Raw genomic sequence first — 243,793 nt, 5'->3', positions numbered from 1 at the left:
TTGAATACATAAGTGATGAATTACTTAAAATTATTATCTTTGGAGACTCAATAAAAAAACATGCTATGGCTCTTAAAACTATACTCCTAGAACTTTACACATAGAACATTCTGCTTCAAGGTAGAGTTAACAGTTAGGTATGGAGTTAATTTTGTAGGAGGGGTGGACAATTGCATCGATCTCATTGCTTCATCTCTTCAAACAACAAAGTTCTAGAAACAATTTCATTTCAGTCCAACACACTTTATTCATTTTTAACTTTTTTCTTAATTTTCAATAATCAAGTATTCAAGATGCTGTAAACCAAGATTTATTAGTACATCGACAACAGATTTCATTAAACACATGGAAATTATGCATCTTTTAAATTACCCTAAGAAGTCTCCAAATAAATATCATTTTAAAAATCACAAAATCAAACTTCTTTATGCAACAATGCAAAACAGCCTTTCATCACAAACACACTTCTACACAAACACACACACACACACACAGAGAGAGAACACACGCTCCACTAAGAACCTAATGCCAGTTTAGTTGACACAGTACTACATTTCCTTAAACAAAAGAGTCAGAGCCTGACCTGCCTGTTTCATGATTCTAAATTAACATTTGGGGTCTGGGGTAGAGGTATGTGTTTTAAGAAAAATGCCCATTATTTGGTACTACTCTTACCAGTTATCAATTACCAATTGCCAGTAATTGGTACTAGTCTTGCCAATGATTCTTATTTTTCATTTCTAGATAGAAACTTTAAACCTCTTTTGTTCACCCCTTTGGTTTAATGTGTCCCTGCAATTACTTTAGTTTTCAATAATATTTTCTCCTTCAATTTTAGCATGTAATGATAGGATACCAGAAAAGATAACACCTTCAAAACCCCAGTGTTAAAAATACCTTACACGGGTGTAAGCTTTTTGGAGAAGAAATAAGAAAAGATAATCTGAAATATTTTTTCTACCTCTCTCTGAAATTATTTTTAGCATCTGGTTATTCTTGCTAAAATAAATATCAAAAGCACTGAGTATTCCATAGAAAAGTATTCCCCCTTACACGCTTTGTTTTTGCAGCATAGAGTTCATGGAGTTACTGTTGAAATAAGAGTAATGGATGCTTGTTTTCTGGAAAATTCTTCAGATTTCCAAAGAAAAATTACATGCAGTCCCTTAGCAGTGAAATGCTGTGAATTCAGTGCCGCTTTTTCATGGTGAACATGCATCATTAAACACTTTTTAGCACCAAAGCGTTTTCTTTAATGTTGCAAAAGCAAACACCTAGGGAGGGTTTTGTGTCTTTTGGTTTTTTGTTTTGTTTTGACCCTTCCTAGAGCTGAGTAAAAATGAAGTCTTTAAAATAAAACCTCCTCAAACATACACAGATCTGATTCTAATGCAACAAGAAGTTTGGGACAGATACAGCCAGCAGCATCCCAAAAGATGAAGAAGAGAAAAAGACAAAAAGATAAAGTACACGAGGCAACTACCTGTGCCTGCCAGCCACGGCACTCTCTTACTGTGGAAGAGAAAACACAAATGTGTGGAAAGGCTACCTACTGGTCTGCATGACAGAGAACTAGCAAACCTGCAGTTTAGGCAGTTCTGGGATTATACAGTATTTTGGCATCTATCTGCTACTTAGAATACTCAGTATGCACCTACATATCGATTGTTATATTCATGTGCCGTGCCATCTCTGATGTTTTAAGTACATACACAATCGCAAAATATAATTGGCTACCACTTGAGGCTTGGGCTTGCCTCCTGCTCCTGCGTGCACTAGGGAATTCCCACCAGTGCTTCAGCTCCATCCAAACGCTAAAGCTTCTCCGTGGTAAATGCACGGTTTCTACAAAACAGGACCAAAAAGAAACTTTCTGGCTCCAAGTCCACCAAAGAACGAAGCTGGAATTGTGGACTGAAGAAGAATTTTCTTGGTGGTTGGTGAACATGGAGGACTGCATGACATCCATGAGGCCTTACTCCAGGTAACTCCCCCTTCTCTGAAGGCTGACATTTCCAAATGCATGCAACTAAAGGTAACAATGTCACAGTGACTAAAGGGAACAATCGGGATCAGTGGTTTGATATGTATTTTGTGTGTGTTCATTTAAAACCCTTATTAGGAATCTTAAAACTGATATTCATCAAAAAACTAATGGAAATGTTAATATTCTGAACAAGGAAAATTAAAAAAAACATACACCTGAAATCCCTAAAGCTCAGATTCAACAAATCTGAACTACCTTTCTTCATAATGTTTCATTTCAGAACTCTGCTGAGACCTGATGTTAACACGAAGACTGAATTTGTTCTGTATTAAATACGAACTATAAATAAATATTTGAGGTATGTTATGACAAATAACTTTAATATAACCATTTAGCTAAATAAATGTAAATTTACCTTGAAAATCTAGTTAAACATTAAATGGTGATATTTCCTACAGATGTTTCCACAGTTTTTTTTTTTTTATTTACAGAAAAAAAACCTCTCTACTCTTCAGAAATGGTAAAATATCAAAAAATTGAAAGCTTTAACCTCACGATTTTATAGTCACACCTTGCCTTTGTTAACCAAAAGCTATTGTATGCATTGTGTAGTGTAAAAAATGAATAATGGAGTGAGAGAAATCTATGTCTGAATCCTGACTTTGCCATTCTTTACAAACCTAAATGAGTTCTTTTATGTTTTTTAAAAAATAATAAAATCAGTCGGGCATGTGGCTTATGCCTGTAATCCCAGCACTTTGGGAGGCTGAGACGGGTGGATCACTTGATTGAGGTCAGGAGTTCAAGACCAGCCTGGTCAACATGGTGAAACTCTCTCTCTATTAAAAACAGAAAAAAAAAATAGCTGGTATGGTGTCACACACCTATAATCCCAGTTCCTCAGGAGGCTGAAACAGGAGAATCACTTGAACCCAGGAGGCGGAAGTTGCAGTGAGCCGAGATCATGCCACTGCACTCCAGCCTGGGTGACAGCACAAGACTCTGTCTCAAAAAAAAAAAAAAGAAAAGAAAAAAAGAATCAAAGCTTTGCCAGGTAATTAAGAGGATCAAAATGAATGATGATATATATTAAGTGCTTGACAAAATGCTCTACAAATCTTCAACACTCAACAAATGCTAAATTGTTTCCTCTCTGTTCCTCCTTTCTCTCCATCCCCAACACCTTGATTCTGAATTACTTTTGAATATTTTCAAGAATTAAATCCACCTATAAAGAATAAGGACTTAATGCTAATGAAAATAACCAAAGAATGTGCTCCAACCACCCATCTTACCTCCTGGGAGTTTCTAAATTAATAGGATGAACTCAAGGATATTGTATTTGCATATTAAAGCTAAATAATATATTAATTTACAGTTTATAAAGGAACAAAATGACCTTTTCCAAAACAAGTAATTTGAAGCCTAAGGTCATGGAGAGTCTTCATTAAAACTTCTAATAGGAGCTGTGACTATAAAGTAATGTGATTAATTTATTAAGAAACATATAAGACCCTATATATACAATTAAATGGTATCATCTACAAAATAGTCACTTCAGTTGGCTATGTAATATTCCAATGATGCTACCATAGGCCCAAGTATTTTGTGAACAACTCTTAATTGGTACATATTCCAAAGCTTTATTTTCTCATGATTTTTACTACTTAGTCTACATTCACCAACAACGCATTAATGAAATACCTGCTATTAACAAGGAGCAGATACTTGAGGAAGTACAATATTAACACTGTGGTGCACATTTCAGGCCCATTTCTTTGAGTTCTGGCCTAATCATCCCAAAGGATGTTATGGAGTGGCAGATGGCAGTCAGGTAAAATGCCACCTGAAGATACCTGGCACCTGGTCAGATCGCCGAACTGGATGACTGTTCAAGGCAGCAAGTGGAGTAAGGGGGCTCTCTAACTACCCCGTGCTGAGTCCAGCAATCTTAGCTACCAGAAAAAGTGCCAATCCCACCAAAATTCTCTCAATGCAGTATCTTAATGATCAGAGGAAAATTAAGAAAACACCACACCTCTCCAACCTACATATATTTAACTCCCACACCAAAGGAAACTTTCTCCTTTAAAGGATCAAAGCTCTCCCACAGAGGGTAAAGGGGAACCGTGAGGCCCCAGAGGAGACACTACATCAATCAGCAAGGTTTTCTGAATCAGCAAGATTTTTTGAATACTTCCAATATATGCCACATTGGCCATAGTTTGACAATTACTGGTGCAATTACAGTCTTAACCAAGCAAGAATCCTCACTTCCCCGAGAGCCAAGCCCAAGAGCCAGAGGGAAGTCCTTAGCCCCTGAGACCACTAGCTCCACCCCTTGTAGACATTGTTCAGTCTAACAGTGTTAACGCAAACTGCACGCAACCAAGAGAACAGCTTGACCAATGTCATTCCTAGGAAGAGTGGGAAACAGCCTTATGCCCAGGAGTATTTGCACAATTCCACCTGCGCAGTCAAGCAAGGATAGAGAGCAGAAGCCTGAATCATGGAACAGTCTGTCAGTCACATCTCTTCTGGGGATAAGGGTAAACCAGAAGAGAAAAACATTTCCCTAATTAGCCCTCCATGACCATAGGCTCCTTGTTAGAAAAAGTTCACAATTATATCAGCATTTGGCCCTTACACTCCCTTGCAGCCAGAACCCATGAGCTAACTTGCTATCAATTCGCTAGCGGCGTCAGGAAGCATCTATCTTAAGAGCCATGTAGAAAGCATTCTGTATGATGCTTACGTCAAAGTGATGTGCTGGGAGGTACTGAAAAGAATGATGGATAATGAACCCAAAGTACATTTAGTAACAGAAAAATCTTCTCTCAGAATCACTGCCAGAAACTTACAGTAAGAGGGAATCAAAGGGTAGTATAAAATGATTCCAACTCTGATAAGGTAGGGTTCAATAGAATGGACTGATTTATTTTACATAATTTTCAACAATTACTTAAGATCATATTCTGTTCCAGAACACAGATCTCCCTCCTCCTGTATGCAAAGTGATTTTCATATCTCAGGCACAGATTTCCTGATATAAGTACTCATTTTCAGGAACAGCCACAGCAATTTTCCGTCCAGAAAAAAAGAAAACCACACAGATTTGCCAGTGCTTTCAATATATAACTAAAATACTCAGGTGGGACTTTTCCCAGTGACTTTGTGGGCCGGTAGAGCTAAAGAAAATTTCTGCAACAATTTTCTTGGATGAGAAAGCTGTCATTTTCTTTCCTTATTATGCATTTCAAATTACAGTTTCTAGCCATATTGTTTAGCACACTATTTTTAAAGCCCCTTACAAAAGAATACTGGAGTTGATATTTAAGCTATCAGATTTATGATTCAGCAGCCTCTTTATCTTAGGATGGGGCAGGCAGGCTAAAAGAGAATGTGCCCTCTGACCTGAAGTAGCTGTTCCTTCTATCACACTATGCCTATGGTTCCTGTGAAGCATCTGACAAATTCTACCTGATTTATAACTCTGCTATGGCTTAAAATGCTATTAACAGTACTGGATGGAAAGTTCAGCTTCCTCTTTTCAGAAACATATCTGCTTTATTCTGTGAAAGTAAACGTAACATGCTGCACATACATTTTTCCAATCAAATTGCATAGTTGAGACAAATTCATTTGTGCTTTGTAGCAGAACTCACAGTAGGTGTTCATATCTAAAAACTTTGATTTGGAAATGCCAAGTCCTGGGCAAGCTCACCTTTGTGTGGAGCGTTAGTTAATGATATGCACCGCCATTCCCCTTCCCATGATTTTGTTAACCGTGTACCTCAGCCTATACCGTAGGGGAGCATGAGCTTTAAATTAACACAACGGAAACGGGAACAAATCTAGCTGAACTTCTCCTTCTTGGAGAGAAGCGGGGAAAGGCTCTCAGTCTTGTTGAGGTATCCAGCCCTCAATGAATAGCGGCTGTGTTTCTGAGTTTTGTTGGTTTGAGGACTGTGTCTGTAGAGGTTAAAAAAAGAAATAAAGAAAAGAAGGCACGGTTGTTTCTCAAGTCGCCATTTTCAACTCAACCAACAAAACTAAATTCTTCCATTTTCAAGCTTCAGGAGGGCGGCTCCAGGGCAGCTGGGCTCTCTTCCAGCCCCGGGTCCGCAGCGGAACTTATTGCTTCTGGAAGGGCCCCGGGTAGGTCTGTGCTGCGCACTGGATCCCTTTTTGCAGACCAGTCTCTTCGTGGAATTCTCCCTGGGTGCTGAAAGCTGGGCAAGATCTAGTCCGGGCACTGTCGGGGTGGCCCACTCTCTCACTCACGGTGCTCAGGGGGAATTCTCTCCACCTCCGCCTCTGGAGTCCATCCTCCTTGTATTTTATGGAGTACCAGGCCAGAAAAATAAAAATAAAGCCAACGAATTTGAGGCCGGCCGCCAAACCAAAATACACAAAACGAAACGACGTCACGTTGTACTCCCAGCAAGAACCCTGCACGCCACACTCCTGTTGCCAGAGCATGCAGGTGGTGTCAATGACTGCTCCAAAGTAGATTGGAGTAGGAATGTATGCTAGAGAGGGAAAGAAGAAAATACGAAGACTTAGCACGTCTTACAAGGGAGAACAGATTTGTAAATTAGCAAGGTACTTGTGTGCTCTAAAACTAGTTGATGGGTGAGATTTTCTTATGTTACTAGATTTTTTTAAAGACACATCACATTTTATCACAATATATTTATCATAAAAGCATTCGCTATTTGATAAACATTTAAAATCGAGTTTGCCACCCAGAATGCACTGTTGCTTTTTACGATCAAATGAACATGTTGTACACTTTAAGTAGATACAATTTTATTTGTCAATTATACCTCAATAAAGCTGAAAACAGGGATATTGCTAAAAATACAATTAGAGAATACTTTTAAACCTAAAAATCGGATTTTGTCATTAAGTATTCAACAGGCTACACTAGAACCCTTTATTACCCACCGAAATTCAATACACTTAGTTCTTGTGGGTTGGGCACTAGTCTTTGGATGCAGGAAGAGTACGAGAAAAGCAGCAGCTCCTGTGAGTCAAACACCACATAAAATGGCAACTTTATAAAAGCACTTATAAATCCAAGAAATTATATATATAAAGGAACTTTATTATGGCATAAATTTCATCCTTGAAGTTTATGAAACATCTGAGATGAATAGTAGCTTCGTCGTCTGGGCTATGATATAGACACTTCCTTAATTCAATGAGAAAAAAAAGTCTGCCTAGTACATAGACTCCTTCATCACATGCTACTCCCTTTGTCAGAATGTTCCCCCAACTCATTCACCTTGCAAATATCTATGCTCCCTTTAAATTCCTGACTTACTCAGATGCCATCATATTCTCACTGCATTTTGTATCTACCTCCATTTTATTAACTATCACATAGTATTTTAAATGTTTGCAAATCTGTCACTCCATAAGCTTCTTCAAGGCAGAGGCCATGCTTTTTATTCTTTGCATCCCAAAGACCTCAGTAAAAATTTACGGAAGATAGGAGAGAAGAGGGAGGAAGGAATAAAAGAGAGAAAGAAGGAAGGGAGCCAGGAAGACAGAAAGGAAGGCAGAGAGGATAGGTGGGCTGATAATCCAGGAAGCTGTGAGTGATACATTTTCAATAAGTTGTTTTTATTTAAAATAAAGTCTATTGGTTTAATTTTAATATTATTAAAGTTTTTTTTTAACTCCTTTTCTGCTTCAGAATTTGGGGGGAAATGAAAACTGGCTTGTTGGCCCAACTAGACTTTTTCACAATCCATAGAAGTTAAAATAAAGTTGAATTAAATAACAAATGCCTGAAATGTTCTCCCTCCACTTATTCTTGATGCTGTGGCATACATGTGTGGACTCACCTTTACCTCTAAATCATATCAAATTACCCCAACTCCATGGCATCAGAGAGGGGCAAAGCAAAAAAAAGAAATTACCTTTTTCTGGCCAGGCATGGTGACTCACATCTGTAATCCCAGAACTTTGGGAGGCCAAAGCGGGTGGATCACCTGAGGTCAAGAGCTGAAGACCAGCCCGGCCAACATGGTGAAAACCCATCTCTACTAAAAAAAAAAAAAAAAAAAAAAAAAAAAAAAAAGCAAAAATTAGCCAAGCATGGTGGCAAATGCCTGTAATCCCAGTTACTTGGGAGGCTGAGGCAGGAGAAACACTTGAACCCTAGAGGCAGAGGTTGCAGTGAGCTGAGATTGTGCCACTGCCCTCCAGCCTGGGCAACAGAGCAAGACTCTGTCTCAAAAAAAAAAAAAAAAAAAATATATATATATATATATGTATGTGTGTGTATATATATATGTGTGTGCGTGTATATATATATATATATATCTTTTCTTATTCAATTATCTCTTTGGTTAACAAATCTCCTTATTTCTAAATAATACTGTTTAACTTTTAACAAGAACTACAAGACAGATTTTTTTTTTTTTTTTTAGACAGAGTTTTGCTCTTGTTGCCCAGGCTGGAGTGCAGTGGCTCTACCTTGGCTCACTGCAACCTCTACCTCCCAGGTTCAAGCAATTCTCTTGCCTCAGCCTCCTGAATAGTTGGGATTACAGGCACGCACCACCACACCCAGCTAATTTCTTTGTATTTTTAGTAGAGATAGGATTTCATCATGTTGGCCAGGCTGGTCTCGAACTCCTGACCTCAGGTGATTCACCTGCCTCGGCCTCCCAAAGTGCAGGGATTAAAGCGTGAGCCACTGCACCCAGCCTAAAGCAGACTTTTTCACTATATCTGAGTGCGTCAGGATTTCCTTTAAACAGCATGCTTTTTTAAAAATGGTACCCTCAAAGTCTTATTAGTACCAAAAAAAAAACAAAACAAAACAAAACAAAAACAAGCCACTCATCACATGGAACTAGAAGCATTTTCCTCCTGGGGCTTATTGAAAAGAGCTTATTTTTGGACTGGGCCATCAACAACAACATACGACAAATGGAGAATGCCAGAGGGATTAGTGCTTTAGGGGGTCAGAAGATGCCCTTTTTTTTTTTTTTTTTTTTTTTTGAGGCGGAGTCTCGCTCTGCCGCCCAGGCTGGAGTGCAGTGGCCAGATCTCAGCTCACTGCAAGCTCCGCCTCCGGGTTCACGCCATTCTCCTGCCTCAGCCTCCCGAGTAGCTGGGACTACAGGCGCCCGCCACCTCGCCCGGCTAGTTTTTGTATTTTTAGTAGAGACGGGGTTTCACCGTGTTACCCAGGATGGTCTTGATCTCCTGACCTCGTGATCCGCCCGTCTCGGCCTCCCAAAGTGCTGGGATTACAGGCTTGAGCCACCGCGCCCGGCCAGAAGATGCCCTTTTTAAACATTACCTCTTCAAAACTGAAATAAGAAATTTGAATCAAAAAACAATTTTTTTGTCTTGTAGACAATAACACTGATGACTGAGGAGAAAATAACAGCTGAAGAAAATGACAGACTGCCACTTAAGAAAAAGAAATTATAAAAGGAAAAATAAGCTTGAAGACAAGGATATCAATTAAAAATACATTGAAATTGATCAAAGGAACATTGCATTTTACATGCTTATTTCCCATTGTCTCAAGAACTCACAGAGTGCTGTGGTGTTTGTAAAAATAAGACCTATATTCCTCCTGCACAAATGTACTCTGTGGTTTGTCACATGGACACAGCACCACTGAGCTTCTCTTTTTGATAAGTAAAGACTTATAAGGCAGTCCCTATATGTCACTTTGGGCACCTTTCTTTTCCTTTCTAAAGTTTTTTATTTTTCTCAGAAAATATGATAGGTATCCTCTTTGTTTAGTCCAATAACATTACTATAATGAAGTAAGGAATTGAAAACTTCGCAAATAAAGACCGATTTCTATTGCTTTCATAGTAAAAAGGCATAAAGGGGTCAGAATGCTAGGATTACAAATCCTTGACAAATTGTTTGATTTCCTATTTCTTACTGTGCAAAACGTTGGGGAATTTTGTCCAAGTTTATGTTCAAAATGGAAAAGAAACTAACCTAACGCTGGTTTTGTTTTGTTTCATCAAACAACAGAACCTGTCAGCTTCTAGTTCAAATCAGAAAATAGGGAAGTTGTACCCTCACCACTAACCTGTAAAATCTTACTCATGGTAATAAATGACGTGACTTGCCATTTTTAAAGGACAGTGAAAATTTGCCATCTGCAAAGAGGAACTAAGAGGCACACTTGGAAATTCAGGGACATACCAAGTGTTCGCAACAAAACAAACTGCATTCCCAGTGCAAAAGGTCTCTCCTCATCTTCTACGGACCTGCAGTGAAGGGAAAGAAGGAAATGTTTTTTAAATAGTAGCCCCAAGAAAATGAATGTCAAATCAAGTCAGCTTTGTGAAGAGCCAGGGACTAAAGAGATACCATGCCAAAATATTTAACTCACTATTATTTACTAACAATAGCCACATAAGATTGCTGGTGGCTAAATCACTGAATAAAGATCTTCCCAATGCAGACACCAAAGAAACTCTGACTAACTCCTAACTATTTCTACATAAATACTGGTGGAAGGTTAAAGGCTCTTGGCTGAAGAAGCTGAAATGCCTCTAACTGAGCTTCCAAAATCAGATCCTTTTTTTTTTTAATTATAGAATTTCATCCTAAATACTGTGGGAGTTTTTTGTTTTCATTTTTGTTTTTTTGCGTGTGTGCCTGCATCTTCCAGAGTGGTAGATGTGTACATTGAAAATTACTCCAATAATTCTTCCAAAACAGGAAGAAAAAAGAGTAACGAATAAAAGTATATTCAAAAAATGTATAAGAAACAAGTCAAACTTCAGAAGAAGCATAAGCCTTCCAACCACGTCTTTTTTTCTTTTTTAAAAACTTACACTCCAAGTTATTCCCATGTGGCAGGAAGATTGGAGTCTACCGGTTTTGTAATTAGCAAAGATTAAAGGGTTCCTTTTCTGAAATTTTAGGTTAGAAGCCAGCTGGCTATTTGCCATGTATGAACACTAAAGGAAAAAGTAGCCTATGGGTTATTTAATATCTCTTGAGGAATTAAGGTGCAAAGAATGAGATTATTTGAGTAAATTTATGAATGATTCATATGTCTTTTTAAATGCTACAATACCTTATCCTCTCCATCGCATACCCATGAGAGTATGGTATATAATGGGAACTTTCCCAAGACTAGTGCCCTTGTCACCTTTTCCCTAATTTCTTTATTTCTCATAGCAATTTGCAAAGTGCTGCACACAAGTTGTTATTCCATAAATATCTGCTGCTGGAAGAAATGAGTAAACAAATGAGTGGGCCTTTCATGCACCACTATCTGGCTGTCAAGGAACAGCTTTGCTTGGAAATGCCTGATTCAGCACCCAGTGGGAAAGAAGCCAGAATACGCCTGGTGCAGCCCACTGCCCTTGCTAAGCAATGACATCTCAGCAGGCGCTTCCTGCAAGGTGCCCAGCATTGTGGCATCTGAGGAGCCTCGAGGAAGAGTAAGAACTGACTCCCTTTCTTCACTCCTTCCCTGCACTGCACCCCCTAATGCCCCTGAAGCTGCCCAGACCCATGGGTGTGCTCTTCTGGCTTCACCAGTTCCTTTGTCCACTGCAGTCCTTACTGCAAATATCAACACACCGATGTGAATGCATCAGTGTGGCAGGCCTCCATAACAACTGTTTCAGTACTGGCTGAGTGGTTAAGTTAAATATTAAAAGCCAGTGCCCTTATACAAATGCTGGAATGTAACAAAAGCCCACCAAGAGTTTTGCCTAGGTCTTTCCTGGGACTTAAAGCATGACAAAACAATGAAGGAATTCTTAAGAGGATCCATTTAGGATTAAACAAGTTTTATTGGGGGTCTGCAAAAACTCCCTAGGCCTCCACAAACAAGTTTATTGGGGGTCTGAAGGAACTCCCCAAACCTCCGTGATTTAGCAGGCGATAAGATAAGGGTAATCACCTCAGCACCTGGACCCATTTAGATTAAGTAAACTTACTGAGACTCCAGAAGAAGGTCTTCAAGATTCAGACCTTGGTTATAGGTTAAAAGAAATTAATCACTTATGTCTTTAAATGAATGCACACTTACACATAGACAGAGAGCTTAGAATGTATATAAGCTCTAATAAACTTCGTAATTTTGAGTTGGTCTGGTGATAATTTCCAGGCCTTCTCCCTGTAACTGGTTACAGAAATAAAAACTCTCTTTCTTCCCAGTTCATCTGGATCTCATTATTGCACTGTGAAAAATAGCAGCCCAACCCTCATTTTGGTTCAGGAACATCAGTGCCAACATTTTTAATAGGAAAAAAGTAGCTTCTGTGTTCTCTTATCAACAAAAAATCCAAACAAGACATGGCAAAGAAAGCACAGCCTGAAAAACTAAAAAAAAAAAGCAAAGAGAGAGAGAGAGAAATCACATTTCCCAATATGCCCTTTTCTTGACTCAACTCTGAAATTTTGTATGATAGTGAAATTAATGAACTCAGCATTTCAAATTGCAAGCCCAGCATAAATCACCACTGATCCCGAAGGTAGTAACTATCTATAAGGTTGAAGATAATAGCCTTTGCTGTATGCACGATTTAGCAACTTTCCCAAATTACTCCTGCCCTCCTCTGGGGTCCAGCTTCTCATAGCTAACAGAGTGATGACTTTCAACTGCTGAAGTTGAACCTCATAGGGCAGAGACTTCAGGAATCAAAAACATCAAAAGAAGTTTCGTTATACATTAAGAATATAACCCAATTGAATAAAAGAACCTTCCAAAGTATGGAATGTTACAACCTTCCTTTCCCTTCCCAAAAGGGAAAAATCCCTCTTAAGTTCACCCGGCAAATATCTGAGCGTCCTCCTGCACATGCTAATTTTGCTTTGCTCTACGATTTACCACATAAGCCCCTTCTCTGGATTATGTGCTCTGGAAATTCTAAGTACAGAACCCACCCCGGAAGTTGAATGCTCTTCTCACCTAAGTGTTACTATGATGGCCGATGGTTGGGCACAAGCTGTGATGAAGGTGACTATGAAAAGAAAAACTAAGAATGGGATAAGGGTATTGCAGGTCCGTTTACATTTTCCAGACACAGCATAGCCATTCTCATTGAGATAAGTCTTGACAATAACCACACGGAGCTGACTGCGCTGTCCCACGGTGGGCGGAGTGATCACTTGTCGACTTTGGACACAGGTGCATTCTGTATAATTCCGTATCTAAGTGAGCAAAATAAAGATCAGTTGTGTGCCCCTCAAAAGCTAATGGGGCATAGGAATATTAAGACAAAGTTAAGTAAAAGCACTCTAAAATAGCTCGAATATTTTTTAAAACACAAAATATTTCATTGAAAGTAACTTCATCATTGATAACAGTAAGGATCTCAAGTGTGTGTCTAACAGAACCAAAGTCTGCTGGTCAAAATTGTTTAAACCTAAACTTTCCTAAGAAGCTTTCAACATTCAATACCATTCACATTCCGCAGACTCATTTTTGTCAACATTATATTCTGCCTCAATTGCTGTTAACTCTTGGGCTCTCCAAATAGAGAAGCCCCTCAAAAACCAGAATCAAACCTTATTTTTCTTTGTGCTCACAGAGCACCTAGCACAACTCTGGGCACACAGGGGGCCCTAAAGTAAACATCTATTAAATGCAGAGAATTCATAATGCAACCGTGATGACTTCAGCACCAATAATAGTAAACATCTCATTGGTGTTCCATTTTCTTTTCTTTTTCAACTTTTATTTTAGATTCAGGGGGTACATGTGCAGGTTTGTTACATGGGTCTATTGCGTGATGCTGAGGTTTGGTGTACAGATGATCCCATCACCCAAGTCATGAGCATAGTTCCCAACAGGTAGTTTTTCACACCTCCCTCCCCACCTCCCCCACTAGTAAGTCTCCAGTGTCTATTGTTTCCGTCTTTGTGTCCGTGAGTACCCAATGTTTAGCTCCCACTCTAAGTGAGAACATGTAGTGTTTGGTTTTCTGTTCCTGCATTAATTCACTTAGGATAATGGCCTCCAGCTGCATCCATGTTGCTGCCAAGGTCATGATTTTATTCTCTTTTATGGCTGTGCAGTACTCCATGGTGTATATCATCACATTTGCTTTATCAAATTCATCACCGATGAGCACCTAAGTCGATTCCATGTCTTTACTCTTGTGTATAGTGCTGTGATGAACATACAAGTGCATGTGTCTTTTTGGTAGAATGATTTGTTTTCTTTTGGATCCATACCCAGGAATGAGATTTGAGAAATCTCCGAACTGCTTTCCATAGTGGCTAAGTTAATGTACATTCTGATGCTTCCATTTTAAACATCTTCTTAGTCCCTATAATTAGCTGGTGCCCTACTCCCTACAGAAGAGCAACCAGCTCCATGGATGGAACTTGACTGCCACAGCCCCCATCCAGTACTGCTCCTGGACTCTGACAGAGTCACACTAAATGGACACCAGCTGAGCTGGCCTTCATTGCAACCTTGAATACCTGAAGCAGTGGTAAGAATAAGTATGGAGATGGGGCACTGTTTGGCTGCCATGCTCAAAAGACTGCTGGCATTTTTTAAAGGATGAGCACTCACTCTCAAGGAAGGACTTAGCCACCAGGAGAACAGATCTCACCCTTTCAACATGGCGACACAGTGGAGCTCACCAGTTATATGATGGGGAACAAACAACAGGAATTCTCAATTTATCAATGCAGTTTAAAACTCAGACATCATAAACAATATCCCTAAAACATTCAGTGGATGGTATAATCCCTTATCACCTGCACAGAACAAGCACATGCATTTTAACCTTTTAGTGAAAGCAACTTCCTACAATCTGTTCTTCACAGAGAATCAAACCGTGCTCAATAAGAAACTGAGTAGAGGCCAGGTGCTGTGGCTCAAGCCTATAATCCCAGCACTTTGGGAGGACGAGGCAGATGGATTACCTGAGGTTGGGAGTTCAAGACCAGCCTGACCAACATGAAGAAACCCCGTCTCTACTAAAAATACAAAATTAGCCAGGCGTGGTGGCACGTGCCTGTAATCCCAGCTATTAGGGAGGCTGAGGCAGGAGGATCGCTTGAACCTGGGAGGCGGAGGTTGCAGTGAGCTGAGATCATGCCATTGCACTCCAGCCTGGACAACAAGAGCGAAACTCCATCTCAAAAAAAAAAAAAAAAAAAAGAAAGAAAAAAGAAAGAAACTGAGTAAAATATGAAAACCTTCTCCCACAGTATTACAGCCCATTTATAATTTACAGGAAAGGGAATTCTCAAAATAGCCTATTCTTGAACTGTCAGAAATATCTTTACTTTGAAAGTTTTTTTTAAGCCTGAACTGAACTGATACTGTATGAAAAATGGCCATCGCCCATCTTCACAGACTCCAGTCAGGGGAGGTGCTTTCCTATTCTCTTCTATCAGCACCAAATGTGGTCATCTTGACCTTCAAATCCATCACAAGAGCCCTGTCAGAGAAACAAATGGCAGGCCCAGAGCTCAACCTTATCAAGTTTCACTGAGTTGGCACAGAATATAAAGTAGGAGAACGCTGATATGGAACCAAATCCCTGCACCCAAATGTTCCAGTCATCCCTGGAAAATAAAATAATAGCAATGCATAACTTTCTCTCCTCGAGGTTTTCGTCAGAGGTATTTTGTAAGTTACTTGGAGCCTCTTGAAAAGAAAGACTGAAGTCATTTCATATGAAATTCTTGCATATGAATTTCATCACATCCTTGTCACAGGATGTTGGACTAACAGAAGAGGAACTTGTGAAATATACTCACCCCAGTGCTAAGATTACCACTATTAACACAGCCAGCCAGACAAGGGTTAAAGTATGTAATTCCATCTGATCCACAGACTGGCTCATACTCGTGTATTTTACAGCCACAATTAACGTTGCAGCTTCCTGTCAGATTCCTATGGGGCATGGTGAGAGAAGGTCTAAGAGAGAAGAGAAGCAGGTCATGAGCAACACTTACCAAAATAAAACTCATAGGAAAGGTCTTGAAATTAATAATTTGTCCATTTTAGAGAAAATATTCTTCCCATTGAATCAAAGCCTTGATACCCTAAGTAGCCACCCTCAACAATTATTTTTGTGACAAAACATAAAGAAAAATGTTTCAACTTTCTGGCACTACAGATTCAATGCTTTTTATCAGATTACTGCCCCACCTCAATTTCACCCTCCCTCTTGGTGCTATGAACCTGGTCTCAACATCTAGGATCTGCAATTCTAACCCTAATGTAACTACTCACCCTGTAGGCATCAGGCTCTATATCTTAACAAATCTGTACCTCAATTTCTTTATAAAATGGAGGAAATGCTTTTTAGTATTGAATCAATAGCATCACTGTGAGCACATGATCACAGTTAAAAACCCATCTATCCCAGTTATTAATACATGTTCCTCTGACCAAAAACTTATATTCTAGACTAAATTATCAAAGAAAGGCATGAGACGCTAGAAAATCAAAATGAAGTATTTTCAAAGATGATTAGGAATCACATTGCTAGTTTGATTTAAACAACCAGAGAATAAAGATTAAGCAGTTCTTCACTCAGGATTGCCCAGATGTGGATCCACAATCAAATATGGTGGGTTTCTTTTCTTGAGATCATGGTGTCTGATACAAAGAAATGATACCATATGAAAAGCTTGAAGAAAATAAATTCAGCAACAAATATAGAGAGAAGGAAAGGCAGGTAAGGATATAGGCCTAGGAAAGAGAGTGTAAACAAACCGGTGGAAGAGCAGAGGAGCACGTGGGGGATCCACAGAAGATGGAAAGGGGCTCTGTACTGCTCGTACCCAGTGACCACTTTTGCTTTTGTGACCACCAGTTTGGTGTATCACTGATGAAATGTTGTTCCCAAGACTATATGAGTTAGCAGTGGCAGATCCTTCATCCAACCATCCATTTATCCATTATCTACCCATTCAACAAATATTTTGGAATGTCTGTTATGTACCAGGTCTTGTCTTTTTTAAAATAGATTTAGGGGGGGAAGTACAATTTTGTAATATGGATATACTGTGTAGTAGTGAAGTTTGGGTTTTTAGTGAACTCATCACCTGACTAATGTACATTGTACTCAATAGGTAATTTCTCACCCCTCAACTCCCCTCCCTCACCACAAAGACTTTTTTTTTTTTTTTTTTTTTTTTTTTTGAGGAGTCTCACTCTGTTACCCAGGCTGGAGAACAGTGGCGTGATCTCCGCTCATTGCAAATTCTGCCTCCCAGGTTCAAGCAATTTGCCTGCCTCAGCCTCCCGAGTAGCTGTGATTACAGGTGCCCGCCACCATGCCCGGCTAATTTTTGTATTTTTAGTACAGACGGGGTTTCACCATGTTGGCCAGGCTGGTCTCGAACTCCTAACCTCATGATCCACCCGCCTCGGCCTCCCAAAGTGCTAGGATTACAGGCGTGAGCCACTATGCTTGGCCAAGACTTATCTTTAATGACTATGCTAGTACCACTTATACAGTAGCGTAACCCATCACAACCATGTGTGTTAATCGGTGTTTGTTCAAAGGTTTGTTCAAAGGTTTTTTTCCTGTGGCTTCTTTCAAACTTTGATAATGAGTCCTTAAATTTTAATGGGGGAAACAAATTCAAAACAATATTAAAGTCTTATCAAGAAAGCCTTCTAACAAGGCAAATAAATTCTGTTTTACATTCATGTCACTCCACAGAAAAAAAATTATCACAAGACTCTAATAATCATTACATTCACAAACTTCTAGTGTCATACCATTTTGAAGTTTGTATATACTTTAAAAAAATATATTCTAGACTAGTGAGTCTCCACTGGGTCAATTTTGCCCCCCCCAGGGGACCTTTGGCAATGCTAGGAGACAATCTTGGTTCTCACAACTGAGGGGGTGCTACTGTCATCTAATGGGCCACTAGTTCCTATTGAGGTAGGAGATCAGCAGGACCTGCTTTTCTGAGTCCTGGTCAGAACCCTGCTGATCAAAACAGGGTGTAGCAAAGAAACTGACCAAAACCAGAAGGACCAAGATGGCAACCAAAGTGACCTCTAGTTGCCTTTATGGCTCATTATATGCTAATTATAATATATTTGCATGAGACACTCCCACCAGCACCATGGCAGTTTATAAATAATGCCACGGCAAATGGCTCAAAAGTTACCTTATATGGTTCTGGGAACTCTCTGACCCATTTCCAGAAAGCTTGTGAATAACCTGCCCCTTATTTTGTACATAATTAAAAGTGGGTATAAATATAGCCAGCCAGCAATCCACAAGTGCTTCTCTGGGCCATTTTGCTATACATTGCTGCTCTGATAAACTTGCTTTCTTTCACTGCCAGCTTACTCTCAAATTCTTTCCTGTGCAAAGCCAAGAACTCCCCCGAGCTGAGACCCGATTTTGAGGTTTTCCCGGCATCACTACAACACACAGGAAGGCCCCTACCACCTCCCATAATAAAGAATCATCTGGCCCAAATGTCAATAGTGCTGAGGATGAGATACCCTGTTCTAGACCAATTTTCACACTGTTCAAGGAGGCAAAAAGCTTTCCTGAGTTTGGGAAACAAGCACAGTCCCCGGTCACCTTTGGGTATGTTTGCTTTTCTTATGGGATCGTGGTGTCTGATACGAATAAATGCTACGAAATGAAAGGCTCTAAGAAAATCAATACATGCAACAAATATAAATAGCAATGAAAGGAAGTGGGCATTCCTGAAAAAGTTATTAGGAGAGAAGGTGATCATGGTACACACACAAAAAGCTGCTGACGTGGCTCATCCTTTACACTGTGCTGAAAATCATTTTTAAGAATAATGATGCTCTGTCTGATGGTCATTTACTCTCCAGAAAACAGACTGGATTCTAATAATAGCATCAATATTTAAACCTGAGTAACACTAAGCAGTCTCTCATTAGCCAGACGTGAACCCATCCTGAGAGCACGAAATGCACAAGGACCACTTACTGAAGGCTGCACTCATCCTTGTGCAGAGGGACTGTGCAGCTCCTTCCCAACAAACAAAAAGCATTTCTGGCAAGACATAAAATGTACAAGGGCTTCTTGCTGAAGGTAGTCCTCCGAATAAGAGGATTGTGTTAACTCAAGAATCAATGTAAGTGTTCATTCTGAGTGAGGCATGGGGCCTCGATAGCAAATACCTTATAACTGCATAGTCCACAATGTAAGCCTGAGAGTCACACATTACATCTTAATATAAAAATGATGGAATTACAGAGCTAGAGAGACGGAGGCATCTCTGAGATTATCTGGCAAACGTGCTAACTTTAAAGAACGGGAAACTGTAAGAGGTATCACGGCAAGCCTCACAATCACTGAGACCTCAAGAAAACCAGCTCTGGGGAGACAGCAAAAAAGAAAACAAGAAGTAAAAACAACAACCTTGTTATCCAATCTTTGTTAAATCAATCACTCAGGGATCGATGCTTATGTAAAGTAATATATAACAGCAAGACAAACGATTGTTAAACATAATTCAAACTATTTCTGCCATAGGGTCATTACAGCTAAGTATGTAAGAACACAGTAGCCCTCAAAAACCACAACCACACCCCACCAATTGTGTCCCATCACCCTGCCCCAAGACCTAAAGAACACTTGAACTTCCCCATCTAAACATACTTCTCCTACATACTTCTACTGGTCTCTAGAAACCAAAGAGAAGTCTCCTAACTTTCTTAAGGGACTTCTGACTCCTTTTGAGTTTTTCTCTATTAAAAGACGTAACAAGTAGAAATCCATACATACTATGTTCAAGCCATAAAAGAACATGATTCCCACAGCACAGAGAGAGAGAGAGAGAGAGAGAGAGAGAGAACCTCTTTAGCAAAATATACTAATAAACTAGAACAGTATCTTTCTTATAATTTCTTAATCTTCATCAATTTATCTCAGTCTTCAAGAAGACTTCAATGAGAATGCTTCTTTTCAACTCCACTTAAATTTTTGGCTTCATAATAGAACACTTCCTTGGCTATACAGAGCTACGCAACTTCAGGTTTACAAATATTATTATCGGCCGGGCGCGGTGGCTCAAGCCTGTAATCCCAGCACTTTGGGAGGCCGAGACGGGCGGATCACGAGGTCAGGAGATCGAGACCATCCTGGCTAACACGGTGAAACCCCGTTTCTACTAAAAAATACAGAAAATTAGCCGGGTGAGGTGGTGGGCGCCTGTAGTCCCAGCTACTCGGGAGGCTGAGGCAGGAGAATGGCATAAACCCGGGAGGCGGAGCTTGCAGTGAGCTGAGATCCGGCCACTGCACTCCAGCCTGGGCGACAGAGCGAAACTCCGTCTCAAAAGAAAAAAAAAAAAAAAAAAAATATTATTATCATCACCATAAGCATCATTATCATTTAAAACTAACATCAGCAGAACCCTATTTTTATTCCATGAATTGCACGCTGAGATCTCAACATAAGTTGTCTCATTCATTCCTCATGAGAATTGTCATTATTATTGCCATGCTTCCATCTTTCAGAGAAGGAAATTGAAGGTTTGAGGAGATAGGCACTGCCAAAGTCACACAAGTAGTAAGGGTCAGAAATGGATTTAAATCCGACTTTATCTTTCACCACAGCGTGCATCTGTAAGCCCCAACACTGGCAGGGAAGCTTTGTGTAACTGTCCCTCGTTTTACTTCCTCTAGCGCAGGTCTTCTGGGTGGCTTATTTCGCTTTCTTCTTCCTGGAGAAAGCTCTAATGTAGCTTTTCTGGTGCTCTGCTTTCAGTGTTCTTGAGTGTGAGTCAGAAAGAGCTGGGTTCAATTTCATATCCACAATTCTCAAGTGCTGTGAATTTCAGATTTTATATTTGTAAAACAGATATCAAAATGTCAGTACCACACAGTTGTTGTGGGGGATTAGGCGGGTGAATGTATGGCCAGTGTCCAGCATTGTGCCTGGGACATAACATGCACTAAGATATTGGTGTGCTATCTGTCCACACTTAACAGAAGCATGAATGAATAGCAGTAACACAATCACAAACATGAGGAGTGCAAAAGGCTACTGTGACATTTTTCCTTTCAAAAAGGATAGTTTTTAATTTACTCCTACAGAGAATGGTGGGAAAAGAATTAGATGGAGATCTAGTTTCAGGCCTGCCATTTAGTAGCTATGTGACCTTGGGCCAAATCTTTTCATCCATGGCTATTAAATACCCCTCCTGACTACACAAAGGAGAGCAAGAATAATCAACAAAGCCCAGTGTGTGACAGCATGTGTGCTAGCATAGGTTTGGAAGAGGACTATATTCACGGAAGGTTGTGATTATCGTGCCTAATTGTTATTTTTATTATTAAAGCTCCTTTCAGCTTTGTAGACAACAAATTTAAACCAGGTATAACTTGAAACTTACATGGAATAACCCACAATGTGTACAAACTATCTCTTTAAGTCCAAAACCATTTCAAATAAAATAATGTGTCACTTATATGGCTTTTCAAAATATCTTTATTTATTATTGAAGTAATACATACTCATCGTAGAAATTTGTTAAAATACACAAAGACAAAAAAAATTTAAACGTATGCATAGTGCTACCACCCAGAGATATCCACTTTTAATGCTTTTAGTATATTTTGTTCTGGTCTTTTTTCAATGTACATATAGATTAACATTAATAACATATTGCTACCAAGATTGTATGTAAAGTTTTAAATTCTATTTTTTCTCCTCCTAACATTACATTATATTATGTTATGTTAATAAGTTAATAGAACATATTTTAACATATGTATAGTCATAATATAACATATGTTAATATAAGGGTATAGAAAGGTAAACTTGGTCCTAAGTTTAATAATACTCAGTGGCATTTTTGAAATAAAAACTTACCATGTTTTAAGATATATACCTTACAGACTTCATGTTGATTTCTTTAGATCTTTGTTACAAAATTTCAAACTTGGCAGAAAGAAAATTTGCTTATACTTTATATCCCCTTGATACTCTTAAAACGAAGTAAAACAAATGTTGTTTGTGTCTCCAAATAGAGCCAACTAAAGATGAACTCATATATTTACATCTAGAAATGAACTCTAAGCCTATCAGTGAAAAGAGCTAGGATAATCCAAAAACATGTATATCTATGATCTTTTAAGCAAACTTCTTTTCCTTCTAATTCTTAGAAACTTCCATTAAAATTAGTAATACATATAATAAATGATTTTAATGGTGCTAAAATATTTAAACAATGGAGAAAAAACTCTTAAGCAGATTAAGCTACCCATTAGACACAGGCAAGGAGATGAATGGTTTGAATGATATAATTGGAGAATTTAGGAATGACCTGGCCAGGAACGCCAGTCAACCTGGGAGGGCTGGTCCACTATCTAAAGACACCATGTTGTCCTATGGTAAAATCCAGTGTGGTGAGGAGGAAGCTGTGTTGTGCCTATGGCAAAGGTCTGAATTAACAGACTGTATTTATTTAATTTCTACAGTCTGAATATGATGGGACAATAAAGCCATATTCAGAAAAGATACTTTAGAGAAATATTTTGGAGCTGGGTGGGACTGAGTGAATCATCCCATCCAACAGTCTCTGCTGAGAACAGAAAACTGAGAAAAATCTTCCTGGTCCTTTGGTAGTTCAAGAAATTACCCTTGGAAAAGTTTCAGCTCAGTAGCTCAAGTCACCAAACCAGATAATATAATAGATTTTGCTTTAAGTTCAAGAAGATGGTAACTGATAAATGAAAGATGGTCGTAGACAGTAAGTAAATACTAAGTGATTTATCAGCACATAGCACTGGTTAAAAAGTCTTTACACGGACCTCAGACTGAACCCCATTTTGAAAAATTATTTGAAGAAAAGGCAGAGTGAGGGGCAATAACTCACATTACACAATGTATTTATGTAAAGCATCACTTAACCAAAGTTTCATGGTCAATGCCAGCTCTTTCGGGTCCAAGGTGATTAGGACATACCTGTGTGAAGTACAGTCTGGCAGCCACAGAGACGAAGCAAAACACATTTCTTAATTAAAACTGGAGGAAAATTGTGGGTGCTGAGAAGGTAATTACTTGAGTTAGAAATGGGCCAGGATTTTGCTAGAGCTCTTAGGATCTTTCAAAATGAAAACTCATCAGATTTTTAAGTCTGAAGTTTCTATTTTATTTTATGAGGGTTAGAATATCTAACGTGAAATCTACCTCCTTAACAAAGTTTTAAGTGTACAATACAGTATTGTTGACTCTAGACATGATGTTGAACACCAGATCCCTAGAGCTTATTTACCTTGCTTGACTAAAACTGTATGGCTCCTGATTCCTGATTAGTAACGACCCATTTCCCAATCCCCCTAGCCTTGATGACCACCATTCTAACTCTTTGAGTCTATGAATACCTCATGTAAGTGAAATCTGTGACCAGCTTTTTTCGCTCAGCATGATGTCCTCAAGGTTCATCCATGTTGTTGTATATTGCAGAATTTCCTTCTTTTTTAAGGCTGAATAGTGTCCATTGTACATATATAGTCATGTGTCACTTAATGACAGGGACACATTCTGAGAAATACATCATCAGGTGATTTCACCGCTGTGCAAATGTTGTAGAATGCACTTACACAAACCTAAGTGGTCTAGCCTACTACACTCCTAGGCTCTACAGTATAGACTATGGCTCCCAGGCTACAAACCTGTACAGCGTGTTTGTGCACTGAATACTGTAGACAATTATAACACAATGGCAAGGAGTTGTATGTCTAAACACAGGAAAGGTACAATAAAAATAAAGTATAAAAAATAAAAAATGATACACCTGTATAGGGCATTTATCACGAATGGAGCTTGCAGGACTAGAAGTTTCTCTGTGTGAGTGAGTGCATGGTGAGTGAGTGGTGAGTGAATGTGAAGGCCTAGGACATGACCGTGCACTGCTATGGTCTTCATAAACACTGTACACTTAGGCTACACTAAACCCATTAAAAACCGCTGTTCTTTCTTCAATAATAAATGAATCTTAGCTTACTATAATTGTTTTACTTTATACACTTTGTAATTATTTTTTAGCTTTTGGTTCTTTTGTAATAGCACTTGGCTTAAAGCACATATTGAACTGTGGTACAAAAGTATTTTTTCTTCATATCCTTATTCTAAAAGCTATTTTTTTATTTTTTTTACTGTTTTAACCTTTTTGTTAAAAACTATGACACAAACACACACATTAGCCTACACCTACACAGGGTCAGGATCATCAGTAACACTGTCTTACACCCGCACCTCTTGTCCCAAGATCTTCAGGGTCCATAACATGCATGGAGCTGTCATCTCCTAAGAGAACAATGCCTTCTTTTAGAATACCTTTTGAAGGACCTGCCAGAGGCTGTTTCCCAGTTGACTTTTTTAATACGTAGAAAGAGTATGCACTAAAATAATGATTAAAAGTATAGTATAGTAAATGCATAAACCAATAAAAACAGATGCTTATTATCAAGTACTATGTACTCTACACAACTAGATGTGCTGTACTATTGCAGGACTGCCGGCACAGTAGGTTTCTTTATACTAGCATCACTCCAAACTTGTGAGCAATACATTGCACTTCGACCTTATGACTACAACATCATTAGGCAATAGGAATTTTTCTGCTCCATTACAATCTTACAGGATGACCATTGTATATGTGGCCCATCATTGACTGAGATGTTGTTATGTGATGCATGAACATACCACATTTTCTTTGTCCATTCACTTGTCTATAGACATTTAAGTTGTTTCCATATCTTGGCTATCAAATCTGAATTTTCTAAGAAAACCACTAATAACACATCAGATTCATTCTACAAAAAGGTCGTGATTACGTTTTGGCTTCACAGGAAAAGCTCATTCTCCTAAAACATCCCAACTCCATCCCAGGCACTTAGGTGATTCATGAGTACTTGATATTAATCAAAGAAGGGTCAGTCATTAAGTCCTTTTAATGTTAGAAAATTCACCATGCCTGTAAACCTGAAGCCCTTCACATAAACTTTAATGAATAGAACTGACTTATATAGAATGCTTTCTTCTTTGTATTTTTTCTTCTGTCAGAATAGTGTAATAATCAAAAGTATTGCAGCATTGCATCCAGAATCAAAGAAACTTCATTTCAAACCCTAGCTCAGCCATTTTCTAGCTGTGTGACTTCAAGCAAGTTATTTAACCTCTCTGAGACTTTATTCTCATTAAAATATCATTAAATAGTTATTATCAATTGCTTACTATTTATGCATTTTATCCCATTTTATCCTCCCTATAATCCTAAGAGATAAGTACTATAATTGATCACATCTTAATGTTGACGAAATTGAGGCACAGAAAGGTTAAAGAATTGGCCAAGTATCTTACTCAATCCTCACATTAATCCAACTAGATAGATACTATCTGTAGTCTCACCTTAAAAATGTAGAAACCAAGCCCAGAAAAGTCAAATAACTTGCCCATACCCAGACAGCCAGTATGTGGCAAGGCTAAGGTAAAAATCTAGACTGGCCGATGTGAGAGCCACAGAGCAAATGCTGTAGGCATGCAGAGCACGTAGCATGATGCCTGTAACTCAGCTGCTCTGAATATCAGAAAACCATGCAGTATTGAGAAGTAGATACATCCCCAATAGCTCATCCAGCAAGAAGGTTGTGTGTGCATGCAGTTGCGTACACGCATGAAATACACGATTTAAAACAGCACCTCAGTGAGGTGTTCAGAAAGAATGCAAACTCTGACATAAATCATCTAGATCTGATTCAGCTCCACTCCTTATTAAATGAGCCTGGATAAATCACTTAATTTCTCAGGTTCTTGAACTAAAACATAGACAATAACATAAACAGTACAGGGGTGTCGTAAGCATAAGACATGTGTAAGTGCCAATCACACTGAACCAAACATGTACCTTACAAAGACTCCTTTCTTCACTGCCACTCCCTTCGTCTTTCTCTTTACTGACTTGAAAGGGAAAAAAAGCCACATGCAAGTCTTAAAATCATGCAGAATGAGAAACAGTTTTTACTAGGCAGGCCAGCCACATACTGTTGAGCAGGTTGTACACTGAACAAGGGCACCCAGCCAAGGGAGCAAAGTTGAAATGTAGCTCACACCCTGCTTGAAGAAAGGATTCCATTTTTGTTCACAAAAGCTATCTGCTACTCTAAAAGTGGCACGCCTATGCAGCTGCACCACCCAGTAGTGTTTTCATTAAGTCATTCTAGACTATATTCCTAGGACTTGGGAAACCAGAAGAATTCTCCATGGAAACTAGGTTATTCTTTTGCTACAATTTATAAACTTCCTTTAAAGTCAGACTGCAAATACTAAAACAATTGGGTCCTTGCCACGGTCTCCAGCACTCTTAATCAGGTTACTTGTTCTGGATTGAATAAGTAAGAAAAGGTGTACCGTAATTAATGGATTCGATAATAAAGACGTAAATTTTTGTCGAGTTCATAAGAGTTGCAGCCTCACTGTATGAGTAATATCCCTGAACTGAGATAGGTGCCAGACATTCATTCATCTATTAAAGAAGAAAATGGAATTGCTCTGCATGATCTAGAAGGAAAGGGAGTAGAGATAAGAAACTAACTTTTTTCAGCATATTCAAAGTGCTAGATTCTGTGCTAGGAAATATGAGAACCTTCCCGATATCATTCTCATTATCAAAACTACAAATATTTGTTTAAAGTATTCACATGATTTAAGCTAAAGGTTGCCAGGCATGGTGGCTCACATCTGTAATCCCAGCACTTTGGGAGGCCGAGGCAGGCGGATCTCCTGAGGTCAGGAGTTCAAGACCAGCCTGGCCAACATGGTGAAACCCCATCTTTACTAAAAAATACAAAAATTAGCTGGGTATGTTGGTGGGTACCTGTAATCTCAGCTACTCAGGAAGCTGAGGCAGGGAGAATTGCTTGAACCCAGGGGGCGGAGGTTGCACTGAGCCGAGATTGTGCCACTGCACTTTAGCCTGGATGACAGAGCGAGATTCCGTCTCAAAAATAAAAAATAAAAAAAAGGTAATGGTTGAGGATGGGAGGAGGAGACACTGACTTCTCTTTCTCTTTTTTTTTTTTTTTAACCCTTCTGCGTTACTTTAATGTTTTCAACCAGATGTATGAGTAATTACACTGGTAACCAGGAGAGATGAACTTTAAGTATGCTTGTAACCGGGAAAGACTGACATCATCACCAGTTTTAAATATGAGAAACCCAAGACTCAACAAATATTATGTAATTTTTTTTGCAAGGTCACACAGTTAGACAATGATGGAGCCAGTACTTGCCTTTGAAAACAATACTGTGTGAGACAAATGAGTTTGAGGGGATGGAAGAAAGAAGTTCAGAAAGTTCACTCTTCATAACTTCATCTGTAACTAACATGGGCCATTCAGGGGTCTGCTAAGAAAAACAAGACTGGGGCATGATAAAGGACTTGAAGAAATGGGTTCAAATATAAAAACAGAGCCACCATCATGGGCATGAGAAGGAAAGCTGACTGAGATGAAGTAAATGGATTGCTCAGCAAAGATGAGGGCCTGCTAAGATTGGAACTCATAAATTTGTAATGGAGCCAATCAGCACAATTATATAATTTTTCCCAGTAGTGGTGGGCAAGCCCAGCCGCAGTTGATTCAAGATGGATGAGGCAGGTGTGGTGTTAAGCCGGGGTTTTAAGAATCTTAAGGAGACTTGCTGTTTAAAAGCAGGTAAGACATGGACTGTGCCTTCCGTTCCCTTCTGAGAACACACTTGAAATAAAAGTAGAGTAGGGTTAAAAGGAAAGCGTGACACCAAACTTCACAAAAATGGCAAGTAGATAGGCATGGGTTTATGTGAAACAGGCAGAGGCTGCCTTGGAGGAATAGGAGCCAGCCTGCCCGATCAAATCTCCACGGGTTCTGAGCTCAAAGTGAGCAGATGCAACAGAGGGCAAAAGTGAGTTGAGGAGAAACCACTGTGGGCCTCCCTGGAGCTCTAAGGAAGAGAAAATTGCATCAGTGAGCCCTTCCATTCTCATTTATCCGTTCCCTCCCATCTCCAATTTATGGCCCAGAAATTCTTCAGGAAGTGCTTCTCTAAGGAAACTGAAAGAAATGTAAAAAGCTAAACTTCTACTCTAGATGTTGACAACTCTGAATAAAATCCCCTCATTCTTGTCTTTGAGGTAGAGGGAGAGGAAAGACACCATCTGAGATATGCTAGGCTGAGTATTGTCACCTGCAAAGCCCAGAATAAACAAATACAAAAATTGATTCTTTAAAACAAAATGATAAAATGCAAGGCACGAAAACAAAGTAAAAAAAAAAAAAAAAGGTTATAATTGTATGTGCAGAGAGATCTGAGAAGACATTATTCCATAAAACAACACCAGAATGCTATGAAAAGGGAACACTCAGAATACAGCAAAGAAAAAAAAAATCCTCAAAATAAAAAATGTACATAAAGACAGAAAACAAGGCTTAAAAAAATCTCTCAGAGCAAAAGACAAAAGCATGCAATATGAGAGAATAAATCAAAATTAAACCCACAGGCAACCAGTCCATACGTTCCAACATCTGATTAGCAGGAGTAGTATAGAACACAGGAAAAAGAGAAAAAGAGTTTAAAAAAAAAAAAAAAAAGACATGTGTTGCATTAAAAGGGTTCAGAAAGTGCCTAGTACAATGAATGAACAAAGCCCTGTGCCGAGGCACCCATTCATTCATTCATTCATTCATTCACACAACAAATATCATACATGTTTTAGACAGTAAGGATGCAACTGTTATACAGATAGCTGGACCGGGCATGGTGGCTCACACCTATAATCCCAGCTACTCAGGAGGCTGAGGCAGGAGAATCACTTGAACCCGGCAGTTGGAGGTTGCAGGGTTGCAGTGAGCCAAGATTGTGCCACTGCACTCCTGCCTGGGTGACGCAGCTATATTCTGTTTCAAAAAAATTATATATATATATATTTATATACACAGCTCTACAAACTGTGCCCAAGGAGCTCATATTTTAGACAGAGGGGACAAAAGCAAAGCAAATCATTAAATGAGATCATTTCAGGTAATGTTAAGTGCCATGAGGAAACCAGGGAGAAATAATGTAATCAAGAGTGGGGGAACAGTGGGCTCCCCTAGATTGGGCAGAGATGGAAAGCCCCTCTGAGAAAGTGGCATTGGGATTATAAGAAGTCTCCAGCCATGACAAAATCTGAAGGTAAAGCATTCCTTATGAAATTTCACAACACCTTGAAAAAAAGTATTCTGAAAACTTCCAAATAAAGTTAGCCACAGAGAAATGAGAACTAAGGCTGAAATTACGTTTCTTATCAGCAACAGAAAATGCTAGATGACAAATAAAGCAATGGTTTCAAAGTCCCCAGAAAGATACTTTTTTAATTTTTACTCGTTTGTTTTAATTCATTTTTTTAAACATATTTTAGGTTCAGGGGTACATGTGCAAGTTTGTTATATAGGTAAATTTTGTGTTAAGGGGTTTGGGTGGACAGATCATTTCATCACTCAGGTAATCAGCATAGTACTCAATGGGCAGTTTTTCGATCCTCTCCCTCCTCCCACCCTCTGGTGTTAGGCCCCAGTGTCCATTGTTCCCTTCTTTGTGTCCATGTGTACTCAATGTTTAGCTTCCACTTACAAGTGAGAACATGCGCTATTTGGTTTTCTGTTCCTATGTTAGTTTGCTTAGGATAATGGCCACCAGCTCCATCCATGTTGCTGCAAAGGACATGGTCTCATTCTTTTTTATGGCTGCATAGTATTCCATGGTGTATATGTACCACATTTTCTTTATGTAGTCTCTCATTGACGACCATTTCGATTGATTCCATGTGTTCACTATTGTGAATCATACTGCAATGAACATATGTGTGCATGTGTCTTTATGGTACAATGATTCATATTCCTTTGGATATATAACCAGTAATGAGATTGCTGGGTTGATGGTAATTCTGTTTTAAGTTCTTTGAGAAACCATCGAACTGCTTTCTACAATGGCTAAACTAATTTACACTCCCACCAGCAGTGTATAAGCATTTCCTTTTCTCCACAACCTTGTCAGCGTCTGGTATTTTATTACTTTTTAATAATAGCCATTCTGACTGATGTGAGATGGCATCTCACTGTGGATTTGATTTGCATTTCTCCGGTGACTAGTGATGTTGAGCATTTTTTCATATGCTTGTTGGCTGTGTATAGTCTTCTTTTGAAAAGTACCTTCTCATGTCCTTTGCCCACTTTTTAATGGGGTTGATAATTTTTTAACCTAGAATTCTATGCCTGCTTAAACTACCACTAAAGAACAAAGACGCTTTAATATGCTCACAGGCTCAGAAAGACTTCCTTCCCATGTACCCTTTCCCCGGAAGTTATCTAAGGTTTTTTCTGGCAAAATGAGGACTTACCAAATAAATAAACAAACAAACACTAGTGGATACAACTGAGGAAACTTCTGAAAGGAGGACCCAGGGTGTAAGTTATGTCAACTGAGCAAGCAGTCCAAAGTGAAGCAGGAGGATGGAGTTCAGGGAAACAGGAAGATTCAGTAAAACAAAGCATGATTGAGAACTTAGAAAAACATACGGGCATGATCAAGGCAAGTAGCAAGAGAAAGAAGAGGCTCTTAGACCTCAAGGACAGGTCTACAAGAAATATATAATACAAGGACAGGTCCTCAAGGACAGGAAATACAAGAAAGATATGGTCCAACTATGACACCATTTTAAGCAAATTCCCATCCCTTCTCTACTTAGGTAACTGCTCCTTCCCTTATACTCCCTGTTTTCTGGAGAAAATGAACCAAAGGCTCTGGCTTAAAAGCACCACACATAAAGGAGAAGTTCAGTGAGATGCTAGAATGATGATAGGGAACTTAGGTAAAAGCCTGAAAAATGAACAGTGAGGACCCAGGCCCATTCCCCCGACTCTCAGCTCTAGGATGCCAGCAGCAAGGCTTACAACCCTGTAGTCCTCCCCAGCAGGGCCCCAGCAGGAGAGAAAGGAGCATCTGTCTCTTGAGGAACTGAAGCACCTCAGAGGTAAGCCCTTGGGTCCTGACACTGCAGCACACTGATGAAAACTCCAGTTGCATCCACCTTCCACAGCGAGACCTACCAGATAACAAGACCTACCCTCATACACACACAGCAACTGCTCAGCTTTTTAAGTTCTCATTCTTCAATACCAAGAGCACGCTAAGGATCACCAGAAATTTGAACAGAACTGCTAACACAATCAAGACAGCAAAATAAACAGAAAGTAGGCACTCATAGGACACAGAGACAAATTAGGAAAGAAAAGGAAATCTAAATAATGTTGGAAAAGTAAGACAAAATATTCCACTCATGAAGCAAGATGGTTAGAAACAAGGGACAATCTGAAATCAAGCAAGAATTTTGAAATTAAAAATATGATAGACTGAGTGAGGTGGCTCACGCCTGTAATCCCAGCATTTTGGGAGGCCAAGGTGGGCAGACTGCTTGAGCTCAGAAGTTCAAGATCAGCATGGGCAACATAGAGTGACCACATCTCTACAAAAAATTATCCCAGTGTAGTGGTGGACACCTGTAGTCCCAGCTACTCAGGTGGATGAGGGGGAAGGATCACTTGAGTCCAGGAGGCAGAGATTGCAGTGAGCCATGATCATGCCACTGCACTCCAGCCTGAGTGACAGAGCAAGATCCTATTTCAAAAAAATAAAAATGACAGCCAAAATAAAGAATTCAACAGAGGACTTAGAAGATAAAATGCAAGAAATCTTTTTAAAAAGTAGAACAGAAAAGGACATATGAAATGATGATAAATAATGAGTAAAGGAGGACATGAGAGTAATTTGGCTGTGACACCTGCCACCACATTGATTGTCAGGGTTGATTCAGCTGATCTGGCTGAATAGACGGGTGTCCCCTGCCTCCCTCACCGCTCCACCTGTGTCCCTCCTGAAGCTGCACACTTGGTCAAAGAGGACAACCTTCTCTGATAGAGGAGGATCATTCTTTGGTCAAAGGCATACAAAAAGTTGCCAGTACCTCCAAACAAGAATAAGAACAGGAGAGATCAATGAAGGGGAGAAAGAAAAAAATGGCAAGGAGAAAAAAGAAATTAAAGTTTAAAAACAGACCTGTAAAATATAGTCTCCAGTCAGAAAGAGCTCACCACGTGCCTAGCAAAAAATCAAAATGATCCATCTCAAAACACACCATAGTGAAATTCTGAAATACTAGTAATAAAAGGAAACTCCCAGGAAGGAAAAATACATCTCCTACAAAGCATTGGGAAAAAGAAAAGCCAGACTTCCAACAAGAGCATTAGAAATTAGATGACAATGGGGCAAAAACTTCAAAACTCTGAGTAAAAATGACTCATCCAAAATTTCAGCCAACTTGACAATCAAATGTAACAGTGTATATGTGTGTGTATATGTCTATATATAATATTTATCAATGTATATAATAAAAAGTCTCCCAAAAAAACAAAGTTACAGCCTATACAGTCTTTTTGTAGCTACTGGAGGATGTGCTCCATCAAAATGAGGGAGTAAATCAAAAAAGAGGACTCCACAGAGTCCAAAAAAACAAAGGATCAATACAGAGAGAGGCAAAGAAATTCTCAGGATGACAGCCGGGCAGCCAGCCCAGAAACATTGTGTCCAGATGAGAGTAGGGGGACTGTGGGCCCTGCATAGATGACTCCAAGAAGTGGGCAGATGGAACCATGAGCTCATCAAATAGGTGGAAGGTCATGTTGAGATATTTTTTGAGCTCTCAGAGGGTGTGGGAAACTAGATGCAGATTCAAAGAAAACAAAGTAAATGAAATAAAGTAATTATTAATTCCAGGAAAATCAGTGTTACACAAATAAGGAAATCTAATCACGATACTGTAAACCAAAAATAAAATTCTAAGGCCCCCCAACCAACTGAAAGGACTTCCTCCTCAGCCAGGGCTCTTTTAAAATTTAACCTGAGATACCAGTTCAGACCAGGATGGGAAGTAGGGAATCTGGCATGCTTCATTATACCTCTCCAACATTAACATCAACACAGACTTGAAGTCTGATAAGAAACATTTCAGTCTATTCTCTCTGAAGCCTGCTTCTGGAAGGCTTCCTCTGCAAATAAGAACTTGGGTTCCCACAGTCCTTCATCTCGGCCCAGACATTCCCTCCTATGGATCCCAGGTCTTCAGATAAACTCAACCAATTGTCATCCAGGAAATTTTTTAATCTACCTATAAGCTGGAGGCCCCTGCTTCGAGTTGTCCCACTTTTTTGGACCAAACCAATGTACTTCTTAAATGTATTTGATTGAAGTCTCATGTCTCCCTAAAATGTATAAAACCAAGCTGTACCCCGACCTCCTTGGGCACATGTTCTCAGGACCTCCTGAGGGCTGTGTCCCAGGCCACGGTCATTCATATTTGGCTCAGAATAAATCTCTTCAAATATTTTACAGAGTTTGACTCTTTTCATTGACAATACATATGTCATAAATTTAACATGAAAATACCAAAAAAGGATTTGATCACAATTTGTAAAGGTAAAGTGAAGCTCCTCATTTGCCAAGCTAGGAAGTCACAAATAATACCTTAGTTTGATTAATTTATATAGTATTTCTGAAAAGTACCGAGATACATTGCAGAAGAAACAGCTAAAAAGAATTTAAAATTATTGCCCCTGCAAATCAGAGTTAGTCATAAGACTGCTGGGTTTTTGTTATGAACTTTTTAATTCTATTTATGTTCTCTAATTTTAATAAAAACTAATTTGATAGAAATAGAAATTATTCTTAATTTATTAGTGATGACTAATGACAAGAGCTAGCCTTCAGTGCCTCACTTTAGCTGAGAGTTTTACACATGTTACATACATAACCCTTGCCCACAACTTTCTAAGATTGCTGCTAACATTACCCCAATTTACAGAGGTAGATATTGAGGTTTAGCGTTAAGCAACCAGCCAAGCAGAGTCAAGATCCAAATTCTAATTCCACTCCAGAACCTGAGTTCTCATTCTATACTGCTTGTCCATTTTTAAAGATTTTGTTGTTTATGCCATCCTATTAGGCACTATCAAGAAGCCACATACCCAGTACACGCATCTTACACATACACACACTGATGTCTTCTGGTAGAAAAATAACCCCCAGGACAAAAGATGGCACAGTATTCTGTAATCTAAATAAACTCTGATTTGTTATTCCTTCTCCTCACCCCCAAACATTCTAAATTGGCTAGATGAAATCAAAGCTTTTGTTATTCAAATGCAAAGTGGAACATTTTATAACATAAAACTCCACTGAGAAACAAAAGGAAACAGAAGTGTTTCTTGGCACCAAGCACCAAAACTTGGACAATGAAGCTCTGTTAAATGAGCAGATCCTAACAAAAATACATGTAGTTAAGAAGTAAAGGTTGACTGGGCACAGTGGCTCACACCTGTAATCCCAGCACTTAGGGAAGTTGGGGCGGGAGGATCATTTGAGCTCAGGAGTTTGAGACCAGCGTGGGCAACAAAGTAAGACCTCGTCTCTGCAAAAAATACAAAAAATTAGCCAGACATGGTAGTGCATGCCTGGAGACCCTCTTTACTCGGGAGACTGAGGATAGAGGATCCCTGGAACCTGGGAGGTTGAGGCTGCAGTGAGCCATGAGTACTCCAGTCTCGGGGACATTGCACTCCAGTCTCGGGGACAGAGAGAGACTCTGTTTCAAAAAGAAAAGAAATAAAAGTTAAGGTTTTCATAACTCTCACAGAAGAGCTTTCCACCTTCTTTTGGTGAGACTGTGGGGAAAACAGCACTCATATCCATTGCTGGTGAGGGCAAAAATTGGTACAATACCTGTGGAGGTAATTTGGTACTATTTATTCAATCTCACTTCTGAGAATTTATCCTGCACATACAGAGCACACAAGAGAAGTGATAAATTCCTTGAAGTTATTTATTGCAGCATTGCTTTTAACAACTAAAAATTAACTGGGCATGGTGCCATGTGTCCATAATCCCAGCTATCTGGGAGGCTGAGACAGCAGGCTCACTTGTGACCAGGAGTTCGAGACCGGTCTGGGCAACATAGTGAGACCATGTCTATAAATACATAGAAAAATAAATAAATAAATACATACATACATACATACAATTAAAGATTAGGAACAACCCAGTGCCCATCAAATGGGGGCAGGTTAAATACAAAGTGGAATACAATGGAATGCTATGCAGTGGTTAAAGGTAGTGCTTATGGGCACAGACACTGTAGCCAGATTGCTTGTGGTTAAGTCTTGGGTTCTGGGCAGTGCCACACTGGAGGCAGCCACCCTGGATGACAAGATTCTACTGTGAAATTCTAAGGGATTTTGTCAATTGTTGGTTTAACACAACTATTTTTAAAAATTAAATGATATAAACATGTAATCAAATGATATTAAAGACAAGGATAATAAATACGTAAAATTCATCACCTTCTAATTATTTTATTATTATCTATGCTCTTGCCTAGGCCATTTAAGTCTATTCTACCTGTATGATAGAAACATTATACAATGGTGTGTGACTGAGAACCTCCTCCCAACTCGGTGTTCAGGGTCGACAAGCTGATGACATGAAATCATCCACAGGGGTGTATTTACATCTCAGAATTGACAAATGCTACAAATCAAGGCTTTTGTTTACTTTTTACTTTTTGTATAAATGAATTACCACTATGTTGCCCAGGCTGGTCTTGAACTCCTGGTCTCAAGTTATCCTCCTGCCTCAGCCTCCCCCAAGTGCTGGGGTTACAGGTCTGGGCCACAGCACCGGCCATGAGCCTTTTTTAGAGAGCCATTTAAACATTTGTCAGCAGTCCACTGGTTACATGTGATCGGTACCTCCGTTTTGCTATCTGTAAACTCAGGATGATAACAGCACCTATTTGATAGGGTTATTGAGAGGATTCATGGATTAACATATGTCAAGCACTTAAGAGCATGCTCAGCCTGCAATACAGTCATGGTAAAGGGGAGCTATGCTTCAGATTGTTACTACCAATACAGAAAGATCTCCAAGCTATATTGTTCCATTTTTAAAAAGCTCAGCAAAGCATGTATGAATGCTCTACTTTAGATACAAAAGAGGGACAATTGAAAATACATATCCACAGCGTCTTCAATAAAGAAGCCTTGGAAGGATATGCAAAAAATGAATGAAAGGGGTTACCTGTTTCATCTTCGGTTGGAGGAATGGGAAGAGCTAGGTGGATGGAGGACTTGAGTAAGAGCAAGAGGTTTCATCGTACCTTGTATTTCCATTGAATTTTATGTTTTTGAGCTACAGAAACATTCCCCATTCAAAACATTACAATAAAAACTGAACAATTTTCATTAATCCAATAAGCATTTCATCCTCATCTGATGTAATTAAAATGCTATGAAAGTCCCTCTGTGAGGGTCAGAAGGGGCAGAGGAAGACAAGACCCTGGCTTCTGCTCTGCAGGAGTGCATGCTCCACTTGGAGAGGCAGAGCACACAGAGAACACACAGGGAGAACAGCTTGGAGGGAGGGGTGTGAGTCTGACTGCAGATGCACAAACACCATGGGGCTTTGCACCTCCATCGTGCAGATACAACGCAGCTCTTAAGAGGTACTTACCCTGTTGTATAAGGGATGTTTATGCCCCCTAGATTAATGCTTTCACATCCAACAATAAATAGGGTTGAAAAACACAGTAAAGACACACCACTGCAGATCATTGCTAGTTTTGCAGATTCTCTGGCACCAAGTTTCAATTTTTTGATAATGTAGCCTCCGAGGACAATACCAACACCAGCACTGGGAACGATAATAACCCCTGGGGAAAAGAGAAGGAGAAGATTAATTTGAACTCATGTACACTATTATTCATCTTATCTATTCTGTCTCCTGCTCAGTAGTACTAAGGTAAAGAATCAAAAATTACTGTAATCAATACATCTTCATTGTGTGTGATTTTATAGTATAATATTATTTACAACACATACAATCAACAATAGACTCACATCCAGATTTCAATAAAAACTTTTATACAGCAATAAAATAAAGACAAGCAACCCATTACAAAAGTGAGTAAAACTTGAGTAAGTTCTTCACCAAAGACAAAATCCAGACAAACAATAAACACGTGAAAGGGGGGTCAACCTCATTACACAGAAGGAAATACAGATGATGCACCTAACATAGAAATGATAAATACTCAGGTGACAGGTACCCTAAATACCCCAATTTGATCATTACGCATTCTATGCATGTCACAACATTCCACGTGTACCTCATAAATAAGTATGAATGTAATGTATAAAATAATTTTTTTAATTTGAAAGCCACAGTGAAATACCACTACACACCAATCATGTTGGTGAAAATTGTAAAGTCTAACAATACCACACGTTAAAGATGTAACGTAATGGGAACTCTCAACACATTGGCAGGATGTAAATCTCAACACTCACTTTGAAAAACAGTTTGGCATTATCTGGTAGAGTTGAAGATATACACACCCTGTGGCAATCAATTCCATTCTTGGATCTATACCCTGAAAAAACTTGTGCTCGTGGGTACCAGAAGAAGTGGACAAGATATTTGAAGCACTGTAATAGTAAAAAACTGGAAATAAACCAAATGTCCATTAATAAATATATCATGTATAGTATATCTATATAAAGGAGTGCTTCTATACACTCATTAAATGGAAAGAAACGTAGCTGCACACAGCTTTGTGTGATGAATTATACAAAGACAATGATGAACAGAAGGAACCAAATGCAACAGAATGCACATGACATGACTACGTTGGTATGAAGTTCAACAACTTGTAAAACTAAACAGCATTGTCTGGGAATGCACAAACAGGTAGTACAACTGTGAAGAAAAACCAGGAGTAATTAACACAAAAGCCAAGATAGTATAGGGATTCATGGTATCAGGAAGGGATGCAGGAGGTTCCTCTGGTGCTGAAAATACTTCATGCCATGACCTGGGTAATAGTTACTGCTGTGGTCTGAATGTCTGTGTCCCCAAAAAATTCACATGATGAAATCCTAATCCCCAAGGTGATTAGGAGGTGGGATCTTTGGAAGGTGATTAGGTCACAAGAGTGGGAGGCCTGATGAATGGGATTCGTGCCATTATAAAAGAGGCCTGAAAGAGCTACCTCACCTTTCCATGTGAAGTTACATGGTGGGAGGTCACATGTGAGAAGACAGCCTTCTATGAGAAATTGGGCCCTCCTTCACCACACGGGGCCAGGGCCTTGTTGTTGGACTTCCCAACCTCCAGAACTGTGAGAAACAAATTTCTGTTGTTTAGCATCCACCCAGTCTATGGTAATTTTGTTACAGCTACCTGAATGAACTAAGACAGTTACACTGTGTTCACTTTATAATTATTTCTAAATTATGTTTAATGTACTTCTGGGTAAGTTATTTTTCACTGTAAAAAAATAAATTGGCCAGATGCAGTGGCTCACACCTGTAATCCCAGCACTTTGGGAGGCCGAGGCTGGCAGATCAGTTGAGGTCAGGAGTTTGAGACCAGCCTGGCTAACATGGCAAAACCATGTCTCTATTAAAAATACAAAAATTAGCCAGCGTTGGTGGTGCACGCCTGTAATCCCAGCTACTCAGGAGGCTGAGACAGGAGAATCGCTTGATTGAACCCTGGAGGCAGAGGTTGCAGTAAGCCAAGATCGTGCCGCTGCATTCCAGCCTGGGTGACAGAGTGAGACTCCATCTCAAAAAAATAAAATAAAATAAAGAAATAATCATGGTGCCTGCCCCCAAGAACCTTACAATCTGAAAGAGAAACAAACAACTTAATAGAAATTAGAATACAATAAAATAATTATACGAAGTGCAGGGAGAGAGTCTTCCCTGAATGAAATCGGGGAGGGTTTCACACAAGTGGCAATATTTGAGTTGACTCTCAATAAATGAGACAGAATCTGCCCAAAGGACCAGCACAAAGACTATCCTATACAAAGAAAATATCTGCACAAAGAAAATACATGCACAGAGGCATGAAATAATGAAATTGAGGATTCAATGCAATACAAAATATTGAGTATGGAAAGGAAGCAGCTGGGAGGTGGAAAGACCTGGAGAAGAGATTTAGGGAAAACGGAGACCATGAAAGACCATGGAAAGGAGCTCAGGTTGTATTTCTGATAATGGAGGCCGCTGAAGAATTCTGAGCTGCGGTTGACAGGATGGAAGCTGTGTATTACAAAGATCAATCTTGAAACGACATGCAAGACAGCTTAGATGGGGTCAAAACTCAAGTCAGAGAAGTGGTCAGGGGGATGACTGTAAAGGTCCTTGTGAGCCACAGTAGGGCCCTACAAAGATGGCCCAATAAATTAGATAAGGACAGGGAGAGAGTAAGGATGACTGCATGACACCAGATGAAGGAAGAAATCTGGAATATGAGGAGGAAATGTGTGAGCAGAGCAGCTCAATGGCCCCCATTGTAGACTTGTTGATTGTGAAGGGCCTGAGGAACAATCAGGTGAAATGCCTCACCCAGTGTGTCTGTGGGCTGCAAGATCAACAAATAGCTGGCTGGGAGATTTATAGCCAGGAGATGAATTCATGGCATAAATAAGATGCTCCAACAAGATGGTGCAGAGTAAGAAAACAAAAGGGCCAAAACTAACATCCAACATCCAGAAGAGTGCCAATGGTAATGGGGTATCATAAAAAGGTGAGCCCATATAGCAAGTTGAAAATGAACAGCTACAGAGGCCGGAGGAAATGTGGGAAACAAAAATGTCAGAAGTCGGAAAAACTTGAATTTTGGATTCAGAAAGACTGGAGTTCAAATCCTCACTCCATTTTTTGTAGCCATGTAATCATGCAGGCTTCCTAAACCTTCTAACTCAGGGTTTTTTGCCTCATCATGGAGATGTATTCCTTTTACCTTAGCCTTAGAATGAAGATGACAGGAACTATCTGTAAGTAGACATAGTACATAGTATTTGGTACATAATATAAATTGTAGCTATTAATTAGCAAAGCAAGATGGTGGGTGCCTGTAATCCCAGCTACTTGGTAAGCTGAGGCAGGAGAATGGCTTGAACCCAGGAGGCAGAGGTTGCAGTGAGCCAAGATGCGCCATTGCACTCCAGACTGGGCAAAAAGGTGAGACTCTGTTTCCAAAAAAAAAAAATTGTAGTTATTACCATTACAACTGTGCCATAGAAAACCAAGGAGAGAGAACAGGCATGGTGGCTCATGCCTATAATTCCAACACTTTGGGAGACTGAGGCAGGCAGATGATTTGAGGTCAGGAGTTCGAGACCAGCCTGACCAACATGAAGAAACCCCGCTCTACTAAAAATACAAAAATCAGTGGGGCTTGGTGGTGAATGCCTGTAATCTCAGTTACTCTGGAGACTGAGGCAGGAGAATTATTGCTTGATCCCAAAAGGCAGAGGTTGCAGTGAGCTGAGACTGCACCATGGCACTCCAGCCTGGGTGACACAGTGAGACTCCATCCCAAAAAACAAAAGAAAAAAGAAAAGAAAAGAAAACCAAGAAACGAAGGAGAGGGTTTCAAGGAGAAAATAGACAACAGTATCAAGTGCATTAGAGAAGTCCAGTAAGAAACACTAAAGTGAGACAATGTGTCACTGGACCTCTGACAAGAGCAATTTTAAGAGTGTCATGCAAGTGGAAACCAGACTGTGATGGGCTGAGTAGTCAGTCATGAGGCCCTAGAGTTTGGGAAATCCAGTCAGCTCTTTCTAGAACTTTGCATGTAAAAGGAAGAAGGGATATGGGTCCAGAATTAGACTGGGACCAAGGTAGGGTTGGGGTTTGGAGGGTTGTATCTGTTTGCTAGGATGCAGAGAGGACTTAAGCATATTTATATACTGAGGAAAATAAACTAAAAAGAGAATGAATGGTTGAATGTGGAGGGGAAAGTTCAGCTAATGACAATGCAAGATCCTTGAGAAGTCAGGATAATATAGAATTAATAGCACAGATAATCAACTTAGCCGTGAATGGGGGAGAGACTCTTTCCTCTGGGCTAGAACAGGGGATAAATCCGTGGATGAGTAGTAGCTTTACAATGTTAGTTTTTCTGTTTTATTTTTCCATTATTTTGTAAACATAATGTAATACATATTTTAACAAAACAGTTGAAAAACATAGAAAAGTAGGAAGGAAAACAGCAAAGTAGGAAGGAACAAAAATCCACTGATTGCATTCTGGCATATTTCATTGCAGACGTTTTTCCTCCTAGAATTCATAACATACTGCAGATTCATTTTTTATAGCTTTGATTTTTGTTGGGTTTTTTTTTTTTTTTTTTTTTTTTCTGTGCAATTGAAAACAAAACCAACTCTTAGAAGGAAGAGATATTGAGAACTTTAAATGTGGCCAAGGGTTGGAAAAGCCATGGTGGGAAAGTGAAGGCAGCACTACTAAGAATATGTAATAGAGGGTACTACGGATCCAGACTATATTGGACACCAGAAGTCTGCAGCTGCATTCACGTGCATGGTTGCATGCTCCTGCATGTTCAACAACCCACAAAGAGAAGCAGAGGAAGGTTGAGCTTAACTTAAAGTCAGTTTTGCCTGCCAGCCAGTGTTCATCCTGTAATCCTCACCAGAGTCCTATGAAATCGGCAATGGCTTTTTTTTTTTTTTTTTTTTTAGACAGAGTTTCACTCTTGTCGCCCAGGGTAGAGTGCAGTGGTGTGATCTCAGCTCACTGAAACCTCCGCCTCCCAGGTTCAAGTGATTCCCCTGCCTCAGTCTGTCAAGTCGCTAGGATTACAGGCGCTGGTCACCAAATCTGGCTAGCTAATTTTTGTATTTTTAGTAGGGATGGCGTTTCACCATATTGGCCAAGCTGTTCTCCAACTCCTGACCTCAGGTGATCCACCCACTTCCGCCTTCCAAAGTGCTGGGATTACAGGAGTGAGCCACCGCGCCCGACCCGCAATGGCCCATTTACAGATGAGGAGATTGAAGGCTCAGGGAAGTGGCCTGCTCTATAGTGCACAGCACAAAAAGGGGAGTTTGGATGGAAACTGACGTTTTCTGTTCCCAGCCCCACGCTGGGCCCACATTATCACAGCTGCCTCTTACACCCAACAGGCCCCTGGAATCTGATCCAGAGCTCTGGGGTGAGATGAGCTGGCAAATAAAGTACCCTCCCCACCAAGCAAACGTATACATGCTATCAAGGTGATTAATTTACCTTTAGAATGAAAACGTTTTATTCATAAAATTTCCATTTCAACTAAGCAATTACGGAGTCTCAGACACTGCAGTACAGCCTCAGGATAACAACAAATCTCCATGCTGGTAGCTGAGTCATAATTAAAAAGCAGCATAATTTATTTGATTACGCATCCTAGTTAGCATTAGGCTCTCAAAAACAGAACATTTGTCATCAGTAAATATGAGGGCACATTAAACAGAGTGAAGACCCTTGAAAATGTTCTTTGGCGCCCCCGTCATCTGCATCTCGCAGCACTATCAAAACAGAACGATCTGACCACTTATTTAGGCGAATATGGACATTGCTTGGATCTGCAGTCAGAGAAAGATCCAAAGTTTGCTTTGGGGAATTATACGCGTCTTAAGTCGAGCAGCGGGGATGGGATCGGACAGTTCAGAGCCTTCTTACTTCCCCCCACTCAAAGCCGCTGGTTCCAGGTACAGCAGCTCTAGAAGTTCCCGGTGAGCTTACGGAGGGTCTGGGAGTCAGTTTCTCCACCCACCACCACGCGACATCCAGGCCTCCCCGCCTGCCCACTCCCTACTGGGGGTGGAAAAAATAAATACAAAAGATGGGTTCTCCTGGCAGAAGTTACGGTCCTGCCGGTCCTGCCGCTAGCCCTGTCTGAGCTCAAATTCACGTCCCTGGCTGGCGCCCTCCTACCCTTCCCTCTGTCACCAGGCCCCAAAGAGTCAGCTCGCCCCTCTGCTGCGCCTCTCACCTCTGCGCCCCTCACCTCTCTGCACCTCTGCCCCTGACCCTGCGCGGTTCCCAGCCTCGGAGGGACCTGCGAGTTCCTGCTCCACGCGCCCTCTAATGGCCAAGACCTAGGGAGCGCAGATGAGAAGCAGGTGGGGAAAAGGCCACCAATGGATGGTTACCCAAGGACACTTCCATATGTTCGGCGGGGAGGACAAGGGGGACACAGTGTGGGAAGATGGGAATGCCTGCACCAAGCCCAGGCACCCGAGGCCCTAGGTGCCAGCCGTAGAGGAGAGAGCCCAACGCAATTCCATATGTTCAAGAGGCAGATCCAGGTAAGAGTCTAGGCTCTGTAGCCAGATCCCCTGAGTTCAAATCTCAGCTCAGCCACTTAGAAGATGCATGTCTTCAGGCAAGTTACTGAACATTTCCAGGCCTTGGATTTTCTCCTCTCTGAAATGTGGATTATAATAGGATCTTCTTCATAGGAGTGTTAGGATTAAATGAATTAAGACCTGTGAAAGGCTTAGAACAGTGTCTGACCAACAGCATACACTCAATAAATGCTGGCCATCATCATCATCATTTTAACAAGTATGAACTTCATTATCTGCCTAACATTATGGGTTTAAATTTGCACACATATGTTGGAATTATAATCAGGCAAATTCTTATATGCTATTTAATCTATAGAATTGAATTGAAGCAATCTATTAGTGGCCCAACATAAACCTCTGCATGTTCTTTAAATATACAAACCTTTGATATTTACTTACTATGTGTTCCTAACACATAAACCTCTGTTAGATATTTAGCAGCATGTCTTTTATCTGAATCTAAAGAACTCACTGCAACATTCAGTGCTGACAACGCAGAAGATTCTGCTTTGCTCATACAAGGTCTGGGAATATCCTGCTGCTTCCAGCTGGAAATCTTTTATCTACTCATTTATCCAAGCAAGTAGACATTAATTGTCCTACTTTCTTTCTTTCTCTGTCAAGCACTATTGTGCCGCAACATTAGATTTTGACGGTTTTATTCTGGATCCCAATATTGCTTTCCTTTTGTGGTTGCATGGAGCCAAAGGGTCTTTATGAAAACATAATATTTATTTAATTACCAAATATAAAAGCTAACGACTGCATTTTTCCTCTTTCGCTCCAATTTTTGCCAATTTGTATTGTAAATAGACACAGAAAATACACATAAGCTTAAAGCATGATTTGGAGCACAGGAAAACCTAAACCTAAGGAGAGAACAAAATTAGGCAACCCATTCATTATCAAGAATATATTATAGGTTCAGGGAGCTTCAATTGTGCTGTCGTTGCTATTGTTAAGACAACAACAATGTGCTTTTATGGTACCCAGTGCTAGCCCCTGTCATCACACCCACCACTCCTATTGTGTTTATTCTCTATCTTTCTGTTATCTTTCTTTAAGGTTCTTGTCTGTATTTTAGCATCTTCCTATTTATTTAGCACTGACCAATGCCTAGTGTGTGTTTGGATGAAAGAACAAACATTCATTTTGAACTTATTATATAAAATCTTATATAACTTTTAATTTATTATATAAAATCTTCAAGTGATTTACTCATTAATTTCTGTTTTCAATTATCCCTGGAACTAGGTTGTATCCTATTTTACAAATAAAGAATCTAAGATCTAATTTGAGGTTAAAATAAATTGCTAAAATCAGTTTAAAACTGATAAGCACTAAATATCTAGATTGATGCCTGAAAAATCTCACTTTTACCAAGATTCTGAATTGAATATTATTAGCAAAAGTTTATTAAACTGCCAAGCCATCAAAGGAAATGCAGAGGACAATATCAGTCTCTGAAACCTCTTATCTGTTGTGAAATTACAGTGGTGCAGAATGTCCCACCATGGTGAATTAAATTAACACAGACAGGCTTTCAGAATATTAAACATTGTCATTTCTTTGCTCTAGTTCCACTGCCCTTCTGTGTTTTCCATGTCCAAAGTTTTCTTAAGTTCGGTTGAAAATAAATGGCTTGCAAACATGAGACGATCAATAAATAAGGAATATCATTGTAAGCCATTATGACATGTGGATTCTCCTGTTGCCTGGCTGGGCACACGGGAGGGACAAGAAAGCAGAATGAGTACCTAGAAAAGAAGAAAGTACCATTTATTCACTCATTCATTCTCTCTCTCTCCCTCCTCCCTGCCTCCCTTTTTCTTTTTGTATGCAAGTGCACACACACGCATCCACAAGCAACCGCGTACACACACAGATGTTGATTATATGCCAGGTACCGTGATAACCGCTCTAAATACAGTATCTCATTTAATTCTCAAATGTTATGAATTTTTATGCCCTGAACCCAACGTATGTCTTACAATCAATAGTCTGCAAGCCTTATGTCATCATCTAATTAGAAGCATTTTTCTTTCATAGAAACTCAAAATCACGGTGCACCTTGCCAGCAAAAGTGTGAGATTGGAAGGAATACAACATTCTCTCCACATCACAGAGGAAGAAACACCTAAAGAATTCTAGAGCAAGGAAACTGACTCAAGGTTATTTCACTTTTCTAAAGCCTAAGCTTCTAACCCGATGATTCAAAAGACATCTTTTCCTCTTGCTCAGAATAAATAATTTTACCCTTTTAAGCTTCCACTGTATCTTGCAAACATTTTCCTATAGGAAGTAAGTATCAATTACTATCAGAAGGAAACAACTAAAAAGATTGTTTTAAAAACTCAAACCTTGAAGCTAGCAAATTTTAACTGATCTGAGAATAGACAGCACAGTAAGTATACATTCTCACAAACTATAAATGACTCCACAAAGTTTAAAAGCACAGTATATCTCTTTCTCTTTCATATATCTCAATCTTACTGTTGCAAAAAATTCAGCAATCCCTTCATAAATGATAAACAAGATGTATCACTAGAATTAATTTAAGGTACCTTTTTCTTTGAACTCAGTGGCCGTTTAAGACAGAGAACAAACTATTTCTTTAAAGCCATCATATTTCACAGCATAGCTTCGAGCCAAAACTTAAAGGAGGAGTAGCAAAACCCTGTCTGGACTTAGGTTTAGGAAAAGCAGCCTGCATGTGTTGAGCATTTGTTGCAGTCAAAGCTGCCAGTACCTGAAGAAGTCTTTAGGCAGAGTAGAAGAACTTACAATAAGTTCTTTTAGGAATTCTCTTGAGGCAGATAAGCTGGGGGGTTAGCTCGCTTAGCTCAAAGCTGCTGCACCCCAGCTGTCTCAAGTTTTGCCCCTCCATAACTTCAGTTAGAGGAGACAGAAGTAGACTTCATCAGCCTCAGTTTCCTCTGTCAGGTTCCCCATGACAATCATAGTGTGGCTCCCGTGGGACCACTTACAGCTAACCAAAAGAGAATGCCCTTGAATTTCTAGCGTAGCCTTGCTGAAATTTTTAGTAAAGGCTTTCAAAGGAATTACACACTTCTAAAAACCTTAGCCTCGATGACTTCAACAGGGAGATATTTATATAAAGCCCGTATTTAACTCCTCTTAGGCCAAATGGATCTCATTCACCCATAATAACACTTTCTTCAACTCTTTACCAACATAGGGAGACACTGTGCAGTAGGAGAGAAATATGAGAACCCCAATCTCAGGATTCAAGGTCTGGGGATCATTGAAGGAAAGGTAATAGAAAGGAACATTCAACAGTGAAAACAACCATGCTTTTCATTTTGGATTTCTGTAAAGTTCTGGCTGAAATAATGCATAAAAGAGAAGGCTGAGCTGTTTTATGAAAGGGATTCAAAAATCAAATCAAATTAATATTTCATCCTTCATGGCTTACAGACCTGAAAGAATTTTCTGCATCCAGGCGATAAACCCACAGAGGGCCAAAACCACTCGAAATGATGAAATGCAAAAATCACAGTGTTTACTTCCGTTTTCCCCAGTGCTTGGAAACTGAAGGTGAAAACCTCTAAGCAAGCTACTGGAAAGGTGGGTAGGGGGCTTTGTAGGGGAAATTTCACAGGAGAACAATAATACCTTACTAACTTTTTCAGCTATCAAAATAAGCCTCAAACGACGTTGGTATCAATTTTCTGTACTGGGTTTCCATTCACACAGGTAAAGCCCACAGATGCGGCCCATGCCAAGTGCAAAACCCCCTTTAGAGGCCCTCTGGGCAAGATCCATTTTCTGTCAGCAACTTTCCAGTTCTCCTCTGTCCATTGTTGTCCAAATCCAGCAGCCCGGAGCTTTTCCATCAAGACAGTTCATCGTCATGATGCCCACTAATAGCAGAACTGCAAAACCCTGACAAAGCTATCCTTCCCCTGGGAGAAGTAAGCAGACTTTTCAAACTCTGTATATGGGGAAAAAATAGAGACAAACATCTGCACATCTGAACTATACCTATTAGAGCCCCTTGCCCCACTGGGGCCAGGTGGAAATTTTGCTCTTGAGAAAGCTTATTAATTCTGCCAAGTGAATAGGGAAGACCAGAGCAGCCATTTCATAAATAGAGTCAGATCACTAATTAGACATATTGTGTTTCTTTTTTTTTAATTGACAGCTTCTCTGAGCTATAATTCATGTACTATACAATTTACCTACTTAAAGTGTACAGTTTAATGTTTTTCGTATATTCACAGAAACATGCAACATCACTCAAATTTTAGAACATTTTCATCGCCCTAAAAAGAAATGCCATACCCATTAGCTATCACACCCAGCCCTCCCTCACCCCTCACTGCTCCAGCCCTAGTTTCTAGTTTCCACTCTAATTTCTACTTCCATAAGTTCGCCTATTCGAGACCTTCCATATAAATGGAGTCATACAATAGGTGTGCCTGGCTTCTGTCACTTAGTATGTTTTCCAGGTTCATCTATATTGAAGCATGTGTCAGTTCTTTATTCCTATTTATGGCCAAATAACATTACATTGCATTTCTAGATCACATTTTATTAATAATATTTACCCATGCACTGGTGGATGCACACTTGGGTTGTTTCTACTTTTTGGTTATTACGAATAATGCTGCTATGAACATTCATGTACAAGTTTTGTGTGAGCGTATGTTTTTGTTTCTCTTGGATACATGCCTAGAAATGGAATGACTGGATCCTATGTTAACTCTGTGTTTGAGGAAGTGCCAAACTGTTTTCCAAAGTGTCTGCACCATTTTACATTCTCAGCAGCAGTGTGAGCGTTCCAATTTCTACACATCTTCACCAACTCTTGTTATTATCACAGATAATACTTGATTTTAGCCATCTGAGTGTGAGGTGGTACCTCGTTGTGGTTTTGGTTTGCATATCCCTGATAACAAACAAGGTTGAGCATCTTTCCATGTGCTTATTGTTGGACATTGGTACATCTTTTTTGGAGAAATGTCTGCTTAGATACTTTGCCCATTTTAATTGGTTTGTCTTTTATTATTGAGTTGTAAGAGTTCTTTATGTGTTCCAGATATAACTGCCCTCGCATATATATGATTTGCAAATATTTTCTCCCATTCTGCAAGTTGTCTTTTTACTATTTATTTTTTTTTAAAGGCAGGGCCTTGCTCTGTCACCCAGGCTGGAGCACAGTGGCACAGCCATGGCTCACTGTAGTCTCAACCTCCCAGGCTCAAGTGATTCTCCCTCCTCAGCCTGCCGAATAGCTGGGACACTGGCACATGCCACCACCCCCAGCTAATTTTTATGTTTTTTATAGAAACGAGGTATTCCTATGTTGCCCAGGCTGCTCTCGAACTCCTGGGCTCAAGCTTGGCCTCCCAGTGATGGAATTACAGATATGAGCCACCATGCCTGGCCTATTTTTACGTTTTTGATGGTGTCCTTTGATGAACAATAGTTTTAAATTTTGATGAAGTCCAACTCATCTATTTTTTCTTTGGTTGTTGTCTAATGCAAGGTCACAAAGAGTTATGCCTATGTTCATTTCTGAGAGTATTATAATTTTAGCTCTTATATTAAGGCTTTTGGTTTATTTTCAGTTGCTTTTTGTATGTGGTATGAGGTAGGGGTCCAACTTCATTCTTTTGCACGCGGCTATTCAGTTGTCCTAGCATCATTTGTTGAAAAGACTATTTGCTCCTCATTGAATAGCCTTGGCACTCTTGTCAAAAATCAGTTGACAATAGACATATAAGTTTATTTCTGGGGTCTCAATTCTGTTTCACTGATGTTTTTGTCTTCTTTAATCCTATACCATACTGTCTTGATTACTGTTATTTTCAGTAAGTTTTGAAATTAGGAATTATGGGTCCTCCAACTTTGTTCTTTGTCAAGATTGTTTTGGCTATACTCAGTACCTTACATTTCTATCTGAATTTTAGAAGCAGCTTGCCAAGTTTTGTAAAAAAAGTCAGTTGGAATTTTGATGGGCATTATATTGAATCTGCAGATAGATCAATTTAGGAAATATTGACATCCTAATAATACTAAGTCTTCCAATCCATCAATATGCAATGTTTTCTCATTTATTTACATTTTCCTTAATCTTTTAACATTTAATTTTTAATTGATAAATAAAAACTGCATACATTTATCAGGTACAACATATCATTTTGAAATGAGGATACATTGTGGACAACTAAATTGAGCTAATTAAAATATACATTACTTCAAGTAGTTTTTTTTTTACAGTGAGAACACACAAAATCTACTCTTTTAGCAATTTTCAGGAATGCACTGCATTATTATTAACTATAGTCACCATGTTGTACAGTAAATCTTTTGACTTTATTCCTTCTACATAACTGAAATTTTGTATCTTTTGACTAACACTTTCTTTTACTTTTAAGCAATGTTTTGTGGTTTTCAGAAGATAAGTTTTACATTTCTTTTGTTAAATCTACTCCTAAATAGCTCATTTGTTTGATGCTAATGTAAATGAAATTGTTTCCTTAATTTGATTTTTGATTCAATGCTATAGAAATATAATGGATTTTTGTATATTGATCTTGTAAGATCTTGCAATCTTGTTGAACATACTCATTAGTTCTAATAGTTTTTATGATATATTCCTTAAGATTTTCTCTATAGAAGATCACATAATCTGTAAATAGAAATAGTTTTACTTCCTCCTTTCCTATCTGAATGCCTTTTATTTCATTTTCTTCCTTAACTGCCCTGGGCCTAATCTCCAGTATAACAAAGAATAGAAGTAGCAAGAGTAGATATCCTTTCCTTGTTCCTGATCTTACGGAGAAACAATTTAGTCTGTCACCATTAAGTATGATGTTAGCTGTGGTTTTTCCATAGATGCTCCTTATCCCATTGTGTTTTTAATCTTCAATTACTTAAATGGCAGTTGAGCTAAAATTCATTTTTGGGTTATTTACAAACATGTTTTTAAAAACAACTTTCAGAAAACTTACAAAAATATGTGATTTTTAAAGTTTATATTTAATTTAACAGAAAACATGTATTGAGCAACCACTCTGTGCCAGGGCCTGTTCTAAACTCTGGAGACAAATAGGGAATAAAAGTGACTAAAATTCCTGCTCAGATTGAGTTTACAATCTAACGTGGGAAACAGACAAACCAATAATTAAGCAAATTGTACAGAATGTTAGAAGGTAACAAATACTAAAGAGAAAAATGCTCAGCGGAGTAAGGAAAATGAGGAGTAGGGAGAGGAGTTGCATTTTTAACTGAGGGATCCTGGGTAAAGTCTCGTTGACAAGGGGCCATTTAAGCAAAAACCTGAAGGAGGAACATGAACCAGCATTCGAGGGATTAAATACTCCAGTTGTACACTGTCCCCATTTATTCATTAAAGAAAGTTTACCAGGAGTCTGGGATAATAAAAATCAAAACATTTTGTAACAAGAAGAAACTTCAAAAATTAATCAGTTCACCTTGCTCTCTGAATAAGATAGCTTAAGCCAGAAAAAAATAAGAACTTTGGACAAGACAGTGACAGATGGGTTGAAAATCTTAACCAGTATGCTAAATACTGCACTTTTAACCTGAAGGTTTTGTTTGTTTGTTTGTTTGTTTGTTTGTTTGTTTCAAAAAGACACGTACAATTCCACCAGATAATGAAATCCACAAAATAAGTTTTACAAACGCAAACATACTCTAGGAATCTAATGGTCGGAGCATTTGTGGAGAACATCAATCCTACTGTCTATGAGAACTTAGGTTTCAGAAATCCATTAACTAATCAACCTTATAGAAACTAGTCATTGTGAAATAGGAAATTAAGAAAATAACAGAATAATGCCATAAGTAATGATAGTAAAGATTATAATAATAGAAAGAGAAATAACAATAGCTCATAGAATGAACTGCTGTATTAACCAAGGCTAAAAAGAATTTAAGTAGCGCCCCCTACAAAGTTACAAAGTTAAAGTTAGAAGAGAGTACTAACTGTCTCTCCCAAGAAACATTAACCATATCTACCCTCCTCATATTTTGTAGGATCTATAAACTCCTGTTTGTTTCTTCCCTGCACAGCTGCAAGGTCACAAGACAGAGAAGCATAACCTGCAAACTGAGTTTTCCCAGACATGTAAGACATGTTGCAAAAGTGTCACAGCAGCCTTTGGTCTCGCTTCTGTAAGCCAGCTTCCTGCTTCACGTAGTGCCCGCCTCAAAATGCTTAAACTCGTTTTCTTTATTCTGGGCTCAGACTTTCAGGACACATGTCTGCTGAGCCAGTGTACACATTAAATAAACACTTTCCTGCACTCCATTCAGTCTCTCCAATGCCTTAATTTCCCACAATAATTGGGTAGAAATTACTAGAAAGGAAACAGATGACATGGTTCCTGTGTGCCTACAAAATTTTAAATTTTATTAGACCCATCTCTAAATCTCTCAGCAAATCATCTAATCATTTCCCCTTATTGCTCAGATCTTATTTATTCTTGGTTTTTAATAATAAAATCATATATTTTCAAATAAAACTTCTCTTTGGAAGACAACAATATAACTTGAAAAGCTATGAGAAGTAAATGCAATAAATATTTAAAATTTAACCCCAAAGATACATGTGAGCCAGCAAAGGATGAAAATGCAGTGTAGCAACTATGACTGTAATGTACCTCCCACTGACAACCATGGACTTCTTTCATGGTGTGATGGTCACTGGTTCACCAACAGCCCCAGATATTATACTAGGAAGTCTTCACTAGGACCAAAGGTAGCCCTGAATCTTTTCACATTTTTATTTTCACCAAAATGAAGGCTATGCAAGGCACATGCCAAATAAAGTATTAATATTTCTGTACTCAAAGTTGCAGGAGAGTAGCTAACATCTTAGATAATTAGATGGGAACTGAGAGTGGCCATATGAAATCAGGAAACAGACAGAACAAAAACAGGACAATGTAATAGGCACACCTCAAGTTTCGACCCATTGAAACAAGAGAAAACTTCACGTTTTAGTATTTACTAACATTTTAAAAATTATTACTACATCATATGAAATAAAGTGTTTGTGCTTTTTATTTATTCATTTGTGTGTTATCACAGAATCATAGAATTTGGAAGGGCGCTAGAGCAGAGATTGCTGCTTACTCTCCAATGACTACTCTTCTTTTTCCTAAAGCAAGAGTTGACAAGTTTTTCTATTAATGGCTAGATAGTAAGTATTTTCCAATTTGTGAGCCCCACAGTGTCTATTACACTAGTCACCTCTGTTATTGTAGTGTCATGGACATGTGCAGACAAATGAGCATGATTGGGTTCCAATAAAGTTTTATTTACAAAAGCAGGAAGCAGGCTAACTGGCCCAAGATCCCTATTCTAGAGTAACAGCTTGGCTTATGGCTACTTGGAATAAACTACATTTCCCAGCCTCCCTTGCAAGTAGGTGTGGCCATGTGGCAAGTTCTGGCCAATGTGATGCAAGCAAAAGTAGTAAATCCCTGCTCTTCCTCCTTCCTCCTTCCATTTTGCTACTTGAAATGCTGACATAATGACTGGACTGCCACTTTGGACTATGATGACAGGAGTCTGTAATGGAGAAGAAATTGGAAGCACTATGGGTGATTACAGTCCCTACACCAGCCCTGAGCTATGTTCAGAATTTTATGTGACAGAGAACTAAAGATCTCTTTTGTTCAAGCCTCTGTTCCTTTGCATCTCTGATATTCTCCAAAAGTATATAATCCTAAATTAACACAGGAGCCCAGAGATCATGTATTTAACTCCCTTGTGTTAAAGATGATAAAATAAAAGTGAGACTCTGGAAAGATGAGTGATTCACCTCGGATCATTGGCTAATTAATGCCAGAGAAAGGCCTAGACTGTTTTCTGATTCTAAATCCAATGCTTTTTCTAGATTTATATGAGGCTAGTGCTCCCATAAACATACATTTAAATTACAAATGTTTGTTATTTTCTTTGTGAGATCTTTTCAGTCATTTAAGCCACTTCATTTTTTAAGGAATGGGTGCTCACTTTTACCCTAAAAATGAAGAAAAAATATTTTTATTTATAGAAACTTGCCTTAGGATCAATTCTTTCAAATCCTATTTATTTCAGAAACGAAGATGTTTTAGACTAATTTTCCACCTAAAATAGCTGGAAACTCAAAATTCCTTTCAAAGGGTTTACCCCTTATTGTCTTCAATCCTGAGGTACACACCAAAAAAATAAGAGCTATGATTAAAAGATGAAATGTATTTATAAGCCAGGCATGATAGCTTATGCCTGTAATCCCAGAACTTTGAGAGGCTGAGGCAGGCAGATCATCTCAGGTCAGGAGTTCAAGACTAGCCTAGCCCACATAATGAAACCTCATCTGTACTAAAAATACAAAAACTAGCCAGGCATAATGGCACATACCTATAGTCCCAGCTACTTGGGAGGCTGAGACAGGAGAATCGCCTGAGGCCGGGAGGTGGAGGTTGCAGTGAGCCAAGATCTACCACTGCTCTGCAGCCTGGGTGACAGAGCGAGACTCTATCTCAAAAATCAAACAAATAAATACAATAAAATAAAATAATAAATGTGTTTATGTTAGAGTGAGCTGACTTCAACTTTAACCAAGATTAGCAACAACAACCTAAACTCATGGAGGGAAATAAGCCCTTACGACTTTTTCAAAGCACATTCACATCAATTATTTAATTGATCAATATAACAGCTCTATAAACAAGTATTATCTGCTTTTACAGATAAAATAGACTGAGAAAATGAAATGGCAATGTAATAATCATAATAAATGTGTGGAGTACTTCAAGTCTTGAACTACTTACACTTAATATTATCTAATCTTATGGATGATTATTTATTCCCATTTTTTGTATAAGGAAACTAAGATACATGAATGACACACCTTGCCCAAGATCACAAAGCAAACAAAACAAAGACAGGGCAAAAATCTGATTTCAAAGGCAGAGCTCTTTCAGGTCTGACATGAGAAGTCTGTTGCCTACGTTCCAGGTCCATTGTTCTTTCTAAAACTGAAACCTAGTCTCTTAACTTCTACTCATTTTTTCAGTTAGTTACACTGTCTCCTAAAACAAACTCAAATCTTCAAGACAAATTGATGAGATTTGTTAACACATGCATGATGTGTATGTGTGAATATTTGTGTATGCATGTACGTATTGTGTGTGAATGTATACATACATATGTAGGAACATACATACACATCAGTGAATTTGACTGATACAGAGATGAGGCAGTGAGTGACTATTCTTGATCCATAATTTAGCCACAATATATGAGACTATAGTAAATATATATTCTTTGGCCAATTATTGGCATTTTAAGTTTACTCACGTTAGTATAAGACACAACATAATAAACTTACTGAAGAATCTAGATTTTATGTTGACCACAACATGAAAAGTATAGCACAAGAGCAGAACTTTCATTTTCAGCTATATTGAAGTCATATTTGTAAAGCTGTATTTGTTTTGTGTAACATTAAAACCATTTTTTGTTCTGTCTATAAGGTAGTTTTTGTTAATAATTTTAATGTTGTGCCTGATGAATGTTTGAATACAAATTAAACACATTTCTTTTTTTTTTTTCTATCTTATTTTTTGAGACAAGGTCTCCTCTGTCACCCAGGTTGGAGTGCAGTGGTGCGATCTCGGCTCACTGCAACCTCTGCCTTTTGGGGTCAAGCAATCCTCTCACCTCAGCCTCCTGAGTAGCTGGGACCACAGGCACAAACCCCCATGCCCAGCTAATTTTTTTTATTTTTTGTAGAGATGAGGTCTCACTACGTTGCCCAGGCTCAAACTCCTGGGCTCAAGCTATCATCCAGTCTTGGCCTCCCAAAGTGCTAGGGTTACAAACATGAGCCACCATGCCCACCCCAAGTTAACATCTTTCTCAAAATCAAAATTCACTTATCCTTTTTTATCGTCAAAGAAAAAAATTTGAGGTGAGAGGAAAAAATTCGAGGTGAGAGGAAAAGGTTCATACTTCAAAAACATGACCAGGTTTATTAACTAATAGAAAAGGAAGCTAAGAAGAGTTGTAAAATCTCTTTCCTTGAAGTTTTTTCCCTAAGAAATAGGATAGGCGCTCATTTGTTTAACAACAATTTTAGTATGCTTTTTTTTTTTTTTTTTTTTTTGGATCACTGAGTTTTAATCTGTCACCCAGGATTGGGTGCAATGGCGCAATCTCGGCTCACCGCAACCTCTGCCTCCTGGGTTCAAGTGATTCTGCTGTCTCAAAATCCTGAGTAGCTGAGGCTACAGGTGTGTACCACCATATCCAGCTAATTTTTTGTATTTTTAGTAGAGATGAGGTTTCCCCATGTTGGCCAGGCTGGTCTTGAACTCTTGACCTCAGGTGATCTGCCCGCCTCAGCCTTCCAAAGTGCTGGCATTACAGGCATGAGCCACCATGCCCGGCCCAGTGTGCTTTTTAGAAACAGCAGTATATGCTAATTGACTAAAGGAATACTGCAATATATAAGCATTCAATTTTTGCATTTAATATATAAATACCTATTCAATTTTTTACATTTTCAAAAGGATTTGGTATTTATACAGTACCTATTTCAAACAAATTTAAGGAAGATATTGCTAAATAATGTCTTCTGAACTACTGAATATCACTGAATAATACTGAATAATAATATCACTGAGCTACTCTATATAAAATGAGCATACACAAATTGTCCCTTGCCTAGGTAATAAGAGAAGTGTGCACCTATGTTTCTAAATATCCACTTTAATCAAAAATCCAACATAAATTATATTCATCTTTATTGCAAATAGAGATAGGAGAAGAATTTCAGTATAATGACCCGAAAAAAATTAACTATTAGCCTGAAATCTAATCAGTCTAACAGTAACATATCCAAATAAACCCAAGTTCTCCCTTCTGGACAATGGAAAGATGCCACACCAGGAAGCTGAGCCTGGCAGCAAAGCTAATTTGCTGAGGTCCGTTGTGAGATGGTTCAGCAAAAGGACATTACTTCAACTTCTAATAATGTCTAAGCACATGTTTCATTCTTTAGAAAAAAGAGTAAGGTATTTCCTGCCTGTGTGGTAATAACTATCCTGGCCGTATTTAAGGGCCAGGATATTCATTATCTCAGGATGTGATCTTTATGAGTAAACAGAAAGCATCTCTGGGGAAATAAGAGGTGGCAGCATGAGCTGGGAGTCAGAACAGTTTGTCACTACCCGCAGTGTGCCACTACCTGTGAGGCCATGGATGCTTGAATTCGCGCCTGTGTCTTTATTAATTATCTACCCTGTCTCTTACTTTTCCACTTCCCTCATCTTTTTCAATAATAATCCTGGTTCTCCTGTCCTTTATGTGGAGGATGGTTTATTTGATGAATAGGGAGAAAAGCCAGGGTCATTCTCATTAATGATTAATATTTGTGTTGTTCTTTATACTTAAGTAATTTTTAATTTTTAAAAATTCAAAAGCCCTCTAAAATGGATACAATTATAGCATTTCACAGCCAGTAAAACTGAGGCCAAATTAGTTAACTCACTCAAGGCTACACAGCTGGTAAGGGGCAGAAGCAGATCTTGAACCAAGAACTCCCGATGCCAAAACCCACAACCTTTTCCCTACAGCATATTGGTCCAGTACAGAGCAGGTAGGGATTACTCACTTTAGCAGGGTATGGGCCTGCTAACATGCCCAGTAAGAAGTTCCTGGGGGCCGGGCGCGGTGGCTCAAGCCTGTAATCCCAGCACTTTGGGAGGCCGAGACGGGCGGATCACGAGGTCAGGAGATCGAGACCATCCTGGCTAACACGGTGAAACCCCATCTCTACTAAAAAATACAAAAATCTAGCCGGGCGAGGTGGCAGGCGCCTGTAGTCCCAGCTACTCGGGAGGCTGAGGCAGGAGAATGGCGTAAACCCGGGAGGCGGAGCTTGCAGTGAGCTGAGATCCGGCCACTGCACTCCAGCCTGGGCGACAGAGCAAGACTCCGTCTCAAAAAAATAAAATTAAAAAAAAAAAAGAAGTTCCTGGGTTTTTTTTTGTTTTGTTTTGTTTTTTTTTTTTTTTTTTTTTTTGAGATGGAGTCTCGCTTTGTCGCCCAGGCTGGAGTTCAGTGGCACCATCTCGGCTCACTGCAAGCTCCGCCTTCTGGGTTCACACCATTCTCCTGCCTCAGCCTCCCGAGTAGCTGGGACTACAGGCACACACCACCACGCCCGGCTAATTTTTTGTATTTTTAGTAGAGACGGGGTTTCAATGTGTTAGCCAGGATGGTCTCGATCTCCTGACCTCGTGATCCTCCCGCCTCGGCCTCCCAAAGTGCTGGGATTACAGGCGTGAGCCATTGCGCCCGGCCCTGGGTTCTTAAAAGCAGAAATTTAACCATCGAGCTACCTTATTTTGTAAAGTACCCCCAGAGAGGCAAAAAGTGAAGCAATTCAACCTCAGTTCCATCTCATGTACCAAGGGAGAAAAAGAATAAAGATGTATGTATGCATGTATATATGTATGTATGTATATACAAAAGAAATTTTAACTTCCAGGAAAAGGTATTGATCCAAAGTAAAGTGGTAAGATAGTGATTAAATTGAATGCCTAGAAAAAGAAGCCACTCAAAAAAATCAGAGGATTTTGTAAGTCGTGGGGGATGGTGGGATGTTTGTTAGTTGCCCTTTAGTGAAATGTTGTCTAATTCAAGTCCTCATTGCAGAGATGCAGACCCTAAGGGTCAGGAAGATGAAAGTTTTCATTCATTCCTTCATCAGATCTGTTGGGCATATCTTTGTTGATTGAACAAAGGATAAGATGCACTCAGTAGCAGAAACACTCCTACGTCTGCTCCTGACACTTCGGTGTTTCCTCTGGGTTTTCAGTCATTTTGAAAAGCTCTCTAATCTTTCTCAACAGGACTTTTATTCACAAATAAATCTTGCTCTGTGAACAACATATAATATTTTGTATGATTCAGGCTCTAAAGGGGCTCTGGGCTATTCAGAACACCATGGGGCTGTGACCATAGATGTGGTAATGTGGAGAGCACCGAGATGAATGTCCTCAGAGCCCAGAATATATCCTCATAAGTAGGTCATGTTTGTCTTTGTTTTTCAGTGTGAGCGTGCACACATGTGCTTGGGAAACAAATCCCAGCTATACAGACTGTGCTATTAATCATCAAAGATGAGTGAAGCAAAAAACATTTTAGTTAATTGAGAGATTTAGTCAACAGACATTTTCCTGCACTGTGCCCAAATATATAAAATTTAAAACACTTAAAATTTCTTTTCTCCCACTAAGAGTTGTGAAAAGTAGCCATTTATATTGGAAAAATAAATGTAGAGTAAATAAATCAGAGATATAAACATTTGACTCTGACTCTACACTGATTCAGCTGATACATGTTTAAAGCAATTGTATTTTTATCATTGATATTACATCTCCTAGCTTCCTTCAGTTCAGATGAGATTATCCCACAGCCTTTCACTTCAGTATCAAGTCTCTTGCTTTCTCTTTCATTTTCCTACCTCCCATTTTTTTCTCTCTCTCTTTTTTTTTTTTTTTTTTTTTTTTTTTTTTTTTGTGGGGATGGAGTCTCACTGTGTTGCCCAGGTTGGAGGCGCAGTGGTGTGATCTCAGCTCACTGCATCCTCTGCCTTTTGGATACAAGTGATCCTCCCACTTCAGTCTCCTGAGTAGCTGGGATTACAGGTGTGTGCCACCACACCCAGCTAACTTTTGTATTTTTAGTAGAGAATTGGGTTTTGTCATGTTGGGCAGGCTGATCTCAAACTCCTGACCACAAGTGATCTGCCCGCCTTGGCCTCCCAAAGTGCTGGGATTACAGGCATGAGCAACCATGCCCAGCCTCTACCTCCTATTAGCCACACTTTTTTTTCTTCCTCTTAAAATTCATTCCCTCCAGATAATCTTTCTTATGAATGTTTTCCACATTCCTAAGTCCTGCATTTACTCTTCTGCCTTAGATTCCTCTTCCTGGAAGATCGTATAAAGTGAGCAGTACATTTATTTCTAATAGCTACTTTCCAGGCACTGTGTGAAGCCCACAACATACATTCTCTAATTTAATCCTCAGAGCCTTTGCTACCCATAGAGGATGATGAGTTCATCCAGGGTCACAGGCAGCCTACAAGTTTCACTAGACTGGGAGGCCTTGAAGGTGGGACCCCTCTGTGTTCTCATATGGCTTCCCTGTGCATAGTGCCAGGCCCATAGCAAAAGCTTTATAAATAGTTGTGCATGGATGGGTGGGTGGGTGAGTGGATAGATGGACGAATGGGTGAAGGGATAGCCGGATGAAAAAACAGAGTAAGAATTTCAACAAGATCTATCTGTCTCCTGAACTGACTCTCTTAACTTGTATGCTGTATGTCTTACCTAAGATGTGAAATTTGGGGAAGAAAAAATTGACACAACAAAAATTCCAAATTGTAAGCAGCTTCTCTGAGGACCAGTTCAATCTGTATACTATGGACCTATAATGGATTGCGAGGTGTGTTTCCTGCAAAAATTGATCTGCGTGCCTCATTTTCATCAACTCTTCACTGGAGAGAGAAGGACTCCCTCCCACTGCAGTATTGTGGTGAAGACGGCAAAGCATGCACAGAAGGCACCTCACTAACACCATGCCCGGCTCGGAGCGGAGGCCTAATAAAGCTCACCTGCTTTTACCATCATAGCACAGGCTCCACTGAAGGAAAGACGCCAATTTGCTTTGGATTCCCAAAAGCTGTATAGGCTTTTTAAAGTATTTTCACAAAGATTAATTCTTTTGATCTTTATAAGAATCTGAAGGTAAATGGTAAATCTCGGGCAGGAAAGAGCGTGGGAAGGAATGAGGCCTGAGTATTATATGACAAAAACTTTCACAGCCTCTCGGTCTCCTTTCCCTTTCTGGAATCAGCTTCTCTGCCAGTGCAAAGACAAACTATATGCTGGGCAATCAGATAGTTTAAAAGGAACAGGTATAATGTATTAGACAAATGGGTTATTTAGTATGAAGTGACTTATGCCTATCACTATCATGTTATAGCAGAAGAATGGAAACAACGAAATGCCAATCATTAGGGGACTGAATAGACTTCACACAATAGAGTAGTGTGCAGCTATCCAGAAATGAGCAAGGTCTCTAGACTGTATGGTACAGAACAGGGCATATGGCATGCCAACCTATGGAAAGAAAGGTGAAAAACACCAATGTAAAATACTGACTATATATTATATATATTGCATATGTAATAAATGTATTTACTTATGTATTCAAAAAGAAATTTAAAAAGGATAAACTAATTTTTTAAATGGCTTCCTATAGAGGGAGGAAGAGAATTGGAAGAAACTGGAACGGACGTAATTTGTTTATAGTTTTGACCTTCAAACCAAATAAATGTTTTATATAATTTTAAATATAAATTTAACTTTAAAATTAAAAAGAAGCAACTCCAAAATTAAAAACTCAAAACAAATTAAAACAAATAAACATCACAACATATCAGACATAACCAAACAGAGAAGAATTACTTCAAATAACTTCAGAACAGTATTTTGCACATCCATAGTAAGAAATTGCCTTTGAATAAAATAAACTGCAAAAGTCTAAAGCTGTATTTAGTATTTTACAGTTAACCTCTGTGCTATATGTCTTACGGTTTACAGTTGGTAATAATACTGAGAATTGATTTGAAATTATTATACATACATACAAACACACATACACTTGAACAAAATAATCATGTTAAAGTCATTAGAAAAAAGATTTTATCATTGAACAAAAGGGATTAAAATATAAAATCAAAAAGTTAAGTAATAACTTGTAATATTAACCTTTGAAGTGCAAATATCTGTATAATCTCATGACTTTTCTTAATTAGAAAAAGCCCAGAAACAATGACGATCTTGTAGCAATGAGCACCCCGAGTATCCAGATGATGGTGTCCAAGTACCATTTTCCTGTCAAAGAAACCAAGATTCCTTGGAGATACACGACTGATCCAAGGTCTACGGCAGGAAATGTGGAAGGTAAGTAAGTCACCTTTTGTCATGACAGAAGCCACAAAGACTACTGAGGTAGAGCCAAAGGACACAGGTGCTGACTTTAAGGGGCTCCCAGTGGTCAAAGATTGGGCAACTGGAGCATCAGAAAGAATGATGACTGCCATGGAGTAAAGCACATCAAACAGCTAAAAATAAGTAAATAATACTTTAACAAATGTTGGCCACTGTATAAATTTGCTAGAATATAAATTTTTACTCTGAAAACTAGTAAATAAAGAGAAAGAATCACATAAGAAATTACGATCATTGGGGGAACTGGCCAAACAAGAAGCTGGTCACTTGGTGAACTGATTTGGAACAATTCAAAGAGAGAAGGAGCATGTGTGTGTGAGAGAGAGAGATTCCTAATATGCTGCAAGCATGGACATCCCTCCCTAACACCTTCTTACTGTCTCCTGACCCAGAAAGTTTCCGCTACTTTACTCCTATGATTAAGATGAAAATAGTCACTTCTTACCATTTTATATGACTGTATTACCTCTCTTAGCAGGTGGGATTTAACAAAAAGCCTTCAAATTACCACTGTAAAGTAGACCAATACAATATATTTTAAAATCAGAAAACCTAACAAGATTTCCTAAAGGAAATTTAAATTTAGCACAGTTTCATATCAGAAAAAGAGAAGTTGATTTTTCTTGATTATCTACTATACACCAAATGCTTTAAGATCTAATTAGCTCACTTAATATTTTACAGTCTCCCTGGGGAATGACCACTCATATTTTACAAATGAGAAACTGAGATTCTGAGTGGGAAAGCAACTTGGCTAAAAGCATACATCCAGTTAAGTCACAGATCTGGGATTCAGAGAGGTCTGTGTACTACATCAGGCTGCCCACAGCAAAACGAAACAGATAATATTGATTCTGGACATGGCCAGAGTTTGTGGGGATGCAACATTACTACAAATACCAGAGTGATTAATTGGTTAATAACTAGTCCCTTTTAAGACAACAAGGTAACTCCATAGGGAAGGTAAGAATAAATGTTTACTTGGTACACATGGCTTTGGAAAAATTATTTAATCTAAGATTTTAGGGAAGGAAGAAGTTATAGAGTTCTTTTCAGTTCAAGTTATTGTTTTCTAGACTAGAAAACAGACCTGGAGAGAAAAACACTGTCCTCCTTATGTGCTGCAAAAGCCCTGGGAGTCCCTGTGAGGAGTAACTACACAGGCCTGGAATTAGCCTGAGCTGTCTTGCCTAATCATCAACGTGTATCTTCAGGGCACTGACTCCTAGTCAAGGCACAAAACATGTCCATGAACAGTGTTGCCTTATAACTATGGGTCCAAAGTGGTTGAGGATGGTTTGCATCAGCTTGTCAGCATTGTTTATTGACAAAAATGAGCATGAACTCTGTAATTTCTTCCTTCTCTAAAATCTTAGATGAAACAATTTTTCCAAATATGCTCATTTCATGTTTATTGTAACCGGTCTCACTAAGACCCCTGGAGAGCTCAGCTGTTGAGGCTGGTTATATAGCAGGAATCTATGGCACCAAGAAAATATTTAAAATATTCAAGTATTTCAAATATTTTAAAACATAAAAAATGTTTAAAAGCATATAAGACTCCAGACAAAACACTATTTTGGATTCTTTGGTTCCTGGGTCATCCATGCACAAACACATCCGTGGTGCCTGGTATAAGAGAGGAAGTGGATCTTGCCACTCCCTTCTGAGGGGGACAAGTGGATCCTGCCTCTTGCTATGAGATGGCCTGTAGCTGCAAAGTATTAGGTTGGTGCAAAAGTAATTGCAATTTTTTATTTTTTATTTTTAGAGATGAATCTCACACTATCACCCAGGTTGGAGTGCTGTAGCACGATCTCGGCTCACTGCAACCTCTGCCTCCCAGGTTCACGTGATTCTCGTGCCTCTCAGCCTCCTGAGTAGTGGGGATTACAGGCATGTGTCACCACACCTGGCTAACTTTTGTATTTTTTGTAGAGACGGGGTTTCGCCGTGTTGGCCAGGCTGGTCTCGAACTCCTGACCTCAAGTGATCCACCCACCTCGGCCACCCAAAGTGCTGGGATTACAAGCATGAGCTACCGCACCCAGCCAGTAATTGCAGTTTTTGTCATTACTTTCAACAGCAAAAACCGCAATTACTTTTGCACCAACCTAATACATCTTTACTTTAACACTGATGCTGTGTAGTATCCTTTCCTGCAAGAAATGCCAATGTGTTTCTTGTCATTTTGGGTCCTCTGAGTTGTAAAGACATTATTAAAGAGCAACTGAACCGTGTTTAACTGCCATCATTAGAGCACTGGCTAAAAACCTACCACATGGTAAACACTCAAACATTCCTTAAATTAGTTGACTGATAAATAAAGAGAAGCTGAGTATTCTGACTTTTTGTCCACTATAAGCTCTTATAAAAGTTCTCATTAGCACTGAACAAATGTAATTCAGCATGATGTTAATACATACCTCTCTGCCCAAAAGACAAAGAGCCTATAATTGTCACTTTTTGTTCCTAATAGCTTCTATTCATCTCAATAATAATTAAAATGATATAAGTGGGGAGACTTTAGCAGCTGCTACAAAACGTTGGCTTGCAAGTACCTTTCTCCTCTCTCAGAGCCACCATGCTTGAGTGGTGTCAGCACACGTCTCAGGGCCACGTGTCATCACCTGACCTTGGAAACGGACGGTGATAGTGGACATCTACACCTAAAATACTTTATTTGTATTTAAACGCTTAGTCTCAACATTAAAAAGAAAATCTGTGTACATGTTTACAAAACTAGTACAAAAATGGATTTTAAAAACTGCTCATAAAATTATATAAAAGCTGTTGATGCCCTTAGAAGAATGAAACAAATCGAAGCCCATTCATATGCCTCTTGCATCTAAAGATGAAGTGATTCCCAAAGGCTGCAATTTAAGTTCCGTGGCACTGCTGTAAATCACTTCAACCAAATCCCAATTCAGTGGCTGAAGACGGATGGCAAATATTTGGTTATTTAGACAACAATAAAAATTACAGTAATTTTTTAAATTATACTCCAACCTAATTCTTTTACCACAGAAATAAGTATCTCAATCATTCTACAGTGAAAAACAAAATGGAATTTTAAGCTCCTTTCCCTGTAAAGACAAACCAATAGCTCTAACCCTTTATAATTCTACACATCAAAGGGCAAGAGCCCAAGCAAAGGCAAAGCTGAAAGATCACAGTGCTCTGAAAACAGACATTGTGGGCCATGGCTGAGTGGATGGAAGTGGAATCCTAAAACCTTTGGAATATTGTCTTTTTGGAAATAGTGAAAAGACTAAATCGAAATGATGACAACAGCATACACGTATTATAATATTTCAGTAAAAATCACATAGCAAGGCCGAGTACAGTGGCTCATGCCTGTAATCTCAGCAATTTGGGAAGCTGAGGCAGGCAGACTAGGAGGTCAAGAGATTCATACCATCCTGGCCAACAAGGTGAAATCCCATCTCTACTAAAAATACAAAAATTAGCTAGGTGTGGTGGCGCATGCCTGTAGTCCCAGCTACTTGGGAGGCTGAGGGAGGAGAATCACTTGAACCCAAGAGGCGGAGGTTGCAGTGAGCCAGGATTGCACCAGGATTGCAGCCTGGTGACAGAGTGAGACTCCATCTAAAACAAACAAAAAAAATCACATAGCAATATGTATTTACTCCAAGGAATATAAGACTCTAGCATCCGGTTCTAACACTTACTATTTGCCTTTAAGCAAGTTACTTAAACCCCTCAGGGCATTTTTTTTCTCATCTGGAAAACTGGCATAATTAATAATATCTACTTCATAGGCATTAGTTAAACGGATTAAATGATGTTATCCATATAAAATTGCTTAGGTAGAGCCTTGAACTTAGTAAACACTCAGTACATGTCAGCAGTGTTTTTATTATCATCATTATTATTACAGAGATTTTATTCTCAGACCTATTCAAAGTGCACAACTTCAGATGTAAGGTGCTATCATCATAAATAGTATTTTTTTTTACTGTGATATGATCAGGTTGTATTTTTCCATTTGTATTGTTGTACCTATTTGAAGTTAAGTAAACTTCAAAACAAATCGCTATTCACTACTTCATTTGATCCTCACAACAATGCTGACATAGAGAGAGATGGGGAGAGACTATCCTCAAGTTACAGATAAACTCCAGTTTCTGCTGAAATTTAGGGAGGAAAGTGACTTGACCAAAGTCATGCAACTAGTTACTGGCAGTGAATGGATTCCAAGGGCACCCTGTATAACTGCTCCTTCAGGGTTGATATGGTTTGACCCTGTGTCCCCACTCAAATCTCATCTCAAATTGTAATCCCCATAATCCCCATGTATCAAGGGAGGTGCCAGGTGGGAGGTGATGGTATCATGGGGGTGGTTTCCCCCCATGCTATTCTCATGTTGGTGAGAGTTCTCACGAGATGTGATAGTTTTATAAGGCAGTTTCTCCTGCTCTTGCTCACTCTCACCTGCCACTATGTAAGACGTGCCTCTTATCCTTTCGCTGTGACTGTAAGTTTCCTGAGGCTTCCCCAGCCATGTGGAACTATGAGTCAATTAAACCACTTTTCTTTATAAATTACCCAGTCTTGGATACATCTTTATAGCAGTGTGAGAACAAACTAATACAAGTGGTCTTCCCATCATTTCAGGCTTCTCCAAAATACCAACTTCATAATATTTAGCTAGTTTCAAGAGATAAACGTGACCCCAAGGGGGTCAGCAGAAACACCATGAGCAGGGAGAGTGCACTGTGACACAAAGCCACTGTCTAGTGGAAACACACTATACCAGAGGAGTGAAGTGGGGTTGACTGTGGTATTGCGATGATGCCCTCGTCAGACATTGGTGTCACCACCTCCCGCCAGGCACAAGCATCCTCAAGTGATTATGGCATGAGAGAAGGGGAGATGAAGGTCCGTGAGCAGACTTCCCACCCCGCACCTGCTTGCCTTTGGAGCTCTATTTCTGACCTAGGGATAAACTCTCCCCTCCACCCTCCTCTGCCACTAGAGGAAGCTTTATCCTCCCCTGCTGCTTTGCCTTTGCTCAGGCTGGTCCTCCACAGGAAATAAACACCTTTTCTCCAAACTCCAAATGGGCAGATTCTACTTTCCCTTAAAAACCTAGTTAAAAGCCATTGTCCATGAAATGCAACTCAAACACACTATCTCATCAGCCAAAATAATCTCTGTGATCCAAATTTTCTGTTAATTTATTCAGACAGCTTTTTCTAATGTATTTCATAAGTTTTCTCTCTCCTCTTAGATGTGTAAGCAACTTAAGGCCCTGGTGTGAGTCTTTAGATTTCCCCAGCCACACACCAGGCACAGCGCTGTGCATAGAGCTGGCATTCAATGGCAATGTGAACGAGCGAGCAATAGAAGGCCAGTCCTTCCATAGGTGTTTGGTGCTTCCTCTCCATCCATAACACAACGCAAACAAATTGCAATGAAGGTCAGGGTATTTACCTAAATAATTTTTTAAGTGAAAAGAGAATTTTAACTCAAAAACTTTGTCAGATGATAAATTCTTTTTCAGATATATTTCTTAATTCCCCATATCAGTCTACATGCATTAAAAAAAGGGATTCACAGAACAAAAGAGCTCAAATTTTAAAATTTCTTTTAAAAATGAAATCTATGCCCAGAGAGTAAGAATGAATAAACTGATAACAATTCAAAAAACCAAGAGGAGTTTTAACAAATTTACAAGAAGACAACAAACAACCCCATTGAAAAGTGGGCAAAGGACATGAACAGACACTTCTCAAAAGAAGATATACATGCAGCCAAGAAACATGAAAAAAGCTCAAAATGACTGATTATTAGAGAAATGCAAATCAAAATCACAGTGAGATGCCATCTCATGCCAGTCAGGTTGGCAATTATTAAAAAGTCAAGAAACAGCAGATGCTGCCAAGGCTGTAGAGAAATAGGAATGCTTTTACACTGTTGGTGCAACTGTAAATTAGTTCAGCCATTGTGGAAGACAGTATGGCGATTCCTCAAAGACCTAGAACTAAAAACACCATTTGGCCCAGCAATCCCATTACTGGGTATATACCCAAAGGAATATAAATAATTATATTATAAAGATACATGCACACGTATGTTCATTGCAGCACTATTTACAATAGCAAAGACAAGGAATCAACTCAAACGCCCATCAATGACAGACTGGATAAAGAAAATGTGGTGCACATACACCATGGAATTCTATGCAGTCATACAATGGAACAAGATCATGTCCTGTGCAGCGACATGGATGGAACTTGAAGCCATTATCCTCAGCAAACTAACACAGGAACAGAAAACCAAACACCACATGTTCTCACTTATAAGTAGGAGCTGAATGATGAGAACACATAGATAGAGGGAGGGGAACAGCACACACTGGGGTCTATTGTGGGATTGAGGGGAGAAGGAGAGCGTCAGGGAAAATAGCTAATGCATGCTGGGCTTAATACCTAGATGATGGGTTAATAGGTGCAGCAAACCACCATGGCACACATTTACCTATGTAACAAACCTGCACATACTGCACATGTACCCCAGAACTTAAAATTTATGAAAAGAAGAAGAAAAAATCCAAGAGGAGTTTTAAAAAGAATTATCTCTGTTTAATCTTACTGCAATTTAACATGCCCCCTCTACTCTTAATCAATCTTAATATCGCTTGACTATTATTATTTGTTGCCTGTCTATGAAGAAAAAAAATATGCGACCTGGAAATAAAAAGCTTTTTATCAGAACAAGTAGAATAGCGAACATTGTATAAACTGCATTGACTATGATCAAAATAAACAAACAAACAAAAGTTGCTTATGACAAAATCAGAATGGAAGTGGCATTTTTGAGATATTGCTTCTTTAATTCTGACGTTGGACCATGGGATGAACACTGTGAGTTAGCCTTATTCAATCCTGCACTTCCCTGGCCAAGTGGGACCCATTTAGTGGCCACTGCCTCAACCATACCACTGTGGAAGTCTGCAGCCGACACCCCAGCTCCAGCTGAACCCTTTATTCTGTTTTTCCACAAGTTGTCTGTCTAGCCTTGGCCTCCACCAGTAACTAAGAGATGGCTTTAGCCAGTATGTATTCAAGGTGCATTAGTGCCTGCCCAGCTCAGCACTGCACTACTCTCCCACTAACTCTGGGGGTGAAAATGGTGCATCTGCAGAGAAATGGGATAATCTAGGCAGCTCTGCTCCCTAGTCTGTCTGGAACCGGGGCACACAGTATGGCTTCCCTATGTGCCCTATGTGTATCCTGGGGACCTGCGTTTATGAAAAAGATGCCTCTAAAAAAATCGGGTTTCATGGTCAAATGACTTTGGAAAAGGCTGTAGTCTGAGTCGTCTTCTGGGAGTTTCACAATGCATATCGGCATATTAAAGGAAATGAAAGGGCCTGCAGTAAAGAATCCGATGATATTTTGTTGAACTCAGCAAGTTCCAAATTTATTTTATTATGAACTGTCTTCCCAGTAACACCTTTGAATATGGAAACTTAGTTTGGGAAATGCTGGAGACTACAATTAACAGCTGTGTGGCTTTGAATCCGACTACAAGACAACTTTTGCTTTCCCTGTCCAAAAATAATTGCTCAACAAAGGGTTAGTGGAAGAATTAAACTACAAATGGAAGGTTTAGATTTTCTCACAACCAAACTATAAAATAATCTGGAAATTTTACCTTAACATAGGAAAACATGTATTTTTGCAACCAAGATCGAGAAAAGCATATTTTAAGTCACAATTACAATAGTCCACAGCAGTATGTTCTTTATAAAAACATGTGCTATCCTAGACCCACAACCCAATGTTGTATGTCTTTATATATATAAGATGAAGCAGAGCACAAAGTGATTACCCAAATATTTCAAATCAATTTCTACAGTGATGCCTGTTCATTTTCAGATAATTCAAGTTTACTGGATTTGAATGTGGAATTGGAGAACTAATTCTCATAGGAGCGTAAGTGACCTGAAAAGTTATCATAATTCTACACTATTTAAATATACTTCAACTGTTGAAATACACCTTATTAAATAAATTATGACTTTAGGAAGATATGGTCAATCAGCCATCTTTGATACCACTAAGAAAATATCTAGAATATTACATGATATAATATACTGAAAATTTCTCCAATATCTGAGAATTAATGTTTCCACATTTCTAAGCATCCAATTTATTATGAAAGAAGATTTGAACACTAAGTACTATGGGTATATGCATCAAAGTCTCCTAAAAATCAGTTTGCCCAGACATCAAATATCTAAAATAAAATTCATACATTTCCTTTTTAACTTCACACATCTCCAGTAATTCAAATAAAATCTGTTCACACTTCTGAAGGGGAAATCCTGCTACCATGAAACAGATCTATATTTCAGGTTATCAATTTTTTTAACACTTTAAGACCCATGCCAACCCATAAAAAGATCTATTTAGATTTAAATTTGAATGTCATTGCCTATTTCATTTCTTTAAACTGAGAACCATGTAAATATAAATATGCAAAATTCTCTCCCTTCCCAAAACAGAGTTGGGAAATGTGGCACAAGGTAATACAATCTGAATCAGAGAGAACACTTTCCAGGATTTCCTCCTCCTAAAATCTGGGGGGAAAGGTAGCTGTTAATGAACTAGTTTAACACTTCGATGTTAGATTGAACTTTCTCTTCACCCATTCCATTTCATGGTCAAAATGATCATGTTTTCAAGCAGCCCTAGCGGCAGTGCCTTACCAGTGTAGATGCTGGCATTGGAGGCTGGGATACCAAACTGTGACTCGATGAACTTGGGAATGAAGGTAATGAAAGCAGTTACAATGGCACTCTCAGCTGTGTATGACAAACTCACAAAAAGGAATGTCATGTTGCTTAAGATCCTGACAGCTGCTCTTGGTAGGTCTACAAAATGACAAAAATGACAAATGAATGTTATAAACAATGGATGGAAAACAAAATAAAACTGAATTGTTTTTGAAATGAACTGGAAATAGCCATTCAGCAACATTTGCCACCAAAGAATAAAAAAATAGAAAGATCCGATGATGATTAGAAACCATCCTCTCTAAATAGATTTTGTTTTGTTTGGTGTTTTTCTTTCAACCAGGATATGGAAATTAAGTAAAGTACCTAAAAACATACCCATACAACTGATAGTTCCTATTTGAAAAACTGTTAGAATTATTTGCATTTCTTCATTGATTAAAACAATGTTATTTATTGTTAAGACCTCAAAGTCCACTAGACATGTAAAGTGCCTGCAATGCAGCCTTCAATTACAATTTCCACTTTTCACAACTAACATTATGATGTAGCTATTCCGCTTCTGTGGGCATCTACATGATGTTGTATTTCTGATTGTCAAGCCTTATTATGAAACAGGAAATAGTCACAGTTTAAAAAGCTAAAAGAATGAGGCCATGAGGTCAGACACTCTGAGGTACTGGAATTAGGGAACAAAGATCTCCAAAGGGAAAGGAGCGCCGAAAGGTGGGGGCTTAGAATCTGCTGAGCTGCCTCCAAGAAAGGAAAGCTTCACCCTTGAGTCTAGGCATTTATTTCACAGAACCTGCCATCTATATTTTTCAAGATATATGTGCAAGTATTTTCACTGGAGCATAGTTTATAATACTAAAAATATAGGAGGGGGGAATCTACATTTCCATCGATGGGAAATGTTTAAATAAAAGATGGCACAGCCATATAATGGAAAACCAGACAGTAGTTAAAAATGAAATAGAGCTGTATGTACTGGCATGAAAGAACTCCAAGAAATATTTGTATTAATTTGTAAAGCTAGCTGCAAAAATGGATGTACATATATGTGTGTAATTCTATTTAATTAAAAATCAAACAAATCAAAACAATGTATTTTATATGATCAAATACATACTTTTCAATCATACTCATCCTACAGCCTGTTGTAAACACTGTAAATTAAAATGTCATATCCAAGATTTAGAACTTAGAAAGTTAAGATTACCTATCAACAGTTAAAGATTCAAATTAGGTTCAGCAGTATATTAAAAGCCAATGTGTTGATTCTAAAACATCTGGGAAAAATATATAACACCAGATTATTAAGGGTTTATGTTCTCTGAATGGGACTAAGATTGGGAAATAGGAAAAAAAGGAGATTATTGTGTATATACTTTTGTATTTTTACAACGCTAGAACGTGAATTAATGTACATTTATGTAATCTTTATGTATCTTCATAGAAAAGGTAAGCTGCATTATTTTTGGCAATATAGTCATCTGAGAACAGTTATCTCTTTCAACATAATGAGTCATTTCATTAAAATTAGCCAAGAACTTTTATTAAAGCTATAATTCATAGCTTTCTATTCACCAGAATTTGAAATGTAGAAACTTAAGACTGCTCACTATCATCATTTTAAAATTTAGACTAAATTTAATGTTCTATATTTTAATTTAATTTTTAAAGTTTAAATTAACAATTAAAAAAAATTAAGATGCATGCTTCATTTTTTCACATGGATAAACACACCAGAGAAAAAACATAATCAAAGTGCTTCATAAAGTCATCCTACAGCCTCTTGTAAACACTGTAAATTGAAACGTCATATCCAAAATTTAGAACTTAGAAAGTTAAGATTATCTATCAACATTTAAAGATTCAAATTAACTTTAGCAGTATATTAAAAGCCAATGTGTTGACTCTAAAAATCTGGGAAAAATATAAAATAAATTTTTAAAATAAGAAACTAATATACTATCACATGACTATTTTAAGAAATACTAGTTATATCAAACGGGTTTTTCTTCTGTAGCCATTTGGCTTGATAAAATAGCCTTCTAATTTCAAGTGTAACTAAAAACATGCATGATGGTTCTCTCTTCTTTTATTAAAAACATCTGCTGTTATCTAAGAAGAATTAGCAGAAGTTCAGACCTTCAACGACTCTTCTTTCTTCTACCTTTCTCAATCTCCTTTACTGGGGCTGAGCTTTCAGCCTACAGCCCTCCAGGAGTTGAGGTGGGAGCACAGTATCCACGGTTATACCTTTAGTTGGTGGGACTGGTTGATTTTTTTACATCGAAGGAGACTTAGCAAGTTATAAATACATTGAAAATAATGGAAATCAGTTTTCTAACTGCCAAAGAAGAGAGTTACAAATATGGAAAGGGGGATCATTCTACATCAGATTGGAAGGAGGTACTGGTATGAATTCACGGTTCAGATAGGCAGATAGATAAATAGATTAGATGAACATAGACACATGGATGATAGACCGTGTGTGTGTTTGTATGTGGGTATAAATATAGGTCCTTCTCTGTCTGCTCACAAGGCTTAGAAGTAATGACACCCTGGTAGGAATGCATCCACCTGGCACCCAATTCTTGGTTTCTAAAAACCATCTTCTACTAAAAGGAACCAGAGCTCCCTGGAAAAATGTCTAACTTTACAACTGGAGCAGAGATAATACAAGATAAGCCTAGTAAACCTTGTTGAACAAGAAAGCAAAAATGTGCTCATAGAATGGTAAGGACATGTCAGAAGGACACAGAAGACAGCTTGAAGGATTCTCAATGGCCCAATCTGGGACAATTTGACCTCTGTAGATGCTAAACCAGTAAGCAAAAGTCTAACAGGAATGAAATATATTCGATGTTTATTATTCACAGATTCCATATTTGCAAAGACACCTACTTGCTAAAATTTATTTGTAACCCCAAAAATTAACACTCGCAGCACTTTCACAGTCACGTGCAGACCAGAGAAAAATTTGAGTCCTCCAATGCACACATTCCCAGCTGAGGTGGAACAAGGTGACACTCTGCTTTCTTGTTTCTGCTGTCATATTGTAAACTCATGTCCTTTCCAGAACACATTGTCTCACATGTTGTGCATTTTTGTACCATTTGTTGGTGATCTCATTGCTTAAAATCCCCTGTGCTGCAGTGCTGTCTAGGGTTCCTAAAGTGCAAAAGACCATAATGTGCCTTACGGAGAAAATACTTATGTTAGATAAGCTTCCTTCAGGCATGAGTTACAGTGCAATTGACAATAAGTTCAGTGATAATGAATCACCCTATATATTAAATAAGGAGTCTTTAAACAGAAAGATACATGAAGCAAGGTCGTGTATCGACTGATTGGTTGAGGATTATGTTGTAATAGGAACCCAACCCAGTACCTCCCATAAGAGCGAAGTTCAGTCCAGGCTAATCCAGTGTTCACAGTGGCTTTATAGGACATAGCTGCCACAAATAATGGGTGTCAACTGGATTTACATAGCCTCAAAATATTTCCCCACAAAGTACTTTTTAATTACTCATTGATTAATAATTACATTATACTTATTAACTTTAGAATGAAGGAACCTGGTAAGTACTATCTTATCCCAGTGATAAAAGTTAGCCTAACTGGTGATAGAGCAAACTAACACTATGTGTCTCTGCTCCTATGTACTGAACATAGCATCATTTCAGTGGTGTAACACGGATGAATCAGGAAATATCACCAAATCCAAACTGAAGGATATTCAAAGTTAATGGATATACAAAGTGACTTGCTTGTACCTTTTTTAAAAGGTCAAGGTCATGAGAAACAAAAAAGGTTGAGTGACTGATTCAGGTTGAAGGAGACTAAAGGGCACAAAAACTAAACGCATGTGATCCTGGATTGAATCTTGGACATGATGGACATTATTGGGATAATCAGCAAAATCTGACTGGGGCCTGTGGTTTAGATGGTAGCACCAGGTCCACGTGAATTTCCTGATCCTTTTTTTTTTTTTTTTTTTTTTTTTTGAGACGGAGTCTTGCTCTGTCGCCCAGGCTGAAGTGCAGTGGCCGGATCTCAGCTCACTGCAAGCTCCGCCTCCCAGGTTTACGCCATTCTCCTGCCTCAGCCTCCTGAGTAGCTGGGACTACAGGCGCCCGCCACCTCACCCGGCTAGTTTTTTGTATTTTTTAGTAGAGACGGGGTTTCACCATGTTTGCCAGGATGGTCTCGATCTCCTGACCTCGTGATCCGCCCGTCTCGGCCTCCCAAAGTGCTGGGATTACAGGCTTGAGCCACCGCACCTGGCCAAATTTCCTGATTCTTATGGCTGCCCTGTGGTTACATAGGAGAGTGTTCTTGTACTTGGGAAACATACACTGAAGTATTAGCGACAGTAGAGTACCATACCCTCAATTTCTCAGAAATGTTAACAATTGGGGAATCAGGATGTGGGGTACACTGGTGCCCTGTGCTATTTCTATAGCTTTCATGTAAATTCAAAATTGTTTCAAAAACATAAAATTTAGAAGACTAAGTTAGCAAAATGTTGTTAAACCTTCCTAAATTTGCAACCAAATACTTAATTTTTATGCAACAGAATGTATTTTAGATCAGTTTCTTGGTGTCATTTATAACTGTGTTATTGTAAAACCAAAGATGCAGTAAAAAGCATGATGAAGGAGAGATGATGAAATAATGATAGTGATTATCATTTTTTGATCATTTAATGCTAGGAAATCTTATAAATTCAAGCTGGCACTAAAACCAGGAAATACCTTAAGTGGTAGTAAAGTAGGAATAAAATTCAACACAAAGCACCAAAATTCAAGAGGTGGTCTATACTCTGAAATCACTTTGAAAAGAAGTGTTAATAGCATTGGCAGATCATTTGCTCCTTCCAGGTGCATAGTGATGACAGTGTAGGCGGCCCCATCATCCCGTGCACACGGACCTGGTGTTAAATTGCACTCCAATCACAACGGAGCTATGCTGCAATAAATCTGGTGCACCCAGTGGCCTCCAAAGCCTTTGGTCAAAATTCAGAAAATCTGAGATGGGTGGTGTGAGTGGATTCTTTTTTTTTTTTTTTTTTTTTTTTTTTTTGAGTTGGAGTCTTGCTCTGTTGCCCAGGCTGGAGTGCAGTGGCATGATCTCAGCTGACTGCAACCTCTTCCCCCAGGGTTCAAGCGATTCTCCTGCCTCAGCCTCCCGAGTAGCTGGGATTACAGGCAAGTGCCTCCACACCAGGCTAATGTTTTGTGTTTTTAGTAGAGACGGAGTTTCACCATGTTAGCCAGGATGGTGTTGATCTCCTGACCTCATGATCTGCCCTCCTCGGCCTCCCAAAGTGCTGGGATTACAGGTGTGAGCCACCATGCCCGGCCATGACTGGATTCTTACGGAAGTTGATAAGGGATGGTGTTTAGGAGCGACTGGATCAGTATCAGTGAGGGCAGAGGCCGTAATTTATTCTCCAAACCCCATTGATCACAGCATGATATAAGGCAGAAGGTATTGATATGTTTCTAATTTTTTGACCATTAGCCAAACATGTTCCAGCATGTGTGAATATTTTATGCTCATTCATAAAATAAGTCACAATTTAAGTTTGTATTAGATGAAGGTCTTCATTTTTTGTTTGTTTGTTTGTTTGTTTGTTTGTTTGTTTGTTTTAGATAGGGTCTCCCTCTTTTGCCCAGGCCAGGATGCAATGAAGTGATCATAGCTCACTGCAGCCTCAAACTCAGGGTTCAAGCAATCCTCCCGCATCAGCCTCCCGAGTAACTAGTACTATAAAAGGCCTTTATTTGGACGAGCAAAGCTTAAATGAGCACCAACTTCAGCGAACCTGAAAGGTGCAGTCATCTTTTCAAGCGGGCAGAGAGACGAAATTCCTGGGAGTTTATTTAGTTTGATGAGAAATATATCCCAGGCTACAGATGGCTCTGCAAGTCCCTGTCACACTGGAAGACCCCTCTTCTGTGGCTCCTTATACAGAAGCTGCAAGGTTTTTACCATAGGACCTGATAGCCCCAAATGAGCTGATTGGACCAGGGAAGGAGGCTGGACTCAGTTGCTACCTACAGGCAACCCAACAGCCACCAGAGGCCTAAGGCACACTCTGTGAGCAAAGACTGGCCAAAAACCCCTTGACTTTGTTTCCCTTAGAGTGTTTGCATTAGAGACTATAAAGGGATAAGTAGGCAGGGAGTATGAAGACTGAGTGAGGGACAAAAGTAAGGAAAACTGACCCTGGAGCCACAGTGGAGTCTGCAGAGTGACTGTGGGGCTCAATGGCAATGGGCACATCCCTATCAGCCAGGGGCCCAGCCACTGGGGCTTCTGCTCTCCCCTGGAGTCTTGCACCAGAACCCCAGTATCTCAGGTGGCTTGAACTGGCTTCTGCTCTTTACAACCTGAAAGGATCTGTATCATGTCTTTTTGCTCTTGTGTTAGATTACTGAAACAAACTTTGTTTTAATGACATATTTGAAAAATGTACGCCAACAAAGGGATTGACCAAGCAAAAGAGGAAGACCCAGTTACCATGAACACCACTGAGTGTGCCAGGCCTGTGAGAGCGGGCTGCTGCCTGCCCTTCCACTCTGTAGTCCTATGGCTGCCCTGCCCCAAGCTTCATCCGTGGCCTGGTCTACTTCATCTCTGTACTATCTGTGGATTTCCCACCGGTCTCCTTGGCAAATGTCAAACTCATCCATCAAGTTTCATGACTGGCGTCTGCCCCTATTGGAAGCATTTACAGCTTCTCTAGACAGTCTAGGGGGCTCCCTCTCTGTGCTCCCATGTACTTGGTCCATAGCTCTAGTCATCATTTCTTAGGTAGCTGCATGTGTTTACCTGTCTGTTCCTTTCAGGAGACTATAAAAGCTCTGACTGCAGGACCTTGGGGTATCTGTACATCTTCAGCTCCCAGCATTCATCTGGCCTATAGGAGGCACTCAAAAAATATACTTAGAATGTATTTATTAATATTCTTTATTATATCACTGGAATAATTTGTACTAAAACAATAGCCATATACTTGTGAGAAAATGAAGTCCATTCCAAAGAGGCATAATTTCCTGCTGGGGAGCAGGTTAAGAGTTAAGAAAACGTAAGACGAAAGGTGGTTCACAGTGGTGAACTCACTGAAAATAGAAAATTATGCTCCTTTTTAAAGTATGGTTCTTTAATGCTAACAAATCCTTAGTGGTGTCAGATAAGATTATAAACTAAAATGTCCATTAAAGAAAAATTAAAATACTAACAGGAGAAACAGAAAATACACAATATTGTCCTTTATCCAGCATATCTGAGAAAGAGGTATGCTTAATTTTTCAGATATCTGAGTGATTGCCTCTTTAAGCAACAAAGCTTTAAATATTTTTGCTGTATTAACTGGTAATACTAGAGAATGCATCACATAATCAGACATTTTCTTCAAGATTCAAAGTCATAATTATAAATACTAATTTCTGTAGGCTAATTAGTTTCACCATATTTTTACCCTTCATTAATATTCTGATTTTTTTCTTCTGGTTGCAAGAAAATTCCATGCCCAGGATGTGTTGCTGTGTTTGTTTTTACCCACTGACATTGTGCATCCACACCAACTTTTCTTTTATGTTCTTCTAAAGAGCTCTTCTAAAAGTAAAATTAGATATTAATTTTGTTCCTTTTACATCTTTTTTTAAAATTTAAACTGGGGGTGGGATAAGGACTAGTGCTTGTTTTATTATTATACAAGATAGGTAAGTTAGTATTATTATGAAACAGTTGACTAAATTTTATTACCTCCAAATGTACATTTCTAGCCAGGTATAAATTATGAGTATTAAATACCAAACAAACATACTGGCCCGTCTTAATGCTTTTCATAATTTTTGACATGGATATATCCAGACATACTAACATTTATCTAAAATTTAGTAGCCCAGGCAGTTTATTTTCCTTATGTTTAAATTCAACTAAAATACATACCCTTTTAAAAAAATAATTTATTGTGCCAAAATTCACAGAATATAAAATTAACTATTTTAAAGTGAAAATGTTAGTGGAATTTAGTACAGTCACAATGTTGTGCAACCACCACATCTATCTAGTTTCAAAATATAAATACTTTCTTACTATTAAAAAAGTTAAGCATTTTATTTTCAGAAATGGGATTGCACTTCACTTTTACTTTATTCTCTAAATTTTCTGTCATGAACATGTATTACTTTTAGGATCTTGTTTTAAAAGGTGCAATTTTAAAAGGATGCAGAAATGTGTCATCCCTGAAAGTCCTCCCTGACTCAGGCAGCCAACATGGATTCCTTTCTCCTCTTCCTTCCACCTCCTTAGAATGTACATACCTCCATTTTAGGACTTAACATATTAATATTGTGTCTACTTTCCTTTCTGCCTCCCTTTGAGGGCAAGGTCTGTAACTTTTCATGTATGAGTCCTGAGTTCTTAGTCCTGTAGTAATTGTCCCATAAACATATTTGTGAGAAAGAAAAACAAAAAAAGAGAAATTTCCTTAGGATAGATATTGCCAGCCATTTATCTCAATAATTAAATTATTGGGTTCCATTTGGAAACCCATCTAGTCCTTTGCTAAAAGTTTTAAATAACACCCATTTCTTATATAAAAGTACATTTTGAGAGAAGAATGATCAAACAGACAGATAAAGGCAGCTTAAAGGGACTAACGTCAAACAAGGCATAAAATTCACATTGGGCACAGAGACCAAGAATGAAGATGACAGCAACCAGAGTGGAAGGTCATTGTTATATAAAAGATGGGGATTTTTATTGATAAATTTTAAAATAATGTGATACTGCTAAAATACAGGGTTCTTTGCAAAGAACATGAGCAGTACCAAGGCCTTTGCCTTGAGGGCATAGGAAAGGCCTCCTCAGCGGGGAGGAGGAAAAGTGGTGTAATAAAGAAAGAGGGAACACCACATGATAATTATGGCTGAAGGAAGCCAGTGAGCGGATACTCCAGCTAGAACACATAAGCTTCTCTGTTAATCATGTTTGTAAATTTATATATTTTATAATGCTTTGACTTCTTAAAAAGCTTGTTGGCCAGGGACAGATTGCCCTCCCAGGACTACAGCCACTTCTTAGAGATAGCACTGGGCTCAGCCACCACTGGGAGCATACCTTTCATAAACAAACCAACCAATCCCAAGGTGGTGGCCCCAACCACCTCCTTATCTAACTCACACACACTTCACCTGTCCTAAATCGCCCAGGTTCAGGTACCAGACAACTGGAGGCCATCCTTGTAGCCCAGAGCCTATGGGCATTATTCAAACTAGCCAATCCTAAGCTCTTTCCCAAGGAAACCCCAATAAAGGCTGTGGCCCAGACTCTGGTCTCACTCCGATTCTGCCTCCTGACCAACCTGATGCTCCCCCTGTGGTCCTGCATGGCAGGGCCTGCCCCCTTCTCTTAGGAAGTATAAGTAATTATTCTACCAGTGGTATTAACCTCATCATGTCATCACTCAGATATCTCTATACATTAAAATCTCATGGGTACAAATTATTGAATAGCCTTTAACATCTCTTGAAACTCCTTAATCCTCTTCTTTTATAAGTACTTAAAGTGCAGCTGGCCCTCCATATCCATGGATTCTGCGTCCATGGATTCTGCATCCGTGGATTCAACCAACCACAGATCAAAAATACTCAGGAAAAAAAATGAATGGGTGCATCTGTATTGAACACATACAGACTTTTTTCTTGTCCTTATTCTCTAATCAATACCATATAACAACTATTTACATAGTATTAACATTGTATTAGGTATTATAAGTAACAAGAGATGATTTAAAGTATATAAAGGCATTATAAGTAACAAGAGATGATTTAAAGTATATGATTTAAAGATGTGTGTAGTTTTTATGCAAATATTACACCATTTTTATATCAGAGACTTGAGCATCATGGATTTTGGTATCCACCAAGGGGTTCTGGAACCAATCCCCCATGGATACCAAGGGATGACTCTATTTAAATGTTCCATTATTTCTAATCTTGTAGTTCCTATCATTTGTATTCTTTAAGGCCTTCTGGTGGATCAAAAAGCTGGCGAAAACATATGATCATCCTGCAGTGAAAACCTTAGTAACTTTTATGGCCTGTGAATTTCTCATGATCCTGTATGTTCTTGAGCATTTGGCAGATACAAATTTTCCATGCCTGTTATCCAGAAGAATCAAACTATTTTTAGTCAGGGTTTTCTGTAAAAGCAAAACCAAGACTGCTTATCGTATGCAACATGGCCAACACAGGACGTACATGCCCTCATTTCCTGCTCATTTTCTTTGAAAGAAATGAGCCCACGGGCTTCCCAATCTAAGGCCCCATGAAGATACTCTATGTCCTCCCACCCCTCCAAAACACACCGTCAAATAGCATTTGCTGCTTGCCTGGAAAAGACAGGAACTAGATGACACTAGCACACCACAGTCACCTTGCAGCTTAGCACATCGAGCCCAAGACACTTACCTACAACAAGGGGGTAGAAATGATGTCTGCCAGGGCCTAAAAGACATCATTAGTGGCTCCTGGCCACAGTACTCCCTTACTTGTTTAAATCAGCACTTTTGAGTATTTTCGAATATCTTTCTAAGGAGATGCTACTCTGATGAGTCACCCCACAGTTATTTTGCTGAGTATATAGAAAGAGCTTTCTTTTTTAGGGATTCTCTGCCTGGACTGTTACCATTTACTATTCACCTCCTAAGCTGCAAGTCCAAATCTAAAGATGTGGCTGACCACCAGAAATCATACATACAATAAAATAAAAGTTAGACAGAAAAGAAACAAAGAATTCAATACACAGAAAATGTAAATAGAGCAGAGCATCCAAACTGGGGGAAAGAAATGTGGCCATAAGACTTTTCCTGGGTTTCAGATTTGACTCTGACTTTCCTGGCCATCAAAGCAAAAAGCTGTATAATCATCATTATCAGAAATGCAGAAACATTCTACTTTCTTCCTGGAAAACAAAGTTTTTCCTAACTATGTTCTAGAGCTGTGATTTTCACAGTGCGGTTCCTGGACCAACAGCTTCAGTATCATCTGGGAAATTGTTAAAAAAAACAAAGCTAATTCTCAGGCCCCACTCCAGACCTACTGAATCAGAGACTGTGGACTGGGGCCTAGAGACCTGGGTTTAAGGGAGTCTTTGTGGTGATGCTGATGTAGGCTAGGTTCGAGAACCATTGATCTTTGGAAAGGGGTTTTATATAAAGGGCACTGAGCAACCATCCTATGGCAAATATGGGAAATTCAAGCAGCAACTTTCAATAAAGCTGCAAACACAAAATAAAGGGCAATTTAGCAAAGGAAGTATGTATGCAGAAAGACTAAGAGCACAGGGCCCAGGCATGTAGCTTTTAGTGATTCTTCTTTGCTGGGTCAAAAATTGACCTGAACACATTCATACTATACTTGTTCCAAAACACCTAGCAAAGGAGCATATACAATGGTTCTGGGTGTTCTTAGGCAGCTCAAGTTCAGAATTTATTCCTTCTGCTTCTCTCAACTAGCTCCTCTCCCCATTATCTGAGGTTCAAACCCTATAACCACCTCTGGTACCTCTCTCTCCATTATTCCCATATCAGTTGTCACATCCTAAAGAAATGACCTCTTTTGCCAGGTGCAATGGCTCATGTCTATAATCCCAACATTTTGGGAGGCCGAGGCGGTGGATCACCTGAGGTCAGGAGTTCGAGACCAGCCTGACCAACATGGTGAAACCCCATCTCTACTAAAAAGACAAAAAGTAGCCAGGCGTGGTGGCGGGTGCCTGTAATCCCAACTACTCGGGAGGCTGAGGCAGGAGAATTGCTTGAGCCTGGGAGGCGGCGTATGCAGTGAGCAGAGATCACACCGCTGCACTCCAGAGTGAAACAAAGCAAGATGGTCTCAAAAAAAAAAAAGAAAGAAAAAGAAATGACCTCCTTCTTCCCTCCTCTCGTTCACTAATTCATTCATCAAATATTTACTATGTACTTACTAGGTGGTGTAAACTCAGCAGAAATGTAATGGACAAAAAAAAAAAAATCCCTGTCTTCATAGAGCTTACTTTCTCATTGGGGAGGCAATAAATAAGTAAGTACAATCCATGGTAGGTGAGTGATGGGTGCTAAGGAGAAAACTAAAGGCAGAATGGAGGTAAGAAGCCTTGGAGGAAAGGTCAGCGATTTTTAACAGGGTGGCTAAGGAATGCCTCACTGGAAAGGGGCCATGTGAGAAGCTCACTGAGGAAAGTGAGAGAACATTCCCAGCACATGTGTGGCAAGTGTAAAAGTCCTGGAGTGAGACTGTGTCTGGCATGTTTGAGGACCAACAATGAGCCCAGTGCAGCTGAAACAGAACACACAATAAACAAATGGGACTGAAAGGAGAAAGAGTTGAAGAGGTAACCAGGAGTTAAATCATAGGTCACAAAGAAGTGGACTTTTCTGTGAATGAGCTGGGAGATCACAGAGCTTTGAGCGAAGGAGTGGCAATTTAACATTTCTAGCTGCTGAGTGGGAGGCATGTAGAAAGGCGGCAAGGGTCAAAGCAGCAGGGCCAGTTTAGCAGGCTGCTGTGCTTTCCTTCTCTACTAGTCGAAACCTCCCCACCGGGCTCTGTCTGCAGCTGTCTACCTGCGCCCCTTCCTAACAATCTGCTCCTCCTCCTCCCTAATCTACCTCTTCCACTGCTACCAAACACCGGCTCAAACCTCCCCATTCCCCATTAGAAAAGAAATCAGAGAACTCACGCTAGAACTCACGCTCTCCACCATATGCCCTGCTTGACCTTCCCAACCTCATCTCCCAGGCCTCTGCCACATATATCCAACGCACCAGCTACAAACTGCTTGTTCAGCACTTTCAAATACATCTACACAGTCCCAGTTTCTGGCCTTTGCTCTCTCTGCCTGAATATTCCTGACACCCGCCTCCACCTACTGAAATCCTCCCAGTCTTTCGAGGTTCATCCCAAATCCCACCTCCTCCACATAACTTTTCCTGATCCCTGAACTAGATGTTCCTTCTGCAGCCTTGAACCTCCACACCATTGCACCTGTTCTCTTTTTATGGTCTTTAATACATTTCCATTTGTATTTGTCCTGGCTCCCTCAGTGGACTCTAAGCTCTTGGAGGGTAAGCCATGGCTCACTCAACTTTATAACAAAAGCATGGAGTACAACACCTTCTATAGGGTGAACACTCAGTGAATTCAGTGATACCAGCATTATCCTTCCATGAGCAAAATTCTCTAACTTTCAGTGGCCTCTTTAAATCAGTTTATCACCTCAGGGCAACTATTTTATTTAGTTACGATTTTAAATATATTGCACTCTAACAGACAAAACTCTAGCAGAGAAAAAAATCTGTTAAATTTTATGCTTAATTAATAATACTAAGCAATTAAGCTTCAAAGATTAAAAAGTGGACATAGAAAGTAAAATCCTTCTTATGATTAACTGCCACCAAAAGTTTTTTAGATAGAAAGCTTGCCCAGTTAAATTTGGAATGCTTTAAAATGCTGGACCTCAAACCTCAGGAAAATGGATTTGCTTAAATATTTTAAGTGTTTATTTTTATTGGTAAGATTTTTATGGAATCAATGCTAATCTCTTTGTGGAATGTAATACAGATACACTGAGAATTCTACTTTCCCCTTTGTGGTGTCTTAAATCAGCATTATTCCTGCATAATTTATAATAAGAATATGAAAACACTGAGTCAGATTTTCTCAATGTCTGTCATTAAAATGTGGAGGTGGACTTATATTTTCTTCTAACATTCTCTGCAACAGAACTTCCCAAAAGGGCACCATTCTGTATGGCTCAAATAATTTTCTTTTCTTTTCTTTTCTTTCTTTTTTTTTTTTTTTTTTTTTGAGATGTAGTCTCACCTCTGTCGCACAGGCTGGAGTGCAGTGGCACAATCTTGGCTCACTGCAACCTTCACTTCCCGGGTTCAAGCAAATCTCCTGTTTCAGCCTCCCAAGTAGCTAGGATTACAGGTGCTTACCACAACACCCATCTAATTTTTGTATTTTTAGTAGAGACTGGGTTTTGCCATGTTGGACAGGCTGGTCTCGAACTCCCAATCTCAGTTGATCCACCTCAGCCTCCCAAAGTGCTGGGATTATAGGCATGAGCCACTGCACCTGGCCAATAATTTTCTGTTTAAGAAATTATAACTTACCAACTTCTACCTCCTCTTCGAAGGTACTAATATTGGTATCCAAATTTGAAATATAAAATAAAGACCAAAAATCCAAGTGTGGTGGCTCACACCTGTAATCCCAGCACTTTGGGAGGCTGAGGCAGGCAGATTCCTTGAGCCCAGGAGTTCTAGACCAGCCTGTGAAACATGGTAAAACCCCATCTGTACAAAAAATGCAAAAATCACCTAGGTGTGGTGGCACAGGCCTGTAGTCCCAGCTACTAGGGAGGTTGAGCCAGGAAGGATCACTTGAGCCTGGGAGGTTGAGGCTGCAGCGAGCCAAGTTCATACCACTGCACTCCAACCTAGGTGACAGAGAGAGACTCTGTCTCAATAAAATAAAAATAGAATAAAAAATTTAAAAATTAAGACCAAAAGAAGCCCTACTCCAGAAAATAGAAGGGAAAACAGGATCTGGGATTCAAACTCAGATTTAACTCAAAATGAACTTTTCTATGAATCATTCTTTAAGGCAAGACCTCAATAATAAATATTAGCTTTGTTCAAAAGTAACCTCAATAATAAATCTCAGCTTTGTTTAAAAAAAAAAAAATGATGTCAATAGCAGAATGATTCCTGGGGATTTAATGTGTCCTTTGGAAAATTATCTTAAATACTAATCACTTTCTTCGGGTGATATGTATTAGATACACTAAAGGAAATAGATGTATACAAGATAAAAATGAATTAATTTTAAATATTCTAATTGAACATTATTTTAATATCATCAATGTCATTTTTAGCAAAACATTCTCAATATAATTCAATTAAAACAGTATTTCTTTCTAACAAGATGTCTCTTGAAGTTCCAGTCTTGATATGATTAGAGAATCCAGTACAAGTGGAAATAATAAAATGAATCAGTTGTGTGTCCCAGTCAGGAGATTTGGCTGCAGAAGTAGGATTAGTCATGATAATCAAGGCATAGGGTAAAAAAAGGAGACTTTATCAAAAATACTAATAAGAAAATCAGAATAGAAACAGATTTTATAAACCAACTACCCATCACCATTCAAAGACTCCTCTTATTCTTGTTTTTAAAAGACAATATCTTGAACCATCAAATTGAGCATAGAGAAGACAAAGAAAAGCAACCCCTGGCAGTACAACAAGATATCCCATAAAATAGTGTATAGATTCAATTTCCAAAATCATTTTTGAATTCTCAGTGGCCCTGATCGCTTTTGAAACTGCATGTCTAAGTATGGGTTCCCCAGGACCAGGACCTGAGACAAGAGTTCACGTCCAGGTAATTTATTTGGGCAACTCAGGGAACGCTGGGTGGAGAGCATGGTGGAAGTGCACTGGAAGGGAGGAGAGCCCACGAAAGACACAGAGACACACCTCAGAACTGCCTCCTCCAAGAGGGGCAGGAGCTGCGGGGCTTATCCAGTCATCCGCTTAAGACTTATCTGGGGCATGGGAGGCCAGGGGTTTCATTCCTTGGTACCTGAAAACCGCCTCATGCAGGAGCCAAGCAGTTTTCTCAGCCCACAACGAAAATCCTTCAGGCAAATAATTTCAGTCCCGGCAGTTAGTGGACCTTCGCCATGAAAACGGTGGGGTCCAAAAATGTGGACAGGGCATTGATAGCATTGTCTACACTGCATCTTCCAAAAGAACTTCATTCCCAGCAACAGTTGTATCTGCTCTTGGTATTTGATATCAATCTTCTCCCCCCTTTTTTATACTGTCCAATAGATGATATATTTCATATTCAAGTCACCTAACCCTAAGCTATAAAACATATAATTTTATCTTATGTATGACTTTATTTCTCCTTTTGAGTCTACTTTATAGTCTCCATAAATGAAAACTCAAAGGCTGGCCAGGCGTGGTGGCTCACGCCTGTAATCCCAGCACTTTGGGAGGCCGAGGAAGGTGGATCACCTGAGGTCAGGAGTTCGAGACCAGCCCGGCCAACATGGTGGAACACCATCTCTACTAAAAAAAATAATAATAATACAAAAATTAGCTGGGCATGGGCAGGCACCTGTAATGCCAGCTACCCAAGAGGCTGAGGCAGGAAAATTGCTTGAACCTGAGAGACAGAGATTGCAGTAAGTGGAGATCGCACCACTGCACTCCAGCCTGGGTGACCCATCTCAAAAAAAAAAAAAGAATCACAAAGACTATTACTATGTTTTAAATTCTTTGACATCAACCTTGTCTCAAGTGAGTTGTGAAAAAAAAAAAATCACTCTTTTGATAGTAGCCATAATGGTCTATAACAGGTTCACAAAAATGATGGGCCAGTGCACATGGGAAGAGATCAGGCCATGCCAGTGTCCAGAGAACAATTTATGTTATTAGAGCATAAGAAGTCATGTACAGTTCCAAAAAGTGCACACTGTCACAAAATCATGGGAAGGGAGAGGGCCGAATCTAAAATGTAACTGGAAAGAAGCATTTTCAATGAAATAGCACTTCATTTGCTTTCAAAAAATATAGTCTTTAAAAAAGGTTCAATCTAACTATTATTATTCTTAGGCCATAAGGACATGTCTGTAATATATGAGTAACTTTATTCTAGGCTGGAAATGTTCCTCATTGGCCACACTGTGTATACAGTCAAAATGAGATGATAATGTGCCTAGGTAAATTTTACCTAACACAACCTTGACTGATGAAAGCACTTGATAAATATTATGCTTCATAATTTATACCAAAAAAAATCAATTCAGAAAATGTTGGAAACAAAACTGAAACTAATGGAAGCATCACATTATAGGTTTCTAGAATTAAAGGGACTTATTGTCATTCAACAGATATACGAAACACTGAACAAATATTGTCTGGTCATGATCACTTCAAATTGTTTAGGTTATAGATTGCCTAATCTAGCTTAATATAATCAGCATTTTTAAGATAAATAAAAATGAAAAAAATAAACTATACATCACCAAGACTTTCTGGATGCTTTTACACTGGGTTTGGAGGCCCATCCCCTGGCCACCCTTCTCTGAGCCCACATGCAAGCATTTGACACAGCTGCTAAGTGAGATCCCTTTCTAGTGGTAGGTTTTATACTTATGTAGGCATCAAACCACACTACCAAAACCACTATTATTCCTCTGAAACAAACCCTCCATGGCACAATGCACTTGATTTTTAATATTTTAAAAATCAGACATCTCTAATTATAGTAAATAACATATATAGACATCTGTTTCTTTATGATCTAAATCAGTGCTTCTCAAACTGTGTATGAGGAAAAGCCATTTTTTAAAATTATTATTTCTAGTCTGTCATCTACTGATACTTTTGTAAAATACACAAATGAATTATTTAAAAATTAATTTTAAATAACATAAAATATAAGCTTAATTTTTAAATTATTATTAGATGCAACACAAAAAAAAATTACTCTGTCAAGTTTCTAAAAGTTTTGCAACACTTACTCTCAGTCTTAGTACTTATCTGGCCACAAGCCAACCACAGACAGTGGGTAGACAGCACTGGCCTGGGACCACACTTTGAGTAGCACTGACCAAATCGCCATGCATGTATTTATTCAAGAGGTATACTTTACCTCTGACATCCTTTCCAAATCCCATAGAAGAAACTTTTTTGTCCACTTGTTCACTGTTGTTTGATTTCTCCTTCAGAACATCGTCATCACTAACAGCATCAACAGAAAACTTTTTCTTTTTCTTTTTCTTGTGTCGAGGTGGAAGCTTTTTTGGAAAAGTAAACATTGGGAATATCACAAGAAACATTGCAATGGCACAAAGGAGGAATCCACTCCACCTAAAAAATTGGAAAATGTGAATAGCATTTATGGCTTTTCTTTTGTGAGTGAGAACAAATTAGTAAAGTAGAAGTTTGTGGTGATAAAATTCTCGAGAAAACTTTTTGTAATCAACTGTAAAGCAGTGGGAAGTTGAGCAAACTAAGAAAATGAAGAAATTCTCCCTTTCTGTGATATAAATGAGAAATCTACTCAATAATTATACTAGTGTTACATTGAATATTATAAACAGCAACCTGATTAGAATTTCCTTCAAGTGTTTTTGAGCACCAATGAGTTAGTTCTGCTAGCACTGCTAACCTTCTACGATGTTTATTTTATGATATGTCACTAAATTATAAATTCAATAGAAAAATAATGTAGACTATAGCATGTTATATGGACCAATATAGACATTTCTTTCTCATAAGAAAAGCATTAATATCCCATGTGAAATATGTTTTAAATTATTGAGAATATTCAAATATTTTTCTACAAACACTTAAGAATGTATTGACCCAGCCGGGTGCAGTGACTCACACCTATAATCCCAGCACTTTGGGAGGCTGAGACAGGAGTCTGAGATCAGCCTGGCCAACACGGTGAAACTCTGTCTCTACTAAAAATACAAAAATTAACCGGGTATGGTGGTGTGTACCTGTAATCCCAGCTACTCGGGGATTACCTGAGAATCACTTGAACTTGGGAGGTGGATGTTGCAGTGAGCAGAGATCGGGCCACTGCACTCCACACTCCAGCCTGGGTGACGGAGCAAGACTTAAAAAAAAAAAAGAATGTATTGCTGCCCACTTAGCTGGCCTTCACAATACTTCACCACGTATAAGGGTTACTGACAAAGACATTTAAGTTTAGTCCTTGCCTTCAAGAACCTACAACCTATTCATAAGCAAGCCAAAAATATAAGAAACAACCTCTAAGAAATGCAAAATGCATATAATTAAATATTAGATTATATGGTACAGATTATGAGTGCTATCAAAATTCAGAGAGGGGAAATGAATGTGTATTGGAAAGCTTTCCAAGAAAAGTAGAACAGGAGCTATTAGACTCAGAATTCTGTCCTTAAATTCACCTGAGGTTGCCACGTTGCAGAGCACTAGGAAGCAAATACAGAGAATAGAATGAAATTGTAGTATTAGAACCTTGGACTTCTTGACTGCATGATGCCCCGCGGGTCAATTTCTCAGTCCCCTTTCAACATTTCCTTAGCAATCAGAGGTTCCTGGCCCTCCCTAACAGGGTAGCCACGTTCTAACTACGATTCCTCACCTCCAAACTCTGCATTCAAGCTTCCAAGTTCATAAATAGCCAACACATTCCCATCAATTGTAAGCAGAATGCAAGTAGCATCGTAAGTATTAATACTGAATTCAATCAAGTAAGAATATAGATCCATTGCAAAGTGAAAATTCATTTTGTAAAATAAGTTTCTATTAAAGTGCTGTTATCAGCTACTAAAGGTCACAGTTGAGAGAATGATTCCTACAATTAGTCATTAATAATTGAGTGTGCTATTTTCAAAGATATTTAAAGTTATATCAAATGAAGATTTTAAGCTAGTCAGGAAAGGGCTTTATTTTGAGAAGTTTGCTCGGGGCAGACTTCCAGCAATCTCAGTTATTCAGAATGTAACCACCAGCCCAGTGCCTGACACAGATCAGGTACTCAAAAAAAATCTGCTGAATAAATAAATTGAAAGAGACAGTTTTGATTTTTAAAAGGTCAGCTGGGCACAGTGGCTCACGCCTGTAATCCCAGCACTTTGAGAGGCCGAGGTGCGTGGATTACCTGAGGTCAGGGGTTCGAGACCAGCCTGCTAAACATGGTGAAACCCTGTCTCAACTAAAAATACAAAAATTAGCTAGGCATGTCATTGGCAAGTGCCTGTAATCCCAGCTACTCGGGAGGCTGAGGCAGGAGAATGGCTTGAACCCAGGAGGCGGAGGTTGCAGTGAGCCAAGACCTTGCCACTGCACTCCAGCCTGGGCAATAAGAGTGAAACTCTGTCTCAAAAATAAAAATAAAAATAATTTAAAAGGTCATCTGTCTACAGAGAACATAGCTATGATAATGCCTGGCCCCTCTTACTACTTGGGTGCTTACGAGGTCCTTACCCATCAGGCACTGCTCACTTGCCTCTGGAGCCAGTCTCCACAAACTCTCCATTCCAGTCCCCTGAATCCCTGCAGCTCCCTGAGCTCTCATACTCTCTCCAGAAGAGGACAGACAGTGTAGTGTAGGGGACAACTCATGGGCTGTGGCTTCAGACAGACCTGGGTTTGTATCCTGTCTTTACCACTTGCTTACTATAGAATCCTGGGAAAATTACTTTGCTTTTCCAAATTGGCCTTCTTATCTACAAGAGGGGTAATAAGTATGCTTGGGGATCATCAAAATTAAATAAGATAATGTTATGATGGACGTCATAAAATGTCTGTCCCCAAATTAGCAATTGGTTCATGATAGCTAGTTTTGTGCGGTTGCTTTGCTTTTTAATTAATTAATTTATTTATTTTGATTTTTTTTCTTTAGAGACAGTGCCTCACTCTGTCGCCCAGGCTGGAGTGCAGTGGTACAATCATGGCTCACGGCAGCCTTGACCTCCCGAGCTCAAGTGATCCTTCCATGTCAGCCTACCAAATAGCTGGGACTACAGGCGCAGTGGCTAATTTTTTATTTTTTTATAGAGAAGTGGGGGGGTCTCACTATGTTGCCGAGGTTGGTCTTGAACTCCTGGGCTTGAGTGATCTGCCCGCCTCAGCCTCCCAAACCGCTGGGATTATAAGTGTGAGCCACCGCACCCGGCATGCTTTTTACATAGCATTGCACTCAGCCTCCCTGCCCATCCCAGCCCCAGCCATTGACTTAAAATTATATGCAAACATTAAAAATTTACTTGTAATAGCCCAAAGTGAAGGTGCGTAACAGGAAGGGGAGAAATATAGCAAATAAACAAAAATAATACAAAAATAATATTAAAGTGTGGGGTCACTTCAAAGCAGAGCAAACCGACTCACATTCTTCAACAGTCTCAAATAACATCGATACAACCATGATATAATAATGATGCTAAAGAGGACTCTGAGAAAAGCTGAGTGAGACAAGAAAGTGTGCAGTACATGTTGGAAAAAGACACATCAATAACAGCTACACTTGAAAAGCCAAGCTACCTAAACCTTTCATGAACCGTGACTCAGAGACCATTCACTAAGGGGGCCAGTAAGAGAATGGACTGAGAGCTCTGCTCTGGAGTCAGTTTCTTTTCCCAGCTCTCACTGACTCTGAGGCCTACGGAAAATTATTGAACTCCCTGAACATCAATTTCCTCAGCTGCAAAATGCACATAATACCAGTGACTACCTATGGTTGTTACAAGGCTTAAATGAGAACGTTTGTAGAGCTTAGTATAATGCTGGACATAAAATAAGCACCCAATACATTTTAGCATTATTCATTCCTTCCTTCCGTCTTCTCCCTCTCATCATATACCTATTGAAAACTTATCACTGCTGCTAGACATCATATAAAATAACATTGCATCAAATAACTGTCTTTGTTCAAGGTAGAAGTCTGTTACAAGCAGTTACTCAATAAAACTCAAATTTGTGTTTAAATAGACCCTCATTATATATTTCTATATTGACAGTCTTTATCATGTGTAGAACTAACATTGAGCCATTAAAAATGGGTAAAATTACTTCAGCGCTGATTAAATTCAAAGGACTGAATAGCTAACACATACTGTACAGCAGGAACAACTTAGAGTGCCAGACATGTAAACTCATTCATTCCTCACAACGACTCTATGATAATAAGTACCATAACTACCTTCTTTTATGGATTATAAAAACTGAGGCACAGAGTAACTTCCCCAAGGTCAGATAGGTATTAGGTGGCAGACCAGTGTTTAAACCCAGGGGAATATGGCTTCAGGGTCTATACTCTTCATCTCTCAATTTTATTTATTTATTATTTATTTATTTTGAGATAGAGTCTCACTCTGTCTCTCAGGCTAGAGTGCAATGGCGCGATCTCGGCTCGCTGCAACCTCCGCCTCCCAGGTTCAAGCGATTCTCCTGCCTCAGCCTCTCGAGTAGCTGGGACTCCAGGCATGCACCATGACACCTGGCTAATTTTTTGTATTTTTAGTAGAGATGGAGGCTCGCCACGTTGGCCAGGGTGATCTCAAACTCCTGACCTTCAAGTGATCCATCTGCCTTGGCCTCCCAAAGTGTTGGGATTACAGGCGTGAGCCACCATACCCAGCCCTCATCTCTCAATTTTGCTGCCAACTGGACTAAGGTCTCCTAAAAACAGTTCAAAAGACAGCATAAAGCACTGGTAAGACTAAAGCTCCTGCCTTCCCTCCTTCTCCCTACCCGAGTTGGTTCTCCCCATCTTTCCCTCCAGATGTTTCCCTGTCACTGTGCCCTCCTTAAGGACCTCTAAATAGAACACAGAACATATGCTGGATGTTCATAAATAGAGTTAATTAATCTGGTTTTCTGACAATGAAAAAAGTCTCTACTCTGATTTATTTCAGAACTGGAAAGGAAACAGACAAGATCAAAAATTTCACTATGAGTCAAGAACTTAAAACTCCTGTGTTACTTCCCTAACGCTGACAGGGGAACTCCTTTCTGTATGATTTAAAAATTCATAACACTTCCAACTTCAAAGAGCATTACTTATGAAAATAGGAAATGTGTATAACAACTAATATCTGTTAGCTGCTTTGAAAATCAATAGTGTTAAACATTATTCCTACCAACCTCAGAGTTATAATGTTATTATCATGTAATGAAACGCAGAGAAAACGAAGTACTCTAAGACACTCTTTAGAGACTAATTACTTTCTCCATATGTGTCTATGTTCCAAAAAAAAGTGAGTAATTACTTGGCACGTATCTTTTCTGATACTGAAGTATTCTCTTTACTATAAAGTGAAAATGCCTTATCAATGTATATATATTGCTAACCCACATGAAATGAATTCAGGACACCAATATTTTCAGTTAGTGCTTGCAATTGTAAAAAATAACTTATCATGTTCAAGTTGAGGACTGCAAGAACTCAAACATGACTCTGTTATTTGGATAAATAACATAACATCCAAAGTTGAAGTTCTCATTCTGAGTCCTAAGCATTACTTATTTTGGAGGACAGTTAAGTCCTAGGAAGCGAGAAAGCAGCTAAATCTCTAGCACACGTGAGGAAACAAAATATTAGCAAGAAAAAAGGGTCACTGAGAGTGTGACAATGGAAAAGCAGGACTGGCATTCCAGGCAGTGGGAGAGGGTTGTAAAGCAGACACACAAATACAATAAGAAAGTGAAAACAATGTATTTTTTTTTTTAAAGCACAGAAAAGATACTGAAAGGTATGATTAAAGTCAGCAGGAAAGTCCCCACACAGCCACAGCAGTCCTTTTCCTTCACTCTGCTATAAAGGAAGCACCCCAAACCTAAAGAATGCAGATTAAGCCAGTGTCCCCAAACCCTCTGTATAAGCTCCCTACTATAAGAAGTGGCTTCAGGACCACAATCTGATTCATGTGACAGTTGTGGAGGTCAGAAGTGTAAAATGGTTGAAAGGGCTGCGTGCCTTCAGGAGGCTGGGGAAGATCCCATTTCCTTGCTTTTCCAGCTTCTAGAGTCCACCTGCATTCTTTGCTTGCAGCCCCTCCCTCCATCTTCAAGGCACATCACTCCAACCTGTGCTTCAATCAGCAAATCTCCTTCTCTGATTCTTGCCCTCCTGCCTCGCTCTTTCCTTTGATTACGTTGGGCCCACCCAGGTCATCTAAAATAATCTCAGAGTCCTTAATCACATTTGCAATGTCCCTTTTGCCATGTAAGATAACATATTCATAGGTTCTGGGGATTAGGATGTCACTTTCTTTGGGATGTTGTTATCCTGCCTGTTACCCCTTCCCAGACACCTTTCAGCTATTTTTTGTCTCCCTATTGGAAAAATTTTAAATACAAATGTACTATTATTTTAACTATTGTTAGTAAGAAGTGAAATTTAAAAATTAGAGAACAGAACTTACCAGTTTCCAATGAAACGAGGGTCATTCTGGTCAAGGTGAACAGGATTTCTGGGATCAACATAAAAACCAATAAGAAGTCCACCTAATAAATATCCCACTGCAGGGCCAAGTGCTCCCATGACATACATGATGGCTGAGAAGACAGAAGGGGAAATGTGAAATACAGAGACGTTTCATTACATGTTAGGAGTTCTCTCATTTCACTGCCATACCATAGACACGTCACAGTTCAATCCAGTTAACTTTCAAAAAAGGGGACCTTCGGAGATTTGTGTCCATGTTTACATCTTGGTTTTGAAGCTTGCCCTTTATTTACCCATTGTCCTCTTAGAGCAGCAGAATCATTGGGAGAGCTTTTTTGGTGGCTTTTGTTTTGTTTGTTTGTTTGTTTTTTGAGACAGTCTCGCTCTGTCGCCCAGGCTGGAGTGCAGTGGAGCAATCTCAGCTCACTGCAAGCTCCGCCTCCCGGGTTCACGCCATTCTCCTTCCCCAGCTTCCTCAGCCTCCCGAGTAACTGGGACTACAGGCGCCCGCAACCACACCTGGCCAGTTTTTTGTAGTTTTAGAGACGGGGTTTCACCCTGTTAGCCAGGATGGTCTCAATCTCCTGACCTCGTGATCCACCCACCTCGGCCTCCCAAAGTGCTGGGATTACAGGCATGAGCCACGGCACCCAACCCTGTTTTTTAATATAGGTGTTTGGGCCCCACTCCAGAACCACTAAATTTTAATTTCTAGAAGTAGAGACCCAGGCTAGTTAACGAGGCAGTCACTGAATAACCAAGAGAAGATTTTTTTTTATGTCTAAGATAAAGAAAAAAAAAGAAAAAAGTAGGTGTCACTCATCATAGCTAGAAGATTCTAGCAGGATGAGGGAATTCAAGGCCAGATTTTGCTATGAGGCTGAATTCAGCTGAATTGACAAAACTGCTTAAGTGTCCTCAAATTGCTAATATTTTTTCAAACCACCACTTTAGAATTAAATAAGATGTTACAATGCATTCGGTTTACTGTTAATTGAAGAATCTTATTCAAATATGAATAAATCTGCCTAAATGGCATGGGTCAAAAGTTCCAAATGGAAAGCACCAACCACAGATGAACCAGAAAATAATTTTTTAAAGCACATGCCCAAGGGAGTGGGGAAAGTATGTCTCACTGTCAGTGGATCAAAAAGGTTGTCACTGTATCCAAAAAACTTGCCATCAAAATGGGCATATAGGCCAGGCACGGTGGCTCACGCCTGTAATCCCAGAACTTTGGGAGGCTGAGACAGGTGGATCACTTGAGGTCAGGAGTTTGAGACCAGCCTGGCCAACATGGTGAAATCCCATTTCTACTAAAAATACAAAAATCAGCCGGCCATGGTGATGTGCACCTGTAATCCCAGCTACACGGGAGGCCGAGGTGGGAAAATCACTTGAACTTAGTAGGCAGAGATTGTAGTGAGGCAAGATCACACCACTGCACTCCAGGCTGGGAAACTGAGCAAGACTCCAAAAGAAAAAAAAAAGGATGTATAGCAAACAACAACAAATTCATTAGCATATTTAATTATTTATTTTTCAATTTTCACTTTTATAATTTAAAATTATAAAATAAGTAATATTTTGTCAATTTTAAAATTTTAAGATAGGGTATGTAATTCCTTGAGAATCATAGAAAAATCTAGCCACATTCCAAACCTAATTTTTTCCTATTTGAACTCAGTTATCTAGTGACAAATCAATAAATACCTTTTTTTTTTTTTTGAGACGGATTCTTTGTCGCCCAGGCTGGAGTGCGGTGGCATGATCTTGGCTCACTGCAACCTCTGCCGCCCCGGTTCAAGCGATTATCCTGCCTCAGCCTCCCCAGTAGCTGGGATTACAGGCGCCTGCCATCGTGCTGGGCTAATTTTTGTACTTTTAATAGAGACAGGGTTTCACCATGTTGGCCAGGCTGGTCGCGAACTCCTGACCTCGTGATCCACCCACCTCAGCCTCTCAAAGTGCTGGGATTACAGATGTGAGTCACCACACCCAGCCAATAAACACTTTTAAGGCACTGTTGCGTACAAGGCCTGGTAACGAACTCAGACATTAAGTGTTCCTCATTTCCAATGTCGTCATACATTGTTAACCACTGAGTAAATAAGGAAGCTTTACCATAACCTTTAAAGTTACCAGAAAGCAAACTGGAATAATTAGAATGGCTTCACCTTACTTTATCATTCACACCTACATACACTTTGAATGATTTTTGTACCTCCTGTTACTTTTAACCACAAACAGCAAGACAGTAATTTAACAACTGCTCTCACTCTTCACACTATTTCAAAAGAGAAAGCACAGTGTTTATTTTATAGAATCATCTGCTCATAACAATAAGACATTAAGTTCTTTGACTCTCCATCTGTGATTGGAAATGGAGAATGGAGGCAGAGCCACAAGTAATTGGTACTCTTTTGGAAGTATACTTCTCATCAATAAAATTAGAATTTTGATAAAGATCTTGTTAATCTCTTTGTTTATAGCCTAGACTGTAACTCAAGAATAGAAAGTTACAGGTATTCCCATATGCATATGAAGATAACACTTATGTTTACACCTCCAGGCAAACCGGCATCATTTACAACTTAAAACTGTAATGAGGCCAAAATGTGACATGAATCATTCTCCCAAAATAGTTCTTCTGGCATGAAAGAGGCTATCTTACAAACACAGACAGGGAAAAGGGTATTTTCGCCATACTGTTTTTGCCAGGGGCACCTGAGGATAACATCTTGGAGTGGCAAGAGGAATTGTGCAGGATGTGTATTGGCCAGACACACAATTATCCAGTGAGAGGAAAATTCACTAAATAGCATTCACCAAAAAAAAACCCTAACTACTCTCTAAAATATAGATAAAGCTTTTTAAAATTTGTCAGTGTAACCAGAAACATTTATTTCTATTATATAGCAAGCAAGTCCAATGGAATCATTCCCATATATATCTGTGTGCCTGTGTGTATATATGTATGTATATGTGTGCCTGTGTATGTATATGAATGTATATGTGTGCCTGTGTGTATTTAGATACATATACACACGCACACACACAGGCACACATACGCATATACACCTACATATGTGTGTATATGTGTATATATTACTGTATATTGCAATTATATATGTATACATATGAATATATAACTGTATATTACAGTTATATAAGAATGTGTGTATATGTATATTACTCTGTGTGTGTATTATATATATATATACACACACAGAGGCACATATACATATATAATTCTTGACCTGGTCCCATTTAGTAAATAAGTCATTCTCTGGGAAGAAGTATTTCTGGCTCAAAGAAGCCTTTCTGGTTACTGCACTAACATTAGTGGATTAACCAATGGTTCTCAGTCAGAGCTTACAAGAGAAGCAAATTGTTGAAGCCAACCCGTACCACTCAACTCCCCCAGTCAAAAACTCCCAGTCATTCCTACTGACTGAAGGTAAAGGTCTAAACTGCCCCACCTGGAGTTCAAGTGCCGGACAAACTGGCCTCCTGCCACCATTCTATCTTAACACTGTAAGATCTCAAGCCTGTACTCCAGGCTCCATGATCAGCACAGGCCTAGGAGGAACCAGGTCCCTTCCTTTGCTGACCTCACCATACCCTGCCTGGGCCTTTCCAACTCTCTGGATCCTACCCATTCTTCAAGGTCCAATCAAGTCCACCCCGACTGTCCTCCTCTGAGTGGCCTTTCTCCTCAGAATCCCTGTAGACTCTTTTTTGTCTATTCTAGCAGCCTTCACACTCCATCATGCATCTCTAGAAGTAAACGGTTTTAAGCATTTATCTCGAATGGAAGTGTTTTCTGTGTGATGTGTAGGTACTATCAGTCTCTCTCTCACAGCTCACTTCGAATGCATCAGTAAATCCTGTTGGTTCTCCCATCAAATTATATCCAGCATCCAGCCCCTTCTCCTCACCTCCATAGCTAATACTCTGGTCCAGGCTCATCTGGAAAATTACCCTAGGCCTTCCAGCTGGTCTCCTGGCTTCTGCCCTTACTTCCCTACAATGTATTTCAACACAGCAGCCTTAATATCCTCTAGAAACATGAGCCAGATCATGTCACTTCTTGGCTCACATCCTCCAGTGCCTTCCCATCCCACTCGCAGCCCGAAACCCACGTGTAGCTACAGGGACCTGCCGACACATTTGCAGCCTCTCCTTTACCTCCCCACTTCGCCTCTCATCACTCCCTGTTCCCTAGGCTCCAGTCATACTGGTCTCTTCATTCTTTAATCTTCCAGGCACGTCTCCCTGCCTTAGGGTCTTAGCAGTTGCTCTGTGTGCACGTGTGTGTGTGTGTGTGTGTGTGTGTGTGTGTGTGTGTGTGTGTGTGTGTTGAACGCTCTTTCCTGCCACATGGCCACATGGTTCCTTCACTCCCTCCCTCCAGGTAGTTACTCAAACAGTTCCTTCTCACTGACTCCTGACATGGCCACCTTATTTAAAAATTAAAGACTCTTTCCCCAATTCTTACCACCCCTTTTCCCACTTTATTTTTCTCCTTAGTATGTATCGCCACCTAACACTACATATTTCCTTTGTCCATCTTTCTTATCATCTGTCTTCTCCAACTGGAACATAAGCTCCTCAAGAGATGCTTATCAGTGGTGCTCACTGCTGTGTCCCCAGTGCCCTGCACGTGGAGGAGGCACACAGCCCTCTGCACTCACACGCTCGTTACTCTCACTGCTCCCATGCAGCCAGTGAACACTCTACTGTCATGAATAGTAGTAGATGTCATGATGAAGCTCTTCCTCAGTGTACACCAGCTCCTGACATCTTAGCTAAGAACAGCAGCTATCAACCCATATTTCATGCGGTGAAGTTGATAAATTCATGTTTTTTGACCGTGTCCCACCAGATCTGATTACACCGTCATTGGTTTTCTCTTTTGATGAAGAACTTGGAAGTTTGGGCTATTCAATGAACCAATAACATAAATACAAATAGAAGCTCCAATCTGTCCTTCCTGCACCCCACTGGATTATCTTACAGGCAACGGAGTGCCCACTCCCCTCTGAGAGCACGCTAAATCATTCCATTCATTTGAGATTAAATGTGCCCTACTTTTTATCTCTATTTATCCTGTCAAATAGTCATCTCTTATCTTTTCAAGAAGCTCTGCATCCTTGACAGCAGGAATCACATCCTGCCTAGTACTACATAGTGGGTAAAGCACAGACTCCAAAATCATGTGTTCAAATCTCAGCTCCAATTCTCTACAATCTTAGGACATTGAGCAAGTTGCTTAAGCTCTCTGAGCCCATTTCCTCATCTCTAAAGCTGAGATGCTAGAAGTATTGACTCACAGGGTTATCATAGGCATGAAAGGAGCTAATACGTGTAAAGCATGTGGATACAGGTATATAATAGCCTGGCACACAGGCTATATAAGAATAAGCTGTTTTAGGCCGGGCACGGTGACTCATGCCTGTAATCCCAGCACTTTGGGAGGCCAAGGTAGGTAGATCATGAGGTCAGGAGTTGGAGACCAGCCTGACCAACACGGCGAAACCCCATCTCCACCAAAAATACAAATACTAGCCAGGCATGGTGGCACACACCTGTAGTCCCAGCTGAAGTGGGAGGATCACCTGAGTCTGGGAGGTCAAGGCTGTATTAGTCATGATCATTCCACTGCACTTCAGCCTGTGCAATGGAGTAAGACCTTGCCTCTTTGGACATGGGAGGCATTCAATATAATTTTTTTGTGGACTGATTACATACCATGATCAAAAGAATGACCATGCCCCTTATTTCTTATCCTATGTCTCTGGTTCCACCTTTGTCTGGATGTACCTCCTCCCAACCTTGGCAAGATGTACAGGTTACACATCAAAGGAATGCCTGTTATTTCATTATTTGCTCATAGTCACAGACTTAGACTTATATAGATTTAGACTGTATTGGTCATCTCAGGCTGCCATGATAAAATACCACACACTGGGTGGCTTAAGAAACTGACATTGATTTCCTCAGTTTAAGAGGGTGGAGTCTAAGATCAAGGTGCCATCAGCACTGCCTTCTGAGGAGGCCTCTCTTCCTGGCTTGTGGATGACTACCTTCTTGCTGCATCCTCCTCTCCCTACACAAGCAGGGAGAGAGCATTCTGACGTCTCTTCCTCTTCTTATAAGGACTTTATAGATTTGGGACCAGGCACATGACCTCATCTCACCTTAACAACCTCCCTATAGGCTCCCTCTCCACATACAATCATACTGGAGGTCAAGGCTTCGACATATGAATCCTTGGGGGACACAATTCCATCCCTAGCAGATACCAACCCACCTGCAGCCATATCATTGCTCTTTCCCTTCTCTTGCTATCACTTCACTGCTCATCTAACATGTCTGTCCTCACCTTGACCACAGCCTGCCTCCCTCGGCCTCGGACATGATTTCTCTCCTGACTGTGCTTCCACCTCGTTCACTCAGTCAGCAAACTGGCATCTTGTGGTACCATCCCTTCAGGCTTGACCGAGTCCCCAGGGTCTGCTGGTCCCATGGTCATTCTTTCTCCAGAACATCCTATGTACACTTGACCTAGAGCTAGCTCAGTGACCCACATGGGCTACACTCCCCATCCTTGAAAGCCCAGTGCTTCATTGAGGCCTCGCCTGACCCACACAGGCCACAGGAATGTCTGTCCTAGGGGCTCACATCAAGTATTATCTGCACTAGCCACTGTATTATGTTGTTGTATTATCACTACACACCCATTCACCACTTTTTCTCATCTTTCCAGCTAGGTTAGACAGAATTTGAGGGCAGGCAACATGAATCACACTTTTCTAAATCTGCCCCAAAATCTAAAATACTGAACTATTGACACAGGAAGCACTGAAGTGAACATCCTCAGATTAGATCAGACCCCCGCACCCACACCTGTGCTGTGTCAAAAGTTACTCTCTCTGAGCCCTAATAAGATGATGCATGTAACATGCTTAATATAATAAACATTGAAGAAATACTAAGTTGGATTTTTATGTTGAATAATTACCTATTAGTTCTCTAATAAATATTATTAAATATTAATTTTGTGTAGATCACATACATACATTATTTAATACACGACATACTTAACACCTTTAGGTTATCTTAATAAGTTATCTCTTCTGGAGTCACTATTTTTGATTCAGGAACTGGTTTTTGTGACAGGCTGGGGAGATGGGAGTTGGGAAAGAGAACATCCAGCCTCTCTTTCCTTGCAGAAGGACCAGTGCAAGGTATCTTTCTGGAGTTGAACACGTGCGTGTCTATGCCTGTTTCTATAATTATTTTAAATTAAACTTTAGGGTTTTTCCTAATGATTAATAAATATAAGATGGATTCATCTAGGGAGAACTCTCAAGAGCACAAAAAATTATTTTAAAAAATCAGCATAATCTCTACTACCCAAATAATACCATATTAACAATAGCAATAAATATTTTGTACTATTCATATGTTCATCTACTGTATAAACTTTTTAAATAGTTAGAATTACACAGTAATTATTGTTCTATAGTTGTTTTTTCGTGTAACTATCTCAAGCTTTTTCTGTATCAGTAAGTATTCTTCTATAACATCTGCTGTGTCTAAATGGTGCCTCATGATGTGGTTATCTGCTACGTCATAGAATAATCCCCTATGGATGCCAGCTTTATGCTGTTACAAATATCTAGCTGAGATTATTGCTCTGAAGATTGTATGACCTATTTGGAGCTTTATTATGTATATGCTGCAAAGAACCAGATCCTGGCCGGGCACGGTATCTCACACCTGTAATCCCAACACTTCGGGAGGCTGAAGTGGGAGGATCACTTGAGCCCACGAGTTCAAGACTAGCCTGGGCAACAGAGTGAGACTCCGTCTTTATTATTTTATAATTAATTAATTAGTTAGTTAAATTTTTTTTAATGAAGCAGATCCCAACGTAAAGATTGCGACCCCCACCCACATATACACACCCCACCCCTGCCGCAAATCATTCCCAGCTCAGCTGTGTACTTTCGTGGAGTTAAGAAGCCACAGCTTATGATGGGAAGGGCTTCTGATATGTTCAGACCCTTCCAAAAAGGCCGCCTTCCATAAGGGGAAGCCAGCTCCCCAGCTCACCCTGGCCTCGGACATCACAGCTGCCCCAGCCGAGAGGCGGCTCTCGAGAAGCCTGGCCCTGCCACAGCTTCCTAGCTGCCTCCTCGCTGCCTGCCCCCCACAGTGTTTCCTGTACTGATCTGCCCCAAGCTCCTGGACCTTACCAGAACTTGTATTCAATTTTCTTCTTAAATGACTCTTCCCCTTATTCTATGATCACTTCTGCTTTTGACATTAAAGCACATTAACTGCTATTTTTAATCCCATTTACCATCACATTTTTAACTTTCTCCTGCAGATTTAACCTTTATTATACTCTAATCTCTCTTTCACTTTTAGCTTTTGATCTTACATTTTTATTTTATTTTATTTTATTTTATTTTATTTTATTTATTTTATTTCAGATGGAGTTGTCACCCAGGCTGGAGTGCAGTGGTGCAACCTTGGCTCACTGCGACTTCCGCCTCCCAGGTTCAACTGATTCGCCTGCCTCAGCTTCCTGAGTAGCTGGGATTACGGGCTTCCGCCACTATGCCCGGCTAATTTTGCATTTTTACTAGAGATGGGATTTCACCATGTTGGCCAGGCTGGTCTTGAACTTCTGACCTCAAGTGATCTGCCCACCTCACCCTCCCAAAGTGCTGGGATTACAGGTGTGAACCACCACACCCCACCTGATCTTACATCATTTTAAATGCATTTTATCTTTTAAAACATTTTCATGGGGTGTTATATTTTAAAAATTAACTTTCATGTTTTTCTTTTGAATGTGTTCTTACTATTTCTCATACTTTTAAGTTTGCCTACTTTTTTAGTGCTGTTCGTATGAGGCTAAATTTATTTGTAGCAATTATCTTGATTTTGAACTTTAAACCTTTGTTATATTCCTTAATTTTACCTTATTTTTAGTGCTGAATGGTTTTTCTTTCCTTTTTAGTCTTCTTACATTATCTTGTTTAAGAGTGTTTATCTTACTCTTCTCTTACGCGGTGCTTATTTTGTGATCAGTTTTGGTGATCGCTCATGAGAAGCTGGGCGCAGCATCACACCTCTTCTGGGCATATCTCGCCCAGAGGTCTCTGTCGCTGTTGCCCCAGCTGCCCCTCGGGCTTGTCCAGTGGGTGAAGGATGGTAGCCTGAGAGGCTTAGAGTTCATTCTCTCCAGGACTCGAGCTCACTCGGCACATGGCATGTTGGATTAGCTGGAACCTATGCTTGCTCTCTCACATTATCCAGTAATGAGAAATGTGAGTTCTAATCCAAGTTCTCTGATGAATAACTGCTGACACTAAGATGAGCCAGAGGGCTCTTTATTCAGCTCCAGCCTGGCCCTGGGGAGGGTCCTATGGGTTGACCTTCCCAATGGCTGCTCCAGAGATGGGGAGAAATTGCACCCTGCAACATTCTCTGGGAGCTACTTCACCACTTATCAAGGCTGCCGCCCCCATTCCTGGCAGAATTCAGAGATGCTTCTCCCTCTTCACCACAAAAACCCAACAAGGCTGCATCAGGGATTATCTCAAACAGGGTTGTTCCATGAAGTCAGCTGCAACCTCAGGGAACAACTCTCTGAACTCTAAAATCTGTATTAAATAATTCAACCTGCCTGGAAACCTATGCCCCTGAATCACAAGAAATGATTCTGGCATATAATCCCAGCACTTTGGGAGGTCAAGGCAGGAGGATCACTTGAGTTCAGGAGTTGAAGACCACCCTGGGCAACGCAGTGAGTCTTCGTCTCTACAAAAAGTTTAAAAATTAGCCAGGTGTGGTGGCACATGTCTCTAGTCCCAGCTATTTAGGAGGCTGAAGTGGAAGGATCCCTCCAGCCTGTGGGGTGATGGGGGTTGAGGCTACAGTGAGCTATAATTGCACCACTGCACTTCAGCCTGGGTGACAGAGAAAGAGAAAAGAAAAGAAAAGGAAAGGAAAGGAAAGAAAAGAGAAAAAGGAGGGAGGGAGGAGAAAGGAAAGGAAAGAAAGGAAAGGAAAGAAAGGAAAGGAAAGAAAGGAAAGGAAAGGAAAGGAAAGGAAAGGAAAGGAAAGGAAAGGAAAGGAAAGGAAAGGAAAGGAAAGGAAAGGAAAGGAAAGGAAAGGAAAGGAAAGGAAAGGAAAGGAAAGGAAAAAGGAAGGAGAAGAAATGATTCTGGAGTTCCTAACAGTGGTCAGCCAGGCAGACATGGGCCTTCCTGGACCTGGGAAACTGAGGGACCCAGTCAAAACCAGCATCATGTAGGGCTGCATAGTCACCTACTTCCTGGCCTCATGCCCTAAAAGGTTAAATAAGGATTCACATTGCAAGTTCAGAGATCATCCACTCATCCATGCACTCTGTGATGCAAGGCACTGGGACAGGGAGGGGTCATTGCAAAGGTCAATCAAACTGATGCGTTTTCTTCCAGGAAGGAAACATGTAAAACTCACTATGATCCAAGGTTCAGTGAATAGGTGCAACAAGCACCAATAATATGCTGTGGACTGTGGGAAAGGAAGGATGCGTTGTAATTAGTTGGGAAGGGAGGACAGAGAAGGCTTCATTGACCCTGGACACTAAAGGCTGAGCAGCGCACGTGGGCAAAGGCACACAGATTTGAAAGTGCATGGTATATTCAGGGAATTGCAACTGACCACACTCAGGGAGAGGCAGAGAAGAGTGACCACCACCACCTGCACCCTAGTCCCATCTTGGGACCTCGATGCATACACAGTTATGTGCAGGTTGCCAGCCCCTCTTCTCTGAGAGCCCTAGAGGGTGATGGTAGCACAGAACTGACTTCCCCTACCAAGTAATGGCATTTGAAAATGGTTTTCTGTTGTTTCTCAGAAGACAAGAGAAGAACAAATCACGTCCACTGTGCTACTGAGAGCAGGCTCCAGCATCTAGAACGGGGAGTCTGGGCACTCGTCTTTGGCTCTCCTGAACACTTGTATCTTTCCTCCCATACCCTCTTCCCTCTCTGCTTTTGCACCAGTCATTGGGATTCAATTGAGAGTCCACAGTACCAGAGGCTGTCCAAGTCCTGTCTGTCCACCTCATTCCTGCTGTTCCCATCTCTTGGAAGTGGAAACAATTCCCCTTCTCATTCATTCTCTCTGTTTTGGGGCAGAATTCAGTGAAAGAACGACCACCCTCAACTGTGGTGGACATCTTTTCTTTCTGCCTATTGAATTCCTATAGTAAAAGCAATTCCATTTTCCTTTGGGGGCCACCCCTATTGCACACAGTTTTGATAGCCCGTCATTCATGGGGCCCCATCTTCCATGATTCATCAGAAGACAGGTGACCAACCCAGGCCACTCAGATGCCCTTCTTCCTGGAAGATCTTTCCCCAGATGCCCACGGCTCACTCACTCCCTTACTTCTTCCAGATCTCTGCCCAAATATTATCCCTTACAGAAGCCACCGTATTCCACACATCTACACCTGCCACCTGCTTCCATCCCACTGTCACCCACCCTGCTGTTTTCATTAAGATGTGTATGACTGCACTACATACTTTTATACATTTGTTCATTATCTGCCTCTCCCGCTGGAATGTCAGCTCATTGAGAACAAGGACTGTTTTTCCTCACTGATGCATTATCAGTGCCTAAGCAGTGCTGATTGTAAGCACTAATAAGCCTTTATTGAACGGAGAAGGGATGAAGACATGGACTTTGAATCTTGGGTGAAATAACAGAAGCAGCTGCAGTTTCGTCCTTACAGTAGAGCCTTGAAGAGTCATCCATAGGCTCCTGGTGCTAGACCCTCAGCGCTGCCCTGTCACAGCAAGCATCTATACCTCCCTCAATCCCACCCCAATAGAGTCCTTGATTTACAGAGTTGGTTCCTATGCTTTACAGTCACAGATCCCTGACTCATGCCTTCTCCAGGCCCTCCACAGGCCACCACCATCTCCAAGTGGGTTTGCTGGGTTCTCAGAGTCTCCTTATAACTGAACTGGATTTACTGTTCCCTTTGACCAATTTGAACTTGGTCTCTAAATTATCACCCTCTGATTCCAAGTCACACCCCACCCCCAGCTCACTGCTGATTGCCCATGGCTCCCCCATATTCCCTCTGGTGTGTAACCCACTTTCTCAGCTGCCACACACGGCAGTGAACCCTGCTGAGAACTGTGCCCACAGCGGTTTAAGGTTACAAGCTTAATATAGGTCCAGTTTCAGGGTCTGGGACTGCACCCAGGATGGTGCCACAGAAAAACATTTTATGCACATGCCTAAGTCCTCAAATGACTATTAACCCTGGTGTGGGGCATAATGATAGGAGGCCACCCTCTTGCATGCGTTTGGTGACACAGCACTGCAGATAACAAAAGGACATGAAGAATAATCCACACGCATCACCACGATACCGCAACAGTGATACCAACTCTCTTTCAACTTGCATATTCCCCGAAAAATAGCCAAAGTACTTTAAAGCACCAGAGCACTGTATTTAAAGAAAATTATTCCAACTCATTCCTTTCACTCACAAGCACAGGCAGATAAGAGGCCTTTGATCTCAGTTATTTTGAGCAGCAATTTTTTTATTTTAAGTGATTCCGTTATTTTGACACAGGCCTGACAGCAAAAGAACAGCTGCCATGGCAGTCAGGGAATAGTCTATCACTTTGCTGAAACATCCAGAGAGCACCTCAGGTCACAAATGAGAGGGGAGGAGGGTTTCAGTAGATTTGGAGAGCTTTCTCCTCGCTGCCATAGAGAGAAATCGTTGGTTGAAATTCACTAACTTCCTTTAGAAATATTTTCAAAGTAATTTGAAAATTATTAAGAGAATAATGTGTTCCCTAAAAGGGAACACACAAATGTATAAGAAGCAGCCAGTTACGCTTAATTAGCATCTGAGGTATGGAAGGGGAACAGGTTTAATGTGCTGTGGCTTTAAAACATCAGATTGGCACATGTATCCATATGTAACAAACCTGCGCGTTGTGCACATGTACTCTAGAACTTAAAGTATAATAATAAAAAAAATCAGATTGCCACCTGTGAGTGACCACTGTCTATACACTTCATCAGATCCTCAAGAAGGAGCACAGGGTGTTATCAGGAAGGCATGAAAAATATCAGGCCAAATTTATTTAAGTATATTTTGGAGCAAAACCATTTTCATAAAAAGTTAAGAATGAATCCCCTTAGAACACAAACAGAAAATGGATGGGACTTATCAAAACATAAATGAACTCATGAAAAACATTAACCTCATGAGTTATCAAAGAAATAGAAGCTGCAGCTGGACACAGTGGCTCATGCTTATAATCCTAGCACTTTGGGAGGCCACGGTGGGAAGATCACTTGAGCTCAGGAGTTGGACACCAACCTGGGCAACATAGTGAGATTTAGTTCTCTACAAAAAAAATTAAAAATTAGCCAGGTGTGGTGGTGCATGCCTGTAGTCCCAGCTACTTGGGAGGTTGAGGCAGGAAGATGGCTCCAGCCCAGCAGACTAGGCTGCAGTTTGCCATGATTGTGCCACTGCAATCCAGCCTGGGTGACCAAGATCCCATCTCAAAAAAAGAAAAAGAAAAAAAGTTGCAAACAATGAGACACAATTCTAATTTAATAAACTCACAAAGACTGAAATAACACTCAGTGCAGAAACAAAATCAGTGAGTTAGTTTTTCTTATCCACTGCTGGTACAAAGTTACATGATCAAGCTTTTGGACAGCAATTCCCATATATATATATATATATATATATCATAGTAACATTTATCAATATATTATGTATACAATAGAAACAACATTAATAATAAAGTGATTGTTAACTAAATTTTGAGACACAATGTGGCTATTAATTTTAATGTTTATGAAGAGTTTTTATAGCTTGAAGAAATATTTATTTTTAAATTTAAGTGAAAATGAAGGATACAAAATTTTTTTAATAATGTGGTCATGATTATATAAACCTTCAAAAAAGACTTGGCTGGGTGCTCAGACCTGTCATCTCAGTACTTTGCTAGGCCAAGGCTGGCGGATTGCTTGAGCTCAGTTCAGGACCAGCCTGGGCATCATAGCAAGAACCCATCTCTACAAAAAATACAAAAATTAGCTGAGCGTGATGACATGCACCTGTAGTCCCAGCTACTTGGGAGGCTGAAGTGAGAGTATCACTTCAGTCCAGGGGTTTGAGGCTGCAGTGAGCCGTGATGATGCCACTGCACTCCAGCCTGAACGACAGAGTGAGACCCTGTCTCAAAAAAAGAAACAAACCACAGAAAAAACAAACATCTAGCAGGAAACAATTGTAGAAAATATTTCTGAACAGGCACTTTACCAAAAAAGATACATAAATGGAAAATAAGCACATGAAAGAGATTCAGCATCATTAGTCATCAGAAAAGTGCAAATTAAAACCACAATGAAATACCACTAAACACCTATTTGAATGGTTAAAATTAAAAAGACAGACCATACCAAGTGTTCTTGAGGATGTGATGCAAACTAGAATGTCATACCCTGCTGGTGGGAATGTAAAATTGGTACAACCACTTTGGAGAACATTTCAGTAGTGTCTTACGGAGTCGAACATATACATTATCACATGATTCAACCATTCCATGCCCAGGTATAATCACAAAAGAAATAAAAACATATGTCCATACAAATGTTCATAGAAGCCTTATTTGAAAAAGTGAAAAACTGGAAACATCCAAAACATCTATCTAGAGATGAAAGGATAACGAATTGTAGTATGGTCATACAATGGAATATTACTTAGCAATACAAAGAAATGAACTATAGATAGTTGCTGAAATGTGGAGAAATCTCAAAATAATTATGTTGAGTGAAAGAAAGCAGACATAAAAGAGTACACACTGGATGATTCAATTTATGAAATTCTAGGAAACTTTAGCTATCCCACAGTAATAAGAAACCAGAACAGTGTTACCCAGGGACTGAGGAGGCCAGGCAGAAGGAGAGATTTAAAACAGGCCCAAGAACGCTCTTGGCAATGTTGGATCTGGATCCATTTGCCATCTTGATTGTGGTGATGACTTCACTCAGGTGGGTGTATGGGTCTGTGTGTGTGTGTGTGTGGTCGTGGTGGTAGTAGTAGTCCCCACTTACTCTTAGTTTCACTTTTCGATATATTAGTTACCCACAGCCAACTGCCATCCAAAAATATTAAATGGAAAATTCCAGAAATCAACAATTCTGAAGTTTTAAATTGCACTCCGTTCTGAGTAGCCTGGTGAAATTTCACATTGTTTAGCTCTGTCCCCACCGGGGATGTGAATCCTCCCTTTGTCCCGCGTCCTGACGCTGTCTATACTACCCACACGTTAGTCATCAACATCGTCTGCTCTTGTCATCCAGTCATCGACGTGGTCATGACTGGATGCCAGAAGCAGACGGTCCTTCCTCTGAGTGTCGTTAGAAGGTCAACTGTCCACAACTGTCAACTGTGCCTACGTCATTTATCTCCCTTCATCTCATCACATAGACATTTTATTATCTCACATCACCACAAGAAGGGTGAGTAAAGTACAATAAGATATTTTGAGAGAGAGACCACATTCACATAAATTTTATTACAGTATGTTCTTGCAATTGTTCCATTTTATTATTTTTGTTGTTAATCTACTGTGACTAATTTGCAAATTAAACTTTGTTATAGGTATGTATACATAGAAAAAGACAGTATATATAGGGTTCAGATCTATATGAGGTTTTAGGCATGCATCGAGGGTTCGGGGGTATTCCCTGCAGACAATGAGGGACTATTGCATATTTATATATATATGTATGGGTGTGTGTGTGTGCATATATGTGTTAAACCATTTCAAATTGTATATTTAATTATGTACAATTTATTTTATGTCAATTTTATGTCAGGAACAAAAGGAAGGACCAGAGATCTAAAAGTGGATTCTGGAAGTGGTTGCACAGCTCTATATATTTACATCACTGAGTTGTATACTTAGAGTAGGTAAATATGGTCTGTAAAATATGCTTCCAAAGAGTCACAAAAAAAAACAAAATAGACTAGAAGGAAACGCATCCATGTGTTAAAAGTTGTTAGCTCAGGTTAGTGAAATTACAATGGGGGTTTTTTGGTGTTTTCCTTATAACTTTTCATATTTTCAGGTTTTTCTAATTGAATCCATATTAAAATAAGCAAAAAATTAAACATATCTTTGGGAATTAGTAGTACCTTTATAGTATTCAGCTACCAATGCTCCAGCCATCAAATGTACTATCTTTGTATATACTTAGGACAAATCAGTATTTTTTAACTTGAAGGAGGCCTTTACAGGTTAATGGACTTGTTTTATTTGTTCTTATGTCTATATCATTTCTTGCAGGGGCACCTCACACATCCTGAACATCAATAATCTCTGAGGAATGTATGTACAGGACAGTATTTGTAAAGCAACCCTCCCATTTTCTGTAAGATTGATCTGCCTAGTACTTCAGGATGACTTCTTATAGGCCAAACTATTATAACAAGTCAAGGGTTAACAAACTACCAGCAGATCTGGTAAATACAGTTTTATTAGAAAACAGCTATATGGATTCATTTATGTATTGTGTATGGCTACTTACACCAAAATGGCAGAGTTGAGCAACTGCAACAGACACGGTACAGCCCACAAAGCTTAAGATATTTACTATCTGACCCTTTATATAAAAAGTTTGCTGACCATTATAATAAACCATGGCAATCTTTTATTAAGCATTTACTGTGTTCCAAGTATCAGCAAAATGTTTGCATACATTTGTTTATTTTAATTTTCACCCATAAGGTAGTTATAATTATGTAAGCTATGACTCTAAACCACAGAAGTATGGGTAAATTTTTGTTTAGAGGCACATCTGAAAAAGCCATTTCTCTATAAAGTTTATAGTTTTAACATGTTAACTACATAGAATAAAATTATGCATAGAAATCAAAAGACTATTTGCATAAAAAGAAAATTTATTTGTAAAATCAATTTTTCCAAAGCAGGCAGTATCTCAAAGGTTCAACTTATAAAGGTGTAAACCCAAAGCAGTATTTTAATTGAACTATAATTCATGCTGAAGTGAAATAGAATCATAACTGTGATTTAATGACTACCATTCAGAAACTACACTGGGTGCTTCACATTACTTGTGCCATCAACACTATCATTCCTATGGAAAAAAACATACTGTCATTTTCAATTTACAGATGAGAAAGCTGAGTCCCTGAGAAGTTAAGGAGATAAGCAATTAGTAAGTGGTAGAGCCCAAATTAGAACTTGACTCTATCTGAACCCAAAGTCTGTCCTCTTTCCATTTAAGGGCACATTTCTCCAAAACACAAAAAAGTATTAAAATTTTAATTATAAGAAGCTTAATTAAACTAAAAAGCTTCTGCACAACAAAAGAAGTAGTCAACAGAGTGAACAGTCAACCTGCAGAATAGGAGAAAATATTTGCAAAATCATATATACAACAGGGGACTGATATCCAGAATTTATAAGGAACTCAACTCAACAACAACAAAAATAATTCTATTTAAAAGTGGGCAAAAGACATGAATAGATAATTTTCAACAGAAGGCATACAAATGGCCTACAGGCATGTGAAAAAAAATGCCCAACATCATTAATAATCAGAGAAATGCAATTTAAAACCAAAATAAGACATCATCTTACACCAGCCAGAATGACTATTATTAAAAAGACAAAAAATAACAGATGTTGGCAAGGATACAGAAAAAAGAGAACTCTTATACACTGTTGATGGGAATGTAAATTAGTATAGCCACTATGGGAAACAGTATGGAGATTACTCAAAGAACTAAAAATAAAACTAACATTTGATCTAGCAATCCCACTACTGGGGTATCTACCCAACTGAAAGGAGATCAATATATCAAAGGGATATTTGCCTTCACACGTTCATCATTGCACTATTCACAATAGCAAGGATACGGAATCAACCAAAGTGCTCATCAATGGAGAACTGGATAAAGAAAATGTGGTACATATACACAATGGAATACGATTCAGCCATAAAAAATAGCATTATATCTTCTGCAGCAACATGAATGGAACTGGAGTCCATTATCCTAAGTGGAACAAGCCAGACACAGAAAGACAAATAGCACATGTTCTCACTTATAAATGGGAGCTAAATAATGTGTACATATGGATGTAGATTGTGGAATAATAGACAATGGAGATTCGGAAGGGTAAGGGTGGGTGGTGTATGATGAGCAATTACTTAACGGGTACAATGCATGTTATTTGAGTGATGGATACCCTAAAAGCCCTAATTTCATCACTATGCCATTTATACATGGTATTACCCAATTACCCAAAACACTATAAAATTATGCCTGTACCCCATAAATTTATTCAAATAAAAAAGAAGCATACAGGACTCTGCTACTGAAAAAGAAAATCACATAAGAGCTGAAAATCTCAAAATATTTTTGGAGCTGTTAGTAGCAGGAGGCTTAAAAGCATTCTAAATGAAAAAGAAGCTCATTATTAGATTTTCTTTTCCAGTTTCATCACTAATTGGTTTCCATAAGGATGGCAGGGAAATGTACATTATCTGGAAAATACATGCCAAATATGTTGCATGCCATTTACTTCAGTAATTACGGTGAAGCTTCAGAATCGCATACCAGCTGTTAAGAGCAGCTTAAATTTATCTCCTGGGAAGGCTAAGTCACTGCCAGGAAGCACCTTCCAGGTAAACAGGCATCTGTGTGACACACTATGCTTTCCAAGCACTTGAAGAAACGAGATTTCCATTGGAAAGATCCAAGTTCAGGGCAACACCGAGGCACAACTGGAACGATGTCTTGTGCAAAGTCCCCACAGTCATTGGCATCACCATGGCCATCCATTGGATTTTATAGACATTTGAGTGATATAAATCCTTTAGGACACTTTTAATGCTACCCTGTTTTTTGCGTCAATCCACAGGAATTAGTCTAGGTACACTTTAAGTAAGGCTGCCTGCACTGGGGTTCCTCGTAAAGTTTTTTCTTAAATTCAGAGGCATATTAGTAGGCAAAGTCAACAGTCATTGACTGCTACTATAAGATAATATTGAGCATTTGTTGTCTGTAAGATACTGTGCTAAGGCCTTTATATGCATTTTCTTATTTAATCTTCACTTCAACCTTATGTAGTAGATACTATGATTATCCTAACTTTTTTTTTTTTTTTTTGGAGACAGAGTTTCTCTTTTGTTGCCCAGGAGTGCAATGGCACAATCTTGGCTCACCACAACCTCCACCTCCCAGGTTCAAGCGATTCTCCTGCCTTAGCCTCCCAAGTAGCTGGGATTACAGGCATGTGCCACCACACCCAGCTAATTTTATATTTTTAGTAGAGATGGGGTTTCTCCATGCTGGTCAGGCTGGTCTTGAACTCCCGACCTCAGGCAATTTGCCTGCCTCAGCCTCCCACAGTGCTGGGATTACAGGCATGAGCCACTGCACTCAGTCTATTATCACAACTTAAAGCATTTTCCTTTATCACCACTTCATCAATGAAATAATAGAATAAATTCATCTGAATTAAGAATAGATAACATCAAACACGGGGGCCTGTCAGGGGGTGGGGCACGAGGGAAGGGAGAGCGTTAGGACAAATACCTAATGCATGCGGGACTTAAAAGCTAGATGATGGGTTGATGGGTGCAGCAAACCACCATGGCACATGTATACCTACGTAACAAACCTGCACATTCTGCACATGTATCCCAGAACTTAAAGTATAATAAATAAATAAATAAATAAACATCAAAAATTATATTAAAAGTTTGAAAAAAAATAGATAATCCAGCCTAGCACAGTGGCTCACATCTATAATCCCAAGACCTTGGGAGGTCAAGGTGGGAAGATTGCTGTAATCTCCGCTACCCAGGAGGCTGGGGAAAGAAGATTGCTTGGTCTTGCAGGAGTCCAAGACCAGCAATAAGGCAAGACCCCATCTCTTCAGAATTAAAAAATTAGCCAGGTGTGGTGGCATGCACCTATGGTCCCAACTACTCAGGAGGCTGAGGTGGGAGGATATCTTGGGCCCAGGAGGTCAAGACTGCAGTGAGCCATGTTCTTGCCACTGAGCTCCAGCCTGGGAGACAGAGCAAGACCCTGTCTCAAAAAAAAACAAAAAACAAAATAGGTAATCCTTGTATTTTTGTTATCTAACAATAAGAAAGATAACTTGTAAATACAGTTTTACTTACTAAGTTAACATGCCTAAGCTTTTTGTATTTTTTCTATCACACAACACTTCAATTTATAGTAGTAGAAAAAAATTCTCATTTGGAAAGGTGGAGTAGTCTACAGTCTACTCTTATGAAAAAGACAAAAGTACCAAATGACCCATCTAATACCAGGCATTTTGTTTTAAAAAGTTTTTAAGTAATATTCAGTTCACTCAGGGCAATTATGACTCAACTCATATTCAAGAGGTTTGTAAGAGTACTGGCTTCAAAAAACAAAAAGAGTACTGGCTTCAGCATCAGATGTCTGTGTAGGTCTCTATCAGGGACTGGCTCTGTGATCCTAGACAAGTTACTTAATCCCACTGGATGTGCTTCCTCATCTATAAATAGTAGATCATAATTTATCTGCTTCCAAGAGTTACTGAGGGCAGTAAAAGAGACAATGTACATAAAGCCCTTCACACTAAATGCTCATCAATGTCAGCTATAACAATGATCATTATTGTTACTTCTATTATTATATATGACTTTATAGTTAAAATTATTATTCTGAGACCATACCAGACTTTAAAATGTCTTCAGATCAATGGGTACCAAAAAAATATAGAAAGAATGAATAAGACCTACTATTTGATAGCACAATAGGATGACTATAGTCAATAATAACTTAATTGTATATTTTAAAATAACTTTTAAAATGTAATTAGATTATTTGTAACTCAAAGGATAAATGCTTGAGGGGATACCCCATTCTCCATTGTGTGCTTATTTCATATTGCATGCCTGTAGCAAAACATCTCATGTACTCCATAAATATATACACCTACTCTGTAACCACAAAAATTTTTTTTAACAATTTTTTAAAAATAAAAATTTTAAATTTTAATTTTAATTTTTAAATTTTAAAAATTAAAAAAGGTATCTTCACAAAAGGATGATGATGATGTCAATTTTATGGTTAACTGTATTTTTTTTTGTTACCAAAGTCTTAGAAAATGGAATTTGCATATCTGGTTGTCAGATCATTGGAATTACCCAAAACACCCTATTCCCTAATCATTAATCAATCAGTAGTTATTTGGTAAGTCATACTTTTAAAATATCTTATGTTAAATATTATGACTGTAAAAGAGGGCCATGCCCCTTCCTAAAAAGAGTGTGAGACCTATATGGAGAATGAAATGATAATTGCAGCAGAGATACATCATTATACATTTGTGCAAGCCCATAAGAGGTACACCAAGAATGAATCCTAATGTAAATTATGTATCTTGGACGACAAGGATGTGGCAATGTAAGTTCATCACTTATAATGAATGTACCTCTCTGGTGGGACTCTCCATAATGGAGGAGGCTATGCATGTGTGAGGCAGGGAATACATGGGAAATCTTTGTACCTTTCTCTCGATGTTTCTGTGAACCGTAAAACTCTAAAAAAAATCTTTTTTAACCTAAAAAGCTACACCTAGATTCAAGTCTATTTTTTAGAAAGGCAAGACCAAGGTTTGGGAGAAAATATTTGCAAAGACTCATACCCAGAATACTTAAAGAGTTCTTACAATTCAATAATTAGAAGATTAAAACACTGATAGAGAAAGAGCAAAAATTTTGGACAGCTGTATTACCAAAGAAGGTATTAAGATGGAAAATATCCTATGCAAAAATATTTAACACCATTGATCATTGTGTAAGTGCTAATAAAAGCAATGAGATACTACTGTCACTAGAATGGCTAAAATTAGAAAGACTGACCATATCAAGTAGTAGCAAGGATGTGGAGCAACTAGAACTCTCATACATCACTGGTGGGAACGCAAAAAAGTACAGCCATGATGGAAAACAATTTGGTAGTTTCTTAGAAAGTTAAACATACAGGCCAGGCACGGTGGCTCACGCCTGTAATCCCAGCACTTTGGGAGGCTAAGGCGGGTGGATCATCTGAGATCAGGAGTTTGAGACCAGCCTAGCCAACATGGTGAAACCCCATCTCTACTAAAAATACAAAAATTAGACAGGCGTGATGGTGTGTGCCTGTAATCCCCGCTACCCAGGAGGCTGTGACAGGAGAATCGCTGGAACCTGGGAGGCAGAGGCTACAGTAGCCCAGACTGTGCCACTGCACTCCAGCCTGGGCGACAGAGCAAGACTCAGTCTCAGAAAGAACAAAGAGAAAAAAGAGAAGAAAGAAAAAGAGGATTGAAAGGAAAGGGAAAAAAGGAAAGAAGGAAAGGAAAGGAAGGAAAGAAAGGAAAGGAAAAGGAAAAGGAAAGGAAAGGAAAGGAAAGGAAAAGGAAGGAAGGAAAGGAAAGGAATAAGAAAATCAAAGCAGAAGGAAGAAAGAAGAGGAGAGAGAGGAGAGAGAAAGGAAAGAAAGAAAAAGAGAAAGAAAGAAAGACAGAGAGAGAGAGAGAAGAAATAGAAAAAAAGCAAAGACAATAAAAAGAAGAAAGAAAGAAAAAATACAAGACGCAAGACATAACGAAAGAAAGAAGAGAAAGAAAGAAAGAAAGAAAGAAAGAAAGAAAGAAAGAAAGAAAGAAAGAGGAAGAGAGAAAGAAAGAAAGAGGCATTTACCATATGACCCAGTAATTCTATTCTTAGATTACCCAAGATAAATTAAAATACATGTTCACACAACTAGTGCTACAGGGCATCTCAAATGGTTTTGGGGGCAAGAAGGGGGTGGAGATTGCATAATGGCACAAGCAGACATTTTGGGTGATGGAAACATTATCATGATAGTAGTGGTAAATATAGGACTATAGATATTTGTCAAAGCGACCAAATTCTATACTTAAATTTAGTAAATCTTATTTTATGTTAAAATTACATCTCAGTAAAATTGATGCAAAAAATATAATTATTGACATGTTATTCTATGATAAATGCCTAACAGAGGTTCCAATAACTATAAACTTCAGGAGACAGAAAAGGAAGAAGAGAATGAATACTTATAAAGTGCTTCCTGCGTGCTTTTTAAACACAATAGTAACTCCTACCAACAAGTTATCTGAAAGATAAGTTTAGTTACTTTGCACTTTGAAGAAGGTGTCTCATCTTTGAAATAGAAAGAAATGCACCCAATTCACAAAGCTAGTAAGCAGTAGATTCAAGCCCAAGTCTGTCCGACTTTGAAATCCAAATACTACTCTACACTCCATGGTTTCCCATGTAATTTAAATATAGCCACAAATGAAATCACACTTTAACCCAACAAATATCAAAAGCAAACCATCCAAAAGAAATCAAACCACCATTGCTGTTCTCCTAGCAGAAGGATATTAATATGTGCAACAGTCAAATAATACATAGGAAATCTCGACACCAAGTCCTAACGTTTTAAATTGAGAATTCTGAATAGTCATAGAAGCTATTATAATTTTCAGAGCAAAGTTATTATAGAGATGTTTGTATAAATACACTATGTGAAATTTTTAAATTTACTTACACATTTTATCAAATTCTCAAGGACATTTCTGGAGTAGCCTCATCACTTATAGAGCATTAATTCTGAGGCCTGACTACAGATGATATAGTTATTATGTAATATTTAATAGTTCAAAATGGGAAGTTAATATACTTCTAAAAATACCAAAGAAACTAGTATATAAAAATGTCAACTGTGATCACCAAAAATTGCTTCTAGTTGTATCTAATTATCTCATACTCTTTAAGAGCTCTGCATTTCATATCAGGGATGGCCTGAATAAGTAACATTATTTCATACGTGACAACTGTTTAGCTTATTGTCAATGATACAGATTTATCACGATCTTATAAACCTCATGATCCATCCAATCCCTCAATTTTTAACTACTTCCAGGAAGTTTCACCAATAGGCAAATATGCTGAGGGACAAAAAAACAAATACTAGGAGCATTTTAAAAATAATTATAAGCGTCCCTAGCAGGCTTCAGTGCTTAAGCTACAACAATTAATGTGATGTACCAAATTTTCACAAGTGCAATGCATCTTTGCAGCTCATCTAATGGAGTTTGGGTAATACTATTCATTAGTAAGAACCCTTAGAAACAATCATTTATTTTGTTCTCCCCAGGAAAGTGATCTTTTCATGATTTGGCAAATGTGGGTGCACACATACACACAACAACAACAACTTAATAGTTGTTTTTGTAGTAATCTACAAAATGGACAGCTAAAGTACATATTTGGTCATCTAGAATCCCTCAAAAAATTATCTTGCGTAGAACTGTGTAGATAATTGAGGAAAATGATGTATATGTCAAATATTTGGAGAAAGCTCTAAATTAATGAATACTTTGATTACTTAAACAGCCTAAAAGAAATTAAGTAAAAGCCTTGACAATTCAGTCTAAGAAAATAGAGAATAGTTAAGGATCCATTCCAAAATTTTGGAAGAAAGAGTGAAGATGCATTTAAATGTTAGTAGATTGAATTTGCAAAGCTGTCTGCATGGCAGAAGGCAACGGAACCCCTTTGTAACCTAGGGCTGAGCAGCTGCCTCCTGCCGACTTGTTCTCATCCATTCCCCACGAATGCAGCCAGAGTCCCACATCATCATCCACAGGATGAAATCGGAAGGAGCCTTACCTCATTTCAACTCGTGGCATCTAACACTAACACATCAACCTCTTCTTACAAAGAGTAACATTATTCTTTCCAACTTCTGATACATTTCTGACCAATCAAGATTCAGACCTGTACGTGCCCTAAATTGACATATCATTTTCCTTTTCCCCCACTGGAAATGCTTCAAATATATAACTTTCTCTTTATGCCACATGATCGTTGCAATTGAGTAGTATCCGGCCACTGACCCGAAAGAAGCAGTTAGTTTTGCAGACAGCCCTAGTTATCAGCATCCGCATGTGCTTATGCACCATGGCAATTAATCAAGGTTGCCCAGATTGGATGATAACATGACTTCAGGTCCACAATCCCTCAGCCTAAACCCTTAAAACTGGATGTGTCTTGGAATTAAGATTTTTTTCACATTTTACAAAAGTAAAATGGTGCCTGAGGCTGTATGTTATGTAACATCTCAATAAAGTCCGGAATGGCATTCCAAAATCAAGCACACTAATATTTCTGCAACAAACGAATGAGTATTCACACTAAGTATGATTTTGAAAATAGCCACAAATCAGGTCAGATTAGGCTTTGCCATCACGTGAGTTGTGAACTAACTATTGGATCTCAAAGCTTTTAGCTGAATATAGAAGTAATAGCAGAGGAATAGTAGCAGTGGAAAATAATTATGAGAACTGGTATATGCAAACAGATGCCAGGCACTAGCTATACATGATCTCCTTAATCTCCCCAACAACCTTGAGGTCAAAACTACTTTCAAGAGACTGTTTTACACAAACTGACTTAAAAATACTCTTTTTACAAGGTACATGATATATAAATGTTTCAAACCCTTCTCCCAAATCATGAATCAAACCCAATATTGTTATTAGCCCATTCTTTTATTGGCTTTCTCATTTTGAATGACATTTCTGTTCCTGATTATAGGATTTTAATCTCATTAGAGTCCTACATAACAAATCCAGAGGTAGATTTAAAAGAAAAAAATCACACAATTTCAAATTATTTCAGGAAGGCAACCCTGGGATTATTCACTAGTTCAGCAACTCAAACCAAAATTACACACTAACAATTACCCCATTAAGGAGCTTTGCTTCCTTTAGTGAAGCATGCTTATCCCATAAGTATGAAATTTATGTTTACTCTACCATTATAGGGGAAAACTTGATTTAAAAAAAAATAAAAGACTGTACAAGAGCTCAAGGTGTTAGTACGGAATTGGATGGTAATCTGCTGAGTCTAGGACTTGTATACTGAGACCTGTGAAAATCTCATTACTTACCTTAGCCCACCATCCCCATATGCAGCTCAAGTGGCCCTCAGTCTTCCTAGCTGTGTATTCTACATTTAACTTATTAATTTGGATTCGGACTCATCCAAATCATGCCAACTCAGCTTGCAAACTCCTCGCTCAGATTACATCTTGCAGAGGTTTTATAAACATATTACTCTAAGAATTACTAACATCATAGTATATGAGGCTAGAGTGATATGATAATCACCCCTCATATCTCCAGTAAACAATTCACTCTAACAACCTTCGTATAAACTGATTATACATATAATTATCATTTTTAATGTTCATCTTGTTCAAACAATGAATTAGATACTATAACAATATAATGCATTAGCATTTTATTCTTTAAGATGCTTCCCTACTGTGTACCTTAATTAAGGAACAAGGAAAGCATCCCAACTACATTTATAGTCTTAGTATAATCTAAAATTATCTTCTCACAAATATGAAAGTCTTTGCTATTGCAAATATCTTAGGTTGAGTTCCTTCAGAAGCCAAACCTAAAAGATTTGAATGCAAGTAATTTGGCATGATTCTGGAATCCATGTCTACTGTGCTTAAGGATACCACACCCTGTGCTGATTCATCTAAATACTATCTGTCTCTGAAATATCCCCAAACATATGTATTTATTCCACACACATAGTCATCGGTTTCAGTATTGTGTGTGTGTTCATTCCCCAAGAAACAGAATGCATTCTCAAGCAGTAAAACTGGCCCAGGGCACAACACTGTGCCTCTTGGCTAATGGGCCTTAGCTACTATAGAGCACCATCACCTTCAGCCAATCTACCAAAGCTAATATGTCTCCATATTGTTGGTTTCTCTTTTGTCCATGTATTTTGTGTTTTGTGAACAATTTTGACCCATACTGTCTCAAAAATCAGTATGCAAGTAAGAGTGCTGGATGTGTGACAAAATTAAAACCTAGGAGAATCAACCTGAACATTGAAAGGCAAGAAGTTTTAGCTCCCTAGGCAAGAAGTTTTATCTCCCTTGAGGCATCATCAAGTAAGTGGTCAAAGACAGTAAGAGTCTTCTATGTGGAATCATAAAAAGAACTCAAATACACAGAAAGAGAATGAAACAGTGGTTACCACCTGCTGGGTGGGGGCGTGGTCAGGGAATGGGAAATGTAGGTCAAAGAATTCAAAATAGTAGATGGGTATGATGAGCAAGTTTAGACATCTATCGTACAGCATGAGAACTAAAGTTAATAAAATTATATTGCATATCTGAGTTTTTTGTTAAATAAGTGGATTTTAGCTGCTGTCTTATCACAAAGAATTAACTATCTGAGATGACAGATATGTTCATCTCCTTCACTACCGTAACCTTTCTACTATCTATTAATATATGTATCCCACAACATGTTGCAAACCTCAAATATATACAATAAAGAGCATTTTAAAATAATAAACATATTGATAGTACAACAGGGTGACTATAGTCAATAATAACTTAATTGTACATTTTAAAATAACTAAAAGAGTGTAATTGGGCCAGATGTGGTGGCTCACGCCTGTAATCCCAGCACTTTGGGAGGCCGAGGAGGGTGGATTACAAGGTCAGGAGTTCGAGACCAGCCTGGACAATATGGTGAAACCCCGTCTCTACCAAAAATACAAAAATTAGCAGGGCATGGTGGCAGATGCCTGTAATCCCAGCTACTCAGGAGGCTGAGGCAGAAGAATCACTTGAACCCAGGAGGGAGGGTTGCAGTGAGCCGAGATCATGCCACTGCACTCCAGCCTGGGCGACAGAGCAAGACTCCTTCTCAAAAAAAAAAAAAGAAAGAAAGAAAGAAAAGTGTAATTGGAGTGTTTGTAACTCAAAGGATAAATGCTTGAGGAGATGAATACCCCATTCTCCATGATGTGCTTATTTCACACTGCATGCCTGTACCAAAGCATCTCACATACCCCACAAATATATATACCTACTATGTACCCACAAAAATTAAACATTAAAAAAGTAATAATAATAATAAATACTAAAAAAGTGGGAGAAACATATTTGTAACATTTATCTCACCTAAAGACCTAATATTCCTAACAAATTTTAACTATTAAAATTGAGGAAAGAGAGCTAGGTGTGGTGGCACACACGTGTAGTCCCAGCTACTTGGGAGGCTGAGCTGGGAGACTCACTTGAGCCCAGGAGTGTGAGTCTTCAGTGAGCTCTGCTTGTGCCTGTGAATAGCCACAGCATTACAGCCTAGGCAATCTAATGAGACCCTATCTCTAAAATAAAAATAAATAGAGGAAAGAAACTATGATACATGCACACATCAAAATAATATGCAGCTTTAAACTACAATAAACAAGAGCAGTATAAACTAAAAGCAAAAAGAATAAAGGGCAGTGAAGGTGAAGATCAGCAGTCACATGGGATTGGTGAAGGGAGCCTGCTGACATTCTGAGGACATCATAAACAGACTGCAGCCCAGGAAGACTGAGCAACAGCTGGGTGAGTAGAACCAGAAAGAACAAAGGCCAGAGGCACATCATGACTTCAGGGGATTTGAAGAGAACAGAGAGCTGTTGCCAGGACTGCCATTGTACAAACAGCATATTCCCTTCCAATGTTACTTACATAGAAAGAAGGAAGGGAGAAAGGAAGGGAGGGAGGAATGGAGGGAGGAGGAGAGAAAGGAAGGTAGGGAGGAGGGAAAAGAATAAAGGCCTGGAATTTCCCCATTCTGCTGACTCTCAGAGGGTGCAGAGCTGAGGCTTCCTCTGTTCCTGCATCCTAAAGGTCCTCTGATCACATCCCCTTGCTCCCTCATTCTTGGCTAGCTGAGCTCCCATCAGCACCCACCACCTGAGTGTTCTAGGGTACATTTCAAAGGTGCAGAAACTGGGGCCAAGAACACGCACAGAGCCATCTCAGCATAATCACTCTGCAGGGACAGAGAAACGTGAAACCTCTGCAAAACCAGAATGGCAGCAATCACGATCAAATGAGTAGACACTGTAAATCCAAGACATGGATGTACTGAGTCAGGAGATAAGAGATTTGAGGGAGGGATACTATACTGTTAAATTACAGTCATTAAAAATTGTGCTTTGTTTGTTTAGAAGAAAAATATTAAATTCATGACAAATATTTAATACATTTAAAATTATCTGAGATGTAATGTTTCCCTCCTTGCAAGTCTGCAGTACTGCTCTGCAGTTTTCATTTAACACAGCAAGTTCACACCTTGTGGCAGAGGCTGTGTTAGGTACTGAGATCATGGACATGACTGAGAAATAGTAACTTCCCTCAAGGAGCCCAGAGTCCAGTGGGACATCATCCAGGTCATTAATAACAGAAGCATTTGCTCTGAAACTAGGATTTTACTAATTGGAGTTTTATTTCATTTTTAAAATCCTATACCCAAGAATTTAAAGACTTTCTCTAGTAAGTGAATTACAGAAAGCTTGCTTTGGGAGATACTCAAGCAAATATTGATCTGACCATTAAAAGAAGCTCAGACTATCAGGATAAACAACATTATAAATAGTAAAGTCAAAACAAAGTCAACAAGGAAAAGATCCAAGTCAAAATTCTGTCTTTGCTTTTAAATAAAATGAAGTATTTTTATTCTAGCATCTATTTTTATCAAATATTAGATATATTAATTCATCTGTCAATAACCTAGCTATTACCCATCTTCTTCTGTAAAGTACTGGGGTGTTAGAAAATGTAAGCACCCTTAGAAATAGTATAATTTAGTTGGAGAGAAGAAACAGACAACAGAAATGTTAAAAGATATAGATTAACAACATTTCAACATAAGAAAATCTCAAGTCAGTGTGTGATTAATGGCCAAACGGAGCAGGGCTATTGCAATTTACGAAGGAAAAAAAATGAACATTTCAGATGAGTGTATATTTAAGCAAGATCTTGAAGGACAAGTAAAATTTGGACACAAAGGAAGCAGGAGGGCAAAAGTGCTACTGTACAGAAGTATGGTAGGAAAAGACCATAAATAAGGTAAGTGGTGAATTATTTGAGATAGCAGAGATTGAGTAATATGGACAGCTTTCAATGTCGAGCCAGGAAATTGGATTTTATCCTCGGCAATGGGAAATGTAAGGAGCCTCTGCTAGTGTTTGAGCAAAGGAATGATATAAGGTGGTATTTTAAGAGCTTTGTCTGACTTTACTATGCAAGAATTAAAAGGAAGTCGATGGATAAGAAAAACCCAATAGTCCAGACGTGAAGTGGTAAGGATCAGAAGTAGGTTGGGACAGTGGACAGTAGTATGAGAGGTTTAGGAGAAAAGATTCATAAGACTTGATAAGTTATTAGAGACCAGGGGATTCACTGGTCTCAACAACAGGTAGCCAAGGGGAAAAAAAAATCATTAATGAAATTAAAAAGTCAAGATGGAAGATGTTTCGAAGAGGGTGAAAGCTAATGGAAGTAGGTCATAAAACTGAGGTAAAAGCACTAATCATAGGACTTAGTGTAGTGAGTGGTATACACTCTTTGGGGAAAAAAATCGTAGTAAATGTAGTGTGTTTTGGGGTTTTGGGGCCATTTTTATTTTGTTTTGTTTTGTTGCTGTTGTTGTTTTTTAGATGAAATCTCACTCTCTGCCCAGGCTGGATGGAGTGCAGTGGCATGATCTTGGCTCACTGCAGCCTCTGCCTCCTGGGTTCAAGCGATTTTCCTGCCTCAGCCTCCCAAGTATCTGGGACTACAGGCATGCACCACCACACCCAGCCACTTTTTTTGTGTTTTTAGTAGAAATGGGGTTTCATCATACTGGCCAGGCTGGTCTCAAACTCCTGACCTCAAATGATCCACCTGCCTTGGCCTCCCAAAGTGCTGGGATTACAAGCATGAGCCATTGTGCCCAGCCAATATACTGTTTTTAAATAATATATTTTTCCTAACTATAAAGTAACTTAAGTTCAGTGCACACAAATTTGGTATCAAAAAAAATCGAAAGAAATAAAAGTCATTCGGAATCCTACTACCCAAAGATGGCTACTTTCACAGATGTCTATCCTTTGAGTCTTTTTTTTCCCATGTCAATAAAAATAATAGAGCCGACATGGGGGCTCATGCCTATAATCTCAACACTTTGGAAGGCTGAGGCAGATGGATCAGCCTTGGCCTATCCTCTTGAGGTCAGGAGTTTGAGACCAGCCTGGCCAACATGGCAAAACCCCTCTCTACTAAAAATACAAAAATTAGCTGATTGCGGTGGCATGCGCCTGTAATCCCAGCTACTCGGGAGGCTGAGGCATGAGAATCACTTGAACCCAGGAAGCAAAGGTTGCAGTGAGCTGAGATCGCCCCACTGCACTCCTGGGTGACAGAGTGAGACTCTGTCTCTAAATAAATAAATAAAATTTTTAAAAATGAGTGGGAAAAGGAGTAGAGGAGAGAGAAGAATGGCTAAGATTTATTGACCGCCTATTACATTCCAAGCATTAGTCTAAGGTCTTGACATATATTAACAGTTATTCTTTGCAACAATTCTATGAGCTAGATAATATTACTATCCCTTTATGCAGATGGAGAAACCAGGGCCCAGAGAGATCAAGTCTGCTGAGACTGCCTCACTTGTTGTGAAGTGGGCAAGCAGCAGACATGGCACCCTCTGGGAGTCATGGTTTCCCTGGCAGTCCTGGTGCTATTGCTTTGGAGGACATGGAAAGAAACAGAACAGGTGGCAGAGAGATGTATGCATTATCATGGATGAGAACTGAAGACAGTTGCTGGAAGGAGACTGGATTATAGAATTTTGTGCCCTGTGGTACCCCGCTTGTCAAAAGCTTCCACCAGAATGGGAAAGTTTTGCTGAATGGGGAGAAGTTCTTGAGGTTAATGTAGCAAAAGTAGATGTCGCAGGGCAGCCAGGACTGAGTAGACAGTTCATCATAACTGCTCTCCTACTATTTATCATTGTAAAGATGGTGAATTTGGACACCATCAGGGTCCAAGGACTAAGAAGGACTTCAGAAACTTTATAAGTGATGAAGAGTGGAAGACTATTGAACCAATTCCATCATGGTTTGGTTCAGGTTCTTTTCTGATGAGCAGTATGTCAGCACTCTCAGCACTCTATGTGGATTAGGATTTGCCATGCTATTTTACTGAAGACCTTAGATTACTGGTTTGGAAATTGTATACAGTTTTTGCTTTAGCAATTCTGCTTTCAGGGCCGTTTTTAGGACTCTTTATGATATTTGTGTCAGATTGCCTTTGTCCTTAAAAAGGTGCATACTGCAGCCATACTTGTTATATTAGTTCATTCTTGCACTGCTCTAAAGAAATATCTGAGACTGGGTAATTTATAAAGAGAAGAGGCTTAAGTGGCTCACCGTTCTGCAGGCTGTACAGTAAGCATGACAGCTTCTGCTCAGCTTTGGGGGAGGCGTCAGGAAACTTACCATTGTGGCAAAAGGCAAGGGGGAAGTTGGTTCTTCACATAGCCCGAGCAGGAAGAAGAGAGAGAAGGAAGAAGTGCTACACACTTTTAAACAACCAAATCTCACAATAACTCATTCACTCTCTATCATGAGAACAGCACTGAGGGGATGGTGCTAAACCATTCATGAGGGACAACCCCTGTGATCCAATTACTTCCCACCAGGCCCCACCTCCAACACTGGGGATTACAATTCGGCATGAGATTTGGGAGAGGACACAGATCCAAGCCATATCACTCAACCTCTGGCCCTTCCCAAATCTCACATCCTTCTCACATTGCAAAATATAATTATCCCTTTCCAACAGTCCCCTCAAAGTTTTAACTTATTCCAGCATTAACTCAAAAGTCCAAAATCCAAAGTCTCATCTGAGACAAGGCAAGTCCCTTTGGCCTATGAGCCTGTAAAATCAAAAACAAGTCAGTAACTTCCAAGACACAATAGGGTACAGGAATTGGGTAAATACTCCCATTCCAAAAGAGATAAATTCAGTAAAAGGGGCTTCAGACCCCTTACAAGTCCAACAAGTCCGAAATCCAACAGGGCAGTCATTAAATCATAAGCTTCAAAAGAATCTCCTTTGACGCCATGTCCCACATCCAAGGCACTCTGATGCAAGGGGTGGGCTCCCAAGGCCTTAGGCAGCTCTGCCCTGTGACTTTAGAGGTTTCAGTCCCCAAAGCTGCTCTCATGGACTGGCATTGAGTGCCTGTGACTTTTCCAGGCTGAGGGTGCAAGATGACAGTGGATCCACCATTCTGGGGTCTGGAGGATGGTGGCCCTCTTCTCACAGCTCCAGTAGGCAGTGCCCCAATGGGGACTTCATGTAGGGACTGCAACCCCACATTTCTCCTCTGCACTACCCTAGTAAACAGTCTACATGAGGGCTCCAACCCTGCAGCAGGCTTCTACCTGGACATTCAGGCTTTACCATACATCCTCTGAAATCTAGGTGGAGGCTCCCAAGCCTCAGCTCTTGTGCTCTGTGCACTAACAGGGTTAACACTGCATGGAAGCCTCCAAGGCTTACAGCTTACACCCTCTGAAGCATCGGCCCAAACTGTACCTGGGACCTTTTGAGCCATGGCTGAAGTTGGAGCAGCTGGGATGTGAAAAGTAGTGTCCTGAGATTGTGCAGGGCAGGGGGCACTGGGTCTGGCCCATGAAATCACTCTTCCCTTCTAGGCCTCTGGGCCTGTGATGGGAGGAGCTGTCACGAAGGCCTCTGAAGTGCCTTCAAGGCCTTCTTCCCATTGTCTTATCTATTAATATTTGTCTTACTTTTAACTATGCAAATTTATCCATCCTGACTGAATTCCTCCCCAGAAAATGAGGGGTTTTTTTTCTACCACATTGCCAGGCTGCAAGTTTACCAAACTTTTGTGTTCTGCTTCCTTTTTAAATATAAATTCCAGGGCTGGGTGCAGTGGCTTACATCCGTAATCTCAGCATTTTGGTAGGCTGAGGCAGGAGGATCACTTGAAACCAGGAGTTCGAGACCAGCCTGAGTAATGCAGTAAGACCCTGCCTCTACTAAAAATACAAGAAAATTAGCCAGGCATGGTGATGTGTGCCTATAAACCCATCTACTCAGGAGGATGTGGTGGGAGAATCACCTGAGCCTGGGAGGCAGAGGTCTACAGTGAGCCATGATCATGTCACTGCACTCCAACCTGGGGAACAAAGCAATATTCTGTCTCAAACATTATATATATATATTCAAGTTTCAGGTCATTTTTTTGCACACACATATAAGCATAAAATGTTAGAAGCAGCCAGGCCATATCTTGAACACTTTGCTGATTAGAAATGACTTCCACTAGATACCCTAAATCATCTCTCTCAAGTTCAAAGTTCCACAGATTCCTAGAGCAGAGGCACAATGTAGACAGACTCTTCACTAACGCATAGCAAAAGTGACCTTTACTCTAGTTTCTAATAAATTCCTTATCTCCATCTGAGACCTCATCAGCCTGGACTTTATATTGGACTTTATTGTACATACCACTATTGGCATTTTGGTCACAACCATTTAACAAGTCTCTAGGAAGTTCCAAACTTTCCATTATCTTCCTGTCCTCTTCTGAGCCTTCCACACTCTTTCAACCTCTACCTATTACCCAGCTCTAAAGTCACTTCTACATTTTCAGGTATCTGTATGGGAATGCCCCACTCCTCAGTACCAATTTTCTGTATTAGTCCTTTCTTGTACCACTCTAGAGAAATACCTGAAACTGCATAATTTATAAAGAAAAGAGGTTTAATTGGTTCATGGTTCTATAGGCTGTAAAGGAAGCATGATGGCTTCTGCTTGGCTTCTGAGAAGGCCTCAGGAAAGTTACAATACAGGCAAAGGCAAAGGGGAAGCTGGAACTTCACATGGCCGACGCGGGAGGAAGAGAGAGAGGGAAGAGGTGCTACACACTTTTAAATAACCAGATCTCATGAGAACTCACCCACTCACTATCACAAGAACACCACAGAGTGGATGGTGTTAAATCATCCATGAGTGGCCACCCCCATGATTTAATCACCTCCCACCAAGCTCCACCTCCAACACTAGGGATTACAATTTGACATGAGAGTTGGGTGGGGACACAGATCCAAGCCATAGCACCAGTCCAAAAAATTATTACCAGAATCTTCTCAATCTTTTAACAACGTGGAGGAGGAATAAAAGGTGGATGAAGAAGTTTCCAAAGAGGAAGCTGAAAGTAAAGAAGGAATAAAGAAAGGCTTTCCATAGAAAACCATAAATTGGCCATGGATAAATCCTAATTTTTATAGTTATCCTAATATTATGATTTTGACAAAAATAGAAGATTAATCATTTCTTTTGGTTTGAAGTGAAATGTTACTTGCTTGTATACATATTGCAGGGCTCAGACTAGACTGTCATTAGATTGAGAGTCTACATTCAGAACATAAAAGCACTACGTATAAAAGTTTGAAATACGATTTAAGCACAGTGTGGTGGTTTAAATAGTTTAACTTTTGAAAAAACACTGCCAAGGAGTGTGTTTGTTTAATAATAACCTGTTTCAAGTCTGAGTTTTGAAAATTTATATTTTACAAGTATTATATTATTGGAGGTATTTAAGAAGCTTACTTTAGAGAAAAAGATTTCTCATCTAGTACAGTTTTTCTTCGTTTCACTGTATGAAAAGAAGAAGATACTTCCCACAAATAAAAAGAAATATTCCACAAATGGGAACTTTGCCCATTGTCTCAAGAAGTGTGTATTTCAGTAACAACTCTGTGGTCTTTTTAGAGATATAATCAAATTTTTTTCATACTTTTAGATTATGCAACTAACAAAAACTACATTACATTAATTATAGTTTTCTACACACAATAATGCAGGATACGCTATTGATTTAAGAAGTTTTTATTGTCCGTTATATTCTCTTGATTCCTATAAAGGTTGTATTAATCCATTCTCCCACTGTTATAAGAACTTACCTGAGACTGAGTAATTTATAAAGGAAAAGGGTTTAATTAACTCACAGTTCAGCATGGCAGGGGAGGTCTCAAGAAACTTACAATCATGACAGAAGGGTAAGCAAAAATGTCCTTCTTCACATGGCAACAGCAAAGAGAGGTACTGAGAACTCACTATCATAAGAACAGCATGAGGATAACCAATGATTCAATTACCTCCCACCAGGTCCTTCCCAAAACGTGTGGGGATTATGGGAACTACAATTTAAGATGAGATTTGGGTGGGGACACAGCCAAACCATATCAAAGGTTGATTTCCTTTTTTGTATTTTTCTTATTTGCCATGGATTCCATTTTTTATTTTTCAAATTAGATAAGAATTTCCTGAAAATATTTTTCATGTTTTGGTAAATGGTATTTTTTGTTGTTGTTTCAAACTAAAGTTTACTGAAAGATCCATCAAATTGAGTTATCTGTTGATAATTTGAATTTTGGTCACCTATTTAAGGTTTTACATTATTGTGCTGAACTTCTATTTGAACTTTTTTCTTTTTCTTTTTTGGATGTAAAGGTGAACATTCCTGATTTATCTGATTTGGAAAAGCCTTGGTATTCTACATTCTGAAAATTCACAAATGCTTGCCTTTTTTTTTTTTTTTTTTTTTTTTTTTTTTTTTTTTTTTTTTTTTTGAGACAAGATCTCGCTCTGTCACTCAGGCTGGAATGCAGTAGCACAATCACAGATCACTGCAGCCTTGACCTCCCAGGAGAAGGAGGAGGAGAGGCCTGCCCAAACTAGCATACTGCCTCTTGCATGATATGCTTTATAGCTTATACCAGTTTGAACAGATAACAATGGAACACATTCATTCATTCATTCTTTAGCCAAGTCTCTAAACTTTGCTAGTCTGTATGAACAGCAGAATTCCTAGGGAAAATCTCACCAAAGGACTACCAACTAGCATCTTTTCTTTAATATATTTATTTACCAGATGGCTGCTCTCCCTTTGATTCATTGGGACTTCTCAACTTATTGAATCCAGTAGTCAGCATAGGCTACATTACGCTGCAGTAACAAGCAGGCTTAAATATCTTAGGGTTTATAATCACGAAGGTTTATTCCTCGGTCACAATTCATAATCCATTCAAGGGTCATCTGGGATATCTGCTCCATGACTTCTGATTCCAGAACCCAGGTTGATGACACCAGAATGTTGCCACCCCTGTGACAGAGGAAAAGGGTGTTCCCCTGGCAGTTAAGTGTTCTGGCCTGGATATATCCCTTGCAGAACTACATGGGACTGTTTGTCTAGAATTTGTTACATGGCCCCATCCAACCCCAAGGGGGCCAGAAAGTACATTCCTACCCTGGGCCCAGAATGAGGAGAACCCACACTTGTGAACAGACAATAATGGAACTTATACACCTTCACTCTTTCTTTAAACAATCCCCAAACTTTGTTGCTCTATAGGAACAGCAGAATTCCTTAGGAAAATCTCACCAAAGAGCTCCCAACTGGCATCTTCTCTTTAACACAATTATTTACCATGACTTTACCTTACCTATACACAGCTCACATCCTAAGTCCTCAGAACCCTCAGGTCCGTGTCACACCTTGACCAAGATTCTATTGCTAACATCCCTTCAAGGCAAAAGTTGTCAAATATAGATATTTTAAATTAGTAGAGCTGTAAAGACCTTAAGGAATATTTGGATCCCTCCTATAGATAAAGAAAAATCAATCCAAAGTAACTCGTATAGCTAGTAAAAAACTAAAATCCAAGAGTCTTTTTTTTCCTAATTATTTCCTCAACAATTCCTTGGAAAGCAAACAAGAAAAAGATAGATTTCACCTCTTGTGAGATTTACTGTTTGTATTCAAATCAACTGTGAATTTCATAAAAATGGAAATCAATGCTAAAATATTTTACAGCAAGGTACATTACCATAGATCTTAGTCTTTCTCCGTTGCTTCTTTTTTTTTTTAACCAACATTTTATGATTTAGAGTTTCACATCCTCTGACAGATTTTATTTTAATTACTTGTCTGGAAAGTATATTCATTTGAAAGCAAAAATAACCTAGATGGTGGTATTTGATGAATGTATTTATGTGAATCTCCCAGTGCTTTTCCTTTGGCTTAACTGACACAAGACTCCCAAGTCAAAAAAAATCAGTAGTCACTCACCCGGAGTGACTCCAGGATCCTCAGAGAGCAAACAGTGCAATCTCCCATTTTGTGAATCTCCACATTCACAAAACGCAAAAGCAAAGTCTCAAACCTCATCTTCCACCTCCAAACTCAGTGTTCCTTCCACCGCCTCGTGTCGCCTCAAGCTTTATTATTTGAAACAGGCTATTTCATTTCTCTGTTCCTCAGTTTTCCCAGTTAGAAAATGAGAGAGTAGGACTTGCTAGATCAAGATTTCCCAAATGCATTTCAAAGAACATCAGTCTGCGAGGTGATTGAGGGAGTAAGTTTCATGGTCATGTAAATTTGAGAAAAAAATACCTTATCCTTCTCCTGGAGATTAATAATGGGGAACAGCACAATAAAAACCTTAGGAAAATTCTTCAATAAAGAAAAACATTTAATGTCAGCCTGATGCAGTGGCTCACACCTATAATCCCAGCACTTTGGGAGGCCAAGGTGGGAGGATTGCTTGAGTCCAGGAGTTCAAGACCAGCCTGGGCAACACAGTGAGACCTCATCTCTACAAAAATAATGAACAGAATTAGCCAGGCTGGTGGTGCATGCCTGCATTCCCAGTTACTCAGGAGGAGGAGGAGATGGGAGGGTCACTTGAACCCTGGAGGTCAAGGCTGCAGTGAGCTGGGATTACACCTACAGCTTGCTCTATAGCCTGAGCAACAGACCAAGACCCTGTTTCAAAAAAAAAAAAAAAAAAACACTAACTAAAAAAAAAAGTTTTAATGTTGTTGAAACGAACATTTCCTGAATGTATCTGGTCACAGGAATATTTTTGTGTGTGACTCTTACCAACATTCTGCCGCCCACTCTGACCACTCTCCCTGCCTCAACTCCCAGTAAGACCAGCCTCTTCCTGCTGAGGCTTCAACACACCAAACACCTTCCTACCTCAGGCCTTTACCCCTGTCACTCCTCTCCCTGGAGGCCTCATCTCCTCGAAGAGATCCTCCCTGGCCACCACTCTCCTACAAAGAGACCTACTTTGTTTGCTTTTTCTTCATAGCCCTTATCCCAGACAAACATTGCATGATGTATGTTTGCCTCTTGCACCAGCATGGAGGCTCCCTGAGGCAAGAACTTCATCTTGTGCATCAGCATAACCTCCAGCACCCACAGCTCTGTCTGAGAAAAATATTTGTTGAATGAATTAATTAATGAACCAATCAATGAAGCCTGTGAGCTTCATGTTCTATAGAACATACAGTATTATTGGCTGGGCACAGTGGCTCACACCTGTAATCTCAGACCAGCCTGGGAAACATGGTGAAACCCTGTCTCTACTAAAAACACAAAAAATTGGCCGGGTGCAGTAGCTCACACTTGTAATCCTAGCACTTTGGGAGGCCAAGGTGGGTTGATCATCTAAGGTCAAGAGTTCGAGATCAGCCTGGCCAACATGGTGAAACCCCATGTCTACTAAAAATACAAAAAATTATCTGAGCATGGTGGCATACGCTTGTAACCCCAACTACTTGGGAGGCTGAGACAGGAGAATCACTTAAACCTGGGAGGCAGAGGTTGCCGTGAGCCAAGACCACGCCACTACCCTCTAGCCTGGGTGACAAACTAAGACTGTATCTCAGAAAAAAAAAAAAAAAATTAGCCGGGCATGGTGCCGGGTGCCTGTAATCCCAGCTACTTGGGAGGCTAAGGCAGGAGAATGGCTTGTGAGCTGAGATCGTGCCACTGCACTCTGTTTCAAAAAGAAAAAAAAATGAAGTCTTGTTAGCAAACCAGTGATATTAGCATAGCATCACCTGGACCCTTTTTAGAAATGCAAATTCTCAGCTTCCCTCTACCTTCTTGGAGTGGAGCCCAGCAATCTGGGTTTGAACAAGCCCTTCAGGTGATTCTGAAGCTCAGTAAAGTGTATAGCTGGGTGTGGTGCCTCACATCTGTAAACCCAACAATTTGGGAGACCAAGGTGGAAAAATTGCTTAGGTCAGCAGTTCAAGACCACCTGGGCAACATAGCAAGATTCTGTCTCTACAAAATTGAAAAATTAGGCTTAAGCTGGAGGGTCACTTGAGCCCCAGAGTTTGAGGTTGCAGTGAGCTATGATCATGCCACTACACTTCAGCCTGGGTGACAGAGCAAGACTCTGTCTCTAAAAAATAAATAAATAAAATAAAGTTTGAGTTCCACACTCCCTTCCTCACCGCTCCACTGGGGAAGGGGATAGGAAAGAAAGAAATCTCAAAGAGCATCCAAGAAGAAATGTTGAAAAATAAGAATTCTAACTACAGGAAAAGAAGGTTGGGAGAGAGTTGCCTTCCTTGTGGGAGCAAGCGAGAGACCATGCAAAAATTGTCTGACTAGATATATGTGAGTTTTTCACTGCCCTCTGAGGCTAGACATTAGAATTCTCAAGAAAGAGCATAAAATAAAATCAGTCCTGTAAGCAAGACATTTTTGCTAACATCTAAAATCTATACCTTAAAAATTACCCAAGTTGTAAGCTTTTTGTATTTTGTTTTTTGTTGTTGTTGTTGTTGTTTGTTGTTGCAGTTTTTTGAGAAGGAGTCTCACTCTGTCACCCAGGCTGTAGTGCAGTGGCGTGATCTCAGCTCACTGCAACCTCCACCTCCCGGGTTCAAGCAATTCTCCTGCCTCAGTCTCCCAAGTAGCTAGAATTATAGGCACGGGTCACCATGCCTCTGGCTAATTTTTGTATTTTTAGTAAAGGCGGGGTTTCACCATGTTACCCAGGCTGTTCTCAAACTCCTGACCTCAGGTGATCCACCCGCCTTGTAGTTTCTGAGTTTATTTATTTCTCTGATGCTCTTATTAGTATTTGTGTATGCCTTTTTCAGCATGCCAAGGAAAACAAAGGGAAGGTGGTTGGTTATCTGTTTTGGTTATTAGCACACCAAGCAGGAGGCTACCCACTCCACCTTACGCCTAGGAGGTGAACACGGAAATTGTGCTGAAATAAAAGTGAGACATTCCAAGGAGAGGTGAACACACATGTCAGAGTCCTATTCATGAGTTTCTCACCCAACCTGCAGGCTGGGCTCCTGCCAGAGAAACCTTGACACTTCTGGATTCTCCTGGATGAAAGAAGAGGGTGAGCTCTAACAACTCCCTGTGCTTTATTAAGATAAATATGTTCACAAGCCAGGTGTTAACTCCTTCCTCTTATCAGAGAATGACAGTCATCATTCAGGTTTGGGTGGTCTTATAGGCAGCAATGACTGAGCATAAAAAGTGATGGAGTGCACATCCGAGATAACTAAGAATCACTATTCTCCATTGAAGCAGAAGGTGACAGGCTGTGTTCCAAAAGATTGTTTGACACGAGCCACACCCTGCCAGCCACTAGTCTACTGGACAACTAGCAACCAACCTTTTTAAAACACAGCTTGGAGCAAAGGAGGATTTCTAAAACGAACCAAAAAACTCTCATGGGTAAATCCCAATGGCTACTCTAATGTTCTCAAATAAATTGCTACTGGCTCCCCTGAAATCCCCCAGGAGGGAGAGAGAAGAGAGGAAGCAGCTTCGGTACCTTTTCCCCAAGACTCAAATGGGCTTCAGTAGAACCTATGATCCCAAAATAAGAGCTATTTCTAGTTTCACTCAAGAAACCACTCAATTTGAAACCACTCAATTACATTAAACATATTAAATATGTATACAAAGTATATTAAAGTTATATTAAAACTAGGCAGAGGGCAAAGATACAATGAAATATGGCGTGAGAATTCTTCATGCCAACTTTTATGGAATTCCAAACATATTTCCTGCAGGTATAAAATTACAAAAAGCACTTAGATTGCCAAACCAGGCCACAGCCGTCGACTCAACATACAGTGGTATACACCAGAATTCCAATATGCACTAGAAATACAGCCCCCTTCTCCCACTTAACAGCATCCAGAAGTTTCTCTTCATATAGTACATCTGCTGGGAAAAAGGGAACAAGTCCCACAGCAGCGTTGGGGAGGCTCAGGGTCCTAGATCACAGAAGTGTCCAAATTGTGGAGGTTGGTATAAGAAGCGAAGCATGGCAGACAAGAAGCATAATTAAGGAAGACTAAGCCATAGTCATTCCTTTGAAAGGAAACTCTTGCTTCTCAGTAGGATTTCTCCAAGACAATAGTTTCCAAGCTTAACAGATCAACAGGATCATCTGGATGCTTTTAAAAAATGCAGATTCTAGATTCTAGAGCGTGACCACAGTCCTACTAAATTAGACTCCCCAACCCCCGCCAGAGGAAGGTCCATGAATCTGCAATTTGAAGGATGTGCCTCAGATGATTATGATGTTCATACATGTGTAAACATCCACGCTAGGGTTTTTGATATCAGAATCGTGGACTAACATTACACACTACGCATCACAGTTCTCAAGCATCCTTTAAGCCTTGGCTTACACATCAATTCCTCTTAATGATCTTCCTATTTAAGCACCCCTCCCTAAATGCAATATATAGTTTCCTTGATTTCTTGCCCTGATTTGTAAATCCTTATTGTTTACTTGTTTATTGTTTGTCTTCACATGAGAGTCTAAGTTCTACCAAGGCAGTCCTGCTTCCTGCTAGGACCCGGCATCTAACACAGAGCATGTGTATATCATCTTTGGTGAATGAAAGTACACTGAAGCCATTGATCTTGTTACATCTTATCTCCATGTGTATAACATAGATGGTGTAGAAGTTATTATGCCTAAATTGATGAGGTGAACCAGAACAGTTGAGTGGCTCAAGACTGCAGAGGAGCAAGTGCAGGAGCAAGCCTAACATCCAGGCTCAGGCTTCCAGATCTACCTCCACTCCCTTCCCACTATCTCATCCACCTCCCTTTAGAGAATATCAAACCTTGGCTCCAGTTTATCAATATCAAACTCGCTGAAGAGCTGGTGCCTATGTCTCGAGGTCTTATATTTATTTGCCTGGCATACAATTGTGCAACTCAGAAGCATAAGACCCCAGAAGCTTCTGGACAAACCTTGAACACATTCTATGCATTTAACAAAGAAATTACAAACACGATGTAGAGTGGGAAAACAGAAGTTCATTAGAAAATTTTGGCTAATACTGCCTAAGCAATTTATAGATTCAATGCTATTCCTACCAAACTACCAATGACATTCTTCACAGAACCAGAAAAAACTACTTTAAAATTCGTATGGAACCAAAAAAGAGCTTGATTAGCCCAGGCAATCCTAAGCAAAAGGAACAAAACTGGAGGCATCATATTACCTGATCTCAAACGGTACTACAGGGCAATGGAAACTCAAAAGACAGAGAGAACCATTTGGCCACAGAGAACACAGAGAACCAACTGGCCACATCTGTGATCAATAAGAAATAAACATCTGGAATTAGAATATACATGTGTAAGAGTTTTTTTACATTTCATTTTATTTTTAATTGACAAATAATAATTGCATACATGTGTGGGGTACAATGCGATGTTTTGATGCATGTACACATTATGGAATGATTAACAGGATAATTGGCATACCTATTGTCTCAAATACTTATCATTTCCTTGTGGTACAACATTTAAAATCCTTTCTTTTTGTTATTTTGAGATATACAATACATTATTGTTAACTACAGTCACCAAGCTGTGTAATCAGACACCAAAACGTATTCCTCTTGTTTAACCGAAGTTTTGTACCCGTTAACCAGCGCCTCCCCTTTCCCCGTCCACTCCTGGCCCTCTCCCACACAGCCTCTGAAACCACCACTCTACTCTCTACTGCTATGAGTTTGACTTTTTTAGATTCCATATATAAGTGAGCTCATGTAGTATTTTTCTCCTAACCTGGCTTATTTCACTTAATATAATGTCTGCTAGGTTCATCCATGTTGTCACAAATGACAGAATTTCCTGGTTTTTAAGGCTGCATAGCATTTCATTGTGTATTTATACACTGTCCCACATTTTAAAATCCATTCATCCGTTGATGAACACTTAAGTTGTTTCCATGTCTTGGCTATTGTGAATAGATGTGTGAGGTGTTTTTTTTTTTTTTTTTTTTTTTTAATGAAAGCTTTTTTTTTTAACTTTTATTTTAGATTCAGGAGTACATGTGCAGGTTTGTTACACATTGTAAACTTGTATCATGGAGATTTGCTGTACAGATTATTTCATCACCCAGGTATTAGCCTAGTATCCATTGTTTGTTTTTCCTGATCCTCTCTCTCTCTCCTCCCACCCTCCACCCTCCAAAAGGCCCCAGTGTGTGTTGTTCCTCTCTATATCCATGTGTTCTCATTGTTTAGCTCCCACTTATAAGTGAGAACATGCACTATTTAGTTTTCTATTCCTGTGTTAGTTTGCTAAGGGTAATGGCCTCCAGCTCCATCCATGTTCCTGCAAAGGACATGATTTTTTTTCTTTTTTATGGCTGCATAGTATTCCATGGTATATACGCACCACATTTTCTTTATCCAGTCTATCATTGATGGACATTTAAGTTGATTCCACATCTTTGCTATTGTGAATAGTGCTACAATGAACGTACAAGTGCATTTGTCTTTATAATAGAACAATTCATATTCTTTTGAGTTTATACCCAGTAATGAGATTGCTGGGTCAAATGGTATTTTTGTCTTTAAGTCTTTGAAGAATCACCATGATGTGTGAGATTTTAATGGATAAATATGCTCCTGAAAGCTACATACCAAGTCTAAACTTTGACAATCATAACTAAAGGACCCAGGCGTGGTGGCTCATGCCTGTAATCCCAGCACTTTGGGAGGCCGAGGTGGGTGGATCACCTGAGGTCAGGAGTTTGAGACCAGCCTGACCAACATGATGAAACCCTGTCTCCACTAAAAACACAAAATTAGTCGGGCATGGTGGTGGGCACCTGTAATCCCAGTTACTCGGGAGGCTGAGGCAGGAGAATCACTTGAACCTGGGAGGAAGAGGTTGCGGTGAGCCGAGATAGCACCATTAAACTCCAGTCTGGACAAGAGCAAAACACTCTCTCTAAACAAATAAATAAATAAAGGAATTCATGATAAAGCAAAAGACTTTGTTACAATGTAAAAAGTTTACGTTTCCTCCTGAAAAAAAAAGTATGTATTTTAAGTTTTCATTTTTATATATCAGTTTTTCTTAAAGCAAGACAAGCTTAAAGGTTCAAAATTGAACCAGCATAATCTGAAATCAACTGATTAATAAAAATGCACCACAATCAACATGAATTTTTAGCCAAATAACTCAGATAGAGTGACAATTTATCTTTTAATTATCTGAAAAGATATCAACACCAAAGAGGAAAACGAATATTTCTTTTTTAACTTAAATACAATTGCCAACGAAATGTGCGAATGTTTTGTATGGCACCTAAATTTTAAAAAGAGAAAAGGACAAGCAAGTCATTCGAATACAGTCAAATTTTCCAAAAGAAAATTTGAAAAGATTTAGAATCCTTTGAGTCATTTAAAAGCAGCTTGGTCAGAACATTTAAGCACCCTGACTCCCCAAGGCTACCTACAAGATGATGATTGTAATCACCATACCATCGTTATGTTATTATGCCAACTTTATTATGATGATGATGATGCTATCTTTCATGCATGGAGATACAGCTACTGACCTAAGGAGTGTGTGTGTGTGTGTGTGTGTGTGTGTGTGTGTGTGTGTGTTTTGTGAGGAGGGGAAAAGGAAGGAGTACTTTTTTTGCTTTGGTTGTGTTTTGTTCTTTGCTAGGATGGGTGAGCATTGCTCTATTACCTGCCTCCTGGAGATCAGTAGCATCATTTGCAAGCTGACAGACAAGATGAGAGCAGGGGAATATGGAGCACAACAATGGGGACTGACTCACACATAACTCGTGGTCATGATCACAAGTCTCACTAACATTGTACTATGCCTAACCCAGTGAGGTCTCCAGCTACAGAGGCAAGATAACTCCCACTGAGAATTATAGCTGTGTACAGTAAAGCACCAGTGCATGGCTTAAACATCTGATTTCCATGCCAGGACAAAAAGTTTCCAGTGCCCCAGGCACAGGTGGGGGTTCTGAGAGCTTGAGGAGACACTGCATTTAGTGGAACTGGCCATGCTGGAAGGTAGAGCCAATGCAGATCAAAGCACAGCTTCCTGAAAATGCCGCAGTTAGGATCCAAGAAAATAGTACACTAGCATCTGTAGGGACTAGGCTGGGAGATGGAAGCGAGGTCCCCGGCAGTGGACATAAGCAGCGGGGCAAAGCAAGATGGTGGAGGAGTGAGGGTAAGAAACAGAGCCTCCAGAGGTCTTCTGAGCCACTGTAAAGCTGTTATCATAGCCTGAGGCCTAAAAGTGGACAGAAAGGAAGCTGGAGGGGTGCTGTTTCAGCTCCTGCAGTAAAGACAGAAGAAAGCCAAATTCTAACAAACACTGACCACTCAGCAAGTATGTGATATCATGGCATGAATGACGTTGACCAATTTCAGGAATCCAAACTTTATTTCAGACATCGTTTTCAACTTTTCAGGCAAAATATTTTATAAAAGTAATTAAGTAGAAAAATCAATTAATGAGGTCTTAATTTCCTTTCTTTGCCCATACAAACTCTGAATGGAGCACCAATAGACAATAAACTCACTACAGTTAGATAGAGAAGGAAGAACAAGAGACTTTAATAATAACTTACAAACTGTAATTTGACCTTGGATAAATAAGAATTAAAAGAAATCTAAAATTTCCTGCTCCGGCTGCAGCAAGGTTGATATTTCTGGAAGACACTATGAAACCACCCGTGAAAATGCTTTGTGGCCATTTCTTCTGCTGGTTTTTTTTTCAGTCTACATCCCCAAACACAATACACACAGACATTCGCAAGCACACCCATGAACACAGACTCTGTGCCTCTATGAGAGAAGTTAAGCAAAAAGGCCCATATCTGCATTTCCAGGGCATTGGCTCTCTGCTCGTTTATTCAATCCATCCCACCTTCCCACTTCTAATAAACTGCATGAGCCAACGTCTCAGCAGGCAGACTATCCATGAAAGTTCCAGACCCACTCCAGGAACCACAAAGGGCTCTGGAGTTATTCCCATATTCAACCAGATCTTGCCGGCTGGAGACACAACCAGAGATTTTAAAGTTCAGAACTGGATAGAGAAAACATAAAGATAGCCCATGAGCTTCCGTGTTTAGGGCTACTTCCCTACGCTCCTCAGCAATTAAACTTGATTACAACCAACAGCGCCTGTCTTAATTACCAGAAGCCCATAGCAAGAGCATCTCGTGAGGAAGCTATTTATAACCTGAAAGCTTTGTCTTCTTTCTCCCGTGTCACTCTTTGCTTTGTAGGGGAGCTCTCAACAGAATCTCCAGACACAAGGAAGCAGAAATTCCATGCATCCCTATGGGGGATGGGGTGGATGCCTAATGGAGAGGCTCAGCCCAGCCAGGAAGACTCTGGTGTAATGAAGCCCACATTTCTTATGCCTCTTGGTCAGGGTCAACCAAACACACAGCACCCAAGCAAGAGTAGTCAACATGGGCATACTGAGCAAGCTTATCCTGTGAGGCAGGCAGCCCGTTCAGAAAAGCCACAAGAAGAGCTGTACCCTGCCAGCTAAAATGAAAGCTAACACCACTCTCTTCCTGAACAGAATTAAATTTTAAAAGTAATGACAGACCACATTTTTGAGTGTTTAACCATGTGCCAGGCCAGGCCTTGTTTTAAGTGCATCCTGAGCACTGGCCCACATGATCCCTGCATTAACAGAGGCAGGATTGGGCACAGAGAGGTCACAGAAGCTGCCCCAGTTTGCACCACTGGCCAGGACAAAGTGGGAATTCAAACCCAGGCAGCTGGAACCCAGGGGCCACTCTCTTAACAAGATTCAACTACTTCGAGTATGCCAGCATCTGGATCTAGGCCACAGTAGGTGCAGAAGAAACCAGAGTATAGTTTTGAGAAGACCCTTTGCAGCCCTCTCATTCAATTCTATCCATTAACAAATGCGAAAACTGAAACCCAGAGATGTCAAGTGACTTGCTGGAGGTCACAAAGCTCACAGATCATCTTAAGTCATCCAGAATAAATGGTGCTAAAGAAATCCTCAAACTAGATCTTAAAGCCCTTGGGGATCAGGAGGTACTTCTTTTATTTCTTTTTCTTTTTCTTTTTTTTTTTTTTTTTTTTTTTTTTTTTGAGGCAGAGTCGTGCACTGTTGCCCAGGCTGGAGTGCAGTGGCGCGATCTCGGCTCACTGCAAGCTCTACCTCCTGGGTTCACGGCATTCTCCTGCCTCAGCCTCCCAAGTAACTGAGAGTACAGGCACGAGCCACCATGCCCGGCTAATTTTTTGTGCTTTTAATAGAGACGGGGTTTCACCGTGTTAGCCAGGATGGTCTCGATCTCCTAACCTCGTGATCCACTCGCCTCGGCCTCCCAAAGTGCTGGGATTACAGGTGTGAGCAACCACGCCCGGCCAGGAGCTACTTCTTAATGTTAGTTTCAGAAATACAGTATATACGATATAGCAACTCCCCTCTCCCACTGTTCCTAACCCTAAGCAAGCTTTAAAAAAATCACAACTTAGATTAGAAACCATCTGAGAAGACATGGGTCAAACATTATACAGAAAAGAAACTGAGGTCCTGAAAGATTACGTGATCTGGTCAAAGTCATGTCAGTAATTGTGGACTAGTTTGTGTCAAATTGCACATTAGTCATCTATGTATAATTTACCATTTCTACAAAATTGGATGACCTGCAAAGTTTATGTCCTAAATTAATAATTTCCAAAGTATAGTATGAGTCTCATATAAGTACGTAAATAAGTGCCCCACCAGAAACCATGTGAGGGCCCTGCAGACCTCTCCCTGACAACAATGGCTCTAGAACCTAAAAGGAAAGAAAGTGTGTACAGAGGAGAACTTTGCACAACCAAAAAACTGAAGCCAGCAATTGGGAGTAACACTACCCATCGCTCTTCGTGGCTTGCATTCACTACCACTGCCCTCCACCAATCCTAAGTGAAGAAATTCAAGCCAATTTCTTTTGAGAGTTTTGACAATAACAAAATAACCGAAGACATCTTAGCAGCAAAACCAAATTTTGGAACCATTTTCTGAGATTTATGTATATCTTTAAGTAAGTCTTTCTCACAGGTAATTTTTCCGATTTCTCTACGCAGATTTTTCATCTTGTTAAAAGTTGCTGCTGTTCTCCACCTAAGGCAAAGCCATTAAAATGCAGTTCAAATCAGGACACATTCCCTTTCCAGCTGAAATTAAACAACAGAGACATAAGCAAATTTCTAGACAAAATACGGGTAAATATCTTCCCCCAAAAAATGTAAAGACATTCTGCAAATGAGGATTGTTGATCCGTCATTATACATGGACCAGAAATTGATTTACAGCCAGGAAGTCTAAGATTGGGGATTTACTCTATGCAGTCTTATCCACTTAAATTTCTCATTTCTCTTTACAAAAAGAAAATTATCTTAAAACATCTATGACCTTTGTAAGAATTTAAAGTGAAAAAATTAGGAAAACACCTGACAAAACCAAGACTCATTAAAGTATTATTACTAAGAATTCCCACATGCTAAAATGCCAGGAACTATACAATTCCGTTTCAGACACTTGCAAATTATATAATTTCATTCTGCTGAGAATATTAATTACATAAATATGCTCTTTACTTTTAAGCAGGGGTAACCTGCCCCCGTCTTTCTAAGTTATATTAGGGAATGAGGATTAGCGTTTTTGCAGGGTGACAGTTTAACGAGCAGTCATAACTCCCTAGAGGGGAAGTATACTCTGAATTTACCATCAGGTAATACACAGCTGCTGGGAAAAAGGAGCAAAAGGACTGCCTGACTCCCCAGAGACAGCTGTCCTACGACAACATCTTTCAAGCCGCTGGGAGGTGGAGAACGTGCTCAAGGGATGGGCTTCTGATGGCTCAAGGACCCCTCTGGAGACCTGAGTCCCAGGTTGCAGAAAAAGACCACATCAAGTAGGACTGAAGAAAGCACAGAACCAAAGTAGTAGAACACTTAAGAGACGACAGGAATCTAAGAAACCACTAGTCTTACCTCTTTGTTAAAATCAAAAAAACTCCGCCAAAGTCCCACCAGAAGTTTAGGGACTTTTCCCTCCCCTCTTCATAACACCAGTGGTTAGATCCTCGGCTTTGGAGGAAGACCTGATTTGTGGTTTTGTCACTTTTTAGATGACCTTCAGCATATTATTTAACTTCAATTTCCTCATCTATAAAATGTGGGAAATAGGATAACTACTACATAGTTGTTCTGAGGATAAAACAAAATAATAAAGTATTTAGACCAGAAACTGTAACAAACTACAAGAAAAAAAAATAAAGGAAAAACTACGTGACATTGATCTTAGCGATAATGTTTTGAATATGACCCCAAAAGTGCAGGCAACAAAAGTAAAAGTAGACAAATGGAATTACATCAAAATAAAAAGCTCTGCACAACAAAGGAAATAACAGTGTATACAGACAGCCCACAGATCAGGAGAAAACATCTGCAAGCTATACATTCAAAATATACAAGTTCAAATACCTCAATAGTGAGAAAACAAAAAAAATTCAATTAAAAAATAGGCAAGGGACTTGAATAGACATTTCTCAAAAGAACACATACAAATGACCACCAGACATGAAAAGAATGCTTAATATTGCAAAGAATTATGGAAATACAAATTAAAATCACAATGAGATATCACCTTACACCTGTCAGAGTGGCTATTATCATCAAGTTTGATGAGGATGCGGAGAAAGGGGAAAACTTGTACACTGTTAATGGAATGTAAATTAGTACAGCCGCTATGGAAAGCTGTATGGAGATTTCTCAAAAAACTAAAAATAGAATTACCATATGATCCAGCAATCCCACTGCAGGGTATTTGCCAAAATACCCAGAGTGATTTACCAAAGATTTGAAATCACTTTGTCAAGGAGATATTTGCATTCCCATGTTCACTGCAGCACTATTCACAATAACCAAGTTATGGAATTAGCCCGTGTTCATCGATAAATGAATGGATACAGAAGACTATTCCACCTTAAAAAAAAGAAGAAAATTCTGTCATTTTTGACAACATGGATTGTGTTAGAGAACATTATGCTAAGTGAAATAAGCCAGGCACAGAAAGACAAATATCACATATTCCCACTTACGAAATCATGTTCACTTGTGAAATCTAAAACAATCAAACTCATAGAAGCAGAGAGTAGAGTGATGGTTACAGAGGCTGTGGGATGGGGAAGTGGGGAGATGATGATTAAAAGGGTCCAAAATTTCAGGGAAGAGAAATGTGTTTAATTTTTATTCCACAGTATGGTGAATATAGCTAATAGAGTGTGTTATATTTCATAATTGTTAAAAGTAAATTTCAAATGTTCTCATCATAAAAAGGCTAGATATTTGAAATGATAGATATGTTCATTAGGCTGAGTTAATTATTCTGCATTGTATTCATAAATCATAACATCACTTTGTACCCATAAATGCATGCTGTTATAAATTATCAAATTATAATTTTAAAAATTAAATAAAGTGTTTAGGACAATGCCTGGCATATTTTAAACACTCAAAAATATTTGCTGTAAAAATAGTCCTTGTTAGACCTCTACCTATGAAACCATATCACAGTTGTTGGGTTTTTTTTTTTTTGTTTGTTTGTTTTAGTTAAGCTCTCATTCATTTTTAAGAAAAATTCTAGGTCTTATAACTCCTCATTAAATCTATCCTACAGCTCCTCTTCATGTCCAATTACTTCATTGATGAGCTCTGCTTTAGAATGCTGATTAACTGCTTTCTAGTTTTTCATAATTCCTTGTCATGATGTTTTCTTTTCCTAAAATCACCACAACTGAAAGAGAGGTAAGATATCAACACACACACACACACACACACACACACAAATTACATCATTTCCTCTTCAAGGATTACAGTATTCCCAGCTCCAATAATATGGTCCAGAAAATCCCCATGGTTAAATTTGTTTAAGCTGATGGGAACTAAAGTAACTAAAGAAACCACAAAAGCCCTAATATTTTTGCACCCACTAAAAATAATCCACTGGAGCACACCATAGTATCTTCTCTAAACTACTAACAGCACAGTATAGTATAAATACTACAGAATCTACCGAGCAACACTGTAGCAATGAGTAACACACAGTTAATTTCTACTTCCTATCCCTTGCTTGCTAGAAGACTTTCTTACTTACAAAGATCTTTTTCCTAAGTCCCCTCCATCCACATATTCAATACTTTTCTGATTCTATGATCTAGAGATTTTGACTTCTAGTTCCAAGATATAAGGAACTCAAGATATTGAGTAACTTGAAAGTTTAAGATGAAAAAAAAGTTTAGAGCATCACTATTGGCAATGCTTTATTGGATAATTATTGGATCCTGTGGGTTCTTCTGGACATTGTAGGACATTTAGCAACATCTCTGGCCTAAACACGCTGAAATACCATAGACCCTCTCCAAGTTGTGACAATCAAAAATCACTCTAGACATTACCAAATGTTCCCAAAGAGCCCAGATCATTCCTGATTGAAAACCACTATTTTAGAATGACTTGAAAGTTACAAAGTTTTCCACAGGAACTGAAGTGAAGAACCTGCAACACCTGAGTATTGTAAAATTGCAAATGCTGGTTGAGGAGGGGGATTGGGCAGCTGTGGGACCCCCATCTCTTTTTCTCCAGCAAAAGGAAACTGAAAACACAGGAAACAGGGTGCAAGCACTGGCTACTGCGGGAGCATCCAACACAGCAGAACACACTGACATGAACCCATAGTCTCTACCTCCAAGTATTCCAATCTCTTTCCCTAGAAACACACAGTAGAACAACTCAAATCCACAAGTATGTTTCTTCACCTTCATTTCTCTGCCTGAAGGCTTTAATCTTAACATGCCTACTCTAAAATCCACTTTACCTTTTTCTTTTCCCAAATCCCTATTTCTTCTTTTTAAAATTATGCCCAAAAGAAGTGATTTGAAATTCCCACACACCTAAGAAAACAATTCTCATCACTGAAGGACAGACTCACATTATTTAACATGTGCTAGAATGCTTCATAGGCTGGGAGAAATGACTTTACCATTCAAGGACCTGAACTTTTTAGAATTTCCATTTGTATCATAATTATGTTTTTATTCAGATGGATTTATAGTCCATATATCCATTTCAGACTCAAGGCAATTTGACTGTGTAACCTGGACAGATCTCTTAATTTTTAAAATCATCTTAATCATGTGTAAGTGTATACAGTGGTGTTAAGTATATTCACATCATCGTGCAACAGATCTCTCAGCTCTTTTTCATCTTGCAAAAGTATTAACAAAGCTCTAAATCCATTAAAGAACAACCCCCTCCCAATTTTCCCCTCCCCTTGGCCCCTGGCAACAACTATTCTACTTTTTGTTTCTATGAATTTGACTATCTCATGTAAGTGGAACGATATAGTATTTGTCTTTTTGCCACTAGCTTATTTTCACTTAACATAATATCCTCCAGGCTAATTCATGTTGTGTGTCAGACTTTCCTTCCTTTTTGAGGCTGATAATATTATATAGATATATAGATATCACATATTGATTATCCTTCTGCTGATGAACCCTTGGCTTGCTTCCACCTCTTGGCTATTGCGAATATGCTGCTATGAACACTAGTGTGTAAATATGTCTTCAAGACTCTGTTTTCAATTCTTTTGGGTCTATACCAAAACTGGCATTGCTGGATCATATGATAACTCTATTTTTAAATTTTTGAGGAGCTACCATACTGTTTTCTCTTGCTCAAATCCTTTCACCCTTTGGAATCTGGATTTTCTTGCCTGCCAAATTATCATTTTCACAAATGAGGTTAAATGAGATGATCTCTAGGAAACATCTTGGCTTGAATAGTACCCCTGGAGAGAACCTCAGCCACCAGGCCAGCATGCCCCCTTCTCTGTATGATCAAGTCTTTGCAATGGAAAAACTTCTGATCCTTATTCTCCAAAACCATTTTCAATATAGATCTTACATTTGTCTGTCACCAAACTCCCAATTCACTGCTAACATTTCTAGATTGTCTTTAAAGAAAAAAGCAGAGCCAAATGTGTAGATTTGTTTGCTTTTCCCCCACCAAGGGACCTTAGAAGGTGAGCTCACCTAGAGTAGCATGGCTTGCAGACTCACCTCTGACATCAAGAGTTCCACCAAAAAGAAGCAACTCAACTGCACAGAGCCTTCTGAGTCAGGAGAAGACAGGCACTTCTTTTGGTGAATATCAAAATAGATACCATTCATCTCAGGTCATTTCTCTCACTGAAGTTATCAGTGATCATATCACCCAACTGTGAAATTCTAAGAAATAGCCATAGTTTATGAAATACCCAAAACTGACATCTACTTTCACAAACTCAGTAAGATATTTTTCCTAATGAAGCAGAACTGCAATTAGCCCCTGATTTTACCAACAGTGGCTCCAACCCCAAATCCAGAGAGACTTCTTGCCACTGAAAAGGGCCAAATATCTCTGGTCTTTCGATCCTTGCTGCTCAAAATGTGGCCCCTGGATTAGCAGCAATGGACTCCCCTGGGAGCATATTAGAAACACAAACTTTCAGATCCAAGCCAGATTTATAGAAACAGAATCTGCATCTTGACAAGATCCCCTGAGAGTCTTACACACATTCAGGTTTCAGAAGGACTGTTTCAGACCACATAGATAACAGAATTCATAGCAATGTGAGAGGAGAGATCAATAAAACCCTGTTTGAAAACTCTACCATAAATGCTAGTAAAAAGGCTGCTCTCTGTTATTTGTGGGCGGGCTGAATCAATCAATGTGCACCCCCTGTCTTTTTCACAGCGAGGCAGTAAAACCCTTTGCTTTGCAGTTAGACCCTGAAATGGGTTTGCTTCTCAGCATGGTAGATGAATTTGTCTTAGAGGCCAAAAATGACCACCACACAGCTGATCAAAACTCAATCATTGCTGTCGTACAGAAGACATATCTGTGGCACAAATTAACTGTCTCAAACACACACAAAACTCCTGAGCATCCTAACAAGAAGCTGATGCTATGTGGTCCTCCACTCATGGCATCACATCGTTCAGGGTGATCCTCTGTGTGTCCTGGAATCATCCCCTCAAATTCCTCAACCATCATTCAGACTCATATTAGTTTTCAGTGGAGATTATTTTTTATTTATTCATGATTTGCACAGACGCTACTTCCAAAAAGGATTTGTTGTGGTTTACAAAGGTAAACACATTGTAAACAAGACAAGCAAAATTAAAGCAGCATTTTAAAATGGGTTACGAGTCTTAGGAGACAATGTGTATTCCCACTCTCAATGTCTCCTTTCTCACCTTCTCTCTGCCTCCACTGCTCCTCCTCGGGAAGGGAGAAAGGGGTTAATGTGACTGATGAATTTGAAATAAACCAGGCATGCTCAGCGCAGCTCCTCTTTTTTGCCTCTTGGGAGTAAGTATGCACGCAGGGTGTGAAACTTTAATCCTGCTCCTTCCTGGCATAAGTCCCACCTAGACACCACCGCCACCCCCTACTCCACATGGGAGACCCCAGGCAGCCACACTGCTTGGGTCCAGCATTGCCCATGGCTAGATGGGCGAGTCTATTTATTTCTGCTCTTATTAGAAGTCCACTTGCACAAAGATGTGAGCTACATTCTGCAACCTCACTTCAATCAGTTTTAAAAGTGATATTTTGGCCTCCTTGTGCTCCCTTTGTCATATTTATCAATTAAGTCAGAAATCAAGGTGGGGAAAGAGGTGCTATTTACTGAGCCTCTTTAAAATCCCAACCAGAAGAATCAGAAAAACTAATGCTACATGGTGCTTAGGATACTTGCTAATACTGGTCAGGAAAAAACAGTTCTGGGCCAGGAGCAGTGGCTCATGCCTGTAATCCTAGCACTTTGGGAGGCCGAGGCGGGCAGATCACCTGAGGTCAGGAGTTGGAGACTAGCCTGGACAACATGGCAAAACCCAGTCTCTACTAAAAATACAAAAATTAGCCAGGCATGGTGGCAGGCACTTGTAGTCCCAAATACTCAGGGAGACTGAGGCAGGAGAATCACTTGAATCCGGGAGGTGGAGGTTGCGGTCAGCCAAGATTGTGCTACTGAACTCCAGCCTGGGTGACAGAGCAAGACTCCACCTCAAAAACGAAACGAAACCAAAAAAAACAGTTCTGAATTTTCTGCCTTCTAGGGCAACCATGTGAGCATGACTGGTGTGGTGGATATGACGGGAGCCATTCCGCACTCACTCCACCCTTCCTCTCACCTGTCTTCCTCTCCCATATAGCCTGGAAAATCTAAAATCTACCCTTTCAAAATCATGTTAACTGGAATAGGCTGGGGGACTCCGTTTGGCCAATAGGACATCCTCTAGAGGAAGCAGGTACTGCCTCCTCCACTTTTCCCTTCTTCTGTGGGAACAGGTGTGTGATACCTGAGACACAGCAGTCGTCACTAAGAACAGCCCAGGAGGAAGAGAGGAGGGACCTGGCAGCACTCAAGGCTGTACCAGCCCCTGACTGCCCACTCCAGCTGGCTTCTAACTCAAGACAAAGAAGCCCCTAACTTGTCAAATCACTGGTACACATGGTTATGTGGTTCCAGAGAACACTAACTGAAAGATACATATATGTATCTTTCATTGTATATATCACTACAAATAAATTTATATAGATATTGATCTGTAGATTGCTCTATATAACATTACGGAAATACTGCCCAAGATTGTTCCATAGGCTGGTCACAGTGGCTCACACTTGTAATGCCAGCACTTTAGGAGCTCAGGGAAGAGGATTGCTGTGGTCAGGAGTTCTAGACTAGTCTGAGCAACATAACGAGACCTTGTCTCTACAAAAAAAGTATTTAAAAAAATTAATAAAGTTTAAAAAAATATTTTTCCATACAATATTTCTCATATTCAGAGAAAAAAATCAAAAAGAGCAAAATATATATATACATATATTAAAATCATATATGTGTATATGGACATATATACACATATATAATGTTTATATTACCACAAAATCTTGAAGAAATACAACTCAACTAATTTGAAGCTCACTCTACTTTTAGAAGACTAAAGAAATGTTTAAAAAAAATTAGCTGGGCATGGTGGCACACCTCTGTAATCCCAGCTACTCGGGAAGCTGAGGCAGGAGACTCGCTTGAACCTGGGAGGCGGAGGTTGCAGTGAGCTGATATCAGCCCACTGTACTCTAGCCTGGGTGACAAAATGAGACTCCGTCTCAAAAAACAAAATAAAATTTGAAAACTGAAGAACAGGAAGAGGATGAAGAAGAGGAAGAGGAAGAAAGAGGAGGAGGAGGAGGAACAGGAGGAGGAGAAAGAGAAGGAGAAGGAGAAGGGCCAGAATAGGCCAGGGGCGGTGACTCATGCCTGTAATCCCAGCACTTTGGGAGGCTGAGGAGGGCAGATCACTTCAGGCCAGGAGTTCAAGATCAGCCTGGGCAACATAGCAAAACCCCGTATTTACAAAAATACAAAAATTAGCCATGCATGGTGGTGCACACATGTAGTCCCACCTACTCAGGGAGGCTGAGGTGGGAGGAATATCCAGGTGGGAGGCTGAGCCCAAGGAACTTGAGGCTATAGTGAGCCATAATTACACCACTGCACTCCAGCCTGGGCAATAGAGTGAGACCCTGAAAAAAAAAAAAAAAAAGAAAGAAAGAAAAGAAAAACAATATGGCCAGGTGCAGTGGCTCATGCCTATAATCCCAGCATTTTGGGACCCCAAGGTGGGTGGGTCAAATGTGGTCAGGAGCTGGAGACCAGCCTGGGCAACATGGCAAAACCTGTCTCCACTAAAAATACAAAACTTAGCGAGGCATGGTGGCGGGCGCCTGTAATCCCAGCTACTTGGGAGTCTGAGGCAGGAGAATCACTTGAACCAGGGAAGCAGAGTTTGCAGTTAGGCAAGATACTGCCACTGCACTCCAGCCCGGGGGAACAGAGCAAGACTCTATCTTAAAATAAAGTAAAATAAAATAAAATAGAAAATTAAAACTAAAAGTTATAATAATTACTTCCAAGTATGTCCCAGGATCTGTCCTTGTTCACCATACATCCTGCCACAGCCCACGTGGACAAATGTAGACCCACAGTGGTGAAATGGCACACCACAAGCCCCTCAAACTTCAAAGGAGCTTTTACTATGTTATACTAGGTGCAAATATGCATTACTTAAATGTTCACATATTAAAGAAAGATGATCATCAAATGTTGGCATGCAGAAAGTTCTCATGATAAAACTTTGAGTCCTGAGAAAATTTAATTAATCAGGTTATAACGTTACTAAAACACTGATCAAAATGTTCCTGTTCAATGTTTCCCAGGAGTGCTCTCCTACACAATGTTTTAGTTTCCCATGCAATGTTTCCTTTCTTTTTTCCAATTATAGAAAAGATATGTTTAAGGGTTTTCATACTTGGAAAGAGCAAACTCTCTCTCACTCCACTCTCTGCCCACACCTAGGATAAGTTTGAATTCTACTTTGTCAGAGCACCGTCCCTTACAGTTTGCAGAACACTGGCACACACAGAATCCCACTTGGTCTTCAAAATGTTACAGCGAGAGAAACAAATGTGCTAATCCCCACGTGGAAACAGAGGCTGGGAGAAGCCAAGGGGTTTGTCTGAAGTCCCATGATCAGTTGTTGGTAGAGAGGGACTAATATACAATTTTTTTGCCTCTTTATCTGGTGCTCTTTCTAAGGCATGGGGCCAGTTCTAGCCCCTGTCTTCTCTGTCATGTGAAGTCAGGGCTGGCAGTTAATGGGACACACCAGGGAGGTGGAAGAGCCAGCACTACCCTGCTTAACTGATGGCTGAACCATGCCAATCATTATTGATCCTGAATATCACCCAATCAGAGTTGTGGCTTTGTCTTCTAGAAATGCATCCTTTTCTTCCTTTTCCTACCTGGTTTGCCATTCCTACTCTTTTCCATGTCAAATCACAAATTTCTTGCCCCCAAAGAATCACATTTTCTCTCTCTCCTTATATGTAAGATATAATTACAAATTATGGTCTAGTTGCTAACCTTGCTTCTTCTTAATACCTACAAAGCTTTCTCTATGCTCCTAGTCAATACTAAGCCTCTCTCCTTGCAGAAGCTAAGGCATTTAGTGGTTATAAATACTGCTGTATCTCATCTATGACCACATCTCTTCTACAGTTAAAACTGCCAGAATGTTAACATAGAATTTCAAAAGATTAAGATATACAATTACATTCCATTTCAATGGTTTGTACGTTGCTGCAGATGTTTGTTTCTGCTCGTAATTACTAACCTACTACCTGATTTTTTTCTTTCCTCTGAGGTTATAATGAGAAGTTAGAAAGACGGACAGGAAGATTAAGAAAGGGGTGGGTGGTGAAAAATGTAATACAGAAGAACAGCTTTGTGAAAAATAAGAAAGATTTTAACCTGTTATTTATTGGGAAGTGTCTCACATCATAATTGGTCAACACTGCTCATGTTCTAAGGGTGCAATGGTCTCTAATTTGTACGGAGGTAGTCTATCAAACCTACTTTAAAAGGTTTAGGGAATAATCTTATTTTGATCATGTTTTGATGACTTTAAGGCAATTCTGCATTCTGCGTTCTGCGCTGTTGGAAAACTCTGCTGAATGTGGACACATCCTTTGGTTTCAGTTGGTTCTCAGGGCTTCTTGCCAAAGAGCCATGCACTGTAGAAGGAAGCTCAAGGGCCCTGGGGTCAGAAAGGCATGGGGTTGAGGCCCTTAGTAAGTCACTTAAACTCTCTGAGCCTGTTTCCTCATCTGTAACATAGGGAAAATAATCTCCATCTCGTAAGGTCATTGAGAACATTAAGTGAAATAATATATGTAAGATTTCTGATTCTCAAACTACTGTAGCTCCTACTGGGATCCATTTAATAGAAAGCAGAATTCTCCTAGGTTTCTTAAGGGATGTGTCCTAATGCAGTTTGCATTCATCAATTTTTTTCAAAAAAAAAAAAAAAGCAATTTAATCAATATCTTTAAAAAAGACAAGGGCCGGGTGCGGTGGCTCACTCCTGTAATTCCAGCACTTTGGGAGGCCGAAGTGGGTGGATCACAAAATCAGGTGATTGAGACCAACCTGGCTAACATGATGAAACCTCGTCTCTACTAAGAATACAAAAAAAATTAGCCGGGTGTGGTGGCAGCGCCTGTAGTCCCAGCTACTCGGGAGGCTGAGGCAGGAGCATGGCGCGAACCCAGGAGGTGGAGCTTGCAGTGAGCCAAGATCGCGCCACTGCACTCCGGCCTGGGCCACAGAGTAAGAGTCCATCTCAAAAAAAAAGAAGAAGAAGAAAGAAAAAGAAAAAGAAAAGAAGGAGGAAAACAAGTGAATACTCTTTCTATTCCTTTCCTTCCCTTGCACACGTCACTTTACACTCCTACCTTGCACTGGCAGTATTGCTTTACACTAAAAACAGCTCAAATGCTGAGACTGTGTCTCACTTCTGGTCTTCCCAAAACTAGCAGAGTACCTAGCACGGAATATGCGCTTCATATGCACTTGCTATTTTTCTTCTTGATGGGCAACCACTACCAGAAAAGTTAAATCTCAGGGCTGTTGTTAGTGGATGTTCTCCGTTTCGATAGGGTTCTGCCTGTGATTTTGACAAAGTAAGTCTGCAATGATGCTACTGAAAATGGGATGAAAGGGAGATCCAAGTTTTCAAAGTAAATAGAGGCAAAGAGCAGCAAGAAAATGAAAAACAACTGGGACATTTACATGGAGTCCAGGTATCACTCTACAGATTGATTATTATTTTCAAAGTGATAAATGAATCTGTACAGTGGAAAGACTCACCAATCACTCATTCAACCAAATGATTAAACTTAACATCACTAATGAACAGCAAGGTGCATGTAACATAAAACACCCAGCATTGCCTCTGACATAGTCAGACCAACAATATTTTGTCTGAATTTAATCAAGCCTCTAGATTGATCTTCTAGTGTACAAGAAATATAGGGAATGGAGGATCAAGGTAAGTCACACCATGAGGAAATGATCATCTAGAATGTGGAACATTAGGCTTGCCCCTTCAAAAAGTCTCTGCCATGGAAAAAGAAAAAGCTGAGGCACAGTTCTGGACTATAGAAGGCTAAAGTGGCTAACAGCCAAATGCAATGCGTGAATGAATCTTGATTAGTTCCTCATTTAAAAAAAAATATTATTATTAGCCCGGGAAACATGATGAAACTGTGTCTTCACAAAAAATTAGCTGGGCATGGTGGCACACGTCTATAGTCTCAGCTACTTGAGAGGCTGAAGTGGGAGGATTGCCTGAGTTTGGGAGGCAGAAGTTGCAGTGAGCTGAGATTGTGCCACTGCACTCCAGCCTGGGTGAAAGAAAGACCCTGTCTCGATCAATCAATATAAAAGACTTTCAGAGGACAATTGAGGAAATTTGAATAGGCCTGAATATTTAATGATATTAGGGAATGATTATGAACTCTCTTAGGATGTCGATGTTCCTTCAGTTATGTAAAAGAATACCCTCATTTTTAGAAGATGCCCTAGCAGTGTCTGCAATTACTTTTAGAGGGCTTAGCCTCCCATCATCCCCCAAAATATATTTCTATACATACATATACTCACGCACAGGTTGATAAAGCAAGCATGACAAAATAAGCAATCATTGGGTCTACATGGTAGGTATACTGGTGCTTATTGTACTATTGTTTCAACTTTTCTGTGTGTTTAAAATTTTGTCTTAATAAACGTTAGAAAACATGAAGGCAAGGTAATAAGCAAGCTATTCTTCTCTACCCAGAAAGGAAATTCCTTTCTCTTGCAGGTAGTAATAAAAATAAGTTATAAAACTCTTTTTCTGACCCATTGAACCAGTTAGTGGGGATTACTGAGGACTCAAACACCCCTCTATAACAGCTTCTGGGGACAGTAACTATACCGAGGACAAAGCATAGCCCTCTTATATTGGATATCATTTACGCTGTCCTTTGAAATCTTACTATTCCAAATCAAGGGTCCTATCAGCACATCGCTAATAAACTGCTAAATATAGCTAGTATTTGTTTATTTACCATTTTAATTTTTTTAGGAGATGGGGTCTCACTACGTTTCCCAGGCTGGTCTCACGCCCCTGGGTTCAAGCAGTCCTCCTGCCTCAGCCTCCTCAGTAGCTTGGACTACAGGCACACACCACCACACCCGGCTTCCATTTCAGTTTTTTTCAGTAAAGGAAAATGCTTTAGCTTGTTTAGGTTGCACTCCAGCAGAGAAAAACAAAAATCTCATCTGGTACGACAGCCATTGATCCTTCTTATGGGTTTAAACCCATCCCTTGGAAGTTCAGTTTTGAAGAACCAGCTACTACAGGGAAGGGCTGACAACCTCGAATGTCTAGGATATAAATTTTCATACCCTCCACAACTGCTGCCTGGCCTAACAGGAGCCCCCTGTACTTAACTCAAGCACCCCGTCCACTGATGCTGACTTATGCAAGTCAGCACAACAAATCCCAGAGCCACAGCTTTTCCGAAAAATAGGAATGGATTCTTCTCCCAAGTTCATACAATTGAGGGTTTTTGACAGCAATAAAAATAGCTTTGGATAAACCTTATAACCTGTGGTGTTGCTTCTTCATAAAGATAAGCCAGTCATTTGACATTATTCAAATTTTTGTTGTTGTTTTTAGACAGTGGTGCAGGTGACATAAAAAAAAAAAAAAAAAAAAAAAAAAAAAAAAAAAAAAAAAAACCAGGTATGAATCCCAGCACTTTGGGAGACCGAGGAGGGTGGATCACCTGAAGTCAAGAGTTCAAGACCAGCCTGACCAACATGGTGGAACCCCATCTCTACAAAAATACAAAATTTGGCCAGGCATGATGGGTACCTGTGATCCCAGCTACTCAGGAGGCTGAGGCAGGAGAATCGCTTGAACCCGGGAGGCAGAGGTTGCAGTGAGCCGAGATCATGCCATTGCACTCCAGCCTGGGTGACAGAGCAAGACTCCGTCTTAAAAAAAAAAAGAAAGAAAGAAAATAAAAGAAAGAAAGAAAGAAAAAGAAATACAGGTATAAAGGCAATAAAGCATGATGTATGTAGTCTGGCCACGCCACCATCCCTGCTGCTCTGGACGGAAATCAGAAGCAGCAGCAGATAGAAGCAGAAAATCATTCAAAACTTCACACACGAGGTACTGCTATTCCTTCCTCAACAAGTGTATTAGAATATAAACTTGACAAATTGGAGCTTTTCCATAGGTAGGTAGCAACAGAGAGAAGCATCGCCCCACAGTTTAAAGTTTATGTTACTTGGGAAAAGACAAACATGATGTATGAGTCTGAAAATTAGTTTCAAGAACTCTCCACTAACTGATTCTCTCCCAAACTGAAAACACACCACAGCAAGGCTAAAACATAAAATAAAGTGAACTTTAATCTATAATATACATGAAAATGTGAAAGAAAATGCTTCCTTTTGATTTTTATAAGGAAAGTAAGTTTCAGTGTGAGTGAAACATATCTGAGAGAACAGGAAAGTCTTACCTAGGTACAAAGAGGAGTTCTCTTTCTTGACATTGTCATCTAAGTAGGTTGGTCCCAGAGTATAAATAGGTGTGGAGCCCATTCCAATGAGAATCTGCGCGCAAATGAATAAAGCCACATAGACCCAGTGATTATTTCCTCCCGAGTCCTTCGGACAGGCCGGAGGCTCCAAAGTGGCGGTGGAGTTGCCACCCTGACATAGGCCGTCGTTGGGGGCCGAGGCGTTCAACTCTTGGATCTGGTAGGGGGGCGAGATGAAGTGAGGTAAGGCGAAGAGGGCTGCCCCGAAGGCGATGAGGAGTCCACCCACGGCCAGCCACAGGGGCCGCCGACCCCGGCCGCCGAAGTAGCTGACGAACACCACCACCACCAGGTTCCCAATGTCGAAGCAGCTGACCAGCAGCCCTGACTCGGAACTCTTCAGACTGTAGCGCCTTTCAATGGTGGTAATTACGCTGCTCAAGTACCCAGAGACCATCAACGCCTGGATGAAGGTCAGAAAGCACATGCACACCAGAAAGCAACGGGAATCCGTGAGGACCACGTAGAGGCACCTTCTCTCCTGGAGCGTGGCCAGGGCGGAGGACACCGAGAAAGTTTTGCTGAGGTCCACCCTGTGGTTACAGTCCCCGAGCCCCGCCGAAGTGGACGGGGCAGAGGGACTGGGGGCCAACTGGTTCGGGCCTTGCTTCAACTCCTCGTGGCCAGAAGAATCCGCACAGCCAAAGGCCCGCTTGGCGTCTCCACTAGTGGGACTGAGGCTCGGCCGGCAGGAGGCGCTGCTGAGGACCGGTAAACTCTTAGACCTGAAGGTCTCCGGCTCACCCCTCTCTTGGACAGCTCCTGCGGTGGCCGGCGCCTCCAGCTGCTCTCCCGGCCCGGGCTCCAGTCCAGTGCCTTCGTCCATGGCGCTTACAATTCAGATTCGAGAGCTGATGGCACCCAAGCACTCCGGCACGTTTCATCCACCGGCACGAGGGGCCGAAGCCGGGACCACTCAGTCTTGCCCACCTGGGACTGGGGCTGGGGGCGCAGGGCCGCGCAGCAGGGCATCCTCACCAGCTGGAAGGCGCCCAGTGCATCCTGATCACAGACGCTACTCCAAGGCTCCGCAGCCGCGTGCCACCGGGGGCAGGGGTCCGCGCGGTCCTGCGATGAGCCCTGCTCGGCGTCCCTCTCCGGGAGGTAGCTTGAGGCAGGCGTCTCGCGCGTCCAGGGCTCATCCCCTCCGCCGCCGCCGCCGCCGCCGCTCGGCCCGCGGCCAAGAGCGAGTGCACCCCGCGCCGGGCGTGGGGGACACTTAGTACTGCTGCCCGCACCGCATCCCACCTCGCTGCGCCAGGGGTACCGGGTCCTCGCTGCCTGGGCTTGCAGCACCCTCGGGAGTGAAGCTGCCAACCTGAAAGGCAGAGAGAGGGCGGTCAGCGAAGACCAGCTGCGACTTGGGGCTAGCGTCCCAGAGCCCCGGGGACCAGCGTTAGGCGACCCTGAACGGTCCCTAGAGGAACGGAGGAGTGAGCCGGGAGCGGAGCCCCGAAGGACTAGGCAGCAGCCGGTTGCAGTCTCTAGTCCGGGAACAATAAGCAGCAGGCGGTCGGCGGAGACTCTACCTCATTGTCTGCCGCGGACCTGCCCCCGCCCCGCCCCTTTTGCCTTAAACATTGCGTTTGCTTTTATATGTTAATAATTATCAACCTGGCAGCTCTGACTCAGAGGCAGTGTCTTTTATTCGAGTGAACTAATTGCAACCTTTTCGTACTCCTACTCCATTACTCAAAATAGAAAATGCCCAAAAGAACAAAGGAAACTTTTTCACAGACACACAATGTATTCCCTGTCCCAATCTTTTATAAAAGGAAAAAAGAGGGTGGGGGTAAACTACGTGTGTAGAAATGTGTGTGCACACTGGCGTGCGCTGGCACGTGTGTGCGACTAGATTTGAATCTGCTCCACCAGAGACACGCATTCAAAGCCGAAGGCAGCAGCAAAAAGGTCAACATGCTTGCCTCTTTATTCCCAACACCAAAAATAACCCCCTGCCCGAAAGAACTCTTCAATTACAAATACCAGGGGCATTCGAGGCTGTGGCCCGCACTAAGTCCCAGAGCGCAGTATCAAACGAAACCGAAAATCCGTCTGCTTTGTCGAGAGCTAGGGAAGCCACAACCAAACAAAGAGATCCCGGCACGCTGACAGAGCGCGCGCTAGGAGCCCACGGAGCCGGCTGGGCGCAAGCCGGCCGGCGGGGAGGTGTGCTATTGACTGAGCGCACCCCGCGAGCGTGGGCCTGGGGAGCGTGCGCGCGTGCGCGGTTACACACACACGCACACACACAGACACACACACCCTGGCGTGTTGGAACCGCTCTTGCGATCCCGCACCCAGCTTGAATTCAGCGAGAATTGAAAACAGGTGTGCCCCCGGGGTAAGCTTCCGCCCCTAATCTTGGGGACCCCCACTCCACTCCTCCAGCCTGGGGCGAGGACAGGGGTCAGAATATGCACCAGGTGGAAGAGAGCCGAGCTTCACTACACTGGGTTTCATTTTGCGGTTCGCCTTTGTGATGCTGCTGAGAAAAGAAAGCAGGAAGGGCAAGGGAGAAAGGCAGAGAGGCTGGGCGGCCAAGGGTGGCCTCTCCGGCATCTCCCTCAGCTGTGCTGGGCCAAACCCTCTCCCAGATTCCCGGCCTGCCAGCCACTCACAATCCCGGGCTTCCCCGCCGCTGCCTTGCCCAGGCGCCTTGCCGGGGAACCCCACCAGCCGCTGCGTGAGGAGCCGGGGAATCCCAGCAAACTCTCGCCGCGTGCTGGGGGCGTCCGAACCCCCTGCCTGGGCGAGCGCCCTCACAGCAGCGCAGACTCGGATGGACACACGGATCCCAGCAGGGAGCTCTTGAGCAGGCGTGGAATCCCAGGGACACCCCCTGCGCGCACATCACACACACGCACACCCTACACACACACACACACACACACATACACACACACACACAGCTCGTAGGAGGACAAGACCGCAGGCGACAGCCCGCCGCGCTGCCCGGGCGCTCAAGCCGCGGCTACTCACTAGCGAGTCTGTCAGTCTGTCTGCCTGGCTGAGTGGAGCGGCGGGAGAGGGGCACTGAGCTACGGGAATAGTTGGGAGCCGCGTGGGGAGGCAGCCTCGGTCCAGCCGAAGAGAAATCAGTGAATGAGGCTGTGACTCAGACTGAACTCTTCCCCCCACCCCTCGCCTGTCACCCAAGCCTCTCCTCCACTCTAAACAGACACACGCGCACAGAGACGCGCCCGGAGAGGAGCAGCCGAGGGCGCAGGCGCGAGGGCAGCCACCCAGCCCAGCCCTCCCACAGCCAGCCACCCCGCTGCCCTTCACCTGCGCGGCCGCGGGGGCCGAGGAGCGCTGAAGCCCCGAGGGGGCCGGTCTCTAGAAAAGTCAGCGGCTGAGGCTGACAGCCCACTCTGAATAAATAAATCATTTCTGATTGTTTATTCCGTGCCTTGGGCACCCACCATGTCTCATTCACCATAGTAGGTTCTGGGACCAAAGATAAACAACACAAGATATTTGGTAGGAAGAAACCTCTGACTTGTGGGGAAAATACTCATGTAAATGGCTTAAAACAACGTGGTACATTCTATGCAGCCTGCTACTGGAGAAGCCAGTATCCATTAGCCTTCATTTCCAGGCAGCAGGAAGAAGAGAGGCACCGGGGTATGGTGCTGCCGGTCAATAGGTAGATGAGCTGCCTGGAAGATTGCAGGGACGGGGCAGAAGACCAGACTGCAAGAGTGGCTGAGGAGCAAAGGACACCACGGGTTTCCTAAGTTGTGGACTGTCAATACTGTGGAGGCAGTGATGTTCCAACTTCCTCACCAGACAGCTGGCATTGGCAGTGACAGGTAGACAGATGTGGGGCCACACCACAGGCACAGAAGTGGGTTGGGAGGCAGTCTGAAAGCAAAATGTGATGAGGCATTGGCAGGGGGCATGGAGAGGAGAGAACTGGGCAGCTGATGCAGTCTGCAAGACGAGAAAACGGGCCAAGGTGGGATGACTCCCAAGTTTCTAGCACCAAGTTGGGTGACTAGGTGCCTGAGAGCCAATAAAAGCACAGGGGGAGAAACATGCTTGAGGGGAAAGATGGTTCTCATCTACATGTGTTGAGTTTGAAATGTTTGGGTGACATCCCGGTGTACATGTCCCATAAGCCATTGGACACACAGGAGGTTTGGACTAGGGATATTGACCAGTAGTCGTCAGCCCAAAGGTGGCACAAGAAAGGGTGGAATGAATAGGGAAGATCATCCAAATTGTGAAGAGATCTAGGAGAAGAGGGAACAGCCAAAGGAGGGAGACTGGAAGCAAGGTCAGAGAGGTATGGGACGCATCAGAAAAGCCAAAAGAGCAGACAACTGTAAAAAGGGAAGTGTCAGATGTGCACAGACTGTAGGGAAGACAAACAGGATGATAACTGGAAAAAAAAAAAAAAAAGAGTATCTGCGGGCACTGGTGACCACTGACAGAGTAGGATAATGCTCTAATGGAGGAAAGGAGGTTGCTCACAAGTACCAGTGACAATGCTGGCCACTGCTGACAAGTCAAGGCCCCTCCACTGGCCCTTGGCCTTACCCAATGAGAGCATTGTCTCCATTTTACAGATGTGACAAGTGTGGAGAGGTTAAGTAACTTTGTGTAGGCACACAGCTAGTCTGTAGACCATATGAACCAATGTGCTCCAAAAGACTATGTTCTTACTTAACCTCTTAAACCTGACTCTCTACTCTCTCTCCTGTCATTGAATAGCATCCTGACTCATCAATGCACCTTGATTCTGTTGATTATCTCCCTTTAGTCCAACAACCATATTATCTACAGCAATCCTTAGAGAACAATTAAGGCCTGCTGACAGTAAAGAACACTCAGTGTGTATTTGAAGTTCACGCTGAGACAGCATCGATCTTCTGGCAGCTGCAAGACTGACGTATCAACCGAGGCATTTCTTCATTCCCTGCCCTTGTCTCCTTCTCTTGAGATCGCCATCAGGCCCAGTCACTTTTCTACAAACAGACAATAGGACTCCTGCTGCCACCCTGCCCAGATTTTAGTCTTCTGCTGATAAAGTGGGCAAAGATATGTGGCACTTCCTGAACCTAAATACTCTTCTGCGCTCATTCTAAATCCAAACAGAATCAACCTACCTCCTATTACCTCCTTGCAAGCTCTGTGCCCCATTGTCTCATTTCAGGCTCAGCTTCAGACATCAGTAAATTCAATGTGATGCATCAGGTGCCATCGCAGGACATCCCTACTTGAAAATCAAGCAATCATGTCCCTGAAACACACTGTCTTTATTCATGGTCAATTACCATAGTTAAAGTAGATGCAACTGGGAGGCTGAGACGGGCGGATCACGAGGTCAGGAGATTGAGACCATCCTGGCTAACCCTGTGAAACCCTGTATCTACTAAAAAATATAAAAAACTAGCCGGGCAAGGTGGCGGGCACCTGTAGTCCCAGCTACTCAGGAGGCTGAGGCAGGAGAATGGCGTGAACCCGGGAGGCGGAGCTTGCAGTGAGCTGAGATCGAGCCACTTCACTCCAGCCTGGGCGACACAGCGAGACTCCGTCTCAAAAAAAAAAAAAAAAAAAAAAAAAAAAATGTAGATGCAACTCTAAGATCCTATGGATTTTTTTATTGCCACTAATAGAAAGGTCATGATTTACAGACAAAATTTTAAAAGTTCCGATTTTACTCACATAAGAAACAAGAAGAAAACATTCAGCAAGAAGCATTTCTTTTGCTTTATCGTTCCCAGCTAAATATGACTTTAAAAAAGACAAATTTTAAAAGGTCCGATTTTACTCACATATGAAACAAGAAAACATTCAACAAGAAGCATTTCTTTTGCTTTATCTTTCCCAATTAAATATGACTTTGAAAAAGACCAGCACTCCTCATTAGCCCTAATTGTCTGATTAATACAAAGAAACGGACTCATATCATGGGGTTCCACTACCCCTAAGATAGTGTTTACTACCCTTATTTCACTCAATGTTTATAGTTAGTTTGACCAGAATGCCTGCCTTGTTTGACATTTTGGGAGAGGAAGCATTGAAGACTGTAAATCCTCTTCAAACTTGCAGACTTAATGTTTGCTTCTTCCAAGTCCATCAAGTTTATACATAAATGACTTCTTTTCTGATCTTATAACAAGTATGTAGCCTTTGGAATTTCCGGGGCAGTCTACAGGTTTAAAATCTGGCCGTCCTGGAGAATGGGCAGAAGAAACCTGAAGAGAACCTTTTCCCACCGCCCTTCCCTTCCTTCTTAAAGAAGGTTCACTTCAGAGGTCTCCCAGATACAACAAGAACCGAGTTTTTGGTTCAGAATATTTTGTAGATGCAAAATAATACATAGTTGCCAGTACCATAATTGAATTAGGTGTTGGTTGTTTAACAGGAAACACATTGGATCTTTAAGGTAGCCCCTTAATAGGACTCGGCATGTATACCCTTCCTTGGAAGTGAATTTCAGGTTGGGTAAAACCTGAGGAGGAACAGATCTGGCCCTGGGGTACAATGAATGCAGGCAATCACTCCAACCCTGGTGGCTTGAGGGCCCGGCAAGTGCTAAAAGAGTATAGTGACCAAGTGTGTCCAAAGAGACTTAGCACTGCAAGTCCCACACCCCAGGAAACCACAGTTCCATGAACACCTGGAGGCTTGGCTCCCTGTAAAGAAACTGCCACCTCCCTTAATATAATTAAGCCAGATTAGCTGGGTACTGCAGCTCACACCTGTAACCCCAGCACTTTAAGGCTGAGATGGGAGGATCCCTTGAGAACACATTTCTACTAAAAAATGTTTAAGTAGCCAGGCATGGTGGCATGTGGCTGTGGTCTCAGCAACTCAGGAGGCTTAGGCAAAAGGATCACTTAAGCCCAGGAGGTAGAGGCTGCAGTAGACTGTGATTGCACCACTGCACTCCAGCCTGGGCAACAGAGCAAGACTCTGTCTCAAAAAATAAACAAACAAAAACCAACAACAACAAAAAATAATTAAGCCAGGCTGGGCGCAGTGGCTCATGCCTGTAATCCCAACACTTTGGGAGGCTGAGGCAAGCAGATCACCTGAGGTCAGGAGTTTGAGACCAGCCTGACCAACATGGAGAAACCCCGTCTCTACTAAAAATACAAAATTAGCTGGGCATGGTAGCACATGCCTATAATCCTACTCGGGAGGCTGAGGCAGGAGAATCCCTTGAACCAGGGAGGCGGAGGTAGTGGTGAGCCGAGATTGCACCATTGCACTCCAGCCTGGGTAACAAGAATGAAACTCCATCTCAATAATAATAATAATAATAATAATAATAATAATAATTAAGCCAGATACTCCAAGGCTAGTAATGGAGGAAACTTCCCTGTGAAGAGGAGACAGTTGTCTCAAAAAAAATCATGTTCCCTTGAAAGATGTTTCATAACTACCACCACTGCCACCTTGGCCTGGAAAAGAAAGAGGTCGGATGGGAAGGGGAAGGAAGCAGGTTAGGAGAGAGGCAGTCCTCCGTGGGCTGTGAGCATCTCTACATGTTTTTCTTGGGTGCACCCAGAACGCAAAGCCCTAACCACTTCTGAATATGGAAAAACTCAAACTGCGTTGTCCTCTGCTCTCATACCACAACAATCAACACAGAAGTCTTCTGTGACCAGATGTTGGCGGGGAGTCTGCACCAACAAACAAGCAATCAGTTCTGCAGCAGAAACCAGCTGGACGTCCTCCAATTCAAGTCCATTCTGACACTATCTACCTCAAGACAGCATCAGATCCCACAAGTTGAGGGCTGAGTCCCACAAAACTCCTTCCTCTCTCCCCTAGACACCAGTGTAGGCCTGGGCCTCCGAAACGTCTGACCAACTAGCTTCAACTTGGTATTCCCACAACCCCTTTTTGGGTTTAATTTGCTGGACAGGCTCACAGAATTCAGAGAAACACTTACATTTACCAGTTTAATACAAAGGGTATCAGAAAGAACACAGATGAAGAGGCGCACAGGGGGAGCTATGTGGGGAGGCGCACAGAACTTCCATATTTGCTGTAGGTGCACTACCCCTCAGAAACCTCCACATGTTCAGCTGTCCCAGAAGCTCTCTGAATCCTGTCCTCCTGGGCCTTTTTTGGAGACTTCCTTGGATAGACATGACTGAAGACAACCACATCAGACGGTGACTGGACAAAAAGCAGATGATCTAATACTGATAGACTGAGTGGGGAAACCCAGGAAGGCCTGTCTGTCCATATTCTCCTTGGCGTCTCTGTGCTGCATTTGTTCCTTCAGGGTATGTGGCAGGACTATCTCTGAGATGAGGGTCTTATGACCTCCAATCAGAAAGACTGCCTTGGGGCCGGGAGCAGTGGCTCATGCCTGTAATCCCAGCACTTTGGGAGGCCAAGGCGGGCAGATCACCTGAGATCAAGAGTTTGAGACCAGCCTGACCAACATGGAGAAACACCGTCTCTACTAAAAATACAAAATTAGCCGAGTGTGGCGGCACATGCCTGTAATCCCAGGTACTTGGGAGGCTAAGGCAGGAGAATCACTTCAGCCTGGGAAGCGGAGGTTGCAGTGAGCCGAGATCATGCCACTGCACTCCAGCCTGGGCAACAAGAGCGAAACTCTGTCGAAAGAAAGAAAGGAAAGAGAGAGAGAGAAAGAGAGAGAAAGAAAGGAAGGAAGGAAAGAAGGAATAAGGAAGGAAGGAAGGAAGGAAGGAAGGAAGGAAGGAAGGAAGGAAGGAAGGAAGGAAGGAAGGAAGGAAGGAAGGAAGGACTTCCCTGGGCAGGTGAAGAGAGAACAGGGGAAGGTCAGAAAGAGATTGTGTTTCCTGAGGCCTGCTTCCAAGGCCTACAGTGCCCCAGCATCAGAACAGATGACTGTTATGTCAGGACCCATGGATGAAAACATACATGTGTATATGTATGTGTGTGCATGTGTATGTAGTAATGTCACACCACTCTTTACCCAGGCCATTTCTTAGAGTTGTGTTTGCAGCCAGCAACCTGGAGGGATGAGGTAATATTTTCCCCTGGGCAAAGAGCCGGCTTGCTGTTTCTGCTTATTGAAAAGCAATGTATCCTCTAAGCTCAGTGCTCCTCTCCCATGATGCAGCCCATCATGTGCACAGGCATCTGTAATGAACTCTTTGCATCACCCTGTGGGACTTGTGGAGCATGGGGAACCAGCACAAGCATCATTCTCACCCTCTGGCTACTGCCTTTGCCATAAGTAATAATATCCTTTGTCTCTGACCCTGGAGTCTTTTGTCCCCGGTATCCATGAAACCCTAGCAGGATAACTTGTCATCTTGGAAAAAGGGTAAAATCCTAGACACTACACAGTTCTTGACCGGCACTGCCTAATTTGATGCTTCCACTCAGGTATTAATTTCATTTATACTCTATGGTACAGCTGACCTAAGGTCTGAGCTGTTAAACAGGTCTTTCTTCAAGGCTAAAGGCTAATCAAGGAAAATATATTCATGTGATAAAACAAAACTAACTGTGTTAGATGTGGTTGATTGGCAGTCAGTGAGCACTCTCTACTTTTCTGTTCTTTCTTAAATGGCAGAGTCTGGAAAAGCTGTAAAAGTACCTTTTCCAGATTCCCTGCGTATCAGATTCTGGATAAGAATTGATGTACTCTGGCACGTTTGGAAAGGTAGGGTGAGGCACAGGCAATATCCTTTGTGGCTGTCTATGCCAGCAAGCAGGTCACAGAGACATGGCATTTTTCTGCTTTGGTCCAAATTTTTGTCCAAATTCCAGCTTCTAGATGTTGAGAGGCACTTGCAGTATTGACTGCTTTCTGATTTCTGGATTCAGTCACTACAAGATGCCCTGAAGTCAAGAGACCAGTGAATGCCTTTGACTCCTCACCCTACAGATTGTAGCGGAAGTGCCAGCTTTCCTGGCAGGACAGATCTGCAGTGTTACAGCATCACTCCTGGTGACCCAACCTCGAGACCATGTGTCCAGGTCTTCTGGATATTCTGTAAGCCCCTAACCTCCTATAGTGAATCCCTTTCTGCCTAAAAATGCAGAGTGGTTGCTCTATCCTGCCCCTGGACAAGGATCTAAATACTAGGTCATCAGTTAGAAAATTACAGCTTATCAGTCACAGTCTGGGATCTTGCTGTCAGCTTGCCTCTCTGTAGCAGAAGTCCCTTTTAGGATCTACTTCAAGGACAACCCTGAATTGTAAACTTCTCAAAATCTAGATCCAGAGAGCAAAGCCCAGAGAAAGCTGGAATTTCTCTCTCTATCCTACTTTCTGGGTTTCCATTACCTATCTGAGGACATGCTTCTTTCCTAGATCCCTAGAAAGATCCATGTTTCGGCAGGGCGTGGTGGCTCAAGCCTGTAATCCCAGCACTTTGGGAGGCCTAGACGGGTGGATCACGAGGTCAGGAGATCCAGACCATCCTGGCTAACACGGTGAAACCCCGTCTCTACTAAAAAATACAAAAAACTAGCCGGGCGAGGTGGCGGGCGCCTGTAGTCCCAGCTACTCTGGAGGACTGAGGCAGGAGAATGGCGTAAACCCGGGAGGCGGAGCTTGCAGTGAGCCGAGATCCGGCCACTGCACTCCAGCCTGGGCGATAGAGCGAGACTCCGTCTCAAAAAAAAAAAAAAAGAAAGAAAGATCCATGTTTCAGAGAACCCGAAGGTGGTGATCTTATCCCAGAGCACAGAAGAATAATTAACACAAGGCGATACAAAACAGCACAATCACCGCAGAGACACACTGTTGAAACCCCTCTACGAAGCAGGTGGGGTGGTATCGGGTTGGCATTTTCTTACACATGGAAAAGAACAGATACTCTAACAGTTCTAAATGTACCGTTTCAGACCTGCTGTTATCCTTCCTGGCTTCCCCATCCCTCTTCAGAAGGCCTGCTTCATTTGTAGGACAGACAGAATAGAATGATGACAAAGAAAGATCCCAGCTAAGCACCGTGACTGGAGCCTGTAATCCAAACTACTCTGGAGGCTGAGGCAGGAAGAGTGCTTGAAGCTAGGAGTTCAAGACCGACCTGGGCAACATAGCAAGACTCCTATCTCTTAAAAAATACATTAATTTTTTTTAAAAATTGTACAGGACTTCATAGCAAACCAACATGATTAAATCTCTGTGGTGAGTGTGTGGGTGTCACTATACCATCTTTGATTACAAGAAAGACACCCTCAATTTTAAGATGCACCATTATTTCATGGACCACTAAGAAGAAAAAAATGCTGCCAATTAAATGGCACACACCTTAATGATTAAACAGAGAAAAAGAGGACTTTGTTGCCAAACCACATAAATTTAGTTCTGGCTCTGTCACTTATGGCAGTATGGATTTGGGCAATTCACTAAGGCTCTTTTTACTCAGTTTCCAAGTTGGGGTTAAACACAATACCTATTTCAAAGCATCAAATGAGATAACACGTGCAACACGTGCTTAGAACATACACACAGACCAGTGCCTGGACCAAGGTAGGTGCTTAAATATTAGCCATCGTTATAGTTATGCCATGCTATCTTTTGCATTCATCCTAAAAATATTTTTTCTCTCTGCTTGTTAGAGTGCAGGGGACCCTGTATCTTTTGTTTCATAGTGGTCACACACTTCTCTAGGATTAGCTCCAGCCTAGAAAATTATTGCCAGGCCAATTAAACATCCTATCTTTGGGGGTTCAGTATTGGGTTGTTTTTGTTTTTTCACCTTTTAATCACCAGAATCCCCTTCTTATCAATAATTCCACCACCACTCAAGAATTCACAAAAGTAAAACAAAAATGATCTCTCTCATTTACCATATTAGCACTACAAATTTCACAAACATGATTTCATCTTCACTATCAGGGAAGCATTATCAAACCCTTTAATAGAGTAGGGAGCTGAGAATCAGAGATGATCACCAACTTGCCCAAAATCACACAGCATAGAAAGTAAGGAGAGAGAGCCAAATCCAGACTAGCTACGCTCCAGAATCTACACTCCTAGCTATCTTGCTCAATTTTCTCCAAAAAATGCTATGATCCTTTTAGGAGCTCATCTATTGATTAAGATAAAACATTTCTCTGTAGTGCAATATTTAAGTACAATGAAGCAATCCAAATGCAAATAATACATGCTGTAGTTTTGAATAAAAATACAAAATAAGCTACCCCATACAGCCAAGATCTCTAATGACTAGGATTTGGTCTATTACAGGACTGCCGAACCTGAGAGTAACCAGTCCTGGTTTCATTGCCAACTCATGAATTTTTCACCAGCCTTCTCTGTGCGCCTTTCCTTTACTACACAGTGAGCCACACTCCTGGAACAAGCTTCCCTTGAAGTTCACCCTCTGAGCACCACAGCCCCGCTCCAGCCTGCATTCCACTGTTAAGGTTGAGAAATATCTGATCGTTAGTGATGAGAGAGAAAAACTAGCCTCATTCTCTGGTGGCCTGTCTTGCAAAAGAGAGATGAAATCAAGCCTGGCTTCCTGAGATTCCAAATCACAAACATTACATACTAGATTTTTTTTTTTTTTTTTTTTTTTTTTTTTTTGAAATAAAGTCATGGGGCCAGATGTGGTAGCTCACACCTGTAATACCAGCACTTTGGGAGGCTGAGGCACAATGATCACCTGAGGCCAGGAGTTCAAGACCAGCCTGGAAAACAAAGGGAAACCCACTTCTACAAAAAATTTAAAAATTAGCCACATGTGGTGGCATGAACCTGTAGTTCCAGCTACTTGGGAGGCTGGGCAGGAGGATCGCTTGAGCCCAGGAGCTGGAGGCTACAGTGAGCCATGATTGCACTACTGCAGTCCAGCCTGGGTGACAGAGGTAGACCCTGTCTAAATAAATATCACAGAAAAGTGGGCAACTCACTCAGAGTGTCCCATATTTTCTTTTTCTTTCTTTCTTTTTTTCAAAGTTAAGAGACAGGGTCAGCAAGGCACAGTGACTCACTCCTGTGATCCCAACATTTTGGGAAGCCGAGGCAGGTGGATCACCTGAGGTCAGGAGTTCAAGAACAGCCCGGCCAACATGGTGAGACCCTGTCTCTACTAAAAACACAAAAATTAGCCAGGCACAGTGGCACACACCTGTAATCCCAGCTACTCAGCAGGTGGAGGCAGGAGAATTGCTCGAACCCCGGAGGAGGAGATTGCAGTGAGCCAAGATTGTGCCACTGCATTCCACCCTGGGCAACAAAGCAAGATTCTGTCTCAAAAAAAAAAAAAAAAAGAAAGAAAGAAAGAGAGGGTCTTGCTATATTGCCCAGGGTGGAATGCAGTGTCTACTGACAGGCGCAGTCCCACTACTGATTCTGCTCCACATCTGACCTAAGCCAGTTCACCCCTCCTTAAACAACCTGGTGGTCCCCCGCTCCAAGAGGTCACCATATTGATGCCAAACTTAGTTCAGACACCCAATTGCTACAGCACACTACAGCTGAAAACTCCTGGGCTCAAGCAATTGTTCTGCCTCAGCCTCTCGAGTAGCTGAGACCGCAGGTGTGCACCACTGAGCCTGACTTCCCTTAACATATCTTTCAAACAGCCTTTTCTTTATATTGAGATACCTGAAAAGGGCTCTTCACAAAATCCATTCTAATTCCCTTCTCTCCTCTCTGCCCTCCTTTATTATTGATGACATTTTTGACAATTATTTGATTATAGAAAAACTCCAAAAAGTCAGTATGAAGTGCTGATTTTTGTTTTGTTCTGAGATGGAGTCTCACTCTGTCACTCAGGCTGGAGTGCAATGGTGCAATCTTGGCTCACTGCAACCTTCACCTCCCAGGTTCAAGCAATTCTCCCTGCCTCAGCCTCCCGAGTAGCTGGGAATACAGGCATCCACCACCACATCCAGCTAATTTTTGTATTTTTAGTAGAGATGGGGTTTCACCATGTTGGCCAGAGTGGTCTTAAACTCCTGACCTCAGGTGATCCACCCACCTCAGCCTCCCAAAGTGTTGGGATAACAGGCGTGAGCCACTGCGCCCATCCAAAGTGCTGTATGATTTTACTCATCACTGCTATTGACTTCGGCATATGCATACACAAGTGCCTGTATTTTTGACCTGACATCTATGCTCCATTCTCTTTGGATTTCAGGTATAACATGACAATTGTTCTAGTTCTTTTGCTGTAGCTGATGAATACAAAATAACCCCATAGTAGAATGTACCATCTGGAAGATCAAGAAAGTGATTTTATAGGATTTTGCATTCCATTTGAGGGCTGCAGAACCTGTCATCAGATAATGGGATTTGAATGATAAATGAACTGTCTCATGTCAATCCCTTTGTGAAAATTAGAGCTTTTAAAGTCTAGGCTTAGCTTGCTTAAACTGAGAAATGGCCAGGGAAATAGTCATGTCAGTAGAAATATAACATCTAAAAGTCAAGATCTTCTTCCCTTCCTTTAGTTGTCATTATTTGTGAAATTTCACACCAGAAGACGATTGTGATTTTTTTGAACCGGAAAGAAATATTGTGAAAATTAGCTCATGTTAGACCTGTGATGAATCTTCAACTCTAGAAAAGAAAAAGAAATGTGCTCTAAGAAGAAATAAGAAGCTGGGTACAGTACATCAAGCCTGTATTCCCAACACTTTGGGAGGCCAAGGCAGGTGGATCACTTGAAGTCTGGAGTTCGAGACCTGCCTGGCCAACATGGCAAAACCAAGAATACCAATATTAGCTGGGCGTGGTGATACATGGCTGTAATCCCAACTACTCAGGAAGCTGAGGCAGGAGAATCGCTTGAACCCAGGAGGCAGAGGTTGCAGTGAGCCAAGATTGTGCCACTGCACTCCAGACTGGGAGACAGAGCAAGACTCTGCCTTAAAAATAAATAAATAAATAAAAAGAAGAGATTTATAGGCAAACAAAAACATGCATTTTCTTTCTGTACTATGTACATTCTTCCCCAATCTTCCCTAAAGAAAATATCCCCTAGGAAGAAAGGTCTGAAACCTTGGAAACTACTTTTACTAGTCTTAGAAACATATATAACAAATATGCAAAAACATGAACAAGCAAAGTAATCCAAGCTGTTGAAAACATAATAAGATTAGCTTACTCGTATGCCTCCAAGACAGAATGCTATCAGCCTTCTGCAATTATAAGACCAAGACTCTGACTTCTGCCAGGTGCAAAATCCATGGAGAGAGCCTATAATCCCAGCACTTTGGGAGGCCGAGACGGGCGGATCACGAGGTCAGGAGATCGAGACCATCCTGGCTAACACGGTGAAACCCCGTCTCTACTAAAAAATACAAAAAAGTAGCCGGGCGCGGTGGCGGGCGCCTGTAGTCCCAGCTACTCGGGAGGCTGAGGCAGGAGAATGGCGTGAACCCGGGAGGCGGAGCTTGCAGTGAGCTGAGATCTGGCCACTGCACTCCAGGCTGGGCGACAGAGCGAGACTCCGTCTCAAAAAAAAAAAAAAATCCATGGAGAGAAACACTCTATAGATGAAAAAGACTTGAGTTAGACCCTGAAGACTAAGTAGAATTTTCACATCTGTGAATGGAACCCACGGCCTCTGAGACAGAGCAACCCCTGCTAAAGGAGACCAAAACAGAAGGACTCGGGCAGGATGTCTCAGGGATGCTCAAATTGCTGGGAAAGTTGGGGCATATGAAGGGGGAAAACAGGAAGGAAGATAGAAAAGATCGTCTCCCTTGGCTGAGAAGTTTGAACTCTAGTATGTAGGCAACAGAAACTCATCAAAGATTTCTAAGCAGAACAGTGACAGGATCAAGCGGGACTTTATGAAAACTGATTTTTCAGGAAAAGCTGGGAGGGATTGAAATAGGATGGAAACTGCAGGTAGAGAGACCACTCTCAAAGCTGTTAGAACAACGCAGGCAAAAGACTGAACCATAACCCTGGGCTCAGCTATACAAGTCAAGACTGGGTATTGAATCACTGTTGTTTTCTGATGTCAAATCAATGATTTTAGATTGGAGGGAATTTAGGAATTGTTTTGCCCAAAATTCACAAACCTGTGGCAAAATCAGACTGGTGGTAAAGTGCATGCGCGCGCGCGTGTGTGTGTGTGTGTGTTTGTGTGTGTGTGTGTGTATAAACATGTATATAAATATATATATAATTTTTTTAGCTTTCTGAATTAGTTACCAAAGTTTTAAAAATGGGAGATTTCAGATGAAAACCCCAGATTTCTGGATCTTTGAAATTTGGCATTGTCATATTGGGCTCAAAGCCCTTACCTGACCCTCACCCTGCATCATCCTCTTAACCTTCATTTAGTCCCTCCCATTCCTGTCCTGCCATTCATACCCCAATCTTAAAGATGAAGACACTGAAACCTGAGGAAGGTAAGGAGTTTTCCCAAAGTTTCACTAACAGTTGGTGGCAAAGTCTGCAAGGATGATGTGACATAATGCCTGTCCCATTCCCTACAGCAACTTGACATATGTGATCACTGTTCCTCACAAACCCTTAAGAGTAGACATCATTATCTCCATTTTGTAGAAGAGGAAACGGGTTGAAAGATTAGGTAACTTCCCCAAAGCCACATAACTGGTCAGCGGTGGAGACAATGTTCAAACCTAGATCTTTCCAGGTCTTTCTTATTACACAATTAGTGTAAGATTCTGAAACCAGACAAACCTGCTTAAAATCTAGGCTGGCCATTGACTGGCTGTGTGATGGCAGGGATGTTACTCAACCTGTCTGAGCGTCACCTTTTTGGTTTTCAGACTGAAATGAGCATGTGTCTAACAGCAATTAACACATGTTAATTATTTTATAGTCACAGTTTGCTTTTTGAGAAAAAACACTGTTAGTGGATTTGATCAGATACTTTATTTGTGTTGTTGGCTCTGAAAATCTTTTTAATCCCCCCAAAATAAAATCCAACTCCAAAGATAGTGTTAACCACTGATGGTATTCTAAAAAGTGTGACATAAGATCTAAACCTTTTTCCAAAAGATTCCCAAGAAAATCAGGGGTAACAGTAGCAGTATTGAAGTAGAAATCTCACACAAGAGACAGGGATGGAGGCATATGCGCCCCACGGCTCACTCCTCCTTCTACTTTCCTTGCCAATGTTCCTGTTTGGCAAAACCAGCAACATCTGGGCCCCACACTACAAAAGGACCCAGAAAATATAGTTTATAGCTTCCTAGCCCCTTTGATACAGAAAAGCATGCAAGAAAGGTGCACCAGTCATCTGCATCTGTCACAAAATTGCCCTAAGAAACAGCTTGTCAGTCATAGAAGAAAACCTGTATCTCATTATTTTATGGTCACATTTTGCTTTTTGAGAAAAAGCAGTGTTAGTAGATTTGATCAGATACTTTACTTGTGTTGTTGGCTCTGAAAATCTTTTTAATCCCCAAAAAATAAAATCCAACCCCAAAGATAGTGTCAACCACTGATGGTATTCTAAAGATAGTGTCATAAGCTCTGAACCTTCTTCCAAAAGATTCCCAAAAAAGTGGGCTTAACAGTAGCAATATTGGAAGTAACATTTAGCATCCTACTTTGAAAGGGACAGTGCTCATTAGGATAAAGACATTCTAAAATGTTTGCTTTTTAATCAGCCCTAAAAGTCACAGACATACCTCACTGGAGTTACCCTCCAGCTTCCTCCAAGGAAGATAGCCAAACACTTGATGGTGAGCAAAGCCATTACCACCTTGACTTCCTGCCAGAATTCTTACCACTATCAAACTTTCAAAAAAGGTTTTTGATTAGTGGATCTTGCAAACAAAAGCACTGCAATGATTCAATACTTACATGGAAATCCTCCCAAAAAACAAGTATGCTTCAAAAAATCATATTGCCTTAACAATGACCATGTTCCCCTTTGGTTGAATTGGCCTCCTTTGTAAGATTCTAATTACGCAAAATTAAGGGCTTTTGGGGGGTTTTTTGCTTGTTTGCTTGTTTTTGTTTTTTGTTTTGTTTAGTTGGGTTTGGTTTGGTTTTATCGTGACAGGACTGGCATGATAAATTTTATTCAAGACTTTGACAAAATGGTCCCTAAAGTAATATACATGTAGACACTTTAAAAAGTCCAGATGTAAAATTTCAAGAAAACTTTGAATTCAGTCCAAAGTCAATATTAAGTCAAAAGTTGAACCAGTTCTACAAATCACAAATACTATTTTCCTTCTTAAGTTCATGTATTTTCTGAGATAGATTACCAACTTGGTTTTCTTCAATATTGGTATTTGGAATAATTTTAACATGATTTGACATTTTTAAGTTCTAAATCTATACTTATCCTGAATATCTTCTTACAATTAAAAATACAAATCCAGAAGTGATAACTCTTCCTTACAGAAGAATTCCAGTTAATAAATGTAGAAGGATTGAGAGAAATAGAAAATTACCATTAGAACACCACAGTAGGCCGGGCACGGTGGCTCAAGCCTGTAATCCCAGCACTTTGGGAGGCCGAGACGGGCGGATCACGAGGTCAGGAGATCGAGACCATCCTGGCGAACACGGTGAAACCCCGTCTCTACTAAAAATACAAAAACTAGCCGGGCGAGGTGGCGGGCGCCTGTAGTCCCAGCTACTCAGGAGGCTGAGGCAGGAGAATGGCGTAAACCCGGGAGGCAGAGCTTGCAGTGAGCTGAGATCTGGCCACTGCACTCCAGTCCGGGCGACAGAGCGAGACTCCGCCTCAAAAAAAAAAAAAAAAAAAAAGAACACCACAGTAGTAAATGCCACAAGCAAGATCTGCCAATGAATAGTAAAATGAGCAAAAGTTTAAGCAGAAACGGGACATTTGCATAGTCTCAGGGTATCTCCATCACATATTCAATAATTACAAGGAAAACACAATACGTTTACAGTAGCAAATCCTAGCAGACACCACCTTAGCATAGTGATCAAGGTTAACAACACTGGAAATACATTACAACATCAGGTATCCCCTGTTGTGATACACTGTCACAGACTGGAAGACACAGCATAGACATGACAGCTAAATGCAAGGCTGGGTCTTGGAACAGTAGAAGGACATTAGTGAAAAAACTAAAATCTCTGCTTTTTAAACTTTATACTTAGTATTATATCAAGGTTAATTTCTTAATTTTAACAAATGTTCTATTGTTATATAAGATGTTAATACAAGGGCAAGGTGGGTGCAGAGTATACAAGAACTCTACTTTTTTACAACTCTTCTGTAAGTCTAAAATTATCTCAAAAACTAAAAAAAAAAAAGGTTAAAAAACACACACATATGTATATATGTGCATAATATGTGTACATATATGTAATCAAGACTTCATGGAAATTGGCATCTTGGGCACTCAGTCAGTAAAAGAGTAGTGCTCTCTTCTGAATTATTCATTGTCTTACTCATAACTTAGCTGTAAGGTCCTCCCCCCTTCTAGACTTTTAATCTCAAGTATAAATTTCTAATTTTCATGGAAAAGCCTTTTTAAAAAACATTCCTATATTAGGCCAAAAATGAAATCCTAGAATAAAACTATCACCATATTATCTTATAAAATTACTCATCCCAACCATAAGACCCAGCCAGTATTTTTACTACATTTCCTTTCCTCATATAATACATTTGTGTTGGTTTGGTTTATGAGTGGAGACAGCTAATATATTTAGTATTTACTCATAGGCCTGACAGTCTAAGGGAAAAAAATTATCACTTGGGTATCTTGTGAAGAAACAGCTGTTTTTCCAAGAATCAATATTGTGTACTCAACTCAGACATAAAAAGTTATTTACCTAAGTCTCTTCTATCTAACAGCATAGAGCTACCCAAGCAAAGTCAACAAAGACCCTTTCAATATCCCTTTTCTTAAATTAGGGTCTAAAATGACTGTTAATAATGGTAATAAGTGTCTTTTTATTAAATAGGCAATTTTATCTTATGTAATTTAGGGAAGTAAAGATAAACATAAAATCTACCTTTAAATGAAGAAAATAATAATTTCCCACTCTAACTACGGCTGATTCATTCCCTGACTATGAATCCCCTTTTACCCTCACGGTTTTTAACTATAAACTGAGATGAAATCTGCTCATAGGTGAAACTAATATTTCAGATGGAGAATGATATCACCAAGTAATCATAATTATTACTTTTTGTAGTCATCATTTCTACTCGCTGTGGCATTTACTGTTTCATCTGTATCTCTCTATCACAATGCCCTCTATAGAAGCAGCAATAGTGAAAACATAATTACACTTCGGGAAAAAAAAAAACAAATAATTTTCAAGTGGATCTTTACCCAAATACAATAAAAAAGCAAAAAAGAAAAATGTCTGTAAACATTTTCATTTTATCTCAATGCCATTTCCAAATTCACCTTCCACTACTACCATGAACAGCAGAAGTGGAAAAAACAAAAAACAAAAAAAAAAAACCTCTAACCTAATGATCTATACAAAAAGGGAGACAATTTACTCACTACACATTGCAGTATATTCAAGTGGTGAAAAGATATAAATTCTTTCAGAACTGCCATACTATCTGGCTGTCAATATAGTCTCTTGAATAATTATATTAAACATATTACTACAAAATGTACCAAGAAGTAGAGAATAATACTATATTTGTGAATTGCAAATAACAAAACAAAACAGAAGTCCAAGAAGGCTAACGTCTAAGCTATAATTACACATGAAGTGTATGTTGAAAGCAGTCACAATGCATAAAACTATGACAAGATATCCAGATGTTTAAAAAAACACATGCTGTTTGTCCCAGATTATATCCACTTTCATCTGGTAGGTTTCTGATAAGCCTGTTAAGTAAAGTGTGTTTCCCTCCTGCTGATAAGAAGCAGCTTGCAGATATCCATAAATTTTTTAAGAAGGAGTGAGTCTACTTGGCAATATTGGTAACTCCATAGTTTCCTATTACATTCATTCATCTGAAAACTGAAAACAACTCATGACTAAAATATTCTTCCATTCCCTTGCCAGTTTTTCAAGTTTAAAATCAAAGGAAAGTTGGAATGTATTGCTTCTTGTCATCAACAGGCATTTCAAAAAGAGGGTAATTAACCAAATCAAGTGTTCTTTGGTCAAGTTGGTAACAGGATTCCACTCTGTTCTAAATTCTTTCATAATTTTTTTTTCCTAATTTTTCAGTATGGCCTGAATCTTACAAACAGCCTCTTTTCTGGCCTGCCATACAGAGTCCTCGTCCCCAGTTTCAACTGAATTCAGTTCCAAAAGTTTCTTGATTAGCATTTCTTCCAGAAGCCAGTATGCTTAGTCTATCTTTTTTCCTACAAATTCTTCTACTTCTTGTTCAAGATACTGGACCTTCTCCAGCACATGCATGGTTTTGTAATACTCGGAGGAGTACTTTCATCTGAAGGTACACATTCTTCAGGAAGACTGCCACTTTAATCTTGACTGTTGGGATGGTCACTGGTGGCATTACCATACAGCTGAGGCTCAGCGCTATACTGGACTTGGGAATCCAAAAGATCTGAATCATTCTTGTTCACTGTCCCCGAGGATTCATACTGATAGACACTGCAAGGGAAATTGTGCCGGTTCATGCTTTGATCTGATTGGCTGCAGGGGTAGGAAGAATCCTTGGGCTGCTGGAGTGGGGGTGTAGGGGATGACTGAGGAGAGCCACTGCTACACCATGGTGAAGTACCTCCCGTCATGTAGAGATTGCCAAGTGGTGCTGTGGGCGCTGACGAAGGCCAAGGATAACGGCCACCCATTCCATAAGCACCAGGAGAAGGCCATGCATCTTCTTGTGGTGGTACAATTTGTCCTGATTGTGGAACACTACGATTACCATCTCCCTAACAATAATGGGGCAGGGTCATTCCAGGGTTCTGTGAAGCCGGATACCCTGCAACCTGCCGCCTAAGAGGGGGTACTTCAGTCTGACAGTCCTGCTGAGAATAGACTCAACGAGAGACTGGAGTTGGGCTATTGCCAGGTGAACGGTAAGTATTTGTAACTTCTGTGGAGTAACAGGTCTGAGTATAACCAGGTGCATTAAGCCCCTAAGTATGAGGCAGTATTTGCCCCAGAGCCCGGGGGGTGAGTTAGACCATATGGTCCGTTTGTGTAAGAATTCAAACTGGTGGCTTCCTCCGGCTCGACCAGGCTCTGGCCAGGCGCCTCCAGAGGGATAGTACCCATCGCCTCCTCCACCTTCTCCCAGCCAGGTGGTCTCCGCCGGGCCGCCCCCCACGCACCCGCCAAGAAATGGGAGGCTGGAGAGGTTCAAAATGAAGAGGGTATAAGGGTGGAGGTGGATGCTCTGGCACGTCTCCAACCCCAGGCCTGTAGTAGCGGCCGTAGGACTGACCCTCACTGGGGCCGTAGCCCAAGCGCCTCAGGGCCTACATGGGCTCCGCTGCCCTGAAGTACTTCCCGCCCCCCACGGCCGACCCATCGGGCAGACCAAATTAAGTTTTAATTTATACAAGCCACTGCATATACTTAGACAGTGTTTAGAACTTGGGTGATTTTGCTCTGCCAATACAAAATTTTGGATAAGATCCAAAACCTTATTCAAAATTCAGACTTAGTTCTCATTTCAGGTTATGGATTTCTCTTTCCAGATGCATAGAGAAGTAATTTTAAGGCCAAACATGGTGGTTCACACCTGTAATCCCAGCACTTTGGGAGGTCAGGGCAGGCGGATCACCTGAGGTTGGGAGTTTGAGACTAGCCTGGCCAACATGGTGAAATCCTAAAGATATGAAAATTAGCTCGGTGTGATGGTGCATGCCTGTAATCCCAACTACTCGGGAGGCCGAGGCAGGAGAATTGCTTGAACTCGGGAGGCAGAGGTTGCAGTGAGCCGAGATCACGCCACTGCACTCCAGCCTGGGCTACGGAGCAAAACTCCATCTATTAAAAAAAAAAAAGAATAAGAAGATTTCAAGTCTACTGTATTGGTCAGGGTTCTCCAGAGAAATAGAACTAAAGGAGATCTAGATAAACAGATACAGGTACAGATAAAGAGATAGAGATAGAGATATATAATTTGTATAAGGAGATATACTGTGAGGAATTGGCTCACATGATTAAGGAGGCCTAGAGGTGCTGAGATCTATAGCTGCCAAACTCAAGACTGAGGAGAACTGATGGTGTAGTTCTGGTCAGAGACCATATCCCTGAAAACCAGGGGAGCTGACGTTGTAAGTCCAAGTCTGAAAGTTGGCAAGCTCAAGACCCAAGAAGAGCTGAATTTTCAGTTCAAGTAGGAGGCAGGAAAAGACTAATGTCCCAGCTCAAGCAGTCAGGTCAGAGGCATTTCCATTTGCTCAGCCTTTTTGTTCTATTTGGGCCTTCAGTTGGTTGGAAGAGGCCCATTCACATGAGGGAGGGCAACCTGCTTTACCTGGTTTACAAATTCAAAGGTTCATCTCATCTGGACACGTCCTACAGACACATTCAGAATACTGTTTGTCCAAATTTCTAGCTGCCCCATGGACCAGTCAAGTTGACATACAGAATTAACCATTATATGTACTAAGCTAGAAAATCCTTCTAAATGTTACAGTTCACATATGACAAAATCTTAGCAGAGATTTTCCCAAATTTGACAACAATCCTAAAAATGTATGTGATATTACGAATAATGAAGTGTGAAACTGAAGCAAACTCTTTTTTAAGATTTTTAAAAATATAGAGACAAGGTCTCCCCATGTTGCTCAGGCTGACCTCAAAATCCTGTCCACAAGAGATCCTCCTGCCTCAGCCTCCTGAGTCGCGGGGACTACAGACATAAGCCACTGCACCCAGAAGAAATAAACTTAGATAAAAAAGAATGAAAAGGAACAAACAAAGCCTCCAAGAAATATGAGACTATGTGAAAAGATCAAATCTACGTTTGATTGCTGTGCCTGAAAGTGACGAGGAGAATGGAACCAAGTTAGAAAACACTCTTCAGGATATTATCCAGGAGAACTTCCCCAACCTAGCAAGGCAGGCCAACATTCAAATTCAGGAAACACAAAGAACACTACAAAGATACTCCTTGAGAAAAGCAACCCCAAGACACATAATCGTCAGATTCACCAAGGCTAAAATGAAGGAAAAAATGTTAAGGGCAGCCTGAGAGAAAAGTCGGGTTACCCACAAAGGGAAGCCCATCAGACTAACAGCAGATCTCTCAGAAGAAACCCTACAAGCCAGAAGTGAGTGGGGGCCAATATTCAACATTCTTAAAGAAAAGAATTTTCAACTCAGAATTTTATATCTAGCCAAACAAAGCTTCATAAGTGAAGGAGAAATAAAATCCTTTACAGACAAGCAAATGCTGAGACATTTTGTCACCACCAGACCTGCCTTACAAGAGCTCCTGAAGGAAGCACTAAACATGAAAAGGAACAACTGGTACAGCTGCTGCAAAAACATGCCAAATTGTAAAGACCATCAATGCTATGAAGAAACTGCATCAAATAAAGGGTGAAATAACCAGCTATATGATCATAATGACAGGATCAAATTCACACATAACAATATTAACCTTAAATGTAAATGGGCTAAATGCCCCAATTAAAAGACACAGACTGGCAAATTGGATAGAGTCAAGACCCATTGGTGTGCTGTATTCAGGAGACCCATCTCACATGCAAAGACACACATAGGCTCAAAATAAGGGATTGGAGAAAGATCCATCAAGCACATTTGGAAAGCAAAAAAAAAGCAGGGGTTGCAATCCTAGTCTCTGATAAAACAGACTTTAAACCAACGAAGGTCAAAAGAGACAAAGAAGGCCATTACATAGTGGTAAAGGGATCAATGTAACAAGAAGAGCTGACTATCCTAAATATATATACACCCAATACAGGAGCACCCAGATTCATAAAGCAAGTTCTTAGAGACCTACAAAGAGACTTAGACTCCCACAGAATAATAATGGGAGACTTTAACACCCCCCTGTCAATATTGGATCAACGAGACAGAAAATTAACAAGGATATCAGGACTTTAACTCAGCTCTGGACCAAGCAGACCTAATAGACATCTATAGAACTCTCCACCCCAAATCAACAAATATACATTCTTCTCAGCACCACATCACACTTATTCTAAAATTGACCACATGAATGGAAGTAAAACACTCCTTAGTGGCCAGAGGCGGTGGCTCATGCCTGTAATCCCAGCACTTTGGGAGGCTGAGGTGGGTGGATCACCTGAAGTCAGCAGTTCGAGACCAGGCTGACCAACATGGAGAAACCCCATCTCTACTAAAAATACAAATAAAATCAGTTGGGCATGGTGGCGCATCCCTATAATCCCAGCTACTCAGGAGGCTGCGGCAGGAGAAGCGCTTTAACTCAGGAGGCTGAGGCTGCAGTGAACCAAGATCATGCCACCGCATGCCAGCCTAGGTGACAGAGTGAGACGCCACCTAAAAAAAAAAAAAAAAAAAAAAAAAAAACTCCTCAGCAAATGTAAAAGAACAGAAATCACAACAAACTGTCTCTCAGACCACAGTGCAATCAAATTAGAACACATGGATTAAGAAACTCACTCAAAACTGTATAACAACATGGAAACTGAACAACCTGCTCCTGAATGACTACTGGGTACATAATGAAATGAAGGCAGAAATAAAGATGTTCTTTGAAACCAATGAGAACAAAGACACAACATACCAGAATCTCTGGGACACATTTAAAGCAGTGTGTAGAGGGAAATTTATAGCACTAAATGCCCACAAGAGAAAGCAGGAAATATCTAAAATCGACACCCTAACGTCACAATTAAAAGAACTAGAGAAGTAAGAGCAAACACATTCAAAAGCTAGCAGAAGACAAGAAATAACTAAGACCAGAGCAGAACTAAAGGAGATAGAAACACAAAAAAACCTTCAAAAAATCAATGAATCCAGGAGCTGGATTTTTGAAAACATAAACAAAATAGATAGACCCCTAGCCAGACTAATAAAGTAGAAAAGAGAGAAGAATCAAACAGATGAAATAAAAAATGATAAAGGGGATATCACCACCGACCCCACAGAAATACCAACTACCATCAGAGAATACTGTAAACACCTCTATGCAAATAAACTAGAAACTCTAGAAGAAATGGACAAATTCCTAGACACATACACCCTCCCAAGACTAAATCAGGAAGTTGAATCTCTGAATAGGCCAATAACAGTTTCTGAAATCGAGGCAATAATTAATAGCTTACCAACCAAAAAAAAGCCCAGGACAAAATAGATTCACAGCCAAATTCTACCAGAGGTACAAGGAGGAGCTGGTACCATTCCTTCTGAAACTATTCCAATCAATAGAAAAAGAGGGAATCCTCCCTAACTCATTTTATGAGGCCAGCATCATACTGATACCAAAGCCTGGCAGAGACACAACAAAAAAAAAGAGAATCTTAGGCCAATATCCCTGATGAACATCAATGTGAAAATCCTCAATAAAATACTGGCAAACGCAATCCAGCAGCCCATCAAAAAGCTTATCCATCATGATCAAGATGGTTTCATCCCTGGGATGTAAGGCTGGTTCAACATACGCAAATCAATAAACATTGTCATCCGTCACATAAACAGAACCAATGACAAAAACCACATGATTATCTCAACAGATGCAGAAAAAGCCTTCGACAAAATTCAACAACCTTTGATGCTAAAAACTCTCAATAAACTAGGTATCAATGGAACATATCTCAAAATAATAAGAGCTATTTATGACAAACCCACAGCCAATATCATACTGAATGGGCAAAAACTGGAAGCATTCTCTTTGAAAACCCGCACAAGATAAGGATGCCTTCTCTCACCACTCCTACTCAACATAGTGTTGGAAGTTGTGGTCAGGGCAATCAGGCAAGAGAAAGAAATAAATGGTATTCAGTCAGGAAAAGGGAAGTCAAATTCTCCCTGTTTGCTGATGACATGATTGTACATTTAGAAAACCCCATTGTCTCAGCCCAAAATCTCCTTAAGCTGATAAGCAACTTCAGCAAAGTCTCACGATACAAAATCAATGTGCAAAAATCACAAGCATTCCTATACACCAAGAACAGACAAACAGAGATCCAAATCATGAGTGAACTCCCATTCACAACTACTACAAAGATAATAAAATACCTAGGAATCCAGCTAACAATGGATGTGAAGGACCTCTTCAAGGAGAACTACAAACCACTGCTCAATGAAATAAAAGAGGACACAAACAAACGGAAGAACTTTCCATGCTCATGGACAGGAAGAACCAATATCCTGAAAATGGCCATACTGCCCAAGGTAATTTATAGATTCAATGCTATCCCCATCAAGCTACCAAAGACTTTTTTTGCAGAATTGGAAAAAAACTACTTTAAAGTTAGTATGGAACCAAAAAAAGCCCATATAGCCAAGACAATCCTAAGCAATAAGAACATAGCTGGATCGTCACGCTACCTGACTTCAAACTATGCTACAAGGCTACAGCAAGCAAAACAGCATGGTACTGGTATCAAAACAGATATATAGGCCAATGGAACAGAACAGAGGCCTCAGAAATAACACCACACATCTACAACCATCTGATCTTTGACAAACCTGATAAAAACAAGAAATGGGGAAAGGATTCCCTATTTAATAAATGGTGCTGGGAAAACTGGCTAGCCGTAAGTAGAAAGCTGAAACTGGATCCCTTCCTTACACCTTATACAAAAATTAACTCAAGATGGATTAAAGACTTAAATGTTAGACCTAAAACCATAAAAATCCTAGAAGAAAACCTAGGCAATACCATTCAGGACATAGGCTTGGGCAAAGACTTCATGACTAAAACACCAAAAGCAATGGCAACAAAAGCCAAAATAGACAAATGGCATCTAATGAAACTAAAGAGCTTCTGCACAGCAAAAGAAACTATCATCAAAGTGAACAGACAACCTACAAAATGGGAGAAAATTTTTGCAATTTATCCATCTGACAAAGGGATAATATCCAGAATCTACAGAGAACTTAAACAAATTTACAAGAAAAAAACAAACAACTCCATCAAAAAGTAGGCAAAGGATATGAACAGACACTTCTCAAAAGAAGGCATTTATGCAGCCAACAGATATATGAAAAAATGCTCATCATCACTGGTCGTCAGAGAAATGCAAATCAAAACCACAATGAGATACTATCTCACACCAGTTAGAATGGCGATCATTAAAAAGTCAGGAAACAACAGATGTGGAGAGGATGTGGAGAAATAGGAACGCTTTTACACTGTTGGTGGGAGTGTAAATTAGTTCATCCATTGTGGAAGACAGTGTGGCGATTCCTCAAGGATCTAAAACCAGAAATACCATTTGACCCAGTAATCCCATTACTGGGTATATACCCAAAGGATTATAAATCATTCTACTATAAAGACACATGCACATGTATGTTTATTGCGGCACTATTCACTATAGCAAAGACTTGGAACCAACCCAAATGTCCATCAATAATAGACTGGGTAAAGAAAATGTGGCACATATACACCATGGAATACTATGCAGCTATAAAAAAGGATGAGTTCATGTCCTGTGCAGAGATTTGGATGATGCTGAAACCATCATTCTCAGCAAAATATCACAAGAACAGAAAACCAAACACTACATGTTCTCACTCATAAGTGGAAGCTGAACAACGAGAACACATGGACACAGGGAGGGGAACATCACACACCGGGGCCTGCTGGAGGGTAGGGAATAGGAGAAAGATAGCATTAGGAGAAATACCTAATGTAAATGATGAGTTGATGGGTGCAGTAAATCAACATGGCACATGTATACCTATGTAACAAATCTCTACATTGTGCATATGTACCCTAGAACTTAAAGTATAATAATAAAAAAAAGAGAGAGAGAGACAGAGTCTCACTATGTTGCTCAGGCCGGCCTCAAAATCCTGGCCTCAAGACATCCTCCTGCCTCAGCCTCCTGAGTAGCAGGGACTACAGACATAAGCCACTGTGACCAGATGAAATAAACTTTTCTAAGCTGGCAATCATTTTAAAAATTAGTCAACCACAAAAGGAAAGACTAACTTTTCCTTTTATTGTCTCTATAGAAAATATTGCAAAAATTTCAAAGTCAAGAGTATTAGCCAAAGATGAAAAATAAACAAATAAGAAAATACTGCAAAATTGCTGTTAAATGAAGAAATAACCGAAGAGTAAGTAGTCAAGAAATATAAAAGAAAAATGTATACAAGACAATTAATGATAGTTAATTAATAAAAATATTATCTTATATTTCTGGATTTTTTATGTCTGATAAATTCATTGACTTTTTAAAAATTTATTTATTGGGATTTCTTTTTCATTCTAAATAAATCTTTTTTATACTGAATTTTGTTTTTGTAATTTTTTGGGGTTTTTTTTTTTTTTTGAGATGGAGTCTCGCTCTGTCCAGTGGCACTGGAGTCCAGTGGTGCGATCTCAGCTCAGTGCAACCTCTGCCTCCTAGGTTCAAGTGATTCTCCTGCCTAGCCTCCCGAGTACCTGGGATTACAGGTACCCGCCACCACGCCTGGCTAATATTTGTATTTTTAGTAGAGAGGGGGTTTCACCATGTTGGCCAGGCTGGTCTCAAACTCCTGACCTCAGGTGATCTGCCCGCCTGGGCCTCCAAAAGTGCTGAGATTACAGGCGTGAGCCACTGCACCTGTCCTAAATTTTGTATTCTTTTTAGTAAAGATGGTCCCTGACATTGCTTAAGGCCCATGAAGTTAGTCTCTCAACAGGCCTACATCATTTCATAGAATAAGATTTTCAAGCTGAAGGCCCTTGGATCTCGGGAAATGGGGACTGCCATGGTATTTTCTAAACATTCCCCAGTTAACTCTACCGTACATCCAAGGTAGAAAATTGCTGTTCCAACCTAATCTCTTCATTTACAGATGATGAACCTAAAGACCAGGGAGAGGCTGGAGCTTGTCACAAGTCTCAGTGAGTGTGAGATAGAGCTGACCTGAGACCAGGAATCTCCTACATTCAGACCAGAACTCCACAACAGTCCCTTCCTTGTTCAGTTTTAGGAATGATTACAAACTGTACTTCAGTAGATTACTAGTAGTGCACACTCTCACACTCTCAAAGGTTTGCTGGCCAGAGAGAGGAAGAGGGATATTCTCAAATCCTGAAGTAGAAAATGTATTGTTTACACTCAATTTTCATTCTTCTGTGGCAACACAATTAAGCCCATGGAGTGGTTTAGAGACAAAGGATAGAACGTGAAAGTTTGTGATTAGACTTAAAACTACTATGTTGCCTTAAATGTTAAGGTCATTCCAGACTAAAAGCTCCTAAATATAGGTGTTCTATTTTACGCAAAATAGTCTATTCTGTTTCCATAGCTTCATGTAAAGTTCGTTCTACACATTTTGTTTTTTTAAGGCCCTATTTAGGCCCCATTATTCAGATGAACAAAAGTCACTAGCTCATCCTAGGACTAATTTCCATTTAAATGCCAAAGGAGAAATCATAACAGCCTCTCCCTCCCTGAATTTCCAAGACTGGGAATCACCAAACCCCAGTGATTTTCAATATCCTATCCAGCATAAAAACTGTTTTGTTCTATAAAATAAGGCAAGCCTATCATTTCCTTGGTGTTGTTATTATGACTTAATTTTTCACGGGAATCTACAGTGGATGTTGCACAGTTAGTTTTTTTTTTAACAGTTGGTATTCTGTAAATGGTTTTAACTGGTTCCTTTATTGTACATAGCAAATTTTTTTAAAAAATTTTAATATGTATTGCTTTTTTTTTTTTTTTTTTTTTTTGGAGACAGAGTCTTGCTCTGTTGCCCAGGCTGGAGTGCAGTGGTGCAGTCTTGGCTCACTGCAACCTCTACCTCCCAGGTTCAAGCAATTATTCTGTCTCAGCCTCCAGAGTAACTGGGATTACAAGCTCGTGCCATCACGCCTGGCTAATTTTTTATTTTTAGTAGAGACGGGGTTTCACCATGTTATCCAGGCTGGTCTGGAACTCCTGACCTCAAGTGATCCACCTGCCTCAGCCTCCCAACGTGCTGGGATTACAAGCGTGAGCCACCACACCTGGCTCGCATTTTAATAATTAATCTCATGCTGTCTCATTTCATAATCTGGAAATCTTAGGTATGTATGCCTTTTTCCATAATGAGATTATCAATCTTCAGCTTTGCATCTACCAAAGTATTATGCACCTAATAAACTGTCTATAAATATTTGTCAGTTGAATAAATAAAAACTTTTTTATTTTTGAGACAGAGTCTCACTCTGTCACCCAGGCTGGGTTGCAGTAGTGTTATCTTGGCTCACTGCAATCTCCGCCTCCCGAGTTCAAGCAATTCTCCTGCCTCAGCCTCCTGAGTAGCTGGGATTACAGGCACCCGCCACCACATCCAGCTAATTTTTGTATTTTCAGTAGAGATGGGATTTTGCCACATTGGCCAGGCTGGTCTCAAACTCCTGACAGGTGATCCACCTGCCTCAGCCTCCCAAAGTGCTGAGATTACAGGAAAAGCTTAATTTTTACCAAGGGAAATCTACTTTTAAAATTCTCTCTGCAAACAATTGTTTAAGATATTTATTCTCACAAAGTGAGGCATAGTCTAAATTAATGGAGATGTCGCCACTAATCTGGTCATGTGAGAGTTATGGTTGATTTTTACTTTACTTGACTACCCCCATCCTTACACTCACAGTGCTCTGCATCCTCAGTATCTCTCTTACCCACTGCTATTTTCCTTTCCTACTACTGCTGCCATATCTAGGCTCTCATAGTCTCTCTCCTGTACCACTAGAATAACTTCTAAGCCCTCCATTCTCCTTGAGCTCCTCGCCAATCGTTTTACATGCTGCTAGATACGTTTTTCTCAAATGAAAACATCTTCTCATCACAATGTCCCCTCCATCTTCCTCCTGCCCTCCTCCCATGACTCCTATTTTCCCACGGGGGAGAATATAAAGTTGTCCACCATGTGATCTCCTCTTTCTGCTTCAACAGCAGCTCTCAAAGTTTCAAACACCTACATCTCCTGTGCCACAGCCATATTAAACTATTGGCAATTCTTTAAACTCTCTTACATGCATTGCTCTGCCTAGACTATCCTTCTCCCCACTGTCTGCTTAACTAACCCACTAGCATCCTTTAAGACACAGCACAGTGGTCCTCTCTGAAGCTTTACCTAGCCACAGCCCTCTCTGCAACCACCAGGAGTTGACCACACACCCTCCTTATTCCCCGACCAGGCACTCCGCATCCTCAGCAGAGCATGATTTTCTCATCTGTTTGTGGTCCACGTCCTCCTCCTCAAGGGAAAGCTCCTGAGGACAAAGATTGCATCCAATTTATCTCCGTGTCCATAGTGCCTAAGTCAGGACTTGGCAGGGGGTGGCAAGATAAGGGATGGCCTTGGCCCTCCAAAGAGCAAGGCCCCAAGGAAATGAGATTCAATGATTGGAAATACTTCAGCTGGAGAAAGGAGAGACTAGGCACATGGAATATAGCCCAGGAAGACCTGAAAGGGGAACTGCAGTCTTTGGCCCTGACAACCAGAGGACAGCTTAGAGATCATAGGTGAGCTCTGCCTAAATCAGGGAGGTACACAAAGTGGGAGACACATGCAGGCAAGCCAATTCGACTGTCACAAGTAGCTCCTGCATCTATGGCAACTGATCCCATTGTCCAAACTCCCACAGAGTATCTAGGAGATCAAGGAGCCCCGGGATTTTCAACCACTAGAAGCTGTTGATCAAGGAGACATTGACAAATTAGATGTTGTAGCAGCCAGAAGAATGAAATGGAAATTAGTTGATTAACAAGTCGTAAAGAATCAGTGCAAGCCGGGCGCGGTGGCTCACACCTGTAATCCAGCACTTTGGGAAGCTGAGGTGGGTGGATCATTTGAGGTCAGGAGTTCGAGACCAGCCTGGTCAACATGGTGAAACCCTGTCTCTACTAAAAATACCAAAAAAATTACCCGGGCATGCCAGCTACTTGGGAGACTGAGGCAGGAGGCAGAGGTAGCAGTGAGCCGAGATTGCACCATTGCACTCCAGCCAAGGCAACAAGAGCAAGAAGAAAAAAGGAAGGAAAGAAGGGAGGGAGGGAGGGAGGGAGGGAGGGAGGGAAGGAAGGAAGGAAGGAAAGGGAGGAAGGAAGGAAAGGGGAGGAAGCTTTTGGAAGAAACTCTCACCATATTTTTCAAATGGGTGTGGAGATCAATGACAACATGGGGAAATACCCTTTGAATCTCCCAGTTAGGAGTGAGGGCAGGGGGAATGAAAGAGATTAAACTCAACTTCATTCATTGTGACCCATCCTTGTGAGCAGAGCTCATAAGACATTGAAGGGAGGAGAAGGCTAAAATTTGTGGCTCAAATAGACCCCAGGGGATTCTCAGTTAACATTCATTAGCCTGGAAAAGTGAGAGCTGGTTACACTGCACAGTAAGCAGTGAAGTCATGCACTGTCTCAAAACCATTTTCAGTGGCAGGTGGACTTCCCAGGCAGCTGTGAAGATCTGTTTTTGAATCATGTGAGCAGAAAATATCACGACCCCACAGTAACGATAGAGCAACAAAGGAAAACGATCTCTTTCGGGTGTTTTGAAAGGGCTTAGGGTGCCCTTTGGCTCTGTCTAGTTCCAGAAACTATACACTCATGATAACTACTAAGTAGTCTCAAACAAAAGAGCCCTATTTTCCGTTCTTCATCCACTCTGACATCAATTTGCAGAGGCAAAAATAGGAAGCTGTTATAATACAGGGAAGAGAATGCCCCGGGCAAGAACATCAGTGGAAAAACATATTACGTTTAGGTTATAAAAATCACAGTGAATAGTTTATACAGCATAGACAGAAATAAAAACCACCATTTAGCAAACTGGCAAGTGAGCCCAACCATTTTTAAAACAAAGCTGTTCAGTGGTACTAATGAATGAACCTTCGTTAAGATAGAAATAGCCCACATCATCTGCTCTTCCTTTTAATTAAAAGCACTGTAAGCAGGTTAGAAGAAAAGTCTCCCCTAATTTTTCAGGATAATGATTATCGTTACTGGATTACCATAGTAATCTCCCAATTAACATCCTTAGACCTTGAAAAGCAAAATTTTGAAAAGATTTTGCAAATGCTTAGGTCCATATGTAAAGCAGTTCCTGAACATGTCGAAGTACAGATAAATGGTGCCAGATGCAAAGCCAGACCCAGGCTGTTTTGCGGTTCATTATCTTTATTACCTACCGAGACAATTCAAGAAGATTTTGAGTGAAGGTTAACATTTAAAGTCTTCGCAAACACTTTAGACAAGCTTTTCAGAGTTTTTTAAAGTTTGACAAATTCTGTTAATTAAGCGATCAGAGAAATAACTGTCTGGAGTCCAACAAAATAATGTACTCAAGCATTTGTGAACAATGGCATACTGTAGATAAATATCCCCACTGTTAATAGTCCCATAGCTTTCAAAGTTCTTCTGGGATACTGGGACTGAAGAAGAAATAGAGGCACCGGGAAAAGAGGTGTATCTTATACGGTTATCTTTAAAAAACTACCTCCCCAAAATATATGTATATACACGTACATATATGTACGTGTATATATACATGTATTCTCCTGTTTAATATGAAGAAAAAAACAGGACAATGAGAAATGCACTCAAATTAAAATATGGTTATAATCGTTCTGTAACTGTTGTTCGAAAAATAAGACTTAAAAACAAGCTCATTGTATTTTCTACAGATAATTTAGATGCCCAAGGTGTTTATGATACATCAAAAAGAGCTTTTTTTAATTTTTATTTTTTGAGACGGAGTCTCGCTCTGTCGCCCAGGCTGGAGTGCAGTTGCGTGATCTCAGCTCACTCCAAGCTCCGCCTTCCAGGTTCACACCATTCTCCTGCCTCAGCCTCCCGAGTAGCTGGGACTACAAGCGCCTGCCACCATGCCCGGCTAATTTTTTATATTTTTAGTAAAGACAGGATTTCACCATGTTAGCCAGGATGGTCTCGATCTGCCGACCTCGTGATCTGCCCGCCTCAGCCTCCCAAAGTTTTGGGATTACAGGCGTGAGTCACCGTGCCTGGCTCAAAAAGAACTTTTAAGCTTTAAAAAAAAAGAAATCATAAAATTGTGCTTTTTATTTCTTCAGAATTCCGAATCTTGTCACTTTGCACTTGCCAAATAAAAATATTGAAAACAAGGTTGTAGGGGGTCAGGGTCCATGCAGACAGAAACACTAATCTCCTCCACTACCAGTAGAAAATTAGATTAGATACATTTAAACACTTAGTAAATTATCTCCACACTGTTAACAACTATAAATGTGATGTTCTTTATAAAAGGCCAAGACTCAGAAAGGGGAAGAGGAAGAGAGGAGAGGGGGAGAGAGAGAGATCCCTGTGTACATGTCGGAAGCAGCAGCCGTATTGAAATGAGGGAACAGGGGAGAACAAGTCTTCTGACTGCTGGCACTTGGGGGTGGTGACTGAGGACAGACGTAAAAGCCTTGGAATTAACTAGTCCTAAAACTCCAAATGGCAGTCTGGCATCCAGTTGTTTTTGGCCACAGAACTGACTCAGCCTTCCAAGTGCTGGGGAGGATTTGATTCCCTCCTGCAATTTCCTGTGACCTTGAGAAGTGTGGAAGCGAATCAGGACTCCAGACACCTGAGCACGCTGATTTTAAGTAATTACCGTGTGTCAACAAATTAATCAGTTAGAATGTGACCCATCCAAGCGGGTTATCCCCTAATCTAAAGTAACAAAAGCAGAATCCGAAAGATGTGACCAGTGATTAGAATTTATTAGACCTAAACATAAATCTAGGCATATCTAGGAGGGGATTTGCAAAATAAAAATAGTTATGTTGAGGCCATGGAATAATAAGACTTTTTCTTTAATTTTTGTTATGTTACTTCTGCCATTTCAAAAGCAACAAGGAAAGGTTAAGAGATAAATGATAATCTATAAGAAAATATTTACAACTTACATTACAAAGAACTAATATACAAAAGCTCTTAGAATTTCAGGGGGGAAAAAGACAAAGATAACTACAGAAAAAGCTTTCAAAACCTTAAACAGCCTATAGTCCCAGCTACTCAGGAGGCTGAGGCAGGAGGATCGCTTGAAGCCAGGAGTTCAAGACCAGGCAACATAGTGAGATACCATCTCTAAAAAACAAAATATAAAGAAATCTCACAAAAAGACAGGTCATTTGCTTGTTAACATGTGAAAAAGATGCTTAACTTCCATTCATAAGAGAAATGCAATTCAAAATGCAGTGAGATACAATTTCTCACATGTCAGATTGGCAAAAATCCAAAGGTTGACAATTCATTTGGCTGATAAGCCTGGGGAAAAACCAGCTCTCTCATACATTGCTGACAGAAGTAAATTAAAGAAGCATTTACCGTTATACCCAGCAATTTCACTTCTAGGAATCTATCCTGAATCTACATAAATACTAAACAAAATATTCACAGGGATAGTAATTGCAGAGCTGTTTGTGACAGCAAAAGACTGGAAACAACCCAAATGTTCACCAATAAAAAACTGACTGAATAAACTACTCCCACAATGAAGTATAGGCAGTCATGGAAAAAATAAGTAAGATTTCTATGTGCTGATAAGGGGTAGTTTCCAGTACATATTAAGTGGGAAAAAAAATGCACCACAGTTGTATTAGTCTGTTCTCACACTGCTAATAAAGATATACCCAAGACTGGGTAATTTATAAAGGAAAAAGGTTTAAAAGTTTAGCACGGCTGGGGAGGCCTCAGGAAACTTACAATCATGGCGGAAGGGGAAGCAAACGCATCCTCGTTCACATGATGGCAGGAAGAAAAAGAATGAGTGCCCAGCAAAGTGGGAAGCCCCTTATAAAACCATCAGATTTCGTGAGAACCAACTCACTAGCATGAGAACAGAATGGGGGAAACTCCCTCCATGATTCAGTTACCTCTTACCAGATTCCACATGGGGATTATGGGAATTATAATTCAAGATGAGATTTGCATGGGGACACAGCCAAACCATATCAACAGTATACATAAAATGCCATCTTTTATATAAGAAAGGAGGTAGGCCGGGCACAGTGGCTCATACCTATAAACCCAGCACTTTGGGAGGCTGAGTCAGGAGGATCACTTGAGCCCAGGAGTTCAAGACCATCCTGAGTGACACAGGAACTCTACAAAAATTTTTTAAATATAGGAAGAAAGAAAAAAAGAAAAAGAGAGGGAAGAAGGAAGGAAGGAAGGAAGAAAAGAGGTAAAATAAGACTATGTATACATAATATATGTATACTATATATACATACTATATATGTGTGTTTTTAATTTTGCTTATTGTTCCAGAAACTCTAGAAAGATAAATCAGAAATGAATACTAATAGAGCTAGCTGTGTGGGGGTTAGAAAGTGGGGAATAGGGAGAAGCATAGAGATGGAAGTAAGACTTTTCTGAATATGGGTTTTTATATAATTTTGAGTGTTTACCTACTTAAATGCTTTAAATGTTCATGAAATAGATAAAATTACATCAAAAAGGGAAAGAAGCCCTAAAATTGGGAAAAAGAAAACTTAATTCTATATCCAATGAGCAACATACTGACACAAAGCAAAAATTTATTTCAAGTGATTTTTAGACACCTATTTGGACAATTCCTTCTTTAGTGGGATGTAGTCTAAAAATAGAGGCCTACCTAAAAAATTCTCAAAGTTCACCTCATATTTTTATTGCTGTAATGATGCAATGATATGGACATTATAATTTTGAAGCCCTTTTATGTGTCTACTAGGATCAAGCAAATAAATGTTAATCTTATTTTTTCAATTTCCAGTTTAAAAAGATATAAATATCAAATCAATAAGAAAACCACATTCATTTCTTTTTTGAGACAAGGTTTTACTCTGTCACTCTGGCTGGAGTATAGTGGCACAATCACAGCTCACTGCAGCCTAGACCTCCCAGGCTCAAGTGATCCTCTCCCACCTCAGCCTCCCAAGTAGCTGGGACCACAGGTGCACTCCACCATGCCCAGCTAAGCTTTTTATATTTTTTATAGAACTGGAGTCTCACTATGTTGCCCAGGCTGGTCTTGAACTCCTGGCCTCAAGCAATCCTACCTTGGCTTCCCAAAGTGCTGAGATTACAGGTGTGAGCCACCACACTTGGCCAAAATGTTTTATATAGTTTTATTAAAATATGATTCACATACCATAAAATTAACCTTTTAAAGCACAAAATTCATTCCACAACCCACTTGGTTTTGTCAAAAGACAAAAAAAAGTACAAAATTCAGAGCTGGGTGTGGTAGATTGCACCTGTAAGCCAGCTACTCAGGAGGTTAAGGCAGGAGGATAGCTTGAGGCCAGGAGTTCGAGACAAGCCTGGGCAACACAGCAAGATCCCATCTCTAAAAAAATAAATAATAAAGCACAAAACTTACTGATTTTTAGTATATTCACATAATCGTGCGACAATCACCACTATCTAATTTCAGAACTTTTATCACCCCAAAAGAAAATCTCATACCAATCAGCAGTCTCTCCCATTCTCTCTCCCGCTTACCTACTTACTGTCTCTGTAGATTTGCCTATTCTAGACATTTTATATAAATAACATCAAACAATATTGAGACCTTTGTAACTGGCTACTTTGACTTAGCAAAGTAAATCTGTCCTAGTTTCCTGTTGCTGCTGTAACAAATCACCACACATTGAGTGGCTTAAAACAATGGAAATTTATTTTCTCTGTTTTCAAGGACAAAAGTCTGAGCTGAGCATGGTGGTTCACACCTGTAATCCCAGCACTTTGGGAGGATGAAGCAGGAAGATTCTTTGAGTCCAGGAGTTTCAGGCCAGCCTCAGCAACATAGTGAGACCCTATTTCTACCAAAAAATAAAAATAAAAATTAGCTAGGGGTGGTGGCACATGCCTGTGGTCCCAGCAATTTGGGAGGACTGAGGCGGGAGGGCTGAGGCAAAAAGACTGCTTGAACTCAGGAGGCTGAGGTTTCAGTAAGCCATGTTTACACCATTGCACTCCAGCCTGCGTGACAGAGGGAGACTCTGGCTCAAAAAAAGAAAAAAAAAAAAAAAAAGTCTAAAATCAAGGTGTCAACAGGGCTGCACTCCCTCCAAAAGTTCAAATACATGGACAATCTGTTCCTTTTTCCCTTTCAGCTACTGGTGGCTCCAGGCATTCCTTGGTTTGTGGCCAAATCACTCCAATCTCTGCCACTGTGGTCACCTTGCCTTCTCCTCTTTTCTGTCCTCTGTGTGACTCTTATAAGGACACTTGTCATTGAATTTCTGGCCTATTTGGATAATCCAAGATAATCTCATCTCAAGACAGTCAATTTAAGTACATCTGCAAAGACCTCTTTTCCAAACAAGGTAATGTTCACAGGTATGGTAGATTAGGATATAAATATATATTTTGAGGGGGGCTCATTCAACCCGCTACAGTCTATCCTCAGACTTTCAAAAGTTCACATCTAACCTACTTGCAAAATACATTCACCCACCCCAAGATCCTCAAAAAATCTCAATCATTGCAGCATCAACATTAAGTCAAAAATCTCATCAGCTCAAAAGTTTCACATCGTGGTATCTAAGTCAGTTATGAGTGAGACTCTGCGTATGAACCATCCTGTGGAAAAATTCTTCTCCATCTGTGGGCCTGTGAAATGAGAATACTACTTTAAGATGGAGCTTCAATCTTGTTACCCAGGCTGGAGTGCAATGGTGTGATCTTAGCTCACTGCAACCTTCATCTCCTGTGTTCAAGTGATTCTCCTGCCTCAGCCTCCCAAGTAGCTATATATATATATCCTCTTTAATTGATGGACATCTGGGTTGTTTCTACTTTTTGGCTATTATAAATAATGCTGCTATGAACATTCATGTATAAGGTTTCTTTTGCGGCTATATATTTTCATTTCTTCGAGAACGTAATGGAATTGCTGGGTCATATGGCAACTATGTTTAACATTTTGAGGAACTGCCAAACTGTTTTCCAAAGTTGGTATATCATTTTGCAATACCACCAACAATGTATAAACATTCAAATTTTTCTACATCCTTGTAAGTACTTGTTAATGTCTGTCTTTTACTTTAGCCACCCAAGTAGGGATTAAGAGATATCTCAATGTGGTTTTGATTTGCATTTCCCTAATTACTAATACTATTGATCATCTACCTATTCATGTGCTTATTGGCCATTTGTATGTCTTCTGTGAAGAAATGTCTATTCAAATCCTTTGCTCATGTTTTTTTTTTTTTTTTTTTAAAGGCAGGATCTCGCTCTGTCACCCAGGCTGGAATGCAGTAGTGCAGTCATAGCTCACTGCAGACTCTATCTCCTGGGCTCAAGTGATTCTCTCACCTCAGCCATCTGAGTAGCTGGGATTTCAGGCATGCACCACATGCCTGGCTAATTTTTTTGTTTTATGTAGAGATAGAGTTTTGCTTTGTTGCCTAGGCTGCTCTAGAACTCCTAGCTTCAAGCCATCCTTCTGTCTCATCCTTCCAGAGTGTTGGGATTGTAAACCTGAGCCACCACACCTGGCCTTTTGCCTAATTGGATTTTTTAAATTGGGTTTTATTGTTCAATTATATATATGTATATATGTCTATATTCTTGATACAAGTTCCTTATCAAATATGATTTACAAATACTTTCTGATAATGTGAAACAGAATTGGAAGTTAATATAAACTCATGATTTCTTCCTGTTAACATATTTTGTAGCCCTGTTCATAGATAGAGCCTGACGATAATGAGACTCAAGTGGAAATGAACCCACTGTGATAGTTAATTTTATGTCAACTTGACTGGGTTAAGGGATATCCAGATAGCAGTAAAATTTTATTTCTCTTTGGGTCTGTGAGGTGTTTCCAGAAAAGGTTAGCATTTAAATCAGTTGACTGAGGAAAGATGATCCACCCTCACCAAAGTGGGCATCATCCAATCCACTGAGCACCTGAATGGTACAAAAAGGCAGAGAAGGGCAAATTTACTGGCTCTTCTTGAGTTGAGACATCCATCTTATCCTTTCCTTGGACATTAGAGCTCCTGGTTTTGGGGGCTTTAGACTCTAGGACTCACACCAGACTCCTCCTCCCCCCAAATCTTAAGCCTTTGGCCTGAGACGGAGTCTTGCCATTGGCTCCCCTGGTTCTCAGACTTCGGAGTCAGATTGAATTAAACCAGCAGCTTTCCTGGTTCTCCAGTTTGTAGATGGCAGATCGTAAGACTTCTCAGCCTCCACAATTATATAAGCCATTTCCCATAATAAGTACACACACACACACACACACACACACACACACACATCCTATTGGTTCTGTTTCTCTGGAAAACTCTAACACATCCACCTAGCACCCAGATCCTTTTCCAAAAACTTCCCCAAGACTCCTTGAAGAAACAGGGATTCCAAGTGTAGGTCAAGGAATGAACAAGATGGGTATATAATTTCAGAAAGCAAAGATGCTACTAAAGACTAATGGGAAAGTGTTAAGGTGACACATGCAAAGGATCAGACACCACTGGAAGCATATCCATGGCCAAATTTGGGACAGTACAAGAATTTTTCTTAAATTATAACTAGAGCTTATTATAAATATTGGATACATCAAATGCTGAGTCGGTAGTAACATTAAAGGAGGGAGAAAAAAGAGAACTCATTCGTCATTGGAGGTGACTGTTAAACTAACTCATTTTTCTAAAAATTAGTAACTAATGTGGAAAAAATAAGTATTCACCCTATCTTTTCAAGAAAATCAACATTTCTTCCCCAATTGATAGTGGAAAGCTCTCTTTTACAGAAGAATGCCAGATAACAAACGTAGGAGGAATGAAACGATTGGAAATTCACTGTTTTCCAAACCTTAATAAAGACACTGATTCAAGCAAGGATCATCAGTGCATGCTAAGAAATATAAAGTGAAAATGTTTCTGCAACAGGATAGTCACAAGGTGCAAAAGTGTCACCCCACATATTCCTTGCTAACTGTAAAGGGGAAAATCTCTTTATAACAGTAAGACCTGATGATCATCACCTTAACCAGGTGATCAAAGTTAGTATGACTAGAAGTGAAACAACTTGGTATGAGGCAATATGAGATATACAACATGACCTATGAATGAGTTCTTGTGAAAAAATGTTTAACCTAAGTCTAAACAAGCCATTCAACCTAACTACTATGTATTCAATTATAGAAGAAATACACACACATCCATCAGGGTTCTAGAAGGAAACAGATTGCATGTTGAAATTACTATTCAAAAAAGTAGTAAAGGGGTACTTCTGCCTCTAGTCAAGATGGGATAGCAAAGACCAGATTTAGTCTCCTGCCTAAAGCAACCAAACAGTGGACAAAATACACAAAACCACAGTTTGCAAGATACTGAACATGAGGTAAAGACAGATAGTAATCCCTGAAAGACAGTATTCCAGTTTTGAATGTATTGTCTCTTGTCTCCATATTTGCCCTTCCTTGCCTAATCTACAAAAATGGGAGTAGGCCCTTTTTATGTTTTGCTTTGTCAGTTGACTAATGTTAAGTTTTGTTAGTGGAGGGCATAGAAGAGACATTGCAGGGAGAAAGTGTTTTGTTTCCTGGATCAGGTGTGCTTGCTGAGCAGGTCACTGCAACATATGCAGCTCCTCCCGCACCCAGGCTCTAGCAGCACAGGCAACCACATCTACAAAAAAAACCCTATAGCTAACACGATACTTAATAGTGGAAAACTGAATGCTTTCCTCCGAAGATCAGGAGCAAGGCAAGAATGTGTGCTCTCACTATTTCTATTAAATATTCCCTGGAAATTCTAGTCTGTAAAACAGTTCAATAAAAAAGAAATTTTAAAGTTTCCAGATTGGAAAGGAAGAAGTAAAATGGTCTTATTTGCAGGCAAAATGATTGTATTAGTCCGTTTTCACACTGCTATAAAGAAAAACCCAAGACTAGGTAATTTATTTTAAAAAGAGGTTTAATTGACTCACAGTTCCACATGGCTGGGGAGGCCTCAAACTTACAATCATGGTGGAAGGCAAAGAGAAAGCAAGGACCTCCTTCACATGGCACCAGGAGAGAGAAGAGTGAGGAGTGAAGGAAGAAGAGCCCCTTATAAAATCATCAAAACCATCAGATCTTGTGAGAACTCACTCACTATCACAAGAACAGCATGGGGGAAATTGCCCCCATGTTCAATCACCTCCCACCAGGTCTCTCCCTAGATATGTGGGAATTATGGGGATTACAATTCAAGATGCAATTTGCATGGGGACATAGCAAAACCATATCAATAATCATCTATGTAGAAAATTTGATGCAATCTCCAAAAAAACTACTAGAACTAATAAGTGAGTTTAATAAGGTTGTAAAATACAAGATATATTTACAATAGTCAATTTTATTTATATTAGCAATGAGTAATTGGATGTTAGAATTTTAAAACAATATCATTGACAATAGCACTCAAAAAATTAAATATTTGGCGATTAATCTGACAAAATTTTTACCTGTACACTGAAAATGTACAAAACATTTCAGAGAGAAATTAAAGAAGACCTAAATAAATGGAGAGATATAACTTGTTTATGGGTCCAAAGACTCAAGATTTTTAAGATGTCAATTCTCCCCAAATTGATCTTTAGATTCAATGTAATCCCAATCAAAATCCTAGCAGGCTTTTATGTGGATTAACAAACTGATTTTAAAACTCCTATAGAAATTCAAAGAACAATAGCTTCTCGGCCTTTTGGCTAAGATCAAGTGTAGAAATGCAAAGAGCCTAAAATAGCCAAAACAACTTTGAAAAAGAAGAGTATATATTATAGATTACAATCTGGTTCGACTAATCAAGACAGTGTAGTATTAGCATAACAACAGACAAATCAAATCAGTGGAACAGAATAGAGGGTCCAGAACTAAACAGACACTTAAATGAACAAATGCTTTTCAACGAATATGTAAAAGTAATTTAGTAGAGATAGTACAGTCTTTTCAACAAATGGTGATGGAATAATTGGATATCCATATGCAACAAAATAAACTTTGAGCCGGGAGCAGTGACTCCCATGTGTAATTCCAGCACTTTGGGAGGCCAAGGCAGATGGATCACTTGAGCGCAGGAGTTTGAGACCAGCCTGGGCAACATGGCAAAACCCCATTTCTACAAAAAAAAAAAAGCAGAAATTAGCTGGTATGGTAGTGTGCACCTGTAGTCTCAGCTACTCTGGAGGCTGAGGTGGAAACATCATTGGTGCCCAGAAGGTGGAGGCTACAGTGAGCTGAGATCATGCCACTGCACTCCAGCCTGGGTGACAGAGTGAGGCCTTGTCTCAAAAATAAATAAACAAACTTTGTTTATACCTTGTACCGTATGCAAAAATTAATTCAATATACAACATAGATGATATAGTTTGACTCTGTGTCCCCACCCAAATCTCATTTCAGATTGTAATCCTCAGTGTTGGAGGAGGGGCCTGGTGGGAGGTGATTGAATTGAACCGTGGAGGTGGGTCTCATGATAGTGAGTGAGTTCTCACAAGATCTGGTTGTTTAAAAGTTTCTTTCCTCTTTCCTGCTCCACCATGTGAAGATATGTCTGCCTCCCCTTTGCCTTCTGCCATGATTGTAAGTTTCCTGAGATCTCCCCAGCCATGCTCCCTGTACAGCCTGCAGAACTGTGCGTCAATTAAACCTCTTTTCTTTATAAATTACATAGACTCGGGTAGTTTTTTATAGCAATGTGAGAACAGACTAATATAATAGACCTAAATATAAAATATAAAGCTATAAGACATTTAGGAGAAAACCTTCAGGACCTTGGGTTGAGCAAACATTTTTTACATGTAACACCAAAATCATAATCCATAAAAAAAACAAACTGGCAAGTTGCTTTTCAATAATAGAAACATCTTCTCTATGAAATACACTGATTAAAAAGAATAAAAACATAAAGACTAGAAGAAAGTATTTTCAAAGCATATATTTGGTACAGAACTTCTATGAAAATATGTAATGAACTCAAAAATCAATAATAGAAAACAAACAACCCAATAACAAAACTGGCAAGATACTTTACCAAAGAGGACCTGTTGGTGGAAAAAAGAGAGAAGAAGAAGAAGGGGGAAAAAAGCACATAAGGCCAAGTGCAATGGCTCACGCCTATAATCCCAGCATTTTGGGAGGCTGAGGTGGGCAGATCACTTGAAGTCAAGAGTTTGAGACCAGCCTGGCCAACATGGTGAAACCCCATCACCCTGTCTCTGCTAAAAATACAAAAATTAGCTGGGCATGGTGGCACACACCTGTAATCCCAGCTACTCTGGTGGCTGAGGCAGGAGAATTGCTTAAACCCAGGAGGCAGAGGTTGCAGTGAGCCAAGATGGCACTACTTCACTACAGTCTGTGTGGCATAGTGAGACTCGGTCTCAAAAAATAAATAAATAAAATTTTAAAGGCACATAAAAAAAGATGTTTAATATCCTTAGTGACTAGAAAAATTCAGTTAAAACCTTGATAGGATATCACTACACATCTATTAGAATGTCTAAAGCTGAGACTCTTACACTGCTGGTGTGACTGTAACATGGTGCATTCACTTTCTAGTAAAGCTAAACAAGCAACTACCATATGATCCAGCAATTGCACACTTGGATCTTTATGACAGAGAAATGAAAAATTATGTATACGCAAACTTCTGTACACAAATGTTCATAGCAGTTTTATTCATAATTGTCAAAATCTGAAAACAACCCATTTGTGTTTCAACGGGTGCATGGCTAAACAAACTACATATCATGGAATACTGCTCAGCAATTTAAAAAGAACAAACTATTGACCAGGCACGGTGGCTCACACCTGTAATCGAAGCACTTTGGGAGGCCAAGGTGGACAGATCTCTTGAGGTCAGGAGTTCAAGATCAGCCTGACCAACACGGTGAAACCCCGTCTCTACTAAAATTACAAAAATTAGCCAGGCATGGTGGCACGCACCTGTAGTCCCAGCTACTTGGGAGGCTGAGGCAGGAGAATTGCTTGAGCCCAGGAGGTGGATATTGCAGTAAGCCAAGATCACACCACTGCACTCCAGCCTGGGCAACAGAGGGAGATTCTGTCTCAATAAATAAATAAATAAATAAATAAATAAATAAATAAATAAAATAAAAAGAACAAACTACTGATAAATGTAACAACTTGGATGAATTTCCTTGAAATTACACTAACTGGAAAAAATCCAACCCCAAATGTTATAAACTGTGTGATTCCATTTATATAACATTCTCAAAATGACAAAATTATAAAAATAAGGAACAGATTAGTTGTTGCCAAGTCAGAAATGGGCGAAGGGTGGGGATGGAGGGTAGGTGTGGCTATAAAAGGGAAACATAAAACATTCATTTGGTGATAGAACTCATCTTTTTTTTTGTTTTGTTTTGTTTTTGTTTTTTTTTGTTGTTGTTTTTTTTTTTTTTTTTGAGGCGGAGTCTCGCTCTGTCGCCCGGACTGGAGTGCAGTGGCCGGATCTCAGCTCACTGCAAGCTCCGCCTCCCGGGTTCCCGCCATTCTCCTGCCTCAGCCTCCCGAGTAGCTGGGACTACAGGAGCCCGCCACCTCGCCCGGCTAGTTTTTGTATTTTTAGTAGAGACGGGGTTTCACTGTGTTAGCCAGGATGGTCTCGATCTCCTGACCTCGTGATCCACCCGTCTCGGCCTCCCAAAGTGCTGGGATTACAGGCTTGAGCCACCGCGCCCGGCCAGAACTCATCTTTATTCTAATTGTACTGATTTCAATATCCTGGTTGTGACATTTTACTTAAGCTTTGTAAGATGTTACCATTGGGGGAAACTAGATAAAGTCTCTCTGTATTAATTCTTAAGATTGCATGTTAATCTACAATAAGTAACCAGCATTCCATGGGGAGAAAAATGTTAATTCCAGTTTTGGGGCAAGAAATAAATAACATCTCTTCTTGGAACATCTTTTACCACATAGCAAGGAAGCGGTCAAATATTACTAGGGTAATGTCAAAAAGACATGGAGCCATTTTGAAAAGGCTCCTACTGGCCAAAGAAGAATATAAAAATCAATAAGAAAAATAACTGCAACAGATTGAAATATGTCAGATATAAAAATATTTGATAAAAGACTCAAATATTTTTTATGCTATTTCTATATGAATTGTAGCATTGGACAACCAGATAGAAGATAAGGGGAAAATTATCTTTATAGAAGTATTGCAGCTAATAAATTTTATGAACTAGATTAGAATCTCATACTTTTGAAAGCCCTAATGAACTAATAGATAGCCATTGAGCATCAGAGTCTGCTAACATCCTCCAAAAATAGATAATTAATTATTACGTGACTTCTAATGAAAGAAACCAACACCAGCTATGAATGATCTTGCCAAGACAAATCTAATCTGAATCTGAGCATGCCTCAAGATCCAACTACCAACTTAAAGCAAATACAGGCCCATGGGGTAGCCCTGCTCTGTAAGGAGCAGTAAAAAATAATAATAATAAAATAAAAATAAATAAAATAAAGCAAATACAAAGGACTAAGGACCATGTTAAACTATACCTTAGCAATGCAATCAGAAGCATTTCCACTATGTGAAACCATCAGCCAAACAATCTAATTTCTTCAAAAACTGGAAGAAAAGAAAAAGGAGATAAAGGGGACCCTGTAAATTAAAAAATGCCTAGTTCAGTTAAACTATTTAAAAAGTTGTTTACATATGAGCGACAACCGGAAATTGTCTTCTACATGTAAAATTCATCCACTGATGGATGTTTGATGATATTAAAGAATTATTGTTGGCCGGGCGCAGTGGCTCATGCCTGTAATCCTAACACTTTGGGAGGCCAAGGCGGGCAGATCATGAGGTCAGGAGTTGAAGACCAGCATGGCCAAAACGGCGAAACTCGTCTCTACTAAAAATACAAAAATTAGCAGGGCGTGGTGGCCAGCATCTATAATTCCAGCTACTCAGGAGGCTGAGGCAGGAGAATATCTTGGATCTGGGGGGCGGAGGTTGCAGTGAGCCGAGACCGCACTATTGCACTCCAGCCTGGATGAAAGAGTGGAACTCTGTCTCAAAAAAAAAAAAGAAAAGAAAGAAAAGAAAAGAATTATTGTTAAGCTTTTAGCTGTGATAATGATATTGTTATTATGGTTTTTAAAGTGTTTTTATCTTTTAGGAATGTATATGGAGATAGCTACAGATGAAAATGATATGATGCTCGGGATTGCTTCAAAATTCTACAGGAAGGGGAAAGTAGCTAGGAGTGTGGATGGACATGATTGAACAGCGGCTGCTGGTTAGTGGAGCTGAGCATTGGGTATGCAGGAGCCTCTGATTCTAATCTGTCTACTTAGGTGTATGTTTGGGTATACTTACTTTTGGGAATGTTTGAAATGTTCCAAGTAAAAATGTTTAAAAACAAAAAAAACTGGCAAATGACCACACAGTGTGGCTCATGCTTGTAATCCCAGCCCTTTGGGAGGCTGAGGCAGGTGGATCCTTTGAGCTCAGGAATTCAAGATCAGCCTGGACAACATATCAAGACCTCACCGCTATAAAAAAAATACCAAAAAAAAAGAAAAGAAAATAGCCAGGCAAGGCAGTATGCTACTGTAGTCCCAGCTATGTGGGGAGCTGAGGTGGAAGGATTGCTTGAGTCCAGCAGGTCGAGGGCTACAGTAAGCCAAGATCACGCCCCTGCACTCCTGCCTGGGTGACAAAGTGAGACTCTGTCTCAAAAAAACAAAAAAAAAGGCCGGGTGCAGTGGCTCATGTCTATAATCCCAGCACTTTGGGATGCCAAAGCAGGTGGATCACCTCAGGTCAGGAGTGCGAGACAAGCCTGACCAACATGGTGAAACCCCATCTCCACTAAAAGTACAAAAATTAGCTGGGCCTGATGGTGCATGCCTGTAATTCCAGCTACTGGGGGGCTGAAGCAGGAGGATCACTTGAGCCTGGTAGGCAGAAGTTGCAGTGAGCCAAGATCATTCCATTGCACTCCAGCCTGGGTAACAGAGCAAGATTTTGTCTCAAAAAAAAAAAAAACTAACAAGACATACCAATTGAAATGCAGAAATTTTGACTGAATTCTGATCAAAAGTAACACAGTTTTAAGACACGTTTTTGGAACAATGGAGAAATTTAGGTCCCGGAGCAAGATGGCCAAATAGGAGCAGCTCCAGCCTCCAGTTCCCAGAGCGAGCGACACAGAGGACGGGTGATTTCTGCATTTTCAACTGAGGTACCAGGTTCATCTCACTGGGGAGTGCAAGCCATCGCCTCACCTGGGAAGCACAAAGGGGAAGGGAATCCCTTTTCCTAGCCAAGGGAAACTAAGACACACAACATCTGGAAGATCGGGTAACTCCCACCCCAATACTGTGCTTTACCAAGGGTCTTAGCAAATGGTACACCAGGAAATTATATCCCACACCTGGATGGGAGGGTCCCACGCCCACGGAGCCTCCCTCATTGCTAGCACAGCAGTCTGAGATCTAACTGCAAGGCAGCAGCGAGGCTGGGGGAGAGGCGCCTGCCATTGCTGAGGCTTAAGTAGGTAAACAAAGCTGCTGGGAAGCTCGAACTGGGTGGAGCCCACCGCAGCTCAAGGGGGCCTGCCTGTCTCTGTAGACTCCATCTCTAGGGACAGAGCATAGCTAAACAAAAAGCAGCAGAAACCTCGGCAGAGGTAAATGACCCTGTCTGACAGCTTTGAAGAAAGCAGTGGATCTCCCAGCATGGATGTTGAGATCTAAGAATGGACAGACTGCCTGCTCAAGTGGGTCCCTGACCCCTGAGTAGCCTAACTGGGAGATATCCCCCACTAGGTGCAGACTGACACCTCACACCTCACACGATTGGGTACACCCCTGAGACAAACCTTCCAGAGCAAGAATCAGACAGCAACACTCGCTGTTCAGCAATATTCTATCTTCTGCAGCCTCTGCTGCTGATACCCAGGCAAACAGGGTCTGGAGTGGACCTCAAGCAATCTCCAACAGACCTACAGGGTCTGAGGGTCCTGACTGTTAGAAGGAAAACTAACAAACAGAAAGGACACCCACACCAAAACCCCATCAGTTCGTCACCGTCATCAAAGACCAAAGGCAGATAAAACCACAAAGATGGGAAAAAAGCAGAGCAGAAAAGCTGGAAATTCAAAAAATCAGAGCGCATCTCCCCCTCCAAAGGAACACAGCTCATCGCCAGCAATGGATCAAAGCTGGACAGAGAATGATTTTGACAAATTGAGAGAAGAAGGCTTCAGTCGATCAAACTTCTCAGAGCTAAAGGAGGAACTACGTAACAAGAGCAAAGAAACTAAAAATCTTGAAAAAAGAATGGAAGAATGGATAACTAGAATAATCAATGCGGAGAAGGCCATAAACTGACAGAGATAAAAACCATGACACGAAAAATACGTGACAAATGCACAAGCTTCAGTAAATGACTCGATCAACTGGAATAAAGAGTATCAATGATTGAAGATCAAATGAATGAACCGAAGTAAGAAGAGAAGATTATGCGAAAACACCAAATCTACATCTGATTGGTGTGCCTGAAAGTGAGGGGGAAAATGGAACCAAGTTGGAAAACACTCTTCAGAATACCATCCAAGAGAACTTCCCCAACCTAGTAAGGCAGGCCAACATTCAAATTCAGGAAATACAGAGAATGCCACAAAGATACTCCTAGAGAAGAGCAACTCCAAGACACATAAAGACCATCGATGCTAGGAAAAAACTGCATCAACTAACGAGCAAGATAACCAGCTAATATCACAATGACAGGATCAAGTTCACACAAAACAATATTAACCTTATTGTAAATGAGATAAATGCCACAATTAAAAGACACAGACTGGCAAATTGGATAAAGAGTCAAGACCCATCAGTATCCTGTATTCAGGAGACCCATCTCACTTGCAGAGACACACATAGGCTCAAAATAAAGGGATGGAGGAAGATCTACCAAGCAAATGGAGAACAAAAAAAAGCAGGGGTTGCAATCCTAGCCTCTGATAAAACAAACTTTAAACCATCAAAGATCAAAAGAGACAAAGAAGGCTATTACATAATGGTAAAGGGATCAATTCAATAGGAAGAGCTAACTATCCTAAATATATACGCACCCAATACAGGAGCACCCAGATTCATAAAGCAAGTCCTTAGAGACTTACAAAGAGACTTAGACTCCCATACAATAATAATGGGAGACTTCAACACCCCACTGTCAACATTAGACAGATCAACAAGACAGAAAGTTAACAAGGATATCCAGGAATTGAACTCATCTCTGCACCAAGTGGACCTAATAGACATCTACAGAACTCTCCACCCCAAATCAAGAGAATATACATTCTTCTCAGCACCACACCACACTTATTCCAAAATTGATCACACAGTTGGAAGTAAAGCACTCCTCAGCAAATGTAAAAGAACACAAATTATAACAAACTGTCTCTCAGACCACAGTGCAATCAAACTAGAACTCAGGACTAAGAAACTCAATCAAAACCGCTCAACTACATGGAAACTGAACAACCTGCTCCTGAATGACTACTGGGTACATAACGAAATGAAGACAGAAATAAAGATGTTCTTTGAAACCAATGAGAACAAAGATACAACATACCAGAATCTCTGGGACACATTTAAAGCAGTGTGTAGAGGGAAATTTATAGCACTAAATGCCCACAAGAGAAAGCTGGAAAGATCTAAAATTGACACCCTAACATCACAATTAAAAGAACTAGAGAAGGCCGGGCGCGGTGGCTCAAGCCTGTAATCCCAGCACTTTGGGAGGCCGAGACGGGCGGATCACGAGGTCAGGAGATCGAGACCATCCTGGCTAACACGGTGAAACCCCGTCTCTACTAAAAAATACAAAAAAACTAGCCGGGCGAGGTGGCGGGCGCCTGTAGTCCCAGCTACTCGGAGGCTGAGGCGGGAGAATGGCGGGAACCCGGGAGGCGGAGCTTGCAGTGAGCTGAGATCCGGCCACTGCACTCCAGCCCGGGCGACAGAGCGAGACTCCGCCTCAAAAAAAAAAAAAAAAAGAACTAGAGAAGCAAGAGAAAACACATCACAAGCATTCTTATACACCAGTAACAGACAAACAGAGAGCCAAATCAGGAATGAACTTCCATTCACAACTGCTTCAAAGAGAAGAAAATACCTAGGAATTCAACTTACAAGGGATATAAAGGACCTCTTCAAGGAGAACTACAAACCACTGCTCAATGAAATAAAAGAGGACACAAACAAATGGAAGAACATTCCATGCTCATGGATAGGAAGAATCAATATCGTGAAAATGGCCATACTGCCCAAGTTAATTTATAGATTCAATGCCATCCCCATCAAGCTACCAATGACTTTCTCCACAGAATTGGAAAAAACTGCTTTAAAGTTCATACAGAACCAAAAAAGAGCCCACATTGCCAAGACAATCTTAAGTCAAAAGAACAAAGCTGGAGGCATCACACTACCTGACTTCAAACTACACTAAAAGGCTACAGTAACCAAAAACAGCACGGTACTGGTACCAAAACAGAGATATAGACCAATGGAACAGAACAAAGCCCTCAGAAATAATACCATACATCTACAGCCATCTGATCTTTGACAAACCTGAGAAAACAAGAAATGGGGAAAGGATTCCCTATTTAATAAGTGGTGCTGGGAAAATTGGCTAGCCATAAGCAGAAAGCTGAAACTGGATCCTTTCCTTACTCCTTATACGAAAATTAATTCAAGATGGATTTGAGACTTAAATGTTAGACCTAATACCATAAAAACCCTAGAAGAAAACCTAAGTAATACCATTCAGGACATAGGCATGGGTAAGGACTTCATGTCTAAAACACCAAAAGCAACAGCAACAAAAGCCAAAATTGACAAATGGGGTCTAATTAAACTAAAGAGCTTCTGCACAGCAAAAGAAACTACCATCAGAGTGAACAGGCAACCTACAGAATGGGAGAAAATTTTTGCAATCTACTCATCTGACAAAGGGCTAATATCCAGGACCTACAAAGAACTCAAACAAATTCACAAGATAAAAACAGACAACCCCATCAAAAAGTGGGCAAAGGATATGAACAGACATTTCTCAAAAGAAGACATTCATACAGCCAACAGACACATGAAAAAGTGCTCGTCATCACTGGCCATCAGAGAAATGCAAATCAAAACCACAGTGAGATACCATCTCACACCAGTTAGAATGGCAATCATTAAAAAGTCAGGAAACAACAGGTGCTGGAGAGGATGTGGAGAAATAGGAACACTTTTACACTGTTGGTGGGATCGTAAACTAGTTCAACCATTGTGGAAAATAGTATGGCGATTCCTCAAGGATCTAGGACTAGAAGTACCATATGACCCAGCCATCCCATTACTGGGTATATACCCAAAGGATTATAAATCATGCTGCTATAAAGACACATGCACACGTATGTTTATTGTGGCACTGTTCACGATAGCAAAGACTTGGAATCAACCCAAATATCCATCAGTGACAGACTGGATTAAGAAAATGTGGCACATATACACCATGGAATACTATGCAGCCATAAAAAAGGATGAGTTCGTGTCCTTTGTAGGGACGTGGGTGCAGCTGGAAACCATCATTCTCAGCAAACTTTTGCAAGAACAGAAAACCAAACACCGCATGTTCTCATTCACAGGTGGGAATTGAACAATAAGATCACTTGGACATGGGAAGGGGAACATCACACACTGGGGCCTATTATGGGGAGGGGGGAGGGGGGAGGGATGGCATTGAGAGTTATAACTGATGTAAATGACGAGTTGATGGGTGCAGCACACCAACATGGCACATGTATACGTGTGTAACAAACCTGCACGTTATACACATGTACCCTAGAACTTAAAGTATAATTTTAAAAAAAAAGAAATTTAAATACGTGCTAAGTGTGAGATGACATTAGATTAGAGAATCCCTGTTAATCTTCTTAGATGTGACTATGCTGCTGTGGTGATGTAGGAGAATTCAAAAATAGTGATTTGTACACCAATGTTCGTAGCAGCATTATTCATAATTGTCAAAAGGTGGGAACAACCCAAAAGTACATCTGCAGATGAATGGACAAACAAAATATGTGTGTGTGCAACAGACTATTATTCAGCCTTAAAAAGGAAGGAAATTCTGGCACATGCTACAATATGGATGAACCTGAAGATACATGCTTCATAAAATAAGCCATACACAAAAAGATAAATGTTGCATGATTTCAATATTTGAGGTACTTAGAGTAAGCAAATTCATAAAGGAAGAAAGTAGAACAGTGGTTGAATAGTTGTTAACAGGGACTGGCAGGAGAGAAAATGGAGTTAGTGTCTAATGTAATGTGTAGTTTACCACATTTTATGTTTTTAAACCAAGATAGATATGAAGCAAAATAACAAAGTGCTAACAATTGTTGAAGATAATTGGTGGATCTATGAGTCCTTATTATACTCTTTCCACATTTTGTGTATTAGAATTAATTCCCATAATAGGGGCTGTTCCAAGATGGCCAAATAGGAACAGCTCCAGTCTACAGCTCCCAGCGTGAGTGACGCAGAAGACGGGTGATTTCTGCATTTCCAACTGAGGTACCGGGTTCATCTCACTGGGGCTTGTTGGACAGTGGGTACAGGACAGTGTGTGCAGCCCAACGAGCATTAACCAAAGCAGGGCGAGGCATCACCTCACTGGGGAAGCACAGGGGGTCAGGAAATTCCCTTTCCCAGCCAAGGGAAGCTGTGACAGATGGCACCTGGATAATCAGGTCACTTCAACCCCAATACTGAACTTTTCCAATGGTCGTAGCAAACAGCACACCAGGAAAGTATATCCCGCACCTGGCTCAGAGGGTCCCACACCCACAGAGCCTCGCTCATTGCTAGCACAGCAGTCTGAGATCAAACTGCAAGGAGGCAGTGAGGTTGGGGGAGGGACGCCTGCCATTGCTGAGGCTGGGTGGAGCCCACTGCAGCTCAAAGAGGCCTGCCTGCCTCTGTAGACTCCACCTCTGGGGGCATGGCATAGCCAAATGAAAGGCAGCAGAAATCTCTGCAGACTTAAATGTCCCTGTCTGACAGCTTTGAAGAGAGTAGTGGTTCTCCCAGCATGGAGTTTGAGATCTGAGAACGGACAGACTGCCTCCTCAAGTAGGTCCCTGACCCCAAAGTAGCCTAAATGGGAGGCACCCCTCAGTAGGGGCAGACTGACACCTCACACGGCCGGGTACCCCTCTGAGATGAAACTTCCAGAGGAATGATCAGGCAGCAACATTTGCTGTTCAGCAATATTTGCTGTTTTTCAGCCTCCACTGCTGATACCCAAGCAAACAGGGTCTGGAGTGGACCTCCAGCACACTCCAGCAGATCTGCAGCTAAGGGTCCTCACTGTTAGAAGGAAAACTAACAAACAGAAAGGACATCCACACCAAAACTCCATCAGTACATCACCGTCGTCAAAGACCAAAGGTAAATAAAACCACAAAGACGGGGAAAAAACAGAGCAGAAAAGCTGAAAATTCTAAAAATCAGAGTGCCTCTCCCCCTCGAAAGGAATGTAGCTCCTCACCAATGGAACAAAGCTGGATGGAGAATGACTTGGACAAGTTGAGAGAAGAAGGCTTCAGACAATCAAACTTCTCTGAACTAAAGGAGGAAGTTCAAACCCGTTGCAAAGAAGCTAAAAACTTTGAAAAAAGATTAGATGAATGGCTAACTAGAATAACCAGTGTAGAGAAATCCTTAAATGACCTGATGGAGCTGAAAACCATGGCATGAGAACTACATGATGAATGCACAAGCTTCAGTAGCCGATTCGATCAACTGGAAGAAAGGATATCAGTGATTGAAGATCAAATGAATGAAATGAAGCGAGAAGAGAAGTTTAGAGAAAAAAGAGTAAAAAGAAACGAACAAAGCCTTCAAGAAATATAGGACTATGTGAAAAGACCAAATCTACGTCTGATTGGTGTACCTGAAAGTGACGGGGAGAAAGGAACCAAGTTAGAAAACACTCTTCAGGATATTATCCAGGAGAACTTCCCCAACCTAGCAAGGCAGGCCAACATTCAAATTCAGGAAATACGGAGAATCCCACAAAGATACTCCTAGAGAAGAGCAACCCCAAGACACATAACTGTCAGATTCACCAAAGTTGAAATGAAGAAAAAAAATGTTAAGGGCAGCCAGAGAGAAAGGTCGGGTTACCCACAAAGGGAAGCACATCAGACTAACAGTGGATCTCTCAGCAGAAACTCTACAAGTCAGAAGAGAGTGGGGGCCCATATTCAACATTCTTGAAGAAAAGAATTTTCAACCCAGTATTTCATAACCAGCCAAACTAAGCTTCATAAGTGAAGGAGAAATAAAATCCTTTACAGACAAGCAAATGCTGAGAGATTTTGTCACCACGAGGCCTGCCCTACAAGAGCTCCTGAAGAAAGCACTAAACATGGAAAGGAATAACCGGTACCAGCCACTGTAAAAACATGTCAAATTGTAAAGACCATCGATGCTAGGAAGAAACTGCATCAACTAACAAGCAAAATAACCAGCTAACATAATGACAGGATCAAATTCACACATAACAATATTAACCTTAAATGTAAATGAGATAAATGCCACAATTAAAAGACACAGACTGGCAAATTGGATAAAGAGTCAAGACCCATCAGTATCCTATATTCAGGAGACCCATCTCAAGTGCAGAGACACACATAGGTTCAAAATAAAGGGATGGAGGAAGAGCTACCAAACAAATGGAAAACAAAAAAAGGCAGGGATTGCAATGCTAGTCTCTGATAAAAAGACTTTAAACCAACAAAGATCAAAAGACACAAAGAAGGCCATTACATAGAGCTAACTATCCTAAATATGTATGTACCCAATATAGCACCACCCAGATTCATAAAGCAAGTCCTTAGAAACTACAAAGAGACTTAGACTCCCACACAATAATAATGGGAGACTTTAACACCCCACTGTCAACATTAGACAGACCAACGATACAGAAAGTTAACGAGGATATCCAGGAATTGAACTCAGCTCTGCATCACGAGGACCCTAATAGACATCTATAGAACTCTCCACCTGAAATCAACAGAATATACATTCTTCTCAGCACCACGTCGCACTTATTCCAAAATTGACCACACAGTTGGAAGTAAAGCACTCCTCAGCAAATGTAAAAGAACACAAATTATAACAAACTGTCTCAAACCACAGTGCAATCAAATTAAAACTCAGGATTAAGAAACTCATTCAAAAGTGCTCCATTACATAGAAACGGAACAACCTGCTCCTGAATGACTACTGGGTACAAAACGAAATGAAGACAGAAATAAAGATGTTCTTTGAAACCAATGAGAACAAAGACACAACATACCAGAATCTCTGGGACACATTTAAAGCAGTGTGTAGAGGGAAATTTATAGCACTAAATGCCCACAAGAGAAAGCAGGAAAGATCTAAAATTGACACCCTAACATCACATTTAAAGAACTAGAGAAGCAAGAGCAAACACATTCAAAAGCTAGCAGAAGGCAAGAAATAACTAAGATCAGAGCAGAACTGAAGGAGATAGAGACACAAAAACCCTTCAAAAAATCAATGAATCCAGGAGCTGGTTTTTTGAAAAGATCAACATAATTGATAGATTGCTAGCAAGACTAATAAAGAAGAAAAGAGAGAAGAATCAAATAGACCCAAAAAAAAATGATAAAGGGGATATCACCACTAATCCCACAGAACTACAAACTACCGTCAGAGAATACTATAAACATCTCTACGCAAATAAACTAGAAAATCTAGAAAAAATGGATAAATTCCTGGACACATACACCCTCCCAAGACTAAACCAGGAAGAAATTGAATTTCTGAATGGTATAATAAATAAATAATAAAAAAGAATTAATTCCCATAATAAAGACATTTGAGTTGTTTTTTTTGTTTGTTTGTTTTTGTTTTGTTTTTTTTTTGAGACGGAGTCTCGCTGTGTCGCCCAGGCTGGAGTGCAGTGGCACGACCTCGGCTCACTGCAAGCTCCGCCTCCCGGGTTCCCGCCATTCTCCCGCCTCAGCCTCCGAGTAGCTGAGACTACAGGCGCCCGCCACCGCGCCCGGCTAGTTTTTTGTATTTTTAGTAGAGACGGGGTTTCACCGTGTTAGCCAGGAGGGTCTCGATCTCCTGACCTCGTGATCCGCCCGCCTCGGCCTCCCAAAGTGCTGGGATTACAGGCTTGAGCCACCGCGCCCGGCTGTTTTGTTTTGAGTAGGAGCCTCACTCTGTTGCTCAGCCTGCAGTGCAGTGGCACGATCTCTCGGCTCACTGCAGCCTCTGCTTCCCGGATTCAAGCAATTGTCCTGCCTCTGCCTCCCGAGTAGCTGGGACTACAGGTGCACGTTGCCACACCCGACTAATTTTTGTAATTTTTGTAGAGACAGGGTTTCACCATGTTGGCCAGGATGGTCTTGATCTCCTGACCTCATTATCTGCCCGACTTGGCCTCCCAAAGTACTGGGATTACAGGTGTAAGCCACCGCATCCCGCCAAACTTTTGAATTTTTAAGAAAAGCGAAAATATTGACACAAGAGAAGAAGAGAGAAGGAAATAGACATAATTAAAGCAGGAGAGAAAGAAAGAGAAGAAAAAGAAAAGAATTCCTCATTTGTGATACTAATTATTACAGGACTAAGATTCTCTACTATACAGACTCTCCTGTGCAGCTGGGGAGCAGGTGCTCTTTAGTCAATACCTGCAGAGGCTACGCAAACACGCTTCAGCAAGAGCATCCCACATAGGACCAGAGCAGAAGATTGTGCAGGTTTTGCCTGCACAAGGGTACCACATAGTAGACATCAAAGATTTATATATATATTCTTATAGTCTTTCAAAAGAGAATAAGTATGGGCTCACAGGGACTCTGTAAAGTAGGTTGACATTATTCCTTTCCTAAGAAAAGGAAATAAACAGGTTGGGAGCGGTGACTCATGCTTATAATCCCAGCACTTTGGGAGGCCACGACAGGAGGATCAGTTGAATCCAGAAGTTCAAGATCAGCCTGGGCAACATATCGAGATCCTGTCTCTACAAATCATACAAAATTTAGCTGGGCATGGTGGTGCACATCTGTGGTCCCAGCTACTTGGGAGGTTGAAGCAGGAGGATTGCCTGAGCCCAGGAAGTTGAGGCTGAAGTGAGCTATGATTATGCCACTGCACTCCAGCCTGAGTGAGTAAGACCTTGTCTCCAAAAAAACAAAAAGAGAGAGAGAGAGAAAAGAAAATAAACATTCAGGTCGTAAAGGGTTAAATCTTGGAACTGAATATTATGTAGTATTGTTTTTGTTAACAAAGCCACTTTGTGCTGAATCATAAAAAGATTTTTCGTATGGAAATATTTGATATGATTTCATATTACTTTTATTCTTATTTCTTAAGAAACTAGAAATCATTTATAAAAAGATGTATTTAACTAACAATTTGTTTTTTTCATATCACATATCACCATGAATGATAAAAATTACAGGTCTAGGCTGGGCACAGTGGTTCATGCCTGTAATCCCAGCACTTTGGGAGGCTGAGGCAGGAGGATCACCTGAGGTCAGGAGTTCAGGGGACCAGGCTGGCCAACATGGTAAAATCCCCTCTCTACTAAAAATACAAAAATTAGCTGGGCATGGTGGCATGCACCTGTAGTCCCAGCTATTCGGGAGGCTGAGGCAGAAGAATTGCTTGAACCCAAGAGGCAGAGGTTGCAGTGAGCTGAGATCATACTACTGTACTCCAGCCTGGGGGACAGAGCAAGACTCTTAAAAAAAAAAAAAGACAGGACTAGCCTAAGTATATTTTAAATTAGTTTTTTTCTTTAATGTCCTGATATCCTTGCCTTCCAAAATACATTAGGCATTTTGAAGAACACATGATATTTCTGAGATTCCATTTTTCAGTTGTCAAAGTGTCACTGAGTTGGCATTGGTGTATAGGGGTTGATTATGTCTTGTCTTCCCAACTCCCTCACCTCTAATATGGGAGCTCACCTAATTTTTGGCAGAAAACATTTCAGAAGGCAAATTAAAACAAAGGCAAGAGGAAAAAAAGAAATGGGAAAGGTCGGGCACGGTGGCTCAAGCCTGTAATCCCAGCACTTTGGGAGGCTGAGACAGGCGGATCACGAGGTCAGGAGATCGAGACCATCCTGGCTAACACGGTGAAACCCCGTCTCTACTAAAAAAATACAAAAAACTAGCTGGGCGAGGTGGCGGGCGCCTGTAGTCCCAGCTGCTCAGGAGGCTGAGGCAGGAGAATGGCGGGAACCCGGGAGGCGGAGCTTGCAGTGAGCTGAGATCGGGCCACTGCACTCCAGCCTGGGCGACAGAGTGAGACTCAGTCTCAAAAAAAAAAAAAAAGAAATGGGAAAAAAAAAATCACCGAAAACAGAATTACTGGTAAAACTACAGCAGCAGCCAGAAAGTGATCTGTGAATACAAAGTGTCTGAATGTTAGTAGCATGTGCATTTATTTAATCAAAGTAAACCTAAAAAACAAATGATATTCCCAAATATTTTACTGGCTTAGGGAATTTTTAATGAGAGAAAACATCCCAGTTTGATCAAACCCATGATTAAAACGTATGTTAAACAAAAACTCTTGTTCACTTTAAACAGCCCCCTCCCTTGAATATCCCTTGTTATCAGAGTTTAGAATTACATGAGTCAACCTAGAAAAGGATAAAAGCCCCAGCTCACTCACCATACGTTTGAGCCTGAGGGGTTTTGGCAAAAATATTTCCAGAAAATCACTCATCTGATTGAGAGATTAACCCATTTATAAATGCGTCCTGTCGTCATTGAGTATGCAGGGCTTTTACTCATCTAATGAATACTGGTCTAATGCAAATTTGTATAAAGTTAAAAATAAAGGGCCCCATTTAATCCTCGTGGAGACTTTTTGTTCTGCTTCCCAGTACAGGACTGCTGTGGATATGTCAATGTTACTTCCAGAATGATAGATACCTCCAGAATAATTCAAACATCCTAATGATGATAGCAGAAGGACACAGAACTCCATGTTCATCGTTCAGACCCTGTGCATTAGAACTCTTAGGTTTAAAAAATAAATAAGCAAATAAAAGATGCAGTCTAAATGCACAGTTGACAGTGGTCAATAACATGCAGTTCTAAGCAAGTCAATTTAAAAAAAAAAAAAGCTAACATTGAATTGCAATTAATCAAGACCACAGAGGTTGGAAAAGCCATTAGAAGCCATTCAAAATATAAGATGCCTAGACTTTGAATTCTTCCAGGAAATGTACCATGTTGTATCCAATTTATATTCCCAGTGTTTAGCAGGGCATCTGGCACGTGGTAGGAGGCTGAACAAATAAATTAATTAATGAGTTGACTTTCTATGCTGTAATGGAGACTCTAATATCCAATCTCCACTTCTTTCATATAATTGATTGCCAAATTTTTAATGGGCCAGAGGAATGCCCAGAATCAAGGCTATAGTTCCCAGGCTCCCTTGAAGCTAGATGTGACCATATAATTAACCTCTGCCCAAAGGGATAAAAGCAGAAGGCCAGGCACGGTGGCTCACAGCTGTAATCCCAGCACTTTGGGAGGCCAAGGCAGGCAGATCACCTGAGGTCAGGAATTCAAGACCAGCCTGGCCAATATGGTGAAACCCAGTCTCTACAAAAGAAAAAGAAAGAAAAAAATACAAAAAAGTAGAAGTAGAGACCAATTCCATCACATTGGGAGGACAACATGGAAGGATTGCTTTCCAGGAATTCAAGACCAGCTTGGGTAATATAGAGCAAAACCCGATCTTTACCAAAAGAAAGGAACACTTAATTAGTTAGATGTGGTGTCACATGCCTGGAATCCTAGACGCTTGGGAGGCTGAGGATGGAGGATCACTTGAGCCCAGGAAGGCAAGGCTGCAGTAAGCCATGATCACATCACTGCACTCCAGCCTGAGAAACAGAAAGATCTTGTCTCGAAAAAAATAGATAGAATACAAGTAGAATGCTTCGTTTTCTTCCCTGCTTCATTATTCCTGTTGCTTAGAATGCAAACAAAAAGCCTGGCGCTCCAACAACAGTCTTGGATACCAAGTAGTGACCCAGAGAATGAAAGTAATCCATGGTAGAGCCACAGAGAAGTGAAGCCTAGTTTTCTGACCCACGGTTTTTTATAACACTAAAGACCTTTCAAATGCTTGACTGAGAAATAAACTTGTATTTTCCCAAACTGCTGATATTTGAGGATCTCCTTCATTTGTAGCTGAATCGAATCCTAAGCGATGCATATGCTTTATCTAATTACTTCTTTACTGTATATTTAGCTAGATTTTCATTTTTACCTCAAATAGTGCCACAGCCATGTTCCATAGCCATGTTCCATGTTCCATAACACTTTACCTGTAAAGGGCCAGACAGTAACTATTTTTAGGCTTTGCAGGTCACATATGATATCTCTCTCTCTCTCTCTCTCTCTTTCTCTCTCAAATGTTCGTCTTCTGGGTTTTTGGGGGTTTACACTTCCTAAAAAATGTAAAAACTGTTCCTAGCTCACAGGCTCTACAAAGACAAACTGCACTCAGGCCACATTTGGCCTTTGGGCCACAGTTTGCAGATCCAGGTTTTATGGCAGTAATGCAAATGTTTTTCTAGCCTCTGAACTCACTACACAAATAAAATTTTACTGGTATCCAAATATGTAACACGGGGCAAAATTTGATCTGGTTGTGAGAGAGGCAGGAGAGCTTGAATCCTCCTGCCAATTAATCTGTTTCTTTTTCTCCTCTTTATTCTCACCCCTCACCCCACATCTCCTTCTCCTAAATGGGATTCACCAATCTTCAGGGTTTCCTAGAACACATATGAAAAACACTCATCCATGGCTGGGCATAGTGGCTCATACCTGCAATCCCAGCACTTTCGGAGGCCAAGGCAGGTGGATCATTTGAGGCCAGGAGTTCAAGACCAGCCTTGCCAACATGGGGAAGTCTCATCTCTACTAAAAATACAAACATCAGTCAGCCATGGTAGCATGCACCTGTAATCCCAGCTATTTAGGAGGCTGAGGCACAAGAATCACCTAAACCAGGGAGGTGGAGGTTATGGTGACCCAAGATTGTGCCACCGCACTCCAGCCTGCATGACAGAGCGAGACTCTGTTTCAAAAAAGAAAGAAAGAAAGAAAGAAAGAAAGAAAGAAAGAAAGAAAGAAAGAAAGAAAGAAAGAAAGAAAGAAAGAAAGAAAGAAAGGCACTCATCCATGACCTAGGACTTGGCAGTCTCTGTCACCTATTTATTCATGTGTTGTGGTAAATCTAAAGCAGAGTTTTTAGGAAAATCTTAGATATATCACTAGGCTGTCTTTCAGAGGGCAAAGTTGTATGTAAGGGTGTGGGTATACAAGTATTTATACACTCCTGCACACATAAGTACGTATTTATTTATTTTGATCAGAAGGGGGAAATAGGCTATTTTCAACAAAAAAATCCAATTGCTAATTATTATCCCTATAAGTGAAGATGAGTGACACCACCATTCACATCAGTAGGGAGATAAACTTCTTTTTTTTTCTTGAGATGGAGTTTCACTCTTATTGCCCAGGCTGGAGTGCAATGGCGCGACCTCAGCTCACTGCAACCTCCGCCTCTCAGCTTCCCAAGCAATTCTCCTATCTCAGCCTCCCAAGTAGCTGGAATTACAGCGATATGCCACCACGCCCGGCTACTTTTTTTTTTTTTTTTTTTTTTTGTATTTTTAGTAGAGATGGGGTTTCACCATGTTAGTCAGGCTGGTCTCGAACTCCTGACCTCAGGTGATCCACCCACCTCAGCCTCCCAAAGTGCTAAAATTACAGGCGTGCACCACCATGCCCAGTCTGGGAGATAAACTTTACACGGTTTCCTTCTGTTAACAAATGCTGATGATGGAGGGAAAGCCTACTTAAAACTTTGATTATGTTAAAGAAGAGATTAAAGACTTTCCTAATCTGTTTTATTTTGCTTATAATAAAATACCTGAAACTAGGTAATTTATTTTAAAACGGAATTTATTTCTTATGGTTCTGGAGGTTAAGTCCAAGTTTTAGGTGCTACAACTAGAGAGGACCTTCTTGATCACGGGGACTCTCTACAAAGTCCCAGGGGTGATGCAGGGCTGAAGTGCTAGCTCAGGTCTCTCTTCCTCTTCTTATAAGGCCACTAGTCCTCTAGTGACAACCCATTAATCCATGAATGCCCTCATGATCCAATCACCTCTTACAGACCCCACCTCTGAACACTACCACTTTGGGGATTACATTTCAACATGAGTTTTGGAGGGGACAAACATTTAAACCACAGCACAGACTTAACAGAACATTGTAGTGAATTCTTAGATATTTGAAGATAATGATGGAGGTCTTTGCAGAAAGGCTGGGGGCCTAAAACTGCACAACATGATAAATGAACATAAATTTGAAGGGTGCTGAGGGCTCTTCATGCAAAAGGAGAATGGGAAAAAAAAAAGCATGAGAGAAGTTCCTAGGAGAACTGCCAGTGAGAAATAGGCCAGTGAGAAATGATCAGTTGCTGGAATTCTTAACAGTAGAGACACTCATTCTAATTTGTTATTGTTTGCTGCTCTCCAAGCGTTGATGTGCAGCCCTTCTTTAACACTCCCAGCTTTTTTTTAAATTGGTATGGTGTCTCACTCTGTCACCAGGGCTGGAGTGCAGTGGCATGCTGTCAGCTCACTGCAGCCTCTGAACTCCCAGGCTCAAGTGATCCTCCTTCAGCCTCAGCCTCCTGAGTAGCTGGGACCACAGGTGCACATCACCATGCCCAGCTAATTTTTTGTATTTCTTGGCAGAGACAGGGCTTCACCATGTTGCCCAGCCTGGTCTTGAACTCCTGGGCTCAAGCAATCTGCCCTCCTCGGCTTCCCAAAGTGCTAGGATTACAGGTGTGATTAACTTTTGATAAAATGAGTTACATATATGTCTTATGTGGATGATAGAGTAAGGAGAAGCATAAGGAAAAGGTGATGCATTACATCTCTTTGGTGTAATATATGAATAGTATCGACATAAAAAAGAGAACACATGAGGCAATAAAGTGCAGAGCTGAGAACAAACATTTGATGCGAGCAAAACATTGGGACATGGGCACTCTACAATTCTTTTAAGATACTCTTGGGGAATATTTCAATGTTTTGACCCTGTTTCAATAAATAAATAACACAAGCAACACACACACAAACACACACAAAATTGAACTTCTAGAAATACAAAACACAATAACAGTATTCAATACTCACTGGATACGTTTTAAAGCAAAATAAATAGAGAATTAATAAACTAGAAGGTACATCAGAAGCCAGACTACAGCTTGGAGAAAAAAAATATGTAAAATGTTAAAGAGAAGGGAAGAAACATTGAGGATAGAGAGAGAGAAGGTTTAACCCATATTTAATCAAACTTCTGGGAGAAAAGGAGCAGAAAAATGCAACAGAGGTAATATGTGAAGAGAGAATGGTAATTTTCCAAAATAATCAAATACACCAACACACAGATTCAAGGAACCCAATGTATTCCAAGCAAAATAAACAAAAACAAATCCATCGATAAACACATCATAATAAAATAGAAGGCCAAAACAAACCCTAAAAAATCTTAAAATTGGCCGGGCGGGGTGGCTCACGCCTGTAATCCCAGCACTTTGCGAGGCTGAGGCAGGTGGATCACGAGGTCAGGAGAGTGAGACCATCCTGGCTAATATGGTGAAACCCCGTCTCTACTAAAAATACAAAAAATTAGCAATGTGCGGTGGCGGGCGTCTGTAGTCCCAGCTACTCAGGAGGCTGAGGCAGGAGAATGGCTTGAACCCGGGAGACGGAGCTTGCAGTGAGTGGAGATCGCACCACTGCACTCTAGCCTGGGCAACAGAGCCAAACTCTGTCTCGAAAAAGAAAAAAACAAAAAAAATCTTAAAATTATCCAAGAATAAAGACAAATTAACTTTAACAGAGTTAGACCAACAGCCATCTTCTCAACAGCAATAGTGGAAGCCAAAAAGCAGTGGAATCCCTTCAATGTCATGGAAAAAGTATAACTACCAATTTAGATAGAGGTCTATACTGACCAAAGGTAGCCTTAACAAGAAGAAAATAAAGACATTTTCAGGCAAACAAAAAGAAAAGAATTTACCACCAGCAAATCTTCACTAAAGGAAGTTCTCATAGTTTTCCTTCCCAAGTATAAAGAATGTGATACCAGGCCAGGAGCAGTGGCTCATGCCTTTCATCCCAGCACTTTGGAAGGCTGAGGCAGGAGGATCACCAGGTCAGGAGTTGGAGACCAGCCTGGCCAACATAGTGAAATCCCGTCTCTACTAAAAACACAAAAATTAACAGGGAGTGGTGGTGCATACCTACAGTCCCAGCTACTCAGGAGGCTGAGGCAGGAGAATCGTTTGAACCCAGGAGGCAGAGGTTGCAGTGAGCTGAGACCATGCCATTGAACTCCAGCCTGGGTGACAGAGGGAGACTCTGTCTAAAAAAAAAAAAAATGTGATATCAGAGGGAACATCTGGGATACAAGAAGGTAAAAATAACAAAGACCATGGTGAACACATGCACGCATTGAAACAATTATTAAGTGAATAAATAGACAGCAAGAAATGCATTAGGCTGTAGACTGAGTGGTGTCCCTCAGATGCCCGCAGTCCCTGGATCCAAGTAACTTTGTCCCTAAAAGAGGTGGGTTACCTTTCAAAGGCCTAGAATGTGGATATAATCAGTGAGTATAGAACAAGAACTTCCTTCGTTCCCACCAACTGCAAGAAAAGCAGCTAAATACATCTGTGAAAAAAATTTTTAAAAATTAAATAAAAGAAAAACAGGGCTGGCTCAGTGGCTCACGCCTATAATCCCAGCATTTTTGGAGACCAAAGTGGGTGGATCACCTGAGGTAAGGAGTTCAAGACCAGCCTGGCCAACATGGTGAAACCCCTTCTCAACTAAAAATACAAAAACTAGCCGAGCATCATAGCGCATGCCTGTAGTCCCAGCTGCTCGGGAGGCTGGAGCAGGAGAATCACTTGAATCCAGGAAGCAAAGATTGCAGTGAGCTGAGATTGCACCTCTGCACTTCGGACTGGGTGACAGAGCGAGACTCCATCTCAAAAAATAAAAATAAATAAAAGTAAGAAAAGCAGTTTAAAAATAAGAGCAAAAAGAAGGGGCCCCTGATGGAAATACAAGGAGAAGGGCTGTGAATAGCCACATCTGAAGCTGCAAACTCCAAGAAAGGGCTTGAGCACCTAATGGAAGAAGGGAAGGAGCCAGAGGGGAACTGGGACTCTAAACATCATTGTAATTGTTACCCAAGGTAGTGTAACCACGAGGAAATAGGGGTTCACTAGTACCTTCTTTTCTTTTTTGGAAAAAAAAAAAGGTGGAGTGCAGTGGTGTGATCATGGCTCACTGAAGCCTAGACCTCCTGGGCTCAAGCAATCCTCCCACCTTAGCCTCCTGAGTAGTTGGGACTTCAGGTGTGTTGCCACCATACCGGACTAATTTTTGTATTTTTTGTAGAGACAGGGTCTCACTACATTGCCCAGGCTGATCTCAAACTCCTGGCCTCAAACAATCCTCCCACCTCAGCTTCCCAAAGTGCCAAAGTGCTGGGATTACAGGTATGAGCTACTGCACCCAGCCAATATCTTCTTCATGCAGCTAAGAAAACAGGTTCAAAGGGACATCTGCCTAGTGTCACCTCACTAGCTTAAAAGCTCAAATCCCAGCTCTGCCACTTACTAACTGAAGAAATTACTTGCTATCTATGAGCCTTAATCCCCTTGTATGTGAAGCGAGGATAACCCTACTACCTACCATATAATGTATGAGATTTCATAGTGGTTGGGATTGAGTATTCATCATATGACAGGCCCTGAGATAAATGCCCTTGGAGTATTAGTTCATCTAACTGATTAAGTCATGGCCAAACTGTGACGAGCTCCAAGCCTTCAGATTCCAGTCCTCATATCTTCACTACACCAATGTTGGAACAAACAAATACAACATTACACACACATTTCCCGTAGACTTCTTAACAAAATAAATCTATGCGTTTCACATAATTAAACACACTTTTTGCTGAGTAAATATAGCTGGAAACTAACAACAGCTAAAAACAAAAAGGTTTCAAAAATCTATGTAAATGACTTCATATAGGGAGAAAAATCTCTTTCAGTTTAACTTCCTAAGTCCCATTTAACTCTATCTGCTGCATTCATACTGTCTGCATGAAGGTTTTTGCATAAAATTACAATGGCTAATGCAATGCATAAAGACACAGCCTCCTTTAAGAGATCATTTCCTCCTTGGATGATGACAACACACTCAGCTGCCTGTGATGTGAGTCCAAGAGTTTGGCTAACTTCACATTATTTTTACCACTTTCTGGTTTACAGATACATCATATAATGTCAGCAATTTGAAGTCATATTTCATTCTTTTCCTGGAATTCAGTACACACAGAATGTATTATTTCCTAAGTTCTTACCTCGCATTTGAAACTTAGAAAAATTCTGAGCTTAGCCACAATTATGATTTAAAAGGTTGAAAAAAGATTTGGAGAGCAATTTAAGAGGACAAATATTATTCAGAGTAAAGCAGAAATGATTAAAGCCATCTCCAACTGTATGGAGTATTCTGGGCTCCTGACAAGCTGTTCTCTCAAAAGGTCACATTCGTAACACCAAGTTTTTGGGCAAAATGTTTACAGCTTGACTTCTTGTCAGATCTGAAAGCATTCCATAGTCAGACATCCAAGCAGACACTGGTGGTTGCTGATATTCACAGTCATGCCTCCACCTTCTGCCTTGCTAATAGTATCTCAATTTCATTCGGGTAGCACACACCCATTATTTCACATGAGTCTAGACTCTTTCCTAACCGTGATTGGTTTAAAGAAAAGAAAGAAAATGGAATACTATATAGTCTTTAAGAAGAAGAAAATTTTTGTCAGTCACAACAACATGAATGGAACTGGAAGACATTATGGTAAGTGAAATAAACCAAACACAAAAAGACAAATGCTATATCATCTCACTTTATGTGGGATCTAAAAACATCAAAGGCATAGAAACAGAGACTAGAAAGGTAGTCACTAGAGGCTGGAGGGGAAGGGGAGGGATGGGCAAAGGGAAGGTATTAATCAAAAGGTGCTAAGTCTCCGACTGAAGAAATAAGTTTTAGTAATCTATTGCACTGCATGATGACCACAGTTGTTGTTGTTGTTTTTTTTGTTTGTTTTTTGTGTTTTTATGAGATAGGGTGTTGCTTTGTCAGCCAGGCTGATGTGCAGTGGCAGGATCACAGCTCACTGCAGCCTCAACCTCCCAGGCACAAGTGAACCTCCCACTATTAATAAAGCAAGTCCTTAGAGACCTAAAAAGAGACTAAGACTCCCACACGGTAATAATGGGAGACTTTAACATCCCACTGTCAATATTAGACAGATCAACGAGACAAAAGGTTAGCAAGGATATCCAAGACTTGAACTCAGCTCTGCACTAAACAGACCTAATAGACATCTACAGAACTCTCCAGCCCAAGTCAGCAGAATAAACATTCATGTGAGCATCACATCGCACTTATTCCAAAACTGACCACATAATTGGAAGTAAAGCACTCCTCGGCAAATGTAAAAGAACAGAAATCACAACAAACTGTCTCTCAGACCACAGTGCAATCAAATTAGAACTCAGGATTAAGAAACTCACTCAAAACCACACAACTGCATGGAAAGTGAACAACCTGCTCCCGAATACTGAATACTCCTTACTACTGGGTGAATAATGAAATGAAGGCAGAAATAAAGATGTTCTTTGAAACCAGTGAGAACAAAGACACAACGTACCAGAATCTCTGGGACACAATTAAAGCAACGTGTAGAGGGAAATTTATAGCACTAAATGCCCACAAGAGAAAGCAGGAAAGATCTAGTGCCTAACATCACAGTTAAAGGAACCAGAGAAGCAAGAGCAAACAAATTCAAAAGCTAGCAGAAGGCAAGAAATAACTAAAATCAGAGCAGAACTGAAGGAGATAGAAACACAAAAAAAAACCTTCAAAAAAATCAATGAATCCAGGAGCTGGATTTTTGAAAAAGTCAACAAAATTGATAGACCACTAGCAAGACTGATAAAGAAGACAGAAGAATCAAATAGATGCAATAAAAAATGATAAAGGGGGTATCACCACCAATCCCATAGAAATACAAACTACCACCAGAAAATACTATAAACACCTCTATGCAAATAAACTAGAAAATCTAGGATAAATGGATAAATTCCTGGACACATACACCCTCCCAAGACTAAACCAGGAAGAAATAGAATTTCTGAATAGGCCAATAACAGGCTCTGAAATTGAGGTAATAATAAATGGCCTACCAACCAGAAAAAGTCCAGGACCAGACGGATTCACAGCCAAATTCTACCAGAGGTACAAAGAGGAGCTGGTACCATTCCTTCCGAAACTATTCCAATCAATAGAAAAAGAGGGAATCCTCCCTAACTCATTTTATGAGGCCAGTATCATCCTGATACCAAAGCCTGGCAGAGACACACACACAAAAAAGAGAATTTTAGACCAATATCCCTGATGAACATCAATGTGAAAATCCTCAATAAAATACTGGCAAACTGAATCCAGCAGCACATCAAAAAGCTTACCTACCACGATCAAGTCGACTTCATCCCTGGGATGCAAGGCTGGTTCAACATACACAAATCAATAAACAAAATCCATCACATAAACAAAACCATAGACAAAAACTACATGATTATCTCAATAGATGCAGAAAGGGCCTTTGACAAAATTCAACAGCCCTTCATACTAAAAACTCTCAATAAACTAGGTATTAATGGAACGTATCTCAAAATAATAAGAGCTATTTATGACAAACCCACAGCCGATATCATACTGAATGGGCAAAAACTGAAAGCATTCCCTTTGAAAACTGGCACAAGACAGGAATGTCCTCTCTCACCATTCCTATCCAACATAGTGTTGGAAGTTCTGGCCAGGGAAATCAGGCAAGAGAAAGAAAAAAAGGGTATTCAATTAGGAAAAAAAGAAGTCAAATTGTCTGTCTTAGCAGATGACATGATTGTATACCGAGAAAACCCCATCGTCTCAGCCCAAAATCTCCTTAAGCTGATAAGCAACTTCAACATAGTCTCAGGATACAAAATCAATGTGCAAAAATCACAGGCATTCTTATACACCAATAACAGACAGAGCCAAATCATGAGTGAACTCCCATTCACAATTGCTTCAAAGAGAATAAAATACCTAGGAATCCATCTTACAAGGGATGTGAAGGACCTCTTCAAGGAGAACTACAAACCACTGCTCAACGAAATAAAAGAGGACACAAACAAATGGAAGAACATTCCATGCTCATGGGTAGGAAGAATCAATATTGTGAAAATGGCCATACTGCCCAAGGTAATTTATAGATTCAATGCCATCTCCTTCAAGCTACCAATTACTTTCTTCACAGAATTGGAAAAAACTACTTTAAAGTTCATGTGGAACCAAAAAAGAGCCCGCATTGCCAAGACAATCCTAAGCAAAAAGAACAAAGCTGGAGGCATCACACTACCTAACTTCAGACTATACTACAAGGCTACAGTAACCAAAACAGCATGGTACTGGTACCAAAACAGGTATATAGACCAATAGAACAGAACAGAGGCCTCAGAAATAACACCACACATCTACAACCATCTGATCTTTGACAAATCTGACAAAAACAAGAAATGGGGAAAGGATTCCCTATTTAATAAACGGTGCTGGGAAAACTGGCTACTCATATGTAGAAAGCTGAAACAGGATGCCTTCCTTACACCTTATACAAAAATTAATTCAAGATGGATTAAAGACTTAAATGTAAGACCTAAAACCCTAAAAACCCTAGAAGAAAACTTGGGCAATACCATTCAGGACATAGGCATGGGTAAAGACTTCATGTCTAAAACACCAAAAGCAATGGCAACAAAAGCCGAAATTGACAAATGGGATCTAATTAAACTAAAGAGCTTCTGCACAGCTAAAGAAACTACCATCAGCGTGAATAGACAACCTACAGAACGAGAGAAATTTTTTGCAATCTACCCATCTGACAAAGGGCTAATATCCAGAATCTACAAAGAACTTAAACAAATTTACAAGAAAAAAGCAAACAACCCCATCAAAAAGTGGGCAAAGGATATGAACAGACACTTCTCAAAAGAAGACATTTATGCAGCCACCAGACATATGAAAAAATGCTTATCATCACTGGTGATCAGAGAAATGCAAAATCAAAACCACACCATCTCACACCAGTTAGAATGGCAATCATTAAAAAGTCAGGAAACAACGGATGCTGGAGAGGATGTGGAGAAATAGTAACACTTTTACACTGTTGGTGGGAGTGTAAATTAGTTCAATCATTGTGGAAGACAGTGTGGCAATTCCTTAAGGATCTAGCACTAGAACTACCATTTGACCCAGCGATCCCATTACTGGGTATATACCCAAAGGATTATAAATCATGCTACTATGAAATAGGAACACTTCTGCACTGTTGGTGGGAGTGTAAATTAGTTCAATCATTGTGGAAGACAGTGTGGCAATTCCTCAAATATCTAGAACTAGAACTACCATTTGACCCAGGGATCCCATTACTGAGTATATGCCCAAAGGATTATAAATCATGCTACTATAAAGACACATGTACACTTATGTTTATTGTGGCACTATTAACAATAGCAAAGACTTGGAACCAACCCAAATGTCCATGGAGAATAGACTGGATTAAGAAAATGTGGCACATATACACCATGGAATATTCTGCAGCCATAAAAAAAAGATGAGCTCATGTCCTTTGCAGGGATATGGATGCAACTGGAAATCACCCTTCTGAGCAAACTATCACAAGGGCAGAAAACCAAACACCACATGTTCTCACTCATAGGTGGGAACTGAACAATGAGAACACATGGACACAGGGCGGGGAACATTACACCTGGGGCCTGCCAGCGGGTGGGGGGCAGGGGGAGGGATAGCATTAGGAGAAACACCTAATGTAAATGATGAGTTAATGGGTGCAGCAAACCAACATGGTACATGATTATCTATGTGACAAACCTGCACGTTGTGCACATGTACCCTAGAACTTAAAGTATAAATTTAAAAAATAAAGAAATAAAGAAAAGACACTGGTGTTCAAGGGTTTACCTTTCAAATATCCTAATTGAACAAGTCTAAGGATAATGGCAGTTTGTGCTCATTTATGGAATTAGTAATCCTACATGAACAAGGATCTCTAAAGAATTGATCTTGTTCTCCAACAGCACAGACATTCTGTGGCACCACAGTGAATGGGATATTTAAAGTTTTCTAAAGGCATTTGATATCTGTCAGACACCAGGCAAGCTGCTAACTTGAGGCATTTCACAACTTCAACATTAGATAGCTACATTCATTTCAGTGATGTCATGCCTTTGCAAAGCTAGACTTTTGCCAGTTCCTTTGATATAAATAATTAAAAAAAAAAAATCAGGCCAGGCGCGGTGGTTCACCCTAGTAATCCCAGCACTTTGGGAGGCCAAGGCGGGTGGATCACTCGAAGTCAGGAGTTTGAGACCAGCCTGGCCAACATGGCAAAACCTTGTCTCTACTAAAAATACAAAAATTAGCTGGGCATGGTGGCACATGCCTGTAATCCCAGCTACTCAGGAGGCTGAGGCATGAGAATTGCTTGAACCCAAGAGGTGGCGGTTGCAGTGAGCCGAGATCACACCACTGCACTCCAATCTGGGCAACACAGTGAGCCCCTGTCTCAAAAAAATAATAATAATCACATAAAACTGAGTGTGGAACAAGAAGTGAAGGTGGTTGTCTTGTCTGATTCCAAAATTTGAGAAGTTGTGCAGAGCCCAAGAAGTATAAGCATATTATTAGTAATTATGGTTATTTAAGAATAAAATAAAAATAAATCTTTTATTTCAATTTATGAGTTTAATAATTTTCAGATGTCTACCAAATACTATTACTTGGACCTAACTACTTAGCAAGTGAATACTCAGGGCACTAAAAAATGAAAAATTTTGAAAATCTCTGCCCTATGACTTTGTCTTAAAATAAAATGTCAATTTTATGTGGCATGTATTTTATTTTACAATGTCTATTAGTAATATTACTAAGGTCTCATAGCCTAGGCAACATAGTAAGACCCCATCTCTACAAAAAAAATTAAAAAATTAACTGGGCATGGTGGCACACACCTCTAGTCCCAGCTACTCAGGAGGCTGTGGTGAGAGGATCACCAGATCCTGGGCGGTCAGGGCTGCAGTTAGTCATAATCATGTCACTGCACTCCAGTCTGGGTGACAGGGCAAGACCCTATTACAAAAAAAAGGAAAAGAAAAATAAGTTATCATAATCTGTGCACAAATTATGCTATATGTCTTAGTACACTTTGTGCTGCTATAACAACATATCTGAGAATGGATAATTTATAAAGAATAGAAATGTATTGACTCACAGCTCTGGAGGCTGGGAAGTTCAAGAGCATGGTGTTGGCATCTGGTGAGGGCCTTATTGCTATCTCATCCCAAGGCACAAGGCAAGAGAGTAAGAGAGGACAAGAGGGCAAGAGATCAAACTCACAGCCTCAAGTCCTTTTTAAATCATCACTAGTCCATTCATGAGGATGGGGCCTTCATGATCTAAACACCTCACATTAGGTCCCACCTCCCAATACGGTTGCATTGGGGATTAAGGTACCAACACATGCTTTTTGAGGGACACTACATAGCACTACATTAATAAGTATGAGACTTCTTGTGCATTTAAGAAGTTTATTGTCTTCAACCTGATTAAACAGACTTGACCATTATGGAATGAATGCTTGCAACCCTTCATAGTCATATGTTTAATCCCTAACCCCCAATGTGATGGTACTTGGAGATGGGGCCTTTGGGAGTAATTAGGTCTAGATGAGCTCATGAGGATGAGGTCCTCATAATAGGATTAGTGCCCTTATGAGAAGAGACACTAGAGAGTCCTCTTTCTTTCTTTCTCGTTCTTTCCTTCTTTCTTTCTCTTTCTTTCTCTCTCTCTCTCTCCCGTTCTTCCTCTCCCTCTCTCTCCCCAGCCTTCTGCAATTCAGGAAGCAGGCCATTAGCAGAAACTGGACACTGCTGAACCATGATTTTAGACTCCCCAGGTTCTAGAGCTCTGAGGAAAAATAGATGTCTATTGCTCAGCCACCCAGTCTGTGGCATCTTAGCCTGACCTAAGAAATGACATTTCGAAGGAACAGAAGAGGCAAATCACAGAACTACTTAGAGTGGGTCACTCTGAGGTAGAGGTTGAACTCAAATAAAAAGGACTTTAATCAAACTGAGTTAACATTCCTTTCCTTAGATGAAGGGAAAATAAGATGGTAATAAGCAAACCTGACTAGAAACTGCCAGATGCTGTCACATGAGTGACAGGAAAAGTGCAGGAAGCGAGAGTGAATTACACCTTCCCAAGTAGCATACTGTATCTCAGTTGGGCATGAAGCACAGTGCCCAACACATTCTACATGCCCAAAAATATTAGTAAAATGAATGTGTAAATGAATGACCCCAGCTGGGAGGTTTAGGAAGGTATAAGAAGCATATTTGTGTGAAATACATTTTAAACAGAAAAAAAATATACCATTATTAGACATTCTTTGAAAGTTATTTTGCCTTTTTTTAAAAAAATACAGATAGGGTCTCACTATGTTGCTCAGCCTGGTCTCGAACTCTTGGGCTCAAGCAATCCTCCCACGTCGTCCTACCAAAGTGCTGGGATTACAGGCATGAGCCACCGCACCAAGCCGAAATCTATTTTGTGATTTACCCTCAGAAGTATATATTTCTCTTAACAGTTGATTAAATACACAATGCTGTGTTTTAACAGTGTGGTCTGTGACAAACTACAACAGAACCATCTTGGCTTCCTGGCCCCCTCCATCACCTCTCAAATCAGAATCAGCCTGGGAGGTCAAGAGGCCCTAGGCAACACGGAGAAACCCCATCTCTACAAAAATAAAAATAGACTAGGTGCAGTGGCTCAGGCCTGTAATTCCAACACTTTAGGAGGCTAAGGTGGGTGGATCACTTGAGGTCAGGAGTTCAAGACCAGCCTGGCCAACATGGTGAAACCCCGTTTCTACTAAAAATACAAAAATTGGCCAAGCGTGGTGGCATATAGTCCCAGCTACTTGGGAGGCTGAGGCAGAAAAATCGTTAGAAACTGAGAGGTGGAGGCTGCAGTAAGCCGAGATTATGCCACTAGACTCCAACCTCAGCGACAGAGCAAAACTGTCTCAAAAAGCAATAATAAAAGTAATAAAAATAAAGTAACCAGGCATTGTGGCATGCACCTGTAATCCCAGCTGCTACTTGGGAGGCTGAGGTGGGAAGATCACTTGAGCCTGGGAGGTTGAGGCAGAGGTGAGCCATAATCACATCACTGAATTCCAGCCTGAGCAACAGAGGGAAACTCTATCTCAAAAAAAAAAAAAATTAATTAATTAATTTTTTTCTGTGTTCTGGTAGAACTTCAGAAATACCTAGAAAATATTATTAAAGAAACGCTTATTTTTATTTTTATTACCAATGAAATGTGTGCTCGTAGTAGAAAATCTAGGAAATATGGATAAGTGATAAGAAGCGAAAAATAATCAGAGATGACCACTGCTAATTTTTTGGACTATTCCTATTCAATAACTGTAGGGAGATATAAATTTTTTAAATAAAATTATAATAATATTATATATAGCATGCTATAATCCGTTATTTTTTTTCACAAGTCAATATATCTTTTTTATTTTATTTTATTTGAAGCAAGGTTTTGCTCTGTTGCCCAGGCTGGAGTTTAGTGGCACAATCACGGTTCACTGCAGCCTTGACTTCCTGGGCTCAAGTGATCCTCCTGCCTCAGCCTCCAGAGTAGCTGGAACTACAGGCACATGTCACCATGCCCAGCTACTTTTTTAAATTTTTTTTGTAGAGATGGAGTCTCACTATTTTGCCCAGGCTAGTCTTGAACTCCTGGGCTCAAGAGATCCTCCTGCCTCGGCCTTCCAAAGTGCTGGGATTACAGGTGTGAGCCAACTAACCTGGCAATAATAGTAAGAACTTTAATTTTAAGAGTATAAATAGGCCGGGCACGGTGGCTCAAGCCTGGAATCCCAGCACTTTGGGAGGCCGAGACGGGTGGATCATGAGGTCAGGAGATCGAGACCATCCTGGCTAACATGGTGAAACCCCGTCTCTACTAAAAATACAAAAAACTAGCCGGGCGAGGTGGCGGGCGCCTGTAGTCCCAGCTACTCCGGAGGCTGAGGCAGGAGAATGGCATAAACCCGGGAGGCGGAGCTTGCAGTGAGCTGAGATCCAGCCACTGCACTCCAGCCTGGGCCACAGAGCAAGACTCCGTCTCAAAAAAAAAAAAAAAAAAAAAAAAAAAGTATAAATAATGGTAAATATTCTATTGGTAGTTAACTGGATCCCCAATTCTCTACGATGGAATTTTTTGCAGCAATCATGCACTAGATATTGCATTTGATTTGTAGAATTAGCATTTTTACACGGACAGAAAGAACAAAATAATAACAAATTACTCAAGAGGGGAGGTGGTTTGTTCAACTTTGAAGCATTCCCCAAAGAAAGTGTCCCCTACACATGAAAGTTAATCAGAGTGTGGACTGCAGTCTTCTGCAGTGTGCGTGTGAAAAAACCCTGTCATCAAGAAACTCAGAACTTCAGGTGAGGTGACAGAATGTCCACAGTTAAATATATTCACCAAACATGCACAGACAGCAGAGCGCAAGCAGAGTAAAGGGTGAATGGTGAGTGAAATCAGGAAAGCTTTGTTAGAAGAGGTTAATTTGGCACTGGCCACTGCGCCCTCCCCAAGTCCTGCTCCCCTCTGAAATGTCAACAAGCACCCACCAACACTGAGATAGACAGGCCAGGTCATTATTACGGAAAAGGAAAAAGAAGTTCAAGTTTAACATCAAGAAAAGGGGAATTCCAGTCACAAGGTTTAAGGGACACTTTATATTGGCAAAATGTGTCATCCGTGTAGAAGATATAATCATCCCTGGCGTTTAAAAACTACTACACAGCATCCAATGAAAAACAAACAAATACAAGGAAAAATTAAGACCCACCACTACTTTATGGGAGCTCTCTGTGCCCCCCGCATGGGACTTTTTGGTGTTTGTGGGGGTTGGGAGTGGTAGGTTTGCTTGTTTGTTTCTTTGTTTGTTTGTTTGTTTTTGAGACAGTCTCGCTCTGTCACCCAGGCTGGAGTATAATGGTGTGATCTCAGCTCACTGCTGCCTCCACCTCCCAGGTTCTCCTGCCTCAGCCTCCCAATTAGCTGGGATTACAGGCGAGCACCACCACACCTAGCTAACTTTTGTATTTTTCCTAGAGACAAGATTTCACCATGTTGGTCAGGCTGGTCTCAAACTCCTGACCTCCAGTGATCCACCCACCTCAGCCTCCCAAAGTGCTGCAATTACAGGCATGAGTCACTACATCCAGCTGGAATTTTTTTTTTTTTTTCATCCTCTGCCTATGAGTTTGTTTACTATTAAGTACAAATATCTAAACTAGAAGAACTCTATCTACACACTTAGGAGTCTTGAGGTCCAACATGTATACAACCTAGGAAATAGTGTTCTTAGAATACTACCTGGCTGGGGCCGGGCACGGTGGCTCACACTTATAATCCCAGCACTTTGGGAGGCTGAGGCGGGCAGATCACAAAGTCAAGAGATCAAGACCATCCTGGCCAACCTGGTGAAATCCTGTCTCTACTAAAAATACAAAAATTAGCCGGGTGTGGTGGCATGCACCTGTAACTCCAGCTACACAGGAGGCTGAGGCAGGAAAATGGCTTGAACCTGGGAGGCCGAGGTTGCAGTGAGCTGAGATCGTGCCACTGCACTCCAGCCCAGGTGACAAAGTGAGACTTCGTCTCAAAAAAAAAAGAAAGAAAGAAAAAAAAGAAAACTACCTGGCCGGGTGTGGTGGCTCACGCCTATAATCCCAACACTTTGGGAGGTCGAGGCAGGTGGATCACCTGAGGTCAAGAGTTCAAGACCAGCCTAACATGATGAAACCCAGTCTCTCCTAAAATTACAAAAATTAGCTGGGTGTGGTGGCATGCGCCTGTAATCCCAGCTACTCGAGAGGCTGAGACACGAGAATCACTTGAATCCGGGAGGCAGAGGTTGCAGTGAGCCAAGATCATGCCATTGCACTGCAGCCTGGGCAACGAGAATGAAACTCCATCTCAAAAAAAAAAAAAAATACAAAAATTAGCCAGGCATGATGTCAGGTGCCTATAATCCCAGCTACTTGGGAGGCTGAGGCGGGAGAATTGCTTGAACCCCAAGGTGGAGGTGGCAGTGAGCCGAGATCGTGCCGTTGTACTCCAGATGGGACAGCAAAGTGAGACTCTGTCTCAAAAAAGAAAGAAAGAAAAGAAAAGAAAAAGAAAGAAAGAGAGAGAGAGAAAACTACCTTAATGGAACACAGTTTTTTCATTTGTCGTTAAGCATATAAGGGTCAAAGGACTGTCAAGTTGAAGGCAGATATTTGCAAATTCAGCTTGTGCTCTGACATGCTTGAGATATTGAATGAACCCTAGCAGTATTCTCTTAACAGATTCAAATCAGAAGAATGAAGAAAGGAAGGAGGAAAAGAAGTCAGGAATGGAAAAAGGAAAGAGAAGAAATAAACCATCACCAAGTAGCAAGACATCATGCGAGGTGCTTTCATAAATATGAGTTCTAAATTACATGCCTGTTAAGTCAGAAATAGTCCCTCTGACATTCATCACAATGAGCAGGGCCAGATTTTTTTTAAGCCCTAAAGCTTTGAACATGAACTAATTTGTCCTCTAAATCCAGGTGTCTCTTAAATAAACGATGTCAATATTTGAGAGGGTTATGAGATCAAGATCTCTGTGTGCAGTCAAATTCCTTGTCCTGCCTCAATTCCAGAATAAATATCCAGGTATCCAGCCTTTAAATCCTTTGCAGTGAGGTTGCAGTGAGCAGGAGAATCACTTGAACCGGGAGGTGGAGGTTGCAGTGAGCCAAGATCATGCCACTGCACTCCAGCCTGGGTGACAGAGTGAGACTCTGTCTCAAAAAATAAACAACAAAAAAAAAAGTGTGTAGCACTTCCCCTTTCTCTCTCTCTCTCTTCTGTTCTGCCATGTGAAGATATGTCTGTGTCTACTTCCCCTTCGCCTTCCACCATGATTGTAAGTTTCCTGAGGCCTCCCCAGCCATGCTTCCTGTACAGCCTGCAGAACTGTGAGTCAATTAAACATCTTTTCTTAATAAATTATCCAGTCTCAGGTAGTTTCTTATAGCAATGCAAGAACGAACTAATACACCATGTTATTTATATATTCTGAATTTGTATCAAGGGAGAATTGTTAGTTAAAAGAGACAGAGATGTTTGCCCTTTCGGAAGGTGGACATGACTGACCTCTTCACAGGTTTGAAGGACTGTGAGGCCGGGCACGGTGGCTCACACCTGTAATCTCAGCACTCTGGGAGGCCGAGGTGGGCAGATTATGAGGTCAGGAGTTCAAGACCAGCCTGGCCAATATGGTGAAACCCCGTCTCTATCAAAAATACAAAAATTAGCCGGGTGTGGTGGCACACACCTGTAGTCCCAGCTACTCAAGAGGCTAGGCAGAAGAATCACTTGAGCCTGAGAGACAGAGGTTGCAGTGAGCCGAGACTGTGCCACTGCACTCCAGCCTGGGTGACAGAGTGAGACTCCGTCTCAAAAAAAAAAAAAGAAAGAAAGAAAGAAAAGAAAGACTGTGATGCTGGAGATTAGCTTTACTCGTCGTACATCCAGAGAGCAAGACAAGGACACGGAGGTAGCAGGGGACTATGTGACTATGTATTAATTTATTAATTAGGACTCTTCCACAATGGAATGGGCTACCTAGTGAGATGTACCCCTTCATGGAGAGTGTTCATGCAGAAGCTGGAAGATCATTGTTCTGCCTGGATTGGAAGGATCAAATAGACCAATGGTTCCCAAGTACCTGTCCAGGTATGACAACATTTCTACTGATCAATGACAAAACAATAAAAAAATAAAGAACAAAGAACAAGGTCATGAATTTCCCTAGAATTCACTTGATTGAATTAAAAGGATTGCTCTTAATTCTAAAATTACTCAAAATTAACCTTTCCTACTTTTTCATCGGTAGAGTATCCTCTCTTCTAGGAAATGATGGTGGCAGGAGATGGTGATAGTTACTGCTTTTGCAATAAACTGACTTGGCAAAAGAAACAATAGCATCAATATGCTGACTACACCAATTTTGTCCTGTTAGTAGTTCATCAAATTCAAATTGGGGAACTAGACTCGATGAACTCAGAGTTGATCCAGTTGTTGAAGCCAAAAATGAGAGGGTCATCCTTGAGTCTTCTTCTCTCCACCCAACACCCAGCCATCAGCATGTCATAATGATTCCATGTCCCCAAAGTGACCATTCTCTCCTGTATGATGACCCTAGCCCCCATCGTCTCTCTCACCAGGCCTACTGCAACAGGTTACTTACCCCACTCCCTGGTTCCACTCTTTGCCCCTTACTGTAATTCATTCTCTGTTCAGCAACTAGACCAATTTAAAATGCAAATTAGGTCATGACCTCCTCCTTGAAGCCCTCAAATAACTTCACATTCCACCTAGAACAAAATCCAAATTATTTACTATGGCCGGGCATGGTGGCTCATGCCTATAATCCCAGCACTTTGGGAGGCTGAGGCAGGCGGATCACCTGAGGTCAGGAGTTTGAGACCAGCCTGGCCAACATGGTGAAACCCCGTCTCCACTAAAAATACAAAAGTAGCCAGGCATGGTGATGCATGCCTGTAGTCCCAGCTACAGCCATGCACCGCCATGCTTGGGAGGTTGAGGCAGGAGAATCACTTGAATCTGGGAGGCACAGGTTGCAGTGAGCTGAGATCGCACCACTACGCTCCAGCCTGGGTGACAGAGCAAGACTCTGTCTAAAAAAAACACAAGGTCAGGCGTGGTGGCTCACGCCTGTAATCCCAGCACTTTGGGAGGCCGAGGCCGGCAGATCACAAGGTCAGGAGATCGAGACCATCCTGGCTAACATGGTGAAACCCTGTCTCTACTAAAACTTCAAAAAATTAGCCGGGCGTGGTGGTGGGCGCCTGTAGTCCCAGCTACTCGAGAGGCTGAGGCAGGAGAATGGCGTGAACCTGGGAGGCGGAGCTTGCAGTGAGCCAAGATCACACCACTGCACTCCAGCCTGGGTGACAGAGTGAGACTCCGTCTCAAAAAAAAAAAAAAAAGAAACACACAAAAAAACAAATTCCTTACTATGACAGGAGCCCTACAAGACCTTGGCCTTGCCTCCCACTCCAGCCTCAGTTTATCCTTTTATCCCCCTTGGCCTTTCAGTCCTTCAAACACAGCAACCTGGACTCTGTTAGGACTTTGAATCGTTGTTCCTTCTGATTTGAATGCTCTTCCCCCAGGTCTTCCCAGGGTTGATTCCTCCCCTGACCATTCAAATGTCACCTCCTTAGAGAAGTCTTACAAGACCATGTGACTTTAAGCAGCCCTCCCCTGCTCTTCCCTTCCCCCTGTATTTTTTTTTTTTTTTTTTTTTTTTTTAGAGACAGGGTTTTACCATGTTGCCCAGCTAGAGTGCAGTGGCTAGTCACAGATTCAATCCCACTACTAATCAGCATAAGAGTTTTAACCTGCTCTGTCTCCAGCTTGGGCTGGTTCACCACACCTTAGGCAACTGGGTAGTCTCTGCTCACAGGAGGTCACCATATTGATGCTGAATTTAGTGTGGACATCCAATGGACATAGCGCACTACAGCCCAGAACTCCTAGGCTCAAACGGTCTTCCCCACTCAGCCTCCCACGGAGCTGGGACCACAGGTGCACGCCACTGCCCCAAGTCCCTCTTTATCAATGAGATACAGTTTTGTTCCTGTTTTCTTGTGACGCATATTTATAAAATTAAAATTGTCTTGTGTATTTGTTTGCATGTTTCTTGCCTATCTTCCCCCAATAAGGACAGCTCCCTAACGGTAGGAGCCACATCTGCTTGCCCATTTCTGTCTTCTCAGCTAAGGGAATAGTACCTGGCAGTTGAATGAACGAATAAAAGGTACTCTCCAACTCTAACTTTCCAGGACCCATTTTCTCTTCCAAAATATCCTTCTATGAGCAAATACGCTTAAAGAAAGCATTACTGTATTTATTAAAGAAAAGAGAGCAGACTGGGCACAGTGGCTCACACCTGTAATCCCAGCACTTTGGGAGGCCGAGTCAGGTGGATCACTTGAGGTCAGGAGTTTGAGACTAGCCTGGCCAACATGGCGAAACCCCGTCTCTACTAAACATACAAAAATTAGCCGGGTAGGGTGGTGCATGCCTGTAATCCCAGCTACTCAGAAGGCTGAGGCAGGAGAATCACTTAAACCCAGGAGGCGGAGGTTGCAGTGAGCCGAGATCATGCCACTGTACTCCGGCCTGGGCGACAGAGTGAGACTCTGTCTGAAAAAAAAAGAGGCCAGTTGCAGTTTCTCATGCCTGTAATCCCAGCACTTTGGGAGGCCGAGGTGGGCAGATTACGAGGTCAGGAGATCGAGACCAGCAGTTCGAGACCAGCCTGACCAACATGGTGAAACCCTGTCTCTAATAAAACTACAAAAATTAGCCAGGCATGGTGGCATGTGCCTGTAATCCCAGCTACTCAGGAGGCCGAGGCAGAAGAATCACTTAAACCTAGGAGGCAGAGGTTGCAGTGAGCCGAGATTGCGCCACTGCACTGAGCAACAGAGTGAGACTCTGTCTCAAAAAAAAAAGAAAAAAGAAAAAAAAGCAATATAATCTCTAGCTCTGATCCAAATTTGTGGTAATGTTGCTGTTTTGTTTTATGGTGAGATGGGGGTTGTGATACTTTTTTCCTCTAAGAACAAGTGGAATCAATGCTCAAATAGAAGAAAAATATGAGAGTTTCTCAAAAATGCTGATGGCTCCAAATGTACTCGGAGATGGACTAAGAAATGATGTAAGAATTAAAATACCTATCACAATAACTAGCATTTAGATTATTCCATTCTAGACACTGTCCTAAGCACCGTCTGCTAATTTGTTTAATCCTCACCACAACCCTGTAAGAAAGACACTATTATTATCCTCATTTTACAGGGAAGAAAAACTGATCAATTTAGCTTCAAGTTACCTACAGGGAAAAAAAAATGACCAAGATGCTGATATTGTTTCTTGCACTTAATGACTTTCATTAGTTGGATCAATGCTTATTTCAATTTTTTTTCTTTCGGTTTCTCTCGGCATGGTTGCAAAAGTGGAGAGAAGGGAAATCTTCATTCCTTTCTCAAAGATTAATTCCAGTAATACATATAATCTATTATGTCCTATAATTTTTTATAATGATGTCAATTTTTAACTTTTGTGAGACAAGTTATGCAATAAGCATAGCCAAAAAGGATGCACAAATAAAGTGCAATAGCTACAGGAAAACGGGAAAATTATGCCCACTCCGTTTTCCATTATTGCAGCAATCTGTTGAAAAGCAGCCTCTTCGATGTGCAGAGGGTCAGGATTTTGTTGGTAAAGAACTACACAGCTGCTCCCAGTCTGGCTCCAAACAAGAACCACCTGAGAGCTGACTCTGCTGAGCGAGGCCACGGCTTCCTTTAATTGACTCTCTTCTGCCCCATTCGTTAACATATGTCACTCTACAAGACCGAGAAGGAAAGCATTCCATTTTTTTTTTTGTTTTGTTTTGTTTTGTTTTTTATTATTATACTTTAAGTTCTAGGGTACATGTGCACAACGTGCAGGTTTGTTACATATGTATACATGGAAAGCACTCCATTTTTAAAGGTGCCTCTACACTCGGAAGGATAGCCCTTAGAGTCTGGCCTGGATAACACCTTTGATGTGGCAGTGCACTGCAATATGGCGTGCTAGCACCTCTTCATCTGGAGCTCCATGGCATGCATGCAAAAGAAAAAAAGAAAAAAAAAATAGATATTCCCAGATTAACGGGCTCATCGGGTAGGAGTGACACATGCAGCAAGGTGAGAAGGGCGTGGGGGATCAGCATTCAGGATGTGTGAAAGAGGCATTTTTCCATTTCTCTAACAATGAGAGACCCTCATCAAAAAAAAAAAAAAAAAAGAGAAGTTCCAGGCCTTGGACAAATTCACAAAGGCTACAGTGATTGAGTGGAGGATGCGGGCATGTCCTGTTGTCCTAAGAACAGGAGAAGCTGAGGCCATAGCTTCGCCTCTGAGCTCATGCTGAATCTGAGAGTTTAAGAACCAGCTTTCAGATCAGTTTCTAAATGGCCAAATTTAATGTATTGCCATTTAGAGCCAAGAAACAAATTCCTTTTATAGAACGCATTTGTGTTCCAGGGAGACGCCGTGCATCTCGGCTTCAAATTACTGACTGGCTTTTGCTTCCCAAGAATTCAACATGCCATTTTAAGCTTATCTCTGTCTTTTTAAAGACAATTTTCAAATTCATTTTAAAAAGTAAATGGTTAGTGCTGATGGTTGCACAACAGTATGAATGTACTTAGCACCACTGAACTATACACACTATCTATGGCTAGACATGGGCTGGGCGCAGCGACTCATGCCTGTAATCCCAGCACTTTGGGAGGCTGA

At 40.5% G+C, this 243,793-nt stretch overlaps 1 protein-coding gene and 2 pseudogenes across 2 annotated transcripts; 1 reads left to right on the top strand and 2 right to left on the bottom strand.

Annotated features, from left to right (window-relative positions):
- Window positions 1-227: 227 nt before the first annotated feature.
- Window positions 228-161,201, bottom strand: SLCO5A1 (solute carrier organic anion transporter family member 5A1). Of its 2 annotated transcripts, XM_010375049.2 has the most exons (10): window positions 160,991-161,201; window positions 157,928-159,326; window positions 94,133-94,265; window positions 87,862-88,079; window positions 70,082-70,246; window positions 36,571-36,769; window positions 15,728-15,887; window positions 12,915-13,156; window positions 10,184-10,248; window positions 228-6,519 (listed from the first exon to the last, which is right to left on the bottom strand). In XM_010375049.2, exons 2-10 carry the CDS (start codon window positions 158,832-158,834, stop codon window positions 6,122-6,124), a joined length of 2,487 nt encoding a protein of 828 aa, XP_010373351.2. In that variant the 5' UTR covers window positions 158,835-159,326; window positions 160,991-161,201; the 3' UTR covers window positions 228-6,121. The 2 variants fall into 2 exon arrangements, with proteins under 2 accessions (XP_010373351.2, XP_030794068.1); XM_030938208.1 differs by lacking the exon at window positions 70,082-70,246.
- Window positions 125,885-129,472, top strand: LOC104671548 (annotated as a pseudogene).
- A 17,637-nt stretch (window positions 161,202-178,838) lies between the features above and the next one.
- On the bottom strand, window positions 178,839-180,298 carry LOC104671549 (annotated as a pseudogene).
- Between the last annotated feature and the right edge of the window lie 63,495 nt (window positions 180,299-243,793).

This window comes from Rhinopithecus roxellana, chromosome 9 (genome assembly GCF_007565055.1).
Source record: "Rhinopithecus roxellana isolate Shanxi Qingling chromosome 9, ASM756505v1, whole genome shotgun sequence".
Classification (NCBI taxonomy): domain Eukaryota; kingdom Metazoa; phylum Chordata; class Mammalia; order Primates; family Cercopithecidae; genus Rhinopithecus; species Rhinopithecus roxellana.
This window is presented reverse-complemented; position numbering and strand designations above follow the sequence as displayed.

Bases quoted from the DNA above. Each gene is read 5' to 3' on its own strand.
- SLCO5A1 (XM_010375049.2), bottom strand. From the start codon at position 158,834: ATGGACGAAGGCACTGGACTGGAGCCCGGGCCGGGAGAGCAGCTGGAG. The intron at 36,770-70,081 runs GTAAGGCACTGC...TCTTTTCCCCAG, and splicing joins CAATGCCAGCATCTACACTG to GGGTTATTATCGTTCCCAGT. The intron at 15,888-36,570 runs GTAAGTACCTCT...CTTCTCTCTTAG, and splicing joins AACATCCCTTATACAACAGG to ACCTTCTCTCACCATGCCCC.